Source organism: Gouania willdenowi, chromosome 22 (genome assembly GCF_900634775.1).
Source record: "Gouania willdenowi chromosome 22, fGouWil2.1, whole genome shotgun sequence".
Lineage (NCBI taxonomy): Eukaryota > Metazoa > Chordata > Actinopteri > Blenniiformes > Gobiesocidae > Gouania > Gouania willdenowi.
The window spans coordinates 15,074,769-15,278,716 of NC_041065.1; the positions used below are offsets into that span (position 1 = coordinate 15,074,769).

Genomic DNA, 203,948 nt, shown 5'->3' on the forward strand with positions numbered 1-203,948 from the left:
TCACTAGACCCTAAAAACTAATGCAAATATAATGTGCACACTTAAACTGGTATGAAAATGCAATAAGGGGTAAAATATGAGGAAAAAGTCGAAAATGAGGAAAAAAATGACAAACACCCACATTTAGAGGAAGGCCTTAGTAAGGCATAAAAGTTGAAAAATTTTAGTTTTTTTTTTTCTGAGATAAGGCTATCACAAGACTCTAAAAACTAGTGCAAATATGATGTGCACACTTGAACTGGTGTGAAAATGCAGTAAAGAGTGAAAAATGAGAAAAAATCAAAATTGAGAAAATATTGACCAAGACCTCAAATCAGAGGGAAGGCTATAGTAAGGCATAAAAGTTGAAAAATTTTAGATTTTTGCATCTGAAATAAGGCTATCACTAGACCCTTATAACTGGTGCAAATATAATGTGCACACTCAAACTGGTATGAAAATGCAGTAAGGAGTGAAAAAATGAGCATAAGTGGAAAATAATTAAAGAAAATGACGAACACCTGATATCAGAGGTAAGGCTATTGCAAGGAATTAAAAAAAGATTTGTTTCTTAGATAAGGCTATCACAAGATGCTTAAAACTAGTGCAAATATGAAAATGCAGTAAGGGGTAAAAAATGAGGAAAAAGTCGAAAATGAGGAAAAAAAATGACAATCACCCACTTTTAGAGGTAAGGCTATAGTAAGGCATAAAAGTTGAAAAATTTTAGATTTTTTTTTCCTGAGATAAGGCTATCACAAGACTCTTAAAACTGGTGCAAATATGATGTGCACACTTAAACTGGTGTGAAAATGCAGTAAGGGGTAAAAAATGAGGAAAAAGTCGAAAATGAGGAAAAAAATGACAAACACCCACATTTAGAAGTAAGGCCATAGTAAGGCATAAAAGTTGAAAAATTTTAGATTTTTTTTTTCTGAGATAAGGCTATCACTAGACCCTAAAAACTAATGCAAATATGATGTGCACACTTAAACTGGTATGAAAATGCAGTAAGGGGTAAAATATGAGGAAAAAGTCGAAAATGAGGAAAAAAATGACAAACACCCACATTTAGAGGTAAAAGTTGAAAAATTTTAGATTTTTTTTTTTCTGAGATTAAGCTATCACAAGACCCTTAAAAGTGGTGCAAATATGATGTGCACACTTAAACTGGTGTGAAAATGCAGAAGGGGTAAAAAATAAGGAAAAAGTCAAAAATGAGGAAAAAAATGACAAACACCCACATTTAGAGGAAGGCCTTAGTAAGGCATAAAAGTTGAAAAATTTTATTTTTTTTTTTCTGAGATAAGGCTATCACAAGACTCTAAAAACTAGTGCAAATATGATGTGCACACTTGAACTGGTGTGAAAATGCAGTAAAGAGTGAAAAATGAGAAAAAATCAAAATTGAGAAAATATTGACCAAGACCTCAAATCAGAGGGAAGGCTATAGTAAGGCATAAAAGTTGAAAAATTTTAGATTTTTGCATCTGAAATAAGGCTATCACTAGACCCTTATAACTGGTGCAAATATAATGTGCACACTCAAACTGGTATGAAATGCAGTAAGGAGTGAAAAAATGAGCATAAGTGGAAAATAATTAAAGAAAATGACGAACACCTGATATCAGAGGTAAGGCTATTGCAAGGAATTAAAAAAAAGATTTGTTTCTTAGATAAGGCTATCACAAGATGCTTAAAACTAGTGCAAATATGAAAATGCAGTAAGGGGTAAAAAATGAGGAAAAAGTCGAAATGAGGAAAAAAAATGACAATCACCCACTTTTAGAGGTAAGGCTATAGTAAGGCATAAAAGTTGAAAAATATTAGAATTTTTTTTTCTGAGATAAGGCTATCACAAGACTCTAAAAACTAGTTCAAATATGATGTGCACACTTAAACTGGTATGAAAATGCAGTAAGGAGTAAAAAATGAGAAAAAAATGAGGAAAAAATGACAAACACCCCAAATCAGAGGTCAAGTTTTTGTAAAGCATAAAAAATTAGATTTTTTTTTCTGAGATAAGGCTATCACAAAACCCTATAAACTAGTGCAAATATGATGTGCACATTTAAGCTATATAGTAAGGCAAAAAAGTTGAAGAGTTTCACTTTTTTTTTCTGAGATAATGCTATCACAAGACCTTAAAAACTACAGCAAATATGATGTGCACACTTAAACTGGTGTGAAAATGCAGTAAGGGGTAAAAAATGAGGAAAAAGTCAAAAATGAGGAAAAAAATGACAAACACCCACATTTAGAGGTAAGGCTATAGTAAGGCATAAAAGTAGAAAAAATGTATTTATTTTTTTTCTGAGATAAGGCTATCACAAGACCCTAAAAACTAATGCAAATATGATGAGCACACTTAAACTGGTGTGAAAAGGCAGTAAAGAGTGAAAAATGAGAAAAGATCAAAAATGAGGAAAAAATGACTAACACCCCAAATCAGAGGTAAGGCTATAGTAAGGCATAAAAGTAGAAAAAATTTATTTATTTTTTTTCTGAGATAAGGCTATCACAAGACCCTAAAAACTAATGCAAATATGATGTGCACACTTAAACTGATATGAAAATGCAGTAAGGGGTAAAATATGAGGAAAAAGTCAAAAATGAGGAAAAAAATGACAAACACCCACATTTAGAGGTAAAAGTTGAAAAATTTTAGATTTTTTTTTTCTGAGATTAAGCTATCACAAGACCCTTAAAAGTGGTGCAATATGATTGTGCACATCTAAACTGGTTGTTAAAATGCAGTAAGGGGTAAAAATAAGGTAACAGGTCGAAAAATGAGGAAAAAATGACAAACACCCACATTTAGAGGTAAAAGTGGAAAAATTTTAGATTTTTTAATTTTTTGAGATAAGGCTATCACAACACCCTAAAAACTAATGCAAATATGCTTTACACACTTAAACTGGTATGAAAATGAGTAAATGCAGTAGAAGGGTAAAATATGAGGAAAAAGTCGAAAATGAGGAAAAAAACTGACAAACACCCACATTTAGAGGTAAAAGTTGAAAATTTTAGATTTTTTTTTTTCTGAGCTTAAGCTATCACAAGACCCTTAAAACTAATGCACATGATGTGCACACTTAAACTGGTGTTAAAATGCAGTAAGGAGTGAAAAATGAGAAAAATCAAAATTGAGAAAATATTGACCAAGACCTCAAATCAGAGGGAAGGCTATAGTAAGGCATAAAAGTTGAAAAATTTTAGATTTTTGCATCTGAAATAAGGCTATCACTAGACCCTTATAAGTGGTGCAAATATAATGTGCACACTCAAACTGGTATGAAAATGCAGTAAGGAGTGAAAAAAAATGAGCATAAGTGGAAAATAATTAAAGAAAATGACGAACACCTGATATCAGAGGTAAGGCTTTGCAAGGAATTAAAAAAAGATTTGTTTCTGAGATAAGGCTATCACAAGATGCTAAAACTAGTGCAAATATGAAAATGCAGTAAGGGGTAAAAAATGAGGGAAAAGTCGAAAATGAGAAAAAAATGACAATCACCCACTTTTAGAGGTAAGGCTATAGTAAGGCATAAAAGTTGAAAAATATTAGAATTTTTTTTCTGAGATAAGGCTATCACAAGACTCTAAAACCTAGTTCAAATATGATGTGCACACTTAAAGTGGTATGAAAATGCAGTAAGGAGTAAAAAAATGAGAAAAAATGAGGAAAAAATGACAAACACCCCAATCAGAGGTCAAGTTTTGTAAAGCATAAAAAATTTGATTTTTTTTTCTGAGATAAGGCTATCACAAAACCCTATAAACTAGTGCAAATATGATGTGCACATTTAAGCTATATAGTAAGGCAAAAAAGTTGAAGAGTTTCACTTTTTTTTCTGAGATAATGCTATCACAAGACCTTAAAACTACAGCAAATATGATTGTACATTCAAACTGGTGTGAAATAGCAGTAAGGAGTAAAACATGAGAAAAAGTAAAAAATGAGGAAAAAATGACAAACACCCACATTTATATGTAAGGCTATAGTAAGCCATAAAAGATAAAAAAATTTAGATTCTTTTTTTTTCCTTTTGAGATCATAAAACCCTAAAAAACTAGTGCAATTATGATGAACACACTCAAATTGGTATGAAAATGCAGTAAGAAGTAAAAAATAAGAAATATTCGAAAAAGAGGGAAAAAAATGAAAAACAACCAACATTTAGAGGTAGGCTATTGTAAGGCATAAAACACTAATAAATGGATTCAAATTATATTCTGATCGTGCAAAGATTGTAAAACATTGAGGGAAACAGTGGACAAGTATGTTTTTCTAAATAGTAAGTTGACTTTTCAACCAATCTTTTTTTGTGTGAGCTTATTTTTGGTGTTATATCACTGTAAATAGGTAGAGAATTACGGAAAAGGTTTTCTGCTTGAGGCGAAAAAGCTATTGATGATTTTGTGTATTTTAGTTTTTGGAGCAATTTTCTGTATTTTTGCTGTGATTTTCTGTGTTTTCTGAGTGATGAGTTGTATTTTTGCTGTTTGGTGTGTCTTGGAGCCTTTTGTGTGTTTGTTTTGTTTAATATTTCTTTTTTAAAAGCCACCTTTAGTCTTTTTGAAGTAATTTTGTATGTTTCTGAAATCACTTTGTGTATTTATTTTGTAGTTTGTCTTTCTGGAACTATTTTGTGTATTCTGTTGTCATGTTTTGTGTTTTTTCTAAGTGTTTTTTTCTTTCCAGTTTAAACCTGCGGCCCTCTTGAGGTTAACTGGCCTGTATTTGGTCCCTCAAGTAAAATAAGTTGGACATACATGTGTTAATGGTTGCAGTTCCCCCATCTGACCACCAGATGTCTCTGTCGCTCCATGTTGGGTAAACTCAGCTGTCAGTAAACACTCAGAGTTTACAGATAAAACATAGACTTCTAATGTGTTTATATAGAACATTGAATATATAAAGTTTCTTATTTGAAAGTCACATATCTCTCTCTCTCCTAAAACCAGTTTAAACTTCACCAATGCAAACTGTTAGACTGGGATTAATTATTGGACCATTATGAGTTTTTTTGTAACTCACTCTTTCTTCATCTCTAATGCTCTTATTCTACTCACTCAATCTTCACTTATTTTTCTTCACCAACGGTTTTGTCCTTTTTAATCATCATCTCTCTTTCTCTCTAGAGGGTTTTCACGGCGCGTCATCAACCCGGAAGTAAATCCCGAATTTTGAGAGGAAATGTTGAACTATTGCCGTGTTTTTGGCTGTACCGTGAAAAACGTGTGGAGTTTTATAGACTGTTAAAAGTTATAAACAGATCAGGGATAACAATGTCTGCATTTTATAGTCAGTAGTTCTACATCAGGAGAGCAAGTGACATGAGACTAGCTCAGCGGCCTACGAAGCAGCGGAGGAGACGTAAGCGGTGTGATCAGAAGCAGGAGCTAGAAGCTAAATGCTAAGCTCAGAGACGCCACTTCCTTCCATCCTGTGTTCTGATGTTCACTCCTGGAGAACAAACTGGACTACCTGAAGCTGGATTTAAATGTAACACAGGAGATGAGGGCGGCGGTGTTTGTATATACATCAATAACAACTGGTGCAACAATGGTGAGCTAGACTCATGTTGTAGAACTACTGGCTATAAAATGCAGACATTGTTATCCCTGATCTGTTATAGCTTTTAACAGTCTATAAACTCCACGTTTTTCCTCGGTCTGACCGATTAGTACAGCCAAAAACACCGCAATAGTTCACCATTTTCTCTCAAAATTCGGGATTTGCTCGATTGTGTGCTGTTTGTAAACCTGCTGCTTTTCTCCAAGATGGCGGCTTCTGGGTTGTTGACGTGCCGTGAAAACCCTCTATTCATTTGTCTTTTTGTTCTCTCTCTTTACCTTTTTCTTTCTTTTTTTATTCATCCTTTATCTCTCCTTTATCTCTTTCTTTCTTTGATGTCTTTAGCTATCGCTCATAATGTTTCCCTCTCCTTAATTTTTCTCTTTCTTTCCCTATTTATCGTTTTCCATCTTTCCTTCTCCTAGGATTGAAATACTCACTGGTCACTCTCTCTCTCTGTGTGTGTGTGTGTGTGTGTGTGTGTGTTTCTGTCACAGATTCATCCTCACGCTGCCGATGAAGTGCAAATCACTTTCCATCTCTAACACTTGGTTTCATCATCCGGCCATCGCCCGCCTGATGAAAGTCCAGCAGCCACAGATCTGGATTCATGTCAGGCCTCAGCCAGACGGACAGCCAGAGGTTACACACACACACACACACCCTGTGATCTATCATTCATGTGCGCTCATTTAAAATAGTGTGAAATATTTAAAGTGGGCTGCTCGATACGCTGACCTTTGCTCTTATTACACACACACTTCAGCTTTTCCTGCTGACGCACAGGCAAGGATTTATTACATTCTACAGCTGATAAGGAATTTTATATATATATATATATTTGTTTTACCTTGAATTGGATTTTATAACAAACGTAAAAAACATTTTCACTCCTAGTTGAACACAAAACATGGGAAAGTGACTATGTTTATAAACACACTGAAAGTTATAATGTAATTTTGTTCCAGTGGCCCCAAGTAGAAATTACAACGTAATGAAAAGAAACATACATGATTAAAGTAAAAGTAAACACAGACGAAGACAATTATTAAAGAAGAATAATGACTCAGCGTTAAAATATTAATAATCATGGTTCTCGCCAGCGCAGTTGAACGCCAAGACCCCCCACGCTGTAATTTTGATATCCTATGTTGTGACGTCGGTTACTACAGCTTTTTAATCGGTACTGTTGTAATAACTGTTGCACACTTGGACAAAAAAAGGGACTTCCAGGTGTGCATGGGTTGTTTTAACTCTCTTTTTAATCTGAACCGTCTATTTAATACAGGTGTGCTCGAGCTTCAAGTATTTGCCGGACCCCGTCCCGACGAGTCTGGGTTTGGGCTTAATTTTGATCATTATACAATAGACTCTGGCCCTAAAATAGAGGTAGAGCACAACAAAAAAACACTAAGCCAAGCCCTGAGAGCCAACTCTCTAAAGACGCATTCATAGTCCAAAGGGCACTCACTAAAGTCCACATTTATTGTGGTAAAGGATGAATAGACATGAGTTATAACATGCATTATTTAGGACAGATGGAGCATGAGCTGCCGTATAGCAGATTGACCTGAAAAGCAAAGCAGAGTCCATTACTGGTTTACATTCTTTGATATAAAAAGACAGAAGAAACGACTCCATCCGGTAAGAATTTCCAGAGAAACTTTTATTATGAATATGGCACCTGTAAGATGGTCAAAACCGTGTTACAGAAAGACAAGTGACATGTTTCCTCTGAGGCGATGAGAAACGTAGAAAAGAAACACCGCTATTAAAATGACGTGTGTTCACATTCGTATTTGCAGCATTATTTATGAAAACCAAAGACAAAAAGATGTTTTATAGAAAGAAACAACAGTAAAAATAAGCCCGACACTCAAAGTTAGCATCAGTTAGTCGTGAGGTTTTCCCCTTTTTTTCTGTTGGGAAAGAAAAGTACAAACAGAAAGGATAGAAATGTACCATAGTTTTTCTCTTTTTTCATATTTCACTTTGTATTTAGAGTTAACACTGTTAACATTGATAGTAAGAGATTCCCTCTCTCCCGTATTTTGGCGACACAGCGCCAAGTTCCTCATAAAAGAATTGGTAGAATTGTACAAGAAATAGTTAAAAACACAGACACAGTTTCTTCACAGGTAAATGAAGTGAGTTTTCAACACAGCAGCTGCGATTAAGGTTCTCCGCTTTTTAAAATCACCAGCAGAAAATTTTCAGTTTTTGACATAAAACACGGAAAAGACATTGAAACGGTTTGGTTACATGTGGGTGTATTTCCTGGGTTTTTTTCTGAGCCTTGACCTCGACATGACTTTCCTACGGTCGCACCTCTTACCGAAATAACAAAACATAGGGCAGGAATAGAAAGAACATTTGAAAATTAACTGACTGACGACGATAGTTTTTAACTCCTGTTGGTTTTTCTCCAACAACACGCACATGATGAGTGTTGTTTCCTTGTGTAACCTTTAAACTGAGACTGTTGGAGCCTAAAACACTTCAAAAATGTTACCTTTACAAAAAAATAAAGATGAAACGCAAATGGAGAAAAATGTCAAAGGCAGGAAAAAAGGAGCACATGGAAATAACCCAAAAACAGACGACGGAATCACCGTTTACATAAACCAAAAGCTTACAATGTTTTAAATTTTCAAAATCAAAATAAATGTTGAACAAAAAATAAGAACCCAGAGACCAAAGGTAAGAAATTTCCGGATCAACACTGTGGAACGCATTGGGCGATCTAGCTAAACATGCATTTCATTTTTCCAAAACACTTATAAAAATAGATTTATAGTGCGAAATATTTTTTATCTTCTTTTAATTTCTTTATAAACCTTTAAAATCATTTTCCTCTCCACAGTTAAACATTTAGTTTACCAATGCCTATCTTGTGAGAAAGGTTCAGTTTTAGTGTGAACCAATGAAATACACCCCAATGTACACAAGAACGCCCCAAAGAACTCTGGGAAAACGTTTCACGACTCTTTATCAAGTCTAAAGTCTAACAATGCTACTTTGAAGCTTGCCCTTCTCATAGTTTTGATCTAAATTAGTCATTATTGATGGTCATTGTTGATAACTCCACTTCCTAGAATGCATTATTGGTAAAAAGTATGGCTCCAACAACTTTTGAGCAAGTTAAAGAATGATTCTTACTGTTTGTCTTATGTAGGTTTTAGTGGAAACCAATGAAATACACCCAATGCACACACTGAAGTCCCAAAGTACTCTGGGAAAACATTTCACAATGCTACTTTTAAGCTTGCCCTTGTAGTTTTTAGCTAAAGTGGTGAATTCTTAAAAGCGAAATGAAAACTCAGTTTCCCAGAATTCCATAGAGCCGAAAAACAACATGGCTCCATCGACCTTTGAGCTAGTTGAAGAATCTTTTCATCTTTGAGAGAAAAGACAGCGAGATAAAGAGGTTTATATAAGACTACACAACAGCAAAAGCAACAGCAGAGAGAAAGAGAAGGATTAGGAAAACCCAACAGAAGCAGAGCGAAAGAAAAGAAGGTGGACTCTACGAACGCTTCTTTTTGTTTCTTTGTTTTTTGCAAAGGCCACCGTACACAAAAGTCCACAAACCTCCACTGGTTTCACTAAGACTGCAGATAGAGGGAAAAACCAAAGAAAAGAGCGGGCAATGAGAGACGAGAAGGCTCCGCCCACCCCGTCCCTCTAAGCCCGCCCCTCTCCCCTCCCCCACTAGAGCACAGAGAAGACAAAGGACAAAAACAGCTACAGTAGCTCAGTATATACTGCATATAGTCAACACACACAGAGAGAGAAGTCGCCATGACAGACTCTGACAGCCAGTGACACAAAACACATCGGAAACACGTTTTTCTTTTTTAAATCACACTGCGTAATAAGGATGAGGCTGTGGCGGGGACGGGCAGGGCTGTCAGCTTCCAATGATCATGAGATGGTTAACGAGACAGATTATTACTTAGTCTTACCTTTTTTTCTTTAAATCTTTTTACCAAAAGAGTAGAAGAAAATATTTTACAAATGAAGGAAATTCACAGTGTTTTCAAACACAGAGTGTGTGAGATTCACATTTCATTTTTTTGACAACATAAGCGGGAGGGGACACAGAAACGAGAACAATGACGAAGACAACATCATTGGAAGGATTCTTTTCTTCCTCCAAAAGTTTTTTTCTCCTTGTGATTATTGATTGTTTGACAGTTGATTGATTGAGATTTCCTTGTTGATATGTGGTTTTCATCACAGGCTCCGGCAATGGGATGGAAGAGTGGATCGTTTAGTGGAGGTGACTCTGGATTCAGAAGACGACGATGCAAAAGACAGAAACCAAGGATGCGTGGGAAAAAAGCAGAAATGACAAGAGCCAATTGAGGTTTTCAAGTTATCCTTTCAAGTTAGCGATGCTAGCTGATTAGCCTCTGTTTCGCTGAGTTTTAAAGTGATTGAGTGGCAAAAACATAGAAATACACACGAGAATTGATACGATGCTGCCATCTTACCAGAGACTAACTCCCCGTAGCAACCAGCTTCTTTCTATGTATATATAAATTATAAACAGAAGCACTATCAAAAAAAGACAACAAAAAGTTCACAAATTGACAACAAAATACAAAAACAACATTAATCCACAAAATTACGACAGACACACACAAAACAAAAATCCACAAAATGACCCTCAAGACACAGAATTATTCCAAACCAAGACAAAAAAACAACAACAACAAAGACGCAAACCTCCAACATACTATAAATAAACAAAAAGACTCCTTGCATATTGTTAAGTGATAGTGGTGCTTGAATGTGATAGTACTACTGTTTATGTACATCGAGCTGCGTGCTGTTAGTCTCCAGTAAGATGGCCGCCGCTTCAACCTATTCTGAGCAAAGGCTGAAATATAAATGTGTCTGATCTATGTTTCTATATATATGGGGAAAATACATTAAAAATACAAAATAACACCAAAGAACCTGAAGATCAGCCAATCAGCTCTATGCTGTCACCTTACCATCCAATCAGATTGGAGGGCGGGAGCATGGATGTGATTCCGTATATTTATTGGCTCTTTATATTTTGTGCAAAACATGTTTATTTTCCCAGTGACGAACAAAACAACAATGACTGGACCACATGCTGTGGGTTTTCTGTACAGCACCCACATCAGCCTGCTGAGTCAGGGTTACTGATTGATCAGTAGCACCACAAATCGCCGAGATCCATATTCAGACCAACAATGATGTTAAAGAAAAAAGGGAGAAAGCAGAGGCTTTGATGGAAGCGATGGAAGAAGAGGTTATGTTTGGTGCGAGACCTGTGCGTAAACTCCTGGGTTAAACGAGGAAGTAGTAACATTCGATAATTCACAGGTCGTTACCCGGCAGAAATTGCTTTTTTCCCACTTTTTTTTTTACCGCGTTCATCGTAAGTTAAATCTGAGCTAGAGTATTTCATATAAAACAAACCCAACAGCATTAATTCTCTAAACTGTTCCCTCGATCGAGAAACAACCTCAAAAACCTTTTTTTAAAAGATTATTATTATTAATTCTGAGAGCTGTTTTCAGGCAGGGAGAGCCTTGCCCTCCCTGTTTAAAATCTACTTTTCAGGCCTTGATCACATCAAGACACACAGAGCTCCCGTTTCAAGCACGCCATCGTCGTCTTTGTAAAGACATGATGGAAGTGCGTGAATTTAAAAAAAGGATCCCCATCTGGCTCCGGCCGAGTCCGTGGGCATTAGGAATTCTCTGTAGGCAAAAAAAGGAAGTCTTCACGTTAAAGAAGAGTCTGTTTGTGTCGACGTGGAAGAAAAGATAAAGACGGAGAAGAAAAAAAGGCGGGTGCGTGTTGGAAGGCTGTTCACCACACGCTGGGATTCAAAGTGCTAGCGTACATCCTGGAAACACAGTGTTACACGTGTCTTCTTTCAATCTGATGAGTAGTCTTGGACTTGGACACAGTCGTTGTTCACGGGAACACAGTAATGCGGTCTCGAAGATTAGCGTTAGTCGTCCTTTCTCTCCAGAGCTGTCTGTGTGGCATGGATCCCGTTACTGTACACTGGGAATGGCAGCGTGGAGAAAAGTCCTTCAGCTGTGGTGAAAACGTTTGCAGCGGTTGGCATCTGGCCACCCAGGGTGCTGTTGCCACCCGTGGCTGCAGGGGACCCGACAAATGGACTGGCGGCGGCGGCGGCAGCAGACATGTTGAGCCTGTGGACATGGTGGTAGAGCATCTCCATCGGCGTCTTTGGGTCCAGACCGAAACCAGAGCCATCCACGAAGTTCATGGCGGCGTTGGGAAGGAGGTTGCCTTGGGCCATGGCAAGCGTGACGTCTGCCGGTGCGTACCTAATGGTCCCTGTGGTATATACCCGTGACGCCGCCGTGTTGGTGGAGGCCAAGGTCCCAGTGACCCGGTGAACCAAAGGAAGCACAACGTTCCTGGCCTGCAGACGCTGTAAAGCCTCCAGGTCTCCAGAGTACAGCAGCGATGAGGAAGAAGAAGAGGAGGACGATGAAGAGGTGGTGGGAGCACCCTGTTGCTTGTCCCGTGGGGAAGCAGAAAGGGGTGGAGACAAAGGGTCAGTGGAGGGCGGAGCTAAACTACCAGCACTGGAAGCGGAAGAAGGCGCCGAGCTCCCGTTGTACGGAGGTTTCCTAGCGCCTGCTCCTCCCTCATTACCAGGAGGAGTGAGGACGGAGTCTGGAATGGAGACCTGTAGAGATCCTCCCTGTGGCGACGGGAAGCTCTCATGACTTCCTGGGGCGGCCGGCTTTGCCGTCATACTGTACGGCGGCTCGTTCCTGGATATCTCCCTGTTAGGTGGAAAGTTCCAGATACTGCTGTCATTGTCAAAGTTGATTGGTTCTGCCATCTCCGTCTTGATTTTCAGGACTGAAGATGCCGCACTCACTTCATTTGGGGAGCCCGAAGCTGTTAGGAGGTGGGCGGAACTTGCTGTCTGGGGGTCAACCAGAGGGGCGGAGTCTCCTACTGCTACTGGGCTAGGAGTGTTCGAGGACAGACGGAGCCTTCGACTTCGTGATTCGTCCCATTTTTGTACTTTCCTCCTCTTCCGCCTCTTCTGGAGCTTTTCACAGTTATCATCATCGCACTCCTGCACGCCTCCTTCATCCTCCTCTTCTTCTTCTTCCTCTTCCTCTTCCTCTGAAGAAGTCTGTGAGTTGTGCAGCCGTGTGTCCTCGCCCTCTCTGTAGTGCTCGACCTTAATATGAAGTCCGCCCAGATTACTCAGTCCACCGATGGCTCCTAGTCCCCCTAGTCCTCCCAGACCTGGCAACCTTTCCAGACGTCCTTCACCCTCAACTCCATCCTGCTCCTCCCCCTCGCCGTCTGATGGCTCCATACTTTCGTCGCTGTCTTGGCTCTCAGGATTACTCGAGCTGTCCTCTTCTTCCTGACGCTTCATCTCCTGTTCGGAGGAGCAGTGGGGTTGTCCGGGTTGCTGCTGTCGTTTGCTGTCGGCCTCCTGATTCTCGCTGGGTTCCGCCTGATAGCCTGACTTCCCCTCTGACTTGGTATTCTCATTGTCTGTAAGACAGGAAGGAAAACAAGTTCAAATTAGGAACAATAGTCCCGCCCCTTTACCTTTGGACCCTGCTCAGCCAGCACCGCTAAGTACTAAGCTAACTGGTTGCTACATGCTAAGCTAACTAAATATGTGGGGCTGGTATGACGTTCCTTCAGTCTTAGAGCAAGACAGCACATTTATGTCTGCAACACGTGGAATGCAAAGATTAATCATCAAACTTCCTTATGGTTTTTCTTATCCCTCGTCTGAAAAGATACACGCACAACATATTACACAACACGACACATCACATGACTGCAAAAACACACCAAATCATGATGATTCTGGTCGATCACATAATTACATTGTATAAGTTCCCACCATTATGATGGTGAAACGATAACATTGGTGGGCTGATTGTATTATACGGCCCCTATATTGGACGCATGCACTCCGAAATATTCCCAGCAGATTTTCCTTGTGCTGTGTTTTTGTGTGGGAAGACTGTTGCTGCTCCCGTTTGTCCAGACCGTTACACACACACATTTTACCTGCTGCCAGCACACACTCCAGCCAGCAGCTGGCAGCCCTCAGCTCCCCGATGGCATCAGAAATGTGGGCTCTGTTTTTATGTGACGTCTCCATCAGGCCTTTGTTTCCCACTGAGATAGATTTATCCTCAGACCGGTGGTGCAAGAGACACACAACAACCCATAGATCTCAAGATCTCCAAGAATGAGAGGAACGTGGCTTACAAGTGGCCTTAACATTGATTTTAAACAGTAACAAAACCCCAAAACCACTGTTGATTGATCCTGGTCCAACTCTCAACATTTTAGTCAAAGTATTTCAATTTGGCATATTTTGTTGTAAAATATTGAAACCCGGCTATTATAATTGATTTTTGCTATTGGCTGAGAACAAGATCCTGTGACATTTAGGGATCATCTTACGTCACAAACAAGCACTGTTAGCCCCGCCCCTTTAAAAAAACCTAGCACCTGTGGGCTCTACAATCTGTGGTGAGTAGGTTGGATTGAGAAAAGAGTGAATAGAGGTATATTGAGTAATGAGTAGCTAGTTAACATAGCATAGATTGTTCATTGGAGATTTTATAGTATAAACTGGTCGTGTATTTACTACTTCAGGAGCCCCGCCCATAAACATGGCATTTTTGAATTTCCCTCCAAGTGGCAGGTCAGGATAAAACAGTGGTTTAGTTACTCTTTAACGATTCTTTTAAATGCCAAAATTTCTAGATTGAGGTCTGAAAATAACATCATGGTTGATGCGTATCACGTGTGTTTTGAGTCTGTTATGGGTAGAGTAATGTCATCCTTAATAATGGATTAGGAACATCTTTCCACTCGTCTTCTTTGGGGTCAAAGGGCAGACGTCTCATTTCAGAGCTGGAGCCCCTCAGGCCTGTTGGACCTTTCTGCTGCTCCAATCGCTCTCCATGGGCTCGAACGACAGCTGGCCATACTGCTGCTCGTTCCAGCGCAGACCGCAGGAAGTGATCATATTCTGCCACGGATGGAAGCCCCCCTACGTCTAACAGACGCAGAGGACATTACAAGATACAAGATAAAGAATAGATCTGCTACTGTCTTTTGTTCCAGACATATAGCAAAAATCAGGACCAACTTTTAGGGCAGTTCACCTATATACTAAACATAAAGATATTAATTGTAACACATACTGCCTGCTCAGGTATTTGAGAAATCTTTGAGGATTTTCTCAGATTTTTACTTTTGAGACTCAACATATAAATGGCCATAACTTCTCCAAATATTCTCCATGTTCCTGGTTTTTTCATGGCCTATCTGTCCCCATCCTTTATTACAGATAAAAATAATAGATCTGTTCCTGTCCTTCATTACAGACACGCTTTGTGTGCTTCGAGGTTGTGTTGTTAATCATGCTATGTGTCATTTTGTGCATCATTCCAGGTGAGGGATGATGAAACTTAAAGACGTATCTTTGCATTCCACATATTGCAGTAAAGGTGGAGGCTCTCTGTGGTGAGCCTGATGATCTGGTCGATGAGTACAGGCTTTTGGTCCAAACAGAAAATACCAAACAGCATAAAGAATTGTGAACATGGGGAAAGACTATTTCCCACTAACACCATAGAGAACCAAGGGGGATGATGTGTGTTCTTAGTTACCCGAGTTTTCCTTAGACTCCGACTCTGAGTCTGAGGTTTCGGAGGACTCGGAGGTTTTCTCTGGCAGGTTTGGCAGCTGGCTGATATCCATGGGCGTGTCTTTGTACTCTTGATTACTGTGATGAAAAAGACAACATCCATCAGATTTTCCTCAGCCAGAGATAATACAGACTTTACCATCAGTTTTCCACCTTCTTTTATTGTTCTTTGATAACTTGTTAATTAGTTTCTGAATATGTGTCTTCTTTATTATCAAAGTAATGAAACACTTTGAATTTGCCAAAGACTTTGGATGACCAAGACAGCATATCTGAACAATAACATTAAAATGTAACCTTTCTGTGATCAAACACAGAAAATAAACTGTTAAGAAGTGGAAACCACGCCTCGGACAAAGATGGACTCCACGTGTCTGATTCAAGGGTCACATGATCAACATTTGTGTCAGCATTTAAAACAAAAAACAATCTGTGAATTATTACAGAAAAGCACAAAGGGTTTATGAATTTACCGTCGTGTGTTTCTAGATATTTTTTATTTTGTGTGTTTTTTTTGTAATTTTGTGTGTTTTTCTTGTCATTTTGTCATGACATATCGGGAGTCCCTGGTTTTATATCATTCGACTTTTGAAACAGCGCTTCAGTTCTAGTGCCAGGAAATGCTTCATACCCCCCACCCCCCTGGAATTTGTGATGGTACTTTCCCAGGCTGTTAAGAAATGGCGATTTTGGAGCCCTTTACATTCCCCCCATGTTGCACACACACATTTTTCCCTTTGTAATGTTGAATCATCAACATTTAACTGTGCTCCTGAGATCACCTGAGGACGTAGTTGACCCAGATGATGTTCTTCTCATTGGCGTTCTTGGTGTTGATGGCGATAGTGGCGCTGGACTGGATCCAGATGTATCCGCTGTTCTTCTGGATCCATCGGTAATACTTGGTCACACACTGGCCTTTGTTCAGTACTGAGGGACACACAAAGCAACAGGAACAAAGACTTCAGGGGCAAAGAAAGGCTTTGTTAAGCTGCCATTGTTAATTTATCCACATATATGTGTAGTGCTGGGCATTGCTGGGTGCTGTTTATTAGCCTGGTTTGTAAAAGCTCAACATGAATCACTGAAGCGTTCTTCAATAATGTCAGAATTACTAAGTAATGCCAGCATAAATCAGTAAAAACCAGTGTTAACCATTGCCAACATTAAAAAATTAAATAAAACTAGTTTAAACAGTAAAAAACAAACCACAATAACCAGCATAAACCTGTATACATACTGGGAGATTTTTTTAAAGGATAGACAATCAATGTGTCAAATATCATCAGCAGGTGACAACTTCACTGATGTTCTGCCTCAACTAGTGTCAGTACTAACTGATGACTGACTTCTGAGCACAACTAGCTAACACCTAGACTTAAGTCACCAGATAACATGGTGAGTGTATCTCAGAGTGAGTCAAGTGTTACTCTATTAGTTACTGCAAACGAGTCAATACTCAACGGCAGGAGTTCATGGTGTTGTGATCTGTGACATGTAAGATGAACAGTCCTGCTCACATCTTAGAGAAAAGGACAGTGTCTTCCATCAGTTCTGAGGTTTGAATGGAGTGTTTATCAATGTGCTGAGCAATTACATACTTGATGGTCAGAGGGACTCTGTGATTGGTCTGTGAGCCGCAGGGGAGGAGATAAAGAGCTGGATGTGGCTCAAGAGCCTTCACCTTGTAGATAACTAGCTTCCCTACTGTCTCCACCAGGTGGCGCTGTTCCCCTGCAGCAGCCCCCAGTCTTCGCCCTGGCACGCCTGATCTGAATTTGGCAAAATTAAGCACTAAATGGTTATCTGAAGCAATATGTACGGGCATTTATCAGGAGCTGCAGACGAGCAGCGAGGGCGGCTGAATTCATATCGCTCTCCTTCGTTTAATTACACACACAAATAGGTCTGTGCGTGATGGAGGAGAGAGAGGCCGAGGGACGGCGTGATTTATGGAAAAAGAAGGGCAGTAATTAAAAACTATTAGAAACTAACAGCATTGTTTAAGGGGACGTCCCTGAGGCCACACTAATTGACTTTGGTGGGGCGGCGATCTCTCTCTACTTCTCTCTACGGTCCCCCAACCCCCACCCCCCCACCAGCAGGTGAGAGAGGGGAAAAGACTTGTTTGCATGTTTGAGGTGGAGACGCTGAGATCACGTCACCTTGAGTGTGACCTTGCTTTGTTTGTACGGCAGAGTAAATAAGTACACAATGGATGCAAACGTACACACAGAAAGCAGAGGCATGTGTACAACGCGCACACACAGTGCTCACCTGTGTTAAGGCTGGAGGAGATGAGGACGTGAGACTCACAAGAAGAATCCTCACACTTCAGATCACTGATCACATGATCAATCATAAACAATTCCATTATTCCTTAATTAGTCTTGGACAGTGTTGGGAAAGTTACTTTAAAAAAGTAATTAGTTATAGTTACTCACTACATGTTCCAAAAAGTAACTGAGTTAGTAACTAAATTACTCTATAATAAAAGTAACTCATTACCAAAGAAAGTAACTATTTGCGTTTGTACGCTCGCCATCTCTGCTGCTTCATCCAATCTGCGGTGTGTGTGTGTGTGTGTGTGTGTGTGAGTGAGTGAGTGAGAATTTGTGTCGCGCGTGTGTAAGTGTGTGTGTGTGTTGCGTGTGCTGGCACGTCACCTTAGCCAATCATAATTGCTCACCTTGTTTTTAACCCGCCTCCTCTTGCTGGAACATGTGTAAAAACACTGGCTCTGATTGGCTACCATGAAACATGACGCAGCCTAAGCCAATCATAATCGCTCACCTTGTTTTTAACCCACCTCCTCACACCAGTCGAGTCAGAAGCCGGGGATGACTTCGGATAACATTTTATTTAATCAATGCATGTAACGCACCGCATTTAACGTTCAGTAACGATAACGGCGTTGTAACAGCGTAAAAAGTAATTAGTTAGATTACCCCGTTACTGAAAAACAAACGCCATTACCTAGCGCCGTTATTTTAAACGCCGTTATTCCAAACACTGGTCTTGGAGCACCTACTGACTAACTTGTATACTTACATGAGACAACCATTCTTGTCAAAGCATTGATGGCAAGTGTCAGCGTAATTTATGCAGAGATGGCAGGGCATTTAATTTACTTAGATATTGATATACTAAGTTACTTAGTTACTAAACCCTTTCGTTACCAACTTGGAGCGTATAGGCCACTATTTTTCAGTCAATCGGCGTCCAGTGAAAGCTGCTGTCGGGAGACAGAATATTACTGACAATCCCCTGCAGCGGGATGACTGATCTGGAACAGCCACTGAACATCATGGTAAACATTCAAAAATGAGCTTTGGATAATGTGAGAAAAGGGAAGACACAGCTTTGATAACAGGACGGATGCATCGTGCAGTCATTGTCCGAGTGGAGGAAAATTGCGTGGGAGCGAGTGACAGCAGAAGTCATACATCTGTTGAATATTTCTTTTTTATTTTGTGCCTAAAATAATATATTTGCTTTATTAAAAAGCAAAAACCGGTAATACATTTAAGTTTCTGCACAGTGGAGCGGTGCTGGGTGTAATCAACCAGTTTGTAATTGAAATGCAGTGTTTATATCAGATCCCACCTGATTTCTTTTATATTCTTCTTTATATTTTTGTAGTGCTTGTGTGACATCACTACGAGCTTCTGAGGTAAAAAAAAAATGGTGCACAATCAAAAAAACATGCACATCCCTTTGAAAGCAGTGTACTGTGGTTAAGGAGACAATGGTGGCCACCGTGTCTCCTTGACCACCAGGCTTTTCCCTCCAGACTGCTCTTCAAGGACTTTTAAAGAACATTTTCCAACTAAACCTTTTAAATACCATTACCATAGTGGTTGGATGCATCACTCCAATAATCCAGATGTTAGGAGGATTTTATTTTGAAACTGAAAATGTTTGCCATTGAGCCGTAGAGAGCAGCAGCAGGATTGGTCTCTATAGACTCTTTTTACTCAGCAGTGCCCCCTGTTGTATAATCATCATTCTGGCTGTTGACGGGTGACATTAAAGGTTGTGCTGCAGATACCACAGCACAGTTTCAGAGGTGAGCTGAGAGAGGGGAGTGTTTGATTATCAGTGGTGATGGTTTGTGCTGGAGGCTGGCCTCAGGCTGCACAGACACAAACACACATTAAAGCTCCTCCACCTCTTTAAAGCCTCTCTTTCTATGCTTTGAGAGAACACTTCACTTATTACTGCAGATTACAGTGTGTGTACATTACAGATGACACTGACTTCATGTAATTATAATGTAAAATTACAAAATCTGAACTCACTCTTCCCTCTCAGCTCTGTCCGTCTCAGTAAAAACTGAAACATCGCTCTATGTTTGAGTATTTTACTACGACAGCCCAGCTTTCCCAGCATGCTTCACAGTGTTGGAGTTTCACGTTGGATGATAAAAAAGGAGAGAAATTAGATTCAATTTTGAATGAAATATTTGGGATTTGTTGGTTAAAGTGAGTCTCTGTGACTTTCACTTTGTGTCCAAGGGTTTCCCAAAAGGCTTGTTTGATGGGAGTTTAACTGTGTGTGAGTGTGAATGCATGTGTGTGAGTATGAGTGTGTGTATCTGTTTCATTAAAGCTGCTTTCAGTCCACAGAGAGCATTGCTGCTAAATCGCCTGCAGGCCTGAATCCTCCCAGTCTCTCCTCCTCGTCTCCCTCCCTCCCTCTCTCCATCTCTCTCTCTCTCCCTCCCTTCAGTAGTTTTCCATCCTTTCTTCCTCTCTTCCTGCTAAGGTCGGCAACATCTCCTTTCCTGAAAGACTATTTTTCCTCTTTTTATTGTTTTTCTCTTTCTTTGATCTCAGACTTTATCAAACACATCATCCTTCTGTCCTCCCTTCATCTCTCTCCCTTACTCTATTTTCACTACCTGCCAACTTAATTATTTAACAAACAACGTATCCATCCCCCTATATACACTATTATTTTTACAACCTGCCTACCAAAATACCTAACGACCTAAGGAAGGTTCCTTTCATCTTACCCGTCGAACAACTTAACCTTTACAGACGGAATACGCCACTTATCTACCTGCTTACCTCCACCGACCTAATTATCTACCTACCTATCTGCCTCCCTTTCTTCCTTTTTACCCACCTACTGACTACATGTTCTACCTGCCTGCATATTCATCAACTTAAATGTCAATCTCCCTGCTTTCCTATACCTACTAACTTACCTACCAACTACCTACTGATTCACCTACCTAGTTTAATGTCTATACATATACTTATCTACTACCTAATTCCTACCTAACCAATGACTATTTACTCAATGCCTTACTTGCCTCGCACCCTATTTCTTTCTTTCCTTCTGACTTTTTTGTTCTGTTCTTAATTTAAGTTCAATATTCAAGCACAAAAAAACCAAACAAATAAACATTCTCTCGTAGCTGGTATCATGTTGAATTTCTCAGCAAAAAGCACTTTATAACTTTTAACTACAGAAGGGAAAGGAGCCCCTGCTTTGATTCTTCTTTGCCCTCTTACCTTTCTCCCTCCAACGTTCGGCCTCAGAGTTCCTCCTCAGTGCTAGGAGTGGAAACCAGGACACGTTGACTTTGAGTTCTGACCCGAGCGAAGGCGGCTGTCAGAGTTAATGATGGAGACGGAGAGGGATCAGCCTCATACTGCTCTTAAAAAGAAGCCTTTTAACCTTTAGATCCCTGCTGAGAGAGCCGGCAATCCCTCCCCAATACACCATCGATTCCCAGGCCGCCTGACTCCACAGGCGAAGAATTAAATCCCCCCAAAAGAAAACCAAATCTGTGAGAACCTGAGAGCGCGAGAAACAGGAGAGGGCAAAAAGTCAGATTCCCACCTCAAGTCAGGATCCAGGAATAAGACTGACCCATTCAGGGCTGATTTGATCATAACAGGAATTTGACAGACCCACACAGTGCTGATCTTCATCAGTCATTAGACTGACCCGCACAGTGCTGATCTTCATCAGTCATTAGACTGAACACAGAATACAAACAGCTCTTTTTCTCCTCGCAGACAGAAAGAAAACGTTTCGTCCAATTAGAAGTAAAAGCGGAGCGAGGATCATTATACTGAAATCAGTGAGAGTTCATGAAACGGAGAATTAAGGCGCCCGGAGACAGACAGATTCCTCCATCAGGCGCAGCGTGAAAAAGACTGGAGCAGACATTAACTCTGACAGAAGCAGAAAAGGTGACAGAAGGTTGTGTGTTAGACTAAAGTTCGCTCCTTTACATCGCCTCGCCTCTACGACCTTAAACACGATAATAATCTGCACTCACACTTCCCTCCATCTGTCTGACCCTGCCAGGCCAACGGAGACGAGCTGAGGAACTTTAGGAAGGGGTAATTGAAAAAGTTTCCAGGAACCTCCAACGGAGATTTGTGCTTTTGTTTTGGCAAGGTGTGTTTAAATCACGTGTCTGTTCGTAATTTACTGCGATGACAATGACTTTTTAATATATATTTTTTAGCTGAGGCTTTAAAAAGCCAATATTTACTTAATGTTACATATGACACAATCTGTAATACTGGTTTATTCTGATTATTCCTTAGTAAATGTGACATAATCTATCATACTGTTTTATACTGGTTCTTACAGGCTTATTCTACTTTTTACTGGTATTGTCACTAAGTCTGACATTAATGAAGGAAGGTGGATGATGTAGATGATGATAGTGTAAGAAAGTTCTATCTGTATTTGATGTTTCAGGCATCAGTGATTCATGACTTTACGTGTGAAATTATTTTCTGTGTGTGTTCACTCACAGTCCAGGTGACACTGTCTGATTCCCTCTACGTCTTCAGCATGGATAAACTGGTAACATCTTTTCCCCACAATGTCCACCGGAGTCAGATCCATGTAGTCGCTGATCCTGGAGAATAAAGAAAGTTCTTACATCATTGTGAAGGTCAGACAAACTTCTTGAGTGCAACTTGTCTCTGGTGTTTCTGCTTTGCAGAGCTCAGCATTCATAATCACAAGTCCTGAACTACACATTTATGCACTCGTGCATTTGATTTTGAAGGAGCAGAAAGCGGATGAAAAGTGTGTCGCTTTGCAGATGACATCACACTCTTGCATGATTTCAGAATAGTTTGCAAAATACACTTTAGTTAAAACAAAAAAATACAATTACCAATCTAAACTTATGTTACCTCAATACTAATTAGGAGGATCAACCTTGCCAATATGATGACTGCTGCTTTGTGTCCTGCTGAAAGAGTTCATGACTTAGTTATTCTAGTTCTATTTGAGGACATGATGATATGTGGTCATAGTCTGTCAGAGATTGTACTAGAAGGCCGCTGAAGTTGATTTGTCATGTTTCTGCAATGGCTTCGACCAATGACAGTTTCCCATTTTCACCTTGGCATTCAGCGGAACAATGATTGACTGACGGTGTTGATAAGGAAACGGTTTACTTTGAAAGTATCCGATTGTGAACACTGATTTCAAACGAGATACTTGATATGTGATTACAGAATCTCTCTGGGTCCTGGTCACACTACCCTAAGCAGGCCAGATACCCTACGCACACTGATAACATTTGCCAAGGCCTCTTCTCAGAGACTCTGTCATTGTTATGCTTAGCACTATCAGCAGCATACAAAACCCTGAGAGCACAGAACAACTTCAGGTTCATTGGGACACACACACATGGAAACCTCTGAATCCCAGACCGGTCTGCCTCAAAAACCCTTTGATCAAATAAACCCTGTGTCCACATCTGACCAGTAAACCCTACAACTTGACTCCGTCTCATTCCATTCACAACAATGATTTCAAACATGATCCTGATGTTTAGGAATATTTTTTTCCAAAATTATCGGGAAAGTATTGTTTGGTTGTATTTTAAATAGAAAAATCAGTTGCTTTAGGGTCAGAACATATGTAGTCAATAACGAGTAAGCATGCACTCAATGGACTAAACTAAATAAGTCAACATGGGAAGCAGCTGAGTGTACAAATTGGCAAGTATGTTGATTATTGTTGAAACAAGTCAGACATGAACGAACCTCCAGGATCTGCTACTGTTACTCCTCCTTCGGAAAGAACTCAGTTCCTCGATTCACAAAACAAACTATTTATATGCTATAGAAGATGTCTGAGAGTAAAAGGCACCATGGTGGATAAAGCATGCAAATAACGCTGGCAAGTATGTCTAATGCAGAGTAATTGTTCTTTTCATTGCAAACCCCAAAAATGGATTTCTTTTTTTCAATAATGAGTCAACCTTTAAGACAACTTGGTCTGATCTTAATCCTTCCAGTTGAGCTAGTTCTCCCTTTTTATGGTACAGGTAGCTCAGCTCAGCTCTCAGAGCCTTAATTTAAGCGTAGGATCTGTGCGCTCTGACGGGGCCTCTGACTAATGTCTGGCAGGCAGATAACGGCATGCTCTGTTCTTTAGAAAAACCCTCCTCCCATTTTCTCATTCTCTTAGAAACTCATCCTGAAAATGGGGCTGTAATGGGAGCCACGCCGCCGCGCGCCGAATATCATCATCCACCACAAAAAAGCAATCTGTCTCCTCCCACGTCTCGGCGCAGCGCTCTTATAATAAAACATGAAGGGCTTATTCTTTGCTGTGTCTGATATGAATCTCCTCAGCTGGCCGGTTAACTCCTGATGCGTATCTGCGTTATCTGGACAGAGGAGAGCAGATAGATCCATCAGACACATCTCACTGTTAAACCAGGGAGGATTGGCTCCGATCCCTCATGAATAAGAAGCTCCGACAAGGCAGACAACTCCGTTTCTCCTCTCTGCTGTGAATGCAGAATCATTTCAACGGCGTTTGTGCAGCATTGGTTGTGCGTCGAGAAAGTTTCCCCCAAAAACTAAAAAGACGAGCATAAAACATCAAAGCATCAAATACCTCATGTAAACGACAAACCTCCACTTCATTCATATGATAAGAGCCTTGAGAGGACTATGCTGAATTGGAGCTGGATGAATACTAAAGTGGATTGAATGTTTCAGGATAAAAAGTGACATCATTACATTGTTTTTAATATTTTATTTCATTCATTTTTATTTTATTGTATTCTTTTTTATTATTATACTTGATGAACTAGGTTAAATGTCCCATTGACATTCAAATCCTTTCAGGTGACCTTTAAAAATGTACGTTGGTCAGGAACAGCAGTCTCTCACTACCATCGACAACACCAGAGTCCTGAGGAAAGGCACCCAGATCTCCACTGTTCCCTCACACACCCTGCACCCTCACTACACTCTGCTGCCTTCAGGGCGCAGGCACATGTTGCTCCCACTGAGGACAAAGAGGGCCAGCTCCAGCTTCCTCCCCACCTCCATCCACCTGTTAAACAGCTGACCGCACACAAAATTTGTAGCTGAGGACTATCATTTTTGGCCATTTGTTTTTAATCCATTATTATTATTATTATTATTATTATTATTATTATTATTATTATTATTATTATTTATTTTTTAACTACTTATTAGGGAACTCATGAAAGTCAGAATTGTGTGTTTTATTGTCGCTGCACTGGCACTCTCTCTGTAAATGAAGTTCCTAATGGATGAACAAAGTATATTTGATTTGATTTGATTTGAACAATCACCCTGAATTCACCTATCACGCTCATGGGTCCTGTCATTGCAATTAGTGCTTTTGATCCATCTTATTGATCTGAGTCAATCATGAGTCCTCACTGTTTCCAGAGAGTCAGTTACATGGTAGCAGAAGACTTTCAGAGGACTCATAAGATCTAGATTAATCAAGAGAAGAGAATTGTGAATCCTGATTTACTAACTTGAATCGTTTGAGTCTTGAGTTGTTCCGGTGAGTCTGATACCTGGGTCTTTAACCTGGTTTGTTTGAGACCATTTCCAGGGAATCCAGAAACAATAAGGACTCAAAGGGTCTGGGTTAAGGACCTGGTTGGTTCATGTCTTGAATGTTTCTAAGCAGCAGCCTCTCAAAGATAAGGTCCACACTCAAAATAGATGATATATGACAGTATCATCTGCATATAAGAGAGGACCATGAAAGCAGTTAAATGTTTTACAGTGCTGCCTGCTGGCCATTCATTATAATTATATTTATAATACACAGTAAAGGAAGGGTTATGTCTTAATTTTGTTTACACAGAAACAAATTTGCTGATGCTAGTTAATGCCATAGCCCCCCCTACCTGTTTTCACAGTAGACAATCTTCAGGTCCATGTTGACGCGGGTGACGAACATCTGGCAGTCAATGCGGACTTCATTGATGGTCGGCGGAGGCAGCGCGTGGGCGACCACCACCAGCCCCATGATCTGATTGGGCACGGAGCGGCTGTGTGTCAGCGCCATGCGGATACGCAGACGACCTGTGACGTGGATCACCTGAGCGGTAGAGAAAGAAAAGAGATCATCTTAGTTTGGTTCCTCGTCTCCAGGGGCCTCATTCATAAACGCTGTGTACGTACAAAAGAAAGCGTACGCTCCACGTAAGCAACGTCTGGGATTTATAACACACAAACTTGGCGAGATAATGTGGGCAACTCCACGGCAGCTCTGACCCTGCTATACGCATTATATCAGGATTAACAGGAAACTCCAACCCCAACAGGAGAAGGATGGAGAAACACAGCTATGTGAAATTGACACATTAGTGTAAAATAATATAATATTACACATTTCACAACACATATCATATAGGAGAAATGATATATTTGCAAAAATAAGTAGAAAAAAATTGTACTGACGCCCCAGGGAGTGAGTGAACATGCGTGTGCCTACAAATAGAGTTTTATATCATTAATACTTGTAATTAAAATAGCTTGTTTTAGACTAGTTTAAGGGTTTGTTTTGGACTAGTTTAAGTGTGTTTTTTGTCTAGTTTATTCATGAATTTGGACTAGTAAAGGGTTTGCTTTAGACTAGTATGAGAGTATGATTTTTCCCTAGTTTAATAGTGAATTTGGACTAATGTCGAGTTTGTTTTAGACTAATTTAAGGGTGTATTTTGGACTAGTTTTGGCTAAACTATAATAGTTTTAGAATAGTTAAGTACCAGTTTTCGTAATCACTGCTGGTGACTGAACGGGAAAAATGATTGATTCTTGTTTGACACTGTAGCGAAGCTCACCAAAAGTAACAGCTCTGTAGAGTCATCTATTCCTGTCAACTTGAGTATAGTGACCACTTCATGAACTTCTTTACAAATAGGAGTTTAGTAATTAGAGACAGCACTAATGTGCTCCCTGCAGCAGTGATCAATGATTTAATAAACAAAGTAGCTCAAGAAAAAAACTCCAACAAGTCTCAGTTTACATCTACATAATTTCACTCCTATTGGTGTATCTGAGTTGACTTCAACGGTTAACGCTTCTAAACCAACATCATGTCTTTTTGACCCAATCCCACCTCCATTTAAAGATGTTCTTCCACTGATTAACATGTCCTTAGTAACAGGTTGTGTGGCACAGGCTATACAATTTGAGTAATTAAACATCCCCTTAAAAAGCCTACTCTTCATCCAAGTGATTTTACCAATTATAGGCCAATATACAACCTTTTGTATCCAAAATCCTTAATAATGATCTCACGCTATAGAGAAAAAGTTATACGAGAGCTTTCAGTATAGTTTTAGAGTCTATTACAGCACAGAGACTGCTTTAGTAAAAGTAACCAATGATCTCCTTCTAGCCACAGACAGAGTTTCTGTTCTAGTCCTTCTAGATCTCAGTGCAGCCTTTGATACAGTTGATCATGATTTATTGCTGCAAAGACTGAAAAGTGTGGGAATAAAGAAAGCGCACCTGTTTGGTTTAAATCCCACTTATCAGACAGAACCCGCTTTGTTCATGTTAAAGGGCACCTGTAGCATTTTTAACTGACAGCTCAAACAATATACTGTATGTGATAATGGAGTTTGAGTCGGGTTATTTCCTTTAGCTTAGAGTGTTAATTCCTCTCTCTTTTTAGCCTTGTCTTCTCTCATTTGAGAGGGTCTGGGTTGTGGGTGCGGTGTGGCGTCTCATCGTCCACTTCTTTGGCCCTACACTGCCTCCCAAACCACGGCCCCAAAAACGTTACAATGTTAATTCCTTATGAAAAACGCTCCCAAAGTATTATTGGGCTTCCTTCCTGCATCTCTGAGAAATCCTCAATAATTCTGCTCTCTGGGCTGCTTCTCTGTCCTCTTCTGAAAAACGAACGGTTCAAATACTGGTGACGTCATTAGAATTATGAGCCGCCCCCGCCAGGAAGTGCCTGCTGCCAGTGCCGTGCCTCCACGGTGAACACTGCAGTGTAGGCGCCCAGGGAGCAGACGTCGTATCGCCTTTGACTTTATCTGACATGTTTGTGACCCAATGCAGCGCAATGGTTGAGTTGATAAACAAATGATTATCACCTTAAATGCACTATTCCTGTATTTAATAAAGATGAGGAGGAGAAGAAAGTGAATTAGCAGCTTAAAACTCTGGTGAGTGTTTTAAGCTGCTGCTGCTGCTGCTGCTGGATGAACACACACATCGTGGAGACGGACTCACACAATAGCTGCTTAAATATCCATGTGTTTTACTGTAATGTGCAGTTGTTGGCTGAAAACAATAAAAAACAGTGTGTGGATAGCAAGAGAAAATTGCTTTGTTGATCACTGATCTGCCTCAGAGGGAGTCATGCAGGAGCCTCGCAGGCAAGTCAGTGTATAGACACGCCCACTCATGAATATGCATAAGCAGGCAGCAAACAGCCCGTTGGTCAGAAAGTCACATTTTAGAGGCTAAAACTCTGGAAAACAGGCGAATTTGGGAAAATAAACCTCAAATACTATGTTTTTGGGGTTCTTAGAACAAATGGAGACGGGTGAAAAATGCATGATATGAGACCTATAAGTGGATTCTCCACCATCTCAGCGTTTAGGTCCCACTTTAGATTAATCTGTCCACATTTTCAGTATCTAGCAGACCAAAATAGATTAAATTGGGGTTTCAAACCGATTACATTTAAATGTCAAGGCCATATCATGTTTTTCTCTCTGCAGTCTGTGTTTTCTCCTCGCTCTCTTTTTCCTACTTTTTACGTATCCTGGCGTTGGAGCTGAGAGTTCCTGGTCTGTGGTTCATTGGTTAACCAGTTAGTGATACTGTGATGTTCTTTCTGTCTTTCTTCCTCTTCCTGTCCCCTAACTCCAACCAGTCAGCAGATAGCTGCCACCTCTGAGCCTGGTTCTGCAGGAGGTTTCTTCCTGTTCAAAGGGAGTTTTTCCTCTCCATCACTATTGTTTGCTCATGTGGATTTGTTGGGGTTTTTCATTGAAACAGCGACTGTTTTTTTTGTAATGAGTGCCTTGAGATGGCTTGTCGTCTTTGGCACATAAATAAAGTTTAATTAAATTGACAATGTAATGTAACCTATTATTGAATGGTTCAAAACCAATTTTAAAGATTAGTTCAAACTCGTTTTGGACTAGTCTTTAGGTTTGGACAACATTTAACACAAATTTGAAAAAAATACATTTGGAGTCACTTTTTTAGGTTTATGTAAACCTAAAAACCTAAAAAAAATTGCTAAGATTTTGTTTATAACTAAATCTTAACACATTTTTGGTGTCAGATGCTCTTTGAGGCGGTTCAATATTAGCTTTTATTTGCGTTTCAGGCCTCAGAATAGTTCTAAGGTGGTTTAAAACTAAATTTGAACGATTGTTTAGGTTTACGGCTCATTTAGAGGTGGTTTATTGTTAGTCTTATCATCTTATTGCTGCCCCGCGTGGACACGGTCACGCTACAAACACAGATTTATTCACACCTTCACCTGCCAGCAAATGAAGCGATCCGTATGGAAATTAGTAAATCCCGGCGTGAACAAACACACACATTTCTGTGGCGTCTCTAACACGTATCAATTCTCACAGATGGTAAATGCGTTGAGTGGGGCCAATGTATTCACTCCAACACATTATTTTAGCAATATTTAGTTTAAAAACAGGACTAGACAACATTTAGCTTTGATTTATTTCTACAAAACTGAATTTTTTTGCATTAATGCCTGTAGAATAAAGGTTATAGAGTTTGGTCTTACCTTGTATCCTGAGGACTTGATGTGCACGCCTCTCTTGGTCAACGTCGACTTCATTCGGATGAAGAACGATCGCTCCAGGGAATTATCGGGAGAAAGAAGACTGGGACTGCTGGACTCCACTGAGGAACAACAGAAGGACAAAACAGAAACAAGACACAACAAAAGGAGATGAAAAGGAGAGAAAAGTTCAAATTATGCTAAGATAATAATAAGAATAGGACAAGACTAGATAAGAAAACAAGACAATATACTGTGTAAACTAGACCATAACCCTATCAAGACAGAATAAGTTAGGAAAAGAAAAAGACTGAGAATGAATCAAGACAAAAGAGGAGTTTGACACGATACAAAAAAAGACAGAAACAAGACTAGACAGGGACAGGACAATGACAACACTAAGATCAAGAAATAAACAAGACAAAAAAAAGATAAAAACAATAAAAAGATTAAACTAGGACAAGACAAGAAATGAATAAGACTAGACAAGAACAAATCTAGACTATGACAAATCAACAAGATGAGATGAGCGGGTGCGAATCACAGAATACCTCTCAATACATGGCTCATGGTACCGATATCATGACACAGCAATTCTATGATAATCAATGTATTCCAAGAATATCACAGTACGACACCCCATGGCGTTAAATAATTAAATAAATTGTCCCATTCTCTCTAATCCTATTAACCATGTACAGAATTTCACCTATTCAGGTGTAACACTGCTTGTGACTGACTGATTTATTTTTGCAAGAAAAAAACATGTAGAGTTACACCAAATGTAGTGTTATCTTAAGAAAACCAATGCATGGAAAAAAAGACAATATTTTGCAGAATATTGATCAACTTATGTTGCATGGAAGGACAACCATTATTGATTTTTTTTTTGTCCCACTCCGAGACAAGACATAACTAAGAGCAGGGAAAGACCAGACAAGTTTAAACCAAGCAACAGATGGCGCAAGGTGTCTACTTGAGTGCATGCGACAGAGCGCTACCCAGGACAGCTCCGTAGCTCATCTTCAAGTGTTGTAAACTCATTTCTCTGTTGCTGCAAAATCAATGTCATTAATAGATCAATAGGACGGTTTACTTTGCCAAGGTGCTTGTTTTCCATGGGCAGTTATGAACAATGTGACGGGGACTGACAGAGTAGCCACATTAAATTATAGAGAAAATAAAACATCACTGTTTAAAGTCAATAACAGCACTTTAATTTATATCTACATAATTGAATGGTTTGTGCAGCAGACAAGGGAGTCCAGCTGACACTTTATTGCACCTCACCTCAGTCCAATTCAACTTCTTGAAATGTAATTTGGCTTTTCGCCCCACACAGCTCTCCTCCATGTTAAACGCACAAAATGCTCGTTTAAACAGGACGATCCCAACCACTTCTGCATGTGCACCAATTTGCACTGCAGTCTTAGGAAAATTCCTACAACAGGTCAGGAAACGGCACCACCACAATATATAGACACGCATGTGGTTTAGCATCCTTTATTTACTAGGGATGTAACGATTCACTCAACTCCCGATACGATTCTCTCACGATTTATTTTACAAAATGGGACTGTAGACAAATTTTTTTTTTGGGAAAAAAACTAGAAAATACTGTATTATTTTCCTTTTATATTTCATTGTCAAAAGAATCCCTTGATAAACTATTCAAAACAATGCAATTTAACTAAAAATAAATCTTGAATGAAATAAATAAAGGAATAATACAAATGAAAATGAAGCCTATTAATTTAAATTCTGGTTCTATAATAAACAATGCAAAACTGCATAATAGTTCTTTTTCTTTTTAAAAGTGCAACTGAAAATGTATTTTGTGCCTTAACAATTGGACTTTAAAAAAAAAAAAAACGTGATTACACTGATTTACGTCATATTTGTTTGGACCAGCAGAGGGCGCTGGTAACACAGTGGTCGGTTGGCATGCAGAAATTCTTGCAGTGAAGAAGAGAAGCTATGCTAGCAGACAGAGCTAATAGAAAAGCGTGACTTTTACAGATATTCAAGTAATATTACAGATATTCTTTCGGTGCTAAAGGGGTAATTAATCATTTATTAACATAATTAAGAGGAGAAGGCGGCCAGAAAGAAAGTATTAGCAGACTCCGCCCGCCGCCTACACTTGTGCCCTCTGCTGGTTAAAAAAAGTACTGCGATTCAATTTTCAGAAAATTGTTATCAACCGTGATACCTATGAATCGATTTTTAACTGCCTTACGATTAATCGTTACATCCCTATTATTTACTAATACTACTACTCTTACTTAATCCACCCCAAGACAGAAACAAGAAAAAGGAAGACAACAATAAAAGACACGATAGGAGAAAATACGAAACAAAAACAAGACAAGCTAAGAAACAATAAGACAAGACTTGTTTACGAGACAAGTCAAGAACAAGACAAGCAAAGACAAGAAGGCAAAACAAGAAAACAACAAGATAAGAAAAGGCCGAAAAATGGACGACGCAAGTCAAGCTCACCACCACGGTTATCCCTAAAGGAACCTTCAAAATAAAACTGCTTTGAATTTCTGCCGTTATTCAAATCATACACACACATGCACACGCGCGCACGCACGTAGGTCTCTAGTGGATGGTTTGATCAGCGCTGATATGTGTTGACAACGTCTAATCTGTAAAGATTGAAAGAAATGAATTAATATGCAAATTTCCCTTTAAGATAGAAATGTCCTTGTAGATGAAGAGAGGGAATAAAAGGGAGCGAGGGAGTAAAGGAGGGGGTGAGTGAATGAAGGAGAGAAACCAGTAACCGATTAAAGAAAGGAAAATAACAGAGAGAGGCTGTGAGCTTGTGTGCCGCTCCATGATTGGTGGAATGTTTTTGTTCAAGCTGATATGACGGTTACCTGATAAAGGTCATGTGACCTTCTCTCTCTGTCTGATTGTTCAGAAAACAGCTCGGGGTGTACTCAGAGCGACCATTAAACCCTGAGCACAGGCCTGCTCCAGTACACTTCATAACACAAACTCAAGGCCTGTGCACGTAGTGACTCCAACATGTTTTGTTAACTGTATCAGCAACTTTAAACTCTTAAACCTGTGAGAGACCAAGCAACAGCAGATTTGTAGGAAGAATAATACAAAAAAATACATTCAAAACACACAAAAATAGCAAAAAAAGTTGCAAAATCCAACAAAAAAACAACATAAATCATATTTATAACACGTTAGCAATAAAATCGTTTGGAATAAATTTGAAAAGGCTGCTGCATGGATTACCAGAAAATACCCTAAGCGATGTCGAGGAGACGTTATAGCTTATTTACTGTCAACAACACGTGCAATGCAAAGACTGGCAGCAAAGAGGTCAGAACACATTACTCCAGTTTTTTACACTGGTTCCCAGTCAGTCTCAGAATAGACTTTAAAGTTCTGCTGCTGGTGTATAAATGTGTGAATGGGTTTGATGCAGAATCCATCAGTGACATGTTAGTCAGGTATGAACCCAGCAGGTCTCTCAGATCTATGGACACAGGTCAGATAGTGGAGCCCAGAGTTCACAGTAAACATGGTGATGCTGCTTTTAGTTGTTATGCTGCAAAGAAGTGGAACAAACTGTTAGAGTTAAAGGCACTCTTTTTCTCTACTGCGTATGATTGAGAGGGAGATTTGTAATCATATTATTGCTGATTTAATGTTTTTACTGCTGATTTTAATGTTCTTATTGACATTTAGGCTGTTGAATGTTTTCTGTTTTTTTCTGTTTTTTGTTCATGTAAAGCACAACGAATTGCCTTAAATACATTTGCCTTGCCTAGCAAAGGGAAAACATGTTCAAGTTTTCTTATCCTTCACCTGAAGGAATTTGAAAAGGCCGCTGCACCACATGTCAGATTTGACTGCTCGTTTTGGTCCGTTCACAGTCCCGTCCTGTAAGGTTTATTCAGAGAAGGAGCTGCTGAGACTCTGTCAGAGCTAAAGTTTGCTTTGCCTCATTAAAGTCCTTCACGTGTGCCTCTCTTTGTCTCCAAAAGCTAATTAAAAACACTCGCTCTTCCTCTGGTTTTTTTTTTTGTCTGCCGAAGGTTGTGGTGACCTTGGCGTAGCCTTTGTCTCATTGCACCGCTTTTGTCATGTTAGCTGGTTATCAGTCGGACGTAGCAGCTTGGAGCGGCGAGCGGCGTTACAACGTACTCTGACAATGATCCTGCGTCCCAAAGAGACTCTCCAGGCCTCTCTCAGCACTCTGGGTATTGCGCGCGGATCACAGTTGTTCTTTTTAATTAAGGCTTTGTCCTTCAAACGGAGGGAAGTTGCAGGGCCGTAGATAATGAAGTCCCAGAGTCGGGCGCAGACACCTGCTGCCTTTGTAAGGCTAATCTTTGTCTTGTCGGAGCCCGAAGACGTCCCGGAAGACGAAGACAGAGCGAGCAGAATGATCAAACAGCTCAGAGGCGCCAGTTCTTTTCTCCTTCTACTCTCACTCACCAACAATACTTTCCTTTTAGTGTACACCAGTTAGTGACTGGTTTTAACCTACGCCATCTTTCCTCAGGTTAACTTTTACGTTCTTTGTTTACGAGAATCTACAGGTGTTCTTGACCAGATCTCCGTCAACTTCACCACTTTGTTTTTGTCCCAGTTCTGACATTTTATTGTTTCATGTATTTTGTTGTTGTTGTAAATGCTATTTCTGTTGCTTTGTGTATTTTTGTTTTTGTGTATTTCTGAATCATTCTCGGTTTTTATTATTGTTTAACGTGTTGCTCGGGCTGGGTATCGCCAGGTACCTGGCAATACGATACATCGCAATATTTTTGCCCACAATAACCACATTATACATGAATGAAGCCAGGTTAAACAAAGTATATACTGCAGAGTGGCTCTTCTTAACACTGACCACAACTAGTCCGATGTTTTTGTGTTATGTTAAAGTCTTTAAGAAAAGACTGATACAAAATAATGCTTAACTAAAACAGTGTTAATAATGTTTGTGCAAATGAACTTTCAATCATTAAAAACAAAATGAATGCAGAAAAAACTCATTTCAGTGCTAGTATTATCAACTTCTCTGTAAACATGGACACATACTGTATCAGTGCTGCTTAACAAGCAGAATTAACTTGTTTTATGAAAACTGGAAAATTTCACTGCACATGAAAAACCCAATTTAACTTATACTTACCATCATGTGTAAAGTACAAATTAAACCTGCACTGCAGATTGCACAATATACATTTCAGTGCAAACACTAAAATCAATTTGTTCTTTGTAAACTTAAAAACCTGAGAACATTAAACTTGTGCTTGGTACTTGTGTAGAAAAGGAAACAAAATAAATCGATATTCGGTGGGAGCGTATCGATAACGTACCTCAAGAAGAAATATTGCGATATATCGTATCAATATTTTGGCACACCCCTAGTTCTTGCAGTCGTTCTGGGCCTGTAATCTTCTTATCGCGTTAACTTCCAGGATTTACTCTATGTGTGCAGTACTACGACGCTGGATAACTTCTTATCAGAGTAAATCTTTACGATAACGTCTTACGTCGTAGTACAGGCCCTTTGTGTTTAATGTGTCGTGTGTCATGTTGTGTTTGGCTCAATTCTAACGTCTGTGCACCACTCTTATAGTGCACATAGAAACTTGGTACAATATAAAACCAAGACTTAGCCATATGTTTACCGTATGTTCCAGTGTATAAGACGTGACTTTTTAGTGTAAAATTGAGGGCGCGACTTATGTGCCAATATTTTGTCTGACAGCACCATTTAAAACACAAACTGGTAAATTACACATGATGTATTCAACAATAACATATTAACAGACTTAGTTGTAATTTCAGAGAAAATTATAAATTGAGTAAAAAACAAGTTATATCCCCGCCCTAAAAATACTTTTCAGGATGAGGACATTCAAGACTTTTGGTCTGAGAGTAATTTCAGAAAATGTAGAATGCTGTGGGGGGTGGGGGGAGGGGTGAAGGTTGAGAACCAATGAAAGCAAATGCACACACACACAAACACAGTATTGTCAGTGCAGGTTTTAATGTGTAAACACTCTAACTGTGATGTCAGTTTCCCGCCTCTCTGACTCACTATCGCCTCCTCGGCTGTAATTGAATTGTTACTGTCAGTGTGTGTGTGTGTGTGTGTGCGTGTTCGTGTGTGTGAGTATAAGGAGGGGACTTATAAATAAAATGTGTTTTCTATCAGGCAACGTTTGACAAACTGTGTTGGGATGAGAAGCCCCGGTGATAATGCTGTGTGAGGACGAGGTAGAGGAGGCAGATGATGAAGAAGAGGAGGAGAAGGATAACTCAAAACAAGAGAACTGCAACGACTGAAAAACATCTCCTACACATCTTTCAGGGCTTTTTCAAACCGTTTGTGCAGCGTCAGTTTCATATTCCTTCCAAATGTCGTCATTGCTACGCTGTTGTGTGTTTCTTTTCTCATTATGGAGTCATTTAGTGTCTTTTTGCTTTTTTTAGGGGTATTTTATGTATTTTTGTACATTATGTTATTTTATATTTTTGACATTTTGCGTATTTTCTGTTTTGTTTCATGTACTTTTTTTGTCACTTTGTGCCTTTTTGGAGTCATTTGGTGTCTTTTGGAGGTTGTGCATGTCTTGTTCCCACTGTTCAGGGAGAAGCCTGGGAATTAAAGGTTAAAAAGTAGGCACCCCTCCTCTCCTTCCTCTCCGTTAATCCCTCGCTCCTTTGCAGACTTTTACTTTGACAGTCTGATGGGGACGATGAGCTGAAATCAAACACGGGCTGATCTCCCTGTGACGGAATCTAAGCCGCAGCTTCACACGCTCTTCTTCCTCTGTGATTTCACCTTACAGAGGCACACAGAGACGGGTCGAGTGTGAAGAAGCAGAATGGATACCTGTGAAACCAGTATCAGCTCTGACACAATAAAAACAGCAAATCCACTGTTTGTGTACAGGGAGTCACAGCAGCTCGTATCAGTTGCAACAATTAGCAATCAAGTTTGAAAGCACAACACTGCAAAGCATGCTGGGAAAGCTTCGCTTTCCAAATATAGCTACAACACCATTCTAAATCTGCAACCTGTGGCTCTGGAGCCTAATGTGGCTCTTTGACTCATGCAATGGCTCCCTATAGCTTTAAAAAAAACAATTGAAATAAATAGTTTTTTTTTTTTTTTTACAGCTATTAATGATTAATGACAAATAAAATCAAAATATAACAATTTGTAAACCTAAAAATAAATCACGTTGTGCAATGACTCAGCACCTTCCTACTTCACCTCCTGCAACATCTACAAACCATCAACTTTCCTGCACCTGTGGCTAACCTTAAGTTTTAAATCCCTGGTAAAAAAAACTACCAACTACCAACAAAAACACTATTCTGGAAGAAAACAGAGATTTTAATTGTGTGGGAACAGATTCATTTTAACCACCAATGTGCCGGTTAAATATGTATGTTTTATGTGTGGCAAGAAATGATCAATTAGCATGTGTTGACTACATCAAATTCAAGTTACTTTTTGTAGCCTTCCAAATATATTAACTAAAAAAATAAACTTCTTTATATAACATTGTGTTCATGTAAACTGAGATGCATAAGAATTTGAAGATGGAAGATACTGTTTTATTTCTTGATGTCAATTTATTTTAAACTGTTTTTAAGTTGCCATTTACATGATCAATAAAAATCAAGTCAAATTAAATCAAACATTATTTTATATAATTTTAACTGTATAGAATTTAATACACTGTATTGTCGTCATTGAGAAGGTATTTTTTTCTGTTCCGGGAGGACTTTAATACAGGTGAGATGATGTAAAATGGCTCCTTTGAGAGTAAAGGTTGCAGACCCCTGGTAAAAATATATAGTGTCATAGTTACTGACGAATACCAGTAGGAACCAATATCAACCCATATAAACAGGGTATGAACCAGTATAAAAACTGGGAGAGTTGTTGAAACACTAGCTTCAATAATGTTCTGACCAGACTGGTGTCCATGTTAACTGATGACAAACTTCTGACCCAAACCAGCTCACTCTTAGACACCAGTCACCAGCTAACACGATCACCATTTGGGCTAAAACACGACTGAAGTCAATCAGCAACATCACACAAACTGTGTCACAGAATAAGTTTAGTATTAATCTGTCAGCTACTGCAAACTAGCCAGTACTCAACAGCTCTCAGGTACTGAGGGGGCGGGGCTTCACTGGAACCAAAGATGCTGTATTGATGTGAGATGAACACTCCTGCTCACGCTCACACACTGTAAACTCTATAACGATGATGAATGTGAGGATTAGCTGCTAATGGTCTCATTAGCATTAATAATCACAGCCCTATGATGTTGGTGGAGTAAGGCGATTAGCAGCTAATAGCAAACCACTTCTGCAGCTCTGCTCGCTCTGAAACCTTTGTTTTCTGCTCATTTCAGCCTCTGTTCGGATAAAATAAAAAAAAATTTAAAAAAAATGCGTGATTAAGTGAAACCATTGAAAGTTTGCTCTGTCCTCCTCGTCCCAGTTTAGAGTTAAACTGGTTAGAATGGGAGGATCTGAGTTTGAGCTAAACCTCGATGTAAGCCTGATGTTTTTATCTTGAGCTAAAACGCTTCATTGGTTTATCAGATGATAATGTAACAACATCAGTCATTAGCTGCACTGTGGCGCTTCAGTCACACACACTGTGATGCATAAGATACATGGTGTTGTTAATCTGCAAAAAACACTGAGATATTCCCCGAATGCAAAAATACACCAAATAACACCAAAAACTAGGTTGCCACCAAAAAAAAAAAAATACAGCAAAAAAGAACAAACCACACTAAAAACAACACAAAAAACCTAAAGCACACATAAAACCAAAAGACACAAAAATACACGACTACAAAAACAAGCACGACACACACAAAAGTTAAAACATAATAGACAAAACAACATTTATAAAACAACACAAAAAATATACACAAAATGACAAATAACTAAAACGGCCACTGCTCAGACTGTCAGAAAAAGTGCTGATCTTTGCAGTTACACAGATACATGTAAAGTAAGCCTAATGGATGATTTGGGTGTAGTTTGTACATGTACGTGTGTACGTGTGCACGTGTGTGTAAGATGACCTTCTGCTGGGGAGTGGGAGAGCTTCTCTCAGACTGAGAATCACTTTCCTCCCACTCGGCGCTCAAAGTGCTCTGACTGATATTAGTCAGATTGCGTCATGTGCGTTTAGAGATGACTGTGTTTAAGTGTAAGAGTGCTGAAAGCAGCTTCAAACGAAGGCTCTCCTCCAAGGTCAGCTCCTGCTTTAACTTCCACACTTCATCAGAGCCGCCGCAATTAAACAGCACGAGGTCGGAGCGACGACGGGCTGCAACATTCAAACTTAGCAGCAGGAGCTCAGAGTCAGACTCAGAGCAAACTAAGCTTCAATCATCCATGAAGGAACATCAAACAGGCAGCTGTTTGCCTGGAAAACATCTCCTCCACCTCTCTCAGGGCTTCAGCTGACAGTCTGTGCCACGGCCGTTTCACATTCCCCCCCAAACGCCATCAGTCATACCTTGTTTTGTATATTTTTGTTTTCATTTTTATGGAGTCATTTTGTTTTTCATGATATTCTTTTTAGGTGTTTTGTTGTCATTCTTTTGTACTCTAAATCATTTGTTGTCATTTTATTGTAATTTCTCATCTTTTGGTGCATCTCTGGAGTTGTTCTTGCAATTTTCTTTGTAGCTTTTTAGACAGTCTGGGCAGCGGCCACTAATAGGGAACGTGAGCTGGGTTTAGACGCTCATGAGACATGTTAGCTTTACCCTACTGATGATGAGTAATTAGGGGTGTCCCGATCCGATATTGATATCGGTCCGATATCAGCCAGTAAACGAATATCACTTTTTATGGGACTGCATCTAAAATCTCTGATATATATTATATTTACTCATTTGTAGAATACTGTAGATATTATGTTGAAGGTTAAAATGTATGTAATCAATTGGTTAATAATAAATGGGTCAGTTTTCCTCATACCTGCTGTTGCTGACTATTGTTCTCTGTTTGAGTGACATCACTTGATTGAGTCTTTTCTAACATTCCACACTACAAAATAAGTCATTAAAGTATGTATGATTTGTGCTGATATTGCATCGGATCGATATCGGCCAATACTCAAGGCTGCAATATCGGTGTTGTATTGGAAGAGTTGTATCGGGACATCTCTAATAGTAATTCCTTCTAAACCTGTTTGTGTATCTCTCCAGCTGAGGGATAAGCAAACTAGAAGATTATTTTTTGTGTTCCATGTATTGCAGATGGTAAATACTGTATGTCTTCTTCTGAGACTGTGAAGGAACTGAGAAGAATTTTTTTTTTGGTTAGCTTAGCACGTAGCGACGCTGGCAGAGCAGGGTCAAAGGTTAAAGGGGCGTGGCTATGACATCAGGTCCTCTTATCAATTTAAAATGTCTTATCGCAGCGAAAATAGTCGTTCGTGGTCAAATAAACGTTTCCATTTTCATGTCTTATCTTTTGGGAATGTCGGCATGGGGAACGACATCCAGGGTTTAGTTTCTGCTTTTCTATCCTCAGTTTGACTTTAAGGACCACTGAGGTGTCCCTCTTATCCGCCCGCACCGGCTTGCCTCCAGGTTTGCAGAAAGTCAAAGGCGGTGATAAAAAACAAAAGAACAAAAAACTTGAAATTTGAATTAATTCGAACACACACACACACACACACACACACACACACACACACACACACACACACACACACGCACACACACACACACACACACACACACACACACACACACACACACACACACACACACACACACACCATCAGCCTGAATAATTCTGCTGCAGATCTAATTACCGCTCCGTCTCCAAAGACCCTGCGAGCCAATCTCGGACTTCTTGTTTGAACAGGCTGATGAACTCGGGGACTCGATGGATATCAAGTCATTTTGTTTAATTTATAAATGGATTTTCCCTAATACTTAAATTATCATCAGCACGAGAGCGAAAGAGCGACAAGAGCAGCGCCAAGCTAAAGGCCTTGATAGAAGAGGGTGGAGGAGTGCAGGAGATGAGGCGATGAATCCCAATGAGGACGCTGTCCTTTTACCAGTTTACAGCTCAACTTTACCTGCTGGTGGATCACGGCAACTGCTCATCATTAGAAATGGTGACGCGTAATGGCTGAAAACGGGCTTTAAAGCTATTACTCAGCATCACACACGTGTCCTTATTAACAGTCACCAAATAAGATAATCACTAGTTGAACTGTAACACCAATTGGTATGTGCGCTCACTGGCTCAAGCACTAGCCTCAAGATTATTAGTCAAACCATAACACCAACTGGCATGAGCACTTGGTGCCAGACACCAGTCACAAAACAGCTGGATTACCAATAGAACCCTGACACCACCATGTACAAGCACTTAAAGAGTTATCAAACCCCAAAACCACTTTTTCCTGCTGAATACAAATATATTTGGGTATGAAGTAGTGCTGTTGATTGATCCTAGTCCAACTCTCACACAACATTTTAATCAAAGCATTTCAATTTGACATATTTTGTTGTAAAATGTCAGAGTGACTGTCCTCTATGGATTGAAACCAGGCTATTACAATTGATTTTTGCTATGAGATAAGATATGTGTGATGTTTTGGGACCATTTTCGGTCACAAACAAGCAGTCTTAGCCCCGCCCCTTTTAGAAAAACTAGCACCTGTGGGCTCTACAATCTGTGGTGCGTAGGTTAGATTGAGAAGACCGTGATATAGAGTGATGAGTAGCTAGTTAACCTAGCATAGATTGATCATAATCAAGGCATTTTTTTAAATTTCCCTCCTAGTTGCAGGTCAGGAGAAAGCAGGGCTTTAGTTACTCTTTAAAGTTTCAGACACTAGTAACAAGATAACGTGATCACCAGTAGAACCCACGCCACCATGTATGAATGTCAACACAACAGTCACAAAAGAACTTTACCACAAGTAACCAAAGGACCCATAACACCAGCTCATACAAGAGCTCAATGTCACAGGGTAACGTGATCACTAGGTGAACCATAACACCAGCTGGTCTGATCAAAGTTCATCATCTTTGTTCTATAGACACAGGAGAAGGGAGAGGAGGATTTACAGCTCAGATCACGGCGTTCATTCAGTGCACATGCTGATTGGCCCAGGGGGCAGAATATTACTAACACAAAACCCCGCCTACATCACAATACTGACCAATCACACGGGGGTAAGGAAGAAGAAGAGAGACAGACAAACAGAAGTTGTTCTGTTCTCCCTAACCCTGCAGAGTGTCCGCTCAGTCCTACCTGGTTCGGGCGTCTCAGAGTGCGACGACGACGAACCCGACGACGCCCCGTCCTCGTGCACGGCTCCCTGTGACATACACAGGCCTCGGCCTGGAGGAAGCTTCATGCCGAGCTGCTCGGCCATCTCCACGTGATCCCCGGGATGGATGTAGTCAAAGACGCTGCTGCCGGTCAGCTCCACCTGCAGACACACACAAGTCATCACACTCAGTCCGGGTTACACTGTGTGTGTCACACATTTACTGCACATACTGGTGTTAGTGCATCTGCACATTGACACACACGTGACTAATTGGAGTTCACGGGATGATAAAAATGCCTTTAGTTGCTTCAAAAAATACTCATCTGGAGCAGAAAGTGAAGATGAAGGGATGACACTGATCACTAAACACACACACACAGGCCCAAGTGCACCATGGGAGTTGGTGTTTATGTTTACATGTTACACTACTAATTGAATCCTACATTTTTAGTCTGACTCCTAATCAATTAAAGCTGTAACAAGTATTTTACGTTTTTGCAGGAAGTCATGTTTAAGGTAGTTACTATGAACAAACAAAGAAGAAGAAATCCGACACTATGAGGAGACTAGATCGGACGGAAACACATTCCTGAGACCAGAATGAAGGACACGAAGGAAAACATAGAATATATCCTCTCATTAATTTCCTTTTTTACCTCTTTTTATTTTGTGTTATTAAAGACACACGTGCACACACAGTATAGAACCTCTGACTTTGTAACGTACTAATCATATAAATGGATGTTGGCTGAGAGGGTTCATGATGAATTACAGCGTTAAGGAAATCCATCACGTAAAAAAAAATCATTTAGGGACATTTGGCAATATTCAAAACTTAGAACATTTTAGTAAATATATAGCAAGTAACAAATTGTTTTTATTTACTATATTTTATTCTATTATTGTAACTATGTTTTTTATGTTGTCTTTTATTTACTAACACGCTGCAAGTTTTGCATTTACAGCCACTTGAGAAAACATCTATTGTCACCATTACAGGTGACACTCACACACTCATCCAGCCCAGTCTGCCAACCTGTGAGGCTGTAGTAGGCGGAAAGTCTCCTTCTGACTGCACAGAGAAGCGGGACATGGCTAAAGCATTGATGCTGCTTCATTTAGGGGTCTATTCTCCCATCTGAACTTAAGCACTTTTTTTGCACGCCTGCAGTTACGCACTTCTCTCCAACGCGTATTCTCCGGTCCAGGCTTCTGACACGCCCACCGCGCGTAAGGTAGACCAAAAGTGCGCATGTGTGAATGAAGGTGGGCTGAAGGAAAGGAGGTGGTGATGTCATTTCTTTTGGGCTGTCTAGAAATCACGGAACATGGAGTTTTCCCAACGCTTGTAAATGTCATTGAAATCCGTGAAAATGATAAAGTTCACTTTTAATTTGAAACGCCTTCATTGATAAACAATAAAACAGGTTGATTTGATCAGATTATTGCAGTGTGACTGAGGATCGGCCGCATTCTGTCTGAGTCACAGTTAAAATCACTCTCCTTAATCGTCATCGCTGTACAGCGTGACCGAGTTAGATGCACTGGAGATATGAGGAAATAACCCGGCCGCAGAGCGTCCTGCTTTAATACAGAGGGATGTTTGTAGTGAAACACAACTATTGGCTTCCATAATACGCAGTTTTAAATATAAAATGTTTAAAGCGACCTGAGCTGAGCCTCATTAAATTATATGTGGGAACAGTTTCTAGTCCATCCTCATCCGCATATGACAGCTTGTTTCACTCTGTAGTGGATCAAACTGTGACTTTACGTTGGACATAGTATGAAAATAGTTGAATCACTGTGACCAACGTGGACAGAAGTCTGCAACTGTCAGAGTTTTAATCGCGCAGCAGCAGATGAGTGATCACAGCTGCTGCTGCGCGACACGAGTCCGTGTGACTTCAAATGTAACTAAGTCCATATTTTTGGTGCAATGTAATGTTTCATCTTATGGGGGTGCTGCACTTATTCCAGGGTTAGAAGCGCGTAAGAGGTAAAGGACTTACGCACACCGGAGAATGCGCGCTTGGCCAGATTTGAATTGAAACACCCACATTTCAGGGACGCTCAGCCCACATTGCGTAACTGGGATGAAGGCGCACAACGACTGACTTAAGTACAGGGGGCTGAGTACATCCAATCGGTAATGAGTTTCCCCCCACATCACTCCCCCAGTCGTCACTGTCTGTAGAGATTTCTACAGCGTGAGGGCTGCACACTTCCTCATCTTACTGGGGCCAAAATATTATGTCTATTTAAATTCTAAGTATATTTAGAGTAAACTCATCCTTTAGTAACTCCGTAAGTTGAGCGTTGAAGTGGCGCTGTCTATGATAAGTGCTATAAATGTACGGCTGGAGAAGAAGTGAGCAGCCCATAGGTGCAGCCTCCTGCTCTGCAGACACATTATTCATGCTATTCCCCGGTCGTCACATCACTGGAGCGATGAAGCGACCAAAAAGCGCAACGATGTTCAAGTGACTCATCACGGGCGATTTAAGCGACTATAATCTCTGAAGTCGCGTTTGGTGTGAACGCACCTTAAAGGGGACAAATCATGCTAAATCCACTTTTTTAGCCCTTAAATGCATTTTGTTGTATATTTAGAGTGCTTAGAAGTACAGAAAAAATCAAATTAATCTCTTCAGGTGCTCCGTAGATATCTTTATATTCTGTTTTGCTCATATTTTTCAATCTGTTTCGATTTTTCTATTCTCTATTATGTTTTTTGAACTATTACATCACAGTATTTGCAGCGGAACTGCCAAATTCGTACATCAACTCCAGGTCCAACACTTCAAGCAATCTGCCATTTTTATTTCTCGCTTTTATTTTGTAGTCCAAGCTCCAGGATGCTGAAGTTACGAGAGGATAAGTCAATATGTTCAGTTGCTGGATGTAGTAACACACACGCTTCATTACACCGTCTCCCAGCATCAGAACCTTTTCGAAGTGTCTGGTTGAGTTTTATTTTTCACGGAAATGTACCCACATCTGTGGGTAAGGTCATTTTTGTGTGCGAAGCACTTCAAGGATGACTGCTTCTGCAACCTCCGCCAGTATAAAGAAGGATTTGCCGAAAGACTTTGTCTGATTGAGGGTTCAATTCCTTCTATCTTTGGAGACGACGAACAGAGCACTTCGGTAAGCTGTAAATAACGCTAAAAAGTGTGATAAGACGTCCCTGTCATTGTTTTGTTAGCATTAGCAGTTGCACCGTCTTCATATGTTAGCGCTGTGTGCTCGTTTTAGATCCTTGATGATATGGCCTACGTGATTTAATTTAAGTCTAAAGTTTTCATCAGTCATTTCATTTTGCCGTTTTTGTCTCCGAAAAGACTGTATTAAAATGCATTTCGTGACGTTAGCTTGGCGCTCGGTGCTTGTGTTAGCTCACTTGTTAGGGTTCTGCAGGTTCATCATCTTCATTTTCATCTCGCTCCGCTGGGTCAGACTCTGGATCGAACATGTAAGGCTGGATGGACAAGTCTTCTGTTGTTGACATTTTGTAAATAACCTCTGAATAAAAAGTTTATGCGCCGCTACATAGCCGTATGTCTTCTATAAAACTTACAAAAATGGCCGAGTAGGGTGGAGTTGAACCGAGTGTCACCTGAAGAGGGGGCGGGGTATGAAGTGTCTCATTTGCATTTAAAGAGACCGCACCAAAACGAGTTGCTCTCAGAAGCACATCAGAAAAGGGGTAGAAAAGGGGCCTGTGGAGCTATAATAATGAGGAATTCAGACCCAAGCATTGCAGTTCCACTTTATATAGACCACAACTGTATGATTTATATGTAAAAAGGAAGGATTTAAAACCATGATATGTCCCCTTTAACAGGTAAGCTATCGAGTGGCTGGTATCCTCCTCCCACACCAGCCACTAAGCGTTACCTCACCAACTTGCCTCAAACCATTCGCCCCTGACAGCATCTGGGCCCTGGTGCAGCTGCACGGGTTGCACCATCGATATTTACGCCACTGTTTTGTGTGTAGGATTTCATTTTGTCCTGATTATTTACATGGACAGAAGTTGGTTGCCGTGTGCAGTTAGTGCTGGTAAAATGGTGGCTGAAGTAGAGCTGTTCTCATGTGCATTCTGCTGTTTATTGTGCAACAATTATTGCACTTTGGATGAGCTTGGACGGAAACAATACACACACACACACACACATATATATGTACGTGTGTGTGTATATATGTGTGTGTGTGTGTGTAAATGTGTGTGTGCGCATGTGTGTATATATGTCTCCAGGGTGGATATTTCTCCTCTGCTTTTTTATCATTTTCTCCATCCTCTCTCTCTCTCTCTTTTTCTCACTCTGCCATTAACCTCCTTGGTTGCTCGCCCGCTCACAAACGCACTGTGTGTCACTGGAGACCTGAAAATCTCTCCTCTGTTCACCCAAATCTCTCTACAATGGAGGTCTTTGAACATTTAGAGCCACAGAGGCCACAGACGTTGATAAGCTCGGATTGGAACGTCCAAACACTGCAGCCGATCGCAGTGCATTATTGGACTTTGATAAGGACACAATGGAGATACACTTTATCATGTTTGTCATGCTAATATGTGCGTCAGAGCTTTTTGTCGAGGAGATTTTACTTGTTTGGTGTGTTAATGACTTGCAAAGAGCTTCAGGTGTCAGAGGTGTGTGTGTGTGTGTGTGTGTGTGTGTGTGTGTGTGTGTGTGTGTGTGTGTGTGTGTGTGTGTGTGTGTGTGTGTGTGTGTGTGTGTGCGCTTCAGGCCAAATCTCATCAATCCAGTTGAAAGGTCTTCGGGGCAAACTCCTCTATCTACACTCCAACAGTTTAAAATGGCCTGAAGCTTACTTAGAAATGTGTGTGTGTGAGAAACCTGATGTCACCCTGTGTGTGTGTGGATGTGTGTCTGTGTGAGAGACAGAGAAGAAAAGGGTGTGTATAAAATAACATGCAGCTGTTTGAATGGAAGGAAAAAAAACATCTCCTCTGCATCTTTTAGTAAGTAAGTAAAGTAAATTTCTATATCAATTTGTATTTTGTTTTTTTTTGTTCTAGTTGCATTTTAGAAGTTTGTTACTTTATGGTTTTTTTGGAGTCAGTTTTGTGTTGTTTGTATATATTTATTGCTTTGTGTGCGTGTTTACTTTCACCTTGTGTATATTTGTTGTGGTTTTCTGTGTTTTAGTTGTCACTTTGTGTATTTTTGTAGTTTTTGTCTTTCAGAAATAGATACTAGCAGACCCCCGTGATGGAAGGATTTTTTTTTGTGTGTATTTCTGATGGTTGTGTAGTTTTATAGGAATTTTGTGTTTTTGTTATTTTTGAAGTAATTCTGTGTATTTCCAATTTATTTATTTTTTTTGTTGTGTTGCATTTTTTGCCGTGGTGTGTATTTGTTTTTGCCATTGTGTGTCGTGTGTCATTGTGTATCAAATGTACCATCTTCCACTGAGACTGTGAATGAAAGTGCTGCATTATTAAATCAAAATAAAAGCACAAGATCATTTTGTGTTCTACGCCTTTCATAATGCAGTTGCTCTGCTTTTATCCTAAAGCTCTGCATTTTTACTCGCCAGATTCAAAGAAGCTTAAATGTAATAAAAAGTTGGAGGCGAGGAGAGCGACATTCAGTTGATCTCAGTGCACTAAACACTGTTAAACGAGCCGGTCGCTGTAATAAAAGTCTATTTATTATAAACAGCCTACGTTCAGCCTTTACAACCTCTTTAATACACCATGAGTCAGACGCTCACGCTGCCTTCAAGTGCGTGAGAAAAAGGAGGACATAAAGAAGTCTTCTGTGTTTTATGCCGCTGAGGCTTTTACTGCATTATAACACGATCTTTGAACAAACATTTCTAAACTGTTCTGACCTTTGAGGAGACGATTGTAGACAGAGCTTGGCCTGCGAAGTTTCCGATAAAGGTAATGATACCCTGTCTCTGTGAGGACATACTAAAGAGAACCGAGGCAAAAATAAAAACACAAACAAACAAACAAACCGGCATAGGGCGTGAGACAGAGGGAGGAAGCAGTGGTTCCTAACCCTTTCAAAATACAACTAATTACCATCTAGCTTAATTAAAATAGTGTGACCGAGAGCATGCAGACAGACCAGGTGACGTGAAAATGACCTGATGATACACACGTCTATGTTCAAGTGTGTGTTCGGGTGCAACTCCTGGGAAATACAATGATTAACAAAATATTTTAGGGATACAGCAAAGAACTGGCAGTGATCGTGATCACGGTGCCATGATTATTCACACTTTAAAGGCTTGGAAGAAATGTACAGTATAGTACGTGGCTATGCTGTTGTATGATCAAAACGAAAAGTGAGCATGTGAGCATAGGCAAAGTCACCAGCAGGAGGTGCCATAGAACCATCTCAAAGAGCTGAACGTAAGAATTTACTGATTTAAAATAAATGATATCTAATTTGGACATTTCCTGAAATTTTAAACAAAGTGTCAAGTAGTTTTTGAGTTAGACTTTTCATTTAAACATCTTCATTAGTCCTGGTGTTCCGTAACCCTCTGGGGCCTAAGGTGTTTTTGCTGTTTTTTCAATGCGTTTGATTTTACCTTTACATTTCATATATAGAAATCCATAAACCTTGCTTGTTTGGTATCATTTTTTTCAGGAGAACCTCCCAAATGGGACCGTGAAGTATATTCTTTAGTATGGCATCCTGTATTAACACAGTAGATCTAAAACCACTATAAAAACTAAAATTCGAGTGGGAAAAAGCTAGGTTTTTTACTATAAAACTCACAAACACTTTTAACAAATCAGTTTTACTGCTTGCATAGCAAATCTCAACTATATATTTCAAAAACTTATATACAGATAAATAAAAAACACAGTTATATATAGCTATTTACAGTGAAATGGAAGCAATGTCTCAGGCGATTTTGTACAACTATTTACAAAAAAAAGTATCAATCACAAATACAGGGAAAGACCAATTATTTGAGCCTCATTGTGTTGATATAAAACAAAAACAAATATACAGTACGAGACACTACACTCTAATCTCACTCACTACACACTAACCTAACAGTCAAATTACAGTAATAATCACTATTATCGCAAATCTCTCAACTCACCCTCTCTTTCTGTCTCTGTTTACCTGTCGCTTGAAAACAAAATTCCCGCTATATGTGGACATTATGATTGGACAATGACCTTCTTCTTCTCAGCCAATAGGAAAAAGCTATAATGTGAGCGTGGTTCTTTCTTGCTGATTGTAGATTGCAGAGGAAGTGAGGCTTTTTAGGGCGGGACATCAAGACGTTTCACAGGAACTCCGGACATCAGTTTTAAGGCTTTACATCAGCACCCCTACAAGACTTCATTATACAACAAAAGCTAATCAAGTTTTCAACTTTGCTGATGACACACAGGTGTGTTAGGTGACAAATCCTGGGAAATATACACATTTAAAGTATCATTTATGTGTTAAAATAAAGACCAAAGTTTAAAAGTAAAACTGTGGATGTTGGATGAAAAGATCGTTGAAGTAGGAATTCTCCCAAAAAGTTTCAGTTAAAGAAGAGAGAGAAAAGTGGGATATAAAGGAGCCATTGTAATGGACTGGTGTGTGTGTGTGTGTGTGTGTGTGCGTGTGTGTGTGTGTGTGTGTGCAGGCATGCGGGGCAATTAATTGAGCAGCGATTGGAATGCGTCGCTGCAGCCTGTTGCGAAGCCCCCACAGGGCTTCGAATGCAGACACACAAAGCCAAAAGACTCACACGCACACACACACATGCAGCGCACACACACACACACAAGAGCACGCGCGCACACACACACGCTTCGGTGTTCCCTGAGGATCTTCACATTCAGCTGCTGTGACCTTGACAAAAACATCACACACTGCTCGCTCACAGCGGAGCGTCTCTCTGCGTTTGTTGTTCGTATTCCTCACAGACGCACAAACGCTCGCCTCTTTATTTCAGCCGTCTCCACATTTACACATATTACCAAACTCTCTCAAACACCACACAAAGTCCACATGCTGTTACACCTGCAGCAAATTCAGTCCTACTTTTGAATAAATTACATTATTTTATCTCGGGATACCAGTCAGATTACAGCAATAGCAACGGCTATTAATTATTAATATTGATCAGAAAAGGTCAGACACTTCTGATGCTGTTCTTTTTTAATCACGACAATGTTTGTGATTATTGTTGGTGCAGTTCATTTACAGTGGAAAAGAATGCACAACAGTGACTGATTAACATCGATTGTAAACATGTAAACATTTCACATTAATTAAATAATTTGATATTTCAGCAAGGTCCTTCTTGTATTTCAGGAAACGAAAATACATTTAAATGTGAAATCAAGAATCAATCATTTCTGGATTAATAATATCTGAATCCACATTAACTGTACAAAGTAATTACACTAGCAGGATTCTCTTTGCGTTTTCTTCCTAAAATACAATTATATTTAGTTACAGTTTAGTTATTACCATTTTAACGTTCTTTATAACAAAGTAAGACAGAATTTAGGAATAGAACACCAATGGTTGATCAACTGTCTACACAGTGGAGACGTTAAATTCTTTTAAAAGGATGAAGATGAATTATCACGTAGAAGTGTGAGGAAGAGAAAGAATGTGGCCCATTTGTGTCTTTGGGCTTTGGAGGAAGAAACTGTGTCTGCTGATGTGAAAACTGCATAACTTTAGTCGAGCTAGTTCCTCTTTTAAACACGGGATAACAAAACTGTTCTCTAGAGCTCAACAAGAACACAACACAACGTAATATTTCATTCATCTGATTTTTGGACACTTACAAGTGTCATTAGCATCAAAACATTTATTTTAACTTGGACATAAGTATGTTATTTCCTGTCGGGTTCAGGCCAAGCGTGGGCAGAAAATGCTGCTGATCCGTAATGGAATGCATATATTTTATCAAATAAACCTGTTACTTTGTCCTTCAATGAATAAGGCCTTTTCAAATTAAAAGTGTGCTTTACCTTTTTCACGGATTTCAATCACATTCATGAAAAAAAAACCTCCATCGTCCATGATGCATCCTTTCTTCATGTTCTTATGATTTTGTTCGAAATTACATCAATCTAATGAAATGATTTCTACTAGCATAATCTCATGAGGAGCACTGGTTTCACTGATTTTCATCAACACCAGACAGCCGAACAAAATAACTCCATGGCCCAGCCCTCCTCTTCTAAAAGAAGAACATTAGATGGCCTTCTTTCACAGCCTTACGTGCATTGGGTCTATTTACGTGCAGTGGGCGTGTCTGGAGTCTGGATGGGAGAATACGTGTTGGACAAACGTCAGTAACTCAAAAACCCGTTAAGCACAAATGAGAGAATAGGGCCCAATATGTCTGTGACGGAGTGTGTGGCAGAATGGAGTAACGTGTACGTCAGTAGTGTCTCTGAATGGTGTGGCTTAGTATCTCTGGAGTACCCCCGTCTCTCTGAGTGGCTGTGGTTATGTATGAGTTGTGTAATAGTGTGGGGTTTAGGGGACCTGAGAGGTACAGTACATCAGGATACGACGCAGCACAATCTGTCAGCTTCAAATGTGGGCTGACGGAGAGGAGTCCCTATCTGAAATGACTGTTTGTTTTCAATTTCACATTCAGCCTGATTCACTCACGATTGGAGCGCACAGAGGTTATTACACACACGCGCACACACACACACACACACACACACACACACAAGCCTGCTGGGATGTGTGTGTGAGTGCTTATTGTGCATCCATGTCAGAAGTAAATGTGTTTAACTTTACAAATTCTTTAAAGTGATAATCACACACATCTTTCAAGATAATTGTCAATCAATTTATCTGTTTGACACACACACACACACACACACACACGCACAGGTCATGTGATGTGATGCTGACTTGGCTCAGTTTTGCTTGCCAGCTCTAGAATGACAGCGATTTGCACTTATATGAGTGGATTTAAAGGGATAGTGCACTGTTTTTACAAAATGTTCCAATTGTTCTGAAAACGATGTCTTACATGGACCCAGAATCCTATTGCATTTTAAGGATAAGCTTTTTTTTTTACAGTTAAGGAGCCACTGTTGTCTGCAAAGCATCATGGGTTAATGACGTCTGTGGGCGATCTGCCTCTACAAACCACATTGTTTGTTGTTGGATTGGAGAATTCAGCCTGATTTTTGGAACATTTAGAAGACTTTTGAATCAAATTGCTTCATATGCCTTATACGGAAGCTAACAGCTACCACAGTGAAAAATGTGTATTATTATATTAAACACGGACACGCTGCTGTTGTGATTCCAACGATATCCCTCTTTGTCAGAGGAGTTCCTCTCATGCTGAAATAACATTAAGTTCATACACTAAAAGGCAATATTACAACATATCATGCTTTGTACATAATTCATTGTTACAATATAAAGTACGTTTTTACAATATATCATGTTTATACGATATTATGTTTGTAAAACTTCAGTCGGCATTAATGAACAACGCTCGCAAAGGGACCCCTATTTGTCTGAGTTTCCCTGAGTGTCTGTACTATACATAGAATCATTTTCTTTCTCTTTGGTTTTAATGTCGACCCTTGTCCGATGAAAACTCTGGTTTTAACTGTTAGGGGAGAATCTGCGACATTTCTGCTCCCCTGTACTTCTCTTATTGACGTAAACACCACGACACAAAATGGAATGGATTTGGTAGTGAAAGTAGAAGCAGTTTGTCCGGATGACTTAATAATGCCTTAATTATGGGCGGGGCTCCTGAAGCAGTTAAGACACGCCCAGTCTATACTATAAAATCTCCAATGAACAATCTATGCTATGTTAACTAGTTACTCATCACTCAATATACCTCTATTCACTCTTCTCTCAATCCATCCTACTCACCACAGATTGTAGAGCCCACAGGTGCTAGATTTTATAAAAGGGGCGGGGCTAACAGTGCTTGTTTGTGTTACAAGATGGTCCCAAAATGTCACATGATCGCATTCTCAGCCAATAGCAAAAATCTATTGTAATAGCCTGGTTTAAACCCATAGAGGACAGTCACTCTGACATTTTACAACTAAATATGCCAAATTGAAATACTTTGACAAAAATGTTGAGAGTTGGACTATGATCAATCAACAGCACTACTTCATACCCAAATACATCTGTGTTCAGCAGGTTTAGTTCCTCCTGAAGTGTAAATAAGGCTCATATGTAAAAAGCAAAAAGGGTGCATTCATATTAAATAATACTAGAGCAGTTAAAACACAGTAGAGTTTGTTTGCTGGAAAGTCCGTCTCGTTCAGACGCGTGAACAGACAAAGTCTAAAGCATATCAGGCAGGTGAATTCTAGAGCAATTCGGAACGCTTCCAATCAAAGTCTAGAGTGATGCAGGTGCGCTGAGAACACATACACTCTCGGCATGGACTAAACACAGGATGTATGGAAGATGTGGGTGGGCAGGACACCAGCCACGGCAGGAAAACAAAACATCAAAACCACTAGAAGCACCGCTGCTATATTTGCTGCTGCTCCATTGTTGAATGCTGTGAAAGCACAGGTGGAACAGGCAGATTGTTCTGTGTACTCTTACGCACTGGCTTTGAGGTGATCAAATTATCAGCTGTTCTCTGCCCATTCGACCCGAGTCTGGGACTGAATTATGGCTCCATGTGAGAAACGTATTTTCTGCACAACAGTTCTAATAAGAACAACTGGAACATTTGTGGCCACATTTGTAAAAACAGTGGAGAATCACTTTAAGTCTTGCGCTGCCATTAGCAGTCAGTCACGAGTGATCGCAATTCATCCTGCATTAGACTGAGGAGGGGAAAGAGAAGTGAAGAGCATGAGGAGGGTGAGAAACAGAGGAGCGGGAGAGGAGGAGACACCGATTAGGATGGACAGAGATGGGAGAGGAGGGAAGGAGGTATAAAGTAATGGATGTGTAATGAGAGAGAGGAAGACAGTGAGAGGAGGAAAGATGAAGGCTGTAACTGACATCACATGGTCACATGATCTGAGGTCCAAACGCAGATTATCCACACGTTCAGATCTACAGCTTTAAAACAACACGGATCACATCCATCTGATCGACTAGTCTGTGACCAATAACGACACAACAATCTTTTTCACCAAATCCTGATCATTAATGCTTTTTACCAAACTGTATTTATTTCTCATTGTTTTGTGTGTTGTGTATCATATTGTGTGTTGTTTTGTGCTTTGTCTGTTGTGTATCAGGTCAAAGCTTAGTTAGTGTCCATCACCTCAGCATACTGAGTAATCCCACCTCCCTCTGCTAGCCTCTGTCAAAGTGCCAGCACACCTCGCCGCTGTCGACCTCACACAGTCCCAGATAAACTCTCTCCTGTGGCCGTGCTGAGGGTACCATGAGCCCTGTGCGGCTCCTGGATGACCTTTTTGTCCCTCGCTCGCTCCCATAGAGCAGAGCTGTAGTTCAGCTGTAATGGCTCAGTGGGGAGAGCAAGCAGATGGTGCATAAAACGAACGCGCCGCACTCCAGGGACCGGCTCCTCGGCTCAGGTGATTGTGTGTGCGTGTGCGTGATTCATCATTGGTTAAACAGCTGCTTGTCAGAGTTGCTGCACATTAAGGGGCTGATGCATTGTGTGTTTCTTTGTGGTTTCCTTTTTCTCCCGAAAGAAAAAAAAATATTGGAATATAAAATGTGCAGTGTTGGGCCGTAACATGGTCGTAACAACGACGTTTTCTACATCAAAAAGCTTTTTAGTATACTCTACTTTTGCAGCCAAATAGTGCGGTAGCTACTCAGAATCTACGTTTTCCCAATCATTTATAAAGCTCAAACGCATCCCTCCTGTGTAATAGGAGTGTAACGTTATCTCGATACGGCGATATATCGGGATATTTTTTTTCGCATGATCGATTATCTTAAGTATTGATTTTTAGAATTTTTTTTAATTTTTTTTTTTCAAAACCTTTTCTGTTTTTTCACTAAAATGTGCAGGTATGTCTTCACAGAAATTTAGTTTTTTTTGGTTTTTGTTTACACAAAGCACTACTGGAGATACTTATTCATTTATATTGGTATGTTAACATTTATTTACAGAAATATTGCACTAAAATAGTGTTCATAGGACACTTTTTCAATTTATTGTCTTTCAGAGATATGAAATAAAAATTGTATTTTTTTCACTTAATCTTTTTTTTTTTTTTTCCCAAAAAACCTGGTAAACATATCTGTGTTCTTTACACACAATTTCATAAATAAATTGAAGTGCATGTTCACACCAATGAACACTTTCCAAATAAATTTCTTAAGGTACAAGATAACTTCACAAATAGACTCAATTGTAATTTAAAATGTGTCCAGAACTAATATCAGAGTATTGATATTAAAATGTGTACTTCTGAAATATGCTGTCAGTGTATGATAAAATGACAATTTGAAGTATACATTTGAGTGAGTGTGTGTGTTTGTGTGTGTGTGTGTGTGTGTTCCTCAAATATATTTCAATATAATAATATAATAATAATTTTATTTGACCAATATTAAACTGAATCCTGTAGTTATTTTTCTTTTGCAGTTAAGAAAAGAAAAGGTCAGACTGACCTGAGAGTTTCAACATGGCTGCTGCCTGGTTCAAGGGTGTGTGACGTCGGATTAGTTTGGACTGCAATGATACCGTTAGTTTTACAAATTTTGTGTAAGTCCGGATCGAGTCTCCTCCAGTCTGAGGAGATCCGGATCCGCGAGTACAACAAACTGGAATCGGAATAGAGGGGGTTCAAGTCACTTCAGTGTCCTTGCTAAAAGCCAAAATATATGAAAACCCAATAGTTATCACTACACGTTTCACAACAAACCTAAATGTCCCTGACGTCCCACCTTCAACACACAACCTCTTTTGGCCATTCATGAAAAAGCTACTTAACCTCCCACTTTTCTATAGCAACACATACATCCTACGGACACTGCACTAGTATTACTGAACACAGACACACAAATTCTAGACTACTTAATTAATCCAAAAGTAAATAAACAGGTTACTTTAGTCACTTAACACTCATCAAAACACAAAACAATGAGATAGATAAAACAATTTATAACTCAATTATCAGAAATCACCACTAATGAAAAGAGACAAACACTAGCTGCTTTTTGTGATGATTACAAGAGTATTGTTGGTGATTTTGTTGAGAGAGAATAATTTAAAATACAGTTTGTTCAATAGTAAAAAATTGCTTACTAAGCTACTTTGATCATTTTTATTGTAGCGTAGCTTGCTACGTTCTCTGGTGGGTAGCTTCAGTGTAGTGAAGCTTCATTTAATGTAGAATAACAGCTTAAAGTAGCCAATGCTGGAAATCTAGACATAAAATCCAATAAGATGATGAAAGAAAAAGAAATAATAAGAGACACAATGAGACAAGACCAAATAAAGTTCGACAAGATGACATAAGATAGGACCAGAAGAGACAAGAAGACGTAAACCAAGATGAGATGAGACCAGACAAAGTAGAGAAGGGGAGACAAGACAAGTCTATTCCTCTAAGTCAATGGGAAGCCTTTGACGCATTCACACAGGGGACTAGCTTTTTATATATAAGACAAGATAAAATGAGAGACACAAAATAGAATACAACCAGAAGATACTAAACGAGATATGAAAGGGCAAGAGCCAAGATGAGAAGACAAGATCAAATGAGATTAGGCAAGATAAGATAGGACAAGGTAAGAATAGACAAGACTAGATAAGAGCCCAGATTAGATAAGACCAGATAAGACGAAGTAGGAAAAGACACACAACGAGCACACACACACACACACACACACACACACCTTCTGTCTTTTTCTCACACTTTGTTTTGAAACCAAACTTTTTAAATGCACACGCCCACACACACGCACACACATGCACACACACGCACAAATGCGGTGTGTGAGCGACACTCTGCACATTACGGGTGTTTTATTTACACTGGCTTTACAAATGAGGACTAATTAGCAGGTCTTAACGATGCAGTGGGAGGTGAGGAGCGAGAGCGCTGCGAGGGAGATAACAGGGGGGAGGGGGGAGAGAGACAGAGAGAGAGAGAAAGAGAGAGAGTGGGGGGAGAGGAGGCATTAGCTGTGAGGGCTTTTTATAAATGTCAAGAGCAGAGAGTTGATGGCTTCATCAATCCTTTATCCCTGCAGAGCACCTGCAGGAGGAGGAGAGGGACGGTGAGGAGGATTAGTCTGAGGAGGAGGAGGAAGAAGCCACTGGGAGGACTGGAGGGAGAGGCTGGGGAAGTGTTGGAAATCTACAGAGGAGTGGAAGAAAATTCCTGGAAAGAAAACAAGATGTCATCCCACACGTAGAGGCTCCTGCTCTTCCACATCATAAAGAGCTTAAAAGAGTCGCCTTGTCCCTTCGCCTGTGACGTTTGGAGCAGTGAAAGAACTTTGCACATGATGTTACGGTTGATCATGTGATCACAATAATGTTTTCTTGTGACCCATTTCTGTAGCTTCATCAGATTTTACCCAAAGATGTTGTGACATTATCTCAGTGTGTGTGTGTCACGCAGGGCCGGCCTTCCCGACCAGTGGGCGTGTACTGTAGCTGTTCTCACTCAGCGTTTTTGAAGCCAAGACACGGCGCTTAGGGTCGATTCTAACTTGCAAATTTGAAATCATTTGGAGCCATAATCTGCGCAGTAGGAGCCCTGGTAACACGCCCCGCCCATTTAGCGTACACAACCCAGCTATGCCAAGAACTTAAGTATCTTTCCCACTGAAAATCCTACCAACGGCTTGTTCAGATCATAGAGGTTAGTATAAAACCACAATATATTTCAACTCAAATATCTAAACGTACTCAATTTAAAAATGTAGAAAATCAGGCGTCTCTGCTTTCCTTCATGACTTAACTATCATGTTATCTTGTGACTGTTTCAGAAAAATGGCTTTTTATTTTATTAAAGGAAATAAACTATTAAATTAACATTTTTATTAAAATAATATTTTTATATTTTTTATATCTAATCTATATTGTTATTTAGTCGTTTTTATATACAGTATTTTTCATTTATTAATATTTCTTCTCTTTCAAATACCTCTATCAGCCTTTAATAAGGAATAAGGAAATAAGGAAAGTGGGCGTCATAATGAAAACATAGGGAAAGGTTAGCTAAGGTTAGCTAATGCTAATACAGTTTGTGTTCAGCGTGCTGTAAAACCACCCTAAATATTATTGAAGATGTTCTTATGGTCTCTGAGGATTAGACGAACCTGATCGAAGGTCCGTCTGAGGACGTGATGAAAGAAAGAATAATTCATTAAAATAAACGTGAAGGACAGCAGAAAATTGCAGGTTCTCCTCCCGCCTGATGCTGAATAAACGCTCTCAGAGCATTGGTGTCAGAGCGAGAGTCGTCGCCGCTTTCACCCTGATGATCGATATGTTTTCCCTTCGACCCGCCTGCCACGTGTCAATCAATCCGCTGCCAGTCGATGTGTTTATTTGCATTTAATGATTTTAATCATCATTCCCAGGGAGCGCTCGTTTCGCTCACCTCCTGCCCTCTGATCCTGCGCCACTGAATAATCCAGAATGTGAGGAATAAGAAATGAAGAGGATAAATTTCACCTTCATTCCTTCAGCTCAACTGAGAAACGTGTTCTGCTAAAGAATAGTCAAACTTTCACACATCATAATGGGACTCGTAATTGATGTTCCAATTGATGTTCCTTCAAGGAGGAGCTCAGAGTAGAGCAGCTATTCTGCATTCATTGGAAGCATGTATAAGTGCTTTAAGGTGAGGTGAGGGAAGATTAGGGAATGGGAAAAGATGAGACGTAAAGAGACAAGACGAGACAGACCAGACAACCAAGTTAATACGAGACAAGATAGAACGAGACTGGACAAAACAAGACAAAGCCAATAAGTAAAATTTTTAAATGATGAAACGTTTAATCAAAGACAAGATGATAAGATGAGTTTTTTCAATACAAGAACAAAACCAGACGAGTGAGGACGAGGTAAGATGAATGAGATGACAAGATAAGGCAGGTTAGAACACAGAATGAAACAAGACAAGAAAAGACCAGAAAAAAGTTAGGACAAGATAATGATCCGACAGGCAAACACAGATAAGAGTCAGATAAGACAATGTGTTAAATGCTGAGAAAAGTAACCAATCACAGACAGTCCAAGAGTCACATGTTTTCTCTAAATGAAGACATTATTTATCTCTTCATTTAAAAAAAATTGCTCACAATGTTGTTCCAATAGTTCACTGAGAAATAGTGATTCAAGACTGATGAATGATTTATTCCTACTTACTGCCTAATCACGTGATTATCATGTGTCATGTGATGTGATCAAGTGACAAATACTGTGATTGGAGTAGTTTTTACATAAATGTGTGTAGAGTGTGAACATAGTTTTTTGTGTGTGGTGTGTGTGTGTGGTGTGCGTGTGTAAGTCCTGCATTGACCTTGTGAAGAGCGTTGACCTTCATGGCTGTGAAATGAATGAAGGCGACGAAACGAGTCAGAGCGCCTGAATCCCAGCATGTCGAAGCGCTTTTAATGTAGCGGGTCAGAACCCCGGCTCACCGCTCACAGCTTTTAATGCACGGTGTGTGTGTGTGTGTGTGTGCATGTGTGTGTGTGTGTGTGTGTCCATCTAAATTATGTAAGCGTCTCTTCTGGCTTTAAATCATGAAAATGACGGCCTTTGGAAAAAATATGAAACGACCGGTGCACAGACTGTCTGTCAGAAAAATGTAGGAAAGAGATAAAGACAACAAATACACATAAAATAGTTCAAAAACACACAAACTACAATAACAACACATATAGTGACTTCAGAAACACACAAAACGAGAACATAACACACAAAGGCACACTAACTGACTCCAAAAATAAAATGTTTGGAGTCAGTTGAAAGAAATCGAAATCAGTGCATTAATAGGTTCAGTGTGTGTGTGTGTGTGTGTGTGTGTGTGTGTGTGTGTGTGTGTGTGTGTGTGCGCGTGTGTGTCTGCTGTCTGTCCATCTAATGTATAAAAGCGTATCCTCTGACTTTTTAATCCTTCACCCTCTGACCCTCACACTGCAGCTCACTGTTGAACTTCATACATTTCAATGGGAGCCGTCTAGACGCCACACACACACTCACACACACACACACACGCACACACACGTTCGTCACAAAAAGAGTGTGAGACTCCACATTCAGTTGTGTAGTTGTGTGTGTGTGTGTGTGTGTGTGTGTGGATGCATGTCTCTCATTCATCTCTTGGAATAAAGAAAAATCTTCAAAACTTAAACTTGGAAACATTGCGAGTCTCCTGCATTGTCCCGTTGTATCTCAGCCTCCCATCATCCCCTTGGTGAGCTGCCGCAGCGATCAGTCGGAACAAAAGGAGACGGAAACTCTCCGAGGTCCAGATAACCTCCTACAGGCCGCTGTCAGCATGCTAATGCACACCCACACGTACACACACACAAACATAGCAGAAAAATGCTCAAAATATCTAAACAACAGAAATGACCAATGGTGTGGTCTACGTGATACGCAGGTATACGCCGTATAACCACTAAGAAAGCTCCGGAATGTCCGTATACCCATAACCAATTGCCCTGAGATACGGAACAGTGGTTAATACCGAGCGCTCGTTAATTTCCCCTGTTTTCTCAAAAGTGGACAGCAGCCAGCCACCACTGCTGTAGTGTGTGTGTGTGTGTGTGTGTGTGTGTGTGTGTATGTGTGTGTGTGTGTGTTGTCCTGGCCTTCCAGAGTTCCCACAGATTACTGTGTTTTGATTGGATGATTCTGGAAAGTGGGTGTAGGGAGAAACAAGAAAAGCAAGCGACAAGCGGCATATCGGAGGCACAAAGCATGCCTCTAGGTATGGGTGTGCCATCTGACGATATTAGGGTCGTGAATGACTAAATATGATGACGATCTGCCAAGTCACGTAGATGGTAGAACAGTCTGTAGTTCACATTTTAATCCCTTGCAATGCCTTCTCTGTGTCATATGTCCTGTCGCCCATACACACACAGCACATCCCAAGGTTTGGCCAAAATCACACCATTTGCTAATCAGGCTCATATCAGCAGCACAGACACACAAAGAAATGAATCAGAGCTCAATATGGGTAAAAACACAGTATACCCACTAGAAATGACTGCAATAACACACACAAAAATTACAAATAACTACAAAATTGTACAAACCAAAATTACGAGTCATCTTCTGTCTGTTGAAGTTTTCTCTTACCACTTTTTTTTTTTTTTGGCTGCGCTAACTTTAGCTTGTACGCGTTAAGGCGGTGACGCTCTGAAATGTTTGATGAGGGAAAGTTTGGAAAGGCAGCGGCGGTGTTTGCTCACTTCAGTGTTTAATTAACAGTCCACTCTTTGTTAACGACTCCATTAACAGCCTGTTTGATTGGCCGTCCACGTCCCGCCGCGCCTTAAATCCTCCACACACATAAATCTGTCGACACATTTTCCCCTAAAACATCCACGGTTTGTCTAAAGGCTTAAAGAAGAGGCCCCGCCCCCTCCCTTAGTCTGATTAAAGCTGCAAAATAATTAGTGATATATTTTCCTTCTCTTTGAGGAAGAACATGAAGGGCAGCGATTAGCAGCAGAAGCGGGATGGGGGACCATTAGTCGGGCGGAGGTTGAGGAACTCCGTGTACACACGTCGGAGGATCTCCATCACTTCTTCTTCTGCAGCTGATAAAAGCTCCGGGAACAAGATAAGTGGCAGGAAAGCTTCGGGGACCAAATTTGACAATTAATCAATTATTTGATAGAAATCATCAATCAATCTCAGGGCGGGAGTTAATCCGAGGGCGGGAGGGGGGGGGGGGGAGAAGTGGAGGTGGGGAGTGACGCACCTTCATCTATAATTCAGTTAACTGATTGGCCTTTTCTTCTTCTTCCTGCATCTCATTTAAGTTTAACAAAGAAGGGTGGGACAAAACACCAGGTTCTAACAATGACAACTGCATGGTTTCTCCTGCCTAAACAACAAAGACGTTTCTGAACAACCTCGTATGTGGATTTAACCTGAGAGTGAAAACCTCAGCATTAGCTTTGGGCCCCGTTTACACGACAACATTTTACTTCCGTTTCCATTTTTTGTTTCCAAAAAGTTCTGCATTCACATGGCAAATGATCTCTGTTTCCATGAGACCTCAGGAAGCACAAAAAAAAAAACGATGTAGTATGCGCATGCCAGGCCAATAGATGGGATGGTTTGATTTTGCAATGAACCCAAATAAGCCAACATAAGTCAGAGTTTTGTGTGCATTACTCTGAATTTCTCAATAAAGTGTTGATTTACTTCACCAACACTTGGATCAGTGGAGACGTATTTCATGTCTGCACCAGACTCTGACCAATCACAGCGCTGCACTTCTACTGAGAGCTATTTGACCGAACCCGGGGTCGCGCTTCATTCTATCTTTTACTCTAGTTGGACGCTATGCTGTGAAGGTAATGCGTTTCAATAAGTGCGAGATGACGCACAATGTTGCTGAGGAGGTGAATGGAGGCTGTCCTCGGGTACATGAATATATTATGTTGTAAAATGCATGAACGACTCGTTCTTGACTCATTGTGTTGCTGCGTGTGTCACATATGTAGAGAGCAGTTCTCTGAGCTGAGTGTGTTACAGCATTAAACCGCTACGTAGCGTCTGTAGCATCACATGAAGCTGCTTGTCATGTTTACAGTTGTAAACGAGTGACTATTAAATACCGCTGAGTTATTAAAGAAACTTGCATACATGTGCACGCTGCGGCACAGATGTAAATAGGTGTCAGGCATCAATGGGTTCAGACTAGGGATGTAGCTAAATCTAAAACTCACGGTTCGGTATAATCATGGTATAAACCTCACAGTACAAAAATGATTACTGTATTGTAGGAAAGCTCATTGTCATACAGGAAGGAACACAGTTTGCAGCAATGCCAACAATAACAAGAATGATGACTATTAAAAAATTGTCTGTTCATGTCATACTTTTACACTAATGACACTGAAGACACTAAAGAAAGTGCATACTGGCCTATTAACAGATACAGATTCTTTAGATAAAGTGCAAAAATTCAAATTGAGTCAGGAACACACTAAAGGCAACACAGGTATAGAAACAGCATTGTAAACAATAAATGAAATCAAAATAGTGCAAACTTCCTTATTCTGTGTTTAGCTTTATTTGAGGTTTTTCCAGAGAAGTCAACATTTGAGGTTAGGACTACAAGTAACCTTGTTGTCAACATGTATTAACCTATTTAACATGGACAATGCAATCAAACATAAAAAACAAAATTATTGTGGCAGCTGATGTGATGCACATAAAAGTTTAAAGCTAGCGCTAGTTGACACTCCTGTCCCTGGTTGGACCTTTCTATGTTACAGTGGAATACAGTCAAAACAATAAAATGTATCCACCCACAATAGAAACATTCTCTCTCATGCGTGTGTGTACGCACACGCACACGCACACACACAGCTATTTAAATTTAATTTTTTAGTTTCTTTCAGCCAAGACTATTGCAACCGCACATCATCAGGAGGGTAAAACTAACCTGTTTTATGACGGCCTAATCCCACAATAACAACAACAACAGAATACGAGTGTAACAAACGCAACGTGTCTTGTTATTTCTTGAGCCCTGGAGCTGTTCTGAGGGAGCTTGGCTGTAAATGCTTCCTCTACAGATTTTTGAGCAGACTGGATTGTTTGTTTGACACAATCCTTAAACTTTTCGGGAGGCCGGTTTGTTAAGTGGCAGCTCATGTTGCTTGCATTTCCGGACGAGTAGCACACGGTACACTAGCAGTGTTTATATATTGTCCACCTTTTCACCTTTATGGTTTTGTTGATGCGGTAAAACCAAAATGTTTCCACTCCTCTGACTTTTAGCCACTGCATCATAAACACTTCTTCAAACTCTGCCGTTTCTACTGTACTCTGCTGGCTGCCACCATCTCCATGTTTCCTTTCCCCTCTGACCTCAAACTGTCGCACACGGCCATTGGTTCAACCGCCTGTTACCCTTGACTACGCTGCAATGCATGATGTGGTACTTGTAGTTTTAATCTCAAAGGTCCGCTACAGAAACCAAATCATTTATAGCGCAACAGCTCATTATTTTATACCGTGACATAACCACAACAATATTGAAGCACTGTTAATTAGCTGCGGTATGGCAATATTGTCATAGCGTGACAGTCCCTAGTTCAGACTGAAAGAGAGATCGGCTTTATTCTGGTTCAGGCAAAGACTAACATCTGAGGCTCTGCAGCCTCATTGGCGCATGCCCGTGACACTGAAAGTTTCATTTTCTCCGTTACACGGTTAGGAGTGGGTAGCGTTTTGCAAAAACTTCCACTCTGGAGCCCATTTTTAAAAAGTTCAGTTTTCAAGCACTAAAACGCCGTTGCCGTGTAAATGAACCGCCAAAACGCAACAGGACTTTTGCGTTTTCACGAGAAAATGTTCTCATGTAAACAGGACCTTGGGTCTTCAGATCAGTTGGAGACTTTGGTTATATTATGCTTTCTAAAATAGTACAGAAATTACAACAAAAATACAGAAATTGACAGCAAAATAATTACAGAGAACTATGACAACATGAAACACTTCTCTCAGTGATCGGATTCATTTCAATCCTTTCAGCTTGCTGTGTTTATGGTGAGTTTGCCCACTTTCCGTCCTTTGGATCCTCAGGATTAATGATCCCCATTCATACAAAGACTCAAACTTCTTTAACCCAAATTGGTAATTAACCAACAAATCTAGTTGCCAAGTACGACTTTATCACAAGACAAATTAATGTTAGTGCAGCTCGGACGAGGTTTGTTAATTCTTGTTGTTATAAGTGGAGACAAACACCATCAACTTGGATTTTTGTTAAGAAGAAACATGGGAGAGGTTCTTGGAGCTCCAACAGACTGACATCCAGCACAAGTTAGAGTCTAGAAAAGCTGATTTAAATCATCTCTACATCGTTACCTGAAACAGTGGAGACACGCTAACATGACAAAGCAAACCTAAAGTATTCTGCCTGAAGCATCAACGATATCAATCAGAGAAAAACCATAGATTAAACAGTCTGAGATGCTCAGAAGTTCTCACGCTTTTTTCCTAAAAGTGGCACAAAGCAAAAGGCAAAGGTTGTTTGTCTGGAGCTCAACACGAGGAATCATAAACACAAGACATCAAAAAGCAGAGTTTTGTTCAAAAGTGGACAGAGGCAGGATGGCCCTCACTATCTTGCATAATATGTTCACACACACACACACAACACACACACAAAGACGACGTATCAGCGCCTCCAAGGTCGATGTGTCACCCTTCAGAATGGACGCTCGTCTCTATTAACAGGAACTGTTGGAGAGTGAACTAATCGAGACGCAGAGAGCGTCTCTGAGCTGACAAAATAAAATGAAGTGCGTGCACACACACACACACACACACACACACACACACACACACACACACACACACAGACATAAAATATGCAGCGTTGCTCAGTGCACAAATCAACAACCGTCCGACGAGCTGATGAGATTTTAAATGAGACTTAATTTGTTGGGAATTGTCTTTGGTAATGACAGGATAGGGTGGGGGTGGAGGGGTAGGGGGTGGGAGGGTTGTGTGGGTTCTGAGGGTGAGGGCGGGGGGAAATGTGAGAAGGCTTGAGTTTGTCCCCTTTCATGGCGGGACTCACCTGCGACAGTCCCAAGTAGATGGAGACGGTCTCTGAGATGTAGAGGAAGCGTCCCTCTTTGTTTAGTGCAAATACGAACCCGTCCAGAGACTGAAACACACAGAGAGGGACAAAACGTCAGTTCCTCCAACAGGAGCGCCAACACAAAGCCACGTGTTGGCAAAAATGACCTTTCCTTCTTAGCGTTAAACACTTTATAATGGTATTGATAGTTTCATCACACAGTTATGGACATTTCTTTAACGTGGAAGATCTTGTTGAAGGAGACTGTTTAAGAAACACAAAAAGCTGAAAGAATAAAGACTGATTCATGACTTCATGATCTCTAAACAAATAGGTGTGTGTGTGTGTGTGTGTGTGTGTGTGTGTGAGAGAGAGAGAGTTTTAAATTCATGTGCACCAGTCCAACGAACGCGTAAACAAACGCGTACCCTGCGCCTGCACGTCTGATCTACATTCTCCAAAGAGACTTACAATGGGTACACGGGCACAATAAAGTGTATGCACCATATGCCACACCTGGATGTGCACCTAACAAACATAAATATATCAGTCCACACGAGACGCAGGTGTGGCGTGAGTGAAGCTATAGCGATCAGGTGTGCTTCACTATCGATTACCGTCTACGTGACATGTAAACACTTGGAAAAAAAATGTTACGCAAGCAGGTATGTACAGTAAGTGTGTGTGTGAGTGTATACCGGACCACCATTTAGTCCAGTTACAGTCTCGACACCAGTCCATAGAGTAGTAGTGACTGTAGTGTTACGTTCTGAGTCAGATCTGTAACTGGACAGGATACAACACTCAACACTCTCACACACTTGCTGACATGCACGCGTGTGTGCGACTGTATGCCTAACAAACAACTAACAATTTTTCCAAAGTATTTACATGTCACGCAGACGGTGCTCCATTGTGAAGCGCTCCTGATTACTGCAGCTTCTGTCACGCCACACCTGCCACTACACCTAACTACTTAAATTAGGTACGTTTAGTGAGAGTAAGGCAGGCAGGTACACGTGCGATGGACTGGTGTGCATGAATTTAGAAGTGATGCACCCCCCATAGTGTGTGTGTGTGTGTGTGTGTGTGTGTGTGTGTGTGTGTGCGTGTGCGTGTGTGTTTCCGAGGGAAAGAGAGCAGCAGATTGAGGATCAGCTGAGTGCAGTCCTTCCAGAATAGCAGCATTAGATGGTTTTATTGCTGCTCTTTGTTGTTTTTCTCTTTGATTTGCATATTAATAACACACACAGACACAACGGGAGTGTGTGTGTGTGATAGAGAGAGAGAGAGAGAGAGACACAAAGAAATTGTAGAGAAAATAACCGAAAACAGACAAAGCGGAACAAACGGACATCCCGGCAGAAGTCACGAACAAATCACACACACACACCAGCCGCCTGTGTGTGTGTGTGTGTGTGTGTGTGTGTGTGTGTGTGTGTAGACAGAGCAGCTCGGACCGCCTCGTAGTAATTATGCTAATTGCCTGGATGCCCTTGCCTTTATTTATGCAGAGCCGCTAAGATAAATAAAAGGAAATTGCTTTGGATCTAACTGTATTCATTTCAGCATGCTAACTAGGACGCTAACACCAGGCCATGTGTGTGTATGTGTGTGCACAGACTTGTTTACCCTTTACATATTCTGCAGGTAATTGCAATTTTGATTGTATATTTCTTTCTTTCCGTGTGTGTGTGTGTGTGTGTGTGTGTGTGTGTGTGTGTGTGTGTGTGTGTGTGTGTGGTGTTCAGTTATCTGTGGAATTGACTGGAAGTGACTGAAAGGCAACACTGGAGCCCTCTGAGTTTTCACGTCTGAGGAGGAAAAAGAATCCAAATCACAGAATAATTTACATTGGTTAATGCTCATAAAAGACTAATTCTTCTCTCAGTCGTTCAAATGAATCATAAAATCGGTTTCCATTCATCTTCAAAAAAAAAAAAAAGCGCTGACTCACGGTTGAATTTTTAAGTCATTTTAAACCGACGTTGAAATAAAGTTGGTAAACGTATAAAACAAATGCATAGAACAAATAGATAATTATAGCGAGGCGAGCTCCTGTAGTGTTTAAATGTTGCCATGGCAACAAACATGTCATCAGTAATCTGTAGTTTGCGCTGTGCCTAGACGTAAGCGTGACTTTTGATGCAAGGTTTTCTTTGAAGAAGGTGACGTTTCAGCTTCTCCTCAGCAGAGGTGTAAATAGAGGCTGTGAGCACGACCACAGTACGCCTCTCAGTACGGTGGAGCGATGTATCATATTAATACTGGCAGTATGAAAACTGCCATAAGGTGATAAGGTGTTACAATTCGACTGGTGTTCATGTTATCTGGTGACTCCTGATTCTAAGGACAGTTGATGTAAATCGGTCATCGGCATTGTGTTTTTGTTGTGTTGTGATAAACAACACTGAGTGACAGCATTAAAAAGTCGCCAGCTATAATGATCACCAGTTGAACCGTTACACTAAAGGACGAGTATGTCAGAGGTTTTATCTACAGCTTGAGTTTGTATGAAACTAAGGTCAATATCACACCTCAAGGCATCAGCAATGAGGTGTACTGTCAGTATGACGGAGGCTTCACCGAGGACACACACACACACACAAAGACACACACGCACACACAGAGAGACGTCTAAATCTGTGCATTCAGACAGTAAAAGAAAGAATTGCAATTGATTAGAGTTCACTGCTGAATGGCTCTCTCTCCGCTTCCCACCTCCTGCAGATTACTGCATCGATCGCCCACACACACAAACACACACACAAACGCACACACAATGAGGCCATCTTTTAACCATTCAGTTTAAATGTTACTGTCGAGCTCACAGCCTTCTAATGACAAATGAAAGAAACATTGTGTGTGTGTGTGTGTGTGTGTGTGTGTGCGTGTGTGATATATGAGAAAGAAGACAAAGTAATGTGGAAACAAAAGAAGGGGTGATTAAATGAGAAACAAAAAGAGCAGCACAAAAAGAAACAAACAACACAAGCTGTGACTTCGTCTGACTCTACGTCGACATGCAGCTGTTTAACTGCAAGGACCAGAAACGTCTGCTCCACATATGTACAGTGGCCATTTCATATTCCTTTATTACAGTCAATAAGTCATTTTGGCTCATTTTGCTTTGGTTTGTCTCATGGTGTAATTAAAAAAAAAAAATCACCAAAAACCAGGAAGTGCATACGCATCTTTTTTTTACGATTTATAAACGAGGGCGCATGTACGTCCCACGCCTGTTTCCGTTTATAAATAACAATCCAATCAAAGGTTGGCGCACGTGAAGAAACACCTTGCTCCGCCCATTTGGTGACCATAAAAGGTCCGGTAAACGCCCTGAATGAAAATTCACTAATACGAATTTGACGGTGGATTGGAGGGTAAAACGAGCAACAAAAAAAAAAAACATTTCACTCAATGTGAGGTGGAGGTATTAATTGTTGAGGTGGGCACACGCAGAAGAGCGTGATTAGGTGACACGGTGAACATTACGAATGATAGAAAGGCAGATCGCGTTGCGTTGCCTCATCAGACTGTGACAGGTGAAAAATAAACAATCACACATAAAAGCGGAGGAGAAAATGTGGATCAGTCTCCATAGGAAGAAGGTCTGTTCAACAAGGTGGAGGAAAGGGGCGGAGCTCAGCCTCACAAAAAGCTGGAGAATCAGTTGGTCTTTGAAGATGCTCTCCCTCCGGTGTATCCCTGTGCACCTCGTCCTCCAGATAAGCCATTGTGCGTCTTTACGCATTAGAGTGTGTTCCTTTTTATAACAGCTACAGGTGTTGCAGCTAATTGATCGGCAGTTTTGCGCAATGATCATGTGATTTTGAGTACAATTATTATTATTAATGTAAAACTGTATTTGTAGGCACGTCACTCACTCCCTGCGGGCGTCAGTATAATTTTTTTCCTCCTCCGTTTTTTGCAAATGCATCCTTCGAATAATATGTGCTGTGAAATGTTGAATATGTTTAATTATTTCACACAAATGTATTATTTCACAGACCTGTCTTTAATTTCATCCTTCTCCTGTTGGCGGCGGAGTTTCCCGTTTCTCATGATTTTGTGCGTACGGCAGGGTCAGAGCTGCCGTGAAGGTGCGCACATTATCACGTCAGGTTTTTTTTTTTTTTTTTTTAATAAATCACAAACTTTGCTTATATGTGACGTACGCCTTCTTTTGTACGTACACAGCGTTTATAAATGAGGCCCCTGGTCTAGACCTCCTCACCCCTGTCTCCACAGACAACAAACAGAGTAAAGCTCAGAGTCAGCATGGGGCCATGCGATGCAAACTCTGTTATTTATTGAAGTGTATATTTAATGATTATTTAATGTTCTGTAAGCCTCAAGGTTTTTTTTCTGTATTTTTCATTCAAAAATAAATTATTAATATTTCTAGTAGGAGATGTTTCTCACTGTTTCAATGATTGAGAGATTTAAAGAACACATATATATATATATATATATATATAAGCTTTTTAAAGGACATACTGTTAATATGCATAATAAAGGTGATTAACATCAGTAATCTTTTTAAGTATTTGTTATGAAGAAAAAAAATTTATATACCCATGCACTTTTAAACTTTATGTTGTTTTTATGATAACTGTGTTTGTTTGGCTTGAATCTTTGAAGTGTACGTGAATGTTGTTGGGAGGCGCATGTGCATTTTTGTTGGACTTTGTGCAATGGCTATAAAAGGATTCTATTATATGTACAATACCAAGTTATTTATCTACTATATTGTATTTTGTCGTTACATGGTAGATTTAACCTCGAGTACTTTGAGTATGCCGAGGTCGGCCCAAGTGTCCTCTTTTTTTGGAAGTCAAAATATGGTCACCCTATATTATTGCATCCTTCATTTGAACTAATAATAAATGTTAAAAACACAAGCTAACAGACTAACAAGCTGCATCAGCATCTGCCCTTACATTCTGACCGCAAAGGACACACACACTCGCTAACACACACGAGGTGCTTTCACTGCTGGGCCTAAAGGTCAGTCGGATGCTGATTGGTGATAGAACCATCAGATGAACAATCAATAGGTCCTGGGAGAGAAGAGGAGAGGCAAACGTCTGGAAACTGACGGAGGAGGAGGAAGAGGAAGGTCCTGAAAGGTCAGCGTGTCAATACTGAAGGAGTGCAGGACAGAGGGAGGAAGAGCAGGAAGACCAGGGTCCACAAAGGTCAGCGTGTGTCGATGCAGGAGGCGGGTCGGACTGACGTTAGAGATGCTGATGAAGGAGGCGGAGCCTGAAGCAGAGTTGTGTTGTCGTTCTAAGCTCCTTCATTGAGCGCCTGCATTTGGTTTTAGGGTCATTTTGTAGATTTAAGACAAAATGTTACTTTCATGTTACGTTTACGATCGCACATACCTCCTGAACACGCACACACCCTGCCTGAATACACAACTGCTCCAAAATGTCTGACAGTAATAATGTCTGCTTTTAACAAATGTTTTCACATTTATTTGATTTCTATACAATGTGTTTTCTGTAGTTTTTCAGCTACTTTTGTTTTTAATTTATGTTGGAGTTTTTTACGTGTTTTGTGTGTGTCTGTGTTTTTTTATTTGTGCAGTTTAGTTTTGTGTTTTGTTGTTTCTTATTTTGTATTTTGTGCTATTTGGTAGCCTTGAGTTAGGCTGTTATAGTGTTTATTTTGTTTTTGTTAAGTCTTTCTGGTTTTAGTTTTTTTGTGATTTGAGTTTTTGGTTTGTGGTGGTATTTGTTCATTCATAATCCAAAATTATGTTTTCATTAATTTTCTTTGTACTTTAATTTGTTTATTTAGGATTTTTTTTCCAGCACTCACAGTCATTAAATGTTTTGGTTAACTGCACAGCCTGTGTTTCATTTATACATCTATTTTTATATTAAAAAAAAGCAAAAAAATAAACAAATGCATTTGTTTAGACAAAGCTCATTATTGAGCGTTAAAGACAAAGTCGCTAAAAGAATGAGAGCAGTGATAGCTCCAACCTGTGAGTCGAGGCTTCGCCTGCTCCACACGCACGCACACACGCACAAACACACACACACACGCACGCACGCACACACACACGCACGCACGCACGCGCACAGGAGTAATATTCTCAGTCTTCCAGTTATTGCTCAGAGCTCAATATCCCTTTAATTCCCTGAAGAGTGTATGTGCGTCCATCTAGTGCTGACCTCAACCATATCCCTCTCTCAGTGTGTGTGTCACTCTTACAGTCTCACTGTAGAAAACGTTTAGACATATTGTGTGAAAATTAAGCTAAAAACCTTTAAAGCCTTTGAATACATGCGCACACACACAGAAAAGACTGGGATGTGGGAGGATTTGGTCCCTTTTGCCGTTTCTCTAACTGCGTTTAAAGAAATCTATCTATTACAGGGAGAATTATAACGCTTTCCCTACATCACGCACAGATCAGCTCTAATGTCTGTGTGAGGCAGAGACGAACCACCAGTGAGCCTTGGTCTAGTAATGTGCACCCCCCCCACCCCCCCAAAATGACTCCAAAAAAACATACAAATCACAGAAAATACACAAAAAGACTAAAAAAAACCTGTATTAATGCTCCGATAGGTCAATATTTTATGTGATGACATGAATATTGATCATGTGACTGACAATCATGTTGATAGTGACACATAATCAGATTTTTGTGATAAACTGATCAACGTCGGTCACTTTCTTGGCCCTGACCACAGTGTACAACTCAACTCTTTTCTAACTGCCAACCATGATTCTGTTCTTCTTCTCTAACAGGTGTAGCACACCTCTGATCACAGCACCACCTATGGCAACACCCGGGACTGTTCTTTGCTGAAGCGTATACCTTATAATAGCGTGAACCTAACCATTAGGAAAAAAGCCCTAAAAAATAGGAACTAAGAACTAAGATGATATAGTAAAACACCAACATTATATTCAAACACGATCCACCATCTACACATAACTCTAATGGGCTGCAATGAGATGATGTCCAGTCAGACACAGTTGTGCCAGGTTGTAGACAACCCCCCACTTCTGTTCCTCGTTGCATAACCCATCATACTGCTCACACTGCTTCACACCATTTACACTGATGTGTATATATATATATATATATATATATATATATATATATATATATATATATATAGTTTTTCCTGCAGTCTGTGCCTTCTCCTCGCCCTCCGCTCTCTTTTCTGTTTCAGGTGTCTTGATGCTGGAGCTGGCGGTTCCTGATCAATGATTCGCTGCTCAACTAGTGTGGACACTCGGATGGACTATTCTTCTATCCTATTCTGTTTGTCCCTCTGTTCACTAACCCCAACCAGTGGAAGCGGATGGCTGCCACCTCTGAACCTGGTTCCGCTGGAGATTTCTTCCTATAAAAAAGTTTTTTCTTCCCACTGTCGCTAAATGCTTGTTCATGTGGATCTTGTTGGGTTCTTTCTTTCTCACTATGCACTTTATATTTTGTTCAGCGCTTTGAGATGATTTTGTTGTATTTTGCGCTATATAAATAAAGTGGAATTGAATTGAGTTGTTTCCACAATTCACAGACAGCCAAAAGGAGTGCAAACAGAGAAGCAAACTGAACAAAACATTACAACAATCTGAGCAGATCAGCCATGGTGAGCTAAATAATTACAGGAAGAAATGCAAATATATACATTTTGACAGGCATGTGTTTACTGTCTGCTTTATGCAATGGCTGCAGGCACGAACGAGATCTTTCCTGCCAAGTCAGCATTTCTTGACTTCCTCTGCTGGTCTTCTTGTTTTCCTTGCATAACAGCCTCCAGTATGATGTTTCTCCTGCTTATTTGTATTACCATCATGAAATGATCAGGCATCACGTTCTATTTGGAAAATAGTTCTTTCTTAGTTGGAGCTACTTTATTTTAGTAAATTACAATACAAATGTACTCAACTGACACCTTCACGCTCGAATGCACCAAGCAATGACATCATGACCAACCTGCGATAATTAATTATGTGAAATATCAGCCGGATGCAGCAATTGCTGTTTATTCATTTATTTATTTCATTTGTATGCTCTAATCCCTAATTTAAATATGACTTTTGCGCCTTTTATTAAGTACGTTGGCAATATTAAAAATTCACCCACAACAGGCGAACACACAGCATATGCAACAAATTAAGCGTTCTTTATTTGAGATCTTAATAAATAAGGACCAATGTTTGGAAATGGTCTAAAAACCAGTGGCAGACCATGCATTTTACATATGAGCCTATACTGGTGTCCAGCCTAAATAGAACGGAAAGAAGTATTGACACATGCAAACATAATTATTAAACTGGTGATTTAGTTTGAAAAATGTTGAGTCTGGTTGTATTTCTTGCCTCTTAAACCAGTTTGAACCAGTCCAACCACACTGGGTACAGTGGTAGAGCGACCGCACGCTCCATTTAGATGTTTCAGGTTTGCAAGAAGACGTCAAGACCTGTGTGTGTGTGTGTGTGTGTGTGTGTGTGTGTGTGTGTGTGTGTGTGTGTGTGTGTGTGTGTGTGTGTGTGTGTGTAGGAGATTAGGGATCCAAAGCAGCATTCGTCTTCATTTGGTGTGACGGCCTTCATGCGTTATTATTAGTGGCTGTCGGAGGGGAAATGAAGAGAGGAGGTTTAGGAAAACAGAGGGGGTAATGGACGCGTGCACGCACGCACACCCACACACACCCACACAGGACTCTTTAGCTGGAGGTGGCCCCATACATGACATCTACTTTAAATATTTGTCCTGCTCATGGGAAGATGAAGGAAGGTCATACTCAAACGCTCCCGTCGTCCTCCAAGCAGGAAGACATAGACTGTGTTGTGATGTCAGAGCGTCTCTAACACGTGACATTTCTCTTTTTACGCAGACAATACTTGACTAATTTTACAATAAATAACTCAACAACACTGGGCAGGCACAACCTGGTAACCTAGCACCATAGCGCTACCCTTCAGTCCTGTTCAGTCAGAGCTGCTACGTGCTAAGTTAACCCAAACATGTGGGTTTAGTCCCTTACCAGTGTTAGAGAAAAACAGCATATTTACTGTCTGCAAAACGTGAAACGCAAAGATCAATCTTCCAGCACTATCTCTAACCTGGAAAGATGCACAACATGTTTGGAAGGAATATGAAACGGCAGCTGCACAGACTATCAGGAAAAGACGTTTTACATTCATTGCAGCTGTCATTATAATCAACACAATATAATGCACAAAGTATTTATGTTAGTAAGCTGGCAAGTAACTATGTAGGTAAATTAGAAAATACATCACTAAATATAAAAATTGGACCTAAGAACCTAATTAAGAGAAAACCAAGGGAACTCAGAGAGCGCAAACCTCGTGAGTATTGCTTGCGGTGTGCATGAATCCCCCAAAATGTTGCTGCTGTTCGGATTGTTCTGTGGTTTTTATTTGTGACATGCATCTGTCGAACAACGTGACATCACAGAGCTGTTCTGCAGCCTTTGTTAAATGCTGGTTGAAAATGTTTTACATGTTTTTAAAAGAAAGAGAGAGAGTGCAAACAGCTAAGTTTAGAGGCACAAAATCACCAGCAAGTGGTGCTGTAGAACCAGCCAAAGAACAATCAGAATCAGAAGTACTTTATTCATCCCAGGTGGAAATTACTTTTGTTACAGAGGTTCAAGACATATTACAGTAAGAAAGAAAGAAAGAAAGAAAGAAAGAAAGAAAGAAAGAAAGAAAGGGAAGAAGGGAAAGAAAGGGAGGGAAAGGGAAAGGAAGGAAGGAAGGAAGGAAGGAAGGAAGGCCGGACGGACGGACGGACGGACGGAAAGAAGGAAGGAAGGAAGGAAGGAAGGAAAGAAAGAAAGAAAACTCCAAAATTTGTTGTGCACAATTGTATGCACAATGCCTTCAGATTGCCTCCAAAAAATGAAAATTGTTCTTCCTTTTGACATTGTCTATCAGCTAACCAAATTTCATTTAAATCCGTTGAGAACTTTTTGAGATAACTTGCTAAAAAACATCCACATTAACGGACGGCTGGACGTAAAAACGCAACATTACCTCCTTAGCGGAGGTAACTAACTATTTAGGCAAATCAATTAGCAACTAAATATTGACCTAAGCAACTAGCTGAGAAAACAATTAAGCAAGTCGAAAGGAAACCAAATACTGAGTAAGTGAACAAATGGAAAAATTACTTAGAAGATAACTGAGTAAATAAGACGGTAAGAATAATCGTGTCACTAAAAATGTAGTAGGGAAGTAACTAGGTAGATGAACTAGTGACAAGCAACTAAATTGTTAACTAAGTAACTATGTGTGTAATTACAAAGGTGACTATGTTTACACGTGTGTGTATTTAAGTGCGTCATTGATGAAATGTTCTCATCTCTTTACGCTAGTATATGGTCAACAATGTGGTTCCAATAGTTTACTAAGAAATAGTGCTCGAGGACTAATGAATGACTCATCTTCTAATGTCTCATGTAATGGAAGCAGCTTTAGTCCAGCGCGTTTCTTTGTGATCACACAGAGTTTTCCTCGTCTCTTTCCCAGTTTAACAAATGAACTGGTATCGACGCTGCTTGTTTTTCTCTGCAGTTATTAATCCATAAAGCGGCCGCTCTGTCTGTTTCCCCCGTGCCAATGATTTCTCTGCTGTGCTTCTTTCTGCAGATGAAGAGCTCGAACGTTGGAAATGATTTCCTGTTCCTGTGAATCTCATTAGGACGATTGTTTTCTTTTTATTCCTTCTCTCCTTCTGTCTCATAAATCCTCCTCTTCGATTTCCAGCCTCCCGTTGTTTTCATTCCAGCGGCTGAAACACATGCACGCTCACAGGCACGGCTCAGACACACACCGAAAAGCAAGTGCACACAGGTGTAGCACCACACACACACACACACACACGCACACGCACACACACACACACACACACACACACACACAGTCAGACACGCTCTAACAGGCTGATTGAGTGCCCAGGCACGCGCTGGAGTGGAAAACAAACGCCCCCAGCAGTAGAGCGAGAGGTGATGTTCGACACGACGCCAAACAAACTCTGAGAGACTCCGAGAGGGACTCGCTTCATCACAGACACGCGTTAGGGGAGGTATTAACCCCACCCGTCTGCTGCACCCTGCAGGGCAAAACAAACACTGCAGGGCCTTCACCTGCTGATCAAGGCTTACACCAGGAGTTTGCATGTTCTCCCTGAGTGTCGTCGTTTGAGTGAAGTGGTGCGCTTGGGTCAGTGCGTGTCTGTTGTTGTCTGTGTGTATTTCACGAGAACAAGTAGCAAGTAGTTTGACACCTGATACAGTATGAACCAATTCTCTCTCTCTCTCTCACACACACACACACACACACACACACACACACACACATACACACACACCAGACAACAGCTCGGTGATGGAAGCCAAGTCATAACCTTCCCCTCCGCCGTACCCACAATCCCTCTGGGGATGGAGCTCGCCAGCTGCCAGCGCCGCCAGCCTGCTCAAAACACACACACACACAGTCTCTCACACACACACAGTCTCTCAAACACACACACACACACACAGATAAAATGAGAGGGAAACATGAGATAAAGGAGTATGAGCCAGAATCACAGAGGCGTTTCCCATTTGATTAGAGCAGATTTCTCTGTCGGATTGTTGTGATTATGGAGGGTGACGCACACGCGCACCCACAAGAAATATCAGCATATCAGGTTGTGTCACACGCGTACATTTATCTCTTCAAAATTCAGCTAAGGTGATATTTTCAGCTAACCACGGAGTAACACACTCAGTTCAGGATTAGGTTCAATTTTAAATGATGGAAGCAGAATTTCCAGGAACATATTAATTATACAACACGTTTAACACGAAGATCTAAAAGGAAAACAAACCATTATTTGACTTCTACAAACACTAATATCTCTCTATTAAAGCAAGGAATGTCTGTCTGTCTGTCTATGTATGTATGTATGTGTGTGTGTACGTGTGTGTGAGAATGAGCCCATGAAGGAGAGAGGTGCATGCACGCGGCTGATGCGTGTGCTCTGTGTGTGAGCGTGAGCTTACGGAGGAGAAATGGACAGGTAGCGAGTCTCACACACACACGTGGGTGCATGTGCGCGGCTGATGCTCGTGCGTGAGTGAGTGTGGCCTGTTCTTTGTACGCGGTACCACAAGGACAAATAGGAAAGGTTTTAAGCACAAACCATAACATCACACACACACACACACACACACACACACACACACACACACACACACACACACACACACACACACACACACACACACACACACACACACACACACACACACACACACACACACACACACTCTGGAAGTGTGAGCCACACATAATTTACAGATGAAGTTATTCTCAGTCTGCTCGCTAAATGACATCTGTTTGTTAATTAATCACAAACCTTGGATGATAAGCACCCCTGCACTAAGAAACGTTGAATGCAAAATAAATAGGGTTTATGGTACAAATGTATGTCTTTTATCAGATTCTACCTAAACCGCCACATTTGTGCAAAATTAATTTATCAATTTATCATGTGCATGTCCCATAGAATTAAACCAGGGAAATCGCGCATGCTATTTTACTTTGCACCCACAAATAAACCCCTTTATAACACTACAGAGTACAGAGTATCTACACCTCTTTGTACATCCAACCTCATTTGGGCATAATAGATAACTCCACTTAGGCTCCCACTATATGAATACATACTTCCAATGGGCACTGTAGTAGTTGTGATAAAAAAAAAAAAAAAAACAGTAGCAACAAAGTATAGTGAGATCAACATGATTTTATTTGTTATGTTTGCCGTGTTATGTAACATTTGGAGCAATGTCCCAATTCTTTTTCTCCATCTTGTGTTAAAAGGCGGTTGACATCCATCATTTTGATGCATTACCGACACCCCTGGCCTAAACTAGAAATGCAGTATTTGCATTGCAGGTCTTTAGTTATGCCCGTACCCTCGATTTGTGTCCACAGGAATAACATCCACAAATTAAACTGTGATTCCGATCCATAATGCGTATCATCTCATGTTTTTACACATTCATTGTGTCAGCAGCTTCCTGCCCGGATTCTTTCCTTCCTGCTTTTTCTGCCAAAATAGGGTTGTTTTCAGCCTGAATTTCCTATTATTTAAAGAATTATTCCTCAATTGTAATAATAATTTGCTCTGCAGGGTTTCTCTGTTTGTGTTTGTTCAGGCACTGCAATCTCCACCCGTTTTTAGTGAGCGTGCACTGAACCAGTTTGGAAAACCCTGTTTTAACTTAACTTGTTTATAACCTGCTTCATAGTACAGCTGCTCTTTATAACAGAAGCCCACTAACAGAGATATATCCTGGATATATTTATCCAGCTTTGTAGTACAGGCCCCAGTTATGACTAAAACAATGTAAATTAAACTCTTGTTTGCTGTTGTCATACTTCTAATTTTCACTAGAGGGCGCAATAACTGAGCCCACAGTCAAAGAGTTATCCAAGTTGTTTAACACCAGGAAGAAGGAAAAGGAAGATCCAGTTACAGTAACACTCTTAATCCACCAGCTCCTAATGAAATTATCCCACAATCCGCTTTCACTGACACTGTGTGGTTCTCCCTCTCTCTCTTTTACTCAGTGTGTGCATGTGTGTGTGTTAGAGAGCGAAAGCGCAGATTAATTTGGCAGGGGGTGACGCTACACTCCATCCTACCTCTGGAGAGAAAGACGAGCCACACGCACGCACACAGCCACACACGCACAGAAGCGACAAAAGGACACAAACACAATCTGCTCGCTTCATTTTTACTAATTGTTGACTGCAACTTTGTATTTTGAGAGATTCTCTTCTTCCTTTGACACACATACACAAAAGATTTCACATATCGTGAAAAAAACCACACAGACACACGCACACGGCTCTGTCTCCTTTAATGACGGCTTCACTTTAAATTCACGGAGTCTCTGAAGGTTGTTTCAGCTCGATCTCACATCGGTCAGGGAGAGGTCAGAGTTCACGACGCTGTCTGCCGCCGCCATCGTCCCACTAGACTGTTTGACTGACAGCAATCAGTACAAGCGTGCATGTGTGTGTGTGTGTTTGTTTAATGATTTAAATTATATTCAGTTTCTGTAAAGACTTCCCGCAGACACAGCTCTGTTTGTCTGAATATCTCACTCTTGCTCTGATATTCTTGCCACTAATGAACCTCCCACACCTTGCAGGAGCAAGGGTTTGTGGGTAATCGGGATGTGAATGCTAGATGCTCACCACCGTGACCTTTAGTCCCACAGCCACTGGAGCCTTCTGTGCTTTTTAATATGCAGCAGCTCAGATTCTTCTGGAAACTCTGGTGAACGTACACACACGTTTCTACGGCACGTGGGGAAACTAAAGAAGATACCAGAACATGCAATCTTGGCTTTTTTGACCTGTGAGGCGGCGTGATTAAAACGTCGGAAGGTAAACCTTTTTAAGCACCAAGTCATAAAACTATGACAAAGTAAATAACGCTAGTTAATAACTGTTAAATGTTGTTTTAAATTAAAAAAGCAACAAGATACATTTTTCATTTTATTTTACTGTTTATATTTTATGGAGCCCCAACAGGAATGGCAGAACCCTTCCCTGGTGAGTAGACCTGTGACATACGCATGGAAATTTAATGCATAAAAGTTTTTTTTGCAAATATGTGAAACTGTCATGCGCATAAAACAGTTTTTTGAGCATGTGAAAACTGTTTATCTGCACAGGAAAACAGTTACATGCAAGCACTTATTTGTTTTACACACACGACAGTTTTTAAGTTAAAAAAAAAAAACTCATGCTAGTATGTAAAGCTGTAATGTGTGCACCTAAATGTTTTAGGTGAAATAGTTTACAAGAAAATTAAGTGAGGCAGAAGAGGCGATCAGATTAGAGCTAGGTTAGGAAGATATTCACAGATTGGATTTTCTCATAAACAATAGGTTGTCGAGGCACAACACACACACCTCTATCTAATCAGTGTCACACAGAGCAGCTTCCTCTCCTGTCTGCATCTTTAGATATTCACTTTGCCTCCATCTGTGTCTGCTGTCACTCCTGTTTCCCTTCACACATGTCCAACCTGCTCCGAGTCTCCTTCAGTTTACTTCCCAGAATGCATCGGGGCCTCGGGCTGACAGCTTGATTGGCAGGTGGACGTCGTTGTCCGTCCCCTTTAATTTCCTCCTCATAGCCATGACGACACATGGACACCTGACAGCTGTTTTACACACAGGCGTCTGTCTGAATGTGACTCAGCGCTTCTTGCCGCTGTCTCCATTAAATACGTTCATCAGCCGCTCTCTCACCAAGAAAACATCCTATTTCACATACACAAAACTGATTGAGCAATACTTGTTATATCTACAGTAAGTGACAAAATATACTGATAAATGACTGATAGCCGTACTTTCACTCACATTGGTTGAGTGGTTTTAAGTAGTTTTTCTTTGGGTTTTTTGGCTGTTTGTGTTTTTTGTTTGTTGAGTTGTTTTCAAGCTGTAAAAAGTTAATCTCGAACCATTACGACACTCTCCACCAAGGAGTCACGTCCAGGAGGAAAATTACCAACATTGTCAGTAATTTTCCCATCGTGGGTTGTTTTTGATTGTTTTTAAATTGTTTTCAGGTGTTTGTTTGTTTGTGGGTTATATTCTTTATCAGTTATTTCAGAGACCTATACTACAACGTTAGATAAACCATTTGTGGGCTTGACCTAAACCAATATTCACAATCACAGAGCAGAGCAGCTGTACTATGAAGCAGGTTATCAACAAGTCAACGTAAGCCGTAAATAAAAAAGGTGGAGTTTGAAGCAATACATTTGGGAGATTTTACAGTAATAATTCATCTTACAGATGTGTTTCTATTCAAGTATCCGGCTCATTTTGTGTGCAGTCTGTGGCTATGATTAAGGAGAACCCTGTGAAAGGAACCTGCTATATTCAAGCAGCTCAGTAAGGCTACATCTTCCCATATTCATAATCTGTATTTTATATGAACAATATTATCTATCTATCCATAGATATTTTGCCTGACCTTTCTCTTCTAAAAACAGGCAGGTCAATTTTCACGAGAACTGATTGGTCAGGAGGCGGTGCTTCTATACTTCTATCTTATCCAGAACAAAACCTGATCTGCAACAGGTTAGCCGCTCAGCGTAAGCCATGTTAACCTATCCTGCTAAGAAGTTAACCAGCGTCATACTACAGGACACACCAACATAAGCCTAGAAGTTAGCTGGATAAGAGAAAATCCAGCTTTGTGGCAGTGTTTTTATGCTGGTTTTGGCATTTCTTTTGGTCGTTTCGTGTTATTGTGTGTTTTTAAATCATTTTGTGTTCTTTAGGTCAGCCATAGGATGTCCGCAAAACCACTGGTAGAATACTCTACTCTCAAACAATAAAAGAGTCCCATTTCTACCATGTCATTCTGCGGACCAACGAAAAACTCACATTGTTACGAGTGAAACATTCAGATTGAAAAATATAAAAATATTCTAACATGACAATCTAGTAATTCAAATATACTGTACTGTGTTACGTTTAATTGTCCATTTTCATTTTACTTAAAAACTACTAAACAATGACCAAAATAAGGCACAGGCCACATATGGCCAGAGTTTAACCAATGTGATGTAGCATTTCAGATTCAAACTGCTCTATTTTTTCATTCAATGAGTTTTAGAAGTGTAGAAACTGGCTTTAATTTGTCACAGCTTGTTTAAAAAAGGCCAATATCGTCCAAAAGAACAAAGCAGTTTAAAAACACAGAGTTTGATGATGATGGTGTATTTTTGGTTGTTAGTGTTTTTGTAAAGGGTGTATAACACAAACTCACACTAACAGGTGCTCCCATATGTAGATATAAAGAAGCATCAAACTCTTTCTTATCTTTCAGGCTTGCTAATTGTTCAACACACACGCACACACACGCGCTCACTCTTTGTTTATTCAGTGTCCTTCTGTCCATCGCTCTCTCATCTTCAAACGCCTCGTGATGCCTTTAAAGGCACCAAACATCATCTGCTCAACTATATCACTTCATCAGCAAACACTCAACTTCACAAACTTCACTAACTTTACCGACTTCAAATAACTTTACTAAAAAGTAATGTTTTAATAATGGCATTGGAAACATAAACTGATGTCTGAGAGACATCACAGGTGATGAAAAAGCACCATTCATTTGTCTTGGGGTTGGACACAACAACCTAATCACTAGAAGGAAACACTTGAAGAGTAACTAAAGCCTAAAACCAGTTTTTATTGCTGGGAAAAACGTATTTGGGCATTAAGTAGTGTTGTTGATTGATCCTATAGGCCAACTCTTGACATTTTAGTCCAAGTATTTAAATTTGGCATGTTTTGATGAAAAAATGTAAGAGTGACTGCCATCTATGGGTTGAAACCCTGCTATTACAATCACATTTCCTGTTGGCTGAGAATGGTTGTGACATATTGGTGGCTTCTTACATCACTAACAGCCACTGTTAGCGCCGCCCCTTCTATAAAAACTAGCACCTGTGTACTCTGCAATCGGTGGCGAGTAGGTTGGATTGAGAGAAATGTAAATAAAGATGTACAGTGCTACAGAGAGAACTACAACCACCTTCCTAGTCTGGTCTCAGTTATAAAGGCAGTGTCATACAGCTCCAGGTGGTCACACACAGCTTCTACTCCATGGTTGAAGGGGTGAACAGACTGGTATTCCGTGTTGACCTGACGTCATCGTCAACAAAGACTCTAAATGCGTTCGGCATCCATGTCTGATCGCTAGCAGCGTGACTCTGAAGTGCTGTATGTTTGAAAACAGGTTTATGTTTTAAAATCTACAAAGTTTTGAACTTTCAGAGTGTTTAAACAAGAGAGAAATATTAATTCATGTTTGAGAAAAGTGTATAAAGTGTGTGGTGAGGGGTTTCACAGCTTTAAAACATGAATAATAATTGTAAAAAATAAAGCTGACTACTTCGCAGATTTCGCCTATTGCGGGTTATTTTTAGAACGTAACCCCCGCGATAAACGAGGGACTACTGTATAGTGAGTATTGAAAATATAGCATAGATTGTTGTTTGGAGATTTCATACTATTGATTGGGCATGTCTTAACTGTTACAGAACCCCGCCCATAATCAAAGCAATTTTTGTGTTTCCCCCTAGTGGCACGTCAGTCAAAACCTGGAGTTTAGTTGATTTTTAACAACCACATGTGCAGGAGCACGAAGTAAACACATGACGCCCCCTTCACATTCGCTCATATGTGCATCCATAAACGCCCTCCTGTGTCCGACACTTTCCTTTCATCATGTCTCTTCACACAAAGTGACATTTTACAATCTCACGCTCTCTAATATGTACATACATTTTCCCTCTGAGTCTATACGACCTTTGTGCATGCGTGCATGTGTGTACGTGAGTGCGTGCGTGTGTGGTAAATTGGCATCATTAATCCTCTGGCCTAATTGATTGTGAGAACTTTGAGGATGACATTTTAAGAAAGCGCGCTGTGACTGACCGGGCTTAAGTGCGGCGCTAATGAAGGCCAGGCCGTCACGTCAGCGAGAGAAACACAGAGATTAGGACGGAGACGTATAATGAAGAGAGAAAAAGACGAGCACTCATGAAACAGGACGTAGAACCCCATGAGTTTCTGTACATCTGTGAGTACTGAGTCCGTCCAACCTGTTTACTGATCTACTTTATTACTGACTTATGTACTGACTTGTTTATTTAGTGAATTAAATTCTTGCTGAATGACTTCATTATTTACTAGCTGACTTATTCATTTAGAGTGCATTCACACCAAAGAATCCTAGAATCCTAGGATGAATGCTGTATGATAAACACTGAACAGTAAAGGTAGAAAGTGTCCTCAAATGTCATGAAAACAAAAGCTCTCTCACACACAAACACACACCTCCTCCAGGTGAGCATTAGCTCCACATTGTTTGTGTCACTTCTCATCTCACATCTGCTTCGATCCGCCTCGATCTGTTGTCATCACGACTCTCCGGGGGGGATTAAAACAAGGCATTATGGGATGTCGAGAGCTGCAAGGATCAGCATACACACGAGCGCACACACACACACATCTAGCTGCTGGTTTTGAAGTTAAAAATGAAGCCTTTGGGCTTTATGTAAAACAGATAAAAAGTGAAGCATGTTCGGGATTAAATCTACAAGACACGTGCACGCACGCGCACACACCCACACATACACACAGATAACAGCTATTATCGTACTTTCGTAATTCCATTTAATAATTCATCTTATCCACGTTAGCAGAGCAGAGATGTTGAGGAATAATTGAAGTCTGAGGAATAGTCACAGGCTGAAATCTACACACAAACATGCACACACACACAGTTTACATAACATAAGTTTATAAAATAGTACAAATAGCAGTCGTAAACAAGTTAAATCTTTTCAAATCTAGCCAGAAAACCTTCAAACACCAGCACTAAACAGTTCTGTTTAGTTCAAAGAACAGCCTAAAATCCTCCTGAGCACTACTTTTAACTCAGTTTAACTAACTTAAACTAAAACAAACACAGATTTAACCAGTTAAAAATAAACTTTAAATAAACTTAAGACCACTTTCAAAACCTTTTTCGATGAACCAATAAAACAGTTTAATTAGCTTGAAATTATTTTAAAATACAACTTTTTAAAAATCTATCTATCTGTCTCTATAGCGAGGAACTTCTCTCTGTGTGTGTGTGTGTGTGTGTGTGTGTGTGTGTGTGTGTTCCTCAAATATCTCAGTGCATCAGGATCAGACTGACCAGAGAGTTTCAACATGGCTGCTGCTTGGTTCAATGGTATGCAAAGTTGGATTTGGGTGGGGGGGTGGGGGGTGAATCCCTTCTAAATTCATGCACACCAGTCCAACGAACGCGTACCCTGCGCCTGTACGTCTGCACATCTGATCTACATTTTCCATTGACTTACAACGGGTACACGGGCGCAATGCACAAGTCACGTCCGCATGTGTGCTTGCAGACGTGCTAACACGTTTGCAGACGCTTTAATGTGCATACACATTAAAGTATATGCACACATACAGTACGCCACACCTGGATGTGCACCTAACAAACAAATATATTATTCACACGTGGACGCATGTGGGGCGTGAGTGAAGCTATAGCAATCAGGTGCCCTTCACCATCGATCACCATCTACGTGGCATGTAAACACTAAAATATAAGGCATTGGGTGTGTACGCGCGCACAGGTTCGTAAGTGTGAGTGTTTTATGAAGTGAGTGCGAAACAGTATGTTCATTTACACCTAGCTGTTTTTATATCCAAGTCCTCTCTCTCTCTCTTACGTAAGATAGACTGGTGCGCATGAATTTAGAATGGATTCACCCCCCATAGTGTCTGTGTGTGTGTGTGTGTGTGTGTGTGTGTGTGTGTCTATCGAACGCGTAAACGAACGCGTACCCTGCACGCCTGCACGTCTGATCCACATTCTTCATAGACTTAGAATGGGTACACAGGCACAATGCACAAGTCACGTCCGCATGTGTGCTTGCAGGCGTGTTAACACGTCTGCAGGCGCTTTAATGTGCATACACATTAAAGCGTATGCACACCTGGATGTGCACTATGTCGCACCGTCTGCGTGACATGTAAACACTTAGAAAAAATTGTTAGGCGTCCAGGCGAGCAGGTGTACACACGCTTGCAAGTCAATAAGTGTGTGTGTGTGAGTATATAACGGACCACCATTTAGTCCGGTTACAGTCTGTGTCACGACACCCATCCATAGAGTGGTAGTGACTGTAGTGGTACGCTCAGATTGTTGCTGTGATTGGACAGGATACAACACTCAACACTCACACACGCTTACTGACGTGCACGCCAAACAATTTTTTCTAAGTGTTTACATGTCACACAGACGGTGTTACATAGTGAAGCGCACCTGATCACTATAGCTTCACTCATGCCACACCTGCCACTACACCGAACTACTTAAATAAGGTAGGTTCAGTGAAAGTTAGGCAGGCAGGTACACGTGCGTTAGACTGCACGCCCCATAGTGAGAGTGTGTGTGTGTATGTGTGTGCGTGTGTGTTCCTCAAATATCTCTGCGGATCAGCTTCTATAATATACCACTTTAGATAGTTACTGATAATGGTGGTGAAGTTAGATATCAATGACAGTAGACAACTTCATCAACTCTCAACAAAACATAATTTGCCAATAATAAACTGAATCCTGTAGTTTTTTTTCTTTTGCAGTCCAATTTTATATTCACCTACCTGTGGATGTTAACATGCCGAAAGCCAATTGTACAAAGAGAGAACAAAAACGTCAGGCAATGCGTTGTGCACGTGATGCTGAGTCAGCTGAATGCGTGTGCACTGGATGCTGAGTCAGCTGAAGAATGAGATGCCCGCCGGGCCAGCAACGCTGCACTCCAGTCAAGGCTCCGGCGGCTGAAACCGACAACCAACGAACCACTCAACTGGCCAGCGACGCTGCACCCCACTCGAGGCTCCGCACGGCTGAAACGGCGGCTGAAAACTTTACCTCCCACTTTTCTAGAGTAATACATACTTCCTACGGGTACTGCACTACTGTTTCAAAATAAGTTTAATAAAAGCTTTAAAATGTTTGAACTAAAAACAGTTTCAAACCAACTTTATAGCTTTAAAACAGTATGAAATAAACTTAAGAGTTAAGATTAAAAACAATGTAAGGACCAGTCTGTTTACCACTTAAAAAGGGTTTTAAATTATCTTTTAAAAGCTTCATACCAAACTAAAAACCTTAGAAACCAGAATCCAGCTCATCAAACACCTATAAACCAGATTGAAAAATAGTATTCCACCGGTATGGATTTTTACAAACCAACCAGATTAAAATAAGTAAAGGTTACCTTCAATTCCAAATGCAGATAGATATAAACTGAAAAACATCTTTCAGGGTGGTTTTCTGACAATATGTGCAGCAGACAAAATTTAAGTCAAAATTTGTGGAGGGAATCATGTCAGGGATATGATGTGAGTTATACGGACACCGGAGATTTTTCCTCCTGTCATTTGATTACTGCAATGTCTGTAAACGTAGAGTAAGTGTTTAAGCCCTGTGTTGTAAATTGATTTTAATGGAATAGGTGAAATGATGTTAGCCTTTATGGTATATGATGTCACCTTAGGTTAAAGGGTATAAACTGAAAATGCTAATTATGCAACGCATCTGAAAGGGAGATTATTCTACTTATTTACTTCATTACACAAACATAGCTCATAACAAGAATACTAAGAGAGTGCAAACCTCTGACAAGTTTAGAGGCACAAAATCACAACTATGTGGTGCTGTAGAACCAAGCAAACATCCACGTTATATTCCAATACTTGCTCTGGATACTGTATCCACAATACCTGCCAGATCATCTCAAAAATTGAACTCCTTCTTCCTTTTGACATTTTCTATCATCTCACAAAATTTCTTTTGAATCCAATCAGCCATTTTTGAAATATAATTGCTCAAAAACTTCTTCTGGATGTATCTAAAGTACAAAATCTAACATGTTCTTTCTTTTGACATTGTTTACAATCTTACCACACCTTTTGAGATATCCTGCTAACATACAATATATTCACATTACCAGAAAGCTGGATGGACGGATAGACAGACAAACGCCAGTGAAAACATTACCTCCTTGGCGGATGTAAATATGTACACAAACGCAAAACCAATAGCAGAAAGAGTTGTTTGGCATAAAGGTTATCGTTAAGTTAACTAAACTTTGGCTTATTTTCTTCAAAATAAAATGTGGCATTTATGACTTTATAATATCCCTGCAAGGGTTTCCATGTACTGTATATCCTCGAGTGATAACTTTAAAAACATATTTAATGTTGACGTTGATGCACCTGTATGCTAGATGGTACCATGGCACCAGCAAAGCATTGTGGGAGTTGTAGTAATTTTTCTGGACCTGTGCAGCTCTTTCTCTGCTATGTCTGCATTAATTTCTAAACTAGGCATTATTTTTCACTCACTGTTTTCTACGCTCGGTGCTATTTTCTATGCTAGGACCTTTTTTCTGTGCTAGACACTACTGTCCATGCTCGGCACTATTTCTAGGCACTATGCCAGCAATTGTTTTGTAAGTGAGGCACTATTTCTAAACAAGACTACTTTCTACACAAGGTCGTACGTTCTACTTGAGGCACTACTTTCTACACAAGGCACTATTTTCTAGACGAGGCGCTACTTTCTACAAGAGGCACTACTTACTACACTGGGCATGACTTTCTACGCGAGGCACGACCTTCTACGCGAGGCACGACTTTCTACTTACAACCTAGTTCTGCTGGAGATTTCTTCCTGTTTAAAGGGAGTTGTTTCTTCCCACTGTCGCTAAATACTTGTTCATGTAAATCTTGTTGGGTTTTTTCTTTCTTATTATGAATTTTATATTTTGATAAGCGCACTGAGATGACTTTGTTGCAATTTGCGCTATACAAATAAAGTTGAATTGAATTGAACTGATTGAAGTTGTTAATAGTTGTTTTGCAGGAATGTGTCCTGCAAATCCACCAAACACACACACACACAAACACGCTATGTCATAAATATTTTAGTGCCGTGGGGTTCTGATGGATAATTTCCAGTTATAGTCGCAATGTTGCATCATTCACCATGATGAGTGTCAGTGCAACACACATACAGACACACACTCGGTAGAAGTTGGACTATTTAGGTTTCTCACAACACACTAAATGTGGCTTTCCAAAAAAACTCCTCAGACACTACCCTACCTCTGAAGCTAGGTTTTTACCTCTGCTGTAAATGAGAACCAAGATGCACCACAGCTTGTTTTTCTACACGTGAAGTTTTTGTTTAGTGAGATATGATATATACGGCCACTGCACAGACTGAACGTATTGAGTGAAAACTGATAGTTTAGGTATAGTTATATATAGGTTTAGTTAGAGGGACTCCATATCAGGTAAATCAGTTGGGTAAGAGTTGTCTAGTAAGACACCATTGCTTCCACCTACCTGTAAAATGTGGCTGCCAAGGTGAGGATCGAAGATCTCTGAGGCGACGATGCTGGGACTCCTCCTCCTCTGCGTACCGATTGCTAGACACACACACAAACGCACACAAACACACACCAACCAGCCCCACACACACACACAAGGAGAAAGGAAGCACAGGACAGGACAAGAGAAGACCGGTGAGACTCAGACACATTGATACGAGCAAAGCTACACCCACACACACATACATACACACACACACACACACACATACATACACACACACACACACGTATACAGCCTGGCGTGACAAACACACATGGCACAGGACAAGAGGAACCAGTGAGGTAAGCTTATAACAGTTACTGCGTTGCTGCCACAGGTTAGCATTGTTAGCTCAGACAGACTAATGCTAGCATGCTTTATTTTATTATGGTGACCATTTGTATTACTCAAAAAACAGTAAGACAGTTATTAAATACAATGTCTGCAAAATGTATAACATTTAAACAAGCAAAGTCATCTGCACCCGAGAGTCAAACCATGGTTACTTGCAGGTGTATCACCTCAACTGTTGTTCATTATTTACTTGTTCCTCTTTAATGCTGTCACACAGTGTTCACATTAATCTTACACATGTGTCCATCACAACACAATAAAGACACACTTTAGATGAAGTCATGCATGCATTCCGTTTTTACATCTGTCACAAAATATCATCATCATTGGTCAAACTGTAGCACCAACTGGTGTGAGCACTTATTGTGATGATTCAGTAAAAGCATGAAATGATGTTAAGATCTAAAGACCATTCTCTATAAGCTTTTTCACACTCTGGAACATATAAACGTAAACAAGCTCGGTCGATCTGTTAATATTTCCAACCTAACATCGTTTTTAATGTTATTCCAGAGATCTTTAGTGTTCATATAATTAATATTACACATATTCGAACTCAAGGGCTGGACCAGGGTTTTCCGCCGATGCCACTTTCGGCCCGATCTGAGCACTTTGAAAAACTGATGGGAGCAGTTCAGCAGCAGTATTGAAGCAAGGGCAGTCCCCTCGCTTCCACACAGGTGACCCCTGGTGCGCGAAAACACAGACTACCTGGGTCTCCAGCAGATGGAATTCTGACTCTATCTTTATTGTTGTTGGTTTCTTTTTCTGATTTGTGTAGTTGTTTTAACAACTATAAAGGGTCTTTGAGTTTTTGAAAAGCGCTTAAAAATAAAATGTATTGTTATTATTGATGGGACAAGCAAGATCTTTGAGTGTGAAAAGGACAGTATGAGTTGTGACTCTGAAAAGGTAAATTTAAGAAATACACCATTCACTAAGGTCAATGATTATTCTTATGAAGCTATTAATTTAATTCAATATACAAATTTGGAGGAAGTGCACAAGATAGACAGGCCGATAAGTGAAACAGTTTTAAAGGTCAGAAAAACCTAAATGTTCAGCTTGTGTGCAGCATTAGCTTTAGCGGCTAACTCAGCATTTCTGCCTCAGAGATCAATACCACGTTTACGCAAATAATCTTCTAATGAACGAATGCTCGAATGGGTAAAAATATCCAATTGATCCCTCTCGACCTCTGAACGCATGCGCAAGAACTGAACGACAGCGAGATTTCCAAAAGTGTGAAAAGGCTTATTACAGCCTACTACTATCGGACAACCATAACGATTATTCTGACTACTTTACTCTCATATCATAGATATCAGCGCCTAGCCTAGAAAACAGCGACTAGTGTAGAAAATAGCACTAAACCTAGAAAATAGCATCTAGTATTAAAACCTTAGCTTAAAAACACCACCAGGCAAGTGGAAAATAGCATATAGCGAAAATGAACTGAAAAATACATTTTATTAATTTAAATTATTAATAATCTAATAAATAAACTAATAATCTTTTTGGTCAGAAAACTGACCACAAGTGGTATTTTACATTATTAATAACACTTTAATGAAAGTTTGAGTTGCGTTCAAGGACACGTGTTACGCTTTGAGGTGAAGTTTTTGTTGCATTTAAAGCCTATATTTTGCGCTCCTCTGTTGAGGATGAGGAGGTGTTTTTATGTATCTTCTCACTGCGTCTGTTGAGCTCTCAGGTTGTGTTTTCCTCTTTGGGGAACAACAGAGAGAGAGAGAAAGTGTGAGACGGTTTAACCTGAGGGCAGGTTTTTCCTTCCACCATCTTCGTATGTGTGTGTCTGCTGAGTTTGGCCCTGAGGGTGAATTTTAGAAAGCTATAAATCATTCCTCTGTTCTGCATCTCAGTGTCTCTCCTGAGATGAACAGTGATGGTGGAGAAGATGAGGATGATGAAAGTTTAATAACCAAAGACTGAAGGTGAGGAAAAGAGCGCAACGTGCCTCGCCCTCGCCGATTGGCTGTGATATCCTCGGAGGGCGAATCGCAGCAGAGAGGTTTGTGTTTTTATAGGGTTCGTATTAACATTCACAAATAAAAATCCAAACCCTAAATGACCACACACAGGCCCCGCCTTTGTTTATGGCGCACACTCCGTGACTCAGCGCAGAGAGCTGCAGGAGCACCAGCCTGTAAGTGTGATTATTCATGAACATTGTGTAAATGGGTGTTTAAGTTTCATGTGTTTAAGTGTATTTGTTTGGTGGCCACACATAATAAGCAGAACAATATTCAATGGCTTCTTCAACTCACATGTGACTGAGAACTATGTCTGTTTGTGACTCCACCTCTCGCTGACTGACGCTCGCACACTATTGGATGGTTTGCCTTGTATCTGGTCACATGATGTAATGTTTTCATCATTCAAATGTTCTTCACAGAACGCTCCATGGGAAAGAGAGAGTGTGTGTGTGTGTGTGTGTGTGTGTGTGTGTGTGTGTGTGTGTGTGTGTGTGTGTGTGTGTGTGTGTGTGTGCATGAAGTCAATTTAACTTTGGTCTCAAAGTCAAACATTACAGCTGTTGGCAATTTATTTCCTTGTTTAATAAGAATTTGGCAACAAACCACAAATCCTTGCAGTGTGTGTGTGTGTGTGTGTGTGTGTGTATTAATAAATGTGTGCGTTTGGAACCCCAAGTGAGGACACAACAAGCTTGATGCCAGCGGTCCAAGCATGAAAACTGACCAGTAGTGTGTGTGTGTGTGTGTGTGTGTGTGGGTGTCCAGGAATCTGCTATACTGTTACACAAATTGCCAATTCAATTAGTGTGAGGTGTGAGAACAGTGAGGACGTTTTGGCCGAATGTCAGAAACAATTCATCAAGTCCCCACAAAGACCTCGGAGACAGAGGGGAGGAAGAAAGGAATTTCAATTTCAGCCACACACTGGTCACCGGTTAACACAGTCACCAGTTAAAACGTGGCAACATTGCTGAAGATGTTTTGAAACTATTTGATATCATTCAAACAACAATATTCAATGTTTTGCATTGGAACAAACAAGCATGTGAGCGTACTCTCGGCACGAAACTGTGAATTCACTTACAGGATGCTGGAGTGTGTTTGGGTTTGAGTTCAACAGGTGGCCGTGCTAACTGGTGACCAACATTGGAATGCAACTGTCCGCAGAGATGTGGTTTTTAATTTATCACGTCTGTTGTCTGTGTGAAATAAAGCTAAAGGCTCATAGGGCAGGATCTAGAAATCAGACTTCATAGCGACACAACGGTAGCTGCAGCTATTCACTATTCACAGCAGGGCAGTTGATACTGTGACACAGTTATTTATTTACTCACATTCACGTGACTGTGTACTGCAAATAGAGGATGGATACCCGACCGAAGCCTTACGGGACCCGACAGGATGGGTCGGGTTCGGGCAGACATAGAACTGGTGGTCGGGTTCAGTCACAGTGTCAACATGCAGCTTTCTTTCCATTTCACTGTTCATACAATCTTTTTACATGGATTATCCTTAGTTTTGATAGCCGTCCAGAATCCGCATCACTGTCATTTGACGTCACGTCTGTAGAACTACACGGGGAATTGCAGTACAAAATGCATGACAGTCTGTTAAAGGCAATAGGGAGAGATGTGTGTGGGCTCATTCTTTTTGGGTTTGAACTCTTCATCGCCTATTAGCATTAAAAAAATTTAAATTAATGCTTATTTTTTCACAAATCCTGTCCTTGGCTCCTTTAAGTTGATCATGTGACTTGTGTGACATCATCAGTAAACATGTTCATCAGATGAACCACAACAGCTGTGGTAATCTTGGTGGTTTCCATCCTTGTAAATCTACACTTTATTCAAGTCATGTTTTATTTATGGGTTGACTGAATAAAAAATAATAATATTAATCATAATAATAACAACAAAAAGCTTATTTTTTTATTTGCAGCTTCATAAACTTTAGCGACTTTCATGTTTCCTCTGTTCATGTAGCAAATATTATACTTTCATTAGCTTGGGGAGTTTCAACTTTTGATCTGCATGTTTGTTTCTCACACACGCACACGCACACACACACAGAAGTTGTATCTCCACCCTTTCTTCTGCTTATTAAGTGGAAGTTCATCATTTCACTCACTCACTGTAAATGACAACCCTCCTCTGTGTGTGTATGTGCGTGTATGTTTGTGTGTGTCAGTGTGTGCATGTGTCATCACTTGGCTGAGTACCAGACACTGTGTGCCTGCGTCAAGGACAGAGAGAGAGGGAGAGGGAGAGAGAGAGAGAGAGAGAGAGAGAGAGAGAGAGATGAGGCAACAGACGGGAAAGATGATGAAAGGATGGATGGAAGGATGGATGGGTGGATGGATAAATGTGTGTTGAACCCATATCCTTTGAGATTTGTCTCATATCTGAATTTGTCAGACGACACGATCGCTGTCATTTCTCTACTCTAAACACACACAAACACACACACAGCAAGGGTTCAGTGAGGCAAGAAGGTATTGGCGCTGAGGGATTACAAGCAGCAGACAGTAATTAGGAACCAGGCTACTGTACACACACACACACACACACACACACACACACACACACACACACACACACACACACACACACACACACACACACACACACACACACAGAGTAATTAGGTTTGGGCCATGACGCCCCAGCTGTGAACTGACAAGCCCCTGAATACCCGCATGGGGAGAACACCCACGCACCCACACACACACACACACACACACACACACACACCCACACACAGAGTAATTTGGGATCGTCAAGCTGAGCATGAAAAAAACAAGGCGGCTCACAGCTGCAGTGGGAGTGTATATGGACCAGAGTCAGTCTCACCTGTCGGTGTATCATTTTAGGTGGTCATCATTACAACTGGTGACAGTTAAAAGGCCCATTAAAGGCTAAATTAACTTTTCCGTGCTTTAAACACCATAAAGTGCTATTTGGGCTTCATACGCATAGTCAAAGTGTTTTTATCATTGATTCCCTCAATCGTTAGTTAGAGGGTGATTTGCTCCTTTCTTACTGCAGGGTGAGCCCAAACAATTTGATGACGCGTTCCCACTTTGATGATGAATTTGACGCGTCACTGACCTGGAGAAGCCGCGCCTCCAGGAAGCTCTCTGCCATGATTGACATGTAAACAGACACGCCCACAAAGGAGAGCATTTCAGCGTCCTTCGCACAGTGCTATGTATGTATTTTCTACAGTCTATGTATGTATCGGTGAACGCCCCGCCCCCATGCCCAGCCTCGTGTTTATAAAGTAGCATGAACTCGGCTACGGAGTGGGTGGGAGGAGGGCGGGCCGTCCTCTGGCCCCACGTCACCGTGCGGGGAGGAGGAAGTCAGTGTCTCATCTATAGACACGCCCACTCATGAATATTTATAAGTAGGCTGTAAATCAGCCTGTTTGTGTCGAGTTGCTCAGAAAGTGACTTTTCAGAGGCTAAAACTCTGGAAAACAGGAGAGTTTGGGAAAATAAACCTCAAATACTATGTTTTTGAGGTTCTTAGAACAAATGGAGATGGGTGAAAAATAGCATGACATGAGACCTTTAAATCACTCATTGTTTGAATTAATATGAACCTCTTGCTCAACACAATAAAAACACCCTTAAGATGACAGATATCCACATTTTAAAGTTTTCAAAGCATCTGTCCTCAGAAGCAAACACAGAATAACACAATCAGAATAACACAAAACCCATCTCTTTCAATCTGCCCATTCTCTGTAATTTCCACTTCTAATTTCACCTACATTGCTCTTTTTCTTAACTCTTCTTCTTAGTATTATTCTGTTTTTAATGTATTGCACTGTTTTTATTATTCTGTTTTTATTATAAAGTGTCCTTGGGTGGCCTGAAAGGTGGTTTTAAATAAAATTAATTATTATCATTATTATTATTAGTATTAGGGGGCCAAGCCCGCGGGGCCTGGGTATGCTTACATATGCAGTTCCCAGGTCCAGCAGTGCTGGGAAACCCTATTGTAATTGTTCTGATTTGTATTTTTATTATTCCGTTGGTAAAAGTGGTGCTGCAGGCTAAACCTGGTAGTGCCCTTTGGTCCAGACCCTTCAGTTTACCTCGGACACAAAAACTCACATATGTCCGCCAGCAGGTGGCGCTATAACCAAGTTCAGCGCTGTACGTTGCACATTCAAAAACTTTATATCCACAGATTCCCTGAATAACGCTGAATCACCTGGGCTGGGCCACGCCTATTTTCGCCTTAGTTTTGTTGGTGCAAAATTGCTAAAACTGGAAAATCTACTTTTTTGAACTCCTCCTTGGGGTTTTGTCCAATCAGCGTGAAACTTGGCTATTAGAGTCTTCACTTGGACCTAAATCTAAAAGTGGGTAAAGAATTTTGTTCGGTCAACATGTGTGCAAATTAGTAACAAGTAAAGTTTTCTAGCTAGCTATAAAAACGCTAACTATTGCATATCTCGGTCAAAATAAATGCTAACACCACCAATCCTGAGATCCTTGGTTGGCATGTGACTGTGGGGGTATGAGCCAAATTTGAATATTTTAGGCCTCTAGGGGGCGCTGCAAAAATGGGAAATGTAATCTCTTAAATAGCCAGGCAAATTTTTACCAAATTTGGTGGGTATGACCCTGGGTCGCTCCTATGGCCATATCTCTAAGTTAATAGCGATTTGTCAAAGTGGGCGTGGCTTATTACAACATAAACAACAAACATTTATTTCAGCTGAAGTATTATGTTGAGGGCTGTGAAATTTATAGTGTATATATAGACGAGCTAATAGACCACCCATTCCAAAAAATTTGCCACTGGGTGGCGCTGTAATGGGTGCAAATGCATTTTTGGCCTTTGCCTTTCACATTTTAAACTTTATATCCACATGTTCCCTAAATACAGTCACATCTTGAATCCTGAATAGCACTGAATCACCTGGGCTGGGCCATGCCCATTACTATTACAACACTGCATAATAATAATAATAATAATAATAATCAGTCGAACTGTGACAAAAGCTGGTCTGAGCACTCAAAGCGATCAAAATTCAGCATCTTCTTCCTTAAGATGCGAGAGAACGACGAGGGGACATACGTAAAGAACCTGCTGCAACTGGTGATCGTTACACCTGCAGAACCTCAGTGTTTATATTAATGTAAAGCACTTAAATGTATTCATTTTTATATTCCGGAACTTGTCAAAAGATAGTATGATCACTCGCTGATAACTGTGGCATGTTATTTGTAATTATGAATGTGCCAACATAATACATGACCTTAAAAGTAAATTCCCTTATGTAGTTATTCTCTGAAACAAGTCCTGCAGTATGTCAGGCTTTTGCCATAGTATGCCTTCATTAGGGCTTTTGGCTTTTTCTCGTATAAGGGACAGCATGTGTGAGTGACCTCTGTAGTTTAGAATGCACTCAGAAATCTCTTTAACTCTCCAAAAAAAGTAATATAATAGCAAATAAGCTATTAAATCAAACAATATCCCAATAGGCGATTTTGTAATTTTCTATATCACCAACAGAGAAATGTCGATATATCTTGAATCTCGGTATATTGCCCAGGCATAGTCTCCAGTTATAATGATCACCAGTTGAACTGATACACCCAACACATAGACTGCTTTTGAGCATGGAGCTAGCTCTGAGACGTCAATGCGCTGCAGTGCATGTGCAGTAGGTGACAGTGTGACAGAGAATAATGGAGACGTGTGGCCCTGTTCACCTCCGTGTCTGTTAAATTAATGAGTAACAGCTTCATTCTAAACTCCTGCAGCTCTGGTCCAGACAAATTAACAGCAGATTAACAAACGAGCGCCGTCTGCTCGCTTTGTTCACGTCAACCTGACACGAGGTTTCTACATACGGTTAGCATTCTATAGCTAAAACCAAACAATGAAATCTCCCAAGTCTCGTGTTTTTCTGTGTTAACAGGTGAACAAATAATATAATATTAATATGTACTGTAGCTCATATTAGCACCTTTGACTTCATAGAAAGGTGCTTTATCAACCTTAAAAAGGCAAAAGATGGCACTAAATGAAAGAACACATTATTTTGTATATCATTAGCATTTGGCTAGCTATTCAGAAGAAGACAACAAAGATTCCCAAAGTATATAAGAACCCAACTTCAATTGTCACCTGAAAAGCTGCTAACATGAATGCGTTTGGAAGGAATATGAAACAATCAATGCACAGACGATCAAAAAAAAAAAAAGTTTTTTAATCAAGCAAGTAAAACGGCTGCATGTTAAACATGCCGGAGTTTGACATACTTCATATGTTGTGGTGTTGTAAAGTCCTTTAAGTGAGGCCGCTACACAACTGGGGGCTTGTCCAGGATCGCTTTAAGGAGCAATGCTGAAACAGTGTCTGTAAGTGTAATTTAGTGGAGTTGGGGCAGCTTTGCTCTGTGTGTGTGTGTGCGTATCTTCATTACTCGAGTCCTGTGATCAGGTGGTCTTAGTTAAGCAGAATAGTGAGCCATTTAAGGTCAAACACATTATTTACGGCCCTGCTCCGAATGGCGTCACCGTGGCTACAGGACTGGTTTTTGGCAGCAGACGGAGGCTCGCAAGTTTTTGGCTGCAGTCGTTTTGCTGATTTCATTTCATTCACTTTCAGGACGTTTCAGATACTGCAGGACCTTCAAAGTCACTGCTTTTATAGCGACAAGGCTTTGCTACCAGAGCCTCAGGGTCTGACAGAAGCATGAACTTTTACATTTATATATTCTCAACTTGTAATTAGGGATCGTTTTATGAAAGCAATTAATTAGGAGTTGATAAATAGAACATGATGAATAAAATGTTATAAACTATAATTATTCAATTGATTTATTAAAGACAGGTTTTATTTACTCTTCAAACTTGAATTGAGTTTCAAGTTAAAATTTTGATCGGATCAGTGTAAAATGTGTAAAACCAATAAAAAGCCAGTAAAAATGAGGGAAACTGTAGGACAAATATTTAAAAACATAAATGAAGAAAACATATTAAAACAAGTAAATACAAGCTAAAATAGTTATTTTGCGACAATTTTGAGTGAAAAACTGAAAAAGCAAATGTTATAAAAAGTACAAGTGCAATAAAGAAGCCAGAAGAAAAACAAAACGCTACAAAAACTATGGAAAACATAAGATGAATTCATAAAATCATGAAAGAAACTAAAATAATGACACATTATAAAATGAAAAGAAAAAAAAAAAGATGCTAAAAACAAGTGAAAAAAAAAAAAATTGATAACTTACGAAAACAAAAGAAGTTAAAGGTGCAGTCCGCAATGTTGGACAGCTAGCATAATTTCAGCTAGCGCGTCCTCCTCTAAGCTCCACTCACTTAGCGCTTCATCTAAAGCCACACCCTGAAAAGCTTGAATGTGCAAGTGAAATGAAAAAAACAAATCTCACCAAAGCAAAACAAATAATTAACTGTCCAAAAAAAAAGGCAGCAACCTCGCGTTTCAGGCCCTTCAGATGAATCATTTGTGCTTGAGATGTTTGGGAACAGTGTCAGGAAAGAGAAATATAGGGGGGCGTGGTCAGGACGAGGCATGAAGGCATCTGATTGGTTATTGGTTCTTTCCATTCGGACTAAATGGCACAGATTGGTCAGAGTTTTGACAGGATACCAGCTGCTGCAGAGGGCTGACTCTTTTTATTCCTTTTTTGAATACGTAATGTATTTACTACTCCCAGGATGGAAGGACTGTTTTACTCATAATAACGGAAAGTGTTTTTGAGCAAAAACGTAGACTTCACCTTTAAGAAAAACAACAGAAATCATGAACATGCAAAATTTTGTTAAAAAAAGGAAAAATGTGTATTAAGGTACTAAGATAAAGTGAATATATGAAAAACACAAGAAAAAAAGTGAAGAAATGTGCTAACAAGTAAAACTGTAGGGAAAAAGAGTAAAATCTTAAAAAGAAAGTGGTGTGGTCGCCTATGGGTGACAGTTGGAAATCAGGGCAACAATGAGAAAGTAACTTTGTCTGAATGACGATTAATGACAGTGTTACGTTTGAGCCCCAAAGCAAGGATTTTCTAGTTGGTTGGAGAAACAGTCGGCTCAGAAGAAAAAGAACATGACTCCGACGTGGGAACAAAGGACGAGCGGTGCCAGAGTTTTTTCAGAGTTGGCCGGCTTCCTGGGGAGAATGACATCACAGAGAAGGTCGAAACAATGATCCGACAAATACCGCAGAGTCGGCCAACGAGTGACTACATGGACGAGAAAGTGTTGGGGCGAATGCAGAGCACAAGCAGGTAGCACTCAGTCACCAGTTAACATAACAACCTGTTCTACTGCAACATCACACAGAGACTAAGCCCTGTTTCACTCTGTCATCAACTGCAAACTAGTCAGTACTCAACAGCAGGAGAGTGCCTCTGCTCTCTTTGTATGTTATTGTTGTTATGTTGTGTCTTTGTGTTAATGTGAGTGTTTGTCTGTGCTGTAGCACAGGGATGAGAATCACGCATCACAGTTCTACTGTATCAAATAACTAGATCACTTATCACACACACACACACACACACACACACACACACACACACACACACACACACACACACACACACACACACACACACACACACACACACACACACACACACACACACACACACACCACACACACACACACACACACACACACACAGATTGAGAGTGGTGATAACTGCGTGTGAAACAAAGATTTCAGATTTGTGATCAAACATTTGCCCTGATGTTGATATCATTTAATAACATCAGACACACACACACACACACACACACACACACACGCACACACGCACACACACACACACACACACACACACACACACACACACACACACACACACACACACACACTCACAGTGATGTCATTAGTCTGAAAGCCTGCAAATGTTTTTAAATGTGTGTGTGTGCGCGTGTGTGTTTCTTTCTGTGCGTGTGTGTGTGTCAGGGAGAATATTTCTAAATGATGCAACATGAAGACAGACATAGAAACTGACACTCTGAGTTCACTACTCCTCTCAGACTTTTGTCTTCTTTTCCAAACAAAGTGGGCACATTTTCATCATCATCCCTGACACCCGCGGGTGGCACCACAGCAGGTTTACACACACACACACACACACACACACACACACACACACACACACACACACACACACACACACACACACACGCTCCAAATGAGCCAAAAGTGTTGAAATAAACTGTCTTTATGATATTACAGAATATACATATTACTGCTTAAAGAGAAAAACGATTTCAAAATCAGGAGGTAAATGCTCCAAATCAGTGAGGACATGGCTACAATGCGAACAACCAAAACAATTAGAAATAGTCAAATATTCCCCAAAACCGCCCCATATAAAATATGACTAATCAAAGTTAAAATCTTAATAAATCTAAAAAACCTTGTAAAGACACAGTTTTAATGGTGTTACAGTATTGCAAACGCCCAAACAAGAAATTCAAAGAGTCCTTAGATTAGCACAAACCAAAATAGAGTCAAACGGTCCCAAAAAACAAAGGTTCTAAAAGGTTTAGATTTATAAAAAGTGAAACAAGATATTTTAAAGATCTTGCTAAAGCAGCAGAAATGTAAGAAAAAAATCTGTTCAAAGTAAAATAGTTATGGCCAAATGAGCATAAATGCATTAAAAAGTGAATCCTGCAAAAAGATTTCATTAAAGTGCGTTAAAACTTGTTAACTGCAAAAAATACCAACTATAAACATAAACTACTGCTAAATCTGACATAAAATGGTAATAAATTACTTAAAATTATACTAAAACAGGGTTTAACTATAACAAAGAATTAAAATATTGCTGGTCGCGGAGGTGAAATGCTGCCAGAAATGAGCTAAAGTGGACTTAAAGTCATGCTAAAGCAGCCAATGCAATTCAATATGTTCAACACGCAGCTCATTTTTTTTTTTTTTTTTTTTTACAAAAATAGATTTAAAACATTGCTAAAACTACCAATAAAACAGGACAAAACTGACAAAAAAAATGTTTTGCTAGAGAACACAAGGATTGGCAGCACGGCCATTGGTGCCCTGTCTTTTGTTTTACCTCAATATATTTGTTTTGTGTGAAAAAAGAGCTGAAGAGGATTGTTTTGTAAAGCTGTTAGATATGGAACAATATCTTAAGCTTTTAAAATGGCAAAACTTGTGAATTCTATCATATGATCAATCGTTTAGTAGTTGCAGTAGTACCGGTAGTAGTTTTTATTCGGTCATTTCATTCCATTAAACATTAAACAAAACATTTCCATTACTTCATGTACAGCACGACCGAAGGGGTTTAGGCTGAAGTTAATACTTATTATGCCTAACCCTGTTTACAGACTTCCACGAGACAAAAACAATGGATATATTAACGGAAGCCCTGGGGAGGGACTGACGCCCCGCCCAATGAAAGCTGGACCCTGAAAAACGGAGCAAGTGGGTGAGAAAATGGATGAATGGATGGATTAATCAAATACTACAAGTATCATTTATTCTAGCCCTAGATTATTACAGTGAGATTATTAGTCACATTGACATCATTGATTAGTAAACAGAAGTGAGGCTTTGTAACAGAAGGGTCACCCTGACCACAGACGTGACTGATCCGGGGGTCACGTAATCAACATTCATGTCAGCATTTACAATAAAGACCCATCTGAGCATCACTACAGGAAATAACACACAGTTTTGGAGTTTTTTTGTGTATTTTTGATGTTGTTTTGTGTCTGAGTGTTTTCTTGTCCTTACAGGTGTGTTGGTTTTGGGGGCCCTGACGTGATCTGATATTAATGCTGATTTCTGTGCATTCAGACCATGTCGTTCCCCGTGCGTGGGAAAAAAATAACGAGCTCTGAAGGGAATGCGGCCTCGGGGACGGATCGTGGCTGTTTGACTAATTACCCACATTCATCACCGCCGGCTGCGACAAGTCAATTACACCTGATTGGAAACGCTTTACTTTGTTCAACATGGGCTTTTCCTGTCGGCTCTAACTCGCCGTCAAACATCAGAGCGGCTGATTGACTGCCGAGGGCCGCGATGACGTCCCGTCGGTGTGCGGGTGGACGGAGTGCGGGATAAACAGATTAGAGAGAGGAGTGCATTAGGATGGATAAGTGGGTTAGTGAGGACCCGGTGTCCTTCACGGGAGCCTCCCTGTGATTAATACTAGTGATGTCACAGACTGGGAACGGTTGGGACAAACAGGAAAACTAGAAACCATCAAACCCAAACCGTGAGGATGAGCCACATCTTCCATCGAGACGCAACAAACAACCACCAAAGCATTCACAAACACGTTAATAAAATTACACTTTGTTCTTTAGAGCAGTGGTTCTCAACCTTGGGGTCAGGACCCCATTTGGGATCGCGACACACTGGCAAGGGTGATGCCTTCAAGAAACTAAGAATAGTTTTTCAAAAAATTTCAGCCAAATTTGGATTATTTTTAACCTTTTTCTGCAACAACACCAACTTGCCATATTTGAAACTATTTTCTTCACTTTTTCTTGCCATAATTTTGCTCCTATTAATGCATTTTTGCTACATTACTTCAATTTCTGACATTCCCAATAAAATTTCAATGCATTTTTTTGCACTTTCAAACCCTTTCCACCACTTTTCCCACCAAATGTCACACATGTTGACACATTATTGTCACTTTTAACCTCTTTTCACCAGATTTCATGCTTATTTTTGCCAATTTAATCAACATTCAAGATTTGTCATGCCAAGAATTTTCCAGTTAAAACTAAATGCCAATACTGAAACTTGAAACCCTTTTTACATCCATTTTTGGCCACTCTAATTTGCAACTTTTACCCAATTTCTGTGTTTTTTTAAAATCCTAGTTCAACACTTTTTCCAGCGTTATTCCAGTATTTCTGCTTAAAATAATGATTTACCTCTTTAAGATGACTATATGCTATGGCGCAAATAATAAAGTTCCTGGATAACAGTGGAAAAAATTTCAGATAAATAAATAAATGTGGTTATCACAGATTCATAGAACAATGAACCATCATTTTTGCTGAATTAATGGATGGGCTCCCATTTATTCCCCCTTATAGATGGCTCTGTCTACACAGAACTGTTCTTCTATGTTCATGTTTCAACCACCTTCAGGTACAGTGGGGGTCCCCGGTTTCTGGCACCTTTCTGTTAGGGGTCGCGGGCTGCAAAGGTTGAGAACCACTGCTTTAGAGTGTAAAATTACTAGGAGCCAAATGTTTCCTCCTGAGCCACGGATTTGACTAAATTATGACTAAAATTAAATGCATGCTGATTGAATAAGCTTGAAGTTAATAGAGTGCTGGGAAAAAAAAGGACAATTCTAATACATATGCTGAAAATGGCAAAAAAATAGACTTTATAATAATGCTGAAATGGACAGAAGAATTATATATTCAGATAAAATGCTGTAAAAAAAAGTAGACAAACATTTTTAAAAGTCAAAACTTGACAAAGATGCATTTTAAAAGCCAATTAAAACTGCCAGGCTGTAAAAAAAAAAAAAAAAAAAAAAAAACAGGTGAAGCTCTGCTCGAAGGCATCAACATACCAAATTTAAATAAACTTAAACTGCTGCAAAAAGTAAGTTTTACTTCAATATCAGCACTTTTTTTTTACAGTGTACAATCTCTTAGTCAAATTAACGTACAACGCTGCTAGAGACTGCCAAAACACTTTACCCTTGAAAACAGTTCACATCACAAATACAAATTTACCAGATTAAAACTGCTAAAATATGCAGCAGGAGAGTAGACGTAAAATCACCTAAAACCATCAAAATATTACATAGACTTAAAATGCTGCATAAAGTAAAATGTTAATAAATTAGCTTAAAATGAAGTTAAATCACAGGTAAATAAGCCAAAACATTTCAAATCGGGTTACAATATGATAAAAATAGCAAAAATGTAGCACATTTTTAATTTGAAAAGCGGCTAAAGCAGCTACAATATTGTAAAAAAGAGTTAAAAACGCTGATAAACAGCTAAAACATTTGATCACGATTAGAATGTTAGGGAGGTCTGACCGCAGTGGGGTGTGCTGCCAGTGTGAACACCACATCTGTCTGTATTTTATGTCTCAGTGGGAGAAGTGGAACAGACACAGCGACTGAAAAGATCGGGAGGAGACAGACATTTCCAAGGCGAGCCTGTTCCAGGGCTGCTGTGAGTGAGAGAGCCGGGCTGGAGGAGAGCGTGGCGTTTACCAGGGTGTCGGGGTCACCATGTCCCCTCAGTATAATGGAAGAAGCCATTAGCCTCGGCAGCAGGCCGCATCATAAAAACGTCAGCCTCTACAAAGAGAGGAGACAGATCACAGGCAGAGTCCGTCTCCACTGCTCTAATTGACTGTCTCCACTCTGCCTCTCCTCCGTCGCTCTGAGCGGGAGGCTGATTTATACAAAGCGCTGCGGCTGTGTGTAACGCTAAGTGGATGCGATCACACACTCAAATAAAAAGGCTCTGATGTAGGCACACTGTCCACAGAGATGTCAGTGACACACGACAGGCGTGGCTCTCGGAGCGTCCACCTGCTTCAAAAGTCCCACACACAACATGTGGCAAACCCATTTCTTTGAGTCAAAACAGACAGGAATGACTGATGGAGTCAGACAGCAGTGAGGTGTGCTGTCGGGGTGACAGACGGCCCAAAAACCTTCCTATCACCAACCCTGCAGAGACTGTATGGACGGGTATGTGCGGGAAACACAAACTGTGCACGTAACCAAGAGTGCAAAACTGCAGGAATGTGCGTGCGTTTGTGTACGCGCGTGTGCATCTCTGACTTAGAGCATCACATGAAGTGTGGCATTTCGGTGTCTGGTGCTCCTGCATGCATAATGAATAACCAGGTGTCAGCGCGGGTCACACACACACACACACACACGGAGGCAACAGCCTGTCAGATACAGAGCCTCACACACTACCGGACGGACCCACAAATACTGTAAGCGACCTCGCATAAACTCACACATTAACACACACACACCCACTCGTGCACACACATACACACACAGTCTGCATGTCAGGATGCTCCAAAGGTCAGGGTTGTTTGTGTGGCGTCCTGCAGCAGATGTGGAGACTCTCTGACAGTGAGTCAAACCCTCACAACAGCAAAGTGCAGAAAAGCAGCTGATAGGTCAATTACAGCAAAGGTCAACAATGTGTGTGTGTGTGCGTGTGTGTGTGGAGGGGAGGGGGGGGGTCAGTGTGAAAAAACTACCCGTAGAATCAACTTCATAATATAGAGCAGACACATGGACCACAACAAACGGCCCTCAGTCGAATTAAAACAAATCCTCCAAATATTGTGATTCAGGAAGTTAGAAACACTATAAAACACAAAATAACTCCAAAAAACATACAAAATGACAACACAAATATGCAAAATACCACCTAAAATAAACAAAATGAGAACACAAAAACACAAAAATGCATTAAATACAAAGAACGACACAAACAAAAAAACAAAAGCACAGACCACCTCTAAGAGCCGAATCTCCTCTTTGCCAGATATTGTCAGTTATCTGGATCAGTGATTCTGATTATGGTACCATGATCATTCACTTTAAAAACTTGGAAGAGATTTATATCCCCATAAATAATGATATAGTAGGTCACTGTTCTAAAAAATTGCGATAAAATGCACAATCCAGATCTAATCCAGATTTAACTTAGTGGGGTAATGGAGAACCCAACCCGACATAACTGAGTAAAATTTGATAAAGATCAATGAGATGTGATATTTTTAAATTTCTCCAACGATGAGAGATAGGGATCTACGAAACTGATCCACAACCAGTATATTGGTCAGGATCTCCTCCAAAATTTTAATGGAGTAAGGTCTATAGTTCTGTACTTTTGACTAAATCCTGCTTACAAACATAAAAAACAAACCAGTAAGTGCTCACAAAGCGCAGTCCTCTACTATATACTATAGCAGTCCCTCATATTGCATTGAGTCACCTAATTGTTAGATTTGGGATATTGATCAAGACCATCCCCAAAATCTAATCACTTGTTCCTTATCCCATTTCAGATATTTCCATAAAATGTAATCAAAATCTGTCTTTTAGCTTTTCAGTTAGACTGTTAGACAAAAACCATGACCTCCTTGGCCCACGTAACAGCTTCAAAAAGACATTTAAAAATGACTTAAAAATGAGAAGATAATACAAAATAGGAATAGAAATATTACAAGGACACACAAAATGACAACAAAAATGCATAAAATGTCGAGAACAAAAACAAAACAAATAACTAGAAAAGCACTCGGAGAGCGCAGACCTCCACCAAGCAGCTCAAGCTCAGTTAACACGCTCCGGTCACGGTAACATAGCAAACTCAGGAATACCATGGCTACCTGTCAGCATTGGAGCTGTGTTACCCTGACTACCTGTCAACATTGAGCTGTTGACTGAGAGCACCAATGACATCATCAATGACAACATCAACAAGAAGTTCCACAGTGTGGATGGGAAAATGAATGGGATATATATAAATAAAAAACAAATATATATATATATATATAAATACACTGTATACATCTATATATTTTATTTTGATAGCCAGATCATCACCAAAATGTAATTACCTGTTCCTTGTCCCATTTATCAATTTTCCAAAAAATTTCATTCAAATCCATTAATAACTTTTCAAGTTATCCTGCTAACAGACTGACAGAATCAATGACAGATAAACAGAGGGTAAAACACAACCTTATTGCTTCTGCGCTTCGTGCTTGGCGGAGGTAAAAATTAGGGTATTTGGAAGTAATATGAAACAATTGCTTAATAGCCAGTCAGAAAATGCTCTAAAAGACGTGGATGGGACATTTTTCATCATTTGAGTCAAACAGCTGCATATCAAATACGTTGTTATTTCATGGGTTATTGTACACATACAAAACTCACACAAACACAGGCACACACACAAAGACAAACACGCACACACCAAGATAGTGTGGGACACTCGTTCATTAGCGTCGGTCAATAGGAAGCAGAGGACCTGCAACTACACAACTGTGTGTTACTTTGCGTCTCGTGTGTATTTGTGTAACTCGTTAGTGTGTGGTGGTGTGCACGTGTGTCTTGTGTGTTGTGTGTGTGCAAGTTTGCCAGGACATGACGTGTGTGTGTGCGTGTGTGTGTGTGTGTGTGTGTGGGTCTGTGTGTGTGTGTGTGTGTGCTCTCGCTACACAACAGCAGATGGCATCATTGTTGTGAACACTTTGAAGAGCCTGCATGCATTTTAATGAACACAACATAAATGTCTACACTACCCGTGTGTGTGTGTTTGTGTGTGTGTGTATACACCAAAACAGTACGCATCAATCACAAATTCCTGAAAAAAGCCTGTTAATAATAATAATAACAATAATGCATTAGATTCATATTGTGCCTTTTTTTGGTCACTCAAAGCGCTTTACAGGGCATTAAGCGTGCCAAGTTAAAATAAGTCATAAACTAGAAAATTATTTATATCCTTTGGTTTCATATTCCAGCTAAACCTGAACTATCAGTGTGTTACATTGTGGTCCTCAAATGTTCTTTAAACCTGACAGTGTCCTCACAAGAGGCATTAAAATCAGGCTGAGGAAAAACATTATCTTATCGGAAATCTGTGTGCGCATGTGTGTGGGTCGTGCATTTACCGTCATAGCAACAATGTGTTCACAGACAAACACGCACACACACACACACACACACACACACACACACACACACACACACACACACACACACACACACACACACACATACACACACACACACACACACACACACACACACACGAGGGCTGTGTACACACATCCATCAGAGCCTAATGCTCCCTTTGCTGAGAATCACTTAGTGCAGGAGCGAGCTGCCCCTCCCTCTCTCCCTGCCTCTGTGTGCACGTTCACCTTCATTAAGGAGCAAAGGTTTGTCTGAAGGAATGTAGTGAAATCTAAATACAAGAGCTGGGCTGACAGCGACAGCTTTCAAGCAATAACATCCATATGACACAAACAGACGGAATCTACTCTGAAAAACATGTGAACCCATGAAGCCATCAGTGTAGTTTGTGTCGCAACCTTGTGAGGCTGCTTTTTGCTTTTCATTCTACACAGAACGATATAGAATAATCGTGACCTTGTGTAATGAATGTGTGTCATATAGTAAGGTTTTTGCCAAAACTCAGCTTCAGAGTTCAACGCTCATCTATATTTGTTCCTGATGATATATTTTAGTGGTTAAGTGTTAAAGTATACAGTAGTCCCTCGTTTATCGCGGGAGTTACGTTCTAAAAATAACCCGCAATAGGCAAAATCTGCAAAGTAGTCAGCTTTATTTTTTACAATTATTATACATGTTTTAAGGCTGTAAAACCCCTCACCACACACTTTATACACTTTTTTCAGACAGGAATTAACATTTATCCCTTGTTTAAACACTTTCAAAGTCCAATCTTGGTAGATTTTAAAACATAACCCTGTTTTCAAACTTACAGGGCTTCAGAGTCACGCTGCTAGTGATGCCAAACGCCATCAGTCTTTGTTGACAATGACGTCACGTCAACATGGACACCGGTCTGTTCACCCATTCAACCATGGAGTAGAAGCTGTGTGTGACCACCTGGAGCTGTATGACACGGCCTTTATAACCGGGACCGGACTAGGAAGGATGTGGCGTGGAGGAGAATCAGCGAGGAGGTGGTAGTAGGTAAAGCTTCTCTCTGTAGCACTGAGCTAGGATAGCATTAGCCGCAAATCACAGAGCTTTTTTCACTGGTGGTGGTTTATGTTTGTGAGAGAAGAAAAAGGAGCGCTGCTCCTCGTTTCAGCAGGCAGTGAAACTCACCCAGTTGGATGTGTCGCTGGTGGGTGAATGCAGTATTAGCCAATCAGGACTCAGAAAAAAAATGCATCCAAAATTGCAGTGTTCAAAAAATCCGCGAAACACCGAGGCCGCGAAAGGTGAAATGCGATACAGCAAGGGACTACTGTATTGTCAATGGTGGTAATAAAGGTTTAAAAAAAAAAAAAAAAAAAAAAAAGGCGAACATCACCCCCTGTGGCTAGCTCATGTCAGTGCAGCTGTTTTTGTGTGTTTTGGGATGTTTTATGTTGATTCTCCAGCCATAAAGACAGTCTTAAACAGTTTGTGAGCTTCAATCCTTCAAACACTTCCCCATAAACTCTGAGGACGAGTCAAAACATTTCACTTTATGGACACAGAAGCACTCCGTACTTCCCATCACCCTGACCTCTCAGAACAAGTTCTCCCTTCCCAGAGCAACAGTGAATGTGTGCATGGGTGTAACCAGGAAGTTTCTCTGCTGATGGAGTGGGTTATGGAGTGGCACTAACAGCTGCAGTGAGAACGTTTCACCTGTCCTATCTGTCAAGGACTTCCTGAAGGAGCAAGTGGCCAATCACTGTGGAGACAGCTACTGTAGGACATGTATCAGCAAACACTGGGATAGAGATAAGCAGAGAAACATCTACAACCGTCCTCAGTGCAGAGAGACGTTCACACTGAGGCCTGTCCAGTTGAAAAGCACCATGTTGGCAGAGTTAGTGGAATAACTGAAGAAGAACACACTTCAAAAAGCGGCTGGAGATCCCAGCTAAAGATGTGTCCTGTAATTTCTGCACAAAGAGGAAATTGAAAGCCTTCTGGTCTTTTTTTTTTAACTGTGTGGCTTCTTAATGTGAAAAACACCTCAACATGAAGTCACTTAATTCAAAGAGGCACTAACTGGTGGATCTGTCCCAGATCTCCATGAGAACATCTACTCTCGTCATGATCTGATGAAGATGTTCTGCTGCGCTGATCAGCAGTGTATCTGTATTCTCTGCTCCATGAACCATCATAAAAGTCATGATGCAGATTTAGCTGCAGCAGAAAGTACTGAGAAAGCTGCACGAGAGTCCAGCTGAAACCCAGAAGAACATCCAGGACAGAAAAAGAGACATGGAGCTGCATTAAGACCATTCATTGATCAGACTGGGGAGATCGGGCAAGCAGATCTTCCCTTAGCTGCTCCATCTCCTCCGCATAAGACGCTTTGAGAGGTGTTTCTCCCTTCTTGTGATGTCTCTACATTACTATGACTTTGATTGCAGCACAAAGGAAGCATTACTTCCTGTCTATGCAGACAGTGGCAGCGTGTTAAACCCGTTGAGTTAAAGCAGTGCATGGAAGTCAGCCACATGTTACACTTCCTGTCCTCATTTACACTGAAGATTTCAGAGAATCACAGAGGATTACAGTGGATCCCAGAGTCCTAGTGGACTTGCAGTAGATTATAGTGGATCAAAGTGGATTGCAGTGAATTATAGTGGATCATAATCAGTATTGGGAATAACAGCGTTTAAGTATAACAGCACTACCCTTTCGGTAATTGAGTAATCTAATTAATTACTCTCCCCATCGTTACAACGCCGTTACCGTTACCGACAGTGAAATGTGGTGTGTGGATTTATGCACTGATAAGCTGTTACCTGACCCAGCAGTTCACTCTCAGCCACGATGAGACAGAAGCTGCAGTTACACAAGTAACGATGATTGGCTAAAGGTAGAAGCCAATCGGTGCCAGATTTCAGCTAAGTGGGCGTTGCTACCAAGCTCAGTGTGTCACAGGAGAGAGAGGACTAGATGTGAATGGAGCAGTCTGTTGATTTAAAACTGGCATTTACAGCGTGGAGGTACAAGCACTACTTTAACCTGCTTGCTGTAAAAGAAAAAAAGAATTCATGTCGAATGTACTTTATGTTAAAAAGTTTGTCATCTTCATACGTAAGTTATTCTACTCTAAAGAAACATCTCTCAGTGGCACACACTGCTAGTGGCCACAACAAATAACGCTATTAGGGCTGCCAGCGCTGCTAGTAGCAGGCCAGGTGACATCAGCGAAGGACATGGAGATGGAGCCACACCGTTAAAGCAGCAAAAACAATGGATTTAGACAGATTTAGAGTAATCTAAGCAAAACCAGGGCCTTCATTTATAAATGCAGCGCACGTACAAAAGAAAGCAAATGCCAATTATAAGCAAAGTTTATAACTTATTCAAAAAAAACTGGCGAGATAATGTGCGCACCTCCATGGCAGCTCTGACCCTGCAGTACGTACAAAATCATGAGAAACGGGAAACTCCGCCCCCAACAGGAGAAGGATGAAATTAAAGACTGCTCTGTGAAATAGATACATTTGTGTGAAATAACAGAACATCGCACATTTCACAATACATATCATATATTTGGCTATTTTTGCAAAAACTAAGGAGGAAAAAATGATACTGATGTCCCAGGGAGTGAGTGGCGTGCACATACCTACAAGTACAGTTTCATATGAATAATAATAAATTGTAATTAAAATCACATGATCATTGCGCAAAACTGCTGATCGATTGGCTTCACTCGTAAATACCCGCTGACCATTTATTTTTCCCCTCAGTCACAGTGTGACGCTCTGAGGCAACGCGATCTGCCTTTCTAATATTCGTAATGCGCACTGTGTCACCAACTTACACTCTCCTGCGTGTGTCCACCTCAACAATTAAATTCTCCACCTCGCATTGAGTGAAATTTGTTTTATTTGCTCGTTTTCCCCCTCGGTCCACTGTGAAATTCGATTAGTGAATATTCAATAAGGGCGTTCACCGAACGTTTTATGGACACCGTATGGGCGAAGTAAGGTGTTTCCTCACGTGCGACAACTTTCGAGTTGATTGTGATTTAAAACAGAAACAGGCGTGGGACGAGCGTGCGCCCTCGTTTATAAGTCTTACAGTTTTTTTGCGTATGCACTTCCTGGTTTTTAGCACACTCCAGCTGAAGTGTTCATACCTAGGCACAGTTTTATAAATGAAGCCCCTGGACTAGAAATTGAGTTTATGTGTTGTAATGTGTGTTCAAGGTTCGCCAGTGTTAATACAGTGGCCATCCCAACGCATCATTAGGTTTATAACAGGCATGAGCAGCACATGCAGCTCCCAAAACTAACACACAAACGACAACAAAAACACACAACTAACAACCAAAATACAAAAAATGACTGATTGGTCATTCTAATGAATGCTGACGTGAATGTTGGTCATGTGACTGTGGGATAAGACACAGTCACATGTCTGTGGTCTTATTGTGATAGAAGATGACCCTGTCTGGTTTGGAAAGTATGTGAAAGCTACAAGGTTAGCGCAGACACACAACCACACATCACTGTTGGGGGAAAGACCAACACGCAACAAATGAACCTCATCTACCTTTGACCGAGGTGTTGGGTGGCGGGCCTTCCATGCGAAGGTTCCACGGTGGGTCTCCTTGGTTGGCGAAGTCCCTCATCTTCAGATAGCTAATGGTGAGTCGAATGATGGAGGCCTTGTCCAGTTGGCTGGTGATGGCGCCCGGCAGCGGCAACATCTTGGCCAGCTCGTAAAACTCAAAATTCTCCTTCCCACGCCGCGACCTCGCTGCGTCCCTCGACTTCTCCTTCCTCAGAGCCTGCAGCCTGGAGGGACGTCAAGAAAGAACAAAAGGTAAGATGATCGATAGATGGACAACCGTGTTTGCGAAGAGCTTGTCTCTCAGATTTTACAGGGACGTTTTTATCTGATGCAATAAACATGGATCAGAAAAAAAAGAGACCTAATTTAGTAAGAAAAAAATCCCAATTTTCAAACAAGGAGCAAATCTATAAATGATAAAGATCAATAAATCGATAAATTAAAAAAGTAAATAATAAAATAATAAAATGAACCAAAGCTTTGGATCAAAAATGTGTGATTTAGCAGTAAGCCATAACTCTTATGAAATGGTTCCAGTCGACTCATTAGGAGTAAACTGTGATGTGTTGTTTGTGTGAGGAGGCGCTCTCAACTGGTATCAGAAAGTTATACCTAATAAACTGTACACGGTCCCAGTGAACACAATTCCAACTGGGAGCTGTTTATACACCTCAGTGATACGACCTGTCACTTCGTAGGAGCAGTGATCAGAATATCAAGCACCAATCCCAAACACAACCATTATTATAAACATAACTCATAGATACGAATAGGGAGATGGGACACAGTTCGGTTTGTAGCAAATCTCTGTCCATGGAAATAAACAGGACCACTATCACATCCAAGTGTCTAGTGGCTTTATTTACATCATTATAATGTATAATTTAATTTATATTATGGGAAAATAGCATCAAAAACAGTGTGTTTCTGTGTAACTGTAACCAAATCCACTGATACGTCACTGACAATGGCTGACAATGGCTGACAGTTCTACAATTTAATACAAACGTACTATTTTAACTGATAAATCATGTAATGAAAGATATATATGTGCTATCGATTAGATACTATTATCTATCTATTATATGTAATATATAGTATTATGGTATTTACATACTATAATATAATACAATATTAGATACATTTCATTACATAAGTATTGTTATTATTACATAATGTAAAAAATATAATATTTATATAGGTAAAAACCACTGCTTTTGATGTTGTTTTTCTCCTTGTTCAATAAACATTTCACTATAATAATGTAAATTAAACTACAGACCTTTTATTTTCCCAATACGCCTCAAATCTTAAATATTGTTAGATATTAGAGAATGTTTTATTAATGTGATGGATTTGGTAGTTGTAGGGCAGAGGCTGATTGCTAGGTGTAGTTAGTCCCTGGTAAGATGTTGGTGAAGCCATATACTGTATATATATATATATATATATGGCCTTACATACAAAATGATATGAACCAACGAACCAAAGAAAGGTTCACAAACCTTCCACCATCCCTACAGATCAAATGCTAATGTTAGTGCAGGGCTTTCTCAGGTACAGTATTTATAGGAGACGATATGAATCGGCTTTCCTGAAATTATGTACCCCAAATTATAATCTCAATTATAATAGTGGGGCGCGCCGTGACCCTGGGGAACATGCTTTTTTTTCTGTACTACAGTAAAGTGTAATTGCACTTCCACTTCTGAAGGGGGCAGTGGCGCTCTCATGTGTGTCAGTGTGTGCTCTATTAGAGACCATAGAGCAGGGGTTCCCAAACTTTTCAGTCCGCGACACCCAATATACAGTATATTCTCTTTGCCCTCAAGACGAGGGTAACGCGTCCGCTCTGGAGACATTGAACCTGCCTCCCTGTCTTAAAACTTATTAGGTTACACAATGGGGTCGTGTACTATAACCCTGAAATTGAATTATTCTTTGATAACAGGGTGTTTCCTTTTAAACTGAATCCAAAATCTTATTCAATTAGTACCATCTTGGAATCTTTGGAGGGCTTTTATTTGGAAACTACACATCAGAATGTCTTGAAACTTATTGGGTCACACCATGGGATCGTGTACTATAACTCTGAAGTAGAATTATTCTTTGATAACAGGGCCTTTCCTTTTAAATTTAATCCAAAATCATATGTATTCTGTCCCATATTTGACACTTTGACAGGCTTTTAATTTGAAACTACACACCGGAATGACTTGAAACTTCCTGGGTGGCAATATGAGGTGATGTACGTCCACTATTACTCAGAAGTGAAATAAGTGTGTGATAATAAGGGCTTTTATTTTGGAAATCAATTTTGAGAAGCTATTACCGTAAAGTTTCTATAATCACGTTCAGCAAAAAACTGTGTCGGCTGGCTTGACCGCAGTAATCACACTGATAAGACCCTTGAGCTTTTTCAGTGAAAACTTTTTGAATATTGCCAACAATCATCTCATCTACTTCAGTAAACTAGCGAGCACTGTTAGTATCATATGATATAAGGTACAAAAACATACATTAGCAATAAATAAACAGTCTGTGTTGCTGTCAGTTGCTTCATCGAGTTGTATTTTTGCAGCACTTGCTTCATGTTTAAGGTTGCAGGCAGTATCAGCTCCTCTGCTATGGTGTGAGCATTTTTACACTGAGCGATCTGTTATGCTGGTTAATTTGAATGCATTATTATTATTATTATTTATTGAGTTTATTTAATTTAATTTTTCAGTATCAAATGGTTAAAGTCAGTCAAAATTACCTGCAGCACTTGTACATGTGTATATACGCATCATTTATATTTATTATTATTATTATTATTTTTATTATTGTTATTGTTATTATAGTGTTTTTGTTCTTCGCACCATCCACCAAGATAAATTCCTTGTATTGTTTTTAAACTGTACTTGGAAATCAAAACTGATTATGAAAATGTTTATAGTTTAAATAGGGATTTAATTTTCTTTTAATTTCAGGCAAATTGATGCACTTTAAATCTTTTCTGTTACAGACTAAAAAATCATGTTAAAGTTATTCTTTGATGTAAGTGGATCTCTATTTCTTTTTTTGTTTTCTTGAATGATAAGGACACAATGTTGCAGAGGTGTACTTATAACAATTATATAGACAAATGATACTATTCGTAGTCACGCGGAGAGTGGGGGGGCGCAAATTATTTTCGTCTTCCTAGAGGGGGGCGCAACAGAAAAAAATTGAGAAACACTGAGCCAGTAGCATAATTTCAACAGAACTCACTGACGTTAGCTCAGGAGCTCTCACAAACATAGAGGTATCAACACTTAGACTACAAGTGAGCAATGGCAGTTTCTTCTGTCCTGAGTTACTTCTATTGGTGCTTTAATCTCTCATACACATGCACTCTACACCCAACCTGGCAAGGCAGCTCCTACAGCGTTTACTTTCCTTACTCACAGTGCAATCTCATTTCCCTTGTAGGGTTACAGACATTAAGGAGGCCGTTTATTGAACATGAATGAGAGGAAAGTTCAGATATGTGTGTAAAAATGTAAGAAGCAGACACTGCAGTAAACTACAGCCACCGGAAGAAATGGCTCAAGTACATGAACGTCTGACCATAATCTTAGCCCAAGCACTCGTGGTAATGTTTGTTATTACACAAGACTGGGATTATCCACACAGGAACCCAATCCAACCGCTCATCACAGCTGGGTACGCTCGGTTCTTCTTCATCTTTTTTCCTCTCCATCACTCTATCACCTTAGATCACAGCTCCTGCTCTCTCTTCTTCCACAACAACAGCCACGGCCGCGCTTTCCCCCCATCATCATCGCACGCCGCCGCAAATTAACTCTGCAATAAATCAGCTGCTAAAAACCTCTGTGGGCTCCACGCACACACACACACGCACACGCACTCGCACAGGAGACGACAGGTGATTAATTTCAGATGGAGGATGAAGGTTGGGGGAGGGGGAGATGGAGCGATAGTGGACAAACACAGTGACGGAGGAGGAGGAGGAGGAGCGGCGGATGAATAATGGCCGTCATCTGGCGAGAAGCATCATTTTCCTGCTGTTTGTCGTTTGTTTATCGGGAGCAATGGATGGAGCGCTGAGAGGGGGAGAGGAGGAGCGTCTCTATCGAGTCAAAGCATCACTTTCAGTTTAACTGTTCCTCATGATGGATGGTTATGAACTTTTTAATGTTGCAGTAAAATAAAAATCCAACAGCACCAAAACAGCCCGAGTATCAAAGAAATGCCTCTTACACAGTCAACATGCTACTAAAGTTGTCCAAACACAGAAAAAATATATCTAGAAAACCATTAAAGCAGCCAAAATATGGTTTAAATTGCGATAAAATGGACAAATAACAAAAATGAAGTCAAAATGCTAAAATAAACCTTAGAAGAGGTCAAACATTGCATTAATACATTTAGAAAGCAGTTAAATGAGCAAATACTGTGTGCATCTCACTATGGGATATATGCCTCCGTGTCATATCTCAAAAGCCCAATCTTATTATGCCAATCCTGGTTGGCTGGTGAAATGCATTCATCCGTGGCAGGTAGTCCTACCTACTATAAGTAAAGTGGGCAAAGAATTCAGCGCCATTCAAGTACGCAAACCTCTTCTCACTCATTCAGCAAGAAGGGCTGTCTGGTAGACATCTGACTCATATTACTCAGAGAACTGGGGTTATGTAAATATCCTATAGTTCTCATTCATAACATTAATATCAATATATGGGATATGGTAGGTCCCGTATTGCAGACAAGCTTATCACGCAATACACCAGCCCACAGGGCAAGCACTGTTCCGATCAGGTCAGGAGAACCGCCTGTGCCACAAACAAAGGGAAAACATCCAGCCGGTAAAACCAGACAAAAGTGAGGGGCGAGGACCAATTCGCCGCCGCTCAAATATCCTGAACAGACACTAACCTGAACAAGGCCCAGGATGTGGCTAAACTGCGAGCCAATAGGCGCCTGACTCGTATAAGCCAAAACAATCGCCTCCACCATCTAGTGTGACAGACGTTGCTTAGTTACAGGCTCCTTTTTACGGGGTGGATCCCAGGAGACAAAGAGCTGATCGCTCCTCCTGAAGCTCCTTGTCATATCCACGTAAGCGCTCACAGCAAATGAGGCCGCTGTTCATCCTGTGAGGCAGAGAAGGTCGTGAGGTCAACAGAAAAACTCAAGCACAACACCTTTGGCACAAAAGCCGGGTTGGGCTTCAGCACCATTCTCACATCGCCCGGAAAGTACTGAGGGCACGATGAGTGCACTGACATGGATGGATGTCCCTGACACGCTTAGCTGACGCTAAAGCCAGTAGCAACACTGCCTTCAGGGACCAAAACTTCAAGTTTCAAGTTCCATCGGTTCAAAAGGAGGACATTTAAGTCCCTCCAGAGCCACAGCCAAATCCCACCGCGGCACCAGCCCCCTGGACACAGGGAGGAGTCTGGGTGCTCCTTTCATAAAACGAATGACCAGCGGATGCTAACTCACAGTTTTATCCCCGAAGCCCACATAACAGGCAACAATAGCTGCCAGATACACTTTCACCATAGAAAAAGCCCTTCGTTTGTCAATAAGCTCCAGCAGGAATGACAAAATCACTCCCACAGAACACTGAAAGGGGGTGTGTCCCGCCCAGTGACACCAGTCCTCAAACATCCTCCACTTACAGTCGTACAAAGACTTAGTGGAGGACGCCCGAGCAATCTGTATGGTGGAAATCAAAGGTTGTGAGAGTCCCACAGCTGACAGATCACGCCGCTGAGCGCTATTGGCTTGGCAAAAGTGCTCTGGCCGAGAGTGCCGCAGCCTTGTAGGAGCGCGCCATTAGCGCTGACTGCAAGCGGTCAGACTTGGCGGTCAGGCTGGGTTTCTGGGGGACACAACAGACGGCTGGGGTAGCAGGTGTGCAGTGACCAGCGATTCCACTAGGGGCATATGGAGCAGGCCAAGGCTCTCCATAGCCTCACAGTCTGGGGATGAAGTGCCCAGTACCAAGCTCCTGTTGCTGAACAGCCGGTCCTTCCACCTCGTCCAGCAGCTCCAAAAAGACGGGGAGCAGCTGCTTCAGCGAATGGGCAGACAGGCAGTGACGCATCTGCAGACATCCAGCATGTCCGAACCGGGGAGAGGAAAAGCTGGTGTGGTCCCTTCAGCCCTCTTCGTGGAAGCGAAGAGAGCTCGGGTTTTGCGGCCCGAGCTGGGGTGACAAAGATGTCGTCCTCCTCTTTGTCTTCTGAAATAAGGAATTCAGAGGTAACGTCATCGTCGTCCCCACATTCCAAGTCAAAAATGTCCTCTCCGGGTGGAGGGATAAAGGCAATGTCGGACTGGGTACCCCAGCTGGAAATGAGTCCTACCGCAGGATCCCCACAGGGCACCGTCTCCTACTCCGCCATGGCAGTCAATGCCAAGAGGGGGAAGGAAGGGTCCCTGTTTGGACAGGCTGACTTGGCATGCCAGCCACCTAGGGAGGCTTTTCACCGTGAAGACGGCGCAGTGATGGCAGGAACCAGGGGCGCCCAGGGCCCGCTGGGCATGTTCCAGCCCGAGGCACCCTGAGCAGACCTGGTGTGTGTCCCGGTCAGAGATTTTGTTTCCACACCTACAGAGGCAAACCTCCGAGCCTCCAGACCCCCTGGTGTGTGGGGCCTTTCCCTCCATCTTCTCTTCTCTGTGCTGGTGTGCAGGCAGGAAGACGAGGTTAGCTAGTGCTGGCACATGGCTGCTAGCCAATGAACTAACGGAGGGCCGACACCCAGCGCCTGGCGACCGCGTGGGGTGGCGAGGTCGGTGTCATCACTGAGCCATCAACTGGTGTGGCGTTGAGTGAAGCCACACCACGGCCGAGCCGAAGACAGGAGTATCAGCGGCAGTGAGAAGAGGTTTTTGAATGGCGGTGTATTCTCGGCCCACTCTACTTAGAGTAGGTGGGGCTACCTGTTGCGGATGAATACATTTCACCAGCCAATCAGGACTGGCATAAGGAGATTGGACTTCTGAGATATGAAGTGGAGGCGTATATCTCATAGTGAGACATCGAAACTAATGTTATGAAAGAGAACCAACAATGTCCTTACAAGATTAAAAATACACCAGAGCAGAAATATTACTGGTTGATAGTGTGTGCGTCTGTGTGCGTGTACACAGAGAGGTGTGTTTGACCTTGACTCAAACGGACATATTTATCACGTTGCGGCTGGGTAGGTATATGCAACACTTGCTGTAATCTGTGTGTGTGTGTGTGTGTGTGTGTGTGTGTGTGTGTGTGTGTGTGTGTGTGTGTGTGTGTGTGTGTGTGTGTGATTGTTTTGGGTCACATAAACACGAAATGAAACCGTGTCGTAAAGTTCAGACGGGCGCCTTGATGGTGTTTTAAGGAGCTTATCACTGCAGCAGAAAGTACGTGTGTGTGTGTGTGTGTGTGTGTGTGTGTGTGTGTGTGTGTGTGTGTGTGTGTGTGTGTGTGGTAAAGTTCAGCGAGGTGGGTCGATGGCTCTTTAAAGAGCCTGTCAGCCAAAAGGAGGAGAAAGTGTGTGTTTCAGTGTGTGCCTGTATGACAGAGAGCATGCTGGGAAGGTCGGGTTTAAGTCGCTGCTCAATCGGAGGGCGAGGCACCCATCCATTATGTGACACGTGTGCGTGCTGAAAAAAAATCTGCATCAAATCCAGTGGCACAGTTTCTTATCTTCACAGTGTCGGCACCAGAGGCGGCTGCAGACTTTTTCTTTTGCAGGTGCTATCGGGTTGCTCAACTTTTCGACGAGAGTGCTCTGAGATTAAGGCTTTCCCATGCCGGTTACCAGTTTAATTTCTACTGCAACACCCGCGTGTGCGCACATATACCTGCTTCACAACATTCTGTGGTAAACACAAGGCTACCTCATATACATTCACAAGCCTACCTAAGTAAACACACCTCCGTATGAAAATATAATTCAACACACACACACAGCAAACAACAGACAAGTTTACTTTGTTTGTGCACATTTCAGCCTCATATTCAAAGATCACAAACTAATGCTGCCAGTTAAAAACACATCAACTAACAACACAGCCCTAATATGAACAAATATTGCATAGAGGTAACCACAAGAAACTAAATCACAATTTTATTACTTGTGTCATTTAGACCATTTAAAAGTTTTTTACCAATAAAACAAACCAATTCACCTACTTAAAACCATCACCCTTAATGCAAAAAAGGGATAAAAGATATTTTACTGTAAGTCAGGGTAATTTTCAAATAAAAAAAAAAAGGAAGTAAGAAATGATCAAACCAGTTCCAAGTACAATTAACATCAAACATGATCTTTCATTCACACAGTCTTTTTACTTTGTTTAACTAAAGTGGTGTGGCATTAGAAACACTTGCTACCTAACAAGGCAGCATATCAGTCTAGTGATTTCCATTTGTTTTTGAGGTACCACACTGTTGGTAAAATCCTACTTTAAGCAGTCTTTTGAACCCCTAATTTCACACAGTTTGGACAATCATATCACTTACAAGATAAAACATTACTGCTATGGTTACATTAGGCCTGGGTGATATGAACCAATATTCATACCTCTATATTTTTCCTCAAAAAAGCAATACATAAACCATTTATTTAATTTTTTTTCAACATAAGAAAAACTATGATGTGTCGAAGTCAGTGGATAAAAATGCCACAAAGACCCTTTCACTAATCACGAGCAGCACAATCGCAACAAGAAACACCTGCACAAGCTATTCATTGATTTGCAGTTATTACTTATCTGTCCTTAGAATCCGTCACAAGATAACAGAGAACACGGCATAGTATGGGTGCAAAATGTGTCGTAAACAAGACACAACATAACATGACCACTGCTTGTTGAGCCACAGCAGTGACAAGTTCAAATGTTATTTGTGTCAGAAGTCTCAAGGGGCCTTTACTAAAAAGCTGGATAAGTATATCCGTTGGCGGGCTTTACCGAAACCAAACATTCTCCGTCAGAAAGCATCTGTACTATGAAGTGGAAATAAACACGTTCACCTGAGACAGGTGCTCTGAGCCTGGTATGCTCCAGTAGAAGGGGTGGAGACTGCAGGGTCAGACCAATCACAAACAAAGAAACTGTGCAGACTTGATTCACAAATGAGGAATAATTCTTTAAGAATATGAAGAATTTAAATCCATAATTCAGACCAAAAACAACACTGTTGTTGCAGTATAAGCAGGAATGAAGGAATGCAAGAATTGGAGACTGTTAATACTTAAACTAGTGAGATTATACAATATTCATGGGAGAAAAAGACACTGATCAGATTCACTTAACTACTCTCAGCCTACATCATAAGGTGGACAATATTTGTATTGAATGAATGAATAAATGTATCGGTCTGATGTAGGTCAGTCTATCAGATAAAAATCTATACGTTTTTTATAGGATGTCATTGGGTAAATGAAAGGATTGCATTGATGCCTAAATATTATCTCTCCTGTCAGCTGTCATATCAAGAGGCAGGTCTTTCATACGCACAGATCCAAGCCAAACCAAAACCTACTCCAGACCAGGTTAGGCGTTCATCCTAAATTACCATGGTGATTTAAAACAGTAAGAAGTTATCCAGTGTCGTAGTACAGCACACACCGAACAAATCCCGGAAGATAGCGCGGTAAGAGGAAATCCAGCTTCTTAATACAGGCCCAAGATAACGTGATCACAATCCCAGCCTGAACACTAACTGGTACAAGCACTAGCTGTATCATAAACCAATCTTGGGATAAAATGATCACCAGTTGAACTGTAACATCAAGTGATGCGATAATTTAATGTGTCATAAACAAGTCACAACAGAACATGTTCACCAGTCAAACAATACCACTAACAAGAGCGCTACTTGTCCAGTTAAACCCAAACACCACCTCAGTGTGATCAAAGGTCACTTTAACGCGTTAATTGCAATTTATTAATTACAGGAAAAAATTACTTTACGCTTGGTTTTTTTGCACCTCAAACATACAGTATATACCCATAATACTGACGCACCGAGTACAATGGTAGAACCTGAGGGGAAGTCTTTGTGGGCGTTCATTTTAGTTAAAAAAAAAAAAACCGGATAGAAAGCTAAAGCCCAGTTGTGTGCAAACTGTACAAGAAAGAGTTTGTGGATCAGCGGCGCTCTCCCACCTCAATGCTAACTATGTAGCAGCTAGCACCTCAATGCTAACTATGTAGCAGCTAGTACTGACGGCGGTACTTCAGAGGCTACACTAGACCGAGTAGTCAGTTTACACTGGACAAGATGACAGGGTTCAGAGCCAAAATGAATAAATCCATGAGTGAAAAATTAACAAAGTCAGTGGATAAATGATTGTAGAGGACAGTCCACCACTATCAGTGGTAGAAGATGTGGGCGGGGCCACTACTACTAGAATCGATTGCTTGATGTTATTACAGTACTTTATTTAGTGATGAACAATGTGATTTTTGATGTGCTAATTTACAGCACTGTGATTGATGTATCTGTTTTATTTGTTATATATTATCTGAACGAGATAAAAAAGCAACATGTTTGGTGTCCAATAATTGTATTGATCAGAAAAGTGTTCATACTGTTTATGATGTGCTAACTTATAGCACTTCATATGGACCTGATGTTTTATTTCATTTGCATTTTCTAATATTTGTAGATTGACTGAAGTACACATCAATATTCCCCTGATGCTCACATACAGAGGAATGGAAATGATTCATGTCTGTTCAAAACAAACAATAAATGACTTTATAAAGCCACTTTGTTATACATAAATGTTTCGATCTGCCACAATAATGGCAGATCGAAACATTTAAATGAAAGTACCTCATGGTGATGGCATTTATCAGTAATTTTAAGGTGAGATTAAAAAAGACATTTGATGAATTAATCACAGAGCGTAATTGATTAATCACAGTATTTTTAATCTATTGATAGCACTACTTTGAGTGGTTTTGTTGACTGTGAGTCAGATCACACTGTTCACACAGTATTGGCCTAAAGGCAATAGGACAGAAACCACACACCACACCGACAGAGAATTTCTGACCAATCACAGAGCACTGTTATTTTGTTTGACATCCGAGGGAAAGACCCAGGTTTGTAGATGTGGCAGGTGTCGTTCAGCAGCCTCGGGGAGTTTCCAGTCTGGAGGTTAAAGGAGGATGAAACAAGTGATGGAGACGTTTATCGGAGGAGATGAAGACATGAGAGTGTGTGTCCCAATAATGAGGCGCTGTTGCTAATTTCCGAGCTAATATTGAGCTGTTCCACCCTGCCGCGCACAGGGCGGAGGAGGAGGGAAACATCAGTCAATCAAGAAACAGACGCGAGGAAGTCAATGTGAATGAAAAGAAGGAACAGACCTTTAGAGCGCCCTCTTTAGGCATGGAGGAACAAATACTGATTTCTTCAGTCTCAGCTACATATGGCTGGGTTGTTTTTTCATTTTTTGATTGTCAAAAAAATTTACTTGTTGCAATAATCATTTACATATGTTTAAATTTGAGTGTATTATTAAAAAAAAAAAAAATGTGTGTATATATATGTTTGAATTAAAATATCTATATTTCTATATGTATATGGTATTCACTCCTGGCGTACTATGTGATTTATTTTTTGTGCTTTTTTTGAGTGTTGGTTAGGGTGTGCGTGTGTTTGAAACTTTTATCGTACTTTATACACTCACTGAATATTCATGATGTCCTTTTAGCTTTCAGACATTTAGTCGTTAATTTGATGACGGCCGTTATCTCCTCACACACTTTCAATATTGCCAACAATTAGCACGGCGCCTACGACGAATATGCTAATGAACGTTATGGACTGGTAATGGGATTTTTATGGATATGAGCGGACACTATTAATTACTAAAGATGAATAGAAACAAGAATTAATAACGAAAGTCCCTCGTAAACAAATGCTGGGAGCTAAATTACACGCAGGCTGTCAATAACAACAAAACAGCCACAGTAAGCACGCTAATGATACTAAAATCTATCTGATGATAACATTTAGTTTCATCCTCACGTTCTTCACTGCACTAAGGTGAAGCTTTATTTCGGTAAACGACAGGATGCCAGAACAATATGACCAAAAAACTAACTAAGCAGGAGCAAGTGGTTAAAAACGTACCCAGAGTCCTCTGCTAAAGCTAACAGCAGGCTTTGTGAAATGCTAGAAAACAAAGCTAACACTAAAGGCAGAGTTTGTAGGAGACTATCAGACATTCCTTTCACTAAAAGCAAACTAACCCTCAAGTTTAGAGGTGGTTTTGAAAATCAATGTATTGTTAATTTGATTATGCATTTATATGCTTATTTTATAGCTAGCAATGCTTTGTAGACCAACGTTTCTGACCAATGTTAGACTAAAAACCAAAGTGCCAATCAATGTAAAACACTAAAATAAAGAATATGCAAACATTAACGGGCTTAGTAAAAGCAGGAACAGTTTACTTACACTAAAACAAGCTAGCAGTAAGCTAGAGAAAGGGGACCGAATTCAGTACTTTTATCGATATCGACCAAATTCCATCAGTAATACCCGGTACTGATTCAAGTAATATGAAAGCTATCCTACCATTCAGTAAGCTAATTCTAATTGCTAGCTTTAGCTGAAGTATTTGCAGCAAGTGTTTCTCTTCTTAGTAATTTCAGATTTTCACACAAGCTCTTTCCTGACGGCCCTTGGGCAGAATGCTAACGCTAACAGCAACAGCTGACTTAAAAACTGCTTATTTTGACATCAGGCTTAGTTCAAGTTAAAATTAAACTTTTCTCACACACACACACACACACACACAAACATTCTATAGTTTGTCGGGTGTTTTTCAGGCAATGTTTTTTACTTTTGATATGTTTTTTATTCCCTCCTTTAGCCTTCTTTCTCTCTCGTGCTGCCTTTTTTCTCTTGCTATTGGTTCTGGCACTCAGTCCCAGATCAGAAATATCACACACACACAGTGAGTGGTGGTGTCATCGCCATGGCGATGTCAGCAGGAGGGGCGTAATCCAAAGTGACACTTGTTCTCTGCCTTCCTTTCCCATCGCCATGGAAGCAATTATTGTGCGTGTGTGTTGGAAGCACGTTCACCTGATTGGCTGAATTGAAAGACAAGAGGAACAGAGAGCAAGCATCAAAGGAGGAATGAGGGATGGAGATTAAACAGAAGTAGAGGAGGAGGAGGAGGAGTAGAGCGGTCCCTCCTCTCTCTCTCCTCCTCGGTCTTCACAACCTGTGGTGAAGTCTTTACAGCCTCTCAACAAACATGGGTTTCGACCTCTTCAGCATGCAGCATGCAGCCATCTCAGTTGTCTTTTCTCTGAAAATTCAGTTTGTCTACTTTTCACTGATGTGTGTGTGTGTGTGTGTGTGTGTGTTTGTTTTTAAATGTTCCAAAGCAGAAATAAGAAAAGGATTTTAAGGTGGATGGACTGCAAACAACTTGTTAACGCTTCAATCATTCAGCTGTGAACAAACTGGAAGAGCCAAGGTTTGAAAACGGGTGAAGGATGAGGGAAAACTCAGAGGAATAAAAAGTATTTAGTGGCTGGGAGAGGAATCTGCTTCAAGTTCTCACTTCCTTTCTCCTCTGTTGGCGGCTCATCTGTCTTTTGTCTTTGTGTTTTCAACCTTACCTTCTTTTCCCAGACGAACTCACACTTTCTAATATCGGCACATCCATCAGGAGCGCTCTCTTATTTGTACAGTGTGTTTGTGTGCACAGATTGCCATCAGTTGCTAAGGGCCTGGAACTGCACAGAGTTGTGCGTGTGCGATGCTATCAGCAGACAGTCGGGACCTCCACGCTGAGCGGGTTCCTCCTTTGTGTTTATCGGCTTCCTCCATCTTTTCTCGTCATATTGAGCGCCGCGTGCACGTGGATCTTGCGTGAAACACTCGCTCTTCCAGGTCAGCATCGCCACATGCACAGCTGATCGCCTCCATGCATCAGCAGTGGAAATAACTTTTATTAAACTGACACTCACAATGTGTTTGTAGGTGTCCAGGTTCAACTGGTGACCGTGTTAACTAGTGACCAATCTCTAACTGTAGCTGGGTCTCCATTATAGAGTTTCATAACAAAGTATAATTAAGCATTGAATGTGTTTCCGTTGAAGGTTGTTTTGGGCAGAAGCCTCGTAACTCTCATATCGAAACGTCTAAAAATTATTTTTAGCAATATTTTAGTGTTTTTTCGAAATTCAGGCGTCTCCATTATCCAGTTTATATTGCGCTATTTAGATTTCACGCATTTCCAAGGGTAACGGAAACAAAGCTTGTGATTCAAACAGTTAGTTGAAACAGTCATGTAACCCATGTATGATCTACATGTGGGAGGATTTCATATCGGGCTGAGTTATTGTTACAATAGCAAAGTCATCAGTTAACACAGTACATGAATTGTATACATTATTTTGAACACCTCTGATTGTTTTTTCTCTGTTGGCGTTTCCTTGTTACACAAATAGTTTTCTTGTCCCTGCTCGAAAAAACAAATAAATGAAAATGAAATGAAACGAACACAGTCACCAGATGAGCCCACACAGAACACGGTAATGACTTTGTTTCATTATGTCATTGGTTTTTTTTGTCTCTCTTCTTGTTCACGACACACCGTCTGACCTAATGTGGGCGTGGTTTGTTTCGGACGGATACACTATGGTACATGACAATACATGAAACTTACATTTACCATTTTTGCTTTTCTTTTTAAAGTACTTCCTTTCAAAATAAAGTATTAAGTGCTTATTTTCACATGTGAGAAAAAAAACTCTACAAAATGTTTCATGTGCACATTTTGGAAAATCAGATACATTTTTTTTATTGCAAATTTTAACTTGTGGTATCAAAACGCGCACGCACACGCACACGCACACACACACACACACACACACACACACACACACAGCAGTATAGCAGGGATAACAAGTACCAGGGCATGGTCAGGGTCAGGTGCTAACGGAAGCGCGTGTGTGTGTGTGTGCGCGTATAGCAACAAGGTGTTGGCAAAACATCTCACACACACACACACAACCTCTGCACAGGCCTTCGAGCTCTGGAGCGATAATTAGTTTGGCAACAGAGTCAGAACAACAAGACTTGGCCTACAACAGGGAAACACACACACGCGCACACACACACACACACCTCCAGCTCTTTGTTTCTTCTTCTAAAACTGATCATTTAAAATTGGCTGAAACATGAAGAGGAACATTTGTAATATCTGGTATGTACACACACTACACACTGCGCGCGCACACAAACGAGTGCGTGATCAGAGATGCAAACATTACACAATAAAACTACATTAAATGATACAATTGGCACACAAACACAGACTTTGTGTTTAAAACACACACACCAGCTGGAGTGTGTTATCCTGCCAGCTTCTCAGGCTGTGATTGATCAAAGCAGGTTACAGCAACCTGCTGCTGACACACACGCACACGCACATACACACACAGATCTCTTGTTATGCATGCACAGTGATGAAGTCTGTCTGTGTCTTTATGGAAAGCCCGAGAAACATGTTCAAACCCCTGAGAGTTTCTGCACACCCAAAGCTTGGAGACGTTTGAACAGAGATTGGAGACACGCAAACAAGCTGCGTTTCCATTACCCTCGGAAATGCGCAAAATTTGAATAACGTAATAAACACTGGTAATGGAAACACCCAATTTTATAAAAAATGCTCAAATATCGGCTTTCATGAGGAGGTATTTCAGACGTTTCGATATCGAAATGTGTCGCAAAAGCGCCATGGAAACACTTTTTCCGCAAATACACGACACAGGACGTGAGGTACCAGGTCATATGACCACATGTCTCAAAGTAAACATGATGTGGTACGTGAAACAACAAAGGAATAAGGAGTGTTATAAGGAGGTTTGGAGCATCCGTCTTTATGCACCGAAGTCTCGCGGGATGAGATTTCACGTGAGTTGCATGGCTCCAGCCTAAAACAACGTTCAATGGAAACACGTTCAAAGCGCAATTATACTTTGTCGACATTTAGAAATATCTGTATTGGAAACCCAGCCTCAGATAGGCACACACATACACACACACACACACACAGCACTCGTACCTGTTTTAACAGGTGATCATGTGATCTTGTGACCGATTCTAAGGACAGATGTAGAAGAAACTGTGACTAAATGCATATCTTTACACAATACATAGGACAACGAAGACACACAATGTTTTAAAAAATAGACAAAAGCAGAAATTGAATACACAATATGAAAACAAAGATATGTAAAATGACTCAGAAAACCAATGAAACTGAAGCAAAAACACACTGAACTACAAAAAAACCAAAACAATAATTACTCCCGAAACACACAAAACAATAAAAAAAACACACGCAGCATCAAAAGCAAACAAAATTACTCAAAAACACACAAAACTGCAACAAAAACATCCTAAACACACAAAATGATGCCAAAAACATGAAAAACTAGAAGAACACACTCATTAGGAATACAAATATGCAACAGAACACACAAAACAACAAATGAACACAGAACAACCAAAACTGAAATACAAAAAACTAAAACAGCAGTATTTGGAGGGAATATGAAACGGTCGCTGCACAGACTGTCAGACACGGAGGAGACATTGAATGCACGTGTGTGTGTTTGTCAGTTAGTGAGGGCTGGACTGAGCGGTGAGAGCGCCGAGAGGCCGCTCGGCACTCTGGGTATTTCTCCTCCACATCTTTCAGGCTGTGCAACAGTGGGTTCATATTCCTTCCAAACACGGTCTTTGCTACGTTGCCTTGAGCAATTTTCCTGTCATTCGGTGTATTTTTGTTGCCATCTTGTGAAGATATTTTTTGGTTTATTGCATTGTTTGTGGGGTTTCAGTTTAGTTTTTTGTGTATTTTCATTGTCAGTTTGTGTGTTTTATGGAGTAATTTTGAGTGTTTTTGTTGCGGTTTTGTGAGTTTTTTTCGTCATCTTCATGTGTTTTTATGTATGTTTATTTATATTTATTTAATATATATATTTTATTATGTAATTTTTATCATAGTTTTGTGTTTTAATCATCATTATGTTGATTGTTTTGTGTGTGCTTGTACATTTGTTCTCACTCAATGCTGCTGTAGGACTGATATGTTATTAGAACAGATACCTCATACTCTTCCATAGCAGCAAGTGGCAGTAAAGAGCTGCAGTGTGAACAACACGTGCCTTTGAGAGAAGGTGTGTGTGTGTGTGTGTGTGTGTGTGTGTGTGCTGTTATACAGTAAGGATAGAAACAAAACCCACACAGGAGTGTGTGATCATGGCAGACGCACTGAAGCCTCTCACAGACTCAGGAGCCTTTCTGTCTGACCTACAGACACATTACAGCACCGCTCGGCCAGATGGACCGAGTGCGTGTGTGCGCGCGTGTGTGTCTGACACTCGTCCTTGAATGAAGAAGATGTGATGGTCAAACGGTGTGTGTGTGTGTATTGCTTTAATGAAGACATGTGTGTGATCAAGCGTGCGTGTGAGAAAGGCTGGACATCCCGTCAGCAGAGCATCTGTGATCTGAGCTCTCCGAGGGAGCTTCTCGGTTAGCCTGAACATTTCAAACACACACATGCACACACACACACACACACACACACACTAATGCTGAACGATTAACCTTAATCACATCGATATTGAGGTTTTCACTACTGCGATAACGTAACCTCAGATGCTGAGGTTTTTTCTTCCATCTCCATCATTTGAGTGATATATATGTTCATTAATCAGAATGGCCGAGAACCGCCTTCCTGGGCTGCTGGCCAATCAGAGATGGTTACAGGACACACAGTTGTCTGCGCTGCAGCGAGTCTCTGAGTGCGCTAACAGCTACACTAGGGCCCTATAAAAGCCACGTTAATGGAATCACGGAATCGACCAATAAAAACAGAATATACTGTTGAACGCGGAAATAGACAGAATCGGGTTAAAACTCCGTCACCGTGTGGGAAAGGTGGTTTTTTTTATGCATAAATGTCCTTCCCACTCTCATCCTGGCCCCTTCAAACACCACCTAAACCATCCAAAACACCGTCTAAACTTACAAAAAACTACACAAATCATCACTGACTCCTAATTCAGAGCCGACCAGTGCCCGCTTAACTTCATCGTGTCTGTAAAACTGTCCGTTTCTCGTGTAGCGCTGCTGCGCTCTGTGAAAACAGCAGCAGCTTTAATCAGTTTTACCTGATCAGAGCGTTTAAACAACATCTCATCAGAGCTACAGAAGATCTGTGGATAAAGTTGTTCTGTTGTTGTGGACGAGACCATCGATACCAGGAATTGTAGAGTCTAAAACATCGTAGAGTAATGATAACTTCTAGTACTTTAGAATATTCTGGCCCCTAGTGGTGCAATAACTGATGTTATGGTTCGCGGCTCAACTAGTCTGGGACACTTGGATGGACTATCCTTCTGTCCTATTCTGTTTGTCCTTCTGTTCACTAACCCAACCAGTGGAAGCGGATGGCTGCCACCTCTGATCCTGGTTCCGCTGGAGATTTCTTCCTATAAAATAGAGGCAGTTTTTTCATCCCATTGTCGCTAAATGTTTGTTTAAGTGGATCTCGTTGGGTTCTTTCTTTCTTACTATGGACTTTATATGACTGTTGTATTTTGCGCTATATAAATAAAGTTGAATTGAATTGAATCCTTGCATCCATTTATTTTTGTTTAATCACTGCGGTCTGGAATGATGTCATCAGGATGATTTAAATTAGGTTAATTTAAATTAAGATAATCAAAACTGAATCAATAAACCGTTGATCCCTGAGGGTAAATTGGGTGACATTAATGCCGTTCTCATACATCTTTATATGACATGAATAATTCAAAAATGAAAAGTCAGAACAATCCATGTCAGTAAATGTTAGTTAATTGTATCTTACTTATTATTTTAAATTACATTTTCATTTTTGACATACATTTTTGTTTAATTATAGTTATTTTTATTTATTAGTATTTATTTTGTTTCCTCACAGGAGTTAAAAACTAATATTTTCTGAAAAAAATTATTAATATTTCTAAAAAGTTGATGTGGAAAACACACACACACACACACACACACACACACACACACACACACACACACACACACACACACACACACACACACACACACACACACACACAGAGTGTTATTTCACACCGTTTCTTTCTCGTTTGATCTTTTCAGGTTTTTATTTTTCAAACGTGCGCCGCTTTCATTGAATTACTAGACATTTCAGGTGACCACATTTAAACTTCAGGCGGCCCCACATAGGGGTCCCGACCCCAATGTTGCAAAACACTCTTTAGGAGGAAGCTACTGAACTTTAGTGTTACGGTTTGACTGGTGATGTTATCTTCTGTGTGGTGTCGGACGCTGGGATTGTTAAAACAAGTTGGTGTAAACCAGTGGTTCCCAAACAGGGGTACGCATAACCCTAGGAGTACGGGAGTACATTACAGGAGATACTCAGAAAGATGTAACAAAAATAATAATAATAATTTCTTTTTTTTTTTTTGGTCAAATTCACCACAAACTTAAAGTACTATTGCCAAATAAAACACTATATTTTCTTGTAATTTCTTGAAACAGGATTATTTTTTAATGCTGTATAGGCCATTTTATCACACTTCTGACAATAGGAGACAATAATTAGCTACATTTTACAAAGGAGAGTATTTACTTACTATTGAAGTAATCACATAAAAGTTGTAGTTTAACTAAATTTCACTTTAAATTCCACTCGTTGTTTTGAATTTGAAGATTAAACCAATGTTCAAGACACATTTAGGGGTTTAGGACACTTCTGAAAACGCATAGGAAATTATAAAAAAGGTGATATGAAAAGGGGTACAAATGATTTGAGGAAAATGCCAAAGGGGTAGACGGGACAAAAAAGATTGGGAACCACTGGTGTAAACTATCTCCCTCCTGTGATAAACCCATTGAGCAGTAGTGAGCTTTCCTTCATAAATAATCCTGTATGTTGTGCTGTGCTTCCTTAGTGGATCGAGGAGGATTTTAGGATGGTTTAAAGTGATTTAAGCTGCAGAGGAAGTGTCTTCTGTGGTGATGAAATGCTCTACAACACGTCACGGCGCTCACAGGCAGACTGTTTTCCCCCTCCAGGGAAAACCTCACTGTTCAAACAAACGTGGGCGACGCCGCCGGAGGCGGCAGCGAGCTCCGACAGGTAAAGACGAGTAAAAGTCAAACCTCTGCAAACAAACGCTTCCCCGAACGAGGGACAGTGAACACACCACATGCTGATAATCCCAGTCACAGTCAAACAGCACCAGCTAACAAAGATTCCATCAGGACGGAGGCAAATATATAGACGAGGACTAGATGGTCAACCAAGTTGGTTTTAGGTCTTTTTCAAATCTTTTTTTTTAATTCTGTTTACATCTGTTATTAATCAGTAAAATATATTTTTAGTCCTTTAAAAAAAGGGGGAAAATGATTTAAATTTAAGTTTATATTAGGTCTGTTTTTATTCAGTTTTTATCCTGGTTTTAGTCTGTTTTAAATCTGTCCTAAGTATGTTTTAAGCCTGTTATTAGTCTGTTAAATCTTTAGTCCTTTTTAAAACAATTCTAAAAGTGTATTTAGTGTATTTTTAGTTGGTTTTATGTCTGTTTTGTTTGTTTTTGAGCTGTTATTAGTCTGTCAAATCTATTTTTGGTCTGTTTATAGTCTGTTTTAGGTCTGCTATTCATCTATGTTAAATTTATTTTTACTCGCGTCTTCTCACTTATCTGTTGTCAGTGCTTTCAGTTCAATTTTCGACTTCAATACTTGTTTTTAATCTGGTTGTGTTTTTGAGCTCATGTGTTGGCCCAGAGTATATTCCGAACAAATGAAAAACTAAACTGAAACAACAAAGGACATCGAAGCGCTTGACAAAAACAGAACTGAATCATCCGCAAACAAAGAAAAAGAAAAGGCTAGCATAAACAAAGCTCAAACCGTAAAGAATGCACACAAACAAGCATGCACACGCACACACACAGGATCCATGTGATCCATTATTAAGGTGGATCCTGGCAGACAAAGGCAGTACTGATGCTAAAATAAAGAGAATCAGAGAAAGTAGTCAAATATTAAGTTTGGTCTCTTTTTTTGATGCGAAAACCAGAAAAACCGCGGTGCTTCAAAGAGAGAGACGGATAAATTCAACACGTTACACCTCAACACAACACTGGACACAGACACAGTACGGCAGAAGAAAGTTCAAAACCAGAACGTCATTACACTGAGCACTTTCATTATTAGTATTAGTGCATGTTAATGTTCAACTGGTGATCATGTTGTTTCGTGACTGATTCTAAGGTCAGGTGTTGTGAAATTAAAAAGACATTTTAGCTTCATATGAAGTGTGTTTGTAGTGTAGCGTGAATGAACAAGTGCTTTAGTTTTATGTATCATGTAATGTGTCAGCAGTTGTAATGACGACCAGTTGAAGTGAAACACCAAGAGCTATAAGTAGCTAATGTCACAGCGCAAATCAAACTTTATTCCATTTCTTTTTTTTTGTTTTTTTTTTCATATCGAGTGAAAAAAATTAATTCCCTCCAGACCTTGAACATTATGTTCCGCCCCCTGCCTCATAACTGGCCACTGATTGGACAACATTTTCATTTTTATTATGAACATTTTAAGCATTTTAGTCATAAATTTAGTCAAAGGAATTAGTTGACAAAAAAGACAATAGATTATTTTAAAAATAAATTTCTAGGTAGTTTTGATTAAAAAACAAAAATCATTTACAAAAACATGTCTTTAATTGGTTTTAAAAGTAACAAAGGGGATTTTTTTCAATTATTAATATTATTGGCTATAAAATGTTTCAGAGTATTCATTCCCTTTATTTATTGCCTTGTTGGAGGTTTGTTGATACAATCTTGTGCATACTTACAATTTAACACAAGAACAAATTTGTTTCTGATTAAAAGCAGGAAATTAAAGAAAAAATATAATATTTCAATATTACAAATTGTACAAATAATACACAATATTTATTATTGCATATTTAATCATATTAATTGAATATATTATATTCACATATTTCATTATCATAATCATTCAGTACATATATTATATAATTAGGTACACTGTTATACAATTACTATTATATATGTATTTTATTATAATAATTATAATGAAAATATATAGGGATTTATTTCTCACGTTTAATTTCTTATGTTTTATGTGTATTGATATGATCATAATGATTATGTTACAATATTTACCTCAGCTTTGATTTCTGCATCATTTTCCTGGTCGTGTTGATTTTACGTTTAAAGGCCATTTATTAAAATTTCATTTCAAGGTTTTGTGTGGCGTTGTGTTAGTGGAGTCATGATTCTCCGTCTGCGATCATAAAAGCGGCGTTCGTGGTGTTACATGTTAATCTTCTTGTTCCTCGGAGCACAGTCACATTTTACACACAGCGTGTGAGCGACGCTAAGCTCGTCCCTAAATGAGCCATTAGCTGTCGACTCCTTTCAGCTCCCCGCCTCAAATCCCTTCTTTATTCTCCAGAGCTGTAATCCACACACACACCCACACACACACACACACGCACACACACAACGCTCCCAGCCGCGCTTTCCAGAGTCAAATCCAAAAAGAGACAGAGGAGGGACAAATAGCAACCGAGAAGACACGCACATGCACACACACACACACACACACACACACACACACACACACACACACACACACACACACACACACACACACACACACACACACACACACACACACACACACACACACACACACACACACACACACACACACACACACACACACACACACGGCTCAGTAAGACAGTGTGAACCCATAAAATGACATGATAAAGCCCCGCCCCTTTACCCTTTAACTTAATACATGGAAAGCAAAGAGGAGTTTCACAAACAACAACAAAACTCCACTAATGACAACAAAAACATAAAAATTATCCCCACAAAAGGATTCTGTCTACATGTTTGGAAGGAAATGTGAATTGGCCAGTGCACAGACTGTCTTTAAAAAAAGCCACAATTATTAAGCCTGAAGGTCAAATTGAGTAGCATAGCTTAATTAAGTAGCATAAAAACTATTTCCGGTCTGTCAATTTTACTTTAGGAAGCTCTTTATTAATTAACATACTAAATATTTGGGCCTCACAGCAAGAATGCCATGGGTTCAAGCCCTGGGGTGGACACTTGGGTCCTTATTGTGTGGAGTTTACATGTTCTCCCCGTGCTTGCATGGATTTTCTCCAGGTCCTCTGGCTTCCTCTCACAATATGTGTGTGTGTGTGTGTTGTGTGTGTGTGTGTGTGTGTGTGTGTGTGTGTGTGTGTGTGTGTGTGTGTGTGTGTGTGTGTGTGTGTGTGTGTGGCCCTGTGATGGACTGGCGCCCTGTACCCGCCTAGCGCCCAATGAGCGCTGGCCCAATAATAAGTTTAATTAATTTAAGTAAAGTAAGTATAAAGCTGAAAAAACTAAGCAAAGGTAGACATCATCAAAATGGTCATTATAGATGTATCTCCAAAAGACAGTAGTATAGAGTGCACGTGTGCTGATTGTTGGACCGCTTTCAAAAATTAATTTATCACAAGATTTTAGATGAACTTATCTTGACAGTACCCTGAACTAATGCATAAATATAACTCATTTTGGGTTAACGACTAATCAACTTAGCTTAGCTTAATTCAACCAAATTTAACTTAATATATTAATTGTGTGTATTTAGCTTTACTTATGCTAACTTGGTTAATTTCAACCCCAAACTGACCCATTAAACGTTCACAATACATTTAGCATGGGTAAACTACAACTCTGAATTAGTTTAACCCAACTTATTCAGTCAGATGCTGTTAGTATTATCTTTATTAAACCCAATATCATTAATATTCATTTATGTTGGAAACTACCGCTAGCAATAGCTTCTTTACTCGTTTCTGATCATCAATTATAATTAAAGGCTTAAAAATTAGCAGCACAGGCTATCAAAACACACAACACTAGCACTCACAAATGAGCCACCGCTAACCTAACACAAAACAGTTCAACTTAATTGGACACAATGCTGAATTAATCTATACTTTAAATCCATTTCTTGATATCACAATAGCCACCAAGCGCTCATGTTAAACAGACACTATTAGCTTTTAGCCTTTCTTACCGTGTCCGAACAGTAACATTATTCAGAGGCTAAATACTAGCAACACATACTATTAAAAAAAAAAAAAAACGCGCGCATACACACACGCACACACAACAAACGTTACCATGGCGACGAGGTATGCTGCTGGCCGGCCAGGTGAAGCGTCTTTGGCCGGGCGGCGGAGCAGCTGCCCGCATTGGCCGGCCGCTCCCAGTAGGGGTCACTGTGAAACACACAAAACAAGACGTAAAGGATACGTGACACAAAGAGGAGAAGGAGAGGAGGAGAGATCAGGGAGGAATCAAGACGAACATAAGTTGGTGTGAGATGGGAAATGATTGGTCATCTCTAACTCAGCAGGAGCTTCAAACACCTTCACTCACAGAGTGTGATTTAAATTCTCACGTTTGATGTTTTTGATTTTGGTTAGTCAGTAACAAGAAGAAGCGCTCCAAAATCCAGTTGTTCTAAATATTCACGTAAACCAGGGCTCTGTTTCCAAAGAAGGCCACATATGAAAAAAATGTGAAGGGGCAGGCTGCAGTGTGTGTGTGTGTGTAAGAGTGTATGCGTGTGTGTGCATGTGTATTTGCCTCTAGTGAGGTCAAGGTTTCTGTTTTGAAGGTATTTTGCTTTAATTTCATGTGATCAGCTGTTGGTCTTTCCATGAACATTTGGGGTTTTTTCATTCTCCCTCTCTGTCATTCTCATGCCAGTGATCTGGCCCAGTTTTGATCCGCGCCCCTTATGTTCACACCTTGGCCGTTTGCTTTCACTGGACACGCCTGGAGGAGCAGGCAGAGCATCAGGTAGAGGAAGGCCAAATGGTCACTGACGAGGAGGAGGAGCTCCAAGACAACACGACAGAAGTAGCGCTCAGAGAAAGAATAAAAACTCTCAGCTCTGAGGAAGGCCCTGCTAAACACCTGGCTAACACCATAACTACTGTGAAGCACGGCAGAAGAAGCATCATGCTGTGGGGTCATTGTTGTCTGAAAATATGCTTCTATGTTTTCATAATTTTTCATATTTCTTAAGTTTATAAGTATTCATCTGTATTTCTTAAGGCTTGTTTACATATTTGTATGTGTGTGTAAAGTTGTTCACAAACATTAATCTGTATTGAATTTGGCGACCGTGGCTCAGGGAGTAGTGGGTCGTCTTCTGCTCGACAGGTTAAGCGTTCGATCCCAGTACCTGACTATGTGTCGAAGTGTCCTTGGGCAAGACACTGAACCCTAAGTTGCTCCCAGTGGTCGACTAGCGCCTTGCATGGCAGTCCTGTCCCACTGGTGTGTGAATGTGAGAGTGATTGGGTGAATGAGCTGATGTGTAAAGCGCTTTGAGACTGCTTCAGTGTGGTTATAAAGCGCTATATAAAATCAAGTCCATTTACCAAATCAAGTCCATTTGTATTTGTTTGCTTTTATTTAAGTTTTTCAAGGTTTTTACAGACGTTTACACATTATTCTTTGTTCATTAAAGCTTATTTGCAAATGTTTGATGGTGTTGACGCATGTACAGTTATTTATCTTAAGGGTTTATTATGTTTTATTGGCAGTTTTGATAGTTAATCTGTATCCATTTACAGGTATTACTGAGTGTAAAGAGATTCTAGAGAAATCTATCTGGAATCTGTGTTTACAGGTGTTTAACTGTGTTTGTTGGTCTTTGTTTACAGGTAACCTATTGCTGGCGGTTTACTGGCCCGCTGCATCAGTAGATGCGGTACCTGCATGCTTCTGCCTTTTAAATTTCTCTCATAAATAAATCCATGAGCTGTCACTTTGTTTTTCCATCATCCGGGAGCTAAACTCGTCCGACTGGGACCCAACAGGCGGGGAAAGCAAGCTGGAGTCAAACGGGCGACAAACGTCTGGCCACAGACGAGCCGTCAGAGCTCACGCCGCCTGAGATTTCTCAGCCGGAGCTGCTGAACATTAACCGCTCGCTGCAGCACTCCATAAAAACCACTGACACCGTCCGTGGACAATTGTAAAACACGGTCGCTGCTGTCAGAGGGCGAAACACGGCAGCAGGCTTTCAAATTACTGCTGCACGTCCACAGATTGTATTACTCTTAGATTTGATCTGTCGATGCATGACCAGGAGGCGAACTGTGCCTCGGGCTGAAAATACATCCACAGAGTGCAGAGCATGGAGACAATCAGACAGCAGACAGACCCGAACTGCCGTTTCACCACCGAGGTTCAACAACCTCACCCAGGAACTCAAACACAGAGCGAGAAATCAGAGTTAATGTATCTATCAGCAGTCACAAGCCAATAATTAGACTGACCCACTCAGTGATGATCCAGTCATTAGACGGACCCACGCAGTGCTGACCCAGTCATTAGACTGACCCACCCAGTGCTGACCCAGTCATTAGTCTGACCCACCCAGTGCTGACCCAGCCATTAGACTGACCCACCCAGTGCTGACCCAGCCATTAGACTGACCCACCCAGTGCTGATCTTGATGAACAGGTGATTAGACCGACCCATGCTGATCTGTTTACATTACAATGTTTTATTGCTGCTTGTTTAAATTTCTGCTGGGTCATGTTTCCTTTAGGGTGAGTCAGCGTTTCTGCGAGTTAAGACGTTTGCTGTGGTTGGAGCAGAAAGAGATGATGGTGCGTTGCCCTTCATCACACTTAGCGTAGCGAGCAAATGGAGCGTCATCCATTTCATATGACAGAACCCATTACAGCGTCGTGCACCGCTCCGCAGCGCGGCGGTGGATTTATTCTTGTTATTTACTGATAATGTGTGCGAGCTAAAGCGAGCCACATTTTTCCCCAACGCTCAGGCCGATGATTAACCTGAGAACGGCCGGCGGGCGCAAATTCAAACACATTGGAGACAAACCGTGACTCCTGCTTAGCTAACGCAAAGAGTCGCTCTAAGACGGGAATAAAGATAAAAAAAGACAGGTTGCTTTTTCTGACTCAAGTTTTAAGATGACAGACAATTACAACCAATCATCAACTACTAAAATACAAATTTAAAAACTAGATGAAATGAAAGGCACAAAAAGTTTTTTTTTTAATTATTATATTTGAGTAAAATTAAAATTAAAAAATTAAGAAAATCTGACTCTCCAAATGATTATTAGATATAATACGTCCAAAATTCAGTATACCCGTTGCCATTTACTGTCTGTAAATAAGCATTCCCCTTTAACAATAAAAACTATTACGTTTTTTATTATTTGACAGAAGAGGTAAAAACCATGCAACACAATTTGCAACATGGCACACAACAACATACACATGACAACATGTTACACAACATAAGACAACACAATAGGCAGCATGACACACAGCATGATACACGACAACACAATACAATACACGACATGACAATATACACAACAATACAGAATATGTCACAACAACACACAACAAATCACAAAACAATGTAAAAATGAAGTAATATGAAACAGCCACTGCACAGCCACTGTGTTTCTTTTGTGGATCAGACTCATTAGTCCAGAACATTCTCAAATATTGGAATGGATTCAGGTCTGGGAGTTTATAGTCAAAATAGCTCAGACTATAAGAGCTCCATGGTCTCCTTTATTTCATAGACTTGTCTTTCACTCTGACTGTAACAAAGGATGTGATTCCACATACGAAACAGAGGGAGAGCAAGGGTTAACACTGGGACACAGATCGAGGTGGGGACGCGTGTTAGAGCCGCTTGCTGTGCCTTTGATGTTGGAGATTCCTCACCGACACGAGTGGGCATGTTGGAGGGCAGATGAGAGAAATCAAGCGCTCCACATGTGTGGACCAAAGGTCAATTAAAAAAATTCAGACACGGAACGACAAAGAGAGACAGAAAGACACGGACAGGAGATGGAGGAAAGCATACCAACATGAGCATTTACTAAACTTATAGTTTAAATGTGGTTATACACCATAATTACACTCAGTTCAGTCTGTTTGCACATCGACAAGTTTGTGCTTCCAAGACTTTATTTAAGACATATCACAGTGTTTTTACATGTCCAGGTGTTTGCATGTGTCCAGGTGTTATTACATGTGCCCAGGTGTTAGCACATGTGCCCAGGTGTTATTACATGTGTCAAGGTGTTATTACATGTGCCCAGGTGTTAGCACATGTGCCCAGGTGTTAGCACATGTGCCCAGGTGTTAGCACATGTGCCCAGGTGTTATTACATGTCTCCACTGTCCAGGTGTCCTTAGATTTCCATGTGTTATTACATGTGTCCATGTGTCATTACATGTGTCCATGTGTTATTACATGTGTCCATGTGTTATTACATGTGTCCATGTGTCATTACATGTGTCCATGTGTTATTACATGTGTCCATGTGTTATTACATGTGTCCATGTGTTATTACATGTGTCCATGTGTTATTACATTTGTCCAGGTGTTATTACATGTGTGCACTCTCCATGTGTCTTTAGATTTCCAGGTGTTTGCATGTGTCCAGGTGTTTGCATGTGTCCAGGTGTTTGCATGTGTCCAGGTGTTTGCATGTGTCCAGGTGTTTGCATGTGTCCAGGTGTTTGCATGTGTCCAGGTATTTGCATGTGTCCAGGTATTATTACATGTGTCCAGGTATTATTACATGTGTCCAGGTGTTTAATAAGAACCCATCCCAGTGTAATTACATCTAATTTCCTTTTGTGAGCCTTTATTCAACCGAAATATTTTTATTGCTTTAACCAAATGCAGGAAGTGACATTCTAGAAGTCATGTTTTGAATTATTTTTGTTACTTTCAAAAATTTGCATACAAAAATCTCCTTTTGTAAATCTTCGTAAAACGAAAAGACAACATTTTTTTTAATGTGAGATGTGCTGATATATTTTCCTTTTTCAATTTATAGACACAAAGAAAACCAAAAAATCCCACATTGACACTTAAACCAGACATCCCAGTAGGACACAGCAAACCAGTGTCTGCGTGTGCATGCGTGTGTTTACAAGGTTTGTCCACGGGCATATACACAATCCCCGCTGATCTCTCTGTGACGCAAACACACACAGACTCACACACAGAGCAGGTGTGTTAAATGGGAAATCAAACAACTACAGACTGAAAGGACTGGTAGGGTATAGAGCCACACACAGGAACCCTGACCCAAAAACAGATACGGAAAAGATTCTTACAAACTAAATCAAATGGACTCAAAATAAAACCAATTCTATCAAGAAACTCTGGTGGGGTTTTCAGACCTTTCAACTAACACACAGTGACCCTCCCTCCCTACATCAATGAACAACTACATCTAAGTATGAATGGTTTGTGCTGGTATCGGATTGGGTTGATATTGGCCAACACTCAAGGCTGTGATATTGTTATCGTATCGAAAATGAAATAAATTGGATCGGGACACCACTTGTGCATGTGTTTGCTTGAATTTTTCGTCTCTCTGAAGAAACTGATTTGGACGAAGAAAGCCCTCTCCGAATGTCCTCGCTCTTTTTAAAGCAAGTTTGAGTTTCCCTGCCCTTCAACTCAAACTTCTCTTGCTCGCTCAGATCTCCTCTTCCTACGCATTTGCCCCCAAACTTCAGTCCCAGATTTATTTCCCTTTCCACACGTCGACGCCAGGGTTTCTAACTTTCTCCTTGACTCTGAAGGATGTCGAGACGTAGAGATAAAAACGGAGAGGATAACAAACGGCAGAATAAGAGAGGAGACACTACAGAAGTCTCTCTTTGACTCCTTCGTCCTGTAGATTGACTCTGGCGGAAGAAAAGATGAATGGATGAAGGTGAAGATACAACAATACATCCTCTCTCATCTGCATCTCTCTCCTCCAATCACAGCACTCTGTGTGTCTCCCTGATTGGTCAGACGTGAAGGGCATGGCGACCGCCAGCGACGTCTGGGTAAAATATTAACGAGGTTGCTGGATTTGTCATTGCTCAGCGCGCACGGCCGTTAACAGTCCTCACTGATCGTCTCCACCTGTTTTTATCAGCAGCGTTCAAAGTAGTTGGAGCCGTTATCAGAGGACGTTAGCGCTACATGTTAGCATCTCCAGAACAAACTCCAAACTCAATTGACAGCATCCACGTCCTTACTTAGACATTATCCTTAACAATAGACACGATAAACAAGGCCTGATTGTGACAGTAATCACTGTATCTGTGAGGACTGCTCGGTAACCATGGCGGCACTCTCCACCAATGAAAGAGTCCCATTCCACCTGTGTTCTACAGGCTAATAAATGACCAACGTCATTGCTATGGAAAAAACAACAATGACTGACAGTATCCAACTGTTTTTTTTAGTGTTGTTTATTGTTGTTTTGCATAAGACACATACAAATAACTGTTTTACATATTGTTTTATGTTGATTGGGCAGCAATCAGTTCAAATTTAGTTCATGTGTTTTACTTGTTCTAGGTTGAGTTTTGTTATTTTCATTGTTTCGTGCTGTTTTTCAGGGGTCGTTAAATTGTTTTTATGATACATAACTGTTTTAGGAAGCATTTTCTTGTTTTGCAAAATTTTCAAGATGTTATTAATGAGTCATGGTTGTTTTGTGTTGGTTTTTCGGTAGTGTTGTAAATGTTTTGTGGTATTATTTAAGATGTATAGCATTTTTTAAAGTTTCATTGGTTGCTTCATGCTGTTTTTCTCACGTTTAGTTCATTTTTTGGCCGTTTTTGGTTGTTTCGTGTTGATTGTTCCCTTGTTCTATACGTTGTGTGTGTTTGTGTGGTTGGTGGCTTTGTTCTGTTTCTTTTTCCATGTTTGGTCGGCAACCATGGTGATAGTCCCGATCAATGGAAGATTTCAATTTCCACCACAGCATCCTACAATTAGTGTTGCTACGGAGACAACAATGACTGCCCTCGCTGTGCTTCTTCATAAAGCGGGCGCTCTTGCTGCACGTTTTCATGTCTTCATGTCATTTTAATTATTATTTTGATTATTATTTAGTGTTTCTCTTCAATGACAGGGTATATTTGAATGTTTTTGGTTGTGATTTCTATTCAAGTGCATTTTATAATGGCAAAAAAAATTAATTTATTGTTTTTTGTTTATTTCATTTATTTAGGATGTTGAAAATTCATATTTATACTTCAATGGCAATAAATACTCGGGAGAAATAAAATCGTATTACATTTGAAAGGGTGTACTTGTATTATGATATATTATCATTACATTAGTGGCTAATTTCGACAAAAAAAAAAAAAAAAAAATCAATAATTTCTTTTATCAAAAAATTGTGGGACAATATATTGTCCAGGTCTATTTTCATTCTTATGGACTTTTCCAAAGATAAAGCGTTGCCTTCTCTCAAACATGAAATATTGTTCGGAAGCTTTCTTATTACTTTCCACGATAAAAGCTTACACGGATGTTTTAACGCACAGACTAGGAAGCGAAACATCCTCTTAAGACCTCTTAACTGACCTATACGTTAAAATTATCTTGGGGGATAAATTTAAATGATTTTGACATCGCTTTTCAGATTTCTGCACTACAGTAGCTCTTTAAACATCTCTCTTGAAATGCAAAGTCAAAGAATGACCAGTGCAGATTTCTAAGCAGTCGTGCGTGTGTGCGTGCATGTGTGTGCGTGCGTGTGTGTGCGTGTAATGCAGCTCTATTCTTCAGCCAAAGCTCCTCATCCTCTCCATTTCCACTCCGACACACTGTGAGTGTGAATGTCAAAGAGCTGCATGAGGCTGTGCTGTCAGTCAGCCTGAGTGTGCGTGAGAGAGAGAGAGAGAGAGAGAGAGAGAGAGAGAGAGAGTATTGTGAGCTGCCAGAGGATCTGTGAGAACAGTGGTGTGTGACAGAGAGATTTAAAGCCCAGAGAGAAGACGAGAAATAAAAAAGGAGAGATTTGGAGGCCGGAGAGAGAGGTGTGTGTGCGTGTGTGTGTGTGTGTGTGTGTGTGTGTGTGTGTGTGTGTGTGTGTGTGTGTGTGTGTGTGTTAGGCTGGATTCGAGGGATCAGACCAAAACTAAACTCCTCTTTCTGTCTTCCTCTCGTTACTTTTCAGGTTATTTCAGTCAACACAGGTCGTTATACTCAGAAACTAGTCACAAGCGAACATAATCACTAGTCAAACCATAACACTAACAGGCTTGACCTCTCAATGTGTCAAATTTGTCACAAGAACACATGATCACCAGTTAGGTGGACGACATATTGTGTGACAAGTACTGCATATCATGATATTAAAATGACACAAAATTGTTGAGGCTATGAGTGATATTGTGTGTGTGTGTGTGTGTGTGTGTGTGTGTGTGTGTGTGTGTGTGTGTGTGTGTGTGTGTGTGTGTGTATACAAAAGTACACATTCTATTATACACCAGGTTGCTATAGTTTGCTTTTATTTCTCCCACTTCTACCAGTTGATCTGTAGCAGCAACTGGTAAGAGTAATCAATGTGTCAGTTACTAGTCACAAAATAATTACTAATTGAACCGTAACACCCACTGGTATTAGCACTCAGTATGTCAGAAACTGTAACAAGCTAATACAAGGGCTAATTGTGCCAAAAACTAGTCACAATGTAACATGACTACTATTTAAACTGTGATCATGCCCCTGGTTCCTCTGTTCTGTGCTGTAGGTGAAGCAGTTAAAGGGATAGTAAAATGGCCTCATCTACAGATGGTGGAGATGCTGCTCCTCAGTTGCTGTCAGAGAAAGACATTTTACAACAAAATGCCAACAAAGAAAAACACAAATTAAGAGAAGAGATGAATTGCCTTTCTAACGAGCTAATAAAGAATGGCCCAAATCCTCCACATCTCCTCTTAGCCGCAGACAGAGGGTTGGTCTCAGTTCTGGTGCTCTTAGATTTCAGTACAGCCTTCAATACAGTGGATTTACTGCTGCAGAGACTGGAAAGTGTTTTTGGGATTAAAGACACGGCGCTAGGTTGGTTTAAATCCTACTTATCAGAAAGAACCCACTTTGTTCACATTAATAATCTCTTCTCAGCGCACGCCAGCGTTAATCATGGAGTTCCACAAGGTTCAGTTTTGGGACCGATACTCTTTACATTACATATGCTTCCACTAGATAACATCATCAGAGAACATAACATAAATTTCCATTCCTATGCCGATGATACACAGTTTTATTTGTCAATGAAATCAGATGAAACTCAGTTATTAAAACTCCAGGCTTTTCTTTAAGACATCACATCCTGGGTGAGCTGTAACTTTCTCCTTAACCAAGATAAAACTGAAGTGATTTTATTTGGTCCAAAACACCTCAGAGAAATTATCAGAGCAAATAGCATCTCTGGATGGTATTAATCTGTCACCCAGCACCACAGTAAAAAACGTAGGCATTATCTTTGATACTGACTTATCCTTTAACTCTCATATTAAACAAATATCAACGACAGCCTTCTTCCACCTCCGTAATATCTCTAAAATCAGGAATATATTAGCCCAGAATGATGCTGAAAAACTAATTTGTTACATCTAGACTAGATAATTGTAACTTTCTACTCTCAGGATGTCTCAATAACTCACTAAAAAGTCTCAGACTCAGCCAGAATACTAACAGGAACTAACAGGAGGGAGCATTTTTCTAAAGTACTGGCTTCCCTTCATTGGCTTCACAACCACAGACCATGGCAGACGCTGCAAGACGTTGGACATAAACCTAACCACTAGGAACGAAGCCCAAAACCATCCAGGCAGACCTGCTAATAGTGTATCATGTTTTTCTGCAGTCTGTGCCTTCTCCTCGCCCCTCTGTCTCGTTTCTGTTTCAGGTGTCTTGATGCTGGAACTAGTAGTTCCTGATCAATGGTTCACGGCTCAACTAGTCTGGGACACTCTAATGTTCTATCTCTCCATCCTGTTCTGTTCGTCTTTCTGTCCCCCAACCAGTCAAAGCAGATGACTGCCACATCTGAACCTGGTTCTTCTGGAGATTTCTTTCTTTGTTGTAATTTGTGCTATATAAAGAAAGTTGAATTGAATTGAATATAACACCAAACTGGTAAGAGCCCTCACTGCATCAGAAACTAGTCACAAGATAACATGATCACCAGTCAAACTGTACCAACTGGCACAAGCGTTTATCAGAAACCAGTGACAATATTAAATGATCATTAAGTAAATTGTAACGTAAACTAAGTAACTAGTCACAAGATAGCATGACTACTAGTTGAATGGCAACCCTCTAATATAGCAGAAGCTCAGTGCGTGTTTGTTAAGATGATCACTAGTTGAGTGCAGCTCCAACACATCCAGAAAACATCAGAAACAAATCCTCATATTTCTGTGAGTACGAGATGTCTGTTGGTATAACATTATCGGACAGAGAAGCTTTTAAGCTCCATTCAAACCTCTTTCTATAATTAATTGGATTTAAAGTGAGAGTTACGAGCACACACAAAGCAGTTTTAATTAAACTTTGCGGGTTAATGAGGAGACAGCGTGTCCGACAGGCAGAGGGAGGTTGAACCCGGCGAGATAACCACGAGGGGAGGAGGAGGAGAGACAATAGGTTTGCTTTGCTGTCGATGTGTATCAGAGGGCTCAGACGCAGAGGCTCCATTACAAGGACAATATTTCCCGTCATATCTGATTTGCAGCTTGAGGAGAGAAAAGGAAGCCGTTTTCCTACTGCACTGTAAAACATATTTGTAGGTGTCAAAATAACTAGCTCAGATATTAGAGTTCACTCAGTTATCATGTTAAACACATACATTTTGCATGATTGGCACAGCTTTTCCAGCAACAGTGGATGGGAAGGAAAAGGAGGAAACACCTGGTCGGATTATCTTTAAAGTTTAGGTTTCATACTTCTACATGTACACTGGGCCTCACATTTTACTGTTTTATTGGCTTTCCTAGTGTCATGTAATTACTGGCAAACTAAATCACAGAAAATAATACCAAACTAGCTCAAATATGGATGAATTAAGCTAAATCTTGTAAATAATTGCAGTTTTTAGTCTGAGACGAAGCAGTCTTTCGAGATTTGGTTTGGTGCAATGTTTGACAATCTGTTGGTTTATCTCCTCCAAACACTTGATGCACATTCAACATCCGTTAAGTTAAAATCATGGTGAAAATGTGTGATGTTCTCCCAAAACATTTAGGTGTGGGTTTATTCTGTCATATAGCTATTTCCATTTCAGGAAAAAAATTATATGATTTCGGTCCGTTTTCAGAGGCAATGCATTTCCTAATGTTACCAGGGTTCTCGCCAGCGCTGTTAAGCGTAGGGGCCCCCAGCGTTATAATTTTGCTCTCCTATAGAGCAATGGCGCCCCCTACGCTCCGTTTTCAGCAACGTATGAGGGATATTCTGTTTTTTCCTTTTTTTAAATCGGTACCGCCATAATAATTGTTGCACACTTGGACACAAAAGGAACTTCCAGGCGTGCACGAGTTGTTTTAACTCTCTTTTTAGTCTGAATAACTGAGAAACACATACATCATCCGCACCATTTAATACAGGCAATCTGCTTGGATGCTGCTGTCTTTACCTGAGGTCCCCTGCCACCACTTAGCTGCCCGCGATGCTGCCTGTGTACTTCCTCCGCTTGGTAACTGTGACCGTTCAATATAAACGTCAACCAGACGTAGCGTGGAGCGCACATGAAGCTGCTCCTCATGTTTATAACTCAACGGATCATATCGTACATGCGCACGCACGGACGTGAATACTGTCTGATTGAAACATGTTTGGACTTAAAGAGACATCGGCGTCATTCTGGTCGGTCAGGTTTTGGCAGTGATTCCTCGGGCCGGGTATTCTTTCTTCGACACAATTATATGTGGGCATCTTCCGAGTGTGTGCACACCTTGTGTGTGCACGCGTACTCTGTGTGTGTGTTTGTTCCATATTACTGCATTTGCAAATTTGAAAAGCGAGCCTTGGAATCAGTCTTTTGAATAAAATATAATTTCTTGTCTACAGTGTCTGAATATTTATTAGCGGAGGACCTATATATATATATATCTACAAACCAAGCATGAGTAACTCTAACTACATTCATCATCACCTTCACCAATTCAACAAATAACGTTTAGCTTTAAAGTAAGGCTGAAACAGAAATAAATAAAAAAAACAACAAAACTAAACCCAACTTTAGCTTTACTTCACTAAAAAAATTTTCTGCACCAGTAGCGCTCGCGCACCACACAATCCCCCTATGCTGTGAAAAATTCCTGGTGAGAACCCTGGTAATTGTCACCTTAAGTAACAATAAACTGCAACAACAAAAAAACAACTACCTGTACAATGAAGTCTATTACAGTTACTGTTTCATTTGAAATAAACTGTGCAACTTTTAAGTCTATTAGGAGTCAAGCAGCGCCATCTAGAGAGTTTGTTTCTTTTTTTGGGTGGGTTTGAGTTTTGCTGGAAAACCTAGTTTAAATAGTGCAGGTAGCAACTAACTAGAGACTTGAAAAACGTTTTTGACTTATGCACAGATTTGGAGTTAGTACTTTATTTATAGGATGTTTATAACTGTATTAAGGGACCAGAGCCAGACTTTAAAAAATACAACTGATTAAAGATGAAAACCAGAGCAAACGGAACTAAAACTTAAAATCAAGCCAAAACTAGAGGGACTATAAATAAACTAAAACACTAATAATGATAACAATAATAAAACATTTATTTTATATAACGCTTTTCATGAAAGCGATGTATGGATACTGACTGTGGAAAGTGGAAACTTCACACTGAACTTAAAGCAAAGTGGATTCTCTGTCTCTCCACTCTTCCTCTAGACTCTAAAGGGCTGCCAGATCATCAACTGGTGTTGGTCCAGTGTTTTATTAAGTCCACAGTCAACGCAGCATCTACCAGGACATGTTTTAGAGCACTTCATGCTTCCTTCTGCTGACAAGCTTTATGGAGATGCTGATTTCATTTCCCAGCAGCACTTGGCACCTGCCCACACTGCCAAAGGTACCAAAAGCTGCTTCAATGACGATGGTGTTACTGTGCTTAAAACCTGTGTCCTGAACCCCATAGAGAATCTGTGTTATTGTCAAAAGCAAGATAAGAGACACGACATCCCCACCAATGCAGATGTATTAAAGCAACCTGGGCTTCATTACATTCATGCAAATGGAAGACCAATCAAGTACTGAGTGCATAGAAATAAACATACTTTTCACTAGCCTGACATTTTTGTTTGAAATATTCTTTTTTATTGATCTTGTGTAAAATTCTAATTTTCCGAGACACTGAATGTTGTGTTTTTATTATATGTAAGCCGTAATTGTCAAAATTTCAAGAAATGAATGTTTTACTGCATGTGTCATGTGTCCGTATCATACTGTATGTGGGTTTCACTTTCTGAATTCAGTTACAAAAAATATTGAATTTTTAATGATATTCTAAGGGTCGAAGGGGCAGAGAATGCCTGATATAGTTATCATGGTGATTTGGTTCAGTTTGTGTTTACAGCACATTTTTTGATCTGCTCCAAACTGAAGGAGAAAAACCTGTGAGTTACAGAGCTGATTCTTTGGATGCGCTATAACTCAGATCAGACAATCTAGATATGGTTTTTAGCAGTAAAAAGCAGAAAGAACAACAAGTTGAAGGTAAGACAAGTCAGTGACTGCCGTACTGGCACCCCTTGACTTGCGTGTCCCTGCAGACAACACTCAGGGAAAACTTAGCTGCATCGTATGCCCTAAACATGCTGAAAACTCCTTTATGGCGAGTTTCTTCAAACATCCACATACGCCCGCCGCTATTAAATGCCTTCTGTCTGCTTGCGAGCCATTCTCAATGTTTTTTTTTTTACTCTACTTTACTACAGCTGTCAGTCAGCTCTATGTCAGAGGTTGAATTCATTTGGAAACACTACGAGATCAAACATCAACGTTTGCATGTCATTACAGGCAGAAACCAGGCAGACTTGCCAAGCACAAAATACAAACACTCTGAGGTCCAAAACCAGACTAAAAACCAAACTGCTGTATTTTTGGGTGTACAAGTCGGGACTGTTTTCATATCAAACTGTGGGTGTGACTGATGTGTCAGTTGTAGCGGCTTTATGATTGTTTTATCACAGCTGATGATGTTCTATCAGATCCGTTCCCTCAGACTCACTGCAATGGGTTTAACCACATGTACAACAATAACATCTATGGACAAAGTCGTACACATAGTCATCATCACACGCAGTATGTAGAGGGTGACACCTTAATACACTGCGTGAGTCACTGCTCGTGTTAACATCCACAACCTACTAGAATCTTCCCCAGTTCACCCAGTCCTACTTCCATGGTAACGGATAGTCAATGAAACAGGCATTCAATGTGTGTGTGTGTGTGTGTGTGTGTGAGAGAGTGAGAGAGCCGTCTCCATGGGAATGGTGAATGGCTGGCAGAGACTGAGGAGTGCTAATGGACACCATGAATGAAAGAAAGAGAAAAAGACTTCCTCGTTTGTCTCTGCCGTCCAAGTCCCAGTAACACTCCTCCCCTCTAAGCCACACTCCTAAACCTGCTTTTACTGGTCAGTGCTGGTAACATCTCGAACTGGTGACGTTTGGTTTATGTGCCAATTTTATACAAAGTTCAGGAAAACACATGATACCATTTAACAGTTTAATATTCCTGCTGTAAAGTGCCATCATTTTTCCGTTGTTTTGCGTGTTTTCCATTTTGTGCATTTTTGTTGTTTGTGTTGGTTTTTTATCCGAACACTGCAGTGGTGGTTTCATTACTTCCTTATGTTGATGGCTTCTTTCCAGGTGAGGGATAAATGTTTTCCCATCTATAGGAATGTTTAAGTGATATCTTCATGAGACTTATTTACGATCAGCCCTGTGCGGGTCAGTCTAATGCCTGCTTTACTTGTTATTACTGGGAGCACTTTGTGTGAAATGACAGTAAATGATGACAGAGCTGCTGCTGTAGTTCCTTCTGTGGCTGAACTTCAAAGTCAGAGAGAAACGTAAACAGAGCGGCGAGGACAGGGTGAGCGGCGGAACGTATCGCCGCTGTGTCAATACAATATATATGCTAATCACGCCTTTAGCATGTGTGTGAATTTCATTACACAGTAAGGACTAACACAGCTGTGAGCGAAAGCAGCCGTCCTGAAGCCGAGGTAATTTACAGCGTGGCGCCCGGCGCCGATACATCAAGAGGCGTAGCGGGCGGAGATAAAACAGCTCATGTTTGGGTTTCTGTGACGGAGCTTTAGCCGCTGCAGGATGGGACTTCATAACCACGGCGTGTTCGACACACTCTCCCTCCACCACGGTCTGACTGTGATATTAAAGGTTTCATTACAGTCACTCCAACTCTTTCTACTCTCACGTGATTCAAAGGCGGGAGAACCGTACTTCCTGTTGTCTCACATCACATCACAGTATATTTCCAAATCCAAGAATTTCTTTTCAAAAACCAAACAAACCAGTCTGACATGGCTGGAAGTGGAAGATGTTTTATCATCAGATGTTACAATCTGGATACATTTTTACCATTCAAACCACTTTGTAACGTTTTCCAATAGAAGCTTGTCCACTCATACCATCCACACTTTTGTTTTGGATTCCAGTATCATCTAGGTCTGCGAACCGTCTCCCAAAAACAGAATCACCACAAAAATTAAACAACATTTCCCGTTCCTTATAGAACTGAGAGGGGATGCACTTCGTAGGTATTACTGTGAAAATCAAAACAAATGCATCACCGCCACACTTATATTTTGTAGTTTCTAAAAGCTAAGATATTGCTCTTTACAGCCAGTATGAAGTTATTCAAATAATATCACTCACAAGTGTGAGCATCAGTGAAAAATACAGCAGGGTGAGGAAAAGAAAGCAAAAAAATGTGGATTTTGATCAAAAAACTTCAGCAGAAAAAAAACTGTTTTCAAGCCTTACAGAATATATTTGCTTACTTACCTGCAATACTGTATGTTTTTTTTTTACAAAACTGGTTCTCACTCTGTGGATTGGGAGCCAAAAGTGGGTCACATCCATTTCCAGTGGGTTGAATGCAAAAAGTGACTTCTCTTCTCCCACCTCTGACAGCAGACGTTTAGTGTAAGTTTGTATACTTCTTATACCGTTGTTTCTTTTTAAATTGCCATTTTCCCTTAAATTATTTTAAGTGTGTTATTAGTTTATTTGGTTTTTTTTGTCATAAATTCAATAAAATAAGTGTAAACTGTTAAAATAGTGTCAGTAAACGGGCTACACGCACACACTGTTGACCATTAGTCACATGGGCATGTGAACGTCAATCAGTAAAACATCTTCTAGGTCACACAAACATACTGTATAAAGAAAAGTCACATTAACAAGCTACCAGAAACCGCATTGGGCGTATAAACACTATTTAACGATAATACTGGTCTCTCTCGCGTCAACTAAAAAATAAATCATGTTGACATTAACGATTTATCGATACATTAAACATTGGAAATGTATTTCTATTTAAATAAAGTCTTTAGTCTTCATTTACAATAATTATATAACAGTAACAATGGTAATACCAAGAATTATATAATAATAATAATAATAATAATAATAATAATAATAATAATAACATTGATTAAAATAATAATAATAAGAAGAAATTATTTAATTGTAGTGACATTACTTTTGCTTTTATACTGAATTTTCAAACCACTGAAAAAAGCAGAGTCTAGGTCAGTGAAGGCAGCACCGGGTAAACACACACACACACACACACACACACACACACAATGTCCTCAGTGCAGGATCAAGATGTCCCCTGTTGGCAACGTGCCCTGACACAAACACACACATCAATTGGCTCATGACCTTGTCTGACGGCTGCTCGCTAAATACCAACGGAAATAATAAAGAGGAGAGAGGGATGGAGGAAGGAGATGGAGGCACTGCTATTGTGTACTTTAATGCAAACACGAAAAACAGTAACAAAAGAGAATAAATGTGGAGACGAAGGAATGAGGAGAAACGCAGGAACATACGACAAAGACGAAGAGAAGCTCCACACAAGAGAAAACTCACTGCAGGGAGGACGCGGTCAGAGTTTTGTCACACTAGTAAGAAACAGAACACAGTGTCAGTGTCTGAATCTTTCAGAGGAAAACCATGAACCTGAATCTCACTGTGTTCAGACCTTCTGGTGTTATGGTTCAAGTGGTGGACAAATCATCTAACCCTAACCCTAAATGGATGCATGTCTGCCATCTGAAGTGAGTTTTGATTGTGCTGTAATAAATGAGCAGTTCTAACTCATGTAAACACAAAGAAACAAATACAAACAGAAAGACAAACCTTCTGGGCCTGTACTACAAAGCTGGATTTTCTCGTCGCATCAACTCCCAGGATTTAATGTGTGTTCTGTACTATGATGCTGGTTAACTTCTTATCGGGGTACATCACCATGGTAACTTGTGCTGAACGGCTAACCTGGTCAGGCGCAGGTTTTGTTCTAGATAACAGAACTGCCCATTCTAAAAAGATCCTGGTTGGTGTGCAGATCTTGAGAGGTGCGCATAGGAGAGAACGAGTATTTATGGATAGATACTATCCTTTCATTTACTCAATGACATCCTATAGGAAAGATAGCGATTCTCATCTGATGGACTGACCTTCATTTGTCAGCTGATGCAGTCATACGCCGCAAATGTAACATCGGGCGCCCACGTACCACGACTGTGTGCATTTCACTGAGGTTTTTATCCACAGGCAGATTAATCATTCAAGTAAGCGCATTATAAAACTTTAGCAGTTGCACTGATTTAGACTTTTCTTGTAAATATGCTTATGGTGTCTTACAAGCTGATATAAGATGGGTCATAAGGTGAAAGTATTTCCATGCATGCTTACGGTGACGCTGAGAACCAAATACTGTAATTATTTGTGTTTTTATTCTGTCCAACAGACCATACATTCAGTCAAGAGGTTTTATGCAATAGATAGCAGGTAAGGTAATATAGGCTGTGAAATACAAATATGATGTAGGCTTACTGATCTACAGCCTGAATGCAGCACGTCCCACCCTTTAAAAACTTCTGAGCTGCAATAAATAGAAACTGTGTGTTTGTTCATTGTCTGATCATTTATAATTGTATTATCTCACAAATTTACGCATTAACAGAATCGTCAATTCTCTGCCTGCATTCATTCCTTACGCTGCAACCGTGTTTCTTTGGGTCTGAATTATAGATTTCGTATTTCTTCTTATTTTTTTAGAATTGCTTCTTAATGATAACGCATTGCAGGGTTTCGCTCTATTTGCGAATGGTCGGAAGCTGCAAACTCCGCCGCTTATTTGTGAGCGTGAACGCATTCAGCTTGAAAACAGCTGGTTTAAGTTAACAAATTGATAACCGGCTTCGTAGTACAGCTGCTCTGGGATTCAAATGTTTGATTAGGTGAAGCCCGCAAACAGTGAGATAACTGGGATTTATTCATCCAGTTTCGTAGTACAGGCCCGAGGTGAATAAACAAAAAAGAAGTGAACCAATGAGCAGGAGAGCAACATACAAATAGTCAACCATAAACAATTAGAAATGACAAAACTGCTAAAACAAACACAATCAACCAAAGCAAACATACAGTAAACAACCCCAGAGTGATGAATAAACACAGTGATAGCTTAAAGGCCGAGCTCTGCTGTGATGTGTCACCAGCTCTAACGGTGACCAGTTAAAGTGATACACCAGCAGTAAAGCGCTGTTAAGAAGAGCTGCAGTCTTATTTTCTGCATGTTTATCCTACGGCCATCAGAAAAGTCACATGATCACAGTCTCACGCTGCTGTCCACTGATTTTCATTAGCGATAGCAGCTAGCACCAATCACACAGTCCAAGCGCCGCTACGCGTATTTAATTTCCTGTTGTTGGTGGAGTGAAGGATTGTGGGAACAGGAAGTGTGATAAAGATTCGCTGGACAGTGTGTGCGTTACTGTGTGTGTCAGTAATGGATGTGTGTGTGTGTGTGTGTGTTACTATGTGTGTGTCACTAAATGTGTGCATGTCCGAGTGTGTGTTTGTATCTGACCGAGTGTGGTTATGTGTTTGTGTGTGTCTGATTGAGTGAGTGTGTGTTTAATTAAAAGTTGTTCGAGCGTTGACACAGACTATTGCTCAAACAAACAAAGAGGAGAAACTGTGTTAACAGAAAACACACACACTGAAGAGAAGTTTGTGGACGTTGGATTCTCCAATTCCGACTTACTGGAGTTACAGTCAGGAGTCCTTCTTTCTCCTTCCTTCTTTTTTCTTCTTTCATTTAAAGGAAAATATCCAAACACACTCTCCTTTCTTTAGGATTTATTCTCCTTTTCACTCTTCTTTGTTTTTCCAAACTCTTCTCCCTTTGAGTGAAATCTTTCTGCTGGTGACGCACAATATCGGCACGTCATTGGTATCGGCCGATATTCCTTTTTAAAATTAAGTATTGTCATTGGCCATTCTGCCAATATAATTAACAGGCATCCTTGATCAATGCGTAAACATCATCGCCCGAAGAGAATAGTAACTAAGCGGGGGTACACAAATTACTTTCTTTAGTTAAAACAAAAATTCTCATTAGCAACATATAATATATCGTAAAAGTAATAATTTCTTGAGAAAACCGTACGTTTGCGTGCTGTCTGTGCCTTATAATTAAGTGTTTTAGTCAATAAAACCCCAGAAGACCCCCATCCAGCTCCAATAACAGGGTTTAGAGAAAGGAGGGGTGCACGGTGCAAACTTGTTTTCAGTAAAGCATGGCTGCCGAACACCCACCAGGAAAGATCGCAATATCTGCGCTTGCTGTTACTGCATATACTGCTAAAAAAACCCAAAAAGAAAAAAACAGGAAGAAAAGAAAGAGATGCTTGGATAAAACTTCAGACTGTCAACCTACGCATGTGCAAGTTCAGTGCTTGTGCGTGACTTTGTGCACTTCCAGAGGAGGAGACTGGGAGGGATTATCAGAGTGGGGGGGCCGGATTTACGGTTCGAATTCATCCATGCCCCACTGTCATGGTTCAAGATTCAGGTAGTGCAGCTTTAACATTCTCAAAGTATAATTATTTACTAAATTTACCCATTTCCAAACAATCATGTATATCTATGACACAGAAAGTTTGGATCTTGTAAAAATATCTTTTGCACCACAGAAATACAAAATGTAAGTAGGTAGTAACTGTTTTAAAGAGTAACTAAACCCATGCTTTCTGCTGACCTGCCACTAATTCAAAAACTGCCTTGATTAAGTGCTTCAGTAACAGAGCGCTGTCTTCTCAACTACATACAATACACAGCCCACAATCATAAGCACACAGTCTCACAGACATTGTATCACGAACAAACAGACCCAGCTCTACTCCCACCATGAACCTCAGAACACCATCTCACACCCATACATAAACCAGGAAGACACACACAGCAGCAAGAAGTCACGCACGTTTGCGCATACAGAGACAGACAGGGATATGGACACGTAAATATATGGACACATAGTTTGATGAACCCTTTGATTAGACCAGAATCTGCTCTTTACAGAAGCACAGAGTCACAAACATTCTGCAGCAGAGCATGGAGTTCCGCATTGGAACTGTCAATCAATGCTCACCGAGTGCTGTGATTGGAGGAAAATTAGTCCCTCCTCCCAGCTTTTATAGGAGAGGCGGGGCCAACAGTGACAGTTGGTGACGATGGTCCAAACAATCTGTTTCAGCCAAGAGCGAAATTCAGTTGTAATAGCTGCGTTCAACCCTTAGAGGGCAGTCAACTTCATACGCAAAATTAAAATACTTTTACTAAATTGTTAACTCGGATCCATCAACATCACTACCTAATACACAAATACATACTGTATGTATTCAGCAGAAAAAAGTGGGTTTGGTCTTAAATTACTCTTTCAGTAGGAGAAGCTGCAGGTAACGTCATTGTTTTGTTTAACTGCAACATGATTTACAGGTCGTAAATTGAAGTATTTTTCTTATTTTCAGCTTTGTCTTTTGTCTGCATTCACCAGCGAGCCAACATAATAAAGAATATGCAGACAAATTCTGCTTTAAATCAATTACAGTAACTACATGATCTATGCAGTTATATCCGGGGGGAATATATTTGTACTGGACAAATGAGTTGTAAAATATTGGCCCAAAATTCAATATTGTGCCTCCAAACTTTCTTCCTTTCCGTCATCCCAGAAAATTGTCCTTCCTTCCCTCGTTCATTCCTTCCTCCTTTATTTTCTCCTTTACCTCTTTCCTTTTCATCACTTCTTAAATACATTTTGATGAAGATCAAACATCCAACCTCCCCTTCCACCCCCCCCACACTGACAGTGTTGAAGTGACGGCGCGTCGCTCGGTTGCTCGGAGATCGATTGCTCTGTTCTGACAGCAGTAATCGTGAGGGCGTCGTCTCTTCTTGTTTGCACTGAATACATTTCTCTCTCTCTCTCTCTCTCTCTCGGCGCTTTTCCTTTTTTCATTCCTGTGAAGTGGCGGCCGTAGAGACGCAGCGTCGGCGTGTCGTAATCTCACCGCCATCATCCCATTCTTGTGCTCGCCATCAGACAAATCCCCCGTTATTTGAACAGATGGTAGGAAATCCATTCTGCTGATAAGTTGCCTCTAGTTAGCATTTAGATTACCTACACACACACGCGCACACACACACACACACACACACGCACACACACCTGTCCTCGCTCTGTGAGGAATTACAAACTACTTTGACGACTGTGTTTGGACGTCAAACAGGAAGCAGCTCCTTTTCTTCCATCTTTTTATCACTCCTTCCAACATCACTCTCTTTCCTTCTTTTGTTCCATCTTTACCTTTGTCCCTCCATTCCTTCCATCACCCCATACCTTTTTCCCCCATCACTCTTTGCTTCGGTTATTACATCTTTCATATATTTTCTTCTTTCTTTCCCTTTTACTCACACTTTCATTCCTCTCTTCCCATCTTTCATTTTGTCATTCCATTTTTTCCATCACTCTTGTTTCCTTTCGTTCTTTGATTTCTTTCTTTTTAGAACACCTTTTGTTTCCTACTTTCTTTACTTTCATCACTCCTCTTTCTTCCGTCACTATTTCCCTTTCAATCCATCACCCTTTCCTTTTCGGTTCCTTCTTTCCATCATTGTTTCATTCATTAAATCTTTTCCTCGCTCTCTCCATCTCACAGCATGAGCTTAATAGTCTTAAAGCAGCATATGATTGGCTGCTTTAAGAGCCAATCCTCTGCCACCACCACTAAGAGACTCCTCTCTTTACTGTGTTGGAACTGTGCACGGCTCCTGGGCGTGCACGTAGCGATACACAGTGCGAGACTGTGGGCACCCCTGATTTATTGGTTTGTGTTAAATGCTGAGGAAAGTAAGGATGGACTCATTACAAACAATATATTAGCTTTTCTGTTGTACCTGATAAACACTTTAAAGGTGAATTAAATCCAAGCATGCCACACCACGCACACACCTCAGGAGTGTGTGTGCGTGTTCTGTAAACACTACACTCTGTGACAGAGGGAAAGCTGCAAGTTTAATCTTCTGATCAACACTATGAGCTGTCAACACACACTTTTCCTTATGTCCCCTGCAGCACACATACCCACACCCACACACACACACACACACATTTTTGTGTGTGTGTCAGCCTGTAGTCGGAAATGTTGTGACAGCCTCAGCTGGAGGAGACGTGGAAACAGCCGGAGATTAAAGTGCGTAACAAACAGCCGTAACTTTCCGCCACAGGCATTGTCCGCTTCAGCAAATAGTAACGTCTGAGGTCACATCCGCATCACATGACTACTTTACTAGCAGGTGCCGTAGACTGCTTTAACAACGCACTAAGCAGGACGAGTCCTCACGCACTGCTGTCCTTCATACAACAGTGTAGTTTGATGGAATTCAACCGACTCACGTAGCAAAACGTCTCGGACGGACGTTACTTGTGAGGACATTGTTGGGTTTATGTAACTTATGGTGACCACGATGTGACAAGAATATTTCATGTCCTCATCTTGTAGAAGTGTGGTTAAAAGCATCCTCGATGTCCAAGTGCACACACAAACACACACACAGCAGGAGTTCAGTAAATTTAACCAAATTCACACTTTTAAAGACCAATCAACATATTAAATGCTATCCAGCTATTATACACTGATTGTGTGTTGTGTGTAGTGTGTGTACCAGTGTCTCACAGCAGAGACGTCTGTCGGTGTATGAGTTTAACCGGTCATCAGACTAATTGGTGACTCCAGTCACAAAACAACACGATTACAAGTTCAACTATAACACCATGTGACACGAGCGCTAGCCATGGCTTAATGTGATTACAAGTTGATCCGCAACACCAACATGCACAAGCACTCAATGTGTCAGAAACCCGTCACAAGATAACATGATCACTAGTAGAACTAAAACAACAACTAGTTTGACCCCTCAAATTGCCTTAATCACAAGATAATATAATTACTAATCAAATCGTAACACTACCAGGGACAAGAGCTCAATCTGTAAGAAACCAGCCACAAGATAACATGATAGAGTGGAAACGTAACTCCATCTATTTTATTTTAACAAACAATGGTCTCGATGACTTTGCACGTCAAATCTAATTTAATGGTTGAAATCTTAAAATGGGAGGACTGACCTTACACACACACAGAGCTGCTCTTCCTGCTAAATGCTTGAAGTGTCTTTTGCATCTGCTAATAGGAACTCATTAGTCTCCATTGTCCGCTCTCCGATAAAAGAGCACGATGGGAATTCCCCACTTAACACCTTTGCTTTTCTGAACAGGCACCCAATTAGACACCTAAAGGACAAAGCAACAGAGGACAAGTGGGGGCCTCCAGAGGCGAGGTGTGTGTGTGTGTGCGGTTTATTGACGCAAGTTAATTGTGTCGTCTGTCTAACCTGAACAAATCTTAACTTGGTCTAAATGCAAACAAACAGGAGGATTAATACATTGACTATAGCACATTATATTTTTATTAAAAATATAAAAACTGAATTTATTTCTTTTTTTTTTTTACTTCAAGTATTTTAAAGTATCAAAAGTATTTCAAAAGCGTCCCCTCATCCTTCTATATCTGCACCTGGAAGATCCTTAGCTCTGCTCACACATCACTCAGGCTGGTCCTCATGTCATCTTGTTACTGGTTACGCACACACTGAGCGCTCGTACCAGTTGGCTATGGTTATGGCTCGACTGGAGATCATGTTATCTTCTGCCTAATTACATCTTTATATGAATGCACAGCTGTCATCTGATGTGTTTTTATTGTATTGTGACTAAATAAGCGGTTTAGATTATTGTAAACATTGAGTTACATCTTTAAAGAGTCACAAGTTATAATGGTCACCAGGTGGACCGATACACCAACAGGTAAACTGCATTAGCCTAGCAATAGCATTAACCTAGCAATAGCATTAACATTCACCTAGCATTATTATCGGGATAACATTAGCATTAACCTAGCATTCGCAATAACCTTGCATTAACATTAGCCTAGCAATAGCGTTTACCTTGCATTAGCTTTAACCTAGCAATAGCCTTCAGTTAGCATTAACATTAGCAAGCTATAGCTTAGCATTAGCATGAACCTAGCATTAATATTAATGTAGCATTAGCATTGACCTAGCAATAGCATTAACGTAGCTATAACCTAGCTATAACATACGAAAAAAACAGTACAACCAGGAAGGTTGTGAACAACAAACCGATGCGACCGGATATCCGGTTCAACAAGTGAGAAACACGGCTGCATCGGGAGCAGCCTCCTCTAGCGACAGGAATTAGCCATGAATTCCAAGATGAATCGGTTGTAGAGTAATGGATCGGGGTGGCTGTTCCCACTCAACGTTCTTGAAGCCAAAATACGGCACTTAGGGGGGCTTCCATCTTGCAGATTTGACGTCATTTGGAGCCAGAGTCTGCACAATAGGATCCAGGGCGAGGAGCCTTGGTAACACGCTTCCGCCCATTTAGCGTATTGCCCTGATGAGTTACACAGCCCAGCAACGCCACGAACTTTAGTATCTTTCCCACTGGAAATTCTACCAACGTCTTGTTCAGATGATCAGTTCATAGAGGTTAGTACTAGTAGCTCAAAAACAACAAAAAAACAGAACGGAAAAGTTTAATGGCGTATCGGCTTTCCTTCACAACGTAACTGCTAACGCTATTCACAAAGAGAGCTACGCAAGAACCGTGGCTGTCAATCATTGTCATATATGATGTCAAACCACGTTTCTCAATCTAAAAACAAACTTCACAGAAAAATGAGCACTTGGAACACAATGTAGGGTGATCATAACTAATGTTCACAGCAGAGTTTAGGTTTGGGGAAAAAAATAAAGAGAAAACCAGTTAAAAATCACTGTCATTGACATTGATGCGAATCCATTGAAAAATAGCCAAGATACAGCATTTAGAATGTGATGGCGAAGGATTTTCCAGTGACATTATAAGCCCCTCCCACTGATCACACAATGTTTTTTCTTCATCAGCGACCTGCTCCTATCTTATAAGATTCATCAACACTATTTTGAAGTCAACACGACATATCGTCTTTCCACTAGAGCTGTAAGCATCGGACGCCACTAAAAGTGGCGCCATCTGAGAACGCAAAGCATGATGGGTAATTTTCACATTGATTCTTGTTTAGGGATGGACTAAAATAAGCTTGAGCAAATGTCATTTCTGTGAAGTTTGAAGCTGATGGAAATTTGTTTGTCCGACTTATGGGGATTTTAAAATTGTGGCACGCTAACAAAAATTTGCATTGCAACTTTGCGGCGGTGCCACGACCAAATCGTTTAGATATGCAAATTCCTTTGATTTTTTTACATCTTCAGTGGGTCTAAAATGTTCTGGCCAAGTTTGAAGCAAAATGGTTGAAGCCCCTCAGACGAGTTTGCGCAAATGCGTTTTCAGGGCAAAACACCATTTTTGACCTTTGACCCAAGATGGCTGACTTCCTGTTTGGTTTTGGGCAGGGTCATAATGTAACTTTTTGCTCATCTTGCCGGTCGTGCAATTCTTCAAATTTTTTACCGATTTTTTCATTGCGCCAAATTATTGAAATTTTCACCAGGCCTGAGGTGCGTGCCAATTTTGGTGAGACTGTGGGAATGCTCAGGAGGTCAAATTCGCAATCAAACGCATGATGGTATAATAATAGCAATTACAACAGGGTCCTTCTGGCCATTCTGGCTTTCGTACCCTAAATATTTGTTGCTGTTGTGGGTTCAATCACTAACAGATACTGTACGTTTCTCCGTACAGAAGAAGGGAACGTTGTAGTGAGGATAAAGAGTGTGTGAGCACATGTATCTGTGCAGAGAGGAACAGGATGTGCTGCCAGCCGAGGCCTGCTGCACTCCTTCTCCTCCACACACAAGAGAGAGAGAACAAAGGAAGAAAAGGAGATTCCTGCAGGACGGAGGAGTTTCCCAGAGAGCAGCATCAACGCCTTTTCCCATGACAGCATGGGAATTCCTGCGCTCGGGAGTCACCGCACAGTGTGTGTGTGTGTGTGTGTGTGAGAGTGAGTGTGAGTGAGTGTGTTGAAGTGGCCGACTCTCCGGAGAGAAGCTGCTGCTTTGTTCCTTTAATCTGCTCACACAGAACAAGGAACACTCAGGGAGGCATCTCGCCAACCAGACAGAGTGTAGTGTTCTTGATGTCGTTTTGTGTGTTCTTATTCTATCTGTTTTTGTCGTCATTTTGTTAATTTCTTATTTTGTGTTTGTTCATTTGTGTTTTTGTTTTGTTTTCTCCTTTTCTTCTATCTTGTTTCAAGTTTACATCATTTTTTGTGTTTTTAGTTTTGTTTTGTGCATCTTATTCAAGTAACTTCTGTGTAGTTTTGTTGTGTTTTTAGTGATATTTCATGTTTGTCATCATTTTTGCATGTTCTCTTCATTTCGTGGGGGTGCAAACATACAACATTAGGCTGATTAATTATCACGTTGATATGGTCCGTCTCTTTCATCACATGGTGCAGCATGCATAAGCATCCTTCAAAATAAAAGCACTGCAAAAGTCCCATCTGCTTTATACTACCCTGAAAGCAGATCTGCACTTTACTGTTGGGTCCTAGTACATCATTCAGGAACAAAAATACACACAAAACCTACCGAGTTTAAAGAAACACACACACACGCACACACACATCTGGTGCTCTGAATCCAAAGTGACTCGCACAAATTGGCTGAGTGGCAGTAAGACGTTCCATCTCTAAAGTGCTGCTGACATTTCCTCCAGAGGACTTGAATCCAGAGCCTGTGTGTGTGCGTGTGTGTGTGTCACAGTCCGGCGCCTGCGTGTTATTAATAGGCTCACTTACTGTTGACTGTAAAGGATGAATAATGGCGGCTGCTGTGTTAACCTGGTGCCAGCGACACGCTTTAAATAGGACAAACACCAGAAGACTCTGCTGGTAACCTTTGACCCTGCTCAACCAGCGCTGCTACGTGCTAAGCTAATGAAATATTGTGGGACTGCAGCTCCATCAGTCTCAGTGGAAGACAGCAAAAAATACACACAAAATTATAAAGAAATGCGCAGGAAACACAAATGCATAACAAGAATACACAAATAAACCACACACAGTACAAAACTAAAGAATTACAGCAAAACAACACAGAAATGGCAAAAAAAAAACAACAAAAATACATAAAACTCTAAACACAAACCATCTTGAATAATGCTTTTCTTGCCATAGTTACTGTAATAAATTGTGTGTGTGTGTGTGTGTGTGTGTGTGGGGTCAGTGGACAGAATATCGACTGCAGTGACTGCGTTAAAGTCTAATCCTGCCCAGAGTTCATCTCTCCAGTCTGACCAGTGAGTGTGAGGAGCACCATTACCTCCAGCATCTGACTCACAGTGAGCGGGCGAGCGAGCTCAGGCCACACAGACGGAGAGGAGGGGGAAGGGGGGCAGAGTATGGATTAAAGCATCCCGAGGGGATCCCCGCTCATTTTCTCTGTGGAGCCAAACCCAGAGATTGAGGGAGGAAGAGTTTCTTATCTCTTCTTTAGACACACAGTCTAACCGCCCCCCCCAACTCCCCCCAACCCCACTCTCCTGCTTTGAACTCTCTCTCTCTCTCTATTTCCTCAGCAGTGTCCATGATGGAGCCATGAATCCAACCTGTCCATATACATTTGAGCCTTGTGATGTTTGTAATAATCATCAAATGATCATTAATGACACAAACATCCTGAAGGTTCATCAAACACTGCTCTACAGGTAGCGCTCTGTGGAAGGGTGTGTGTGTGCGTTAAGGATGTTGGTGTGTAAAAAGTTAGCCATATACACGTCGACTGCATTCTCTTCAACTGCCAAAACACTAGATGTTATTGTTTGTTGTAGTGAAGTAATAAAACAATCGGCAGAATACGTTTTAAATAAATGTAAGTACAATATATCATCTGTATGTGATATATACTATAAAGCAAAATATTGAATACACACCCACAACAAGAACAGTTTTTAAATGATCAATGGGTGCACCTACCACCACGCCCACATGCTTCCGCCTGCATGGAGATGCTGACAGTGCGTGAGAGGGTTAGAGAAAAAACTAGCACAGTCTGGAAATGCTTCCAACTCAAAAAAGACAAACTTTTATGCAAACTGAGCAACACAAAACTTTCATTTATCAATTCAACCAGGTTGAAGTAAAACCACATTAAACAACCCCTGGATAGCTTGTGTCCTTCACCAAAGGCAGCTCAACATGCTAACGTTAGCATGTCATAGTAGTTTGAGAACAATATATGGCTCTTAGAGGAGATATACCGTATTCTCCGAGGTATAGAGCACAACGCTGGAGTGGCCGGTTTCCAACAATTGTAATTTTACAATATTCCTGGAAAGACCCGCCCTCTATTGGCTGCTGAAGGGAGCCTTCAAACAACTCAGCCAATCAGAATGTGCAGGGAGGCGGGCTGCTGCTCAGGTTCAGATTAACCACATTAATTCTGAGTTTCTATTTACACATGAAGTCACCTCACTGCTCCACGTCTGCATATCAGTCGATTTACAGCTTTTTATGGTCCGTTTCTACTGTGACCAGGCCGATACACCGCTCCGCCCATAAGTTCATCTTACTGTGCAAGATCGCTTCTGAAAAAATCTAATGTGATTTGGCAACTTTATGCCATTAATGCCATGAATGCATACGAGCAAGCACCGCTCCCCGGTCCAGAAACTTCATTTATTACTGGAATTTGCTTCCAAGGATTGAAAACAAATGTGTGACGTCTGTAGTTACTCACTCCACTTGGACATCGTCTCATTCGTCCTGTGTCCTGTGAGTGTATTCACTCTTCCCACAACTTTCGGAGCTCGTTTTTGAACGTTCATTTCAGAGGTGTACAGGGGCAGGTCAGCTTTAGTCATCCCACTAGTGGTGACAGTCGGTACTGCACAGTTCTGCCTCCCGGCAGCCGAATTTCACTGCACAAATATGTGCCACACAGGGCGCTCTGCTGTATGGGTCACATCAACTACTTTAAACTAAAAAAATTGCGACCTATACAATGGAAGATACAGTACCTATGGAGAAGATATTTGAGCTAACTGAGGAAATGATGTCCAAGGTGTGTGTGAGGTATGCGAGAGTGAGTAAGTGAGGGACATTAAAATCGAGTGTATTGTAGGTATATTTAAATCTACCATGATAGAATGTTAATAACTCCATGGCTGCTCCGTGCGTGGAGCTTTTCTGCTTTGTATTCAGACTGAGGTGAATATCTTCCACCTCAGTCTCATTCTACATCCACGCGTTTTCAGTTGATGCTAAACTTGAAGCCTGAAAACGTTATTGAGAGCTACACAGTAATTCTGATGACTTATTCATTGTTTGTTTTGTTGCCTTTGGATAGTGATTTCCCATTATTTAATGTAATGATCCCATGGATTATTAATATTACTACTGCTTGTTGGCTTATAAGACCGTTTACTGTCCAAATGTTTTGTTGTGCAGTGCTTTAAACAGAGTACATGCTTAGAAGTGTCGAACATTGATTCAAGTGCTCATTGGTGTCTTTTCAGTGTGAGTCGCTTCCTTTGATTTATGGCTAAGGAGATGCCTTAATGTTCAGCTGTGTCCAACTGGTCTCCTCTCTCACACTGTGCACATCTTACTACTAATAACTTGGTATGCAGAGGATGTTTTTAGATGGTTATCTAATGCACACAACAATATTAAAGACAATGTTTTGCCCTTGTAGAAGATTTTGTTTTAAAATTAAACAGAAACCTTGTGTAATAGAATAGTCGACGAGTCGATAAAAAAACGTCTGTGTAATTGCAACATCCCTAGTATGTGTGCACGTGTCTGTTATCATGGCTGTGTGCATGTCTGTGAATGTGCATGTGTGTGTCCCTGTGTCTACGATTGTGTGTGTGCAAGCATGTTTGTGTGTGTGGCTGTCTCCGTCACTGCCATCATTGATAGCAACAACACAAGGTGTGAACAACAACCAACCATAGTACACACACACACACACGCACACACACACACACGAGGACACGTTCAAGGATATTTGTCTACACAAACACACCGACGCACAACAACAGACAGATGCTCTGAGATACTGATATAATAAAGAGACAAACGCAGTCAAACAAATGCTGTGTGTGTGCGCGCACGCGCGTGCATGTGTGTGTTTGCCGGCGGCGGCCACTGCTATCAGAGCTAAGACGATTACCACATGTCATTTGTCATCTGGATGTTGGCAACATATAGCTCTACATTTAATTTACCACGGCACCATCACACGCTGGGGGGTGTTGTGTGTGTGTGTGTGTGTGTGTGTGTGTGTATATCATTGACCCATACACACACACACACACACACACACACACACACAACCCAGAAGGAACGATAGAAAAAGAAAAGGTAGAGTAATTCAACTACCGTCAGAGCAAAAGAAGAGCGCTGTGTGTGTGTGTGTGTGCGTGTGTGTGTGTACTGCATAGCATTTGTGATTTTCATGATAAAACACCAACAAAATGAGAACATTGTGAGATAATTTTTCCAAATCATTCTACAGCGTCTTGCACATTCTAAATATATACTCTGAAAGCAAAAATCTTCATTTGAAAAATGTTAAATTCATGAAAGAAAAGTGCGTTACATGTATGTAAATGTTTTCGGCCCCTAGTGACTGAAAATGGGACCTAACACACTGTATTAAAGTGGCATTAAAGTCAGGCATGAGTCAGGCCTTGGTTTTCTCATTTTCGGTTTCTGCCAAGAATTTTCATTTCGGGGAATCCCAAGTTTCTATGTTTGTGCAAAAGGTTTGATTTGCTTTAACTGTGGAATTTTGATCATCTTTAATTTGATTGTGTTCATTTGACCGAACAGGCTGTGCTGCTTGATAAGTTCTTAGTTACTTCACTAATTGTAAGGTAAGAGCTAGAAGGGCCAGAATGACCTTTGCAATGGGCTGAATGTGGTCTACAGTCTGTAGTTTGCCCGTGTAGCTCGAAAAAGAGACAAACTGGGAACCTTCGACAACTGGTTTCACTATAGAGGTGGAAATATTGAACAGAGACAACTGCTTAAGGGCCTGAAATGAGTCAGAGGAGATCAGATGGAGGATGATTGTGCAGAGCTGAAGATGACACGCTCCTTCAACCTTGGACTTCAGTCTGTATCTGTGCCAATCCGGTGCGGTTCAGTAAAATCTGTGTTTACAAATGAAGGTGTGAGACCATGAGAGCAGCAAGTCGCACGTTCACCTGTCAGTCAAACTCTTAATGATGCCAGCTGTCAATCAAACTGAGCTACAGGAAGAGCCCGCCCACTCAGGCGGTGTTTTCAATCACGACTGACACGAGAAGATTTTACTCAACCTAAGAGTGACATGGAGGGACACACACACACACACACACACACACACACACACACACACACACACACACACACACACACACACACACACACACACACACACACACACACACACACACACACACACACACACACACACACACACACACACACACACACACACACACACACAGAGATAATTTCCAAATATTGCCAAGAAGCAGATGCCAGGCTCATATGGTAGACTGCATGGTAACTGTCCAAACATTAACACACACACACACACACACACTGCAGGAGCTTACAAGTGCACACATTAACACACACGCACTGTTGGAGAATATGCACAAATCTGTAAAAAAAAAAAGTAGGAGAGGATGTATGACCACAAGTACACTAACGTGCACACTCAAACTCACAACACATACTCAAATTAACGTGATAACAAAATACAAACATACACATGGACACACACTTACACGTGCACGAACAAGCACATGCACACATATTGACACACACACTCAGCTGCACCACACATTGTACGTACACACACCTTTCCTATAACCGGGTTGTGCGTCTTCCCGGTGGTTAACGGTGTTTCTGGGATTCTGTCAGTGATTTGTTTCATCTGAAACCTTTGAGCTGGCCACGTTTATGGTGAGTTTGCTGACTTAGTGACTCAGTACAAAGACTCAACTCTTTAACATGGATTGTTCTCTAACCCAGTGTTTCTTAAATGGGGATTTGCAATGGCACTACAGGGGGTACTTGAGAAATATTGGGTTTTATAATGTTTGTTTATAGTTAAATATGATCATCATTATAATAATGATGGAAATTATCCTGATTAGAAGATGAACTGAAAATACAAGCCTCACATCAGACAGATGACCAGAAATTATACAAACTGTAGAAACAAAACTATTCATGACACTAATTACTGTTTCATTCCACTTATTTACACAATAGATTCTTTAAAATGTGCGCTGTCACTCATCATTCATTCCATCATCATGCTCTATAGTTTTTCATAGTATCCTCAGCAAAATGATGCAGTCAAAGGGGTTACTTGGATTTAGAAACAAGAAAAAGGGGGTACTTGAGCTAAAAATTTGGAGACCCACTGATCTAATACCCCAGCTCTAGAATCAAAGCACTATTTGTTGGCCTCAAAGTGGAATAACAAGTATGAAGATATCAACAAAGTTAGTCGTTGTCTATCAGGGACTGGAAAAGTAAAGATGGAGAAAGAGAGGACAGGTGGACGAGGAGCGGGTGAGAGCGGCGAGGAGGAAATTTAAATTCAGCGCGCTGTTAATGAGTTTGGTCAGAGTGTGGAACAGTCTTTTTAAAGCCACTATCATTCTCATTAATGTCTTGAATGAGCCTCTGATAGCTGTCATGGACCTCACACTCCAATTAACAACAACACACACACAGTTTTACTATCTGTGTGTGTGTGTTTATGGCGACTGAAAACTGTGAGTGACGGCACTTGGATTTGCTTCAAAGACGTAGAAAAATTTACAATTTCAGCATTTCTGTTTGCTAACGAGCGTCCGCTAAGATGCCCGATAGAAATGCTAATTCACCTCGACGGGCCGAGAAGCAGTGCTGAAAAATTAATGTCATCTATCTTTAATTCAGCTGAACGGGCGAAACAATATACAGCTAGTAACCACCCTCCGAATGAACCTTTAACCCTCTAAGTGCCAAAGCCACAAGTTTCCTAATCAGACACCTGAAAAGACATCAAAATGAGGGCATGAGGAAAGAATATGAAATGGCCGCTTTACAGACTGCCAGAAAAAGCCCTGAAAGTTCTGTGGAGATGCATTTTCAACATATTTACAGTCTGCAATATGTGGAAATGGAAATGTTCGGAAAGAATATGAAATGACCACTGCATTGACTGTCAAAAACAACCCCCAGAAGATGTAAAAAAGACTTTTTTTCAGCACATTTACCTACTGTGGAACATTTCTGGTTGAAGGAAAATGTGCAGAGACTAGGGATGTAACGATTCACTCAACTCCCGATACGATTCAATTCACGATACTGGGTTCACATTTTCTTTATCTTTCATTGTCAAAATAATCTCTTAATAAACTTTGCAAAACAATGCAATTTAATTAAAAATAAATCCTGAATGAAATTTATAAAGAAATAATACAAAAAAAGAAGCCTATTCATTTAAATTCTGGCTCTACAGTAAATTATGCAAAACTGCATAATGGTACCTTTTCTTTTTAAAAGTGCAAATAAAAATGTGTTTTGTGCCTTAACAATTGGATTTTAAAACAAATCCCTTAATTATTAAAAAAAAAATTATATAAACAAACAATGGCTTTAATTTTCTCATTCTCTCTTGTTTCTCCCTTTCCTCTCTGTGCACCTCTTACCTTGGATTTCACATGTTCTTTCTTTCTCACCTCTCATTTTGTCTTGGGGAAGCCCAAATGCTTCCACACTCCTGATTTAAAACACGGTGGTGCGTCCTGAATTTCAAATTCTAAGTAGATTGCGCCCTCTGCTGTTAAAAAAGTGCTGCGATTCAATTTCAGGGTATCGATGTTGAATCCATTTTTAACTGGCACACGATTAATCTTTACATCCCTAACAGAGACTGTCAGAAAAGGACCCAAAATATGTGGAGAGAAGAGGCATTTACCATCTGCAAACGCAAATGTTCTTCAGAGGAGGGAAGTACGTTTGGAAGGAATGCAAAATGACCGCTGCACAAACCGTCATAAACAAGCCCCAAAAGATGTGGAGACGTTTTTTAGCACATCTACCATCTGCAATAAATCTTTATACATTTGTTTATTTTCCACTTGACTAATCCTCTCCTTGTCAGCGTTAAAAACATTTAGGATTGAAAGCGTTTCCTCTGTGTGTGTGTGTGTGTGTGTGTGTATGTGTGTGTGTCGGGGACAATTAAGTGTGGCTTCACAGTGATTGATACTGGCTTGGTTTTCAATTTGTTCCACCAGAAAGCTCCGAGTGTCACCTTTCCCACCTCTCCAATATCACACTGACCCCACTGCTGTGGGCGGGGCTTCACTCTCCCTCTAACACTGTCAAAGATGCTGTAAGCTGAAAGTTACTGTCGTTGACCCAACGGCATATAGTTCCCATTTTAGAAACATGTTCATAAAGATTATGCTTCAAAGTTGATAAAAGAAGATATTAAGGCTACACGTTTACAATCATTTGTTTACACTAATATCAATGGTAAGAGGTTGCATCTGGGTTTTAACGTGCTTCAGATTTAGAAAACACAAGATAGTTTGACGGAAACCTTGTCGCATTCAAATAAATACAAACTTGTCATTGGGGCGGCGTCAAGAGTAAGGTCACAGAGACACAATAAAGATTCATAGGGTATGTGTGCGTGAGGCAGGAGTCAGGTGGGTGACTAACTACAGACATCAATAACCGGAGGACGCGTGAATGAATTTACAGGCTGCAAATCCATCATGGAGGAACAACAGCAGCAACAGCAGCGATGATGATGAAGATGATGATGATGTGGTCTGAAGGTGACAGACACACTACGTCCACAAGGCTGTCTGTTAACAACCCATAACAGTGAATAAACAGAGTTCACGCTAAACACAGACTAGTGTGAACTCTAGTCTGGAGCCTTTAACTCATTGCCGTCTAAAGACGTTTTTTGGTTTAGTAACGTTGACTGCCAAAGACGTCTAAAGGCGTTAATTGTGTTTTTCAGCAGGGGTTGCTAAGAGACAGTGTGACAAAGTGCTCCTGTGAATATCGAGCTTGTACCATGGTGTAGTGACCAACTGGTGCCTTGTAGGTGGCAGCGCATCTTTGGATGAGAGATCAACCGTAATAGGCAGAGCTCAGAGGGAGAGGAAAGGAGTTTGCAAGACAGAAAATGGTGCTACAAGAGTTGATGCTGAAGTTCCCAGCAGTGCACAGCAGCTCACACTCGACCAGAGCATGTGTGGAACTAAGGAGACTATTGAGAGTGTCGTGATGGTGAGGGAAAACGATCAAAAAACGGAGCAAGCGGTGAGACCAGGCATGTCCAGGATGAGGAGGAAGTTGCATGTGTGGAGACTGATGGGGGAGAGACTTGGAGGAAGGTCTAAATACAGTAAGAAATCCATTCAACTCTGACATAGATAGCAAAATAATAATTTTGCCATCAAAAGCCTGGTTTCAGTGTTGTTTTTGTAGTGTTATAGAAGGAAACCAAAGTTAAGTCTTTCAGAAAAAGATGTTTTTCTCAGCTTTTTGTCACAAACCAGCGATTTGTGTGAAACTTGCCTCTATTCAACTGCTGATTACAGAAGAACGAAACATGCGAGAAACAAAATAATTTTTTCTGATGAAATTAGAGAGTCTAATCTTTCAGAATCCGGTTTCAGATCGTCAAAATATGTCAAAATAATTTGTGGGTCTTTAAAAATCAGTTAAAATTTTCTAAAACGCCTGGCAATATGGGGTTGACTGCTATGAAAATGGCTGGCAGTGTGAGTATGATTTCAAAAAATACATTTACAAATATAACATATTCAAAATTTGAATTCATCTAATTGATAGGAATGATGCAAGTTAACATTTCCTTTACAGTAAGTGATGCATCGCATCAAGTTTCTTATTAAAAAATATTTAAAATGATTAAATAAGATAGAGAGATAGCGATTGAGATAAAGAGATGAGAGATACATAGAGAGAGAGATAGAGATAGAAAGATATGTTCCATGTCACACTCGCTTTGGCAATGTAAACTTGTTTCTCATGCCAATAAAGCAGTTTTGATTTGAATTGAATTGGATAGATAGATCGATAGATAGCTTTATTTCAGACTCTGGCTCCATAAAAACCATACAAACAAACACAAAAACACATAAAACAAATAAATATGAAATAATTAGTTTAGATATTAAGTCACACTCTCCCTTAAAACTTTTCAGCACAGAAGCTAATCTGAACCCCTTACAGATTTATATAAACAATCTATCACTAATCACATACAGGTCTAAAGAAGCAAATCCATTGCACATTTGTTCACCTGTTGTAGGTGATTCAGTGAGATGGTCTGTGCAGGTGATTATAGTGGTGAAAATGATGCAGACCACCCTATTTAAAGGAGATAGTGTTCAACATGAAGAATGTGGGAGGGCAGAAATGAGGCGTGAGTGGAAGAGGAGGATAAACAAACAATTATAGATTGTAAGAAGGAGGCTGTGGGAATAACAGGAATAGCAGCAACGGAAGTCAAGAAAATATGGACAGATAAAAAAACAACTAGGTCAAAGGAAATATTTACGCTATTCTTAAGTCACTAATTTCAGAAATGCTGACTTGGCAGAAAAGCTGCATTTTCGCTGTTTCTGCCCACATCTCTTCCGTCAACAGTAACTGCAGCCATCTGTGAGTAGAGCTGTGACAATGCAGACCTGCCTGTCAAACGTGCTGAATAATTACACAGCTCCTCCTCCTGGTATTTTTGTGTCGTGGCAGAGACGCCCAGGTTACATATTCATTAGAGGCTAACGTACTAAATAGAATTGACAGACGTGAGCCCAGTTAGTAGATCAACTGCAACATACACATGCTGTCATGGTAGTGCAGGTTTATACAAATATGCCCACCATTACAAACTCAAACTCGTTCATATTTCATGTCCACGTTCAATCCTTGCAACATTTCACGTCGGCTCTGAAAAGCTGGAGTTTGATGCAACAATCGATGACTTTCCATCGTTTCCTGCCGTCCTTCCCCCTGACGGAGGCGTCTCCTGCTCTGTAACAGAATAATCAATAGTCATCTCACCCGCAGGTCTCACTCTGCCTCTGGGGGCAGGAGAGGTGACCGAGAGGAGGGAGGAGGAAGGGAGGAAGAGAGGAGCAAGAAAAGAGAGGAGAGGATTTGTTTCAATTCAGCGTTTCTAAAAGAACAAATGTAAACAGCAGAGTGAGCGAGCACTGAGATTAGTTACACTAGAGAGAAAGAGACAACGTCACAACAACAACACTTGTCCTGGAACCTGGACGGATACTTCAGCATTTATGATTTCCTTCTTTTTGAGGCTCTAGTCTTTCCTCCTTTTATCTCTGTCCTTTTTTACCTCGTTTCCCTTCCTCCCAACGCTGTCCCTTCTTACTCCCCTTCCTAAACGATGCACATTTGTTCCTTGTAATGTTTTTCTCTTCATGCCTCTGCTTTCCTTTTTATCTTCTTACACTTTACATTTCCTATCCTTAACTTAACTTTTCACGTTTCCTCTTTTCAAGCACTGTATTCTACCCTTTTTCCATTGTGCCCCCTATTTTCCTCCTGACGCTTTACTCAACACACAAACTACTGTTTATGGTTCACTGCTTTAGGGATCCAGATCAGGATTCGTAGGGTGATGATGATCCGACTCAAGCTAAGCTCTGAACAGGGAATGTCTCCATGTTTCTTTTGACTCCTGCAGAATAGATGCAGCCGTGGCTGCACTCTTCCTCTGATCCCGACTTCGAGTGGGGCAAGGGAATAAAGGGAGGAGGAACAAACTAGACAGCAGAGAGGTAGAGTCTAAACGAGACATGGCTGATACCAAGGACAGTCAAAGTGTTAAAATGCCACATCAGCAGGTTGCCGTGTAAATGCTCTCATTTGACCTGGACCATTATGCTGGTGCAAACAACGGGAATAATGGACCAAACTAACACCAAGCGGAAATATTTCCGATTCCAGCAATGAGAAAACGCTCAGTGACAACTGCAGGGGAATATTTAATACTGTGAGCAAAGGATGAGTTTAGGTCAGATTGCTTTAAAGCAGATTTCTCCTTAGATACATGAGGTTTTATTCTCCGCCTCCTAATCTGACAGGAGAATGGAAACCATCCAAAGAGTAGCCTTAACATTATATATTATATACAGTACCGTCTTTGTACATTTCTCTTGTTTTCTTCACTATACGTCTGAGATTTCCTATTTACCACTGATAAGTCTTTACCCTCTACTCTTTATACTTCTTCTGCTTCTGCTTCATGCCTTCACTCGCATCACTTATCGTCTTCCCTGCAAAACTTCTTGCTTCCCCCGCTTTGTTTCTTGCTTTATTCCATGCCTCACCTTTTACTGTAAACACTTTGTAGTTTCATGTCTGATGGTCAAACTGTTAATTTCTGACCCGTTTAGCAGGCGGTGGACATCGATTTTTACTGCAACTACACAACTAGCTTAGTGTGTTTGGTGTGCAACCAGCGCTCTGCAAGTTGCTGACTGAACAACTGAGACCATTACTAAACTTACCCATTTCCTACAATATTTATGTCTGATGGAATTTCACATTTCTGTTTGTAAACACATCCTAAACTGTGTCTAACAGAAGTGTTTGATACCTTTAATTTCCATCTGTTTACAGCTAATACTGTTAACTTCGCAGACGTGGCTCATCAAGAGTTTTTACCTACAATGGTTCACACTTCATGCCGTTCCCTCAATGCGTCACTCTTTACGTTTCATATCACGTCACGCATTACGTTTCATTTTAGTTGATTCGCAACTTCCTGCACTGCATTTTACCCTCCACACATTACTCTCCCCTATTCATCCTTGACACTTCACACCCTTGTTGCCTTAAAGGTGCAGTCTGCAACTCTTATAAAAGTGTCTTTTTGTCATATTTTCTAAAGCTGTCACTATGTAAGGACAGCGTTACATGAAACTAGTAGTGTGTGTGAAAAAAAACATGCTCATTGAGTCCCCTTTGCTGCTCCTGCTGCCTTTGGCAGAATGTCAGAATGCACCTTGACCGAGTCAAAAAAACCAATCAGGGACAAGATTATGTTTGATGGACTATCTGACAGCTGTTGCTCACAGGCCCCGCCCCTTTCCTGGAGCTAGAGCATTGTATGGTCTGGAGGAGTACAAGATGGAATTGGTGACTTCTCTGCTTCAAAGGTAAATTACTGCTGCTTGGTTTACATTATGTTTGATTTGTAATTGTTACACTAGAACTCTGTGGTGCATGTGTTGTTCATGTGCATGCAGCAGCCTCCATGTAGGCTGCTGTAAATGACGTTGTTGTTGTTGCTGCTGCTGAGGTGTGTGCACATAAAGAGAGAGAAGCACTGCTGTAATATGATTTTAAGAGAGCATGTTATATTACTGTGATGTTGCTGTCAGACTAACATTAGCTTGTTAGCTCCTCTGAGGGAGGGACTTTGGAAAGTTTGGAGGCAGGGCAAGAGAGCAGCGGGGAGGTAGGGGGAGAGAGGGATCTGAGAGTTGCTGACTGCACCTTTAAGTTAAGTTTTACTCATTGCTTCACTCTCAACACTTTCTCCTCTTCGCACTCCACTGCCAAAGGTTCACCCTCGCAGTTTCACAGTTCACTCCTGATACCTTCTCTGGGCACTTCGATCTTCTCAGGTTGCTTTTCTTCTCGACGCCTCGCGCTTCACTTTTAATGCTTTGCTCTTTACTTCCGAAGCTTCACCCTCGACGCTTCACTCTTGACTCATGACACTTCCCACTCTACTCCTGAAGAATGTGACTTTATTTCACATTTGAACTGTTGGAGAGAGAGTTTAATGAATCAATCTGAAGACTAAAAACCGAGGATTATTATTTCGGTGGAATGTTGGATACATCGGCACGATCAAATTATGCCCACGTAATATCGGTTGATGTTGGCTTTTCACTGTAAAGCCATGATTTGAGCTCCACAATGTGACCCAACATTTGCCTCGGAGGGGGAAAGCCTGTGTGTATCTGAAATGGGAACAAAGTAAAAAATATGGGACATCTCTGATACTTATTAATGTGAAATGTTGCTTTTGAGAATCCACTGAGCTCTAAAATGTGTAAAACAACCCTAAAGAATTCCTAGAACAAGATGTGTGATCCATCTCCACCTACCCAGTCTGTAGTGATGGCTCTGTGGCTGAAAGGTGAGATTTGGTTCCGAGCCTGATCATTGTACGTGAAACAGCAGTTTGTCTGATTAAAGACCTGACGTCTGTCTGTGGGTGTGAAATTGAAGCCTGGAATGGTTCCTGGACCTGGCAGACAAACAGCATCACTTTATGTAAAAACCACTTTTCTTGCCTCCTCATTTCCATTTTCATACATTTCTCCATCGGAGACACAAAGCCCGAGTCCGAGTCTGGAAATTTGCACATTGTTATTGGGTAATCATGAACAAGCTGCTGCTGCCGTGGCCGATTGTTGCCCGTTTTTTATGCATTTCCTTCAACGAAGACAAAATGTAGAATGGGTTTGAAAAGCACCTCAGAGCAGTGTTTACATGCACGATGAGCCAAAGGTCCACATCAGAACACAGCCTTTAGATGAACTTCATCAAAATTACCCAAAATCTTTCCATGACCTCCTGACGCCCCGTTGGAGCTCTGCCTCCTCTCAGGACTGAGTCTGTTTCATACGTCAGCAAATATATATATATACACACAAACAAAAAAACACATCTACACAATGATCTAAGGCTGCAATGATTAGTCGACATAATCAATTATATCGACAAAAAAAAATTGTTGACGTTGTTTATTCTTGTAAATAAATTATCAATTCCAGCCCACGGCCACTTTCTTTCTGCTGCAGTACCTCACATTGTCCACTAGGGGTGCTCGTGTTAGTGGGGAGTGTGTCACCCCACTAACTTTGTGCAAGTGAACAGCGAAGAAGAATGATGGAGAGAGAAAAACACTAAAGAAGCTTAATGCAACTTTAAGTTTCTAAAGCTCAGAACCTTTCACCAAAAACAAAATGGTGAAAAACTTTAAGGGTAAACTCTGTAGTTCAGCTCTCAATCATAAAAGCATGACAGAGATAGATAGACACCTGAAACAGAAAGAGCGGCGCCCCGGTTTGTACACGGACCCAGAGAGGAGTGACATCACTACCGCTGATATTTACCCAATCTTTCATTTCTAATCACATGCTAATGTGTTTGTTAGCAAACAGTCTGAGATTCTAATAGGTATTAATAATAGGTATTAGGTCTGTGTGTACGTCTGAATGCATGTTTAACACTGCACTCATCAGTTAGTGACGTAGCCGCTTTGAAATATTTTTTCTTCTGATATTACTCTTTATTCAGAACAGTAAACCTCTAATTTATCATCAATTATGTGATTTGAATGACGGACATTTTTTAACTTAACGATTCTTTCAAACAAGATGTTATTTATTATTTTATGGACTTGATTTAAGTAAAAGGAACTCTGTGATTGGTTTAAACCTCATTATCTCCACAACCTGCAGGCAGGTTAGCGCCAGTTTTTTTAAAGTTACTTATTTACACTGTTTACTACTAATACTACTTTGTTCAAGACAACTTACACTTTAAGTTTGTGACATTTAGTTTATTCATTATTTTATTGTAATTTCAACTTTATTTTATGTATTAAATATAACTACACTACAAATAAATGTTTTATGTCATTGTTTTAATTCCTCTGTAAAACATGCTGTCACAGTACAACAGGAACACGTTCAAAGGTGGAAGGATTAAAGCATGAGCGCTAAAAAAGTAGTTTAAAATATGTGCCTAGTCAACTAATCGAAAAAATACAGGATAAATTAGTCGACTACTAAACTAATCGTTAGTTGCAGCTCTACACCCCACCATGGTTCCATCTTCTCTTCCCTAAAGAACCAATCAGCACCACCCATCCCTCCTCGACGATACCAGGTCCAGATCCCTGTTCTCCTCAGGCTGATAAGAGCATGATCCAAACAGCCAGCTCTGTTCAACTTAGAGCGACATCTCCCTGATGTGTCCTGGGTCTGGACTGCAATAGCTCTATTTGTAGGAACAACCATAAAAAAAATCAGGGCCTTATGGAGGTAATGCAGCTTCTTTAATTACTGTGGTGACAGGTAACACAGCTAAAACTGTTCAATTAAGGAGAAACAAAAAGCTTAATAGAGATAATTTAATTACTATAACATGTCATCCAAAGAGTCCACCAGTGTCTCCAGTAAAGTCTTTAAAATTAGCTCTTCTTAACGTTAGATCTCTTGTTAACAAATCACTGTTAATTAATGATATTATTTTGACATCTCTTGGACTTTTTACTTCTTAATGAAATGCGGTTAAATGATGGTATCAGTAATACTATTCTGAATGAAAGTGCACCACAAGACTTTATTTCAATAAGTGTCGTACTTGCAGGAAAGGTGGTGGAGTTGCTGCCATCTGTAAATCAATATTTCAGTGAAAAGAAATAACATTTGGTGATTTTATTTCCTTTGAATATATGTCGTTCTTACTGAAGGGTGATTCAAGAGTTCTGTTTTCAGTCATTTATAGACCCCCAAAATATTCTGGACAATTCATGGATGAGTTTGCTGAACTGCTGTCAGTTGTATGCACTGAATACAACTTTAATACAACACGTGACTTTAATATTCATGTAGACAAAAACATGGACAATAATATTGCCAAAGAACTATATTCTTTAATGGACACTTTTGGTCTTATACAAAATGTGACTGGTCCGACACACACTCAAGGTCACACTTTGGATCTGATTATCTCTAAAGGTGTTGATATCTCTGCTGTTGATAGAAAAGACTTAGCTCTATCTGATCATTTCTGTGTCTTTTTTTTATTTAGAGACTGTAACATATTTTCCCCCTACTTCTGTGTGTTATAAAAGAATATATATATAAATGACAACACGTGCATAGTTTATAGAAGCCATAGCGATGACACCAACCTTGAGTGCTGAGACAGTTGATGATCTCCTGGATGAGTTTAATACAAAAGTCTGTAATGTCATAGATGTGGTTGCTCCAATCAAAACTAAGAGAAAACCAAACACAGAAAGCACCTTGGAGGAGGATTGAGATAATGCAGAATTTGAAATTAGATTGTAGAAGAGCTGAGCGTAAATGGAGAACAACAAAACTCAAAAGTAATCAAGAACTGCACAAAATAAGTCTGTGTAAATTCTAGGGGTGAGTATTGGCAAGGATGTTGCAATACGACATGTATCGCGATGCGTGGGTCACGATGCGATATCGCAATATTCTACCCAGTTAATATCAAAATTAAACAGAGATGAAAAATCAAGTTGTTGTATATATTAATCAGAATATATTGATCATTCAGAGGATGAATTGAGTCAAAACTATTTGCTTCAAAACATCCTATTTATTATTTTTTATTAGTGTTTTTCCACATTTTCACTGAAAAAAAGAAAATGAAGTGTTACACACTGCCATCATAAAATAAAGTGCAACAAGTTTCTTTTCACTGAAACTACTGCGAAGAAGTCTCAAAGTAACCATGACAACATAATGATGGCATTGTAACAACTGTAAGTGAGAACATTAAGGATAAAGCATCCTGAGTTACTGACAATGCACAAAAATAAGAAAAAAATATTTATCCTATTGTATCAGTTTAAGCACTGATTTGAACAGATTATATGAAAATGAAATGCATGTGCATACATAAATATTGTAGGCATTACACACTACCAAATATTAAAAATCGGCACCCAAAAAATCGCGACATATCGATCGTGAAATCGATTTTTTTTCACACCCCTAGTAAATTCAATGATGGCTTGTTTAAAGCGAGGCAGCTTACATAATACTTATAATACTTTTCTGAAATTATCGCTAAAAACATCAACAACTCTCACACATTGCTTTCTGTAATTAAAAAGCTCACAACCCCCCCAAAACAGATAACCCCTGAATTACTGTCAACTGTAAAATGCAATGAATTTGCTTTATATTTCAATGAAAAAATACAATCAAGAAGGTCAAACTTCAGAACAAACCAGCAAAATAACAAAAAGCTTGAACAGTTTCAACTACTGAGGGATGAGTGAACTACAATGTTAGAGTTTATTACAGTGAACCCAAAAACAATAGAGGAGACTATTCAGCAGCAGAATCCATCAACGTGTCGCCTTGATACAATACCCTCAAACTTTAAAACTGTTATAAAGTCAATTGTCTCTAATTTGTGTCAGATGATTAACTGCTCATTCCCGTCTGGCACTGTCCTAAAATACCTGAAAGCAGCTACTAATAGGACGTATCACGTTCCCGAAAATTCAATGAAATTACTTGGTTCCACCAAGTAAAACAAAATAAAACTGTGTGAAAATCGTAATCTACATTGAATTGCCTTTGAAAGGATCTATCACACGACTATGTTCCGATAAATTTAGAAATTACAGGAAAAGGGGGCGGTCCTCCAGGCTCCCGTCTCTCCTCCCTTTCAAAAGGGTCTCCGAGAGGCTCTTGACATCCACTCAAATTATGGCCCAATTCCACGAGCATTAACGGAGGAGTAGTCATTTGAAAAATCTGGCACCCCCATGGCACATAAGGGGTAATGGGCCCAATTCATGTATTGGTATGTGTCAATGATTCGGCAACGCCAACTGTCGCAATATTTGACTCACAAATAATTTTTTTAAAATTACTTTAATGAAAATTGCCTAAAAAAGGGGCCCCTAATCAAATTGTGCGAGGCATAATTGTAATCTACGTTGAATTACCTTAGGAACAATATATCACACGACTATGTTTCCATAAATTCGGAAATTACCGAAAATGGGGGTGGGCCACCGGGCCCTCTACCCCATTTCAAAAAAAGGGCTTCGAGCATCTCATATTCATTCATAGTGTATTCATACCAAACTGCATTCTGATCTAACAAAAACTAACGGATTAGTAGTCATTTGAAAAATGGGGCACGTACGAGGTAATGGGCCCCATTTATATATTGGTATGTGCCAATGACCAACCGTCATAATATTTGATTCGCAAATAAATGAGAAATTGACTTTCGTTTTTTTGACTCCAAATCAAAAATCAGCTCTGAGCGTCGATGCATACACATCTATAGATTATACCCACCAAATTTCAGCCCCATCTATTCACAAATAACAGAGAATTTTAACTAACAAGAACAAAAAAAACAACAACAAAGTGAGCCTCCATACTGGCTAACAGATCAATCAGCAACCTTCCATTCATGGCCAAGATTATAAAGAAGGTGGTCTTCAGTCAACTGAGTCAATCCTTAACCTTCAATAAAATATTTGATAGATGATTTCAATCAGGCTTTCATTCTCATCTCAGCACAGAAACTGCTCTTATCAAAGTGATCAATGACATAAGGATCTAAGAGCTGTATTTGACACTGGAGATCATACATTTTTGTTGCACAAGATGCAAATGTGGGTTGGACTAAATGGAAAAGTAATGCAATGGTTTGAGTCCTACTTGGAGGACCGAAGTTATTTTGTAAGCATTGGAAACTTTGAATCTGACAGATTACCAATGTCCTGTGGGGTTCCTCAGGGATCTGTTCTTGGACCTCTTCTGTTTAGCATTAATATGCTTGATTTAGGACACATTTTACGGAACTGGAAGGTTGATTATCAAAGCTACGCAGATGACACACAACTATATCTATCACTGAACCCAGATGACTATGGTCTCACTGAGGTGTTGTGTGACTGCTTAGAAAAAGTCAACTGCTGGATGAGTGAAAACTTCCATCAACTAAACCATGACAAGATGGAGGTGATTATCTTTGGTCAGCGAGTATCTTAAGTCTCGATCTTTAAAAGCTAAAGACCAAGTCAAAAACCTTGGTGTTCTGATTGGATATGGACAGGTCAGATGGTGGAGCCCAGAGTTCACAGTAAACATGGTGAGGCTGTGTTTAGTTGTTATGCTGTAAAAAAGTGGAACAAACTGCAATGTGAACATTTTTAAAATAAAGTTAAAGGCACTTTTTCTCTCCTGCATATGATTGAGAGGGAGAATTTTGGTCATGTTGTTGATGTAATGTGTTTGTTGATTATTTTAACTGCTTTTTGCTGCCGATTTCAATATTCTTATTGATTTTATGCAGTTGAATGTTTTTCGTTGCACTTTTTGATCATGTAAACCACATTGAGTTGCCTTGTGTATGAAATGCGCTATAAATTTGCCTTTCCTTACAATGATCTGACATCACATTTGAGATTTTTTTTTCCTGTGGCCTTCTGTGTTTTTGAAGTCTTTGACATGTTGTGTTATGTTGTTCATCGTGTCGCGTGTCATGTTGTGTGTCTTCTAGGAATAAGGAAACTTGAAGATGAATCGACTTCCGTGTTTGGGTTAGCTTAGCATGTAGCAGTGTGGGCTGAGGAGGATAAATGGGTGGGGCTTGGTTACAGGGTTGTGCTTTTAAGGATTTTAAAGGGAGGCTACTTTTAAGAGATTTCTGAGCATTTTCGTCTGAAGGTTGTTTTTCTCACAGGTTTCTAACACACTATGGTTTAAGCCTCTCTCTCTCACACACACACACACACACACACACACTCTGATTCAGAGCAATCAGGCAGGTGTTCCCACCCGCCTGTGTCCTTTCGGGCAGCAAACCAAGCCCTCCTGCAGAGTTGCTGAGAGCTGTCCTCACACTGAGGGTCGCTTTGATTCGTCTTAACAGTTGTGTGACGCCAAAAGCCAATCAGGAGAGTGAGTGAACGTCTCTCACCTCGTCTGTTTTTGTGTTTTTGTCTCTGACTTTTCTTTTTCCTTTTCTTTGGTGTGTCTCTGATATGAGCGCAGCAGTAAGCTTTCTAAAGGCATGTCTATGCGATGTAGCACACAATAGCATTAAACTAAGGAGCATTACAATGAGCTATTTGGACTTTGGGAATTTGGTTTTAGTTTCCCCGGTGTGTCATTTGGTCGTGTTGTGTTACGGTGCTTTTCTTTCATATTCTGTAAGTTTGTCCGCGTGTTTCCATTTTGGTTTTGTGTCACTAAGTTTTGTTAAATTAAATTTTGTGGGTATAATTGAAAGAAGCGCAATTCACTCTGGAGCTAATCGTGATTTGCCGACATCCATAAGAAAAAGATTGTCAAAAAATAAATTTACAGACATCAAGTTTCAATTAATGGGTTTGTGCTAAATGCTGAGAAAAGTAAAAGCTGACAGAGTTTGCATTGTATTTTTTGTTTTTCATATTGAATGTGGTTGGTTGGATCTGATTTGTCACTTGGTGTGTAGTTAGGTGCTCACAGACTAATAAATCACTAATTTCTAAATTTATCGGTAAGCAGTAACTGTTTTTTTTTTTTTAAAAAAAAGCCTTATTGAAACAGCTTGGGTTTAAAGTCCTTGTGTCGTACAGCGTCTCCTTCGTCTCTTGCTCTGCTGTCATTCACCGATAGCGGGACACTTGTGCACTTGGCCATGACGTCTGTCGTCCTCCATCTCTCACTACCTGGAAATTAATTTGCTCTCCTCCAGATGCCTATCGGTGTCGAGACGCCTTCGGAAAAAGATCCGCTGCCAGCAGCAGCAGCAGCATCTTAGCCAAAACGCTGCTGGATGAAGGGGGGAAGGGAGCAGATGGAGAACAAGGTGGAGGGATGGAAGATGGATGGATGAGGGGGAATTTAATAGATGGATTACCCACAAATTTGTACACTTTAGTGGCAAAACAAAGCGTCTGCTCGGGAATTGATTCCCGTCCTTCCAGGCAGCGAGGGATTCTTCCCTTCCGCCAAGAAACCAATAATTCATCACTAACGCAACGTCGATCACCCGATCATCTTCATCCCAGCAGGTAAACACATGATATAGAATCTGAAAACTGATGAGATCACCAGGTGGGAAGTTCTGAGGGGGAAGATTTGTCTTTGAGGCAAAAAGCTCCCCAACAAAGAGCACAATACATGGTGGTGTATCAGCTCAACTGGTCATCATTGTAACTAGTGACACCTTAATGCTGTCACCCAGTGTTTACAAGAATCTTGAGTAACTGTCTTCAGATGAAGCTTTAACTTGGAATCAGTCACAAGATAACACGGTCGCCATTCAAACCCTACCACAGATACAAGCACTCAATGTGTCACAAACCAGTAACAACAACATACTCACAATTTTCTGGCTCCTAAAAAAGATGACTACCATTAATTCTAGTCTTTCAGATCATTTCTATCCTTTGTCTTAATGGAGTTTTAACTCATTTCTCTTGTTCCTAGCTTAAGTGTCATAATACTAGTTATAGCTTCAGTCAACATTGTCGACACTGTCAACGACAACTCACAAGATAACATGATCACTACTTGGATTCTAACACCAGCAGGAATGAGCACTCAATGTGACTTAAGTCCATATTCCTTCTCCTGCAGACACAGCAGAAAGATGAGGGGACACATTTTTAGAATTTTTATGCTACATTTCACATACAGTATATATGAAGTAAAAACAACAACAAACTAAAACAGACTTCTCCACATAAGAGCAAGAAAATGTAATGTAAATGATAAAAGCATCTGAGGGAAGCTGAGGTGATTTGTCTGTCAGAGGAATTAAGAGGTGATTTATATTCCAAGGTAGCATTGAATCATAACAAGGGTCAAAATAGGACTTCACCCTTTTTGGTTAAAAACAAATAGTGAACAAAGACAGAAATAGAATGAGGGATAAGACTCCTACAAGGTTACTAGAGAGGTTTCTGATGAAGGCAATTCTGGAATAGAGCTGGGAGATATGGACCAAAACTCATATTGATATTTTTTTCTGAAAATGGGGATATAAGGTATAAATCTCGATAATTATAATTTAAAGGAGACAGATCATGCTTTTAAATCCTTCCTTTTTACATATAAATCATACAGTTGTGGTCTATATAAAGTGGAACTGCAATGCTTGGGTCTGAATTCCTCATTATTATAGCTCCACAGGCTCCTTTTCTACCCCTTTTCTGATGTGCTTCTGAGAGCAACTCGTTTTGGTGCGGTCTCTTTAAATGCAAATGAGACACTTCATACCCCGCCCCCTCTCCAGGTTGCAGAGGTGACACTCGGTTCAACTCCACCCTGTTTGGCCATTTTTGTAGTTTGATAGAAGAGATAAGATTGTCTAGCAGTGCAGAAAATGTTTATTCACACGTTATTTACAAAATGTCAACAACAGAAGACTTGTCCATCCAGCCTTACATGTTTGAGCCAGAGTCGGACCCAGCGGAGCGAGATGAAAATGAAGATGATGAACCTGCAGAACCCTAACAAGTGAGCTAACACAAGCACCGAGCTAACGCTAGCGCCAAGCTAACGTCACGAAATACATTTTAATACAGTCTTTTCGGAGACAAAAATGGCAAAATGAAATGACTAATGAAAACTTTAGACTTAAATTAAATCACGTAGGCCATATCATCAAGGATCTAAAACGAGCACACAGCGCTAACATATGAAGACGGTGCAACTGCTAATGCTAACAAAACAATGACAGGGACGTCTTATCATCACACTTTTTAGCATTATTTACAGCTTACAGAAGTGCTCTGTTCGTCGTCTCCAAAGATAGAAGGAATTGAACCCTCAATCAGACAAAGTCTTTCATCAAATCCTTCTTTATACTGGCGGAGGTTGATGAAGCAGTCATCCTTGAAGTGCTTCGCGCACACAAAAATGACCTTACCCACAGATGTGGGTACATTTCCGTGAAAAATAAAACTCAACCAGGCACTTTGAAAAGGTTCTGATGCTGGGAGACGGTGTAATGAAGCGTGTGGGTTACTACATCCAACAACCCAACATTTTGACTTATCCTCTCGTAACTTCGGCATCCTTGAGCTTGGACTACAAAATAAAAGCGATAAATAAAAATGGCGGATTGCTCTAAGTGTTGGGCCTGGAGTCAATGTCCTAATTTGGCAGTTCCGCTGCAAATACTGAGACTTTATTGTTCAAAAAACGTAGTAGAGAATAGAAAAATCTAAACAGATTGAAAAATATGACCAAAACAGAATATAAAGATATCAACGGAGCACCTGAAGAGACTAATTTGAGCTTTTCTGTGCTTCTAAATACTCTAAATATACAACAAAATGCATTAAAGGGCTAAAAAAGTGGATTTAGCATGATATGTCCCCTTTAAATAAAGTCTTACCAGAGAAACCATTCAGGGTTACATTTGCTGATACAAAATGCCACACAGGCACAATTATTACCAAACAGCAGCACAATATGTGCCACTTTTGGCATTTTCTCCTCTAAGGGACAGCACATGTGAGTGAGTTCTGTAGTGTGGGTTAGGACACTATCAGCAATCCATCTAACTGAGCTTTTCATACTGTTCTGAGAAGTAGAGAAAGCAGTGAATGTTGATACAAAATAGGCTATAAAAGAAATATGCATATATAGAAATATTGGTGATGTTGTAATTTTCTATATCACCAAAATAGAAAACTTGATATATCTTGAATCCCAATATATCTCCAGGTTAGTGTTTGTGCAATATTTAACGAGGACAATACATTTTTGCACAAGAAGCAGAAAACCCAACATATTTACCCTCTGATTAAGCTTTATGATTTCTTACTTTTTTCTTTCAGATTTCACGTCTTCTTTTTCATTTCTACATTGCTGCATGATTGTAAAGTAGTCATGTGATCTACACGAGGGTTAAATACGCATTAAAATTACAAGGATGCAGAAATCCGTCAGTGCTTCAATGTTCACTCCTCTATCGCTCACACATGTCTGAGCTGGCAGACGACGGACGTCTGTAGATAAATACCTATTTCTTCGCTGAATGCTTCTTCCCATGATGTGAATTCAAATTGAACTGCTGACATATTTCAGGATGATCAACAAATCAAACGGGAATGCAGACAGGAGATCAGCTTAGATCGTAAAAACAAGCTTTAGAATCATTGCACTGGTTCTGAAAGCATCGTTTCACACTGACACAAACACACACGGGTCCACCTCAACACAACACACACAAATGTGCTGAAACCATTGAACACAGATCAAATGTGTGTTCATAATTTACCTTAAAAACGTTTGTACACACATCTGCATGAGAATCGTACCTATTACAAACACATCAATGGCCTCAATTCCACCTTTAATGTGTAAAACATGGAAGAAATGCACACGTTTGGCATTTATTTCACCTTGAAAACTAATTCCAAGCCAATCAATCCACCTTAAGAATGTGAAGTGTGAGTTTGACCTGCAGCAGGTCTCTCTCACACACACACACACACACACACACACACACACACACACACACACACACACTCTTTATCTGTGGCAAAAATTCCACCTTAAACACCTAGACCCAATCAAGCCACCTTAAAAGTTAGGAGCAGGTGTGCAGCAGGTGGAACACGCGCACTTCACATGCACGTTATATACGTCACACATGCACGACACCCGGTTACAAATAAAAATGAAATCTGTGCCAGTAGTAAATCCACCTTAAAAAATCAGCAGGCCTGTACTGATATGCAGCAGGTGGAACACGCGAGCGCGCGCACACGCCACTGTGTGTACGCGCATTGCACACAATTTCGTTACATCAAGTGCACATCTCAATTCCACCTTAAAAGAACAACAGAGCCAATAAATCCACCTTAAAAGTGTAAAACAAAGTGCCAGTGTGACCTGCACACGCATGGGAGTAAATCACACGTGCACGATTATTTTTTTTTAAGACCTGTTACACGCTCACACATCATTGTTATTATGTCCACCTTAACAAATCCAACAGGAGCCAATCAAGCTCCCTGACAAGTCATAACAGTGAGTGTGACCTGCAGCAGGTGGAACACACACGCACACGTGCATGCGCGTTACAAATATTACATAAACGTGCACGACAGTCCAAGGGGACCCGTTAAACACGCGCACACGTCTTTGATATTTATTCCACCTTAAGGATAAAACATGAGCCAATCATTCCACCTTAAAAGTCAGGACAAGGTGTGAGTCTGACCTGCAGCAGGTGGAACGTGCACGCCCATCACACACGCGCGAGCTTTAACATGGCTTCCCGCTGTGCACGCAGTACACGCGCACGTAATTCCAAAGAGACCTGTTACACGCACTCGCAAGTCAGTCACACGCACGGAGACACCTCGGGGATGTCAGGTTAACACTCCCCGCGGTTGTCGCGCCGCTCGGAGCCGCGCACACGCACACACCGGAGCCTCGTTACCGTTCTCTGCGCGTGGGGTCCTGCTGGATGCTCGGCTTGGTGGGCGCCATCTTCCCGGATCCGTGCCCGTGTCCGCTCTTCCTCAGGCTGACGTGGACGCGGAGCCCCGACAGCAATGCGTCATGGTCCGTGTGTTAAGACAAAGCCATGTCCGTGCGTGTGTGTGTGTGTGTGTGTGTCCGTAAGTGCGTGTGTCTCCGGGAGACGTCGGCTGCAGCATCACATGCACGCCGGGCTCAGTGAGGGAAGCCCGGGTGGCGCGTCGTCTGCATCCCTCTGCGTCTCACGCACGGGTTTGCGTGTCTTCGCAGGAATCCGCCGCCGCTCGGTAAATCCCGGTAGACGCGCGCTCTCCGCCTCCGACGGTCCCTCTCCGGCTGCTGACGGTCACAGAGACATGGAGCACATCTCCGGTGTTTTCCTCCTCCAGCCCGGCGCAGCGACGCCACCGTGCAGCCGGAGTATGTGCGTGCGTGTGGGCGTGCGTGTTTGATGCGTTTCCCGGCGCGCACTTTGAGGTGTGACAGTTCATTACCACCTGGAAAACTGCCTCCAACTCCAGGAATTGGATTCCAACTTTCCAAATTCACCCTCAATCCATTGAAAAGCGTCACAAACATGTTTTAATACACATCACATTTACAATCAGTCAGCTTCTGATTAAATTACTCAACATGTTTTTCACATTTAAAATCAGAAATATGACATGTCCTGCATGTGGTTTTCCTTATCCCGCTTTCCCCTTAGTGTGTTTCATTAACCCTTTCTTTTCATCCATGAGCGTGTGATCTGTGAGCCGCTGCTGCTGGAAAACCTCCAATGACCTGTCAAGGTCAAAGGCATGCTGGGAATTCTGCACTCAAACAGGGGGAGAACCAGACTGGTGGAGATGTGGCGGACGCGTGCGTTTTCATCTCTGCATGAATTTGAGATGAGGGAGCTTTTCAAATGCATTCGCTCACAGTTTGTGTTTGACTAAATCTGAAAGGTCATTGGTTTGACCCCAGGCCTCCAAACTACAACGCTCTGTGTTTATGTGCGTTTTCTGATTTTTATGCACAAATTGAGGCCATTTCTGATCCCGCTGTGTGGTTCTGAACCCGGCTTGTCTTTGCTTCCTCGAGGTTTCTCCTCTCACGGCCCGGCACTGCTTACTGAGCGGCGCGCACAGAGGAGACGTGGATAATGGAGCGTAATGTATAAACACATTAGCTCCCAGCTGTTTGTTTCTGGGAAAGGTTGTGTACAAAGGAGCAAACGGCGGAACATGGGGAGCATTAATGGCCTCCAAAACTGGGGTTTGGGGACCTGGAGAGGCCATCGGAAACTGAGAAAATGCCTTGATGGCTTGGATTTCTAATCCGGGGCTGGTTTTAAATAACAATGCAGCTCTTATTAGTCGCCGTGACACTCAGGGAGGCCCAAGCTGTGATTTATGTCCTGTTTGTGCTAATTTTAGACTTCACACACACAGACTCCATAATGTGGAGGTGTGTGTGTGTGTGTGTGTGTAAACCCCACAGCTCCAGATGATTAGAAAAACAACCCCACAGGCTGCAGGACAGGGAGGTAATCATTTAGTCTGAGAGAGTGAGAACACTCTTCTTCTCTCTGAATAATCCAAACATCTGTAAACATCTACACATTTCATTTCAGCAGCAAATCACCATCATTTGGTTTATCACCGCCTTATTCCCCAGCACACACTCACCTCACTCCTCGAGTCCGCATGTCTTAAAGTTGCTCTGAAACTAATATTTACTGATTATTAGATTGAAAGCAGGAATAAACCCCATCTGCTACTTTGTCTTTATTCTAAGTGTGAACATTAGTGACTGAAGTCAGAGGAAGGGGATCAAATGTCGGACCGTGGCTGAGGGTCAGCTTTTAAATGACATTCAGGTGCTGAGTTAAAGATGCTCTGGATGATGATGATGAGGAGGATGATGATGATGGAGTCGAAGCCACAGGTCGGACTAACCTTTGCTGGTAGGCGCTGATGCCCTGCACGCCTTGCGGGTTTCCATTAGTAGAACCGGACACAGGCACGCGACCCACGGCGGGTCCGGCCACCATCCCTCCACCGGCTGCACCACCGGACCCTCCACCACCTCCGGCCGCAGCCGTCACCTGCACGCTGAAATCCGGGAAGATCCTGATCATGGTCCCCGGTGCTCCCCGCCGGTCCACCTCCAGCTGCTCTTACACGGACCACCGAACAGAGTCGGAACACAAACCGCCTTCTACCCGCTGCTTTCCGCTTTCTCTCCTGTTTAACCTTCTGATAAAACTCTCTGGGAAATCCGCTTCATGGTCCCGGTGCGTAAAATCAGTCTCGCGCTGTAAGAAAGCTGCTGGTTCTATGTTTCAAAGCCTTTCCGAGCTTCTCTCTCGGTCCTTCAGCCTCAGCACGGCCGGCCGCCTCCCGGTGAAAGCCATCCGGTGCCCGGTAAGTGTCCTCCTGGCTGCCAGGTGACTGTGCGGACTGCGGACCTGGTGGAGAGCAGCCAGTCAGCTGCGACGCAAGCCTGCTAATGGCATCGGGGGAGAGCGCGCGAGTGTATGTGTCGGTATGTCGCGGGGTGAGCGCGTGAGCTGTCCTCCGAGCGCGTGCGTCTGTGTGAGAGGCGGGTCATTCATTTCCAATGCCCTCATAGAGCACGGCCACTTTATTACACCCGTTATCTCACACACCCTGCCTTCATTTATATATTCAGCTGCAGACATTTCACTTCATATTCAGAAGATCAAACTTCCACTTTCATGTCCTTTAGTATCTATTTTTCACATGATGAAAACTGATCCACGTTTTTCCACTTTGATCTGCTAATTTTCCTTCTGCATTCAAACACACATTGTGAAGGTGTTACATGTAGATTGATGATGGTTTGGTGTCTTAACACCAGCTCTGTTTTTAATGGAGCAGAAATAAACCAAAGTGTAGGCGTTTTAATGCAAACGCGCTTTCCGCCCCGGTGCGTAATGCGTTTAACGCACGGACTTCCAGTCATAATTTTACTTCCAGTGCCACTAAATTGATCGAAATTCACTTAAGAAGCAGTTTAATGCGCATGTGAGTGTCAGAGTCAAGTGCAGCTGGAATATCACATGCTGAGCTTTGGTTTGTGGGCGGCGGGGCTGCAAAAAGACGCACGGACTGTGGTTTGGATGAAGTGGGTGTCGTCATTTTCCAGTGTGTGCTGAACACACTTCCGACGCGCTCTCTTCTCTCCACTCTCTGAGCTCCGTGTGTGATCAGACTCCAGATTCTCTCTCTCTCTCTCTCTCTCTCTCTCTCTCTCTCTCTCTCTCTCTCTCTCTCTCTCTCTCTCTCTCTCTCTCTCTCTCTCTCTCTCTCTCTCTCTCTCTCTCTCTCTCTCTCTCTCTCTCTCTCTCTCTCTCTCTCTCTCTCGAATTGAAGAGGTACATCCCAAATTCATACAGTGAATTCAGCTAATTCTGCAAAACGCTCGTGCAAAAAGCAATTTATCTGTTGGTGTATGGCATCAACTGCTGATTGTTATAACTAAGGACTATTTGTTGCTGTATATGAACCAGAACCACTTGTTGATCACAATACACTAAAACACTTCAGGTGAGAGCTTCTTACGTCAGCCATCAGTCAAGATATCAGTCGAACTGTAAAACCAACATGGCCAATCCATTGTCCAAAATATAAAGAAAGATTACTTGTTACTGGTTGTGGACTTTAGTCATCAAAATAAATTTTGACTAGTTTCCATTGTTACTTTTTGTGTTTGGCAAAAATGGATCTGCTTACATTTAGTCATGTAAGTCACAAGAAAACATGATTGCCAGTCATACCACAACACCAACCGGTATAAGCTCTAAACCCCCAGTTTCCGCTGCGTTACGTTACCGCCGCGTCACCGGAGCATGCATCAATCGTACCCCGCAATAAAATATCGGGTTATTTTTCAAAATAAAACACTTCAGATATATTTCAAGTAAATACATCACCAAAACTATATTGATTCCTCTCATACTGTAACTGATGATCACCAGTAGAACCATAACAGGTCAACAATGTAATTAAATAGACTCAAGATAACATGCTAATCTTTAACACCATCTGGTAGGAGTGCCTCGTGTTTCTTAAAGGGTGCATAGGATAACACAGTAACCAGTGTTCAAAGTTCAGCATATACTGTGCGCGCACAGTATATGCTGATTGGCCTACAGCATAAGCCACGCCTACAGCATAATTTTGACCAATCACAGAAGAAGAGAAACAAACTGGCAAGGCTTTGCTCTGAGGAACAAAGTTTTCTGTTCTCCTGAGGGAGGGTTAGAGCATCATTTCGGAGCATGTGTAGCGTAGTCTGAAGAAGCGTCACACAGACCCAATCAAACTACTCCTATTTCCAGTTTGGCTAATGGTAATTAAAGTAAAAACACCAAAACTCAAGTTTGCATCTTAATTTCTGCAGCAATGAATGGAGAACTCTTACAGTTAATACTGCACTCCTCTTCTTCTTGCACTGGACACATTTTCAATACTTCTGCTTCGTCTTCCTGCAGTGAGGCTCTAATAACACGTCCGTCCCCACAAACAATGCCTCGCACTAATAAAACCTCCCAATTGATCTGATTAAATACCAATAAAAGCCCGGCGCTCACACTGCAGTCTAAATTGGATCTCAGCTCTAAGCAGCAGCTCCTAATGAAAACCTCTCTCTCTCCCACTGTACAACAGGCCTCGCTTGCCCACCCACACTAATGAAATCAAATGAATTGAACTGCAGTTTCAGGGGAGACACGCCGAACCCCCTTATAGGATTAGTGTGTGTGTGTGTGTGTGTGGTAAAATACAACAGACAGAAGCAGGACAGACAAGCTACTGTTTATCCCACAGGAACACACACACAGTCACACTTGTAACATTATCTGCTCTCATATCAGACACCAGTCACAAGCCAACATGTTCACCAGTCGAACCGTAACACTAACTGGCACGAGCACTCAATGTGTTGAAAACAGTCACTAGATCAGGGTTGCCCAATCCTGGTCCTCAAGGACCCCTATCCAGCATGTTTTAGATGTTTCCCTCTACCAACACACCTGATTCAAATGATTAACTCATCATCAAGCTCTGCAGAAGCCTTATAACGGTGTGGGTGTGGACCCAAATGCAAGGAGAGATGGAGGCAGGATAGAGGCATAACGTTCCTGGAACCAGTCCATGTTTTATTCTCAAACAAACTAAAATCCAAAACAGGGGAGCAGGAACAGGGAGCAAGACCAGACACAGCAGGACACGAGGGAGACAACGAACCTGACAACATCAATGAACAAGCAACCACACTGTGACCAAGCACTTAGTTAAATAGTGGAGGAGGCCTGATTGGGAATGGGCCACACCTGGGTGAAAACACGAGGGAGCTAATCGATTACCAACCAAGCATACTGACATCACTGGGGGGTGGAGCCACAAGCAGGAACACCTGAAACATAGACAAGAGTTAAACACATGACTAGACTCAAAATAAACAAAGACACAGAATAACTAAACTAACCAACAGAACATGACAGAAACATCTAAAACATGCTGGATAGGGCCCTTTAAATGTATTTATTATCCCCCAGAAAACCTTAAAAGGGGAAACTTTGTAACCCCTTTTAACCTACTGTATTTCCTTTTCTACACTTTTTCAAACTTTACCTACCGTTTGCCAATAAATACCATTTGTTTCCTATTTCCTCTACATTTTGACACTTTTTGTTCGACATTTTTGCCCTTTTTCACTATTGATTGTCATATTTTGCTAATTTGAGCCACCTTTTGCCATTACATACTACCTGGTTCCTCTTTATTTGCCAATGTATTGGCCACTCTTGACACTTTTGGCCACCTGTTACCATGTCTACCTCTACTCTCTCTTCAAAAAAACCCAAATCTTAGAGGACCAGACCGGCCCACTTTGGGTCGACGGCCCACCGGGACGATGCCCGGTATGCCAGATGGCCATTGCACCCCTGGTCACAAGATAACATAATCACTCGTTGAACCGGAACACCAACTGCTCTGGAGGCTCAGCGTTTACACTGTTTTGTGCAACGAGGCGTCTGTCCACGATGTGTCATTTGTCAGCAGACTACCCAGTTTCAGCTCTGCTGTGATTTCACTAACAACGTTAGCTTCTTAATATCTTCTTCCTCCTCACTGTGATGGATGGGGTCGGGCTTGCATTCCCTGGACTCGGGTCAGAGGTCGCAACTCTCGGCTGTGCCGCCATAATAAGAGTTGAAATATTAGTCCTAAAGGCGCTGACAGATGATGAATTAACTGCTACGAGGAATTACAGACGGAGCGTTCAGGACATGCGCACACATGCACACACACACTTGTTTATGCAAATGATTGATCATAGACATCACTGACATTACTTTTATCTGCTCTTTTTACCTCACACAGGCTTATTTTTCCTGCTTCTCGGCCTCTCGGCGCCTATCAAATTGTTTTTTAAATGCATTTTGACGAATTATTTGAAAATGCCATCAGGGTAAATCCATACAAGACACACACACACAGGCAGGTTCTCAGGGGTCGTTAATGAAATGCTCTGCTGTCAAAGAACGGTCACTCCTCCAAACTTTTCATTGTTTTTAAAGTCTTCGCTCCGTGTCAGTGCTGTTCATTATTATTCCGCCCTGCAAAGAAATCTAACGCAATCATTTCCACCTCCAGGTGGAAAAAACAAATGTAATGATAGGAAGCAGCCTTTAAACAGCCTGAAACACGAGGAGCATCTCTGATTGTTCTTACAGCCATCAAATCTCCTGCGCTAGATTAAAAACACAGAATGGATGCACCTAGATACATTCTGTCTGTCTGATGGAAAGAAGCCACGCTCAGGGAGATTCAAAGTGCTTCGATTTCTCAACATCATACAACCCAGTCAATATTAAAGTCACACCACTTAACACTTTAATTCAATTAAACTTTATGTATATGGCACCAAACCCATCTAAGAATAGAATACTTTAATTAATAAACTTTACTTCGCAGTTGGAACTTTTAAACGACAGTATCGTCAGCATATAGAAGTGTTGTCATAGGAAGCAGTTGAAGAGGGTACAGTCTAATGACAAAGTTACTGCATTTAATGTTCATTTAAAGCAAAGAGCAGATTGTTAGACATAATCTTAACTTATCCTAATTATTGCTTAGTTCTAATCAGGTTTGGGTTTTGTCCATGTTTTTTTTTTTTTTTTCTTCAGTAAAGTGTCAAAATCAAATAAAAAACTAAGTAAAAAAGTACATGTTTTTAAATACAGTAATGAAAAGCTTTAAGTGTTAAATGAGAGAATAAACTATAGTACTATGTCGGCATAAAGCAGAGTATCAAAAAGCAAGCAGTTAATGAGGATGCAGTCTAATAATAGTATAGGGACAGTTTTTTAATGTGGATTTATGAGCAGCAAATTGAGTAAACAGAAGAATACAATCTGAGCTCATTTCAAATTATGTTAAGTGAAAATTACATAAAACCTCACTGAAAACTGCATAAACCCATAAAACCCTATGAGATCAGCCTGCTTTTAAATAGAGATGTGTTTAGTATCAAAGGAGTGAGAGATTGTACAACAGTATCGTCGGCATATAGAAGTGTTGTCATAGGAAGCAGTCGGAGTGGGTACCGTGACTGTTTAATGATGGGAGCAACTGAAGCTTAACAAAACCAATCGATCAATACTAAAGAGATGTGTTGCAATGGGTTAATTAATTCAGTTACAACATTCATTTGAATGATGCATATGAAAAAAATCCCTACTGAACATGTACAATTCTAGAAGTCATCATTTTTTTTGAGAAACTACGGGAAATTAGTCGAGGTCAGAATAACTTCAGATTTGCCTGTAGGTAATAGATCTCTCTCTTCACATCATTAATACTCCTTTATAAGCCGTGTCTAATTATCAGCAGCCTCTCCTGAACACTCACTTTTCTATCACAGGTGTTTCTGACTCATTTTAGTTTGAGGGTCACAGCTGGAGCAATTTCAGAAGAAAAATCTTTGAAAAATATTCAACAAATGTGTGTCTTAATTTTAACCCTTGTGGTTGAAAATGGCTGTATATATTATTTACCTAGAGAGGCAATGGTGTCAAACATACTGATCAGTGTTTCTACTGCAGAGTTGTCCGTTGGATGGTTTGGCAGGGCTGGATTCGACCTAGTTTTTACACTCCAGACCAACATTTTAAAAAAAATGAATAAATAAATACTCTCGTCCACACACAGTTTGGTCAAATTTTACATAAAGAAAGATAAATAAAAGGTTAAGGAACCTTATCCTTTTGTTCAGAAGGAGCACACCCAACAATGCGCTAATGCACCCCTAAGGGGACACGTACCCCTGGTAGAGAATCACTGCACGATACTTATAGAATTAAAAAAAAACCACAGCAGTAAGAATATATATTTTAAAGAAATAAAACTTAAATAAAATATGCAGAATAACTTAATTTAGGAAAATTACACTCGACCATTGTTTTTCAACCTTTTTTGAGCCACCAACTGAAAATTAAAAAAAAAAAAAAAGAAGAAACTTTGCAGCCTATATTAACAATATACAATCATTATTATCAAAGTGTCTTGAATAGGAACATTTTTAAGTTCATTCATATTTCTTCTTTCTAATAAATCAAACAAAAAATGTTTTATCAGCTTTCATATAGTGCATATTTGATATACGGTATGGGAGGGTTAAAAGTAAGTTTAAAAAAAAACAAAATATGATAGAACTACAATTTTACTTTATTCTGTTACATTTTGTTTTGGTTTATATGATGTATTTTTTACATTATATAATTGTATATTTTATTTTGATATAATGTATAATATATAAATCTGTTATTACGTCTGTGCACTTTGGGACGAGGCGGGGGATCACAGCAGCACTATATTTATTCAAACAGTTTTCAAAATGTTTTTGAGAACAATTAGGTGAAATTGAATAATTTCCCACAGCACATAAGTGTGCTGTGGTTGAAAAACCCTGCACTGGACATAAGAGACCATTGTTTGCACACAGCTAATGTGCATTAAAACCTCTCAGAAACAAGGACAAGCTTAATGTAGAAAGTGTCTATAGATACATTAAACATAGCCATAGCCCCCGGGACTATGGCTACGTTTCCAGACCTTTTTTAAGCGTAATGTGCCTGTGTTTTTGCCATGTCATGATGGCCGAGTGGTCTAAGGCGCCGCGGGTTCGAGTCCCACTTTCAAAATATATATTTTTACATTTCAACATATTTAACACGGCAAATTCCACCATTAAAAATAGTACATATACGACAAAAACATTTTAGGGTATTTCCTGGGTTAGGGTTAAAATAAAAGGGCTAGCGGGGTAGCTAAAAATAAATAAATTAGCTAAAATACAACTGACAGAACTTTAAGTCACGTGGTACACCTATCACGTGACCTAAACTGGCCAATGACGGGCGCTGTGTATGCTAATTTACGTATTATTTTATTTATTTATTAATTTATTTTAAAGCAGAAGGACCAACTACATATTAAAGGAGATGGATTAAACAGTTGACTGTTGGTCAAACTGTGATATTTAGTGTGAAACACTAAATAAACAGAATAAATTGACGTACAAACTGCATGTGTGAAGGATCCGCGATAAGGGTTTTTGTCAGAGACTTTACTCAGAGAAAGGAGGAAAAAGGAACCAAAACATGAAGAGAACATTTTGATATCAGAAGAACCACTAAAGGCAGGAGATTCTGGCTCACCTGCTCACACGAACCCCTCTGTAGTCCAGCTATCAGCATCCACTGGACTCATGGAGTCAATCCCAACAGGGAACCAGCACACCCAGTCTGACTCTGGTGTCCAGTAGAGCTCACTTCAGATCATTTTCCAGCACTGGTCCAAAACATTCCAGTGAAATCCTCACCAGGACATCAAACAGTCCAACCAAGCGTGACTGCGGAGTTTTATTAGCCCGTTCATTCGCCCTCTGTGGACAACACAGGTGTGACCAATCAGCTCCCTGATTAGGTGAAGGCAGTGGGCGGAGCCAGATACATTACCTCAGTTTCAGTGATGAACTTCAAACCAGGAGGCCTCTGTTGTGTCAGGAACAGCTATTATAGGAATACATATCATAGGGAAACCATAGTGAATTCATCTTCACTACTGTAATTTATTAGCTATAACTTCTTTCCTAAAAATACTGTCATGAATGAAAACCACAGACATTCTTTAGTAAGTCCCATCTAACTACTACGACAGATATAAAAAAAAAAACACTTTTCTTGATTTTTGATCAATTTCTCTAACTTGAAATATTTAAAATAATACTCAATAACTTCTACGAATTGCACTAAAGTACAATTTTACAATTGTTAACTTTAGTTGTACTACTTTTTTTCAGTTTTGCAATGAACATCAATAGCTAGGCGTATAATAGGAGTGTCATACTCATTTTAGTTCAGGGGCCAAATCGAACCAATTTGATCTCAAGTGGGCCACACATTTTAAGTGGAAAAATGAGTAATTTCATTATTGTGCCCTAGTTTGCACTTTTACGTATACATAAAGTACTAAATATTTAAGAAAACAATAGATATCAGTCCCAACAGGGTCTTCACTTTAAATTTCCGAGTTTTTGTGACCAATTTCTGTTTAATTAAGGGAAATATTATGTCATAATTTAAGGAAAATTAAAGGATTTTGTAAAAATTTTGAGTTTTTCGGACTGCAATAATGCTATATAAGCACCGGGAAAACTGTGAACCTTTGCAAATATTGCGAGTTTCATTTACACAATGATTCATGTTTTCTCTGTCACTTTTACTTTCTCCTGTGGGCCGAATTGGATGCTCAGAGGGTTGGATTTAACCACCGGGCCTTGAGTTTGACACTTGGTGTATACGACGATGTAACAATTTTCTATTTGCTGAAGAAAGCCCTAAACAAATCATTGTAAACATAAAACATTGTCTCATTTTCTGTCTTTGTTGTTGTGACAACTTTTGGGTTTTTACTTTGGAAAATAGGCTTTAGCAAAAGAGTCCAAACTCAATGACAAGAATCTGTCACTGATAGGGTGGGGCTTCACTGTCACCAAAGATCTTGTATTCATGTCAGACGGACACTCTAACATTTATGTCCCCTGATGGTAAACTTCAGTGTATTAAAGGCAGAGCGTGAGCCGAGGGTTGAACTGTGAGTCTTTAATGCCACTGTCAGCGCTCCAATCATCACACACACACACACACATCATTATCGTTTGTTTACATCCCCGCCCATCACCTTCATCCAATCAGGAGAACATTTACCTGTTGAGCTGCTGATGACAAACACACATCCTCACCTCATCAGAAGAAGGTCACTGAGATGAAGATGATGATGAGGAAGAGGAGTCCAAGAAGACGAGATGTGATGCAAGGATTAAATTTGGCAAACACAAATGTGTGTGTCTGACTGAAGGACACACAAACACACATCATCATGTTGATTTCTTCAGTCTTGATTTGTCGATACACAGTTTCCAGGTTTGTGGGTTCAATTGTCTGCGTGTAAAGTCACATGATCCTCAGAATGAAGTGTCACTATGTCACAAACATCACAGATATGTTTCTCAGGTTTGGATTCAGGACGAGACGTTCAGTCCCCATAAAGCTCATAAACCTGAAACACTAGTGTGTCGTGATTGTGTGTTTGGTGTGCATCTGTGATCGTCTCTCACTGTCTTTCTTTCTTTGTCCTGTGGGTGTGTCCTCCTTATGTCTGTCCTTCTTACTGTCTACCGGTCTGTCATTGTGTGTTAGAGGACTGTTCTGTTGCCCTCCATCGGGTCCGATCTTGGTGTCAGTTGATGCTTATCTTCTTGTTTGTGCTTCTGTCTGTCAAAGGACCTTTGTATGTTTATCAGTCAGCTTTTCTTGCTCCCCCTCCCGGTCTGTCCTCGGTGTCTATTTTATAGTCCGTCAATCTGTTTGTCAGTCTTTTTGTCTGTCCTTATGTCCATCCTTCTTGCTGTTGATGGAGAAAATTTGGACATTTAAAATGTTTCACTGTGCTTCCTTTCACTGTATTTCTATGAGAATGTGAGCGCTCCGTCTGTCCCCCTTGTCTGTCCTTCTGTCAGTATGCTTTGGATGAAGTAAATTCATTTCTGAGACAATGTGATTGGTCAATGTTACCTTTCAGTCTGTCTGTTTTGTCTTTGATCAATTCTGACTCCAGCTGACCAAATAAAGTTTAGATATTTTAAGTGTTTATCTAATGATTTTGTTGTTGTTTTTCTTCTGTAAAGATCATAGGGCACAGACCAGTGAAGCGGCCCAAAGCAGCAGATAGGAGATAGTGTGAAACAGGCTTGAGCACCCTGTAGCTGGCCACCTTTGATGAGGATGTCTAGTGTTTAAAAGGCCGAAACACCCCCTGATTCAAAGGAACATAACTGATGATATGTTCCAAATTTGCCTCCCATATCTGAGGCACACTCAAATACCAAATACCATCTTTTGGCACAAAGGACGGTTTAACATCATGTCCTGTGTTTAATGATTCTGTCTTTCTGATAATTGGAGTGATTCTCCACCTGTCTGTCCTACTTTCTGTCCCTCTGTCTGTAGCTCATGCTGTGGAAAGTCTTTAACTCTTAGTCCATCCCTGTCTCTCTGAGATAATGGGAGTTCTGTCTGTCTTATGTTCACTAATCATGTGTGATCTTTGCAAGACGCTCTTCTTATTCATTTGCGCGACAGAGCAAGTCCCCCCCACCCGCCGTCCCTCCAATCAGGAGGCAGTAATTGCAGAGCCTCCATGCTTGGATGCGCTCGACCTTTCCGACCTTAAAAGCCATTTCCATTTTTCGGACCACAAAGAGAAAAAAAAACATATCTGCTTAATTACAGAAAGGAAAATATTCAACCTCCCCAGGCTCATCGCTCCTTCCCGCCGCGTTTGATTTCCCTTTTTTTGACGGCCGAACGCTAAGAAGCATTTCCACTTTCATTCATCAACACTTATCAGTCATCTAAAAGCCCTTCAGCCACAATCAGCTTCACGACTCCCGCCGAGAGCCACACGGCGTCCAGGAGCCGCCACCACCCGTGGCCGACAGTTTGCTTTAATGTGAAGTGTTTGGTTGCCTGTTTTTAATTGGTTGACAGCTTGGCTCCCGCTTTTTCCTTCATTGCCAGAGCATAGCGAGGATGGACTCACTGTAAGGCCTCCAACGCTGTACTGGTTTGCTCAGTCAGCAGGTTTTACAACTGTTACTCAACATTTTACCAGTAAATGTAAGAATCAAATTAAAAGATAAAGACTGAAGTAAAGCAAAGACACGTCCTGAAGTACAGTAACATAATGATCGTATTCATCAAGTTTATGAATTGAACTTATTAAAAATAATGAGAAAAAAGCCAAAAATTACTCAAATTCTTCCAATAAATGGTGTTTATTGGTCAACGATTGGTTTTACATTGTCGTTAGCAGAAGTCATGCAGTCAAGCTCTTTCTGGCAGCACTAATGATAACACATGTTACATGTTACAGTGAAAAGACACACACACAAACAAGCTCTCCTCCTCGCCACAGATCGACAAATGTATTTATTTAAAAAAGGAAGTAACTGTGGAGCAAGGCACACTGTTAGGGTTTCAAACCCTACACACGCACGCGCACACACACACGCGGATCCCAAAAACAAACGTTCAGCCCATCGTTCAGACGCGCATCAGCGTCCACCGCCTTTGGTTGAGCTGCATAGATATATTAATACTTTGATGTTGATGCTGGGGGTCTGCTGAGCTAAAGTCCGCAGACCGGCGTTTCACAGAGACTTTACGGATGTATGATAAGACAAAGCAGCTCAGATCTAAAGGC

General features: G+C 40.5%; 1 protein-coding gene across 3 annotated transcripts; it reads right to left on the minus strand.

Annotated features, from left to right (window-relative positions):
* Positions 1–7,224: 7,224 nt before the first annotated feature.
* Positions 7,225–192,589, minus strand: npas3 (neuronal PAS domain protein 3). Of its 3 annotated transcripts, none has more exons than XM_028437754.1 (12): positions 192,048–192,589; positions 137,431–137,529; positions 113,111–113,355; positions 89,457–89,539; positions 65,417–65,506; positions 41,676–41,856; positions 29,358–29,476; positions 25,477–25,670; positions 22,082–22,188; positions 16,079–16,226; positions 15,259–15,374; positions 7,225–13,108 (listed from the first exon to the last, which is right to left on the minus strand). In XM_028437754.1, the coding sequence occupies exons 1-12, from the start codon at positions 192,227–192,229 to the stop codon at positions 11,559–11,561; spliced, it is 3,114 nt and encodes a 1,037-aa protein (XP_028293555.1). In that variant the 5' UTR covers positions 192,230–192,589; the 3' UTR covers positions 7,225–11,558. The 3 variants fall into 3 exon arrangements, with proteins under 3 accessions (XP_028293555.1, XP_028293556.1, XP_028293557.1); XM_028437755.1 differs by lacking the exon at positions 192,048–192,589 and adding an exon at positions 190,067–190,510; XM_028437756.1 differs by lacking the exons at positions 137,431–137,529; positions 192,048–192,589 and adding an exon at positions 190,067–190,510.
* Positions 192,590–203,948: the final 11,359 nt, after the last annotated feature.

Excerpts from the sequence above, each read along its gene's own strand:
- npas3 (XM_028437754.1), bottom strand. The coding sequence starts at position 192,229 with ATGATCAGGATCTTCCCGGATTTCAGCGTGCAGGTGACGGCTGCGGCC. Across the intron at positions 65,507-89,456 it reads TTGGCAGCCACATTTTACAG|TCTCTGGACGGGTTCGTATT; the intron begins GTAGGTGGAAGC and ends TGTGTGTTTCAG. Across the intron at positions 15,375-16,078 it reads TGGGTCAACTACGTCCTCAG|TAATCAAGAGTACAAAGACA; the intron begins GTGATCTCAGGA and ends TTTTCATCACAG.